The sequence below is a fragment of the Plectrocnemia conspersa genome, unplaced genomic scaffold, assembly GCF_051122295.1.
Source record: "Plectrocnemia conspersa isolate PC_06_02 unplaced genomic scaffold, ASM5112229v1 ptg000012l, whole genome shotgun sequence".
In the NCBI taxonomy this organism is placed as follows: Eukaryota; Metazoa; Arthropoda; class Insecta; order Trichoptera; family Polycentropodidae; genus Plectrocnemia; species Plectrocnemia conspersa.
Window position 1 is genome coordinate 13,352,371 of NW_028277176.1, and position 260,914 is coordinate 13,613,284.

The window sequence follows — 260,914 nt, forward strand, 5'->3', positions numbered from 1 at the left end:
GACGCTGGTTGGCCAGACAAATTATCTCAGAATTGATTAGAGACCCAGAATCGATTAAATCGCAATGATTAACGTGATTATGTAATTTAACTTTTATATGTAAGTAAGCGATCTCTCTAACTATTTATATATTTACTCTGAAATGTTTTTATTTATTTGTTAACAGCGATAGCTATTTCTGACAACCCAGATTGATAATTGTTATTGATTATCATTATTATATTGAATCCGTACGTTTCGATCTTATAAATTACACTTTGCTGAACACATCGTGTATGAGTGTTTATTTGCCACAGGCTTACCCTAACTAGTCACTCATAGATGATTGATGGCTTCAGAAATGCATCAATTATCTTACTGTGACTAATGATCATATAATGCGTTGACAATATTAAGTATAGGTTTAATAGATGTTATTTTTTATTGCATGATCATATTCTTTAAACCTCAAAAAGCATCATAGTAAAAAGTTAGTTCCGGAATACACTTCTATATTTCAACAGTTTGTAAATAAATATAATTTTGCTGCTAGCCATTTTGGTTTATTTTATTTTAAAGATTTTTTTTAAGAAACACTCATATAATTACTTAGTAGAAAGCGACAATCGAACAAAGGTGCTTTACCAAACGGTTCGTTGACAATTGCTCCTACGACAATAGCTCTCAGGACAATTGCACTCAGGGACTATTGCTCTCTATTAATTACATTTTAAAAATATAAAATGAAAATAAAATCACTGTTAAGTTGGAAGTAAAAGAACCAAGATTTTAAAGTCATATATCTATAAATTATGTATTTTATACAGAATCAATCAATATTATCTTCACACATCAGATATAATATGTTATCATTAATAACTTGTTCGTTAATCTTATGCATAATTGTAGATGATGCAATTCAAAGAGCTGTTTTTAATATAATGCAATTTCTATTTTTGGTTTTTATTGACACCATTTTCGAGAATGTTTGTTCACAAAGATAGGTTGTTTGGTATGTCAGCAATATTTTAATAGCTCTGACACTCAATTCCGTATATTCTTCATATTCACCCATTTTGATTAAAAAACATTACGATAATTCAATAAATCCTTTTCCTGAGATACTTCGTTGTCTCACTTGTTCGTGAAGCGGTGATGCTCGTTTCAAGGTTAATCGTCTGGATCACATCCAGCTATAAATATTAACATTTCGCACAAAATAGATAAAAAATAATATATAATATCACAATAGCTGGTTGTCAATTCCTAAAATACGATTGTATTAGTTTAGTGTGCGTGTTTTTTGGATAAAAAGTGGACGCTGTGGCGCACGCTGAGTTACAGTTTGGTGTTTCACGATTGTGTTTATCGCGTTTAGATTCGCAGCAGATTACCAATAAATAAAAAGGCTGTGAGACTGTGAGAAATAATAAAAAAAATATTTGCTTAAAATAGCAGTACGATGCATATTCAGTGCCGCGTAAAATGTCATAAGATATGTGTAGATCTCACGGAGTAGTTTTGATGTAGCGTGGACTGCATACACTGGGCTGATGCAAGCAAAAACAAGAATGATATGGTCGTCTCAAGTGGCGAAGGTGAACTTGAGTTGAACACCAAGCTTTCGTCTGTCTCTTTATATTAAATCCTGAATAAATATGCTATGATAATAATAGACATTTTATTCAACAATATAGGTTCTAAAACCCTAATTCGTTGTTTCCTGTCTCTATTTTCACAAAATAACGGTATTAGACGCATAAAACCTATCTTAAGAGGCAATTATCTGCAGCGATCTTTTCTACGAAACACATATACCGTTTAAGGCGAAATGTTTTATGCGCCGGCTCATGCCTCGGAACATCTTACGGCAGTTATCTTGTATTTACATATTCGTCTCACTTCCACTATGATTACGCCTTTTATAAATTTGTGTGCGCAATTGCACTTTTTTCGAGTATTTCATGCAATAATTACTTCAGCTAGTTCCTTGCGACTCCTTATGTCTATGCATTATTAAGTTATTCTATTTACGTGGAACTTTGGGAGAGACGGTCTTTCGCATATGTTTGATTGCCTAAAATTATCAGTAGAATTTAGACTCTGATACAGACAATTAGGAAGATGCAGCTGTTTAATCAGGCTGATAACGCAATTCAAATTCATCTAAGCTCTTTTATAATTGGAAAAAGTATTTAGCTTACTTAAAATTGTTCAAATTCACTTTTCAATGATTTACTTTTAAGTTATATGTACAATATATATGTATATGATAATATTTGTCTACAAACTAATTTATAATCTTCTTATTTATAATTTGAGTGCTTATACTAAACATAGAAAAATCAAGTATTTATTTATATACGAAAGACATGTTTTTTCACTTTCTGTATATCGTAACATAACTTATCATTAAAACAGAATCTTAATTAATGATACTAAATATTTGGCGTTCTTATTTGGATTCGGGTAATTTTACAGCTATGTAAAAATAAAAGAGAGCTAGATAAAACAAATTGGTACATAAAAGTACATATTATAATTCCATCTCAGATTTAATTTGTTTTAGTAGATAGTTCCAGTTGATGAAACTTCAATTTCTCTTGGGCCATTCGGGAAAAATGGATCGTTTCGGAATAGGCAATTAATTTCGGAACACTATTTTATTATAAGGTGTCTGGGCGCGCGTCCAAATCCGCCCACGGGCTTTTGCCATAAGCCGATGAAAACCCACCATTATACGTCATATTGTGTCCCGACCTACTACCCATCCATTACAGGTGAGCTCAATTCTCTTCTCGTTCATTTATAATACAAGCTAAATTTGTCAGGAGACGTATTCCCTTTTTCTCTCTCCTATGTTTTCACGAAAAGTAACGAGGCTCACTGACACACTAATACAATAATATAGTTGTATATGTTCAGGTTCGTATATTTTTTTAATAAAACACACTGCAGTGGCTGTGATGTTAATAAAAAAAATACACTTTTAGCGATAATTATGTATTGATCTAGCTGTTTATTTTTATATAAGGCAAAGCTATTTAATTACAAATTGCGCAAAAACTTTTGAGTCACATAATTTGTATAAATACTATAAATACCTGATTTTCTTGTAATCTTGTGTCTGCATCTGTAGAATCCAATCACTTCTGAAGATCAGGTTCTGGATTTCAAACGTCATAGCTGGACCAGGGTTAACATCAAAAAGAAAGCGGCTGCTATCTCGGTCAATGCCTAACGAAGCTCTGCTTAGTGCGAAGTACTCCTGCTTGTCCCAAGTCGGGAGTACACTTGTTTCCGTTTATTGAGCTTTTAACACATATGCGACAAGTCCTTTTCTCGTGGTTAATGCGTCTTTGTAATAAGTGCTTTCGACCTGTTCATGTGCTCCACTTTAGTAGTATAAAATTCTAAATAATAATATTGAGCAAACGTATGAAACTGTGAAAATAAATGAGTCACCCCTTATCTGGTGCCTCTTTGACGAATATAATTATTTAAAAGCTAAAAAAAAGAATGAACATGAAAAAGTACAATTATCTGATATGTTATTCATCTGTCAGATAGAATCGATTTGTTTTCATTCAGGTGTTCGCAGAAATTGTGGTCTATGTATCAAGTTACTTTTATATGCAGGTGTGTACTGGCAAGAAATAACAATTTTATATTTCAGCCCTGCACATGTATTTAAATTATTAAAAAAGCACAAACGTGCCGTCCATCAGACAGTTCTGTTAGTACTTTCATTAATAATTATCGCCAGATACTTCCAATTTGAGACACGAGTTTTTATCTACTCGAAACAAATAGAGCTAACCCGAGCGCTAGACCAAGACTAAAAAAGCCGAAGTCTACACAGATACTTATTAAAATTACTGATGAAATTGTACATATAACAATTGCATAGAACAAACGGAGAGTAACTGTTAGTTAGACAATTGTTTTTTTAACTGTCTGTCTATGTCACAAGAACTTTACCCAAACGGTACACAGTAGCGACGTGATATTTGCACGTGTCATTTTAGCTGCCATTTTTAGGGCAACTGTGCTATTTTTAACTTTTAGTTTGCAACTTTTAAGTTAAACAATAAAAGTTACGCTGGACCGTGATGTGCTACTGCAATACGTGCCAATTAAACCGCTGAAGAAACTGAACAACGACGTGCTAACGACCGATTAGATTCTACTGCAATACGTAAAGACTAAAAATATTGTATATATTCAAGTATTAAAGTAAATTTGAAAAAACAAGATGAATAAAATTTAATTTAATGAATAAATATTGAGTTTGGATCTATCCCGGGCGAAGCCGGGTAATAAAGCTAGTGTTTTTATAAAATTTCGTTGGAATAAAACAAAAAAAATACTCCGGTTTCAATTTAGCAAAAGCATTTTTTTTCGTTATTACATATTTACATATAAATGCATAGTAAACACAAAATATGTTTTGCACACAGCCTACATAAAAAATCTTTTAGCTTAAGATATTTATATAACAATCTCAATTCGTAGGAATTTTAGGACATAATCAATGTGAGTATTGATTTTTAGAACTCCTAAAAGTGTCTAAAGTTAAGATCATTAATACACACTAATTATCTACAAATTAGCACAGTGCTTTATAAAATAATAATGCCACCTCGTATATAATCTAACGATTGCGGTCGAATTAACGACACCTGCCTAGTTGGTTCCCAGACACTTGCGCGTGAATAAATGGAAATTTGAATTAGGTACGTGTGAAATGGTCTTAATTATTGTGGAGCCCTTCTGAATAATTTAAACAGAGACGGAATCAGCGTCAATATTATGACTAATTCCTCTACGTGCCATTGTCGCTTCCGAAATTCTACTTCTAAATCTAAAAAGGGGAAACTGATTTCGTATTGCGTAAACTTACAGAGCAAACTGTCGAGATTCGCTGTGCAAATTGGGAGACGGCTGAATATTTATAATGGGGAGATTTAAAATTTCTTATTAAAACCTACCCCGTCTGGAGCGAACGAACGAGGGCAAACGGTTCGTTTCGGTTTTCTGGTTTCGTTTATGTATTCAGGCGGCTGTAACTCACCGGTCTTATATCTCTATCTACTTTCCTATTCTTTTTTTATGATTGAAGCAAATCTCCGGAGATGAGCCGAGTGACCGGTATAATGAAAAGAAAATAAAAAAAGTTATACGGCATAAATATTGAAAGAAAACGAGAAAGTTAAACGATATAAATTTAATGGTCGATTATTCATAAAGTAACTGGAAAAGTTGGTTTGGCGTTTGACTTTTATCTAAAGTTTTGAAAACTGACTCCGGCGAATTTCAAAAATATTTGAAAACATAATATACGTATTAGAGACTGACCAAACTAGATTTTGGTAAGATGAGATTCAGCTCAAAACATATTAGTACGGCGAAAACCGAAACCTTTTATGAAATTTGTTCTAGTACAGAAAATCAATAGAAAGTCAGACATAAACATATATAGGCATACCGACTGTCAAATTCCGATCAGCTAATTCGAGAACTTTTCTTATGAGAAAATTTTCTCTAGCACTGTAACGTTATGTGATTAACACTCGCCGGACAGACGCGAACCGATTCTCGCTTGACAGCAAGAATCGGTTCGTCTCTAATATTTATATTAAATATATCAAGTCTGTAATATTTATATTAAATATTTCTAACAAATTTATTTCATTGAAATATTTAAATAAATGTTTATAACCCCTGCCATTAGAGTATCGTACCGAAACGCTTTTTGAGCGGCGCCATGTATGCATGTTTGCTGTATGTCAGTTTCAAATTTTATTTGCATGTTAGCTCAAAAACTACCCGACCGTTATCTCTTCGGACTAAATTATAAAATTAATATTTTTTGGTCAGAGCTTTTACGTTAATAGACATAAGCGTAGCATATGTTGTACAAATTTTTCATCATATACCATATTGATCAAGTAAATGATATCAACAAAATGCATGGTCTTGAAAAAAAGAAAGAAAAAAGCTGGAAGCGCAAATCTTCAGAAACATTACCATTTTTTTAATAAATGATTCCGAAAAGTTTAATTAAAATAGTAAAATATGCTTGTATAACTATATGTAATATAAATATTATTTGGGTTGTGCAACATTAAATGGCGACCACATTTACAATTTATTTTCTTCTAAGAACTACATACTAACAACCTTTAGGCTTATATTATATTTCGCTTCTCGTCTACTACATTGTAGGAATACGTTTGCCTGTAATTAATTAAAACACAAGATGCGATATTAAATTTTGTATAGTGAAACAATTCATTTTCAAAAGGTCCGTAAACTTGCCACGGCGACCGTCTGAGAACAAATTACGAAGAACCGCTAGGCCCCAGAATCTTTGTTCCTGTCTCCACCGAGGGGACTTAAAGTCAATTCGTGAAAACTTCTCCAACTTTGGCGTAGTTCCTTTGACATATTCCCCATCGATGCCTTTTACCGGGTAACGGATGGTGCAATTAATATAGCGCGATAATTTATTGTTAGGTTACTTTGGAAGAGCGTCTATTTGCAATTTACCTAATGAATTACAGTATTAAAATAATATTGAAGTCCAGTGCTTGAAATACATTAGCGCATTGTAAGTAGGAAATGTAAATTACTGATAACACTAAATGAAACTAAAATCAAATCATTAATAAGGCTCTAATTATTTTTAATAATTATTAGAGGATGACTTCACCGGCAGTTCTAATATATGAAAAAATGAATTGACTCGAAATTTATTAAATAATGTTAAAGATCTTGGGTAGGCAAGTTATTCGATAAGATGTGCCACATTTAGTCATTTTTTAATGTTAATTTTAAAGCCACTATAATTCTATATAATTATTTTCAGATATATTTAAAAACTAAATATGAATATTGTTTTTTTACTTACCAAAACAGAATAAGACTAATTCCTAGATGTTGAAGGCTTTACTCGAGTTTTTATTTGTACACAAAACTAGCTAGTAAGATGTTCTAAGAAGCTCAGCGATGTGGATATTAGTGAGAATAGCTAGACGATAAATAATTTTTTCAATAATTTAATAATTTAAAAAATTGTATTATTTTTTAATTTTACGTTAAACTTCGTTTATTTAGAGCCAGCCGCTCATTTGGGACAATGTGTCCCGATTAAGCGGAATCGAAACTGTAATTAATACGTAGAAAATAAATACAACTTAGTGTATTATTTATAGTCCTTCGAGCACCGGTTTGACAACTTTTCATATCAAGGTCGCACGAGAAAAGAACCCCACACATAGGATTTTTCCTTGAGGGAAAAAGTTAAACAACGGCTCACTTTGTAGTTTTTCAAACTTATTTTCAAAATCAATATAAATTGTCTGAAAGTTTTCTTCGTGTTGTTTTAATTTGCTATCTAAAATTTTAGTATCAGGAAAAGTTTAAAAAGTTTAGTTATTATTAATTTAAAAAATCTTTATTATTAATTTAAAAAATCTTTATTATTAATTTAAAAAACTAGTTATTATTTATTTAAAAAGGTTCTTAAATTTCCATGGTCAGATTTCTTTAAAACAAGCTTGCATTTATTTTTAAATTTTGTTCCTTCTTTAAAGTGCCAGTTTTAAATACTAGAGCTGAAAGAACATCAGATCTTTACCCAATTATGATTTGAAAAATTAGATATTTCTTTCTTACTATATAATCTATTAATTACAGATACTAACAAAAAATAATGTATAATTAAAAATCAACTATTTGTAAATTTACTAGAATTATTAAAAAATAGGTAACAAAAACAAAAATTTATTCATTGAATAGATGAAGAAAAATACATAAAATCTTTCAACGATTATTTTAATTTCTCGTAAAGGCTACTTAAGAGTATTTTTAACGATAAAGAAATACTATTTTTTATTAAGAAATAAAGTAGTCTTTTCTACGCTTCTTTAAAGTATATATTTTTAAGTTTAAGCCGTTTGAAGAACTCAATATGATCTGAATATGATATGAATGATATGATCTTTATTATTTACTACTTACATTTGTGAAATTAATTGTAAATTAGTAAGGTTTTATATTAATTAGTATAGTCAGAACAGGGTTACTCAGTTTCCAACAGCTCAGTCTCTGATGGGGGCGCAATAAGTTTTATAATGTAATAAGTTAATATCCGTCGACTTAAGATGATCTGATGTACGTCTAAATTTTATTTATTTTATTACGATACATTTTATATATATTTAATTCAAAATATTCGATATTGATATAAATCAGTCACGCAAAAGCGCGGTGTCTGGGTGGCACAGGCCCTCTGGTGATGCGGCGTCTGTGGATGGTAGTCACTGGAACGTACTCTAGCGTCGTTGATTTTTTAGAAGACGTAGTAGCGCAGATTTTATGTGTAAGCTGGACATATCACTTCAGTAGTATGCAATTCCAAGGACTGCGACACAATCTGTAATACTGTAGCAGACCCGACCGATCAAGGGCGGTGTCCCAGCTTCAAGCCATCTGCGGGAAGGCCGACCAGCTAAGGGCGGGGTATCTGCGGTGTGGCGACCGTGGCCATTTGACAAAATTGAAAGGTCCTTATAGATTAAACCTTGAAAAATTGAATGACTCATCGAAATGATAGACTTTTTAGTTATTACAACGATCAACTATATCTAAATAATAGATTTTCGATTTTTAGCTTACATCGTTGATCACTTATCAAATTAAAAATGGTGAAAATATACCAATTATATAAATTTAAATTTTAGAGAATGTAAAATAAATTCATATTTGCACATCCCGATTTTCTTTCAATGTTGAAAGTATGAAGCTTTATATATATATATATATATATATATATATATATATATATATATATATATATATATATATATATATATATATATATATATATATATATATATATATATATATATATATATATATATATATATATATATATATATATATATATATATATATATATATATATATATATATATATATATATATATATATATATATATATATATATATATATATATATATATATATATATATATATATATATATATATATATATATATATATATATATATATATATATATATATATATATATATATATATATATATATATATATATATATATATATATATATATATATATATATATATATATATATATATATATATATATATATATATATATATATATATATATATATATATATATATATATATATATATATATATATATATATATATATATATATATATATATATATATATATATATATATATATATATATATATATATATATATATATATATATATATATATATATATATATATATATATATATATATATATATATATATATATATATATATATATATATATATATATATATATATATATATATATATATATATATATATATATATATATATATATATATATATATATATATATATATATATATATATATATATGTATTCTTTACGCGGAGGCGCAGGTTACAACCGCCCAGGATAGCGATCGACGGCTTTGAAGTGCCCTTCAAGAGAGAAATCCGCTATCTGGGTGTCCAGATAGACGACAAGCTGCGCTTCGTCAGGCACGCCGAGGCGGCGGCGGCGAAGGCGGCGCGCGTAGCGGAGGACCTCGCCAGGCTGATGCCGAACATCGGAGGGCCGAGGCAAAACCGGCGACGACTGTATAACGAGGTCGTCCACTCGGTCCTCCTCTACGGCGCCCCGATCTGGGCGCAGGCCATGATCATAGAGAAAGCCAGACTCAGCCTCGCGAGGGTACAGAGAAGAAGCCTGCTGCGTGTAGCCTCCGCGTACAGGACCGTGTCCGAGGACGCCGTTCTCGCTCTATGCGGCACGCCGCCGTTGGATCTCCTCGCCTTGGAGAGACAGGCGATCTACAACGGCTGCGAGAAGGTGGCTGCCAGAGTTGCGACCGTGACGGAATGGCAGAGGAGATGGGACGCGTCCACCAAGGGCCGGTGGACGCACAGACTCATCGGCGATCTGTCGGCCTGGGTCGGCAGGAAGCACGGTGAGCTTTCGTACCACCTCACACAGGGAATGACCGGACACGGATGCTTCGGTATTTATTTGAAGAGGATCGGCAAAGTGGCGAGTGCCGAGTGCCTCCATTGCAACGCCGGAGAAGACGACGACGCTGAGCACACACTCTTCGGATGCTCGGCGTGGGCAGCGGACAGGATCGCGCTAGAAAGGATCATAGGAAGGTCTGCCACAGTAGACACTATGGTCCAATCTATGTTATTGAACCGAAGCTGCTACGAGGCATGGACGAACTTCGTGTCGGCCGTGATGCGGGAAAAAAAAGAGCTGAAAGACAGTTCAAGACAGCGGCCCTAACGGGACAGAGTCTCTAAACTGGACGAGCCGAAGTGCAATATCGGAAGATAGTACCGGCCGTCCAGGAGAGGGCTGGGGAGAGGTTTTAGCCGGTAGGTCGCTGCTTGCAGCGGAATCCGGCACAATCACTAGCAATCTGGACGCTGGTGAAGTCTTTAGAAGATTTCCTCTCCTCACAACAAAAAAAAAAAAAAAAAAAAAAAAAAAAAAAAAAAAAAAAAAAAAAATATATATATATATATATATATATATATATATATATATATATATATATATATATATATATATATATATATATATATATATATATATATATATATATATATATATATATATATATATATATATATATATATATATATATATATATATATATATATATATATATATATATATATATATATATATATATATATATATATATATATATATATATATATATATATATATATATATATATATATATATATATATATATATATATATATATATATATATATATATATATATATATATATATATATATATATATATATATATATATATATATATATATATATATATATATATATATATATATATATATATATATATATATATATATATATATATATATATATATATATATATATATATATATATATATATATATATATATATATATATATATATATATATATATATATATATATATATATATATATATATATATATATATATATATATATATATATATATATATATATATATATATATATATATATATATATATATATATATATATATATATATATATATATATATATATATATATATATATATATATATATATATATATATATATATATATATATATATATATATATATATATATATATATATATATATATATATATATATATATATATATATATATATATATATATATATATATATATATATATATATATATATATATATATATATATATATATATATATATATATATATATATATATATATATATATATATATATATATATATATATATATATATATATATATATATATATATATATATATATATATATATATATATATATATATATATATATATATATATATATATATATATATATATATATATATATATATATATATATATATATATATATATATATATATATATATATATATATATATATATATATATATATATATATATATATATATATATATATATATATATATATATATATATATATATATGTATATGTATGTATAATATATACATCATATATAATTTGTTTTACCGGTATTATGTTATACTAGTATAATAATTTTATCGGTTATTACCGATAAAATAAAATACCGAAAAATAGTAAATAATGCGGTGGCCAGAATCGCATTTATTAAGATGAAAAATGTCTATGATGCCTTGTATCACCCGAAGAAGAAGTATTAAACGTGTATTAAAATTTCATGCGAGATGTGAAAAAAGTTTTCGAGGCTGAAATTAAATTAAGCTACCTGTGGCCCGCGTCCCGTAATCGAGCCGGGCTAAGCTGAAACACCTGCGGCCCCACTCTGGAGACGGCTTAACTCTTCGTCTTGTTCTATAATGATAATTCCCCTATTGAGGCAACTCAAAGGAAGACTTTAGTTGATTGCAAACTACCACCCCCTTCCATTCCTATTACAAGCTTAGTCTGAATCGATGTATTACATACCTAGGCAACGTAAGAACTTTTAAAGAATACTTCATTTAGACAGATAATCTGTAATGAACTATGGTTAATGATAAAATTTATTTGATATTTATGCTTGATATGTTTTAATGTTCCGCTCCTTTTATTTATTGTATATATAAAAAGGCAAAAGGAACTTATACCTAAAATACATCAATACATTGAGGTATTCGATCTGAATTTTCAGATCGACGAAAAAGGAAGAAGCAAACAAATAACGAAAAATCAACAACAGCGCCAGCTGAATTATGTAAATTTAATATTTTTATAGATTGTATTATCGGTAATTTGACAATTGATTTATTGCAGCAAAATAAATAAATAATACACTGAGTTCCATGTAGTTATTCCTCGAAGAAAATCTAGAAAAAAAGTTTTGAATCTACCCTGAAATATTATTTTAAATTTTATGATTTCAACTTTTTCATATGTATTGTAATAATATATAGGTATATTTACATACTGATCATTATGTATTTACAATACATACGATGTATAAATGTTACAGTGTATTTTTCAGTAGTTATATTGTCACTGGTGAAGTTTAAATACATTACCTGTAGATATATTATATATGTCTACTAGCAAAAATATAATTTAGTTGCTCTAAAATGTCTACGAAACTTTACAGTTTCAAATCATCCATTTGCTGTTCTATTCTAAACTTAACCTAACGAAAGATCTAAAACTAATCATAGTTTTAGAACTTTCATTAGGTCAAGACTAAAATACAAACTAAGCCAACAAATTTCTCATGTGAAAATGAGCAGAATAATTGTACAAACAGAAATCGCATCTCACATATTATATACATAGTTCGTCTGCATTTCGATATAACACTTATGTTGAAAATACGATAGCTATCCGTATCTATAGACTTCTAATATAAGAAGGCTGATAAAAGTATATTAAAATCGAATTTTGGTCTATAAGAGAGTGCAAAAACAATAATTTCTCGGAAGTCAAAAATTCACGTCAAAAGCAAAAAAATCGTTTAGGCGCCGTCGCAGTGGGAACGCTCAGTAACGAAAGTTCACACTGCGACGGTGACGGCACGATTTTGTGTATAGACGGTATTAAAAGAATTCGAATCCTTTTATTATCGTATATTTTCAAAGCATAAACATTTATAAGTATTTATTTGTCAGAATAAGACAGAAAAGGAATGATTCTTGTGAATAATTAATATCCGTCGAAATTATAAATATTGCTACAAATATGTTTTATAGGCAGTCCCATTTCAATATTGTATTGTTCTGCACTGATTAAAGTGGAGGGGGATATTGACTTGCACCGGACGCTGAAGCCTCTAATTACGGCTCCATGCCCCGCTCACTTCAAAAACCATCTTTACCTCACCAAATTGAATTACTTACAATTTAGGTTGCGAATCCAAAAACGCTTCCGTATGTACAGCGTGTGACATCATAAAGCACTGATTTTGCGCCACTTCCGCATACCTAATCGCAACCCACACTCCTATAATGCGCTATCCTCTCGGCATGCCTAATTATTTACGAGTTTGCCGAGAGTAATAAATTTAGTCTCTCTCTCTCCCTCGAACGTTTTTTCACGTCTCGGGTCCTGCCTTGTCATAATATCGCCTATACCCGTTATCGGCGGGTTGCGTTTTGAATCTCTAATAGCCCTTATGTGTGAAACTCGGTCAATATGTTGCCTGCTTCCCGATTTCGCCCCCGACATTCCAGATAAAGTTAAACGCAACTGTTCACGACGCCGTGAAGGTTCGCCACTCATTGTAAACGACGCAAATAACGCTAAATTAGCGTCGGCGTCCTAGAGGACTAACCCTTTTGCCTCATTAAGCAGTATGGGGAAACTCAGTACCCCCAGGGTGGAATGACCGCACCTCTTATATTCAACGAAATCACTTAACCGTACATCAGGTCAAGGTAACATCACCATTGCAAGACACAACAGCCGTTAAAAATGAATGCTTATTTTAATTACTTTATGTACTTAATATTTCGCAACCAATTATTATTATTTTAATTGTTTCGTTTTGGATCACAATATTATGGTTGGCCAACTAGGACGTCTCCCTTGCCAGGGGAATACACCCAGTTGCGAATTGCGGGTAGCACCACCAAACTTGTTTAATCCGACGATAAGCTGAAAGGATTAGGGTAAGGTATCATTGGGACATCATTTTTAAACAATGAAACTGAAATTTTAAGATTAGTCTAATTGTTATATCTAAAAATGACAAGAATTAAATGAAAAATAATTATTATCTTTATTTGCACTTATTAAAAATAGTTACAAAATGGTAATTTTCAACTCAAAATTTTTAGCATTATTCAAATTTAAAAAAAAAACACAAACATAGTTAAAACATAAAATCTAAAAATCAACTAAAAAATCTTGAAAATAAATTATATCAAGGAACAATGCTAATTTTATATGAAGTAAGTCGACATAAAGTATACAATAACACAATACAATCGCTTTGGTAATAAATCTTACAAATAAATATTTTAATAATTCTAAAAAGTAAAAAAAATGAGTTTTTCTCGTAAATAAAATTTTACCAAATTGGTAACAAAACTTTCGAAAGTAAAATACAACTATACAATTAAATTTACTAAGCGCATAACTTGAATGCAAAATAAAAAATAAAAAATACTTCTCCAAATAATAGGTTATTAATAACCCACTATTTGGTGAAGTAACCAAAATGGTTACGAGTTTTATAAACAAACTTATTTCAATATTAAACATTATAAATAATCTCTTATTTCTAAATAAAACGAGGAGTTTTCAAAGAACTTATAAACAATAAATAGAAAATATCTTTGTAAGTAGCTTTCAAGTCACAGTTAGAAACACATAACGTAAATGGTCGTAAATACAAATAATATAATAAACTGATTTATTTAAAATAAAATAAATTAATATTCTCACTAAAAAACCTGTTACAATATAATACTAAAATGAGTACTTCACAACTGCACTAAAACGTTTATTTGAAATTAAGTTGTAACAAAATACTATATTTAATAAAATCAAATAGTTAAATTTACAGAATTGACATTCAGAATAAAAAAATAGAAAGAATAGTTTTTTGATAAGCAAAATTAAGTAATATTAAAATGTTTGATTTGTATCTGAATCATTAGGTAACATTAATTTAAAATCAACAAGAAAAAATAGCATAATAAAATTAATTATACATGCCATGCTCATTAAAAACTGTTAAAATATAAAACTAATTATATTACAGTCAAAATATCATATATTTTAACTAAGAAGAAAAATAAATTTAAAATTTCGACGAAACACTTAAAAATAAATGATGAGTAATCATCATGTAAAAAGTACTTAAAAATGACAATCCACATTTTTTTCAAAACTGTTATAAATGATCGATAAAATCAAATGATTGAAATTTGTTAACTAATTATAAGCATTACACTGCTTAATTACTTATTTTTAAAAAATTCTGGACCTATCCAGATTAATCAAAAACATATTTTGATAGATATTCATCATTTAACAATACTTGAGAGATTATGATTTGCATTCTAGATAACATTTCTAGCCATTTCATTATTAAAAATAAATTTTTAAAAATTAATGATTAGCCGTTATTTGAACATGATTAGGCGATTTGTATTTATTTTACAAATTATAAGTAACAACATTATAAATCACCATACACACTGCTTATACAAAAACATCGCTAGCATAGCTTACACAAAAAGATTTGTACGATTTTAGAAAATTTATGATTTGTTTAAAAACAGGATTAGGTTAATTTTGAATGATTTTTTTTATATAAAATGCAAACGGTTGATTAATATTTTTAAAAACAAAGAATTCATTCAATTTCACATCAATTGAGTAAAATTTTATTTTATTATAAATTTTTGTGTAAAATTTAAGTAGAAAATTCAAGAACGGCGTCATAAATTCAAATAATTGTGTATAAAATGGAACAACAAAGAACAAAAAAAGATCAGTACGATCAAGTAGGTAGTGTTAATAAGCACTTTATTGCTTATTTTATTTGATCCCGTTTTTTTCGTTTAATATTATTCATAATTATTTATACTGGGGGAAGTGGAATTAGAAAATGTAATTCCATTATCATGAGTGCGATATGTATTAAACTGATCATCAATAGTATTAATGGAATAAAATTCCAGTGGATTACTGGAATTTATACTTTGACCTTCGACCTTAATTGTTTTTTGTAGGCCTGTAGGTACTGATGCTTGCGAGTCAATCAGATTTTTTTCTTTTATAAAACTAGCACCTGAATACCTAGCGCCGTTTTCAACAAACTTGCTATCAGGGTAAGACCAAATATTATCATACATGGATTCAGATGCAACTGAATTACGATAATTTGTAATTGGTTCTTGTACTAATGGCCTGGGAGGTACTAATGCTTGCAAGTTAGCTTTTTTTTTTTCATTAAAATAAATTTTACTAGCATTGGAAACACTGTTTGCAGATCGATTATTAGGGTATGACCAAATATCATCATATGCAGGTGAATTACCGGAATTTACGCTTTGGCTTACAAGTATTGGCGATAGCTGAACTGGATATGGAATTGGACTCAAATTCGTATAATCAGTTAAACCAACATTTTTGACACAGTATCCAGTGCCGTTTTTTAAAAAGTTATTATCAATAGCATTCGCAGATTCGGATGGTAGCGAATTACCCAAATTTATACTTTGACCTTCGACCATTACATGACCCGCAAGCACTGTCGATTGCTGGTTAACTGGATTTAAGCCTCTATTGGAATAATCACCATATCCAGCACGGTTTTTAGTTAGATTGTATTCAAAAGTATTCACAGATTCGCGTGTAAGTGAATTATCAGGTTTGTAACTTTCGAACTTAGCTGGATTTTGAAGTTTCAGAAGCCCTACAGGCGGTGGCTCTTGCAGGTTGACTGGATAGTTATCACGTTGACCAATGGCTCTGAAATTTAAAAAATCATAAAATAAAGAGAATATAGTTTCACATTTAAAATAGTTTGATATAAGTGTAACACTATAGTTAAAATAAAATAAAATTTCAAATTTAAAAAATGTGAGGCGCCGTTTCATTTTGCTACACTTGAGTTCATCACACTAGGGACTTTAGGTACTTCGCTTGGCGATGCTACGGAAAAAGGATGTGCATGGAAGAATGATCATTTATTATAAGCTCATATTTTTCGAGTCGGAATTTTAATATGGTTGTGGTCAGAAATTGTATTACATGGGTCAGAATTTATATTAAAATGTCATAATACATCAATCAGTATACAAGCTGCCAAAATAAATATTAGATGGTCAGAATTTATATTAAATGGTTAGAATTTAATTTGGAATGGTCAGAATTAATATTAATCGGTAATAATTATTTTGACAGGTATTTATTCAGTTCCGTATTAATTAGTTCATTGGTCAGTATTTATAAAGAATAGCAGGTATGTTTATTATTTTAATAATATTTCAACCTTAAGGAAAGTTTTATGTTGACAGATGGTCAGCATGGTCATTATCAACGTGTTTTAGGGACTCGCAACACTGTCAGATGTCAACACAGCAAGCACTGTGTGCTCCCCGTCGCCGCTCTGTCATTATTCCTGCTTCGTTTGACACTCTGAATACCTTCGCGTTCAACTACATACAATTAAATAGATCCGTTATATATTTTTTAAGATAATTCTAAAATAAATAATTTATCGTCCCATATTTATAAATGTTAAATGTTTTTTTAATTCTCATGATCGTCCTATATTTTAATTCTGATCGCCTTATATTTTCATTCTGACCGTATGCTATTTTTATTCTAACCATTTAAAATTTATTCTGGCCCTGAATAATATAATTTTGACCTGGCTGTTAATAAAATTGTGACTGTGATTTGATTTTTATTCTGATACATAGTTGATTCAAATTCTGACCATTTAATTTATTTGTTGTCATTATTATACGGTATGAATAAATCTTCTGCAGCAGCTAACCAAATCCATGCCATAACAACCAAGAGATTATATGTAAATAAACTAAATTTGGTTAATGCTTAGGCATTAACAATATTTAGTTTTATTTACACTTAATATATAATAAAAAAATTAAATAAGAGAAATTTTTAAAATTTGCATTTTCATTAGATCATGCAAATTTACAGGATACTTCATTACTCGTAAATCGGTAAAATTCTAAAATAATGGTAAAAACGTCATTTTTAACAAAAAAAATAGTAACAAAAAAGTAATTATTTTAGAAGAATAATTAATTAAAGAGCTCCCATAAAAACATACCACGTTTAACGTGTTGTTTAATATGGATCTAATTTTAGTGCAATTATTTATATATAAGAAAAATCTCTTTCTGATTTTACACTAGGTGAATTATTGCAAGAATTATAGCAAGGATAGCTCTAAATCTAAATTTTTCTGCAGCGTATTTTATTTATTTATTGAAGTATATAAAGTTATCTTCTCACTACCTTTGGCAAATCGTTCATTATGTTGTTAATAGTGGCTTGATTTTTTTAATCTTTTTTGGTTTATAATTTGCTCAAGTTTTTGAACTGTCGATTTCTCTGAATAATATTTTTATTATTTTTGCTACCATCAACCATCTACTGAACTTGACTAGACAAGTGTTCTTTTTCAGCTTGAAAATTTGTTATATTGCAGTAAGACAAATTTGGACTTGGCAAGACAAACTGGACTTGACGAGATCTCACAGTACACTAACGCAGTGAAACAAACTAAACTTCAAAATATCTCACAGTACACTAATGAAGAATTGATTGAAATGTCCAGAAATGGAATGAGTATTATTACAAATTATTATACTAAATTACAAATTACTCTTTAAAGAAATACACACTTATATTTTTTATTTGTTAGGAATATGTAGCTAATGGCAATTAAGTTTAGCAAGCCCAAATATATAAAGTCCAAGAGAATTGCACAAATTTCTAAGTAAAAAACGCTCTCAGCCTTATTTATCGGTATTACAGGTTTACTGAACACGGTAATTTGTTTAATTTTAGCTAGAGAATAATTTTACTGATAAAAATAACAAGGTAGTGGTAATACAAGTTTGGGAAGCGTTAATCTGCTTTAAATAACTTCAATCATATATGTAACTGTTATAACTAATCGTTAAACCTCTCTGGAGAACTATTTGTAATGCAACGCGAAACCGACACACCTATCAATGCGAGTTTTTACTTAGTAAAAAAAAATCGGTATCGCAAAGTGACGCTATAAAAACGTGTATACGAGCAAAACCCTCCCGCCAAACCAAATCTGTTATCGAGAGCACCAGTGTTCAATCCGAGTTTATTTGACATCGGAAAGCAGCTAGCGCACGAGCAAATATTTAAATGTAAGGATTGGTTTTCAAATATCAAAAGCGAAAAGATGGATGCTGCCGGGCCCGTGTGCCATAGATAAATACGGCGAAAAACCCTTTTGAGGTAAACGATTCGTCCGCGCGCGGAATAATGGACGTGTGTATCTTTGAATTGTGAGCACCCCCGCCCTCGGCTCCCGACGAGCGTGTATGTAAATGCGCGGCTCTGGAATAACACGTGTGTACATTAATGCCCGCGTGTTTTATTTTACGCCCGGTATACAATATTTGAAGCGGTGGCCCAAAATAATATTTAATATTGACGAAAATGTTAAAGATACCTTGGTGGCGCGTGTAATTGGACGAGCGTGTTCAGATTAGTCCGAAAGACGCACTTACCTATGAACACATTCGTCCGATTGCACGCTTCGCGGAAGACGCTTCGAGGAAGTGTTTGCGATCCGTAAAATTATAAATGTGGTGTGATCGTTTCGAGGTACGTTCGGATATTTGACACTGGACGTTTCTGTCGACCTAAGTAGGTATTATATAATTAACGTTTAGCTTTTAGTACGTTTAATAAGTGTAGACGATTGTCGTGTTTTTTAAAAATCAGATTAATTAATTACGAAAATTGTATAAATATTATATAATGAAATATTATTATTACTCCAGACATTTTTTTATAATAAAACAATAGCTCTTTTAAATTATTATTTACTTGATTTTGTATTGAAAGATTTCTTACTTACTACTTTCTGCTCAAATATAGAGCACTACTTCTCTTAGAAGCGATTGCGGAATGAATTTTGTTTACATTTTATTTTTGTCACGGTGTACTAAGATGCCAGAGAAGAAGCGGCAAAAGTAATTCGCTGGAATCTGCACGGGATAGATATTAAAATTTATTTATTCCCGGCATTGCCATCTCGGCCGGCTGAGTCTGAATGCGATGCGATCATTTGAATAAAACTGCATCGGCGGGATGCTGGGGAGGTGGCGGGTATGCGCAGCATTATATCCAGGCTCGGTGAGTATCAACAGCGTCTCTTTGTACACTAGTGCCTGCCAACTGCCGAAACTAAAACGGTATTTATGCGGACGGAACACGGATTCGAACTTATCTTGTGGGGTGGCGGCGGTAAAGCGCGAAAATTTAATTCTTGCTCATTTCGTGTGAACGCGATTATCACTATCGTAGGCGAAGCGGTGTGGAGATAATCATTTAAAACTATGGGAATGCTTACACGTATGAATTGTGTGTGCGAACACAGTCGACGACGGAGTCAAGAGTTACGAAGTAATAAATAGTTTAAATGCTGTAGTGTGAGTTTACTTTGGGTTAGTTATTTTATGGACGTTGTGAAGGTTACAGTTAAATATAGACTAATATAACTAGCATCCTACCCGTCTGGCCAACCTAACCGACGATAAACCATGCATGAAAAAGTAATATAACCTTACCCTATGAATTAAGTGATGTTTATATTCTCAATTAAAAATGCTATTCCATAAAATCTTAAAACTTCGCAAATCAAACGTAAAAGGTTTCCAAAACTAATTAATGATATGTATTAAAATAGTCATTCGTTGATAATTGTATAACTACCAGCATAAGACAAGCGGTATAGTCGGTGACTAATACCCGAAAGAACTGGGTTCGAATCCCATATGAACCTTTGTATTTTTTATAATTAATAACGTGTCTAGGAGATCGGAATTAATGATTATAATATAAATAATAATAAATTCAATATTTAATTTAAAATATTGGAGTGAAATTTCAATATCTATGATGAGTAACGTATGCAATAAACTCACTTCCCAGTTGATCGGATTTGTGGTATGAATGCAGACTGAAAAACTTGACGATGTTATTATTAGCAAACTAGTCGAAATGACCAGAAAACTGAATCTAAATCTGAAGAGGGTCTCGTTTTTAACGAAAACAATAAACTGATAATGACCGAAGCAAAAAAAAGCAATTTTTGCTAAGTTTGCATTTTAGTTTTTATGATCCGAGAACTATTTGCGTATTAAAAGCAGTGAATAATGCTATTTCTTCAATTTAAAAAAAATAATATGGCTTCAAGGCAATCATTACATACATAGATTTGAGTCCAAACTACATATTTTAATTCTTCAGCTGCTAAACAACGATATATGGTTGTTCTTGAAAACAGCATTAAATACTAAAAACTATCATTGATGACGTCACAGTGCTCGAATTTTTAAACTTGCTACTGCATCAGTGGTATGATTTTTTTATATATATATATATATATATGTACATAACTACATACCTACATATGTACATAGTGTATATACATATATACAGTACATAAATTATATTTATTTTTGTGTAAAATGAACTATTTTGTGTAAAATGAACTATTTTGTGTAAAATGAACAAATACTATTTTATTATCTAGTGAACATTATAATAATAATGAATATGTACTTTACTAATTACAAAAAAATCGTAATTTAACAAAAAATAAAATTCATTATTTTACTCTCCAAAAATTTAACGATAACAATAAAAAAAGTCTTATGTATAGGGCACGTACTAACAGCTAACGTAATTAAATGCAACTGAAATAAACCTATTAATATTTCGATATAACAAAGAATTTTAATTTCTGCTAAATATAAATTCCAAGATCGCACATTTACACGTAAATGAGCAAGAGAGAGACAAAGAAACGACCACCTGCATATACGCATAATAAAGTATGGTAAGAAAATAATACTAGGTTTTTTTATTCAAATGGTAGCATTTCTCACTAGGATTTTGAAAAACATCACAGCATCCAAATGTCAATGAGTACATATCTAAAATTTATTAATTTTAATTATTTATGAATAGCCTGAATAATATAACACTCGGTCATTAATTCAACATGTAAGTATAGATTCATTATTATTAATCACTAAATAAATTTAAAGAGTAAATATGTTGCATTCGAACTATGTATTATTCATACATATATTTGCATAAAGCAAGCCCGTTTATACAAGCACGCCACAGAGAAGCATCAATTCAAGCATTGCGACTGAAGTCAGTTTTAACTGGAAAACGCTTTTCGACCTAATGAAAATTATTCTTTTCAAACCCAACAATATGATTGTCTCGAAACAAAATAAGTGACAATTTCGAATGCTATTAGATAATGTGAGATATTTAATTATTTATTTTTTATTTTTCGCGTACTATGTATGTGTATATGTATTTGTTTTTGATTTATTAAATTTTCTCTAGCCCTATTGGATTACTACTGCAGCGTTTATTATTTACGAACGCCATTTTTCATTTTGTTTGCTTGCGATAGACTGTGGAATAGCGACGGACGTACATAAATCAAATAGAAAATGTGAATATTAAAATATTTTTCCATCGACACCTATTTAGAATTGAAAATGATGAGATTATACCCTGAAAATATATAAAAACATAAAAAGAGACTAAGCTTTTTGTTACAATGTTGTTATAGTTAAACGCTTTATCCCGTTAAATTATAGATTGACGCGTTTAGTAAAGAAACAATAAAAAGCACGACAAAATAATCATCTCAAAGAATAAATTGTAAATAATATGTTACCTTTTTCTTAGGCAATAGAGATGTATGGTAAGGTTACGAGATCCTAGATTCTTAGTTCAGTGGCAAAATCAAGTTTCAATTGAAAAATACGAAAATCCTCTATATTCATAATAAATTAAAATACAATATATACAATTTAACAAAACTAATTTCCTTTCTACAAACCCAATATAAATCTAGTATTAAGAACAACGGTAAACCACCACACTTTCATGACTAAGGATTTGAGTCATCTTATTAAGACAGAAAGCCATATATTAAAAATGTTTAACGCGTTTAATTATGAAATTATTATCAATAAACTAAAAGTTAATAATTTATAAAAGTAAAATTTATTTTTAATACATATGTACATAGTACATACATATGTAATTTAATTAAAATATTATCCTAAATATGTAGGAACTACTTGAATATTGATGTATTTTATAAACACACTGTAAAATATGCCTAATCGACAATGATGTATGAGAATAATATTATTGTATTTTTATTAATAACGTAAAATTAATTATTTTGTTTTTATCTAGCAAAAGTCAATAAAACCATCAGCAATAAAGTTAAAACAATAAGTTGCCAATTAGGAGTAGCTTAACGGACATTTTTTCGAATTTACTTGGCATTATAATTACATACATATTTTTTTGTAGTGTACGGTTAATAAAATGCGACGATTAATTTTATAAATATATACATATAATGTATTCGAGTAACGACTATACCCATCATTTCTTTGATTGAATTGACAATTTATTTTAAATGTTTATTGTAAATCTTACAACAATAATTATTGTAAATCTTACAATAATTAGCTAAATGCACTACAACCAGGTAAACACAATCAACAACTACGAAGCAAAAGGTGAGACACCAGACTAAGATATAAGTTCGTTAACCCTTTAGCGCGCAAATTAATTATTTTGGAATTAAGGGTTAAAAAATTACTTTTTATAACTTTTATTATATATAAAAAGTAATTTTAATAAAAAAATTAAAAAAAAGAATTTTTTTTTTGGAAATTTCGAAAATTTTGTCGGTTGATATATCGACCTTTGACCACTTAGGGTGATATTTTAAAAATATGTTTATTATATAATGAACGATCAAATATTGGCACACAAATATAATTTATTGTTTGAAATATATTACATATACACATATAAAGAAATATTGTTAAAAAATACTTCTTTTAGAGTTTTGTAATGTTTTATTTTGATTTTTGATTTTATCGTGTTTTGGCCGATAGCAACAACTTAATTTCATATGGTCGTTATATCAACGAAAGAGTTTCCTCGATGACATATTGTGATGCTAAGGAAGATTGCATTATGAATAGGTATTGAATTATAGACCGTTATGTCGTCGGTCGATATATCGACCGTTTTTGCCCTTTGCGCGCTAAAGGGTTAATCCGTGACATATATTATATTTTGCTTATTATTACAGCTGACAATCAATATATGTTTTGTTTATTATTACAGCTTACAATCAATATATCCTATTTTAATTATTCATCCGTGAGATTAGGAAACTTTAGGAAATTCAAATCAATGATAATAGATTGAAATTAAAATAATATAAATAAACACTATCTTTGAACAAACACGATAGAGATTGAAAAACACTAGGGCTGATTTGTGATTCGAGCCGATGTATTTTTTAAATATGTATTAATTAAAACCACTACATTAATTATGACATTTAAAAAAAACAGCTAATACTAATATATTGTATTTACAAAACTTTGAGAAAGCTAAGCAAATGAGCTGGTTTTATGATTAAAAAAACATGACTAAACACGCGTACCAGAGCGTGCACAAATGACATTCAGGTTTAGTTAAAAAAAATGAATACATTTGAAACAATTAGACAACCATTTACTTTCTTACCTATAAATTATGCAAAATCTAACATATATAATCAATTAATACGAGAAAAACGGAATAAAAACAATACAAGACATTTTAACTCTGACAAAAACATGAGTGTTGAAAATTTACACAAACTGTTTTCGTTAAGAATTCACCGCAACTTTATTGAACGTTAAATTGTTTCGCTTATCGAACATTTAAAACATATTCCGTATATATTACACATTTAATTATATAGAGCAATGCATGTCTTCCTCGTTGAGGATAATATATTTTGATTTCGCATCCACGTAATTAAGTCCCGCAGGAAAAGCGATGGGAATATCATAGGGGGAAAAACCATTAGGCACAATAGCTCAGCGAGTTTTTCTCGACGGATCGAAAGGGATGATGATGGGGGTGTGTGGGTGGATATACATATATACTAAGGTGACGCTAGAACGAAGCGACTACCTTGAGGCAGATTCGAAATTGAAGTTAATTGCACGACGACATCCATTGTGTGGAAAAATTAACGTCAGGTTTTATGAGACGCCGGCAAATTGAATTAAACGCGATGGTTATTAAATCTTAAACATTTTAAGTGCTCGAAGAGCCGAAGAGCGGAACGAGTGGATAGTAAAAAAATTATATAACCAAGTGGCAGTTTCACTTTGTCATTATTAAAGTAAAAAAAAAGCCTTGTTTATTTTTCGAGAGATCCGAAACGAGATCCGCAGTTGAACGGTTTATTGAAACGAAACCGGAAACTTCCATCTCGGCATAAGGTATCTACGATATTCGATATGCTATATATTATAATTTAAGTATTCGCCTATTTGTAAAAAAAATAATACGTATCTATATGCACCAATTAAAATTTAGTTTGCTACCTATAATAGTTAAAACTAGTGTTAATAACAAGTACATGTATTTGTCTAAACCGTTCTAATCATTTTGAACAGTAACAAAAACCCGTACATCAAATTGATCACGATATAGCTAACGTGCTCGCCAGTATCTACCTTTTTATAGAATATTATAACGAAATAGTTAGGTCAACTTTTAGTTGATTTATTCAACAAGTACGACGCTATTTTTTCACACATAATCAATATAAGAGGAGCGAGGAGAAAATACACTGCAATTGACAAATTCTAAAAATTATATCATATTTCCGATTTTATATTATAAATCTATTCATAAACTAGTAGTGTAAATATAAGGAATTAGTACTAAAAATCAAGAATACTGTGAATTTTTGCGATAATGACAGAAACACGTTTTAATCGTAACTTTTTTTATTACTTAATGTTTTATATGCATTTGCTTTTGAATTCGCTGTGGTAAAAAAACAGCAAATGTCAAACTGTGAATCTTGAACCAATAAAATAAAAAATAAAAATTGGGAGCCACTGATCTACTCTAAATAGATCGACTATTTTAGGGACAATAGTAGCGGCAAACTGCGTAAGATCTTTAAGATAAGTTAGGGATCGACGAACGTTCATAGTTAGGCCAACATATGATGATGGAATGTAAGTAATAAAAAAGGGGACTTGAAATGTGTTTATTACCTATGTATATACACAAAAGGAGATGGAGAAAAGGGTTTTAAATTCTTTAAACTATTTTGGTTCATATAATTTTCAGCTAAATGAATACGTTACAGTAAATACTAAATACGCAGTTGAAAGCGATTTTTAGTATGAAGTTAAAACGACGAAACGCACAAATTTATGAACACGGTGCAATCCTATAAAATAAAATATTTCCTAATGGCCAAACAAAAATGTAGCTTTATGTATTTTATAAAGTACTTTTTCTGTTAGAAATGAACAATTAAAAGTTTCATAGCCCAGAACAAACGTTAGTTTCGAATAAGAGAGAATATAGAAAATCGTGTTAGTTAACAAGAAAATATCTTTACTTTCTTTTGAAAACGAACATGAAACAGAGCTAAATAGCAATGGATTAAATATAATAAATAAGATAGACAATTAATTATAGCGTATTAAAGATCCAAAAAATTTACCTGTCACCTTGTCCTAGAATCGGACGACGCCTGACGCTGCTCTCGTCGTTGTTGTTTATCTCCAACTGATTTATCTTGATTTCATTACCTTCGAAGGTAATCAATATATCGTACTGCAACAAAAATAATAAGAGTTTAAATTTGTAAAAAATAAACACAACATAATACATAGGCATTTGGGCAAAGCAGAATGGGCGGGGAAGCCAGTGAATCACACTAGACGTCACCACCAGGGATGCTGTGCGCTGGACCCAACCCACATTCTGATCAATTGTCTGTGCAAACTTCTGGCGGTCGAGACGGTGTAAAAAAAATATCCGCTGTAAAGTTCCACCGCTGCACTTCGTTGCACATGCCCTATTTTAAAGCCATTATATATTTTTAGTTTTAATATTTAAATATTATTTGTTTTTATCGCCGCCAAAGAAACAATTGTGTGAAACATAACCTTGACGTCTTTAAATACAAAATTTACTAAATAACTAAATTATTGATGTAGTTGCATCAGTGTATAACATTCTTAACGTACAAGGAATATTGAAGGAATGAAAAGTAAATATAATATACTATGTATATAAAAGATTAATAAAAATATGTCAAAGCAGTGGCGTAAATTAAAGCAGGAACCGAATACATTTCGAAACGGAAAATTAGGCTATTGAAAAAGTTGGTTGCTAAAAAGTTTAATACAGTACGATCCGCTATTTTCGTTTAAAATGTATATTTAAATAATATTTCTATGATATTGCAATCTCTTAATAAAAATTATCCTTATTACGTTCACAAGATATTTTTACAAGCTAAAATTACATTCATTTTAGCCCTCTAAAACACGTAACGTGTTAACAGGCGCGAGATATTATGTGACATTGGAATCGAGAAACTCGCACCCAAGCTCTCTGAATGCTTTATTGTCCAATTGAAATAAAGAGGTGTTCTAAAGGTTTTATAAGTATATCTCAAGCATTCCAAATGTGCCTCGTATGAGCACGAGCCTGGATTGAAAAGTATATGCGAATTAATAAGCGAAACCAGTATTCTTTCTCCCCGCTAATGAAATTGTCGCCTGAGAACAGATTCCAATTAAGGTGCCTCTCCTCCGATCATCAAAGAATGCCCGTCTGCGATTGCTCTTTCGGGGGGTTTGTCTCTCATTTTACAGTAATTATTCGCAAGGGCGGATCGCATAGGGGTGTCACAAAGCAATCGTTGGTCTCCTTTGTGTGCCCGGCGAGTAAAACTAACATTTACAAAAATTAATTAATCAGCGTCTATTGTTTTTAGGCTTCCGCGTAAATCTTTTCAAAATTTATTTAATTAAATGTTAATTTTTAAATAATGTGTATGATTACTACGCTATCGTTAGCACCACAAAAAATGCAAGCCCAATAAAAATATTCGAATAATATTTTGTTTAAAATGTGATCTTCCTAATTATACATATATTTCAACAAAATGTCATACCGAAAACCTTTCGCCGAAACCCAATTCACAAGCCGAGATTATGTGTACGCCCAGGCGCAGGTTTATATTGCGTGTAGTTCCATAAAATGTGCGATTGTGGTGACCCTATCTTTCGCAACCGCACTCACTAATTTACAAGTGGAAATTCCGTGCGAATATATTTACAAGACGCAAACAGAGCGCAGGCGCGACAATATAATTAAACGAGTGAACAAATGCGTTTTAAAGTAACACATTCGTGTAGATGGCAATGATGGGAGACCGCTAAATTTGTAACCATTCTCTATTACAAGAGGGAGTGTTTGTGCTATACACTCCAGGCGACAAAATCACGAAATAAAGGATCCAAAATATTTCTTATATTAAATTCTATCAAAATATTTCTTATAATTTTTTTTAAAATCTAAGAATGAAACAATTTGTATACTTAAGCGACACATGTAGTCGTTTTATCTCTCAATATACCCGAGTGCCGCTTCAAAATTCATGACAAATCAAAAATCCTTTTTTGTTTTGAAAAACGAAACGATGAAACACTCCTTCTCAACAAAAAAAATGATTTTACGCTTTCGAAAAACATCTGTGAAAAGAATGTTTTTCGGTGGTATCTACTATGATCGAAATTCGCAGAATTCGTTTGTTGAGTGAAACAAATTGTTGGAAATGCCCACCCTTTTTGTGAAGTTCGTATTATGTTTCTGTATTTGTTGTTTCAAAACGCAAAGATTTTATTTCAATTAATTCAATAATTCGATCGCAGTTAATTTATTTCTGGTTGTCCAATTTATATGAAAATTTACACAAAACAAGCCGATATGGATTCGATCATTATGTATGTACATACAGCTTTGGCCATAATAGTGGGGCGCAAATTAAAATAAAAGGTTGCCCAACACAATTGCGAATCAAAAATTGGAGCTGCGAGAAAAATTGCAGATGGAATGGAGAAAACTGTCTCAAGTCATTAGTTGACGGTATGCCAAAAAGGGTTGCTGTTGTAATTAAAGCTAAGGCAGAGTCTACTAGATATCAAAAATAAGCTTAAAATAAACACTAAACAACCTTAATCGGTTTTTATTTTTATGGTTTCTTAAAATATAACACATTTATTGAAATGTCCCATTATTATGGCCAAGGCTGTACATCAAATTCGTTCCAAACATTATTAGCTATTGTATACATAATAAATTCGATAAAATTATGTATTTAAAATGTTCCATAAATTTTGTTAAATTAATCGCAGCTGATCTTAATTCTGGTGATTTGAAAAAGCTGAAATGACTTTCCTGATCAAAAAGTATGTAAAATAATAAATTAAGCATTTTCCTTTTGACGCCCGCACTGATTAATAATTTGCGCAGCATTGTGTTATGCATATTTTATAAGATTTTAAAAGATTATGAAAGTAATTAATGATTAATTAACATAATTATTAATAAGCAATATTTTTTTTAATTAAATAAAAATTCGGTCATTTTATATTTTTTTCATATTTTTCACTAATTGGTTAAACAAATTAATATCGATAAAAACCATTAAAAAAAATACTAATATATTTTAATATTCGCATATTTCGTCCATTTTTTATTCAATATTCGAATAGTTGAAAACTATAAATAATTGAGAATCCTTCTCGTCGCGCAAATATTTAATAATTGAGAATAAGTCAAAGTATATCATATTTGAAAATAACGTGATCAAAAGCTTAAAATCCGCTTGTAACGCATGATGTTAGTCTCTGAAACTATCTATTGTAAATCCGTCTACAAACTAAAACATGTTATCATGAATAAATTTATATCTCATAAAATGAAGCAATATAATTTCTTTGCACCATTATCGATTGGCCAGATTTTATATATTATATAATATAAGTAAATAAATACAATATTGCAGCATTAGAGCAGTTCATAAATCTATTGGATTAGATTAATATTTTGTTACTTTAATTATGTATTATAACTCGATTTTATTTTCCTTGAATGAAAGGCTTCTTAATTTTACCTAATTACATATCATTTGTAAAAAAAAACTGTTGAGAGCCGGTGACGCGAATATGTGTAATGTATCAAATTAATGTCAAAAGCCGTTGATAAGCTTATTAAATTTAAAAACATATATAAATAGAGAATTTTACATGTATTCTGGTGTCTTCAACTTATTTATGTAACTAGCCTTAAACAAAAATACAGAGTTAAAAAATCGTCGGTTAAATGTATGCCTAGTGTATTTTTATTTATATATATATAACATTTTTGACGTCTTATAACTCAAAAAATATTTTTAACCTCTACTTTTGTCTACGATTTTTTCAACAAAATTAATATTTCTTAAATTTTTTCGAGTTTTTTATATCGTAGGTGTGAATTTTTAATGTTTGGAATGGCCGCCATTTAAAAAATGGTGGATTAAATTAACAAACCAACTATACAGATATTTACAATAAAGTTTTAAAACTACCGCAATAATCGTGTCTTTAGAGACGAATTTGAACCAAAAAAAAAATCTGAAAGAATTATATTTATTACAGCTTTCTGCGTTTTCAGTTAAACAAAAGTATTGTATATTACCACAACTGCTATAATATAAATTTACAACTGCAAGCGTACAAGGTAACGAAATCAAATAAGGCCGGAATAGCGTAGTCTGTAAGGTCCGGACTATAACCCAAAGACCACGGGCTCGGTACCCGCTGCATACTCGAATTCTTATTCATAAAAATGCGCAATTACTAAAATACCGACCCTAGTTATAAAATTGCATCTATTGATTATAAATTATAGTTCATATTGATTCAACCTTTTGAAACAGACTGGGCTTACGCCTGCCAGGTTACAACGAAAGATAAAAAGTGCAGTTATTATTAACGATATTAAAAATGTAAAACAGCTAGAGGAAAAAAATATAATGATGCTAAATCACATTAATATATTTACGTAAGAAAGAGGGATAAACATTATGTTTAAAATAACGCACGAAGTACATATATATTAATTAATCATTAATTGCTTCGGTAGTTTGAAGTGAGAGATAATTAATAAATATTTAATACGTCACTTAAGACGGCTAAAGGATTAAGCCGTACTTCGCAGACTCACATGTGCGCGAAACCTTAATAGGAAATTTAACTGAAATTACGAGATATTTATTGTCCCGTCATAATGTGAATTAAGCACTTCGCTTTAGCGTTTTTAATTAATTACTAAACCGCGCGTAGTTGCCATCAAATTCCATTTGATATTATCAACTTAGGATCCAACACAGTTGTTTAGTGAGATAAATAAGATACTTATTTGACCCTCGATTGTCTGACTGAATTATAAATTAACGTTCGTCTCAAAAGTTAAATCCAGTTTTAAATTATTTATTCTATAATACATATTTAATTTTGTACTTTCGTTTATACAGCACTGAGATATTGAGTACATACATAAAAAAGAATATAACTTTACGGTATCGCATCATAATCGCACACATTGAATAAAAACATTTATAGTGTTATACGCATAAAAAGGATTATGACTTAATGGCGACGTGTAAACCACTTCTATTGTGCAACAAACTAAACACAACAAACGATGACATAACTGCATAATTTGTCACGTGAGTCATAAACACACATACGGGCAAGTTTTCCCACAAACAGCCGAAACGATTGTCTTTTTTCACGAAGACAGAAGACAATCGAAGAATACTATTTTTTTATTAAATTCACGAAATATAAGCGTTTAACTATTTGTTTAAAAAATATATGTACGTCGATGGATACAACACGCTATTATTCTCAACTTCAATTTGACAGTGTTTGTCTTAAATATTAGCTTTTATTTTTAGCCGGAATCGATTCAAGGGATTTTAATAATCGATTTGTTTATTTTAAAAATGTATATAATGGGCAAACATAATTATAGCTTTGAATAATAAGAATTATTGAACGTCGAGTGGAAAACGTGTGAAAATTATGACCGGAATACATGCTATCCAAGGTTGGTACGACAAGGAGTCTATGATTCTCACGACCCTGGTTCAAGGCAAGTATGACAATAACTTATGGTTGATTATAAAATTGACGACCTTATTATATAATCAAACACTTACCGCTGAGTCCATTGGTTAGCATAAAAATATAAGAAAATATTAATATTAACATATAAAAACTTTAAAATAATTTTATTTACTTAAAAATTATTTATTTAAAACTAAAGTATGCATATAATAGATAAGCATTATAAATCAACTTAATATATATTAAAAAAAAATCACCGCCGCTTCCTCCGTTTAATTTCTAAATTATTTATTTCTTTACTGTTGCTTCCTTTGCAACATAAAATGTGTTTATTACACATTTTATGATAAATAACTACATACAACCATGTCAACACAATCAAGAACTACTTAGTATGTAGTGAGATACCAGACGTAAATGAGTGACATCTATTTTAATAATTGTAAATTGTGAAGCCTATACTCACCGCAATATTACGAGTTTGGGCCCTCACAATTTTTACAACTCTAGAATTTACGAACGCGTGAAAGATCTATGAACTATAACGAACTATGGGTGAAAGCTACACATTATACACAACGGCAAATAAAATTTGTCAGATAGTATATTATGCAGTTTTAAATTAAGCAACACGGTCGTTAACCATTTATGACAGTTAAACCAACTTTTAACCAGGGATGTAAAATCAGCAAAAAAAAAATGATTCCCGAAACAGTATTTTATAAAAATCGACTGCAACTATACACTTCACAATACAAAATTAACATTTCATAAAAATATTGACATTCAAATATATTAATTAGTATTTACCATTTGATATTAGTTTGAATTATAATGCTTCTTTACACGAAATTGCGTTTAAATCCACTAATTAAAGAACGATTAATTAAATCGTGGCCAATTTGCGAATGCTTCATACCAAATTGTACCCCAACAACTTTTATAATGCACGTTTTCAGAGTTGTAGCGAATGCGAGTTGTGTAAAGTGACTTTTGAAAATTATCACTCATGCGTCAAATTCGGTTTTCAAAAACGTGTCGCGCTACGTTTCAACTCGTACGAAAATAAACCGCGTGAATAAGCTGAATTTTGAATTATGTACCTTTACCTTAACATACATTACTAGCATGTCGTTAAAAATAAAATATTAATAAAATGTATTTTTATATGGATGATGATGTGAATTTAATTGATAGAATGTTTACTTTGTGAAACATAAACCTTTAAGATAAATGAACTGTAATAAAGGTAAATAACAGATTGTTGCAGATGTATAGACTTTGTGTACACAAATAAATATTTTTCGTTGTTTCACTATTTACAGAGTTTATTTTTATTGGATAGAAAACAAACGCGTTACCTATTTTTTTAATGTCTTTGAAACAATGTTATGTAACGCACGTGATTCATTCGCTCTAACACAGCAGTATGAAGTAGGACGAGGAGAACGAAAAGCGTAGTTTACTGTATGTACAATACATACTTAAGTGTGTATGTATAAATTCTTATTCGGTAGAGAATTTCAAAAGAAACACCATCCTTAAATTACAGTGTTTTATGGTGTTAATATATGCGCTGTAATTACGAATGCCACCAGACGTACGGAATACGTGGGAGTAAAGTAATCATTATATTTATTTTTTTAATTAATGTGCATATAAAAATATTTTACTAAATTGTTGAAGTTTCTAATATAAAAATGATAAATTTTAAATGTTTATTTATTTGTCTGAAAAAATAGAATAATTATTAGAAGTGAACTATTCTAATTATTACAACGGATGACATAAAAAAATCTGTATTTTTAGAAATATGGAAAATATATGTAAATGTAAAATATTCCACCAGAATATTTAGGTAAGAATATGAATCACTTAAGTTCTAGTAGACATTATAACACTTTTCCAACTACTCAACACGTTTTATGCAAAAGACGGGAATCTTCGTTTAGTTACGCTAATTGGTTAAAAGCAGGAGAGGAAGACGAAACTCTTTTTGTACTACAATTTTAAGCCCATCTGTTTCCTGATATCTAAATATTTAATACATATATCAATAAGCTACATTACCACCTCTACAATCCATCGATGTATTATTTAAAATTTTAAAGTAAAATTAAATCACACATCTGATTCAATTTTGAAATGAATTCAAAAATGTTTTAAATTCATCCATATTATTTTGCTTTCAAGGACCAAAAGTCACTTAATTGTTTATTACAATTATTTTACGTTAATGCAATAATTTAAAGATCTGTTTTTTAAATTGAAGGTCATATTTTTAAACTAAATGGTTAGTTATATAATATTTTGATCGAATGTTATTATTTTAACAGAGAACAATTATATGCGTTGCTAGATATTAAATGACTAATAATAGAAAATAAAATATTTAAAATCACAAATGTATCATATCATATGCATGTATATTTCTTCTAAAATACTAATCGTGTATGTATAAATTTAAATATATTAGTATTGAATGGTCCATCATCGATTATCCACAGTTCCGACGCTTTTATTGTAATATACCGTGGGAAAAACTTGTCTTGCGCGTTAAAAGCGCAATACACCAAATCTTTACCAACGCGAAATGTTTTTAGACCTTCGTAATGCATACCGTGTGTGACAATACAGGGATCAGCTAAAATGCATCCTTCTTAACAACCGTTCAAAATGTCAATTACATTCACAAAAGCAGCAAGTGAAATGAAAAATTGCTTGTTGTCGGACCTCCAATCTATTAAAACTAACGGTAACGAAACACAAAAATGTTTAGTAAGAAAACAGACAAATGATAAAAAAATCGAATTACATCTCCAAATATTCGTAATTGTCCATCGCAGCAAACAGTGGGCCAGCCGAAAACTCCCCCGGACAGACCAAGTGTATGAAAAAAGCACTTTTTCCACCAGAGCTCTTGATTTCTAACACACGAGAATTCGTATGAACTCGAAACCAAGTGAAGCTACGCTACCATCGACACTGAGAAGACCGAAAAAGCAGCTACTTCCCCTCTTTGCGTCAATTCTAATCCAGCTACGTCTGGAATCCAAAGTTCAATCCGATCTTCGGAGAAGACTGGTTCCTTCGGGCTACGAGAACTTAACAAAATTATGTAAACTGTACGCAGACGTCACTTAAAATTGTTGCGCAATGAACATGTACGATGAAATAACTTTGAATAGTATAAAAATAAACACATTGACACTCAGGTCAGAACAGTATTTTAAGTATGTATTTAATAATAAAATTAATTAATTTTGGTTTGACGCTATGACGGAATATTATCATCAATTGAAGCCTTACTGACAGTTTATGATAAAGTTACCAACCATTTATATTTATTTACTGAGCATATATAGTTAGTATAATACGGACGGATTTATTTAAAATTTACTTATTATTCAGTTTATATCTAAAATTTAAATTTAAAGCTGACCTTAGGTACATTTTGTAATACAAAACAGACCCATCGATATTTAATTCGTATGAATATTAGAAATTAACTATTATAGTCACTGTGTATATATTAATTTATGAATCGCGTCCATAAATTCCACAACTCAAATATCATTTTCAAATAATAAAAAATGCTTTATCGGTTTGCGATGCATTGGAAGTATTGAAATATGCATGCTGCAGTGTATTAACCGCTGAAATATTTGTTTATCGAATTTATGAAAATATATTCGATTGGATGGGTTTTAGTGCCATACCACAAATGCATTATTTAACATGTTCGAGGCGTAGGATCCGATTGACAGTGTATGTACACCTATGTGTAAGGTACGCTTTTTTAACACAATACAAACATCTGGAATAGAATTCGATATTCTATCTTGAATTTCTAAAACAAACGTACTCAATAGATATTTTAAATAAAATATTACATACTCCTGTGAAACAGATAATAAACACATACAAATACGTTCGAGTAATACAATAGATATTCTCTACCCAGTTAAGGTACTCTTCCTTCGCGAAAGACCATTTCTGACAGAAAGATAGAGCACAACACAAACACAACATTTACGACAAATACACGCGGTCGTAGCCCCATTTATATTGACTGTGGGTGCGTGGCAGAACTTTTATTGACAAGCGCTGAAGAGCAAAAAACGCCAGCTAAAATTTTACGTTATCAAGTATCGACGTCAAAGTTCTTAATTGAATCCCGTCCGATCGTTAAAAGTTTACACTTTTTAATCTTGAGGTGGGATGATAAAGGAGGCTGAAGTCTAAAGAAGCATTATCCGCGTCAAGATTTAAGGTATGCCTGCGCGTTTCGCGGATTGCTCCATTCATTCGCTTGCGAAACTAAGGCTGTCAAAGGATTAAATGACTCCCGTGATTAATCGATTCTATTCGGCTTGCTCGTTAATTAGTCATGTGGTATTTTATATGTCGTGTGCGTGAGAAGCTTTCATATCAAAATTCGCAAAGTCAATTCATTGATGTGTGTTTTATATATGAATACGATAAAATATGAGCAATTCATTTGGATATGAATAAATGTGCAATTAGAAAACATTGAAAAGAATTGTTGTTTTAATAATTAATTACTAATTGCGCATTGAAACGCCTCTCGTATTAATAATGATCATAAATACATTTAACTAACATGTTATATCATTCATCTTACATGTATTGAACCGTCCATGTTATAAATCTGGCAATGAATTGTTGATAAAAGTGAATCTATTCCCAGAATCCCGGACGATTTACGATACACCATAAATTCTAGAATATATCAACATAGTACCAAATATTTCAAGATTGATTTTTTGTCACGAACAATCAAGTTGATCTCTGATTTTTCGATACACCTGCACTTGTCTCGTGCGGGATAGCTAGATTCACAAAGAAAATAAATAACCATTTAATGGTGCAGAAAGCAATTATGACATCTTTAGAGAAGTGAATAATTATATTATTAAATATACTACAAAAAATATGTACAATAATATTAGAATGGTCGATCGAGCTGATTAAAAATTGTAAGTTTAATATAATAAAATACAATAAATTTACATATTATGAATTAATTTTATTGTGTACTACTTGTATGTACTCTATATGTTTATAAATTGATATGATACAAGTTATTTCACTTTACTCGAAATACTTTTAAACACGCCACCCAAGTACATCCCATAATCTCCATAATTATTTTTTTTCTGAATGTTTTACTCATTATTTATATTGTATTATACGCCCGAGCGAAACGTGTCGCACAAACGCATTTTTTCGCTTTGGTATTTCATACGCGAACGCAAATTCGCTTGTTTTTCGCATCTGCGCAAATTAGGCCGCTTTAATTTGGGGCTTTGCGTCGTAATTACGACGAATGTAACGCCAGGGAGCGAAACGACACTGCCACATCACCTGAATGAGTGGTACAAAAAAAGCAGTATGGTGCAAAATTAATTTGAAGCACTCAGTTGGGAAAAATTATATCTTGAAGCAAATCGTACAATTTGAAAAAATAAAACAAAAATAACTAACAAATTCTGCATAGAAGGCAACGAGAAAACAATAAACCTAATTTGTATCTAAATAAATAAAAACTTTAAACATATATACCTTTAAAGGATATTGTTTTAGTTTATAATAATGATCTTAACTGCGCAAAAACCCTAGAACAAACCGTTAAAGGCCGAATTGCATTTGTCACAATCGCAACAGCAGTCGTGAAATTTTAAAAAACATTTTTTTTGCTTTAAAAAATGTTAGGTTAGAACAACTCTTAATCGAAAAAATTCAGAAGAGATTTTTTAGAAACCTTCATATGAGAATATTTGGTTATTGTCGGTTCAGTGAGTTCTCATAGATAGTTATGTTGCTAAACATTTCCTCAAACCACGAAAAGGTGCTTGCTGTTGACAATTAGACAATTCTCGATGAATTCTAATTTTGGGTTCCACAACGCCTTCGAGTCACGATCTCGTCCTTGCAGACTCATCTGTCCATAGATATTTTTTGTGCATTACTTTTTATTTTAATGCATCTTGACGCATTATGGTAACCTGTTAGGTCACAATGATCTTAATTTTATTTAAATTAATATAATAGAATATACAAGTAATTCACACAGCGCGGCTAATTGAGCATAAACAAATGACAATTTATGATTAAAATATTAAAAAATATATAAAAAAAAAAAATATGGATTTATTGTATTAAAAAAATGGGCATTTTCTCTAACAAAAACATAAGCTTATCGGGCAAATATTTTAAATTTTAGAGTTGTGTGGTCATAAAAATATTGGCAGTTAAAAGTGTAATACCAAAAAAAAACGCGCTGCGTGTCAAAATAAACTTTAAAATTAAAAATCAATAAATATTTTGTTAAATTATTATGGCGTACACCTATAAGAAATGTGCACTATCCCAAATAAATTATTTTAGCTCCTCATAGCTATTGCCCAAAACATCCTTATGTTTTACAAACTCGTTGAGAAGCAGGACAGCGTTTTCGGGAGCTGACGTTCTGTCCGTAATGGGCAAGAATAAGGGATGCGATCACTACTCTCTTTCCACAGCTTTGAAAATCACCGAGAATCAACAGATTATCGACACAATCCCTTCAGTCACTTAAAAAGTACTCTATTAAATATACGCTGTGTCAATAATGTATAAAATAATTTGTATCCGAAATATCCTATCAAAAGGCATTGTAATTAAAATATGGATACGACCCATACTCCTTGTATAAATATCTAAGTATTTTTTTAATCCTCTAATCATATCGTACAGAACTCTAATTGCTGATAAACTGTCAAAACGACACGCGCTCCGCATAGCGAAGCCGAGCATTCTTAACGCCTTAATGTTAAACTTTGGCAATATGCATAAAAAATCCTTGGTTAATATTAGTATTAAATATAAATATGTCCGGAAATATTTCTGCTTAAAAAACTTCCGCCTAAACTGATAGTTTATGGATTCAAAATTCGCTACTAACTTAAATCCACTAAAGTCATGTCCTTATTTTAACAAGCGTCATAGCACCAGTATTATTTATAGATTAATAAGTAATAAATCATTACTTCCTACTCATAACGACTCAAAAACTAAAAATAAGACATCAAAGCTTCACATTAACCATCAATGTTGTCTATGCGTCACTAGTTTATACAATATATACTCGTAGTAAATAGATATTAAATTATATAGTCGAGTAAAGCGTGTCGAATTATATAACTCGCATAGTGAAACGAGCGCTAAACTAATACTAATGAATGTGCCAGTGCACGTTAATTGTTAGAGCAAGGCCTTAACGTTATGTTTTGTCATATGTGTCTTGCGACATCATTATGGTTATTAAAAATATACGAGATATTTTACATCAAAAACATAATGATGGACACCTTGGGATAAAATAAATAAGTACGTATGTATGTGACTTCTAGAATCAATATCAGACTTATCCATTATGTATGGTTCATTTCCTATATATGCAGTAACGTAGAGCAAATAGATATCTCTGTGACTAGAAGTTAAAACATATACATACATACATATGTATACAATATGTTTTTGTCTGAAAAATAATATTAATAATCTAATAAAAATTATATCAAAAGGCCGGCGTTTGGTCAAGTGATATAACATTATTTTAAGTAGTATGGTTGTTTGGCGATTGTTTTCTATTTTAATTTTATCAAGACAATAAAAGGACAGTTAAGTAGGTTTTAATCTCTGAAATCTATGTAAATACATGTCAAATACAATATTTTTTTAATAAAAGACTGTGTTTGTTTTATATTGGTTTATATACTTATTGCCATATAAAAACAACCGAATATAATGTTGCGTCTTGAACAATAAGTATATTGGTATGGATCCACGGGTTTTGTATTAGATTTCATCGATCACGTGATTACACATGATGTTTATTGTTTACAAATTCCGAAACGTAGATATAGGCAATGTATAAAAGCTTTGTAGCACATAGGTATGTATATGCGTCACACTGGAATAATAAGTCTAGAAACCAAATTATTGTTTTAGTTGCAAAATGTAAACTAAAGAATAAAGGACCGCATACTACAATCGATCTTTCTTTCTATTCTTGTGTCAACGATTCTTTCTGGTTCATAACAATATATCGTACCTCCAGAAGAACAATGACGTAAGAACTATAGATTAATTTAAAAAAAAAAATCGATTATTATTTATGCATTCCATCATTGTTTCTCTGGAGGTGGGATACAAAAAATGCCATAAATAATTTAGCATTGTTTAAATAAAACATAATTAATTCGTTTTACAAAACAAAATCCTACACATATTTACATATAAAGCGTCGAATCGTATTTATCGCCATTCTTAATTGAAGATAAACTTCAACGGATATAAAATGAAAGGTCAAAACAAGGTGAACGCACTCTTCCAAAGGGTCGCTTTGATTAATAGTTGAATCGGAACATCTGCGACCGCACTTTTGGAGGCAGTTTTCACACCACCATAATCTACCAACTACTTTTACGACTGGGGGCGCGTTTGGTTGACTCTTGTCTGATATTAAACGCAATCCAAGACGCACAATACACAATTAACTCGAACCACTTTGGAGTTAGAGCAATTTTGTTCTTTGTCCGACTGAACAAACGTTGCAATCAACGGTCATTATTTACGGACAAAACAAGGTTGTTCAAGAAAAAAGCGAGTGCTGCGTTGACTAATTGCAAAGTTTGTTTTAAGGCATTTTGTAATGGACGTGTAATTTTTCTTTTTTTTGTTGTGGTGGAAAAACCCGTCTATGTTAAAGAATTTCATTTTTGTTTGTTAGAATTTCACATTCCACTGTATTTAATAATTGTATTCTGACGGAAGTTAGTTTATATACATACATACAATATAATATGTATATATTTTGTTCGGTCGTGTTATATTTATATCAGATTTATACGGTTACCGCAAAAAATGTTTTTGATATCTAAATGCAAGACAAATTCTGTCGATGAATACACTGTGGTTATTCTAAGAATGTATTACTAGCTTCGCATGGTAGCTATTTCAATACCATCAGGTAATTATTATTTCATTTTATGTAAAATGTTTTCCTACCTCTTATATGCGTATTATTTTTATCATGCTTTCCATCTACTAATATAGGGTTAACAAGAGTTTTTAACTCAATTTGTGCGAAGCGGGGTACGTTAGTACCCCATTCTCAAAGTTGTTTGCCATATATTTTGAATTACTAATAGCAAAAAATTATTATTTTATGTAATCCTTTAATAAATGGTTACAAATACGTTGTAATCATTTTCGATATAAAGTCTTAATTTGGTGTTGTATGTCCCAAAAATGATAAAGCTGTCAACATGACTTCACATAGTTTTGCATTACAACCAAACCAAGAGATGTGTAGGAAAAGCAAATAAAATTAACCTATCCTAATCTTGCGTTACATCAACAAAAAGCTGGCAATTTTCTATGTTCCTTAAGATAAAAAAATATATCTAATCAATATGCTTTTATTTTTCGACTTAAAATATTCTAAGGATATAAAACCGTAGCCAAAAACGAGAGTTGGTAACAAATCATTGTTCCTACAGTGCATTTTTTCTACCTTTCGTTCACTACGGGTTAAAAACATTTAGTTAGACCCGTTGATAAGAAGCGATTGACTTGGTTACTCGTGAAAGTATAGGTGTACACACATAATCGTAAAATCCAACAAAACGTAATATGTAATAGGTATTCAACGAAATTTAATTATGTTATGTAAACACAATTTAATTACAATACCACATGATTTACTTACGCGTCCTAATTCACACGAATATAAAGAAAATAAAAAAAGTAAAAATAAACTGTATTACAATAAATTTTATAAAAATATAAAATAAGTTAAATATATAATTGCAACTTTACTACTGTTGTAATTAATTTTAAAAAATCAAGTTAAAATAGAGAATAGTGCGTAAAATGTATGTAACATAGTCAACAAGTAAATATATATATACATATATTTCACTTACCAAGTGTAGCGACGAATTTAAGTTTCTATCATCGGCCCAGTCGACAGTCATCTTAGGTCTCCAATTATGAGAAATAAATGGAGTCAGTGTTTTACGAGAAACTGCAGTTGCTCGATGCGTATGGAATTTCATTACGGCATGGTAGTACTCTCCGTCGTTCCTCAACAGTATCTTAATAAAAAAAAAACAAAAATATTATTAATTAAATAATAATAATTTACAAAAATATAGCCACCAAGGTAAGTATTTATTATAGTTTAAAATTTAAGTATAATTAATTACAATTACATTAATAACAAATAAAGTATTTGCGACTTGCTAAGAATAAGCACGTGTCACGTCAGCGATATACAAGCTCGCGTGACTATCGCCTATTTGAGCAGATTAGGGCAACTTTTGAGTACAAATTCCACCGAACAGACGTTCGGTGGAACGTGTACTCAACTGTAAGAGCGTTGCCAAATCTCCAGCTGTTTAAAAAAAAGTCATTACACAAACATTATTATATGATAAGTAACAAACAACTGCATAGACTGTTTCCGCCTCGAATCATTGTATTGTTAAAAAATACCAGAAGCACCTCTCATATATCCAATAGTGTAAGCATGGACATAGCGTACTTATGACATGTCCACCTCGAACTTCCACAAGTTAAAACTTTTCTACTATTCGCTCCCGAATTCACACTGACCTACGTCGAGTATCCCCATCGAGACTTAGGTTAAGACGTCCAAAAATTCAACCAGAACTACGAAGAGATGACTTTGAGATTAAGAACGGGTATCTATATTAATTGCAAAAATTGTACGTCATTTCAAAACTGTTAATTAATAATCAAATAATTTATAATATTAGCTTTGTATTTTATAAAAATAAATGCGCGACTGCAAGGTTCGCACAAAATTAAAAATATGATAACATTAAATATATTATTAGTCATCGAATGCAGCTGAGTTGAGCTTGGTCGCGTAACGAAATTTTATTTGAGTTTTACTATATCTGGGATATTTGGATATGTAGTGCAAAATTCCCTAGTTTTCTATTTCAAGAAATTTCCTTTTACATTTTTAACGACCTCGCATCGCGTAAGCTTCTTAAATACGTACTACCCTAATAAATTCGGTCGTATGTAAATATACAAGCTTACTTATATTTAATAAAAAATATTTTACAAAAATGTAAGGATGTTGTTAAAAATATAATTTAGTTTGAAAGATGAGTAATTACGTAAACGTGTTATTTTTAACGATAATAGTAGATGATACCAGTAGCTACTTACATCATCAATTATTAATAATTAAGTATTAAGAACCACTAGTTAGATATATTGCAGAGGTGCGATCATTACGGCTTCACGCGTTTTCATAATGATATTTTTTCATTCCGCCGTTCGCTTAAACGAGAGCCTGGCAATTTGCACATCAAAGAGAATTTCATACTGTTAATAATTAAATTGCAAACGAAAATTTGCGGTCGACCGGATTTCGCTAATTCTCTATTGGAAGCGCAAATCAATTCAATAACGAAATATGAGAGAAATAAAGCGATTGACAGCTCAATGCGTGATCAATGTTGTCGAAATTTCATTTCAATGGAGTGGTGGTATGTTTGCCTTATCCCCCCCTTCTCCCCTGAAAATGTATACAACATACACTTTTTGAATCATACCGATATTATTATATAATGTGATACATGAGCATATCTACTAGATATGCTCACGTATTTTTTTTAACTGCTTTTTTAGCACTAGATATTATCTAGTGCTAAAAAGGCAGTTTCAACAGCAGGTTGAATTAATTTTTGCAGTACGTATTTCGCAAATGAATTAATGGTTGGTGATCGGATTATTCAATAATCCAATCACCAGTTGATCTGTAGACCTTATCAAGTATTATGAAGTCACTACGTGGTACTTTTTTTACAAGGGCTACGAGAAACAACTTTCAAACAAAAACTTCTGAAAGCAAAAATATATTAAATTAAATATAGAAAGAGAAAAATTATAAAACGAACACAGATAAAGTAACATGGCAAATAAAAATATATTGTCGCGTTATGTGGAACTGAGAACTATTTGTGATGATTTTCATATTTTTTATGAATCGCCATTAAAATCTATATGTGATACTTATAATTAACCCTTTTGCTGCCGGATCTGACGTCATAATTTAAAAATAATCAGATCTAGTTTTTAAGGGACTATGGTATTTTCTTCGGAGGGATAAATAGCATTTTTTAGACCTATATTTTTTATTATTTAAATAATATAATCCTCATAATAACGGCTTGGTAACCAAAAGATTAATAGTTAAGCATACACGAGCTCAAACGTGAAAAGTTTAAACCTCGAAACTAATATCAAGCATTAAAACTGAAACTCTTGGATACACGAATCTTACTCATTCACCCGATTCGGGTGACAGCAGTTTAAAGAACTTGATATTGATTAAAAATTAACAAGAATCAATCTTCTCATAATTTCGATTTAACTTCGTTGAATCTAAAATGATGATAATGGTTTCAGTGAATTTGCCATAATGAAAACAAGAAATTATTGTTTAATTTCTTGTAAATTCATTGTCTTTTATAAAAACTCTGACAACGTATGTTTTATATTTGCGTTTAGCAGAGGCAAAATAAAATAAACACACAAAACATATGAAAAGCTAGTTACGCTAATACCGTGACCCGCAAAAAGTGACTCCATTGCACGGTATAATTTTAAAAGTAGATATTCGCGAAAACGCTGCATTTGGCAAGCATGTTCCATTAAAAACATAATGCTATTTTCTCGTAAATCGCACGGACCGACACAACATAAAATTTCCGCTGTCTCTTTATATTATGGAAACGTACGAGTGGTAGGTAATATAAAAAACCTACAAGATATTTTCATTACTACACGAAAATATTATATTTATTAAATTACAACAGAAATGCATTTAGCTGAACTAAAGTACTATTTACCTATATACATATGTATGTATGAGTCAATTTAGAAAGCCTAATACGAAGTTTGAAATTATCTAAATTAAACCAAAATGTGTCAAAGGTAATTAATATCAAAAACACCCAGATGTATAAAGTTAGCCGCTAGTAAAATACCAAATAATTTGTAAGTATTCCTACATAATCGACCAATAGAAAGCAACAATCGAACAAAGGTACTTTGCCAAGCAATAATATGAGAGAAATCGTAATTTCTGCACACCTAAGAATTTTGAAGACACCTAAGAGCGACTAGATTTACAATAGCATTAATTACTGTACCTCTTACTACTTAACCGCACTAAGTACCTAGAAAGCAATCGACATTGTCTCAAGGACTAAATAGTATTGTTATACGAATCATTATGTGGACATTCAGGAAACGACCACATCGGTTTCGCTTGCAAGGGCCACACAGAATACAAAATTTTGCCTAATTAAAGGTTGCACCTTAATATGTGGGATTTTAGAATACGACCTCCTTTATAGGCCTTTTCTTTGATTTTGATACATGGATTTAGAATCAGAAAAAAAATGTTTATGGTTAAATTTTTACTTTATTATTATTATGTATCGTATCGCAAACTATAAATAAGTCTGTTCGCTAAAGCAGCAAAAACTCGAGTGATCTCTGGCGTCATGAAATTCACACAACTTATGTCTAGAATTTCTTGATTAACGCAATGCTATGTTCAATTCGCAACGCCATTTTAATTATGAGCAACAGAGTTTCGAAATGTCAATATTGACATTTCGAAATTTCGAAAAAGACACCATATTGTTTAACATAACGTAAAAAAATATTCTGGTGATATCCAAATCCCGAACAATGTTAAGGACCGAGAGTAGGAATCGGCTGGACGAACGATTTGTTAGATGAGTCGACTTTTGTAATGGCTCAAGGCTGTCACGCTCTTTCTCTCTCTCCGAGTTCAAGATCAAGTGCTGTCTCTTTATTTCCTTTCTCTATTTATACATTCCACCTGTGACGTATTTCCTTGTGACACATTTCATAAGGTAGCAAGTACAGTACCGTTTTCGATATCGAGTACACCATCAATTCGTCGCTTCGATCAAACGAATGTTAAAAAAAAGTCAATCCCTTGTTTACTCTAATTCTAATTGCTTCACTCAATCTGTGACGCATTTTCCTGTGACGAGTCCCAATGGACAATAAGTACAGTATTGTTTCGTTATCGAGTACATTATCGATTCGTCGCTTCATTAAAACGAATGATATAAAAATCAATCCCTTGTTTACTCTGATTGCTTCACTATAAGCCAGGGGTAGCCAACCCGCGACCCGCCTTGAAAATTTTAATTTACTACGCGTTATTATCACGTAAATGAGGAATTTTGTATATTACCATGACGCCAGTTAGCTCCTCGAGGGAGATTAAAAAAAGAGTTTTTAACACATCTTAAGAATGGTGAATAAGTGGCCAATTTATAATATTAGTTACATTTAAACTAGCGTACTAAGGAATACATTTCAGGGTGTTGATTTTTCGGGTTTTATTCTGCACCATAAAAAAATATACTGAATTATAAATATTTTTCTCTCTTGTATACATAAATATGTACATTTGTGTATTTTAAAAATATATTATTAAGACCCCCACCTCACGAAAAACCCGTTTTTTCACCATTACAAAAAACGCGTTGATAACACTGACCGTTCCACAAAGGACAGGATTGACCTTTTTTGTGGAAAAATTGCTCAGAAAGCCAACGTCGTCGGCGGCGACGGTAAATCACAATTCCTCGCCGGCGTCTTTGTGCGCCCCTGGGCGATTTTGGAATTCTTTGAAATTTCACTCTAATAATAATAAACGGAATATTTTAACTCTCGGGCAAACTATAAATCAGAAATCAATGTGGAGGCTGAATGGGCTTCGGCGGAATCCCAAACCGTATTAATAATGGACATGTATGTACGAGATGCATGTATGTATGTACATACATACATACATACATGTGTATTAGGAAAGGACAAAAAAGTTCGCTGATTGAACGATCTATGGGATTTGTTGACAAAATAGCACTAGCCACTGTGTTGCGATTGGCAATAAAGCACATAAAAAAGTATTCATTCTCACTCATGTTTATATGAGATATTTTGGTTTCTAAATTTCAGAAACTATTAATAACAGATGTAAAATATATCACGCTAATCTAATGTGTATAAAAAAATAATTTTAGTTTAACTTTGATCTAACCAAATAAAACATTTAGTATCAAACAGTGGCGAAACTAAATGTCTTATATCTGCATGCAACTACATATTTATGAAGGTAATATAATTTATAAAGCTCAAAAATTAAATCAACCTTAGGATCTAAAACTAGTATTCGTTTAAAAATAAGATGATTTTTAATAATAGGTTACAAATATATTTACATATTACAATAAAATGTGACGTAATAGTTTGTTTATTTTAAAACCGCACTTCTATCTATCTAATCCTCGAACTCTTTGACCTTTCCTTGTATAACAATAATAACGAGACGCCATACGAGTTACATTTGTATATAATGTATTTATTATATTAATAATGTAGAAATGGGTAGATGTTATAATATACCATAATATTTCACCATTAACCGAAATGAGTTATAACGGCGAAACCGTATTTCAGCACTTGGGCGCGTTAGTCGTGCAGAAAGATAAGCGCTAAATTGAGCGATAAAAGAAATATAATAAATACTGAATTCGGATATATAGGTACATTCCGTACATTGTTGTTTAGTTATAATACAGGATATCTCATTTTCCCATAAATATTTATTTTATATCAAATACGATACCATAGGGCAATTATAGTCGCAAATAAAAATTATAGTATGTTTAAAACTAATTGTGTCACCTAGTTACGCTCGGAGCCAACTAATAAACCTATTCTTAAAAAATAAATTATATATCTACAACATCTATGAGACAATTATAATACCAATAACAAGTTAACAACGTCTTTATTTATGTGAGTAGTAATAGTTGTAATACTATAAATATCTACATTAAACAATATAAGTTATTATTATTTTACATACATAAAATATAGCTAGCTAGAATTATATTTTAGTATTTTTTTTAATTCTGGAGAAGGACTGGTAAAAAAAATAGTTCCGCCATATGGTAGAACAATTATTTAAATATCGATTAGATCGCAAATGTTGTTTGGTCTTCATTAAAATTATAACTTGAAAGATGAAAAAACCTAATGCAGTAAAAAAAAAAAAAAAGATAATATAACATAGTTGATATAAACATGAAAGCAACTAACTTTAAATAATAAAATTGATCTGACAATATTTTTAATAAATTAGATAAAAAAAAATCCAACGACAAAATAGATTAATTCGACTTATGGCGCTCTCTGTAACCGACAGTCTTCCAGCAACTTTGCCAAAGATATGTCGAGAAAAACCGACAAGCACACATCCAACTTTCTCGCTAGGATTAAGTGAGTTTTTGTTCGTCTCAACTAACTGCCTCTAGATTTTCCGATAACAAAACTATATCTACTTTCATTTTAAAGACATTATCTTAACTACTAAACTGGAGTTTACCACTTTGCAACTCCTGATAGAGCGATATTTAATTAACACAAGAGTGTTAAAATTAGACATTTAGTAAAGCGAAGGGAACCAATGCCGATATGTACATATGTATGTATATGAAATAAATCAGTTATTTAGAAATCGTGATAATAACATTACATCAAACGATTTTTTCATAAGATAAATTTATCTTGTATAGAATATTATATTATACTGCAATATAAACCTGGTGTAGTCATTTAGCTGTGGCGATATGTGCGAAATTTATATTCTACATGATGCTATGAATAAATGAAAAATTTTCATTTACGAGTATGCCGCAAAAACGTGCTTTTACCGGAAAACGATTTGAATTTCATTCACGCGATAATATCACTCCCCTTGAAGGTGATTGATAATAAAACCTCATCGATTGCCCTTTTCATAATGGTCGACATTTTGAAAAATACATTAAAAATTACACGTAAGAAAAAATTAACTCTTAAATTTAATAGATAAGTCATTGAAGTTATTCCACGTGAAATACTCTCGGATTTTGAGGTTGAAGGGGTATGACTGCAGCCTAATAGACATCGGAAAAATATATGTAGAGAAAAACAGGTAAGCACACATCTGAAATTGATATACATTTTTATATATTTAAGATTTCAAGTGAATGAGGAATTAAAAATCGAAAATGTGATGATACAGCAATAAACGATTGAAAACATTTTCAGTATTAAATTTGTAATGAGGGGTTGTGTAAGATATTAAGTGGGAATTTGTTTTTATAAAAAAATATTTCGCTCGATTTGGTTCTATGATTCAATGTCTTGCACACGTGTTAAAGCACTAAAATTGTTTAACGACCAAAAATGGAGTTCAAGTGCACCATGAAAGACACTCAGATGCTTGTTTTGGTGTAGAAGGTCCTTTATGAGTCTGACACTTGGCATACATATACATATTTTTTTATTTCTAAAAATAAGCGACGTCAGGTTTACACTTTTATTTTTTACAGCTAATAATAGATATTTTTTAATTATATTTTTTTTCCCTTTTTAATCTTTTAATTATGTATGTTTAATGATAGATAAGTACTATATTATACAATAATATATGATTAGTTATTTTAAATAAACTAGTAAAAATTATAGGAATTTTTAAATTAGTTTTGCAACTAAAAATATAAGACCAATACCTATGATTTTCATTCCTGTAGTAAAGAAACTTAAAAAAATATAGTAAGTATCTAGTTATTTTTTCACGCAAAAACTATTAAATTAACTATCGTAAGCAATCGTTTTTTTTTTAAATACATATTTTTTGGGTGTTTCGATTTTTTGTGCTGGAACTGTTTTTATCGCACGAGCGTGCAGCCGATTAAGTGTTAAGATGCAAGTAAAAAAATAATGGGTGCTATTTAACAGGGAATTATTTTAAGAGATATATGCATTTAAATAATTACTTTGTTCCATAAAACGAATTGTTTGTGCATTTATGTAAGATAAAATCTTCGGATTTTTTCTTTGGAAAGGGATTCGTTGTAGAGTTATTCATCAAGTGTTCTGACTAATGCTCGCTTGCACCTAATCTGTCTAATGATAATGCTAATGCACAAACAATTCATTTTATGGAACAATTATTTTATAATTGCTTGTTTAAATTGTCCTCAAAAATGTTATTTTTAATTAATTTTTGGGGTCATGTTCGATTCCAAAAGTTGGCGATCCACAAGTTGCAAATGGTAAATTAACTAAAAAACAATTATAATTAAATTGCAAATTAAATCGTTACAATGCAGTAGCCAGGCAATGGTAGCTCATATAAATTTATCTGCATAATTTATAAGACATGCAATAGGTTACTACCCTTTAACCTCATTATTCTCTATATATCTATGTATGGAAGTCCAAATAATAAATTTAAAAATGTTATATGTTGTTCATTTAATCACAATAATAAATGAAATAAAATATAGTAAGAATATATAGATATTGTAAATTAAAACTTGCAGGATGCTCACTAGTTTTTAATTAAATGTGACGATTTATTCCCCAGTACTCCACTAATTGGATACCTAGTTAGTCGTTTGTATGTGTCACACTCGAAAATTCACATTAAAATTCGCTTCCTCTTTCCATTTTAGAGTAAAATCCAAACATACTTGCATTTATCCGATAAGTACTAAAAAATAATTTTACAACTTGAAAATAAATCTTTGCTTACCTCCTTTAACTCCTCGCTGTTGTTCCGAATGTTTTGACCTATGCTTGCTAGTCCGATATCGATTGGAATGTCTTGTATAGTTAATTTGCAGTTGTTGATCGATTTTTTTACGGCTGCAACAATAAAGAATATAATTTAATAAATAATCACGTGCAATATGTATATAATAAATCAGTAGCATTCAAAAATCATAAATTCCGTTAACTTACAACAAACGTTTGAGTAGTGACTAGTGGTTTTTTTTTCATTATAATTTTTATATGATATTCTGTATGAAATAAGTTCATTAATATAGATTATTAAAACCTTGTATGAACCATCTAGCTCGATTTTAATTAATCATCACGATATTCATCCCTGAGATTATAAAAATCCAAGAAAACCCAATTTGTGATAGTCCATCGGAATTATAATTACGTAATAATTAATAATTTTGATCTTGTGAACACGACAGAAAACACTAGAGCATGTCTCGGCAACCTTTTTTGACTGCGAAACAAAATATTTAAAATGTGACTATTAAGAAGTAAGTAAATATGTTTGGTCCTAACAACCATATATGTGGTCTGGTTGTAACATCGTTAAACGTTATTTGGCACATGTATACATACGTATATTAAAAAAACTATTTGCGGAGTTCAAATGGGTCACTTTAAATCATCAATCGGGTCACTTGGTGACCCGCGGGTCATAGGTTGCCGAGCCCTGCACTAGAGTGAACCCAGGTATTCGAACCCAGATCTTTCAGTTATGGAAAAGTTTATGACAATACAAATTATAAATAACAAAAACGATTTTGATTTTGAAACTATACACTGCACAGATGTCGAATATGAAAACAATTTAACCAGTTAACTGCGGAATTAAGTTTTAAAATCCCTTATGGGGTTGTGTAATTAAAATCAAGCAATGACGAGTATACAAGTCGAACGCAGAGCAAATTCTATTATAAATTTTATTTATAATAGGAGCATAATATTTATATTTTAATTGTTATCGAATAATACCCGATATACACAGTAAACTACACAAAACAATTTTGGGAATACCAGATGCATTGGTGAAAATAATCAACTCGGTTTGTAAAAAGCAATACATTGTATGGAGAATAACCAATATACCAGAGATTAATCAACCCTTTTTTTGAAATACATAGAAATTGTATTGGTAATATATAGGGAACATTCCACTAAATGACATTTTTATTACAGAAATTTTGAATTTCATACAAAAACTCGAAATTTCAGTAAAAGTAAATGGTAATTTTAAAGTAGTAAATAGTATTTTTTATTTTACACGAGTATACCTGTCAACTGTTCCGAAATAAAGTTTAGGATTGATGTGTATATACATCTAACGCAGTTAACTGGTTAAGAGGTGATTGGGTTCCGAAAGAGTAATCGCTAACTGTTTAACATGACAATACACAGTGGAGACAATTATTAAAAGATTTCTGTGAATAAAAATATAAAATAAGAGGACGCTAATTATTTTAAATATTTATCTATTGTAACATATCCAATCCCGGGATCCCGAACGATTCATTGTATTTAAATGAATTTCGATAGCAAAAAATACAAACATCAAAGCTACAGAGCTTATTTAAATAAGGTGATAAATAATTTTTTAATGAATGTCAAACGCATCAAATTTTAACATTGATCCAAACATCTTGGATCGTAATGGATTCGTCATCAATAAAAACGTTATTTATTACGTTTAATGAGCCCTCATTTCACAACAATAACAATCTGAAGAACTCTAATAAATATAAAGAATTTTTCGGTGACATTTAATGAAAATGGCTGGATGAAAATTAAAGAAATTATACAAGTATCTCTAAAATTAGCAGTCGAAGCACTCTGCTGACGTGATACCAACTTGTGCTCAGCCGACGCAATTTTAAAATTTAGTTTTAGACAATTGACCGAGCTTAAGTCTGCATTAGGCAAAGATTTATTAATTTCTCTATGAAAACATGTAGAAAAACGAAGCCGAACAGATTTAACTGATACACTAAAATATTTATTTAACCCTTCATCATGCAATGACAACAAAACAACTCTTAAAACTAAAAAAGAAACTATTCAAAAACTTATTGAAATATTAAGTGAAGAAAAAGATCAAAATATATAATCGAAATATCAGAACCACTAATAACGACATCAATCGAATTTACTTCAACGCAGTCATCCCACATAAAGCCCCTATCAATTGAACAAGAAACAATGAAACAACAGTTACAAGATGAAATCACAAAAAACTTGACGACATGTGAACCATAAGTTCGAAGCTGCACTAGCCTCATGTCAATTATAAACTAAGAAATGATGTTATTTGAAAATGGAGGCTCACGCAGTCATCACCTCGAACTGGCATATATGTAAATATTTCATGACAATACCCACACAAGTGTCGAGGCTAAACGTGCTTTTTCAGCAGCAGGCTGCTTAGGAACCAAAATCAGATCCAGACTAAATGATGAAACACTTCATGCTTTGATGTTGCTTTGTGCATTTTATTCAAAATAATGTTTTCCGTTAATTGTGTCAATGAATGTACATATGTACACATACATTGTCAATGTTCATTTTTTATGTTCTCAAATAAATATGTAAAACTGTTTCCCTTTTTTATTTTTGTTGTATTATTTTCTATTTTAAACCCAAGTCTAAAATTATACGTACATTGTATGTTATAAAAAACAGATATAAAAATATATTGTATTATTCATTTTAAATTATTTTTATCGATAAAATAACAAAGCTAATATTAAATAAATATGAAAATTATCCCAGGACTAATCCCGGGATCGACTAATTGCAATACCAAAATCCCAGGATTGGAATCCCTAATTAGACCCCCAATAACACGGTAAATTGGGGATGCTATTTGGGTGCCATTACTTTATCTGTGAGCAAGCCAAAGAGAAGATATCTCACCACACGCGCCTTATTCGTAAGAAATTAGTACAAAACATATGCGAGTATTTTCTAGTAACCCCCAACTACACATACCCAAATAGCACATCCCCAATTTATCGTGTTATTGGGGGGTCTACTGTATTATTATATATTAATATACATATATATATAATACAAATATAATTCCAAGCATATTACGCTCAACAGTGTACATTTATAAAATAATAATGACAGTACCCTTAACTATTTTACCATGAACCGCTGATGGTCATAATAAACTATTTTTTTATTTATTTAAAAATTTCCCAGAAAAATACTATGCATTTTTTTTCAAAAATTCTGAAACACTTTTCCCGACTTATAGTTTTAGACAGACCTAATTAACAAAATCCTAATATGCTAACCTACCAACGAGGTTTATGTGGTATTAGTTACGCAATGACAATTACAACAATGTCAAGGCTCAATGACGAATCAAAGCATTTGCTCTAATACAATACAAAATTTAAATCATTCATCAAAGTAAAAGATACATATGTAAATAACTTTTTATGTTGACCATATTATTTATCTAGCAGACAATTTAACTCTTTTATTACTACAGAGCGGATATATTGACTTTGACATAATCGTCAAAAATACCCTGAACTGATATATTGACTTTTCAAATTTTTTTGTTTATTACCAAATTTTAAACCTATTTTGAATATAAAATGAGATTTCATGTTAGAAAAACAAAGATAAGAACTGTATAATTAAGAGAAAACTGTTATTCAAAGAACACTAATGGCGTTAATAGCGAATGCTTTTACATCCATTATTGTTAAAAAAATCTCCTTTTTACTGTTTAACTATTCATTTAAATAGTATAATATATAATATAATTTTTGTATATTTATATTTATGAATGTACATTAGTTTATATCATATAAAATAAAACATAAGTGGTTTGTAGATTCTTAAAAACTATAAAAGTATTTGTTCAAAAATTAAATTATTATCTATATGTATTCATAATCTTGAATTATATTTTTATTGCTGTATCTTTAATTTATAAACCTAGGATAAGTCTATAACAATATTATTTAATAAAAATCCCAAAAAAAAAACACCAGAATAAGTTAAAAAAATTAAAAAATGCTTAAAACCAGGCATTTTTGGTATTTCTAGCCTACATATAATAATCTCAGGTACTAAGAGTTATTATTGATACAACATTATTGTTTTACCAAAATATATTGTACAAATATAATACAATATCTCTTTTAAAAAATATTTAAAAAAAATACATCTTACATAAACGACACTCCGGATTAGAACGAACTATAATATCATTATACTGCCTTATAGCATTTTGCACCCCGGCTTCGCTGAAGTACATGGCGTAGGCAGTTCTGAAAATAAAATATAGACAATAATTAGATTTGAATTACAATAATATTAAATAAAACTGAATTTTATTTTTTTGTATTATTTTAATCTAGATATTACTACTAATAAATATTTACCCTTTGCCCTTTCCTGAGAAGTGCAGCATTAACCGAAAGTTGTATAAATCGCCACAATTCACGAAATAAGGAAAAAGTTCATCCTCATAACAATCGTTGGGTATGTTCGAGATGTAGATCTGAAAATGGAATAATTTAATCGTTAATAAAGCTTTAGGCTGGTTTCACGCGTGCCGGATGGATTCATCCGGCACCGGGCCGTCGCCGTGTAGTGGGGATGGTGTTGTATGGGCTAGTACCTACGATTTCAGACATGTCGGACGAATCTATCCAACGCTTCCCATACAACACCACCCCCACTACACGGCGCCGGCCCAATGCTGGGCAAATCCATCCGGCATGTGTGAAACTGGCCTTACTGTATTTAACTTTTGTATGATTGTACATAAAATAAAAGCATGAAACACTTAAAGATGTGGCAATATATTATCCCCAGAAGAGAAAGCAATGATACAATCGTGAAAAGCGGTTAATCTAATTTAACCTAACCTGTGGAATCGTAACCATAACATAACTCAAAAGAGATCCAAAAACATTATGTTGATTGCAGGCGTCTTTCTTATGACGTCCAGTGCTAACCGGCCATAAATCAGAAAGGTTAAAAAAAATATTTTATAAAAATCAACCTCCGTTCGATTTAGCAAACTGTTTAAACATGGTAAAAAATAATGTATGCTTTAACTAAGACTTCTGGTCAATGCATACATTGATGAGAATAAATACTCTAACTGTAACATCTACATACTATGTATATGTATGTATTATATATACAAATAAAAAAGATAGAATTACCTGTTGAAAAGGATTAACAGAAATACATATCACAAATGATAATGAAAAACATAGATTATATTAATAGATGCGATTCTAATTCCAGACATTTAGGAGGTGTTATATTTAAAAATATAGCAATAATAATAACTATTTAAAACATATAAAGAAATACATAGTGGTCTGTCATGGTGAAAATTTTGTTGGAAGAAATTCCCATATTATTATGTTTAGCATAGATATCTCCAAATAGTGATCCAAATTCATTCTTAGAATTCATAAATAATATTTTAGAGCGGTGTTCTGATAAAATTATGGATACCATTTTAATTGAAGGCTGGAATTATGTTTGGAACATATGTAAGGATTTTTATAATACAAAAATAGAAAAATGAGCAAATATATTGACAATGTACAACTTATGACTTGAGCGCATTAATAGATTTAGTTTTTATCAATAGTAAAAGAGTACAATTTAAAGTGAAAACAACCCCAAGAATTACTGATCATTTCATTGTATATATGTACATATATAGAAAAACATAATGTAATTATTGTAAAAAAATAATAATGAGATAATTAAAAAATTAGATTTTAATAAATTAAGAATAGAATAACAAAAATGTGACTGGAATATATATAACATGGATGTTACTATTATATGGAACCATATTTATAAGAATATTGTGGATAATAAAAAAAAAGTCTATATAAATTTAGAATAGAATATAGATTCAACTCAAAACCGTGGATTAACGATGATGTTAAAAATGTTTTAAAAATAAGAGATGAACCGTATAAAATATTTCAAATGATAAAAACAAAACAAGTAGAATAGTTTTAAATGGAAAATGGAAAACATACCAGGGTCAACATATGGCTGTCAAAGAATTAAGAATAGGTGAAAAATGGTATGAAAAGTCGATAGATGAAATAAAAAATGACCTGAATAAAATGTGAAAAACAATAAAAAAAAAAGTAATCCTTCTCAGAGAAACGACATAAAAATATATAGAGATTAATGGAAATATATATAAAGATCATCATATGACAACAGAAACAAATTTTACATACTACATAGAGCATAGAAGAAATTCTGAATTCAATACCTCAGTTCATTAAATTAGTATAATATAATAATTTTAATTTTCCAATTTTTGTATTAAATCAGAATTTTCAGAAAAAAATCACAACATAATTTGATAATAAAAAAGGAAATAGAACTGATGAATTAAATGTAAATAGAATAAAATAAACATTGAAAATACTAGGAACTAAATTAATTATTAATTAAATAAAACACAATCACAAGGAGAAATACTTGATAATTTGAAGATTGATACTATTATACTTATACCTAAAATACAAAATAGTAAAAAAAGGTTATGAAAATGAGACCAATTAACACATTGCCTTGTATGGAAAAGGGGATGGAAGAAATAATAATCAAACAATTAAAAGATTTTCTTTTTCCACAAAACATTCTGTGTGAACAACAATCGGGAATCATTGTAACATTTTATTGAATTTAAAGATAGCTTTCGAAACAATAGACAGAAATATAATGTATATAAAGAAATTAGAGTTTATGTGTTTAGTGAAATAGTTGAAAATGGTTTGATAATTATTTTTAAAAAAAAGAGATTAAAAAGTTTTAGGTAGATTATGATAATCTCACCACAGGGGTCCAAATTAGGACCATTGATGTTTATAATATTTATTAATATAGAAAAATGTAACATACAATTGTTGCAGATAACACTTAATAATGAATTAAGTATAATAGAAAGATGGTTAAATATAATGTACTTAAGCTTACTTAATTTATTGTTTATGTTAAGTTAAGTTAGATAATAATATAAAATACTTTAAAAATTAAATTTAAGAAACATTGTAATCATCTAATCAAAAAGATGAGAAATATGATAAATAGAAAAAAATAATCTACGATATTATTGAAGTTATAAGTTTAAAAATAATATGTTACCAAAGAATTTTAGTAAGTATTTGATAATTTATAAAGATGTACATAGATTTAAGGATATAAGTATTAAAAAACGAGTATGGGCAGAAGAATATTGTAAGCATGTGTGAATTTTTATAATAATATTCCTAGGACATAATTATAATAAATAGTATTTTTTAATCATATTTGTTTAGTATATAAAAAATCAGCTATATTCATTTAAATTTAATTTTAACAAATCATTTTTAATTTAACTATGCAGTACAGTACAGTACAGTACTTGCTAAAATAGTAGTGGCACTCGAGTAAAAGCGTTCACAAATGTGAACCAAAATAAAAAAATAAACAATATTCGATTGTGAATTTTCTATAATCGCAAAGCGAAAATATTTGCACTTTTAAAATTATAGTCGAGCGTGTTGGAAAAAATCAAAATGGCGTTCGAAAATGACGGACGCTGTGTTACTTATAGTTCAGACCGGTGTCTTGGACCACCAACCACCAAATTTTTTTCTGCAAAGTGTCGCAGAAAGGTCCGAGCGTTACGTTGACGGCGACGGCAACGACATGGCGGTCGCGGTAGAAAAATGGCACACGGCGTCGTTTGAAAACGAGCGCATGCGCATCGAGAATAATAAACTGCGTCGATTCCAAAACGAACGAGACGAATGCGCATGCGCAATCAGTTTAACAGGGAAGCGAAAATTACCTTTAAGAAATGGGTTTGCGAATCTTTGATGATTATACACGTTAAAAAAGAAAAACCACCACCGACCGAGATTTTTCTATGAAAAGTTAGTTACGTAGCAGCTGGTGTGTGTTAAAGAAAACCTATCAGGGTAAAAAAGATTCTTCCCGCGAGTTAAACGAAAACGATGCGAGGGTTTTGTATAAAGAACCGAGATATTTCAACTGTAAATATGGTTGCGTGTAATCAACTCGAGCAACAAATCGCGGGCAAAAAATCAGAAAATAAAACCGATACCGATACCGAGTTAAAGCAGAAACAGCTTTACCAACCGCAGCCGCAAAACGCGCCTTATTTAAACGAAACGTATTTTTATTCGTAAACTTTAATGCAAAAAACGTGAATTAAATTACGCGAATGGTCTCGATAATGGTGAATTCTCTTCAACATTATAAATATGACTCACCTCGTGTTCCGTCGGCTCGACGGGAGTCGGCCATAACTCCTTCCTCAGCCACACCACGTACTGTCCGTTTCTCTGCTTAACTTCATAACCACCCCTTTTGATGAACGCCAACGCATTCTCGTGCGCTTCCTTGCCGAAATCCATATCCAGTGCCCCACGACCCGCGCCGCAATGATTCCGCAATTCTGGACCACCTCTATATATAGAGTGAACTACCCTACTCCCACTCCTGCACAAAATCATCGCTGCCCAGGAATAACATCGTAGCTTGCGTTTTTTTACATAAATAACCCTTTTTAAACGTAAACGTAAATTATTGTTCAATATATTAGTGTTACATATATCAAGTACACAAACTTTTCTACATTAAAAATCAAATACAGAGATAATTTTTTTTAAATAATATAAAAAAATTGATTTATTAAAACAACATTTACATTTTATTACTTTTCCAACGAAATACATATTGATCTATCTTCAGAGGCGAAAAATTTACCAATATATTTATTTTTAAATTGTTCACTTCCATAACAAGCGCCAAAAAATAATTAGTATAACTTTCTTCCGAATAAGCAAACTATCCTTCAAACATATCCCAACCGTAATTATTTAGCCTCATGTTAATCATTTGATGAAAACCAATGAGAAGTTCACTTGCTATTAAAGTAAATTATCAACACTTGATGAGTTTGTATAGCGTGAAAGAAGGTGAAAAACGTAAATTTTTTAAGATTGTTTTCTTTAAGCAATTTATGCAGGACTCATTTTCTCAGTTTTGTTGTAAATCCTAGTGTTAGAGATTTCTGCGAGCTATTAACTGAACTGCAGTTCCTCTTGAACGTGGTGAATCTTCAAGTGGTTTATCAAATATAAAGGAAGTTTGTGAGTAACGTTCTTTTAGCATATTTTCTTTAAATGTTAAGTTTATAAGCCTTTAATCCGAGTGCTTAAGCTCATAATCAGACGGACTGTATTTGTGATCGTCGGGAGCGGCAAACCCCAAAGAGGGACACCATTTAGTCTGAATAGAGGCGCCATTTGCTTCTATAAAACGATGTCAGAAGTTTATATAAGCTAATTTGACTAGACGTCCTCTTTTGACGAGGATTGTCCTAATTTATCCTCTCTTTGTCTTTCTATGTCCTACTTACACTAAAATTTCCATACGGTTTTGCACAAACTTTTCCGAAATAACTTTTTTTAGCTCTCTCAGGAATTTATCCTTTTGATATTTAAAAAAGGTAAAAATTATTAATTAAAAGACAATGATATGACAGGGTTTACATTATATGACGCATGATATGTATTATATGATATATGTATGTATAATATATGAACACACGGGCCTGACAATGCACTGCATCGAACTTTAACTAAAAACTTTTTTATTACTTAACTCTTTGACAATGTGCCAATACAGATCAAGCTTGCAAAAAGGATGTACCACACCTGAGCAAACCGAAAAATAAGCACAAAACTATTTATGAAAAATAGTGGTGTCTCTAAGAACCACATCGTAGAGGACGAAATAGGTGCAGGTCCAACGAAAAGTCCCTAGTGTAATTTAAATATAATAAAACTTTATTTGATAATTAATCTTCTTGGAGAATTAAGAATAAAAGTTTACTACTGTTTTAGCAATACATAACACACATCACGGTAGAGTGTGGTAAATTAAAAATTAAACTCGTTAATTATATTCTTGGAAGAATTTTGCAAAGACGCAGATTCGGAGCATTACTAAATCACGTAGAATTACTATTAAATAGTGATGTATGATGGCTTATCTGTGCTAAGTTTTACAAAAAATGTTTGTAGCGCAATAGAGGTAAGGTGATTAAAAAAAAAATATATATATATATATATATATATGGTAACTAAATCTAAATATAAACAGGCATCTGAGTATAATAAATATGATGATAAGGTAACACTTTTACTTATTGAGTTTATTAGAAGATATTTTTAAAATAGAGGATTTAATATCTTTTGTATTTTTTTTCATTCAGCACTAAAATAATTTTAATTGTGAAAGAGAAAGAATTTTAATTGTTAAGGATGAAAACTTGAAATTAAAATGTGACATATTCTTGAAATCGAGAACCTTTTAGAGTAGTTGTTGATATCTATCATAACCTTTGTGAATAAGTTTTAACATATCTGACAGCATTTTCTATGCTACTTTTTCATGCAAAACGACATTCTCTACTATGAATGCAATTAAATCAAATCATGATCATTTGGCAGTTTTACGTACCTATAACAACAATATGATAAGCTTGCTAAAAATATAGAATATCAAGTTTCCGGCGCTTCCTTTTATAACAAGTAAGTAATTATAAGTTATGAAATTAATGGAAAGCATATTTTTTATGATATTAAAAATAAAATATTATGGTTGCTGTTATCAAAATATCTAAAAATATTAAATAGGCTCACTTTATTTACTACCCTTCTAATGATTATTAAACGCATACGATTTTACACTAATTTCAGTGACAGGTCACCAGATTCCTTTCGGAACTTCTAATAACTAATTATCACAAAAATATATTATTGACAATTTATTATTTTTTAAATTAGAAGCAATCTTTTAGATTTTACACAACATAATAATATTTAGCTGGTAGATTAAATAAATTTAGAACAACGATAAAAAAACGTTTGTTAATAATTGTAAATAAAAATAGTGTATCCTCTTAAATCATAACTCATTCTTTATTTTTATTTATTTTTTAATAAGTGAGATGTAAAGTTCTGTGTAGAGTTTTGGTGTGTCGTAAATGATAAATGGTTGCAGGATCATTGATGTAATGCAGAGGTCCCTAAACTTTTTTGTTTTGTAGACCACTTGCCATGTTTTTCGGTTTTGGGTAGACCCCCTGCTTGCTTGATATTGATTTTTTGCAAATTCATCAACTTCAAATGTGTTTTTGAGAGCTGGTATCGTGCTACTCACTTTCTACTATCTGTGTATGTGGATTATTCCATTCATTGAAAGCCAAAAATAAAGTGGTCTATATCGACCCCTAGGGGTCGATATAGACCACTTTATTTTAGGGGTCGATATAGACCACTTTGAGAATCACGATGGTATATCATTATGTGCAGGTTTTTACAAGTTCAAAATGTATTGCGACCACAAAGCGAATGCCTACATCCTACAACTTACACAATTTTATAAACATATAATATTTTTTTTACCTCATAGGTACTTTTATAAATAATGTAAATGTTTTAATTTTATAAGATTATAATGTAAGTAGATAGGTACTATCAGTGGTTGTTGAGATCCACTTCAGTGGACCCCCATTTTTATTTCATGGACCCCCAAATTTATTTTTGCTGACGTAGACCCCTTGCAGGTTATCATAGACCCCTGGGGGTCGATATAGACCACTTTGGGAATCACTGGTGTAATGGATTATCCTAAAAAACAAATCTACTTTATTCAGTTTTATTATCAACTTTTCACCATCGTTGAGAATTAAAAGATAAACTCAATTTGCACTCCAGTGATTGTAATATAAATTAATTATATTTTTTAAATACGAATTTAATACGTATTTGTAGTTATTAGTTCTTCCTCTGGACTGAGTTTCAAGACGCGTGCGGCGTTATGTAGACCTCCGGGATTGAAACGTTAACATTGCATTTAGCTAGTTTTCGGAAAATATACGATACTAATTTTGTAGAAACATATTTTTTATATGATGAACGAAATTAATCGATATATCGCTTCTTTACTTTGCTATGAAAACAACCTAAAAAATATATACATTTTGCAAGCAATACATTTGTAAAATCGTAATGGCTAATATTTTGGTACCGATCTTATTATGTATTTAAAATCCGTTTTCTTTTGCAAATACATATTGATATTAGGTGTTATATGAAGTATGTATTATATATATCCATGATGAAATTATTATACATAAAAAGTTGATATGTACATGCAAAAAGTCCAAATGAACTCTTAATTTCAACCCAAAGTCAATCAAATAAATCGTATAAGTATCAATATCATATTTACTTCAAAAAAAGTTTGATTTGCTGTTGCTAAGTGCAACGCGTGTGTTTTACATATTTTAAAAACGAATTATTTTTTAATCGCGAATCATCGACTTGATCTAAAAATATCTCCGAGACAAACAATTTCATGACATTAGTTTGACCTCAAAACAAATAAATACAAATACATACACAATTTAATACAATAGTTGTACTTCGTTCATTGACTTCACACACCTACATCACATTTTTGGTCATAAGCAACGATTTTGCGACTGTGGTATTTTTTATTTATTAAGTAGATGCATTTATATTATTTTCTTAATACCTTCAAATAATACATATAAAGAAATTAATTAATAAACATATAAATAAAAACTGAGCAAATTAATACATTATTAAAAATATGAATTCATGCAAAAGGTTTTTTTGTCAAGTGTTGATAAACACGTGCCAAGGACAAGGTCAAGCGGACTAAAGCTGAGCTTGCACTCTAATATATTTTTATTTGCATTACTCTTTCCAAGGAGTGAAGTGGTAGTACTAAATTGAGGAGGACTGTCCTCCTTTTGCCTTTCTTTGTTCTCCTTGAACAAAAATGTCCGAGGTGACCTATTTTTAGCAGCATCCCTAAATGAGCAAAAATTTCCGAAATGACATGTTTTAGCTCTTGTAGCATTTTGTCCTCCTTTATCCTTTTGGAACAAAAATTTCCATGATAACCTTTTTCAGCTCCCTCAGAAATTTATCCTCTTCGAAAAAAAAGTTCCGAGATGACGTTTTTATTTTTAATGTCCTTTGATATTTCCAAATCTGGTAACCTTACCTAAAAGGAGTTTTAGACTGAAATTAATCAGTACGACAGTGTTCCTACTTATTCACCCTTGATGAAATGAGGGAAGTTCAACAGCTCTTCCAGACTTCAACTTTCTGATCAATGTGATGATTCAAGGCAGAACCGGACCATATGTTATTGTATAATACAGGCATGGCGAACCTTTTTGGGTTCGCGTGCCAAAAATCCTCAAATATTATTCCTCAATTGTGTGGCGTGCCCAAGGAGTAAAAAAATTACCAAGATAGAAAAAATAAATAATTATTTTTCCTTTAAACGATTGTCATTTATCTTAGAAAACATTTGATAATTAATAAAATAAAATAAATTAATAATTCACAGGTTAATTTAATCAAGATTTAATTTTTTTAAATTTCAAATTAAAAAAAAATTTTGAACTTGGAAATCGTTCGCGTGCAATCCAAATTCTCAAACGTGCCACCTCGGGCACGCGTGCCCTAGGTTCGCCATGCCTGGTATAATACATACAATAATAGACTCATTGACGTCATATTAGGTTTGCAAATTTGATGCTATTTAGGAAAATCTAAATTTTCGGTTTTTTGAAACTGAAAATCCGGATTTAAACTGAATTTTATTTCTATTCATTTTTTATATTATATATCCTTAATTAAAACCCTGTTACAAAATTAAAAGCTTTTTACTTAAGAAATCTTACAAAATATTAAGTCTTTATTATTAAACTTAATATTAACTAAAACTTAAATATTATTAAAAAGAAGAAGAAAGTAATCGCTGGATGCGAAAACAATGTGGAACTGGAATTATAGCAATGATAAAACGTTGCATTTAAATAAACTTCTACCAAATAGCTAAGGTTTTTGATGAAGAACTATCTATTAAACTAAATATAATATATATTGTAAACATAGCACTATTCTAATAAAATAGCAAGAGTATTCCAACAAATATTAAGAACAAAAAAAGCAACGAGGACACAATAAAAAATAAAAATATTTTTTTATAATTCAAAACAATCGTCAATATAATATTAGCTTATTTTATATGCGTCCGAACGAATTAAAAAAAAGTAATATCTATAAAATACCAAACCTTACGCTTACGAGATTTGTAAGTAAATCAAGTTATTTTGCTATATAGAAAAAAACAATTTGAATCTAGTACTGCAGTCAAAAATTAAAAAAAACACAATTCATTTATTCTTATTATAAATTTTGTGTCATATTCGTCGTGCGCTTAGTCAACTAACATTAGTTACGAAATCGTTTTCCTCAACCATAAAAGTACATTTCTCGATGTGTTGCGTGTAGAAGCAGTCAAGGACGTATCATTAGTTAAATGCATTTTCTTAGACGGCATTGTATATTTTCTTAGACGGCATTGTCTACTACAAATAAATAGTAAGCATGTTGCGATTACAGAAAAACCATTCGACGGTCGCGGAGTTGGAAAAGTCGGTTAGCTTCGTCAGTCAGAGTTTAGCTGTCGGACGCGACGGAAAGATGGTTTCTTGAACTTGGTTGTAAACGAGTGTTTAACTAAATAGACAATTATTCATAAAATGGTCGTGTGTGATAAATGGGTAGCCGTTAAAATCATTGAAGTTGTACGTAGTCGACTTAACTTTCTCCAATTTCTACTTTAATAAAAATATCCTTATTTTTAAAATCTAATTAAATTTTATATTTTTTTATTTGTGAATAAAAAACTGGTTTTGTGTAATTTAAATATAAATAAATATTGTTCTAGATATTTTGCGTATCTTGTATGGTGGCAAAGCGTGTCACTGATGACGAATCGGTGCGACTCACACTTTATTTGCAAAAAATATCAAGGGAATGGTCCCTATTGAGGAACATAACTTGGAGTTCAATTGGGGCTTCATTTGGTGACGCAGTCTATGGAGGTAAATTATTTACACAAATACCATAATTTTATTCTGTTCAATTGAATAACATAAAAAGTTATTTATATGTAAATGCACTATTAGTAGTATTCAGTATTAGATATTTTTCATGCGATTATTTAATCTATACATTTCTTTAAAAAAATGCAGCAAACCAAAAAAATTGTAACAAAAATGATTTTTGAAGTTTTGGAAATTTTTAATTAAAATCTAGCTATTTAAATATGTTTTAATTTTTAAAAAATTAAAAGAGAATAAAAAATGATATTAACATTTAAAAAAATGTATAATTTAAAAAATTGAATATTTAATTAAATTAAAAAAATAGCTTCACTCGAAAGTTAATTACATATATTGTCTTTATGAAATAAGCAAAACAAAACACATCTATATAATTACAATGGCATGTATGAATAAAATAAAATACGTGAGCGTGTAACACAACAGGTTAAAACTGGCAAGCGTCACTCGTGTTAAATAAATTATCAAGCTCAAGTTTTGCGCTTTAGGATTTTAGTTATTGACTTGAACCTTTATTGGACAAAAAAATATTTTTTATTTAATCCACTGCGTTCCAATTAATTTAGTCACCAAAAAGCTACTTAAGCTACTTACCTATTATTTATATATCATTTATTTTGGGTATACCCTGTACCCGTTTCAGATGTTGGGACCACTACCTGAAAAAAAACCACACAAGAATGCTATGACAAAAAACGAATGTTTCGCTATATCCTTGTAAATATTATTTAGTTAATTGTTCACTATTGTAATTCACACAACACCAATATTTTTCAACATATTCTTAATCGCACGGAATTAGTTTTTATTTTATTTTTATTACTCTGATATCTGAAACACTAAATATATTTATGTGTGTATATTACAATTACTTACATATTTATATACTTGATGTTTGGTTATATTTGTACATCAAATGCTATAAGCAATGTTCCATATGAATATATTATTTTGAATTACGTTTTTAAACAACTCTTTTGTTTTTATTTCCCCAGTTTTTTATTTACATAATATAAGAATTTCCTATATGGGAATAGCCCTACTTGATATGCCATGCCAAATCCATATTGTGACGATTTATTTTGTCCTTCCATGCAAATACTATACTATTACTGTTCGTTCATGTATATGTTACTACTTCTCCCTTGCGTAATTATTTATGGCTTGTGTTAGACCTAATTGTGCTTGTTAAATATATTTTTTGGAAAAGTAAATTGGCCATTATACAGAGTAATCCAATTCAAGTTTCCTATGTTGCCAATGATCATGCTCATGATCATGCCAATGATCAGACAGCTGTCAATAATCATGCGGGGACGTCGTTCCAACAATTTTTTATAGTTAAATTCGCAGGGGACGTCCCTGTTTACAATACGTGTTAAAATTAATAAAATCATATCAATAGAAAAGATCGGTTATCTAGCGTTCATTTTAAGACTTTTTATAACAATATTACGACTTACAATAAATAAAGCATAGTGAAGCATGAACGAAGTATATCTAAACCAAATTTTGTTCAATAGGAGAGCGCAAAAATCAATAATCCATTCTCAGAAGTACCGCTGCGACTGCGCCGACACATTTTTTTTACTTTTGACGTTTATTTTTGACTTCTGAGCAGCGATAATTGTTTTTGCGCCCTCCTATTGACCAACATTTGGTTTAAATATACTTTGATCAGCACTCTTATATAAAAAGTTCGTAGTAATATCGGTAAGGATAGCTATCATATTTTTAAAACAGTCTGATATCGAAGTGCAGACAAACTATGGAGCAATAAGCGAGATGTAAAAATAAGAGAAATATTTTGGACCAGACCTAATGAAAGTTCTATAACTATTATTAGTTTTTAAATTTTCATTAGGTTAAGTTTGGGTTTGAGCAGAAAATGGACGTTTCACAACTGTCAAATGTAGTTTCATAGACATTTTAGAGCGGTACATAATTGCACTAGCACATATCAGTTAAATTATAGTTACGCTAGTAGAAATATATATTAACTGGTGAAAATGTACTTGGACTTCACTTGTGAAAACATAACTTCACTGAAAAATTCACATGCCAGATAAATTATATTTTCACTGGCAAATCTAGCGGTGAAAATGTTTCCGATATAATTTCACTGAAATGACATATGTATTTAAAAATAATTTCGGGATAGATTCAAAACTCTTTATTTTAGATTTTCTTTGAGGGATAACCAAAAAAATTCTGATTTAGAGTCATGGTCGTCATTTAAGATTTTTACAAGGGGAGGAGGGCAAATGTTGGCCAGTTTGTGGTCGTTTTTTAACATTCCAATTTCATTAAGATTTATAGTTATATCAATAGATAAACCAATAGATAAAAAAGAGTCAACTCCAAATAACTTGAGGGAACAATACATAACATAGAAAATAAATTTTAATTTGCCATTTAATCCGTGGTGTTGCTATTCGCTTTTTATTTTATAGTTATTGGGAAAGGCTAGTCATCATTTGAACGCGTCTGCTGTGCGAGGCACATAAGGTTCATTTGCCAGAAATGTTTATGGATTTTTAATTGCACCACGTCGAATTTATGATATCCTAGGTTAGCTGTGACGACATTTGACGTTTTGACATCCTTTGTCAATATTTTTTTTAATACTAAGCCGAACTAAAAAGTTTATGTTTATTACTGTATTGCACGGTTCATATGAAAAGATACAGTCATGGTTAATTTTTTTTAACTAAACATTTTTTATGGAATGTACAGTTATTTTGAAATTCGATATGTTCCTGGCGCGACTAACATCTTGAAACAGTGCCGTAACTATAGATTTATGTCCATATTTCGCTGCAAAAATCTGAAAATCACACAACACATTAAAAAAATCCTTTAATTTATTATTTCTGCAATTATGTTATCGCAAATAATATTAAAATTTTTTTCAATTTTTTCGATGTTCGGTTAATAAATTTGCCTCTAAGATATCGATGGCTTAAATTGTAAAATTGCTTACTCCATATTTGACAACTTTACAGGAGAAACAAAAAACTAAATAGACAACTTATAAATAGGAAAACAAAACAATATCTCAATTTTCTGGATAATAAATTTTGGTTAATTAGCAATTTTTTGGGCATGTGTATTTCGGTTAAAGAAGATACAAGGTAACATTGTTAAGTCACTTTCACCCAAAAGTGGAGTTATCAAATTTACACTTTAAGCCATCGATATCTATTATTTAAAAACAGTTACATACGTAAATTTATAATTATATTTAAAGTTTTTATAACAGTTTGTCTATTTTGCAAGAACTTGCTTGTGTTTTAATACGTTGTTGTAATTTTCCCCATAACACTGTTAAAACTTTAAAAGGGCTATTCCATACTGCACTATTTTTATTTGCAAATTTGATTTTTTTGTTGTCATCACTTCTTATTTCTATTAGTGTAATTTTTCCAGATAGATAAAATAGCATCAGCTTGCAGACTGCCTAGTATCACTTATTATTTTTGAATGTTTATATCAACCCAATGTATTACTTTTTTTCAAGTACGAGTATGTCTAAAAATAAAAATATACCTATAAGGTCACCTTACTTTTACAGTACTCGGCTTAGTTGGCCCTTAATATTCTAAAACAGGGGTAGGCAACCTGCGTTCCGCGGGCCACAAAAAATAAAGTAAAAATATAAAATAGTGGTTATTAAGGGAATTTTTTTACTACATGGCTAATTTTGTTGAGCAAAGTTAGCAGTTTTTAAAGGAGAAGTCCTAAAAATGTTGCTGTCCCGCTAATTTTATTGTGCAAAATAAATGATTATCAAAGGATTTTAAGATAATAACCATCCAATGGAATTGATTTGATTTTATCTTGTGATTTACTAACTGGTTAAGAACCCAATATCCTCTTAATTACTTGCGGTCCGATAAATAAAACTAAAAACTGATCGTGGCCCACAACTCTAAAAAGGTTTCCGACCTCCGTTCTAAATTTCATCACATTGTAGTAGAATATCTCGAAACATATATTTGTTGAGTTTGAAGTTAATCAACGTTTCATATGTTATATACTCTGATTTTGAATCTTATGTATTCCTATTATTATATAATTCAATAAGATTGCGACGCAATTGCAATGCTGCAACGTTATTAGTTCATCGCCCTAAAATCGTGATATATGAACGTTTGTTATACTAAAGCAATTAGAGCAAACAAGGGATCGATTCAGTATCATTCGTTTGAACGAAACGATAAATCGATGGGACACTTGAAATTGGAAACAGTACTATACTTGTTCAGTTTGTCACAAAGAGATGTTGCGTCACATGTTATATCACAGGTCGATCGAAGGGACAAATCGATGGTATACATGTTACCTTATGGAATGTGTCATAAGGAAATGCGTCACGTGTGCAATGTATATACATATGGGAATCAAATAAAGAGAAGACACTTGATCTTGATCTCGGAGAGAGAGAGAGTGACGGTCAGAGCCAACACAAAAGCGTACTCATTTAAAACAAATCGCTCGTCCAGCCGATTCCTCCTCCCGGGTCCTTAACACATATGGTCTAATGCCGGAACAAATTTGAGAAGCACTGGGTCATATTATTGTTTAAATCTGCGACATGCGTAACGAGGGTGGTCCCTCTTTTAAAATAGACTATGAATTTCGTCTAGCATTATTGATGTCTGGGTCTATTTTTTGCACTAGTCGAGTTAATTCATCTCTTAAATAATTATTTTTACCACCCAGAAGGAAGATTTGTTTTGAAATTGTTTCAAATGCAAGTTTACTGGTCTCTTCGAAATAGTTTTAATTACTAATTAAAATATTTCATCGATATATGCACGTCTATGATTTGATTATGAGTCAATGATTAAGTAATAAGAAAAAATACTTACTATCTGGCCCAGAAGTCGTTAAACTGCGGCTCTTGTGACACACATTTTAAAATATAATAATTATAAATTTGATTGCTACAAATTTTATCACAATATATGCAAAAAATATTTTTTTAATAAATAATAGTGTTGATTCAAAGCATTTTGCGTCTGACCAAAACGAAATTGTAACACATTGTGTTTCGAATACAACTACATACATATATGTACATATAAGCATATAACATTCTTGTCGCAGATCTTGGTGGTCCACGCTAGCTCGAGACTTCCCAAATTGTTTTTTTTTCGTTTAATTGTTCTTAGAACTTGACCACTATTCGCGTAAATTGTTTATTTTCTATTGAATTTGCGATATGTGAGGTAAGATTTTCGAAGAACTCGCGCGGGTCGTATGTTCAATACCTGTAACCTTTGTTGGAACATATGTCCTTGAAATCTAATTTTAGACTGTGCACTTGTGTGTAAGGTTCGCAATACCGGTGATACTGATATTAGGGCAAAAATCAACCTTCGATATTACAACATGAAATACCTGTAGTACCGGGAAAAAATCAATTTTTTTCAAATCCGTAAATTTTATTTGTTGAAAACGATATCTTCATGGCTTAGATCTTAGAACTACGAAAACAACGATGCCCATATTCCATATTGCTTAAAAGCGGAAGTGGAGAATAAAATTATGTTTATTGTAGGGTATTACCCTAAGTAGTGTTATCGGAGTAACATATCAAAGTAGAATAATACATTATTATGCAGTATTTACGTATTTTTTAAATTTAATTACCTTTTACCATGAGTAGAAATAAAAAAATATTAGAATTCTAAATCTTTCGGAAATAAATATTATTGAGATATTCTAAAATAAATATTAAATATGCAATAATTAAAATAAAAAATAAAAATAAATCACATCTAATGTTATATACTCTGATTTTAAATCTATATATTCCTATAATTATATAATTCAATAAGATTGCGACGCAATTGCAATGCTGCAACGTTATTAGTTCTTCGCCCTAAAATCGCGATATATGAACGTTTGTTTATAATAAAGCAATTAGAGCAAACAAGGGATCGATTCAGTATCATTCGTTTGAACGAAACGATAAATCGATGGGACACTTGAAACTGGAAACAGTACTATACTTGTTCTCTTTGTCACAAAGAGATGATGCGTCACAAGTTATATCACAGGTCGATCGAAGGGACAAATCGATGGTGTACATGTTACCTTATGGAATGTGTCATAAGGAAATGCGTCACGTGTGCAATGTATATAAATATGGGAATCAAATAAAGAGAAGACACTTGATCTTGATCTCGGAGAGAGAGAGAGTGACGGTCAGAGCCAACACAAAAGCGTACTCATTTAAAACAAATCGTTCGCCCAGCCGATTCCTCCTCCCGGGTCCTTAACACTAAATTATATAAATATCACAATCATCAATCACATATGTAAATCTGTTTTTAGAAAAAAATATTTTGAAATACATTTTGAAGAACAGTTGAATTTTAAAATTCTTCTTCTTCTATAAACAGATTTACAATTTTCAACGCACTCCTTTCTATAAGGTTTGTTCAGATAATCGTAACTAATAAAAAAATAATGAGTAATATAGGAATATATTTTATTGGAATAAATTAGCTAATGCTACTCTGGCCCATCAGCATATAAAGTATTTTTATAAGTACCTGAATGTAAAGAAGATTGTTAAACGCTTCTTATTGTTTGAAACACGAAGTATTCATAAATAGACGTATAATTGGTCATAAACGTTGGCAGCATAAGTCGAAATGTAACCTGCTTGCTTATTATATTTTCTCAAAAAAAAACACATGAAGACGACAATACTTACTACATCTTTATTCAATATTTTTAAAAAAAATGTTCCAACTCTTGAATCCTTGGATTTTTTAGCAAAATTCTCAAGCATGTATTAACATTCAACAATATATTACAACATCAACTTAGCAATACAAGCATTTAGTTTAACTTTGAATGAATGCACATCTATCAGATAAACTGATTAAACAACGTTTAAATATATTAAACAGGACAATTAGATGTAGTTGTAATTTAATTGTAATGTAATAAAAAGACAATTAAAACAACTTCCTACGAAACATAATTACCCATATTGGATGTAAAAACTGTCAACATTAAAAGGGATAGTGATTTAATTAACATATTTATTATATCAAAACAATAATATTCGAATGCTTTGGTTTTGTCAGTCAATAAGCATGGTGAAACATGCGAGTGGTACTCGGATTATTTATTACTTATTCATTAAAATAATAATAATGACAATACCAGTAATACCAATATTGACTGTTTTTCTCTTGGTAATATCGGTATTGAAAATTCCGGTATTGTTGAAATCCCTACTTGTGTGCAATGTGTATATGAATTCAAATTTACTCGAAGCAAACTTCAATAAATTATATAATAAAGCAACAACTCCCGTTATTCGAACTGTGCTAGTGATAAGTTATCTATTGCTGCCATTCTTCAAGTGTGACCTAAATAATTTCACATTTACATGCATTTCACATATAGCAGTTAACTATAGCATTGTTTCAAATTACAGGTTATGTCATAATCACCATTGGTCTTTTGCTTGGGAAAATTTTTGCAGAAGTACCAAAGGGTAGAAGAATATTAGAAAAGTTTCTGCTAGGACTTGGTGCTCTTTTTTTCATCATTTTAGGTAAATATATCTTATATTTAATATAGTTTATGTTTAATACATGTGTAATTTTTATTTTTCTGTTTCAGGTGGACTTGAATTAGCATCTTTAGATTCAATTCCAGATGGTCTCATTGATAATGCAGCTGTTTTAGGAGTTCTGTCGTTAGTCACTGCTGCATTATTCCTCATAGATCTTGCCGGACCTAGAGAAAAAATAGCAGAAAATCGTCCGCAAACTGCCGTCAATATAAAGACTTTGGTCTATCCGAAACTATCGCAAGAAAGTCAACCTGATATTAAAGTAATTGAAAAAAATGAGTCAAAAGCGACGATTGTTTCAGAAAAAAATGGAAAAGTCACTAAGAAAGTAGATAAAAATAAACCGATAGAGAGGGTGGATAAAAAAAGTGAGGAAATTGAACAAAAGGATGACGATGAAGTTGATACTTTTGTAGTTCCACAAGACGACGGTTATCACAAGTATACCGATAACACTTCTTTAGAAACGATCGAAAAGACAAAGTTTGGATCTGTCCGGAACGGTAATCCTAAGCATTTGGAATTATTTGATAAAGTACCAATAAATCATAGAAAATATAAGCAGGACGTAAAAGAATTTGAGAGCAAATATGGACATTTAAAAAAACCCGCTGTTTACGAAGAAGAAATGGATAAGAACGCTGCGTATTTGAAAATTTTGGAAGATAAGAGAATACAGAAGCAGTATCTTAACGAAGCAGAGAATAAGAATGAACGATTTGTAATGAAGGAGTCCGTTCCGTTGGACAGGCAAAGCTATCCATATTTAGTTTCTAGTAGAAGTTTTGATTTTGATAGGAATGGTAAGCGTTGGGACACGTTTGAAGAAGAAAGCTTACCACCGTTTCCAGTGAAAGAAGACTATTTACCCGTATTGCAGACTCCTATATTTTCAAAAATTAAGCAAAATGGGAATCATAAAAATCATGGAATATATGACAATTACTCGCATTATAAATCAGAAGGCTCTCAGACAGATTCAATGAGGAGTAAGATGAGTACGTTGAAGTCTAAACCGCCCACCTTACAACAAATCGCAGAGTATTTTGGTTTAGAGAAGAAAAAAAATGAAAAAAGAGAAGCAGCTTCGCAAATTTATAGAGACGAATTGCCGGCTGTGTCGTTTGTTCTGCCGACATCGAAGATCAAAATGGACTGTGGTGGAGAACCGATTAGCCCGACGGATCCTGGTTATGTACAATACACGGCGCAAAGGTGGGACGAGAAATCTGATCGTAGACAATCGACAAGGACTCCTAGACATAGTCCCACCGATGATTGATAATAGTTCAAATATTAATAAAAAACACTAGAGATTCATGTCACAAAAATATATAACTTTATTAATTATATTAATTTACACAAAATATAATTTTTATATTACGTGTCATAATTTATAAGACTGAATTCAATAAAAAATTGATTTATATATAATACAAAAAGAACATTATAAAAATATCATTCACAATACCATTGTAACATTTTATATATTTATATAAAAAAATCATAGAAATATGCAATATATATATATACTTAATATAAATTTAGATTAAGTACTATAAATTTTGAGCAAATTTGAAAATATGTATTAGATTGTAAAAATACCATTTGACTTTTATTGAATGTATAGTTATAATAAAAGGGTTTGGTGTTGATTTAACGTATTATTAATTATCATTTTATCAATAGCACAATTATTAGAAACAAATATACATAAAAATTCTTGGACTATTGAATCTAAAGTATATGTATGTATATACAAAGTCAGAGTGAATCTTTAGAATAAAATAAAAATGTAAATATGTCTTAATAAATACATATTTTTGATATGGAAGATATTTACAAAATTAAAAAATTATAAAAAATCAATATTTTAAATATTTCTCAAACACACTTAATGATAAAATGGCTAAATATGAAAAAAATAATGCAAAACAAAAATACAAAATAAATATGGTCAAAATAAAAATTATTATTATAAGAGGTCATTGACTATGCGATTATTAATACTATATAATGTAAAAGCTGAAACATTGCTATTGATATAATAATATACATATAAATGATCATTACTTGTTCGTATCCTATTAATATCTATTGGTTCATTTAACGTTTCATATTTATCATTAACATTAATAATGGCTCTCGGACGAATTAAATTTAATCGGAGCTGAAAGCGTTGGCTCCAGACTGTTGTAACGTAATGTATTGTCTGACCAAACGCGATACTTCATGGGCTTGCTCCGTTTGCAGTCTCGTCACTCGCTGCTGCAGCAAAGATCCGCATTTCATGTCTAAGAATAGAGAGCCGTCTTCAGATCTCACCTGAAACGAAACGTCAACATTATAAGAAACACGTATAACAATCACACATATGATAATATGTAACACATACCTTTCTAGTGCTGATGACTTCAGCGAATGGCCAATGCTGTATCGTCTCGTGGGTTTGAACGTCTAAGAAATGAACTCCGCGTCTGTTCAATGCTAAGATATGGTCCCTCCATTCACTTGGAGAACCACCTCCTCCAGCTACTCGTTTTACGGCAAAGAACGAACTTCCAAACAATGGCCATTGTGATAATACGGCTAGAACCTTTTATTTTATATTTAAAAATATTAGTTCAGTTATTTTTACTATGGTTTATTTATAATAATTTATACATACTTGAGCTTTAGCTTGATGAGTGCTCAAGGGTTGAGCCGCTGACCAATCGGCCTGTACTAGAGCAGCCCATTTTGCTGGTTTGATCTCTCGCAGTCCAAGTACTGGCTTTGGCAGTAAGAATTTGATCTGTAATTGTATTTTATTATGCAGTTAAGTTTGTCAATGATTACTGGGTAGTGCATTTAAAAGTAGCAGATTGAATATTTGTGATAGGTATATTGTGACCTATATAAAAATAACTATTAAGATAATTTTACACAATGAAGGAAATGTCAGTAGATAGATATTAAATATGAGATTATATTAATATGTTTATAAAGTAGTATGGCGATCCCGAGACGACCGTCCGGGACGCAGCATACGCGAAAGTGAAGTCCCGCTGAGCCTTGCACCTGAACTAAGCGGCATCGTACAATGACGCCGCATCCCCGCAGCCGCCAGCAACGCGCGGAGTGGGGATACTTTTGCACACCCGACCGGGAATATAAGGAGGGGCCAAAAGTGCACATATCATTCGACTCCGGACTTCCGACTCTGCAACACTCACTGGACTACAACTCGCCGCTCGACTTGACTACTCGGATTTTACACCTCGCCTCCTGTCTGAGCAACCATCTCCAGGATACGCGGTCGAGGATTAATATCGACGACTGTCGAAGGATCACAGTCAACACGCGTCAAGAACTTACCGGAAGATTTCTCAAGGGCCACTTTGTACAGTTCGCTGTACAAACGTCCTACCACAAATCGTCAACCGGACCCGCCGATAACTACGAATATAGAAGCGTAACCGCGACCGCTTCAGTAGTAATACTATGTTTAGTTATTACAGTATTTTTCTGTTAAAATACTGATAATATTAAAAATATATTTTTGTTTATTATTTTAATGAGAAATAAAACCAGAAAATTAAGATGACTCTAAATTTATAACTTTTATAATTATATAAATAAAATTTAGTTGGCAACAGAATATTACACTGATCATTCTGATGTAAAGGAAAGACTAGTCACAACTTTAATTGAATAACAGCTGTTAAAAAATAGTAAAAATAGACTTTCACCTTAAGTTGCCTGAAGTAATATTGTATGGAAATGTATGGAATTTATTTATAAAGCCTCATTACATTTACTTAATTTGAAGTGAAATGCAAAAAAAAACTTTGTATTAATATATATTTTTTGATTTATTTATTGTATATCTTCCATGACATATGTTAGCCAAATGCATTACAACAAGGTAAACACAATCAGCAACTACTAAGTAAATAGTGAGAAATCAGACTGTAAATAAGAGACATTTATTTTATTAATTATAAACTATTATCACAGCTTACAACCAATAGATGTCACTGTGCACGACCTAGCTCAATTTTATTTTAATTATTCATTCGTAAGATCAGGAAAATCTAGGAGAACCTAATCTGTGATGATCGTTCGGCATTTTTTATTATATAATAATTACTAATACCAATCTCCCAAACATGATAGAAATTTAAAAACACAAGAGTTCACATGGGATTCTAGTTCATACAAAATACTACAATATTTAAAATATATTTAAGTAAACCTAAACCTAACTTAAATGATTCAAAAACTATAGTTTTGGTAGTGTTTGGTTTGACTTGGTTCTGAACAGAAAATTAACGTTCCTCAACTGGCAACAAATACCTGTTTAGAATCCACATCAAAAGTAATAAAATCTTGTCATCGCCGTCGCAATGGAAATGCTTGGTTATCAAGCATTCATATTAAGACTTTTATATCAATTTTATGATTTACAATAAATGAGAATCGATTGAAGTTAGTCTAAGCCTAATTTTGATCAATAGGAGAGCGCAAAAAACAATTAAACCTTCTCAGAAGTAAAAAATCTACATCAAAAGCAATAAAATCGTGACGGTGCTGTTGCCATGGCAACGCTCGATAATGAGCGAGAAGTGATAATTGTTTTTGCGCCCTCCTATTGACCAACATACGATTTGAATATTCTTTGACCAATACTCGTATATCAGAAGTCCTTAGTAATATCGGTAAGGATAGCTATCACATTTTTAAAACATAGTCCAAGTTCAGACAAACTATAGAGCAATATGCGAAATGCAATGTCTGTCTGTACTTCTTCTTCCGCTTATTTTCCTCTGAGAGATGGGTTGACTAGGTTTGGTTAGGTTTGGGTTAGAACAACAAATGGACATTTCGCAACTGTCACATTGAGTTTCATGGACATTTTAGAACAGCATATATTTCACTAGCGCTTATCAGTTAAATTATATATTCACTAGTAAAAATATATATCTTTTGATGAAAATGTATTTGGACTTCACTAGTAAAACTATAATTTTACTGAAAAATACACATTCACTGTAATATTTAGACATCACATGTAAATCAATAATGATAAATATGTAAACATATAATTAATACACATAAAAAAGTTGAAATCATATAATTTTACTAGCAACTGCCAGATAAATTACATTTTCACTGGTAAAAATATATCTACCGGTGAAAATGTACTTGGACTTCACTATTGAAAATATAACTTTACTGAAAAATATTCATTCACTGTAACATTTATACATCACATCTAAATATATAATGATAAGTATGTAAATGTTTATATTACTATGTATGGAAAAGGAAGGAGTAAAAATATATATCTACTGGTGAAAATGTATTCTGATATGATTTAATTGAAATGACATATTGAAAAAAATATTTTTAAGATTGATTCGAGATTTTTATTTTAGATTTTCTTTGAGGGATAATCTGAGAATTTAGAATGAAGGATGACATTTCAGCTTTTTCCAGAGAAGGGGGCAAAAGTTGGTCAGTCAGTTGTCGTTTTTTTTACTAGGAACTTATAAATCATATATTTTAAAGAAAATGTATAATTTAAAGAGTAGTCTTATGCTTATTCACAAACGTTTCATACAATGTTTTTGTAGTTAGCACTTCAATAGACTATTTTCCCATCAAAACTATATAAAAAGGTTTAAGACTGTAATTATGTCTTTTTGTAATAATAATTTTGATATATTTTCTAATTCTCATAAAATTAAGTAAAATAAACTAAGCAAAAATAATTTTCTTGGACTAGTTTATTCCATACCTCTTTCAAATGCGGTGGATGATTCAAATCTGCCGCTCTGTGCAGTAAAGCAGCGACCAAAGCCATATCACGCAACGCTCCGGCTGACGGTCTTCCACCACCAGGCAATTCCAACAATAAACCTTCGAGATAATCTGGTGCCACTTGATTAAATAATACCTAAGATATCACATACACATTTAATACAAGCAGTGTTAAATAATAATAGCAGTCAAACTGACAAAATCTTACTTCTGTGTATAACGGACTGGCGTCATGTCTCAACGGATGATACCAAACACTTCTGCAGAATATGAGATAGAACGGCTGTGCTGCCTTCTGTAATTCTGTCGTCACGTCTAATATATACTCGTCTGCTGCTAAAGGCATTGTGAAAGCGTCTCCTTGGACGATGCAATACAAAGAAAATTCAGCTTGTTCAGCTTCGTTATTCACACCAATCTATAATGCCAATGAGTTATTAATATTGAAGTTGAGTAGTATAAATTGTATTATAGTGAATGAATCATGAAAGACTAAATATCCAAGTGTCAAGTTCTGGTCTTTCTTAACCATTCCTATTTATATTATGTATTGAAATATTACCAAATCGCACAAGTCGTGTATAACATCTTGAACGACTGTCGAACATCTAGTATTAACGACACGCTCAGCTCCACCGGGCAATCTATATATTTGACGACGGGCACTACGTCCGGCTGATACAGCCGTTACTTCTTCCACGCTCGGGACATTCTTTCTTCCTCCGCATTTTGACGTCTTTCTAAGATTAGCTAAGCAAACGGCCGCTGTTCCTTGACAATGTCGACGGCGATCACCGGCAGCTGATGTCAAATATTCCAATAAATATGGCCTAAAATAATAATATTATAACTCTATTAGCGTCATCGTCAAAGTGTATATTGCTGTTACTTTATTGATAAATAATCTAATACTTTAATGTGTCTGAGCAATTGAAGTATGCGGCTACGATGCTCATGAGTCTCCAAGCGCGTTGGCATGATTCCGGATTAGGCGATTTGTTGGAAGTGGTCTGTTTCATGAGTTGGCAATAAACTTCGTCTCTCAACGCAGCAAATTTATGACAATGCTGTAAATTAAATTGTTGTTAATGTCTTATATTCCATTAAAATGTATTGTACAAAGTAAACTTATTACCATTAGAACGGTGTATACGCATTTGACTTCTGATAGATCAGCCGGTGGTCCGTTAGGAGTAGCTGGAGGCGGTGGTGCATCTCCGCAGTAGCGTAAGACGCACATAAAGCAATCTATGGCTAAAGCGGCTAGTTCGGGCGGTCGCAGACGCAGTAGGGGTCCTCGGAGAGGTTCAGATTGCCATTTAACTAGATCTGTTTGTCGTTTCCATGTCCATTCTCCGCGCTGTTGTTGATTCTTATGCTTGCTACCTTTCAACGTGTCTGTTTTCAACGCGTCCAATCTGAAAATTATATAAGCACATCATTGTTACGTGATACTTTTATTATCATTAAATGTGAAATAGACCAATTTATCGGTTTAACGAGTGAAGGTGTTCGCGCAAAAATGTGGCAGTGAAAGTAAATCATTAATAAAAACTTGATGTTTTATTGACAAATTCCGAATGAAACAAAAATGCTGACATCAAAGGAAGTTCATGCATAAAAGGCACTCGATTTATGCATATGGATAGGTTATAAAATACCAAAAACTTTCATTTCCTGTCTTGTATTCGATTGATGTTGACTTAAATAAATACATGAAGGAAATGTTATAATCAATAACGTAAGTACTAAGTACTCAAAAATAAATAATGCAAAAGAAATAATAAATTAATCATTTGTATTATTAGCACTTTGTATGCGGAAGACGAGAATCTTCGTTTTACGACAAAAGCGAGAGGTGAAGACGAAACTTTTTTGTTCTGCAATGTTGAGATTTCGTTTACAAACCACTGTAACAGTCTATTGATTTTATTAACTAACGCAAAGACGAATAACATACATTTAGATTTTCATTTTTATTATAATAAATTTTTGAATTCAACCATATTTCTTTGCTTCCGAAGTCAAAAAATTTTCACAGGAAGTAAATAAATATAAAAAAATCAACATAAAGACTATCGCTATAAAGAAACGGATCAGTGAGCGAACCTCGCACTTAGTGGAATTAGGAATTGACATGACCATTTTTAAAACACACTACAAGCTCAGCATTGCTGAAATCTTAAAAACTGTACATTGTCAGACATATCCTAACGAAAATTCCAGTGTTAAAAGACCTACACGGGCATCTACAACTCTCGATAATCGGAAATACTCAAGCAGCCGGGCACTCCTACAACTCAATCGACACCTGTACCGCTGTACCCGCATTCTTTGACCAGGCATACTCTCACGGCTCTCAAAATATTATTATAATATTTATTAACAAGTTCATAAAAATATTATAAAAGCTAGTTTTATGTTAAACGGTTAAGTTGTCAATACTTAGTTTCAGTAAAAACCGCATTATAGTGATAATAAAAATACCAATTTATAGTTACTTTATTAGCTCACTTTCCATTTCGATCTCAGATTTTTTTCACCTCTCATAACGGCCAATTACAGAGCTCGCATAAAAAGCAATAATCATCGCCCGCAGGTAGCTTATACGCGCGACCATCTATCATTAAAAATTTGAATATACCTAGTAACAACGTGTTTTTAAAAATTAAATAGTGATATCTCATCCGCGTTCGTTTCACATAAATTATACGTGCGATCAGATACTATTCAATGTACTGTTATTGTTGTTATATTTTCGTGCACTTGTTGATGTGCACCAAATCTCAAATTAAATTTAATTAATGATTTGCAAAGAACCGAGAAAACAGTTAAATAATATTGCTAAAAATGAGTTTTACTATTTTTTCTACTTGAACATTTATGAACATTTTCTTTTCGTTTGGCCCTAACGGCTATGAAAGCGGCCAATAATGCTTTGCTTATAATCATAACATTTAAACCATTTATTTAAAATAAGTCATTTATATAATCCTCCTTTTAAGTAGATTTGTTGTAGATAGTTATTCTGTTCTGACCAACGCTCGCTGGCACTTAATTTGTTTAAATTTAAAACGTATTTATGTAGCAAAACGTTGTTGGTCGCTTTCGTGGCCGTTAAGGCCAAATGCAGCGGAGGGTTCATAACCATTGCTTTCTGAGCGTGGCTATCTAGAAATATGATTAATAAAAATTGAAAAAAAGATGCGACTATGCGGAACTGTGTTGACATTAACAGATAAAGCAATGACAAAAAATAGAGAAATAAACTATAAAAGTATGCTTGAACCTTGAAAGATCGCACTGGGGTATTTTAATGATAAAAATAAATATATGTATATTATTAAATACAGAAATCTAAAAATAAATATGTAAAGGAAAATTAGTACTACTAACGGAATATTTTACGGATGTGTGGGTTTGTGTAATACCATTCCTAGGATAATCCACAAAAGTAAACACTTAGTGGGTTTCACGAGGGGAAACACATTTGTGCTATAAGCTATACCCACATAATAATTATGTTATTAATTTGTTTAATTATATTTTACGATCAGTTCTTAGCTAAATATGTATTTAAATATGGTGACAAAACATTCTAGATTACTCAAGATAATCCCAGTTTCAACTGTGGGGGGAAAATGGCCTAATAGTATAACAGCTATGGATATCACAAAGAAAATTTTAAATAAGTTGTAACCAAAAATAATATAAATTATAATTTCAATACAAATTATAATTGTTTTTGAAGATTCTCACAGATAAAGAGTCAGACGAAACTTGGACAGCTTACAGTGCTTACTAAATAAGGATATAACTCGCTGGTATAGAAGAGTAAATTGACATTGAGGTTTAAATATTATAATAATATTTTTTTATATTAAATTGGTAAAGTTTGAAAAATATAGAATAAAAGTGTAATAATTTTAACATAGACCTTAACATTTCATTACATGTACATTATGTATCCACTTATCCAGTAGTTTCGTTTTCGGGCATAAGAACGTAAGAAGCACCGCATTTAATTTATAAAATTAATATTTAAAATATAATAATACCCATCACCGATAATATAATTTTATAGTAAGACAATTAAAATTTTTACTACAGTACACTTAAAATACTTGCATTTTGGTCGAAGATTTGATACAAGCTCCCAGCCACATGAAGATAGTTTGAGTACTCATTTGTTTATATGCTGCATTATCCGTCACATTATTTATTATCGGAACACTAAAATTTGATTCAAAGTATGGTCGCTTTATTCGGCGTCGGGGCCTAAACGCCCCTGCCGGAAAAGTGGTGCCAATCGCGCACCGAAAATCAGGGTTGCGTCACCGCGCGACGCGTGCGCATGCGCAACTCCTTCGATTCTTTTACGCAATCGTTCGGTAACGAAGATGTCCACTGCCGGGACGTACATGGCGAAATGAAAAAGAGCGATAGAATTTCGCGAATGGGTGCGTACGGACTACGGAAAAACGCAAAACGCGCCCGTCAGGCTTTCTACACATGTGTGCTGCCCGCGGACGCTACCGGTGCGCGGGTATATGCGAACTCGAATAATGGCGACGTTCGTGTGTTTGCAACGCGTTGCGGAACCATCTCTCACACACAAAATCCATTGTATTGTAATCGACAAGAAGCGAAGCTCAGGGGGTGGTAGGAATCCCGATTGCAGTGGGAAAACAGCTTTTTGCGGCTACGCCCGCTCGCGAGCGCTGCGAAATAGATTGACGGGATTCACGAACGTCGACCTTTCATCACAAATTTGACGTTTACGACTATTGATTTCTGTGAATCAATTCTATAATAAATTTTCTTTTATTTGGTTTTTATATTGCACCTAATAGGAAATTATTTATTTTACGTATGTATCTCATTTTATCAGGGATAAACTGACGGCGTCTGTGTCCAAAATTAAAAATAATATACGGGGGGGGGGAATATGCCATGGAATAGTAGATTATATCTATAATGGATTAGCATTGATATGATAACATTGTTACGATTCGGTATAGGTACTTAATAGAAAATGTCTTTGAATCATGCTAAAAGTGGAAGTATAGTACTACTATATTAAAAGTATTGGAAAAAATCATTCTTACACACCATGAGTGAGTAATATCTATATTTTTTTACATGGAAGAATTAAAAAATCTTGTCATTATAATGAAAAAGAAAAAGATTATAAATGTTTATTAAATTATTAACGAATGTTAAAACATCTGAGTAGTTCCAGCATGGGATTTTATATAGAGTTTTTTGGATTTATTTTTATTGGAAAATATTAAAAATATATTTTAATTGATTTAACCAGTTGATTTTTTAAGAATTTGTTGTAGAGAAAAAATATGATAATTAGAAAACTCAGATATAAGTCTTTCGAGGTTTGTTTTGGTCTTTTAAAAAATGCTCAATATACCTAAATTTTAAATCTTTGCCACAATAAAAACATAAATAAATACTGTAACTGGCATTCTGTCAGTAACTACATGTATAAAAATCGACTAAAAACATTTCAAACACTTGTTATTAAATTTTACATATAAAATACCAGGTCTAGTAAAAAATAATTGTAATGGGATTTATAAATTGGATTCTGAAGTAGCAATAAAAAATTAGCAAATTTCGAGGAACTCGTTCTGCTGCTTATTTTATTTATTGAGTCTTCTTATTTTTAACTTTTGAATTTGGAGGTAATTATTTAAAAAAATGTTTTTGAGCTGTTTTTAGCGATTAGCTTACTAACAAGATTTACTAAGAATCTGGCAACACCGGATAAAGGCTAAATTTTTATGAGCACAATACTACGTAAATATAATGAAAAATCCTCGAAAAGTAATTTTATTAATTTAAAATTTAAATAATAGATGCATTATTTTCTTTATTTATATGGCCATTGTACAATTTATTTTAAAAAAAAATCCATTGATATAATGAATTATATTTTTTATGCATAACGCGGTCTTAAAAGCGATTTTTTCCACCATTGCATAATGAACATATAAATTAAAATTTAATAGAATCTTATTAGCTGGAAAAACGCGTCTTTTGTTTAGATCCACTTGCGGTAAAACAACTTCCTCATATTGATATACCTATCGCGGTTTATATTGTATGTGAAATAATTAACGCCACAAGACACACACCGCGTGAGGTCAATCACTTTCCCGAGAAGAGTACACAATCATTATATATCACAATAGAGCACAATATTCAACACAACACAATTTATAATATACATATGTATATCCTTCGTCGATCGCTCGCCGAGTTATACTAATTTATCTGTTCGATATTACCCCACTCCCCATTTTATAATTCCCAAACTATTACAATAGCTTAGTTATGTAAACTTGTAAAATAACATTGTTTTCAGATTCCGAAAGATGACACGACTGTTTCGCAAAAGCACCATTTTAATTGTGAGTTAAAAATAATCTCACACCGTTTCGAGTCGTAAAACAATTAAGTTAGAATATTTGAATAATATATAGTTTAGTATACGTGCACGTATGTATGTAAAATATGATTTATTGATGAAATAAACTTCTATTTTATCTATTCGCACATAAAACAACGCTATGTCAATTAAAATATATTAAAAAAAACACCGTTTTGCTATTTGTAAAATTATTTTTGGCATTGTTTTGTAAAAACCGTAAGTTACAAATGTTTTGGAGAAGAAAGCGTTACGAGCGTTGCTTTTTAATGTACCAGTTGACCGCAAATATGCAATATTACCGAAAAAATTGATCGCGCTTTGTTATGATATTCAAATATCGGTTTCGTTAATCTTCGAAGCGTGCCTTAATTATTTTAATTACTCACTCTGGACTCTGTCTGAAGTGGTTCACGGCAAATTGCAATAGGGAATGCTTGGCGTCTTTGGTTTGCGACTCCTGAGAAGTAGGAGACACCTGTCCTGGTGATATACTGCTCGATAAAGATGGTCTGGCGTTTCTCTCGTTCATTCCAGTTTGAGATTGACTGATTTCCTGCCTCTCCACCATCACATTTCCGGACTGGTTTCCTCCCACAGGCGGTAGACCTCTGGACGGACTCACCTTCTGCTGTAACTAAAGAGAAAAGACGATTAGTGGCGATCGTTATAGCACTAGAGACGCTTAGGAGTTATTACAGAATCTGATTCGATAGATTTGGCATCTCCAGAGTTGCTCGAGCTTAAACGTCTATCTCCATCGGTGGTCATGGCGGGATCGGATCGATCCGAAGCTTAGCCGGGACTGATTTCGATAGTGCTCTACGCGCGGCGAAGATGCTTCAAGGTGAGAGTTAAAAAGCAACAATGCGAGACTGCACATCACGAATGTGCTCTAATATAATAGAAACTAGAGAGACGAAAATCGCTCGTGCGACCATAGTGTTTCTATGAAATAAATAGGTTGCTGTTTTCCTGGAGGGGACGCGTTTAATAAACGGAAACACGTACGTGGACGTCGCGGTCAATTAGCGTTTGATAGGTTCCGACTGTCAGTTAATTTGTACCGTTAATTGATGTTACGGTAAGTGAGGGTCATTAAAATCGGAGGTGAAAGAAACGCTGATGTTGTTATATTGTAGGAAAACTTTGTTTCAAAGTAACATTTTTGTATTTGTAGGATTTTACTGGTTCGTCAATTTAAAAAATGGTTCAAAAAATTTAAATCTGGAATTTTTTTGGAAGACAAGTCAAGAAGTGGGACACTAAAATTCATCTATGATGACCGCATAGCTGCAGAAATTAAAGCCAATACAGAGATGTCGATTCAGGAGTTGACATATAAGTTTTTTGAGGTTTTAAAATATTGGGGAGGCGTGGAAACAGGATGAGTGGGTTCCTCACGCACTAAGCGACGAGAACAAGGCGACGCGCCTGTCTCATACTGCGAGAATCACGCGAGAAAAAAATAATGCTCTCGGGTAAAAAACTATTGTTCATCTTCCATATTCTTTAAATAAAACACCACCAGATTAATATTTATTTTAGTTTCTACAACATAATTTAGATGGTAAAAAATTTAATAGTGTTAATGAAGTTAAAGATTACTTTTTGAATATTTTAACTCACAGCTAGTCAGATTTTACAAATGTGGGATTAATAACTTTCCTGATCGATGGAAGAAAGTTGTATCTGTAAATGGAAATTATTTTGTAGAATAATATTATAAACTAAATTTGTTATTGGAAAATTACTTCATTAAAAAAACGTCTTTTCTTTTGGGCACCCCTAATATATGGGTTTGATAATATACCTCTAATATATGCATAATTTGCCAGACATTTACTCCCTGCAGGCAGCTTGCTACTGAATGTTTCATTATCATATTTTAATATTATAATTCTCATTTTTTTAAACTTTTTTAATTATATAATAATATTTTTTCCAAAAATATACATATTTAAATAAAAAGCGAAATAACCAATACAAGTATTTTAGAACCATTACTAGATTTGTAGTTAAATTTTAGTTAAGGAAAAAAATAGAATACAAGTTGTCGCGTAGCGCAATATTTTTGAGTAATTTAATTTAAACTGACATTTCTTATAAAAAAAATGTCATCTCAAAAATTTTCGTTTGAAAAGCACAAAATTAGAACAAAAGAGGACAAAATTTTTGATCAAAAATCACTTTACTGCGAATGTATAATTGTTCGAGTAGCATTTGAAATTGTCATATTTTGTCAATATACTGTTATTTTATTTTAAGAAAGTTTCAAAGGTTAATCGGTCTTTACATTTTTTTACAAACGTACATTTAACCGCGCAGCGTGGAATTTTTAAATATTTAAATCCGAATATTATTTAAACAAATATTTTATGTTTAATACTTCTTTCATTTATCTGATTTATGTGTATCATATATGTTACACTGAATCAATGAAATTGTTTATTGCGTGAAATGGGCAAAAACTTGCCTAATTCATAAAAAAATATCATTAATGAATTAGGCAAATTATTTGCCGAATGCATGCATTACGCAAATAGGATAAGTAGCGTTTTTTGTAAATAAGGCAAATTTTATTTTTGACAGCTGCGAAAATGGTCTAAATTTTTTGGTAATGTAAAATATATGAATTGTATAGCCGTTAAAAATAGTGGTACACGTACTAATACTTTATCTGGACATGTAACTGATCCCGATAGATTGGCAGATATATCTGCCAATCTATCTGATCAACGCTTGCTTGCACCTAACCTGTCCAACAGTTACGCCATAAGAGATTAAAAATCGACCATACACCCACTATATAAATCGTGAAAATACTTGTTACTAAGATTTGTACTTGTCATATTTATAGTTTTAGATATTTTTGGCATTCTAAATGAAGTTGAACATCACTATAGTTAATGATTGTTTTGCTTTTATATAATCAAATGACATTTGGCTTAGTAACGAAAAACACCACTGGGAGCGTTCAATGCACGAAATAAGCAAAACTATTCCTGCTCAATTCACGCATTTGGCAGATAATTTGTCTAGTTCATAAATATAGCAACGGGCTCATACTTTTTATGAATTAGGCAATTTTTGTCCACTTCATGCAATAATTGATTTTACCAATTATGCCTGACATATATATATCACAAAGATTTTCTGATTTTTTATATCTGATTTTCCGGACAGAACATATTTTTATACAGAATCAAATACATGTACATATATATGTTAATTTATTATAAAAAAATATGTAGGTATTATCGCCATATATAAATCATTCAACACAAGACATTAAGCGCCCGTTTCCTATGGTAGTTAAAACAATTTAACGGAAATTCTCATACGTGTTGTACGTAATAAGGTAATGACGGCTACTATGTCCATATTTGTAGTCTTTCAAGTACAAAAAATGTGTACAGAATAGATAAAGTGAAGCCGTTAGGTTCACTAAAATATAAACAAGATTTTAATCAGATGACTAAAATTTTATGTTATGAATAATTAATTAATATTGATATTTTATTAGGAGTGTGACTTTCATTTTTACATTAAAACCTTATAAGACATAGATAGATATTATAGATATACATTTATTGACACATTGTTGATAGCTTGTCAGTTCATTGAATACATACATAAATAAACATGTTCATGTAGTACATATAAACGGTGTAAACGTAAAATATTATGTGCACCATCGCATATTAATTAGAACAGCTTCTCGTAGCTACTGCCGAAGACATATTTGTGTTTGGAGAACACGTTGAGGACTTGAATGTATAAAACTAAGGACAGGAGGTTTTCGAGTGCAGACGTCATGTGAAATCAGTTTTAGTATAAGCTCGTTAATTCATTGTTAACTTTTTTCAATCACAATAATTAATGTATTTTTTTAATACATATAATATATTTTCTATGAGCTGAAATAGCTCATTATTAGAGAATTTTCAATACCTAGTATGAACGACTTAGCTCTATTTTAATTGATCATTAACATATTCATCCATGCGATTAGGAAGATCTAAGTATAACTAATCGATCGGATTTATAATTATATATATATATTAATCAGATCCGATCTCCCAAACATGATAGAAATTTAAAAACGCTAAGGTCCATATGGTATTCAGTCACAGTCTATCATACTATATAATGTGAAGGGATCACCATAAGGATCAGTAATATAGTGCCATCAGAACGATAAACTAGTAGTAAAGTCAGTGACTAATCCCTGAAAAACTCGGGTTCGCTTAAACAAATCTTTCTTTGAAATATTATATAAGACAATATATGAGGCGTTGAGAATAATAAGAGCATAATAAACTCAAAGGTGGTGGAAGTATGAAAAATCACGTGTTTCGTGTTGTGTTTGCCATTTCAATTTTAGTCAATTGTCTATATCTATCTAACTTAGAATAACAGTAATGCAAGAGTATATCATATTTATACGCCTATAGGGTTTTATTCGTGATTCTTTGAGGTTTAATGAATATTACTTTTTAATATTATAAGAATTATTACTTTTTTCTAATTTGTATTGAAAATAGCTTTATATACATTTTTTACAATTCAATAAAATACACAATTCGATAAACGCTTCAATAGATCTTTTTATTTATTATTTACACTGCAAAAAATATCTGTGTCAAGTCTATCAGACACTCGGCAAAAATATCTCAGCCTCTGTTTAATTTGTGAGTTTTTTTTTCATACACACACATAGACATAACAAAGGCATGCAGAATCGAAGATGCGTATCTGTAATGATAAATAATATAGCACACGATCGATGTAGAAAGTGGTCGGCCGCTTTTCCACTTTTTCACAAATGAAACTGGACATCCAGCCGATGGACGACACGCACTTTTTCTTCATAAATCGGCTTTCCCCTTAGAAACACGTTAAAAGCGAGACTTTCACACACATATCCAACTAAAAGGTCGATCAACTATTATCCATAAGCCTAATTATTGTTAACCGCAAATGAACGGTTAAACAATTACACTTGAAAGGGTAGAGAAAACTAGTCTCGTACTATTATAAACTGCCATTTATTATAATGTTGTGAGCCATATTTATATAAAATTAATATATGATGCATCAGGTTGTCATATGCTATTAAAAAAAACTTAATTTCAAGAAAAATTGCTCAGATGAACGTAAAAAATATATTTAAAAGCAGTTAGTAAATAGGATCTTGAATTGACCAAATACATTGCAGTTTTTACTACTTATAAAAATATGTAGATAATGGATCAAATAAAAATGATGAATATTAAATTTTTTTTGTGCTACCAAATAAATGTCGACCGTTTTTTAATCGTTGCACTGCCATCAAAAGTTTTAGTTAAATTGCATAAACAAATATTTAAAAAAATAAATGGCCAGTAACTTTTAACTGAAACGGTCAGTAAGATGATTAATATACGGTTAGTCAATAATTATGTTTATCAACGCATATTATTGTTTTCCGTTATATTACCATAATTTGGTCAAAATATACCTAACCATTTAATTTAAAAACATAGCGCTTAACATAAAAATAAACACTTTCTTCATTATCGATCTTTGATCAAAACAATTGAATGCTTAATTAAATTACTGACCAAAACAAACATAGTTACTGCCTCAATAAATACTATAAATATAATGTTTTTAAATAAATTTTGATTTTTTTATATTGAAAATTTGCATAAGTTTGAAGACATTTTTAAGGTATCTATTGCATATAACTAATTTTTTTATAGTTCTATATATTATAATAATATATTTGCTGGAATGCTGAAAAATAATCTATGATCTCCTTATAAAATCATTTATTCACTTTGCTCTTTTATAGTCTGTCTATTTTTAAAATGTAAATTAATATTTAGAACGATACACTTTTTATAACAAAAATATGTAAAAAAGTATTTTAGTAATCTTACACTTTTTTTTTTAATTATTACTGTATAGTAAAAAATATGGTTATGTAACATAACGGCGCAGGACAAAATAGCGCCGACAAAAAAGGGCAGCGTCAAAACAGTGCAAGAAAATCAGTATTATTTACATATATAATATTAACGAATATTTTCCATCTTTCACATTATAATCTTTGACTTCTTAATACCAAATTTAAGTTTGATTAATACATGAGTATATCGTAATTCTATATAGCACATATTTTTTTTCGAGTTACTTTATTTTTGTTTTTGGATTAGGTTAAAATTTATATTATAATAATAAATTTGTAAATTGAAAATCTATATAAAATGTTTAATATAATCCTATAAAACCAATTATTGCAGTTTTGAAGTTATAAAAACGTAAATATATTATATTATTATATGTTTAATAAAAAATACCAATAAAGAGACATAACGAGGTCATTAAAATATTTAACAAGAACATTCCAATTAATAAATTTAATTGTGTTATTAAAACTTCCGCCTAATTATTTGCATAAACTGAACGATTATTATGATAGGAAAAAATATTAGAAATTGTTTATTTTTACCATATGAATAATTATTTATCATAATACATCAAAAGTAATAAAATATAGGTAGCAAAAAAATGTGAAAATCTCACCATATCTATGTCATTTAAAATTTACGTTCGATCGAACGATTCATTCGTATACATTTGTTATTACAACTTTTTAATCTAACAATCAGATAAATCATCATCCTAATCCGGTTTTACCATGGGTAATACACAACTTTCCTATCGCTCGTTTCCAAAGTCTGTTGACTTCGTTTTCGATTTTCATTTCGAACCCATTGACGATTAATTTAATTATAAAATGGGCGTTCGCTGCTTACGATGAAAGCGCTATTGATATATCGACCAAGGTCGACACTTTGAGGCAGTTTTGATCTAGCTTTTTATGCTTATAAGATCAGGTGCAATTATTATGGGCGGTTGGGTTATTAATCAAATTGATGTGAAGCGCACGACAAGCCTATAATTATGCTTTTCAGAAGCTAATAAAGCAATTATTTTTTTAGTATATTATACATTGCTCGTATTAAAAAGAACGCTTGAAATAAGCAGGTATGAAATGAATTTACAGTTTTATTGTTATATTAGTGCCAGGATATGTAGAGTAAGATAAATATGTTTTTATGACAAAATACATATTAATGGTTCTATGGTTCCATCTAAGCTGTATAACGTAATTGAACAGATTGTCTTTAATTTAAGATATTCTAGATATACTTGATGAGATGTAATATTTTAACAGTATGTATATTGGAATTATGAAAGCAAAGTGACGATATTAAATCATTATCGCGTTATTTACAATTAAAGCTATCGATATGTTTTTGAATTGTTTATTAGCAATTTTCATTTTCAATGTAATCAATAATGTTTAGAACTATAGTTTTTAATCAAACACATCCATATTATAAGATATACTTTTCAATTTTTAGATGTTTTTATATTTTCTAAGACAATGCTGCACTCTAAACCATAAATTATATGTAGTTATTCATAATATAAATTCATATAAATTCAAAATAAAACGCGGAATATACATAAATATATTTTAATACGTAATAAACAACGTAACGTTTTCCTTTTTAACGCAAAAAAGAGGCAAATATGCTGCACGTGGTGGCACAATAAAATCGTCGAATTTTCACACGACTACGTGGGAAAATCGTCAGCACTGAGGCGTTTTCATTTCGTTATGAATTATAATATTAAACCCCTATATAAAACGTCAATCACTGCGCCTACATAGTTTTTGTTGCATTATTATGGAATCCTATCGCATCTTGCGTAATGTTGATCTGTGAAATGCTTGCTTAGAAATTTACTTCCTGGTGAATTTCCTCGCGGATACCCTTCCGCAATTAATCAGCTAAGTTTTTATAGCGAACTGAGAACATTAAAAACGTAGTTAATTGGTGTATTTTCACGCGCGACGGTTCGCAGTTGTCATTTCAAAGAATTTATAAATTGGTGTACGTTCCGCAAAAAGACAGAGTTAATTTAAACTACGTCGTTGTGCTAACAATATAAAAATATGAACAACATATAATAATATTAATATTATTTTTAATGAATTCTAGTCTAGGTGTATATATTTTTGACTTCAGTAAAAACATCGTGCGTAACAATTTAAATTAAAGAGGTTAAAAAGCAGTGGCGGAACTAGCGACCTAAAGAATATATTGAAGTTTGCTTAAATACATATACTATAAAAGTTGAGTGGTTTAACATGAGTACTACTACGGTATAAACGTAAGCAATCAGCTCGATTTTAGGTTAAAGGGATAAGTACGAATGCTAATTTAATTTATTTTACGAGCAACTTGAGTATAACAATTCAAAAAAAGATGTTTGCTTGCCACTTCAATGTTTTTTTCAATATTCTTACTGTGCGACTAATTAAACATTAAAATTCCAAATTTTATTTAACACATTGAATACCATGGGGATTTTTTTTGCATTTAATGTAACTTATGTATATTTATTTCTTTAGCTAAAGATATCATTAATATCATATTAACTGAAATAGTTTTAAAAATCGATATTCTCCTCACCATCTTCTTTGTGTAATTTTAGCTTTTTAAAATCACAAGAATTAAGATCAGCTGCAATTAAATTAATTTAGTAAAATAAATATAATTTATTGTACATATAATACAATAGCTAATAATGTTGGGAACAAATTTGATATACATAAAGATCAAATTCGCATCGGTACGGCGCGGCATTTGTTTTGTGCGGTTTTACATATAAATTTAATAACTAGAAATAAATTAACCGCGATGGAATTATTGCACTTATTGAAATTAAATCTTTGCGTGCGTCTTGAAACAAAAAATACAAAAACGTAACCTAAACTTCACAAAAAATTGCGACGCACACCTGTTTTTGAGATAAGCGTTAAACAATAATAAAAGATGTGTCTTTCCAACATTTTGTTTCGTCCAACGAACGTATTCTGCTAATTGCGGCCATAGTAGACACAGCCAATAAACAATCTATTCACAAAACATAATCTGTTACTATTGATCGGAATTATAATTAAATAATAATCACTAATACAAATCCTCTAGATACGATAGAAAATTAAAAAAATTAAAACGCAGTAGAATCCATATGGGATTTAAACCTAGACCTTCCACATAATAGTCACTAACTTAAATTACAAATTATGTGCAACAGTGTTATTTAAAAATCAAGTTAGGCTATTTTTTCGATTTTTTTTGGGCCTTTCGATCAGACCTTAACAACATAGAATGTGTTGCAATAATCACAAAATTATTTATATAAAATTTACTTTTAAAAAAACTTTTATAAAAATAAATATTAGAAAAATTATGTTTTCAAAATTTTGCGATGCGCGGCCAAATGTTTATTAAAACTTTCTTTAAATAATTTTTCAGTATTAATATACTACATACATCTATCCTTCGATTTACGTGGTTAAGAAAAAAAAACATTTTTTAAAATAAATACCCTAAATTAAACACATTTGATTAGCGCGGCGATGTACAAATGAGTGGTTAATTAATAGTCTGCTCCCACTTCTTGCACTTGATCTACATCTGGAGCATCTACCACTGCCTATGCAGTGTGTCCTAAAGTATGCGTGTCACTAAAGATTTTGCTCGTTTTCTTTATAATTTAAAGAAACGTTAAAAAGTATACATAATAAAAGTATTTCCTGGAACATATCTACCGCGTAAATCGAGGGATGATTATAATACGTAAACAAAAAAAATATGTTACGCAATTGAAGGCACTTTGGTCTATTATTTAAGTAAATAAATCAACAATTTATTATTATTTAGGTCTACTAAAAAAAACATGACAATTTTTTCAAAGAAAGGTTGAAGATTACTTATATAGTTTATCTTCAAAATTATTTTGAAATATAATTTTATTATTCATACTCATTTAAATATACTTAAGGAACAAAATTTTTTATATATTTGTTTAAATCCTAATAATATAATATGCTGTATTTAAAAAACAATTACTTATTACTTGCATTAGGAAAATATAGTATAGCCAAACTATAATTTAAATAAATATAAATGTTATAAATTATATAACTTAATATATTTATAACATTATTTTTTAAAAGTTGAGCAACCTAACATGTCCACTATTCATTGAAATAAATTATCTGTGTACAGTTTAATATATTCATAATCAAGTGCTACTAATTCAAAGGAGGCAATCATGATTACCATATGTGTTGTTATATATCTAATATCTGACACAGTGTCGATCATGAAATATTTCAATTTTGCTTAATAGCCCTTAAAATCTCTGTGACATCCATTGATATGTTCTAAAATATTACGAATTATAAAACTGTAAATATCATAAATTTTGAGATTGAGAACACGCGCATTAGACAAAGTTGCTAATTAGAGAATTTTTTTGATCGATTGTAATACCTCTATTATGCGAACTTCATGCATATGAACGACAGGTAAAAATGATCGATCGATCTCCATTAACAATGCACAATAAACGTCAAACTTCCCACACTTTTCGTCCTGGTCTTACGGACCCCATTGTTGGCACTGACCACAGGAAGCACGCGCCAGCGGTCGCCAACAATTTTTAACGGAAACCCATCCGACTTGCTCCACATGTGTGTACGAATAATATATTCGGAAGCGACGCTTAATTCGAGCCATTCATTGTTTGTCGTGTGTTTTTACCCATTCGTCCTCCGATTTGTCATTGATTTTTTTTTCAATTTCCGCTTTTTGTCATATGTATTTTGCACGGACGTCACTGGCTCGTCACTGATGCGAAACTGAGTTAAGTAACGCTAGCTAAGCTCGCGATGTATCGTGACGTACACATATAAATTATCGCGTTAAAACTTTAATGTTTTTAATTATTGATGAAATCTCTCTAATAATACCTGGCTATTGTTTCACTGATTTGTGATGTATATGTACGTGTTAAGTATTTATGGCATTCAACATTGGTAATAATACTTTCAGTTTAGTTAATTAAAAGTGTTACTTTGTATATTTTACATACAATATCTTACGAAAGATATTTGGGTTAGATTGACTGAAAAAATGTGTGTTTATCACAAATGTACAAAATCAATATTTATGAAATGTTGCATTAATGTTCATAAAAACTTAATTTGGGCATAACACTCAACGTAAATTAACAAGAGTTTCTAAAATATTTGTCATTAATTATTTTAAAATAAAATTTTAGGTATGTATGTATATGACTTCTGGGATAATTAAACCATTTATTACAGATATTGAAAACTACCTAATTAAATTTTTGGTTAGTGCTACGAAAATCTTACATATTTATATCGACGACGCAAATAAATTAATAACAAAATTTTGCCCCTACAATTCTTGGTCTTGATATGCTATGAAAATCTTCTATAAAAAACCTTTAAAAATTCGCGTTTATATGAAATTTATCATGTCTATGAAAATAACTTTAAAAAAATCAGGTAGATCTTGCATATCAACGAATTAAACAAACCGCATAGTTATTTGCTCTTACTGTTAAGTTTGCAATCATGCAGTTAAACAATTAAGGTCATCGATATATTATTCTAGTTATTTCAACATTTTGTTAGGTACATATTTGACTTGATTTAAAATATATATATTTTTAAGTAACGCTTAATGATATATTTTTTCATAGTGGATTTAATTTAATTTATTTTCATATATTATATAATATTTTTGTTTACGTGAGAATTTTATATTTTACTAAACATTTCTATCCTGTGGTGTACACGAAGCTTACATTTTATTTTGTAAACATATCTTTACAAAATAATCTTTAATAAATATTTTGTCAAAAATTTAGTATTTTATTTATTTATTTATTATAAATCTTTCAATGCATCACGACAGGATTTAGCCCAATATGTTACAACGAAATAAATACAATAAACATCAACTAATTAAGTGGTGAGACACCAGAGTGAAATCTGTATATAAGTGAAGTTTATTTTAAGTTATTATTTAAACGTACAATTTTATTTTAATTATTCATTATAATATTTCTCTGTGAGATTAGGAAAATTTAAAAAACCTAATCTGTAATGGTCGATCAAAATTAGAAGCATATAATAATTACTAATTCTGATTTTCCAGACACGATAGAAGTATATAATCACAGTATATAAGTCAGTGACATATATTTTTAAAATATAATCTAATATTACCGCATACCGTGAGATTGGGAAAATCTAAGAAAACCTAATATGTCATGATCTAGTGAAATAATAATTACATAAATACACATATAATAATAATCACTTATTTCAATCTCCCAGATGCATAGAAATTTAAAATAAAATATGGTATATATGGAATTCTAACACAAGTATTAATCACAGACACAACTCTGTTCCATAGTTGTGACTTAATAATACACTAATTAAATTATTAACAAACTAATACAATAATGGGTATTGTCAGTCGTATTTATGTGTTTTGTACGGTAGTGTCTTTTGCGTACATATGTTTTCAACTTGACGCTTAACAATTATTTAGTTCAAAAAACTTATCTTTATTAAACACTCATCACTAATTTTGTTTTCAGACCATATAGCATAATACTTGTAATGTTTCATCATGGACTATGATTCTAATGCTTATTTTATAATATTTAAGTTCCCACCTTAAGACATTTTTACCTGTATACTAAGTGTACATCACCGGAAAGCAATTACATTTTCTCCTGTACACTAAGTGTTCATCTCTCTACCCCAAAAACATGCCTCGGATGTATAATATATACATATGTGTGAAGACAGCGCAAATGAAAAATATAAATGTTGAGTAACGTAAAAATATATATTTTAGTACCATTGAGCATTCAATATTACCAACATGATATACGAGTGGTATTGGTTGCTGACTATTGAGCTAAAAGACATGGGTTCGAATCTCATATGGGCCTTAGTCTGTAAGATCGGAATTAGAAATGTTTATCTAATTATATCATTAGGTTTACCTAAACTTTCCTTATCTCACGGATAAATATAATGACGGTTAATTAAATTCAAGCTAAGTTGTACGTGCTAGCTATTAAAAATTCTCTAAAAATGAGCTACTTTAGCTAAAATGTACTTAAAAAAATTAAAAATAAAATAAATATTTTGTCATATTATAATATATATTAATTGAATAGTCATGAAGTAGTACTATGGTATTATATCAGAACATTTAATTCAATAACATCCTTATATAATTTAAACTTTAATGTAACTACCATGATTAAACTTGTATTATTTTAATAAAACCAAAATAGAAAGCAATACATGGAGATAGTCAAACTTCATTGAGTAATGATCGGTTCACGTGATCAAATAATGACCTCTGATTGTCTGAGTTTATTATTACTTTTTTTGGAAAATGTCTGTGTTTGATTGAGGAAATTATTTTTAAATCTTTGATTCATAGATGGCACGTCATATTATAATGTACTCACGTATGATTTTTATTATATTTTTAAATCAGATATATTGAATCTGGTGCTTTACAAATGGCTTAATTTGCAACTGTGTGATGTGCGATGATAAAAAATATATATATAACGTCAAAACATATAAAGCTAGAATCAAATCTATTGATTTATCCATCGTGTAAGTGAAAGACTTAAATAAGATTTAATTTCATATTCGGCTTCAGAATATTAGAAACGTGACTTTAAATTGTTAATTGTTACTCACATATCTTTCAACTATTTTTTAATCGATTCGCCGAATAAGTCATTAAAAACGACCATTAAGAGTTATCGTAAATTGTAACGAGTGAAAGGTGATTACGAATTATACCCAAAATTTGTCGCCAGCTGAGTAAAAGTGGTGCAGTTTGCGCATGCGGTGTATCCGACTTAATGTGCATACAAAATTACCATAATACTCCGCGTATTTAAAGAATCTTTTTTTGTGATTGTATTTATAGTGAAAAAAATGCAATTATCTCCGCTGTGGGCCTTTCTCTGCCGTCCACGTTTGAATATGGGATTACATTCTATTATGTGGCTACTTCCCGTCACTTTCTTCGGCTCACCTGACCGTTGCATGCCAAGGAATGATAATCCTATTACAGAGATTGTGGATCTTTTCGAACCGGTTATTTTTTAAATTAAACAAGCAGATAATTAAGCCATTCATTATGGTTTTTGAATTAAAATTGTTTATAATAACGTTTGGGAAATTTCCCATATATTAGTTTGCGTTATTCATAAGATGTTATTAACTCGATGATGACAAATAAAACATATATTCTAGCTGTCAAGTTTTGATCGTCTCATTAAAAAAATATAAAGCATCTAATAATATAATATAATGTTTATAGTAAGTTCTATTACGAATTTCTATATAATTAATTATTATTAATCATTATTATTTAATATCAAATTATTTAAATACATACATGTGCTAGGCATAGATTTATACCAATGCACACTGCACATGAAAAAAAATACCCTATTTGCATTAACACAGTCAGTTCGAGAACTATCCATTTCATCATTATTCATAATTGGGAAAGAGATGGCAAGTTTGGGCTTTATGCAAATATCGAACTTTATGCAAATTAACGCTTCTTTGAAATTTTTACTGTCATTAAATATTTCTTAATTTTAGATTTTTTTATCATCAAATTTAACACTCAACATTTATATCGATTATTTAAATCTTATTTTTCACTGACTTTAGAACTAAGCTATTTAAAAACAATCAAGTTTTATCATTAATGTTGTTTCAAAGTATCTGTATTTTTTTGCAAAAGCAACCAAAATATTATTCATGCCAAGCTTAAAACATATTTAAATTGTTGCGTTGAAATATACTTTAAAAAAAATTAGAAAATCTAATAAGCTTGCGTTAACATAGTCAGTTCGAGAGCGATCCATTTCATTATTATTTATAATTGAGAAAGAGATGGTAAGTATGGGTTTACGGCCCTTTTATTAGCTCTAAAGCACAAGATACGGATATACGTTCGATATACTTTTAATTACCCCTATTTATATTTTGAACAAAATTTATATAAATTAGAATCATTACAATATTTTTTATAGTTATTAATCAAACGGAGTAATGATAAGTATATGTAGCATCCTTTATTTAATAAACTCTTTCTGGAATAAAATTCAATATCAGGATCATTTTTTGAAAAACATTAAATGTAGGACAAGTGCTTGCACTTGCCCCCTTGAATTTGGTCAGAAAAATGCATGTCATTTAATAAATTGATTCCGTATTCCAAGTCAGAAATTCTCGGGTTATCGGTATTTAAGCTTTTCCATACGTGGTAATATATAAATTTACATACTTATCATTAGTTATTTACATGCGATGTATAAATGATTGTATTTTTTAGTGAAGTTATACTTTCACTAGTGAAGTCCAAATACATTTTCACCAGTAGATTTTTACTAGTGAAAATAAAATTTAACTGATAGGCGCTAGTGAAAATATATGATGTAATGTTTCTTAAACTATATTTTGACAGTTGCGAAACGTAAACCCAAACCTAACTTAACTTGACCTAACTGTTCAAACCCAAACCTAACCTAACTTGAGCTAATGAAAGTTCCAAAAAAATTACAATTTTAGAACTTTCATTAGGTCAAGTCAAAAATACAAACTTATCCAACTCAACACTTAGAGGGAAATAAGCATAAGAAGAAGTACAGACAAACGTCGCATATCAGATATTGCTCAATAGTTTATCTGCACTTCGATATTACACTATGTTTTAAAAATAATATAATTATCTTTACCGATATTACTATGGACTTCTGATATGAGGGTATTGGTTAAAGTGTATTAAAATCGAATTTTGGTCAATAGGAGGGCGCAAAAAACAATTATTCCTTCTCAGAAGTCAAAAATTCACGTCAAAAGCAATAAAATCGTGCTGGCGCCGTCTCAGTGGAAACGCTCGGTAATGCTCGGTCACTTACTATAAGTCATAAAAATGATTAAAAGTCCAAATATGAACGCTAGATAGCCGAGCGTTCACACTACGACGACACGATTTTATTGCTTTTGTTGTGAATTTTTTACTTCTGAGAAGAGATAATTGTTTTTTGCGCTCTCCTATTGATCAAAATTTGGTTTAGATATGTTTTAATCGAGTCTCACTTATTGTAAGTCGTAAAAATTGTATAAAAGTCTTAATATGAACGCTAGATAACCGAGCGTTCACACTGCGACGACACGATTTTATTGCTTTTGTTGTGAATATTTTACTTCTGAGAAGAGATAATTGTTTTTTCGCGATTTCCTATTGATCAAAATTTGGTTTAGATATGCTTCAATCGTTTCTCACTTATTATGAGTCGTAATATTGTTATATAAAGTCTTATTATGAACGCTAGATAACCTAACATTACCATTGCGACGGTACGGAAAAAAGGATATTTATGTTCTTTTTTTGGACCTTTTGTATTAAAAGTGAGTCAGTTGCATTATTTGGCAACCAGACCAGATAAGCACACTCAAGGGTACTGCACACTAGGTGATTATACAAAGAACACAGTCTCCTTGAGCTCCTCAATTGCGTATCGCAAAACAAATCTCAACATCTTAGAGGTTCTATTGCATATGTTTTCTATATGCTGATGGAATTTATTATATAATAACCAATATCATTTTTTATTTAGCACTTCGATCACCATATCAACCATTAACCCTTTCACCGCAGCTGATATTTTTACGCGGCATGTGGGGGAGCACCTTAAGATATTTAAATAATATTTCAATAAATTAAAGTGTTTTTCAACCTTAAATTATACAAAAAAAAAACATATTGCAAGGCTCAAAGGTTCATGACACTTTTAGGTCCCTAATGCATACTGGCGAATGTCTTGATGACTTCTATAGGTGTCATCCGCGGTCAAAGGGTTAACTTTGTGTTTTTGTTATTAAATATAAAAAAAATCATACTTATTAGCAAATATCTAAATATCAAGTAAAGTAATGGCAGTGAGAATGTTTTTCTCTATTTAAGTACTTAAAAGAAATGAATTTTCAGATAAGCAATTCTTGAGCTGATTAATATACAATTCGATGCAGTAATGCCAGTTGCAACACGTTCATTTTATTTTTATTATTATTTGTTTATTTATTTTATTAAATTTATTTTTTATTACCATGTTTCTTTAATGCATCAAGATGGCCATTATACAAACAATAATAAAAATGAAAAATCGGTGTATATGCTTCTAAACCTTCTTCCATCCAAAACACTTTTATGATCCATAAAGGATGCGAAATAAATAATAAAAATATATGTGCGAGAGCTCAATATCACCAAAAAATTAGAATAAATTTTAAATTGACCACAGTAAGTATTTTACGTGTATTTTTTAGGAATTGTAGAATTTTACTTATAAACGGTAATTAAGTAAGTTCATAATAATCTCGAAAACGAAAGCACATGACCGTGGAGCAAAACCAAGATGCAATTATGTACGTTTCGAATTACTCTCTCGTTCCTTGCTCGCTCTTTATTGCTCGGTTGTGAGCTCAAAACTCAAATTGCATCTATAGACGTGTTCCACATACTAAAGTCGTAAAGTCAATAACGAGTCATAACGGTCATAAAGTCGAAATTTTCTCGAAAACATTCATATTTCATTAGCGTCTCGACGAGATTCGGGTCGTGGATTGTGAAGAAATTTAGTATACAAAAAATTGACTCTAAACACGAAAAGTGAATGACTCATTCATGACTCTTTTCTATCAATTGGATTTAGATTTGTTATACACTAACATTATATGTGAATTGTAAGAGAACTAGAATTTCCCAATTGATGAAGTAAATATAACCCTGAGGCAACTCAACTAAAATTTTAGATGAAAATTATTTAAATTACCTACTAGACCAGTTTTTTATTACATGAAAAGAAATGCTAAACGTGAGCCATAAAATAATCAAAATATATTATGCTAACATTGTACTTTTTTAGTGGCAGCTAAAATAGGCAAAGGTGGCAAATATTGCATAAATTTTGTATAGCTTATAAAAAACTTAAAAATATTAATACTTTATGTGTCACGCATAGCTTTTTCTTCCCCTCTTCTATTTAATAATTTTAATAGCTTAAATGTGATACATTCATTATATAATTATAGCGAAAGATCAAAAATATATTTATCAACTCTTTAATGTGTAAGTCTATGAATATGATGTCTATAATCAATATTTACTCATATTTAAATCTATTTATTAAATATATTCTAAGATCTTTATTTGATGTTAATCGACGTAAATAATAAAATCTATAATATGATACCGGAAAACCACTAACATTAAAATATTAATTCTCAGGAAAATATTTTTATAATAATTTTTAGACCGCTCAATTTATACTCAACATTACACGCACGCGGTTAAAGTTATTATTTAACCGGTATGTGTATCGAATTCGGTTTTAACGATTGTTTACGAACCAAATTTCTATACAGTTAGGTCACGCGAAATTTAACTTGAACTCGCAAACCAAAGAGAAACTAATCTTGACAGTTACAACAACGACAATTTTAATAATTATTAAATTTAACTTATGACGTGTTTTTTTTTTAACTTTATTACCGACGTTTAACTAAACAAAGGAACCTTTAACATACAATGGATTTGAAATTTTCGCGCACAATAAACAAACTGTCGATTCTGCACGAATGGGAAACGAAATGACCCAGTATCGATTCATTTTGCAAAAATAAAAAAAAACTATGTTTACTCAGAAATTATACATTGCGAAATAAGAATTGCAAGATTATTATTTAATACGAAGATCATTGTTACATAGTTTTGAAATCGAATGTATTGTTTTTTCCAATGTAATAATTATAAAGCACATGTGGGTGGTTCAAATTTAAATTAGAAACATATCCATACGTAGATATGATGCTATTCAATGCTATCAGTAGGAGGTCCGCCTCTATTAAATTAATGTTCATAGTCATGCTTTCAAAAGACGAAGGAGAAACTGCTTCACTACTTTCTTGAAATGAGAGTCAAAGATCGCGAACTCAGTTTGTGAGAAGGTCAATTTTAACTGACACCGTTGTCATGTAAAAGATTTACAAATTGCCGGTAATCTTCTTCTTTGATTGCAAGTGACGTAAATTGAATGCGTAATGAAACGCTTGTACTGATCATTACGAATTTTATAAGACGGATTGAATAATTGCTGTTAATGCTGCAACATGTCTGGCGAATGATGAATCGAACGTATTATTTAACAGTTAAGTTAACCGTCCGACTTTAACTAAACGCCGTATGCTAGACGACAGATGGTCTACGAAGAAACTTGAAGAGAAAAAGCCACAGAAGTAGAATTTCAAACTGTTGAATATGTATTCAAATAGTAATTTGTAAGAAATTTTGTACAAAAATAATTTCTTTGTATTTTTATATTATTTTATATAAATAATAAAATAATATTTTTATTATTATACTCCAATCTATATTGATTTGATCGATTGAAAATGTGAGTATAAGAATGTGAAATATTATATTTTTTATAGTAGTTGAACGTTGCCTATTCGTCAATAGCATATAATCAAATATATACAATAATGGCAAAATCATAATCATAGATATACATATTTATATGAGTTTTTCTATTAATTGAATATCTTGTTTTAACGTTGCATTTTACATCAGTAAGATATAAGTACATAATATGTTAGGAAAGAGATCCGAATAGAAATGGATTCCAAAAATCCGCATCGTCATTGCTATTAATACGAATGCATTAGGCATATTTAATTAATGATTTTTTTTGAAACCGATTAAGTATCACGTTACTAATTTTAGTTTATGAAAAAACGCATTTGTCCGTGTCCTAAAATTAGTTATAAATTCGAAAATATTTTAATATTAATTAATTTAACCCACGATTGCTTGAATCTTTTATTGCATAAATATGTTTTTTGAAGATCAAAATAAGATCTCAAAAATGCATTTTTTTAAAATGAATTCTATTAAGTATAAAAGTATGGTTTAAATACATTCAACAAGTAAACAAGTACCATAGTTAAAAATCTATTTTTATGGATAAAGTAGACGTTCTGAAATTTTTATTGTAAAATATTTTGTACAATTTAATAATTCTTTGAGATAATTATTTAATCGTCTAAAATCAGTATTAAAAAACGAGTGTTTTAAAATAATGCAAACGTTACATTCACTAAAAAGTATTTTAGCGTTGAATGTGCGCTTTAATGCAAAAATGTTAAAGGAAAAGGTAAATAAATCAATTAATGGCTAGTTTATGGGACTTTCAGCATAACACCATTGGTTGTTATCTCGATTATTTTCTACGATATTAGTTTCATTTACAATAAGTGTTCAAAACTAAAATAATTTTAATATAACTACTATTTTATTACCTTTTTATTATATCAATATTTAATAAGTTATTTTGAATTTTATGTAATTTTTTCACATGAAAGAGGCATGATAAATCATCACTTGTAACGGCAAAAATAGCATTAGCTTATATTTGATTAGCTTAAAATAAATATTTTTTTATTCGATTTTAAACAGTTTTATTGGGTTATATCTAGTAACTAAAATTGTTTTTTTTAATACTATTTCATGATTCTTTGATACTTTTTTTTTATAATTTACTCAAAATAAAGTAAATATCATTTCTTCAATGCGCTCTTATTCTATAGCTAGATTTTGCCTTCATATTTAAAAAATAAAATTTTAATCATCTATAACGCATAATAGGAAATAATAAAAAAAAGTATTGATTAAATTAAAATTTAATTATTACTATAAATTCATATTATACTATAATTATGTGAATTAAATATATACTGTTTGCAAAAAACATCATAGTCATGACCTACCTATATGTTTTTGCTTTTTATATGTATATACTTATTCGCAACACATTAGCATATAAATTCGCTTTTCTTTAATGTATAATATGTGTTGTGATTTGTGTCAATTATTTATATGGTTCTAAATTGTAGTTAATCAGATCGTTTCAGGCCATCTCTCGGGCAGCTTTCGCTGGTGCACATTATTAAACTAGTTGTGTGTTAGAAAATCGCTACAATATATCTATATATTATAAAACAATTTATCAATTGGCTATTGGACACTACGGAAAATTATTCACGTCTAATGAGAAAGTGTTTTTTTCGTTCAATATTATATACTGCATGACCTCCATTTTTACGTCTATTAAACTTTTTCAACAAAACATAATGGTACATCGCGACGTTTCGCTCCGTTATTTTTTATAAGACTTAAAATCTCCATTATTAAGCAGCAATTAAGTATATTGCGTCATAAAATCATCGTTAAACACTAGCATTTCCTATTCAATCGAATTATCATAAGAAATTGTGCTATAGCTTATATGTGATACGAATAACGGACGGTTTGAATTAACTCGACCGGCTGCCGGACAGCAAGTAGACAGTAGTGTTCCAGTTCTAGAACAGAACTAGATGAAGGATGCAGTTTAATGCTTTACCTCAGACTTTTCGCTCATTGTTTCGAACCGCGCCAAGATCTCCTTCACCGAAACTTTCGGTTCCGACGCCTCTTCGATAATGGTCTCCATCGGTCCACTGGAGCCTGTCGAGAAACTGGAAAATTTCCTCGAGTTCAAGCTCGTCATAGACCCGCCTAAATCTCTGGGTTTGAGCCCTGCGTTTAAAGGTCCGAACGGGGCTTTTTTCTCTTTGATTTCTAATTTGGCAAAGTTGATCTTTGTATCCATGTCTTTGGGTTCAGAGTTCTTGTGAGAGCATCTCTTAGACACCTTCTCGTGATATACCTCGTTGAATTCGGCCTTGCAGATCTCAGAATGTCGCTTATTTATCATATCGGACATCTCTGAGAAGCGATTGTCTCTTTTGCTCGGAAACAAATGACTCAAATCGGCTCCCGAGTCTGAATCTGAATGCGTCGAATTTTGATCGTCCATGCTGCTGTCGCTAGCCGAAGAATTGATCAGGCTGTCTAATGAAGGCGCTCTTTTAAGATTTGATTTGTTCGAGTCGTTGGGTTTGGGCGATATTGAGCTTGAACAAGAAGAACTGCTCCCTTTAGAATCGTTCGATTCTTCAGATGGCTTCATATCGTATGCTTCATATACATGTTCCTGAGCTTTGGCTAGATCTAATGCGTTTTTATCGTAGATCTTTTTGTATTGATTCTGTGGAGGCACTGCTTCGTAGCTTTTGTATGTATTGTGTAGTTCTAACCAATTCGATCTCATGGCTTGTTCTAATTTTTCGCTCCTCAGTGTTGGTTTTTCGGGTTGCTCTTGTTTGCTGTTTAGGAACTTCATCATTTTTTTGGCTTTGTATTCACTGTATGTTTCGATGACGTCGTCATCGTCCGTATTGTTCGTCATCTTTGATGTATTTTTTTCAATCTGTTAAACACTGATTGTATTAAGGGATCACTATATCACATGACACTGATACGTAGTTCCATCACTTGTACCTAACCGGATACGGTATTGTTCGGTGTTTACGCGACAAGCACCGTAGCAGCACTGACTGTCAGTCCTGAGCGGTGACTGGCGCCCTCAAATCCTCTCCACTGTGCAAGAGCAACGGGCGTCGGATATGCGAGGCGGCGTCGCACTCTCTCTGAACGAAAACATATTTTTCGTCAGACGCCAACGACCGACACGAATATCGGATTAACAGAATTTGTAATAAACACATGCGCCGTACGTATCGAATTTTAACGAATACCGGTGGTTCTCGAGCGTCATAACAGTAAAATATTTACAAGAGATGAGGGGGAAAAATCAATATAATCATGAAATATGGCACACTAGCAATTTTCAGTTTTGTTTGCGACGTAACGGAACTTTGCTCAATAGCTTAGATTGTTTAAAATCAAATAAAATATTATTTATTTTGAGCTAATCACGTCGTGCTATTTTTAAACACGCATCATGTTACAATTTAACATTAGAAATTAAATATTTATATCCATATAATATCCTTTTCTTCTTTCCTCATTAGCCATAAGTGAAATATTATTATAACTTATTTTTTGATTTATAATAAACGAATTATCTCAAACAGATTTATCAAGTGTGTGGGAAAATTCAGAAGTATATGAAGGTATTTTTTAGAATTTATTTCCGGTATGTCATATTTATTGATTTTTTTTTTAATCTTTATTTGATGTTAGCCTAAGTATAATATATGTATAAGAATGAATCATTCTTGCCAATCAACTAAAAATTTGGAATGCAAGTATTCAATTGCCGACTAAATAAAACAACCGTCATTTAAATCATACGATAAGATGTTAAGTATAATTAATAAAACAGAATTTTAATAATATCAGATATTAAAATTTTAAATAGATAAATAATGAAATAATTATGTACTATATTTCACAAATTTTCGCGTTTTATATTTTACTTATTAACTATATTATAATATTCACAGATAAATTTCGACAAAAATAAAAGAACTATAATGGAATAATGACGAAACTAAATTTTTTGTCATTTTTATTTTTTTATACAACGTAAATCCTCCATATAAATATCTTTGATGAACCGAATCAAAATTTTGACTATCCATATAGGTTCTGAGATATTTTTATTTGAAAAAAAAAATGTACTGGGCTTGGATTTATCCAAAAACTTATCCATGACAAACCTCTCGACGTTGTTTATTACTCTAAATTATATTTGCGTTAACACAGTCAGTTCGAGAGAGATCCATTTCATCATTATTTATAATTGAGAAAGGGATGACAAGTGGGTTTACGTTCCTACTATTAGCTCTAAAGCACACCAATGTCCTCAATTCCTCGATTTCAATTTCATTTTTGGCACCTAACGCATGCAGCGTATTCAACTGACTAATATTTTTGTAACCGTTTCATACATAACATTTCTGAACACTTAAATTTGTTAAATAAACACTAACATTCATTATTTAACCTAGTTGCCAAGTTTCTTAGGAAAACTATCTATATTACATACTACAAAAAATTTGTGATATTTATCCCTGAAACAAATACCCCATAGCCTAATAAAAATATATTCGATATTTTTATTTAATCATGATGTCGGATATAAAAACTATTTTTAAGTCGATATATCGCATTTCAGCAACTAAAGGGTTAGACGCATATTAAAAGAAATTGTTTCTAATTTTTTTAAATAAGCTCTTTAAATGGCCTATCATTTACTTTATTTTTTTTAACGCCACTCCTTCCTACAGTCATTTCAATAAAAATAAACTAGTTCCTGATCAATTTCAGCATAAGTTTCTCCCTTTGAACAGAAGAAACTGATCATTTTTAGCAGCAGAAATAATTTACATGGGTTATTTCGTTTTCTGCATTGGAGTGATTCTAAGATACGCGGAACGTAAATAATCGCTACCTCCCCTATTTGTTTCCTTAAATTGATTAGTAATGTTGGAGACTATCAATATTTACCTGACCGCGACTGTCACTCACGACAGCTCGAATAGGAGGTCGGGCCTGTCTTTAATTCACTTAAAGCTACCTTTACCACCCTTATTCGACTAGGTAAGTATCTTAGTTGCTAATGGGCCGAAACATTTGAATCTTAATTATTTTTTGTAAGTGATCCATTGCAACATAGCAGGCCCAATGCCTTACAATAGGGTAAACACAATCAATAACTACTAAATAAACAGTGAGACATCAGATTGAAATGAAAGATTACCATCAGTAATTATAAATTATTTTGGCGACATGAGTCCGTTACGCCAGTGTTACCAGAGTGCTGTCAATTTTTGGCCATAAAGAAATCTAAATAAATACATATATAAATAGCCCCCCTAAACTATTATTATATGTCACTGTGCGCAGCCTAGCTTAATTTTATTTTAATTATTCATTCGTAAGATTAAAAAAATTAAGTAAAACCAACCACATGATGATCGATTGCCATTATAATTATATACTGGTCTTCAAAATACGATAAAAATTGAAAAACTTGATTCGAGCCCAGGTCTTTCAGATATTAGTCATAGACTTATACCACTGTTAAATTGTGCTGGTTTATACAGCTACTAAGCGATGACTCGCGGACATTTTAAACACACACGTCAAGCACTAATTTGCTACGATTAAGATCTATAAGTTCTGCCACGTCACGTACGATATCTGTTCATTGAAAAATGCTTCGTTTACGTATTATACATTTGTTAGTTGGATTGTTGAATTAGATGCTATTCTTCTGCTGTTTAGTGTGTAAATTTATTTCAACTATTCACACTTGATGTACGTATGCAATAGATTCGCTAGAGTGAACATTTTCTAGTGTTTCTCAAAAATTCGAAAGTGACAATATTCCCAAAATATAATGCCTCATATACATTCATAGTGCGCTGCGTTTTATTCGAGATTAATTCACATTCATTATGTGAATATACACGTATCGCGAATTCAATTGATTATACACACATTAGCATATTTTAATCATCATCAACCATCGCGAATGATCATATTGCACAACACACGCCATACACATTGCAAATTGCTAGTACGGATGTTCGCTTATTATGCGCAGACTTTTTGTTGTGTGCTTTATATAACATGCGAACGTACTGTTATTATTATGTGCATTATTATCATGATGCGTGTTCGCCGCATGAGTTTTGTAACTAATTTATGAAAATTATATTTGGTGGTTGAACCCGAGTTGTTAAAAAGAGTGAATGTTACAATTTCGGTTGCCGGAAAAAAATTGATCCGGAAGAACACAACAACTTTCTACGCTACGCTATTTGCGAAATTGAATGAGCCTAATTAACGCAAGGGCTATTTTAAGTTATGAATACGATATAATTAATATCGTAATTGGTGTTTGCTAATTAATAAAAAAATCGTTACAAAATTATTAATATAGTACACAATTTCAGTATGGATATATACATATATAATATGAATACAAAATTAATGCTAATCTTGTAGATTAGCAATTCTTTAGAAATTTAACCTCTTTAGAATCACTTTAAAAACGGTATATTCGAAAATAGCCTAGAGTTTGTATTTGTTTGTTTATTTATAATAAGCTTGACTTATTTTAAAAAGTACATACTATTCTAAATTAGGGATGGAGCATTTTAAAGAAGCTTTGTAATATAATGTATTTGCCTATACAATATAAATATGATATAAACATTAATTTATATAATATTTACATTTAGTTCAATTTTAACGTTTTTTCTATTCACGTGTAAGTTTTAAGTCTAAATGCTGTATATAATTGTATTTAATTCATATTTTCCACTCTATTATTAATAAAATTATTGTAAATAATGTAGACATACACCAATTTTTATCATTAATTATTAAAATTTTATATTTTAAACTTACAGATTATGATTGATTGTCTGAATTAGTGTTACACTATATTACTAGTAAAAATAATATATAATGTGTAATACCTTATTGGTTTAAAAATCAATGTAAAAATTATCCATGAAATATAGAATTTATTCATAATATGCCAAGTGGGAATAATATTGTTGTATTTTATAAAATTAAGCAGTATGCTAATAAACAATTTTAGTACTAATACATACACATAAATTTAATAAACTTTATGTTAATTTTATATTATTGTTATACGCTGTAACGTCTTGGGCAAGCGCCTATTATGTTACAATAGTGGATTTATAACAGTAAATATAGTATTAGATACGAATGAAATAAAAGTTTAATTAATTCATTTAATTTTGAAATACAATTAGTTTAAGTTCTATGGTTTGACTCAACTAGCACGGTACTCTACCTATACGCTATTACAGCTACTAAACCTAATATAAAATAGCATATACTAACAGAGTTAATATAATAAATATTATTACCGAATAACTAAGCCGTTTGCTTTTGAGCAATAAAAAAATAGTAAACGGTTAAAATATACATTTTTTTTTCTGTAGTAAAAAATCATCAATTATTAAATACAACCATATATCCGCTTGTTAGTTTATAATATAGAACCTTACATTTGTTTTATTAAACTATATGTTACGAAGGAAGCACTGCAAATATATTTATTATATTACCGTAAGTTTCCGCGCTTCGATGCACTTTATAGTTGCATATTATGATAACGTCATTTATGCACATTGTTATCGCTCTTCATCGTCTGGAACGTTCGTTTCCAGTTCGTCTAGCTTATGGATAAATATGAAATATGGTTAATAAGTTATTTGTGCCTCAATGTTCGGATGAGATAAAAAAAAACTCAAAAATGCGAACCATGAAATTAAATCAATCAGGCCGTTAAAAAAATTGTGAATAAGAAAGATGAATCAATATTTTCTCTCTTTATCTAGCTCCAAAAATGTGGTTTATTAATTGTAGATATTAATGATATCTAAATAAATTATTTTGTATTTTTTACATGATTAAAACATAAAAATATATCAAATAACTAAACGCAAATTAAAAGCAGTTTCTCAGAGAGAGTACAAAATGTAATCTTACTTATCGGTAAAACGTCAAAAGAAAACAACGAACGTTTAGAGGTTGCCTATGCAAGCCTGCCGATATGGGGGGGAGGGGAAAAATTCGGGGGGCCTGTTTTCCTTGAAGGGTGCAACTTTGGAAACAATCATAGTATGAATATATTTATAAAAAAAAATAAAAAGCGACCTCCAATAATGAATCTGAACTAAACTACAGTTGTTTGAGATGAACCTATATACTGATATATTTCAGGTATAAGTTCCTTTAGCCCTTTTTATACATAAAGAATAAATAAAAGGAGCGAACATTGCCTACAAAAGCACACACTTTATAGGTAGTACTTTCACAATAAACGTTGTTATTTAAAGGCACAGATTGTATTTTTTTGACGCGGCTCCGTTTGTGTTAAAATTAGCCCAAAAATTATTGTCTACTTTATTACCTTTTGAACCTTAAAAAAAAATTAGGCATGGGAGGAAATATTCAACGAATGTAAATTAGTAGCAGTAAATTTAGGTATTCGATCTATAATTTTCAGATCGAGGAAATAGGAAGAAGCCAAGAAATAACGAAAAATCAATAACATCATCAGCTGATTTATATAATATAAATTTACTGTTTCTATAGATTGTTTTATCAGTAATTTGACAACTAGATTTAATGCTGAAAAATAAATAAATAATACATTTTACTTCATGTGCTTATTACTAAATGAAAATTAAAAAAACAGTCTCGAATCTATCACGAAAATATTTTTTTAAATATGTCACTTTAGTAAAATCATATCGGAATACATTTTCATCAGTAGATAAATATTTTCACCAGTGAAAATATAAATTATCTGGCAGATGCTAGTAAAATTATATGATTTCCACTTTTCTATATGTAGTAATATATATATTTACATACTTGATGTATTATATATTATAATTATATTTTCACTAATTAAGGTTTAATACTAAATAATTTAATTAAGATCATAAAAAATACAGACGAATAACATATTTTTAGATTTGATCAAATCTAGTCCCGCAATATTTATTCTGTACCAAATTTTAAGTTTGATAAAAAAAAATAGACATGCAAAAGCCATATAAAATATTGCATTCATCATTGAATAAGTAGTTTTTATATATATACTCAATTGAACTACATACATTTTGAATATGCTTTTTCCATTAGTAAGAGAAAGGGAAAATTTTGTAAATAGAAAACAGCATTAAATAATGCATATTTTTAATCTATATCATAAAATATGTATTTTTAAACCTTTATATTATATTATGTGTTAGCCAATTTGACCAATACAAATTCATAATACTCTACTAGAAATTAAAATAAGTATTTTCTACCACCAAGGTGTTGAAATTAAATATATTTTAGTAACTCATCCAAATCTTTCATTTATGAAATTGAAAAAAACATTGATCCATATTCTTCAAGATTTAATTTAAAATGTGATCTATTATTTTTAAACAGATTTAATTTAAGTTGAATTTAGACAAATTTAAGGTTAGTTTAGTGTTTAAAAAATACATAGGAAGTACAGTTTTTATTCATTAAAATTAACCTTGAAAATTTGTCTGACATTACTTGAGCCACTGAACTGATACATATACTGATTGGAACAAAGCTGAACACAATATTTATATCTGTGTCAAAAGTGCCAATTTTATAACGAATATCACTCATTGTTTCACGCACCGTTAGCGTTAACGGTTACGTTTTTGATCATAAAACCAAAACTGTAAGTATCCACGAAAAATTACGGCGTGAAAGTCGAAAGTTTTCTATATGACTTGAACGAACGGTCACTGCGCAAACCTAGTCATCGCCGCAATTGCGAAATTCTGATTAAAATTAATTTTCGCGCTATGCTAATCGGCTAGAAACGATGCCGCGAATGTCTATTTAATTGAATCAAAGTCTATCTTAATAATGGGATCGTTTACTTGCAAGATATCTATGTATCTACAAACGCACAGATGCAATAACTCGGTTAAATCCGCTTGTCGATGAACTGAACCAACCAGACTGGATTTACAGAAAACGAACCGCAGAACTTTGCACTTCAAACATATATGGATATGCCATACTGTTACGCGGATCTCTCCAATCTCTCTTGCTATACTTTCAGCGCGAATGGTTAAAAAAAACATTGATACTAACTTGATTTTTGGTCGTTTTAGATCTCATGTTTCCGCACAATGTGTGCTGTGAAATTTATGGTTTATAGTTTGAACTGTGCTTAAACTTAAGACACAGAGGACGATATGAACCAAAACGTTACGAAAGGCTGGACACCGAAAGAGTAATGATGGAAAAGCGCTCGGTTCACACTAAACGATACATTTTTTTTACTAATGACACTTTTACGATGTGCCCGGAAAATGTCGAGATCATTTGGGTTTAATAGCGGTTGCTTGGAATTCTCATAAACTGGCGTCAATCATTAGACGTTTTTAGAATGCTCTTGATTGAATGGGTGCTATGAGGATCTTTTTGAACTTTGGCAATCATATCTATCAAAATATGTGTATTACTTTCTATCTTTTCGCATTTAGTAGAGTAAGGTAAAAGTGTGAAATACACATATTTTTGACTCCATGTATGGTGGGTCAGCAAAACTGTGGCGAAATGCGTCGAGTAACTTTAAAACCACGCAGTGTAATTTTCTTGATGTAATATTTTGACTTTCAAAACCCTAATAATATATTATCCACCGAAATTCTTAGATAATATTATTATTGATATCTACCATAGCGAAATTTGAGGAATCTAATGTGAAGCGATTTCAATTATTAATAATATAATATTAAATTAGTAATACAGGGCCGATCTAAAGATTAATTGCTATGCTATTTTGCATGTAAATAGTATAATAAACATATTTGATGACTCCAAAGTCACTTTGAACTTGAAAAGTCATGGACTCGTGATCATCTGAAGGTGATTTTTAAAAATCCAATTAAATCGCACAGTTATATCAGCGTGACGAGCGAATTAATAATACCTAAATATTTATATATCATAACATATACTTATACATACATACATATACATGTATATATTATAGAAAAATATTTTTTCGCACGATACATCATTTGTAATTTTTCACACTTTTCGCTTGTTATATGTACATATACACATGTATAGTATCAAATAAATAATAAAAAAAACATAATACACATGGAACGAATGATAATGACAACAATACAAAAACTCGCATTTACAGTGTGTCGTCGTAGAACGGATCGTTAAATTGAATTCGGTTCAATGGCGGCTTTCGATCACTAATGAACGTTGTTACGTTGGATGGATAGAGTATAACGCACGAAGAAGCCGTTTAACGAGCCGGCTATAATTATTAGCCACAGACTAAAAATCAAACATGCTAGAAAAATATATACTTTCACGAGTGCCATTCGCGATTTTTGATATGAAGCGCAATTGTTAATGTAAAGAGAGTAAACATGTGGAAATATGTTTTATAATAAATTAATTTGTGTATATTTATCGTTTTAACGACCCTTGCACGCAACATGATTCCTACCCCTGCTGCTGCCATGTAATCTTAGACCATAACGCTTTTACTGTATTTATAACACATATACAGAACAATAATATTTATTCAATAAAGGCCAATAGGCTTTCAACCAATCTTCAAGTGTCCAGTCTTGGTGTTACCGATCCATTCCAGCATTTTTATTTTTCTGAAAGCAGCGGTTTATGTAAAGCTTTCCAACATTTGAGTATTATTTTTTTATTTTTTTACTTGCCGTTTGCGATAAATTGAGCATATGGTAGACATTTTATAAGTCAGTTTTATGCTATATATACTCTTTCAACCCTCCTGGGCTATATGCGTGCGCGTATATTTTAGTAAATGTTTTTATCCGTGATCTTGTGTCACGAAACGAACAAGAAGATTTGGCTGAACTCTTGGACTCCGGTGACTTTTTGTGACTTTTTGGCGTGGAAGTGGAAAGCAACTGCTTCCTCGGCTTGGTCGATACTCGTAGCTCCGCATGGTGTGAGCTCCAATAGACTCTCTTTTATTCCAAGACGATGTTCCTGACAGAAGTGAATTCGTCGAAGTCTTTCACCTTTCCTTCACAATCGTCATGCCAATGCGATGATTCAGGCGGCAACAGAATATTTATAATTGTTTAATAAGTAGTTGGACTATATGCGTATGATGATTCAGAAGTTAGTTAATGCGGTCTGAGATACATTCAACTGCACTATACGCTGAGCATTTGGCTCTATATTTTGGCATCAATCATATCCCTTGTTCATGTCCTATTTTAATGGATAGACGACTTAAACAGATGATTAAATATCTGATCCACACGAGCTTTTGTATGTTGTTAACGAGAGAAAAAGTTATTCTTAATAAGTCATAAATAAATAAAACAATTAGTTTTAAAGGCGTTTAGCAAGTCTATGTGACAGAATTTTTTGCAACGATCACGTCGGGTGGTCCCCACAGTACCTAATTCAAGCTAATTTAATTAGAACATTAATTATTTACTGATGTTAAATTATATTTTCTCATTACTCTCCAATTACATTATGTTTTTTTGCATTAATGAAATATTTATATAATATTTAAAATAAATCAATAATATACAAAGTAAATAAAGCCAAATAAGAAGATAAACATGCATTGGAAACGAGTGATAGATTTTTTTTGGACTTTAATTATTTTAAAACCACGTAAAAAAGGAACAATTAAAAAAATGTTGCTATTGTATTCGAGCATCGTATTTTAAAACTAACTGATCATTTTTTTGTTTGAATTATTGTCGGTTATAAATACCTAAAAAACATGGGTTCGAATCCCATATGGATTCTAGGGTTTTTCAATTTTGGGATTTTTGCAGACACTGATTATTTCACTCGAGTTGTCATCTGCATATTGAATACATCATAATACATGTAACAAAAATAAACTTGGGGCGCATATTTGGGAATGACTGTGTCGGTGAACAATGCATAAATCAGAGGGTATCAATTTACCCAGGATTGAGTTTGCGTACACAGCAGTTTTTATTTGTTAATCACATCTGAAAGTTGCCATTCATTTTCATAAAGGCCGCCGCCTAAATCTTTATCTAACATTTAATTGTCCGTTTTTATAAATGTAAACTAGTTAAAAATGTTATAAAAAAAATAATGTTAATAATAAGTTATTTGCTTTTCTTTTTAAATATTGATCTTTAATGATAACTTATAACTAAGTAGTTAGAAAACTATGTTTTGAGATAAAAATAAATCTAAAGTTAATGTTCTTATATGGTACTATATACAATATGGAAAATTGTGTGAGAGAGCTTATAATTAAATAAGTATATCACTTTCGCAATGATTTCCATTACAAAATTATAGTACATGATCAAATATGATCTAGTGAAAGCCATATGCTCAATCGGTTTAATTACTGATAAGCATACCCTAGGCAAAAATAATCACTGTCCTCCAATGTCCCATCATTGTTCTGGTCAAGACCGCACGGGCGTAATTATCAGCGTAATTGCTCATTTCGTTTCACGGTCTAAATGCTGCCATCAAAAAGCAGTTACAGTATCAAGCGACCACGAGCACAATGGGGGAACACACAAAAAATATTCATAATAGTTTTCCTCACCTGTCTATCTTCGATGCGGAATTTATCGATCATCAGGTGGATTCTGTGAGCGTGCGGCGTGTGGAGAGCCAATCTTGCACCGCCAGCGATCGTCAATAAAAGGGATGAAGGCCGGGGAGCGGCAGACGCAACCACTTGTGATAAAGGAGCTGCTCTCACCGTACTGAGCCTCGATCCTCTGCCACCTCTTCCCAAAACCACACCCCAATGGGATATGGCTAGTACTGATACTTCACTCAACTGCTCAAAAAAAATTATGTTATATTCATATTTTGTTAAATGATATTTTATGATAGTATGTATTGTTGTTTACCTGTGGTGCACCTTCAACTACAAACAGTCTTGCAAAATAAAATGGCCAAGAACGAGCCATTTCCAAAACGCGTCGAAGAACATGAGCACGATGTCTCGGTTGTTGCACTCCATTTATCACTTGACCAGGATCGACATCAGATATAGATACTCCTAAGGAGCGAAGGGCAGCTGCTCCAGAACGTAATTCGTTGGATGATAGTCTGAATGTTGGATTGGATCCCAAAACATCGTTTACCACCTTAAATATTAATACACGATTATGGATTAATAAATATTGTCCATTATACAAAGTTATTTTAAGCTATGTTATGTACTACTCTCTCAAATTAATTTTATTATGTTATCATAACTTAATTTGCTTGATTAATAAGTCAAACTATCTTAGTTGTTTAAATTATGATATTTTTTTACATACATTTAATAATACAATATAATTTGATTACATATAACATGAGCTTTGAAGGTTTTAGAAAGATTAAATTATTTTTCAAGATTTTCCTAATCTCACATAATCATACAAATATCGTATCGAAGAATATAAAAACCCTAAAGTTTCGTCATTTATGACACATAATTTTTTTATTATTTATAATAAATACTTGTATAGTAATTGTGTTATTTATAAAATGCTCGAATATTATCCTATATAATAAAAAATATACTGTATATAAATTGTATTTCATAAAATCAGACAGTATGTTATTAATAATGTATATTTTTTTTATATAATATAATATATACACGTAGATCTATTATTTAAATAAGAAATAATAAAATAATAGATATTATCAAATTTTATAAAAAAAATAGACTTTTAGCTCAATCGATTATGATGCATGTAACATTTTATGAAAACAAACTGTATGTTAATATTATATAAAAAATTAAATATTTATTTCTTTTACAATTTTTTTACATATAAACATAAAAAAATGTTAGCCAAGTTTAAAACCATTAATAAAATATTTTTTACTTGACAAGAAAAACAGTAGTAGTGCAGGAAGTGGTGCCATAGTGCAACCCATAGACTTTTGACCGACGTGAAGTATGCTATGCCATGACAAATTCTTTCTCTAGTATCCTACTGTTAAGAAGAGTAATTTGTATGATAAACACAGTTTTTGCTGTGTAACAGATCAAGCTAGCCACTAGTGTAATTAAAAATAATATGGTTTTAAACTTTGCTAAATTTATTAATTAACAATTTCATTTTTTTTATAGCATACTACCTGCTTTTACATAAATAGAATAAAGAAAATGTATACAATATTTTCATTTAGTTCTTAATGTACGAAAGCGTCTTTATTTCATTAATGAATATATTTGTTAATTTTTCAACAAGTATTATACTAGTATTTTAAAACTAATGAAAGCTTATTTTTCTTTTGAAAGCTTCAGTTAAACTTAGTTTATAAGAAAAAAATAAAAATACAGATTCTTACTTGGCAAAATATCAAATGCATCAATGCAGGTGACGACACTTCTTCTAAAGGAGTGAAGAGTTCTTTTCTCACGCGTAACTTCCAAGGGACACGATTGTAAGTGAGCCTAGCTACTGGCGTCGGAGGCAATAAGCGACTCAATGTTCCATTGGTTTCAATATTTTCAATATCTGAATTAACTTTAGCAGTGGGTAGCGGCATCACTGGTTCCAAAAATCCTGGATATTCATCAACTAAAATGATTAATGAAGCAAAAAAATTAAAACCACATTCTTATTAAAAAATATAGCTATTATATATCATATGCTACTTACGTTCAATACGATCAGTTTTATCAGTTACGTGCGTAGAAACTGAAGTTCTTCGTTCAGCTTCTAACCGTCTATCTTTCTCTTTTTGCATCATATGCGTTTTAAACGTAGCTCGTTCAACGTTCTTTATAGGCTGCGAATCTCGATGGTTTGCAAACCTGTTATCTCTAGATTTACTAATAAGCATATCTCTCGAGTTCTTTCGTCCGTCCATTTTCTCATTGTGCTTTGAGCTATCGTAGCTCTCTCTGGATATCTTATGCTGATTGAACTCTTGTTCATAATTATGATTTTGATTTCTGTATCCGTTCGGTTTAAACGTCGTCATTTCTTTTCTTCCCATATCATCATCAGCTGTGGACATTGATCCGTCCCAACGTGGACTCTCCCGCAATTTATTAACCTCATACTTTTCAAATCCATCTTGACTCATTGTGTACTCACTATTTTTAGCATAAATCTCACTAGCTGTCTCTTTATCCCAGTCGTTCTTAGGAGAAACAGATATTTTTCTGTTATTTTCATTCATATGACGAATATCGTTATGATCACTTCTGTTTGGTGGCGAATAGTTTTTAACATCTCTATAATTTCTATCAATCTTCTTATCGGAGCGTTCAACTTCTCTATCCCACGAATCGGATCTATCTTTTCTTTCGCGTCGATGATAATCACTTTCCAAAAATCTACTTGCGAATCCGTCATTCGGACTTCTAGATGATTCTTTATAGTTTCCACTGAAATCGTCTTTATGTTCGTTTCTAAAAGCTTCTCTTGAAAACTTATGTACATTTTCAACGTCCCAATTTGCTTGAAAACCATTTCTTTCTCTACTGTTTGAATTATAAGTATCTCTATTTTGATGTACACCATAAGTATCTCTATCTTGACGTATTTGCATGAAGTTGGACGGCTCGATCGGTGCTGGCGGGCCGGGCACGGGAGGAGAATGCGATGGTGGTGGTGGAAGTCGGCCAGGAGGAGGCGGAGGTGCCGGACCAGGCGGAGCTGGAGGTAAGCTATGGGGACTTATCGGCATCGGTGGAGGAACAGGCCTCCAGTTTGATCCGCCAGTCGGCGATTGAGATTTTTCCATTCGTTTAACTTGCGAACGTACACTTGGCAATTCAGGACTTTCTGAAGGTCGCATGGAAGAATCCACGACGTCCCATCTACCGGCCGCTCCTAATTGCTGCTCCAACATAAGCTTTCTAGTGTCTTCTAACTTATTGACGACTCTCGCCGGTTTGTCTACTTTAGAAGAAGTGCTTCTTACAGAATGATTCGCTGTTACTTGTTCGAGTCTTTGACGCATTTCTGAACTCAATTTAAGTTTGCCCACGCTTCCCGGTGAAGGCCGTTGTGCTCCCACTTCAAAACTCTTCTTAGATGATTTATGAACATGCGATACCGAGATTTCTTTTGTTTGACTGATGGTTACGTTATCGACTTCAAATTCATCCCATTCTACACCGGGTGGTGTAGTTTGGGAATTACTTCTGCTTGACATGTGATTCGATTGTGGAGAAGATCTATTAAGACCGGTCAAAGAAGTTGGACCTTGATTGGACTGCGGAGTAGTTTTTCTTTGATGTTGCCTCATTTTGAAATGCATAAAATCTTCTCCGTTCTCAGGTGATTCGTTTTGTGGAGGCGGCCATCTCCATTTGCCGATTCGGACAGTCTTTGCACGACCATATGGATCCAAAAATGGACGAGCCTCACTCGGATCTGTCAATTCTAACGGAGGCGGCATCGGGGGTGGCGGTGGTGGTGGAATTCCACCCCTTGAATTCATTGATATATTACTCTCAGTAGATGCTTTTCTAGATTTTAAATCGGACAATACTGAATTAAAAGAATTATTAGAGTCTCTCTTATTAAAACTTGATTTTCTAGCCGGTGGGTGATGCATTTGAGCTTTAACGACCGTAGTTCTAGTCTCTACCGGAGGAGGTGATCCAATTTCAGATCCTGCTACTTGTTGAGTAAGCAAAGTTTGCAATGCTTGATTCTGTGCCAATAACTGCTGCTGTATTTGTATATTTTGAGCCATAGCACTTTGCAAAAACGCTCTCTGTAAGTTCTGCTGATAAGCAGCAATATCTCCCGTCGGTGACGGTACATTAATACCTTGCATGTTATATATCGGAACGAAACCTTCATTTCCATTGGTGGGCGACATCATAGGCATCATTAAAGGTTGAGGACTCATTATGCCAGAATTGATGGAATTGAAATTAAAACTGGAAGGACCCGCAGACGTTGTTTGATGAGCGGTACCGCCACCTTTAATCGCACCAACCAAATTCTCTTTTTCTGTCAATCGCTTAAGACTATCGTTTATAAAGATGGGTTGGAATAAATCAGTTATGTAATCATCTACCGATGAAGCTCTTTCACTTTCAAAATTACCAGCTTCAGTGAAAGAAGCTACTTCCTGATCTAAACACGAAGAACTGCGACTGGAAGGACGGCCTTTGACTCCACCGCCTTTGATCAAACTTTCTAAATTGTTTAAACAATCTAATTCATTGTAATAAATATCATAATCGTATAAATTGTTTAAAAATGTGCTAAATTCATTATGTTCAATATTTAAAATGGCACTAGGTCTCTTCTCTATATTGATATATTCGTTGTTTGATCCACCTCCTTTTATACTAGCCGCTAAAGATCTAGCATCAGATAATTCGTCTAAATTTCCGTCTAACACAGGCGAAAATAGTTCATCTAAGAACTGATCTACGTCGGATGCTTGACTAGGCACCCTGACACGTCGCACATGCGAAGCTAAACTGGGAGCTTCTGAAGTGTCGCTCATTGCAGAAGATCTGTAATTTACAAGAATACATTATAAATATTGAATCTATGTGGTAAAAAAATAATAATATTAATAATTACCTAGCACAGCCAAAATCTGTATTCTTCTCGATTTGTGCACGACTAGAATGCGAACCAGCTGGAGCACGTTTACCAGCATATTGAGATTTAATATATCTCGGAGTTCCTCTATTTGAAGTTCCCACACTAGAATTGATATCAGGATATTCGAAGTCCATCTCTTGTTTAGACATGTATGTGCTGTTTGAGACGGCCAATACTGGCTCAATTTGTCCGGACAATTGTTCTACTGAATGGTATCTATCGTTCAATCGAGATTGCGATAATCCCATATCAGCCAAATTAGTCGGTGATGGAGGACTATCGACACCTAAAAGATTATCCAAAGAACGGCTCCTGGCTTTCTCGGCACTGTTTTCAAAATATCTCTCGTTTAAGGCAGAATCTCTCGAGAGAATATCGGAAGCTTTTCTCATGCCATTATATTCTTTTTCATTACGAAGAGTGTTATTTTTAGGACTGGCTGATATTTTTCTATTCGGCGAGTTGTAACCAGATATCATATCATTATTAGATGTTTTCCTTGAAGAGGATTGTAATGTGTATTCTGATTTATCACGCGATGATTTTCTGGAGTCCGGCAATGGACCTAATAGATCTTCTGCATAGCTTTGCAGTGATTTTGATGGAGGTTCAGGTGGAGGTACCTTCAAATATATAATACAACTGTAGCTGCAATTCTAATTACATAAATTTAATTAAGTTAATTACTTGTGGTCTTCTTGGACTAGATGATTCTGATATTTCACTAGGCGACGGTATATCGGGTACATCGGGAGCTCTAGGCGGAGACACTGGACGAGCTCCACCTCTTCTTCCGTGTCTTAGAGCGTCATTTCTTAATGCTGGGAATGCTGGACACAATTCCATTTCACCGATCAAATCCAGGACGTAGTCCAATCCACACGATTCTATAAAAATATATGTAATTAATAATAACCTTACTAATTTGTGACCAAAAATGTCGCTTTTTATAACCACCATTATTTTTTTTTAAGCAAAGAGTGGAAATTTATATTTATAGATTTTATCATATTTGCCAAGAAAAATATAATTATTAAATTAAGCTGCGCTAAGTAAGCGCTGTTAATTAAATAGTATTCAAAAATGGAGCACTCTCAGAATCTTTAATTAAAATCCTGACAGCTAGTTCGAAAGAATACTTTCCTATGTATACATGTCGACGCTATTCTAGCAATTCATTTCTCAGCACACATTATAAACAGAAATTAATTGGTGAATAGTTAGGTAGTATTTGTATTCACTGTGTTTTGAACTTTCTTTTAAAAATTCTTATCTTAAAGGAGATAGGTAGTTGCAATATATGACAATATAATAAGTTTATATTTGAGAATACTGCATAGTAAGTGATTTTACTAGGCACACAATGTCCTCGTACTTCCTAATTGTTTAGAATGACAAAAAAAGCTTAACAAATAAAGCACCTAATTCAATAAGCATAATTAAACAGTGAAATATTTACCAGTAACGATTCCATTGTCTTCTAATGTTACAGTCCAGCCATTATCTTGATCTATACCAAAAGAAGATACAGCCAAGGCAGCCGCTTCTTCACAATTTGTCCAAGGATCTACTGCAACTGCAGTAGCAGATCCGTCAGGTAAGACTACTGATAATGAAGCACCGGATCGTCTTTGAGCTGATCGCCATTCCAAAGCAGTCGGAGGATATCTTCGAGCTGGTGGTGCCGAAGTTGAATCTGTACTTCCAGAACCTCCGAGCGATCTCAGTATTCTGTACTGCAACATCGCCCTATACTGTTGAGGAGCGTGATCAGTCACAAATTTCAATAGATACTTGCTCAGTGCAGGTCCTGGCTGAAAAGCCGCTAAGCAGTGAGCCATCAACTGCCAAACTTTCTCAGAATTATCGTTCTTCCACGCTTGATTGCATAACTGAACCAAAATCTCATCCCGCAATCCTTTCGACGCCAAACCTTTATGAACTATATAATCGGCTAATGCCTTTTCGCGTGCGCCGGTCAATTGAGAATCGTTGCTCCATCGTAGTATCAGTTTGAAGACGGCCAAAGCGTCTTGGAAGTCTTGATCTCTAGCTGCAGCTTTTGAGAGGAATGGTGCTGTGATAGGCTCTCTTCGCATGCCTAATTCGGCGCCTTTGAAATATACGGAGCTGAATTTTCCAAATGCGAATTGTTCCAAGTCTGGTGGTAGTTGAAGGTTATGATCTGCATTTTCAACTTGACCTACTACCTTTACTAATTGTCTCTCCGCATGAGGAGGCGTCCATTGATCTAATTTGGAGAATATAAATGCGAGTTCGGCCGGAATGTCTAGATGATGAACGGCGGCGGTGGATCTCTCCATCCTTTCACGTGCTTGCCGTTGTTCGGCTCGTTTTCTGAAATGTAATGTAATTTTAATATTTGTACAACATACATGCAAATATAATAATAAAACTTACTGTGCTGCTTTCTGTGCTTCGACACGTTGACGCTGCTGGTCTTTTAAATGAGCACATCTCTTCCTGGCCTGTCTGCCTCTTACAATTGCTTGTGCTTTTATTACACCTCTTTTAACCTGTAATATAATTATCATTGCATCATTCACTATACTGACGACACAACATTAGTAATATCTAATAATCCATTGTACCAAATTAAAATTTTGACTAATAGTAAAAATCATAGCATAATCCTTTTTAAATAATAAATTGTTCAACAGATCTAGAGGTTGCATAAAAGTTATTAGTGCCATGGGAAACTTCAGCTTTGTCAGAATTTGAGAAATCGTCTCATTATAATAACACTCCGTTTTAGCTGCGGTTGACCCCTTATATTGTAGATATTCTAATGTAACAACAATCTATAAACACAACTTCATTTATTTTGAGTCTACCTAGTCTAATAATATTGAATGTGAACCATAAACAAAAATAAAACTAAATAAAATGACTAAAATATCGAAGATATAATCGTATAAACAAAAATCACTGATTTTATCGAGGCATTGACTATTAAGAATGCTCAGAATGCCTTGAACGATAAAGATGAACAATTTGTTAATCATTGAATATTAATTTTAAAAATGTTCCCGAAGAAACTCATTGCCATAGTGATTATGACCATAATTATTATAGCCAATAGAATATATGAAAAACCCTTTCATACAGCTTAGTACATATTTATAGAACCTTATCACATAGATGACTTGAAATTAGTGAGATCAAGACAAAACAACTCATCGATCCCATTGAAAAGGAAAGTTCCCCTCTTTCAATAATCAATAAATCAAAGAATCAACCAGTGGTAATCAATCATGCGAATCGATTTAAAACAGCCAATGCTATAAACCATTTAGAAAGTATTTGTCAATATGTCAATACCTTATTATATCTCTTCCTATGATACACTTTCCTCCACCATGATTGAATGGCAACCGTGCTATGTCCAAGTGAACGATAGTGTTTTCTAAAAATATAAAATGCATTAGTTTATCGTGGCTTTTATTAAAATTATATTTCCATTTAATTACATATAAATTACCTTGCTAAATATCCTCTAATATGCTTCTGTAAAGTTACAGCGGCCATTTTTAATTTTTCACTTCGACCCATCTCTAGTGACCTTTGTAAGCTTTCTCTTAAGAATACGCGCGTAGCACCAAGTTGAAAATCAGGACCAGCTACAAATAAATACATTTAATTAATAATCTGTTTCAATAAAAACTCGAGTGATATGAAATTTCTAGAGAACATTCTGCAGCGAATTTATATGTCAATTTTACTTTATAAAAAAAATATGATGAAGAAACAGCTTTTCAAAATAAACTTAATAGTATATGATTTAATGATTTAATTTTATTTTATGTAATCTGATTTAATTTTAAGAACATTTGTCACTTGGTTTTATAAATGCACAATAGGTCCCCTCTAGAATTATTCCACCAGTTTAACTAGTTTTCAGGGTACTTCTAGTATTTTGAGAGCTCAGCATCATATTTAGGTACAATCGACAAAGCTTAAATTCTTAAATATTACCACTCCATAACTAATCCTAAAGGTTGGCAGCCTTATATCTATATAAGCTACTGAAGAATTCAGCTCAACCAAAACTGTGCAACACAGTTGCTTGTGAAAATAACGTATGATTGAGACAACAATCTTAACGACCGAGAATGTGTCTATCCCTAAAACCCCACTGAAGTTTTGAAGCTGGAAATTAAAACTAGTCATATGTATTATAAACTACATACCTGTTCCTGTTGGTGGAACTGTTGCTAGAATCGTTCGGCAGATTTCTCTAAATGGAGTACCACGAGGAATAGGTCCTGGTAACAAATATCTGTATCTTTCCACAAATGGATGAAACTTGAGACGCACTGGATACCCGCATTGTCTTATTCTAATCGTATCAAGCATTCCATTGTATCGCAATTGTTGTAAGACACATGGCATATCAAAGCGCATGGGAGTTTTTTCGTTGTTTGGTTTTATGCACCGTACAAACCACGGATTGCATCTTGACATCGATTCTAACAATTGTTGGAGACTATCAGAAAACCTGTAATATAAAACTTGTATAAGACCACATTATTTATTTAAGTATAGATGCAGAAGACACAAATGACTTGGATAAAATCATTATGTAACCGTCACAATAAAGATAGGACTTACCTTGCAGCCACTGTAGGGGTTCTCGGTTTCATGGTAACAAATCTTCCGTTAGAACCACGAGGTAACGTCTTTGAATTGTCATGTTGAATCCTTAACTGCGCCGACATGGACGCCACCAGCTCTATCTTACTACTGCAAAGTAAATCGATGACATCGTGCCTCAGAGAGTCTCTGTTCTTGTCTAAGAATCCATCGACGGAATACCACACTTGACCGGCATAATGTCTTATCTGAATGGATAAAATATGTATTCAGTATGTTGAATTTTGCATTGTTAATATCGTCATGTCACTCACGCCAAATTCCTTTCCTCCCACTCTCGGTCTTGAGTATAGTTCGTTCAAAGCATGGTTGTAATGGCACTTTTCAAGGAACGAATTGTCCGAAGCTCGTGGGAAATTCGATTCATCATCCAAGAGATGAAGTATGCCGACTGGTTTCTTACTTAGTAATTGGATAACTGAAAAATAAATTGATTATATTATTTAATATGTAGCATATTGGTTTTATTTATTATATAATGAGGACATTTTAAATGAGCAATATATAAAAAAATTGTTCCATAAAACGAAATATTTGTGCATTGCTGTTGGGCAGATTAGGTGTGAACCAGAACCGTGAACACCTTTTAAATAACTCTACAGAAAAAATCTGAAGATTTACCTTACATAAATGCACAAACAATTCGTTTTATGGAACAAAGTATTCATTTAAATGCACGTATCCTTATATAATAATATGTTCTTAATGACAGTTTAATAAAAATGTTTTATTTAATTACTTTTTTTTTAGATAAGATATATATCTTTTTATTTGTTGTTTTTTGCAGACAACTGCAAATAATATATAGTACTTCCTTATCATCGGGGTCCATTTTTTTAATATTCTTTTAGGTTTAGTTTGGTTAGGTTTATTTTTGTTTAAAATGTTCAAAATTAAGGTCTTTACCTCTCCTCGTACCAATAAAGGATTCTTAAAATAGATTCTTATGACATTCATTTAAAAAAAACAAGTAACTAGCCTAAACTAAAAAGGACCATAACAAGAAGGTAATACTTGATTTTTGATTAATAGTTGTATGATACTATATATATAAATGTGATGTTTAGAATCAATATCAGAGATTTGTTATTTACTTTATTTTTAGTCAAATGCAAAAAACATTGCATTAAATATTAAACTTTTTAATTTTTTTAATTTATGTATGTATATTACGAATTATAAATTGATATTGAAATAGATTATTATTTCAATTTTATATTTGTATATAAATATATTCATTCGAAGTTAGAATTAACGTTTTGTGAAAAACATAATAAAAAAATTATTGATATAACAACCAGTGTCGCCATGAAGACAAATTAACATTTGGTTGTTTTTATTTGTCTTGTTTAAATATACTATTTTTACGACAGGAAGTTCGTCTATTTTTTTAATGAATGAACTTTTACTCTACATTTTTGAACATATAGTAAAGACATTCCAAAAAATAATGTCTGCTAATCATTCTATTTTTTTCTTGTTACAATTGGTAAAATGTATAACTTTAAAATTACTTCTTGAAAAGAAAACTTTAACTTTAAAACACTTAATTTTCGCTATACATCTGCATATATTTTATAAAAAATCTGCTATTTAAACAAATATAAATAATTCAAATATGAAGAGCAAAAAATTGTCAGTGTTAAGTTGCTTTTAATGTGTTTAAAATCAATTATTTAATGTTGCAAAAGAGAATAAGAAAATAAGCAATAATTTTTTTAGAGTAGGTATTCATTCACTAAGATATGTTTCTGTCGTTATTTTCTTAGGCATTTTTAATTTAAGTCCTTCATTTTAGAAGTATATGTTAAAGTGTATGACTAAATATATAGCAAACACAGTATGAGTTTAAGACATGATTGAATGATTCACAGATTTGTATCGATCTACCGAGGAATGTTTTGAATCACAAACTCTTATTAATATCATCTTCTCACTCACCAAATCACTAAACATTTTCATCTTAACAAATCACAAATACGAGCACTTTTTCCATTTCGTTCACCTCGAAACGTTCTCAGTTCACTTTCTAACATTTATGTTCTTGCTCCCCTGAAAAACTACGCTTGCCACAGAATATTTTTTCCATACACTTTTATTGCTTCACTAATGAACTATGGATATTCACAGGAAATCACGCACACGATAGACAGTAGCCGAGCACTTACTCAATCGAACCCGGTAGGTTAGTTTGATAATCAGCCTTGGTCTAACGCACAGACAGAAATGGCGTAAAAGTGAATGTAAAAAAAGTGTAGCGATTTTTAAAAGAAAAAATAATTACATATTAATGAGAAGACGTTCGCAAATGCTTTCACTAAGTATTCAGATTTTCTTTTAATGAATGTCATTATCACTTTGTGTCACTGACCGACCAGTACTGATTTAATAACTACCTGGAATATTATCCACCCAAGTGAGGCTGGTCCATTCGAGCCTCTCCTTTTGATACTCCTGCTGTTCTAGCTTGAACACATGTTTGTTGAAGTAAAACTGGAGGCTTTCGTTGGCGTAATTTATGCACAGTTGCTCAAACGAGTTTTCGTCCAAGTCCTCGAATCCAAAAATGTCCAAAATGGAGATCCTCTGCGCATCGTGTGTTCCTCCTCTGTGCACGATGGAGTTGACGCGAGATACCAGCCTAAAATGAGAAAGAATTATTATAATACTGCAAAAACCGTACAGTTCAATAACACGCGCGGAATTTTTTTTTATTCTTCATCCTAAATTATAGACTTTCGAAGCGAATTAAATAGAAAATCGAATCGCGAAATCTTAAACGATAGCCGCGGCAGTAAAAGATATATACACACATATATATACAGACCTAACAAATCGTTGAATTTACGTTAAGAATCGAGCAATTAATACGTTTGCATTGGTTACGAATCATAAAGTTTTTGTATGGTTCATTAATACTTTCGTAGATTGTATTTTGAATGCAAGCAATTCAGTTTTAATGATATTTTAAATACATATTTTAAGATCGCAAGGCTTGTTTGTACGAACTTGCAGATGGCATTGGACATTCTATAATATGTATAGGAAAATATGCTACAATTCTAGAGTTCATCGGAAATATTTTTTTTATATAAATTTTATAAGGTTATTTTATATTTTACTGCAAGATTCAGTGTATGTCTAGAAGAAGGTCATTTTAATATATTTTACATATCGGAAAATAATGTTACAGCTCAAACAATTACATTTATTAGTATGAGCAAAAAGCGATAAATGCTCCTTAGAATCTGCAAGAATATATTAAATAAATGATATGTAATACATAATAGATTAATTCACACTCGTTGATTTTTTAATGAGTTTGGTACTACTTACTGAATGATTTATAAATATAAAATACGATACTCTTTAATCACTAATTTCATCTATACAATTTATATATTTTACAAATTGTATTCTGTCTAAATAATGTCATTTTAAAATCACTATCAGTATAGTATTTTAGTTATTTATAATATCGTGTTTTTTTCTAGCGAACCATGTTTTGAAAAATGCTAACAATTTACATTAGAAAACCGCCTATTCTTCCAAACATGTTCGTAGTACTACCATTGGATTGACTTTAAAATGCAGCTAACTGGTGCTCCTAGATTCTTGAGATATTGCCAAACGGGACTTCGACATGCATTACAAATTGCTCGGGAGTCGACACCTACCAGTTGAAGAGTCCTGAGTACAGAGCCTTGGCGAAGGCATCTCTCTTGTCTAAAGCTTGATCGATGGCGAGCGGCGTGTGTACTCGTTCGGCTCTCGCTTCGGTCAACCTAGCTGTCAAAGCACGCTGCAGACCTTCGGTTGGAACTTGAAGAAGATGAGCCGCCCATCTGACTTCAGCTTCAGATCCAACCTCCACACCCTCTTGTCCATGGCGGAGTTGCCTCCGATGGAAGTATACGTTTCCCAAATGGAGGATCGTAGCCAAAACCTGTTAATGTATGCATATTATTAGTATTTGCCACTATTCGTGATAGAGGGATAGGCTAAACATGTTACGCAGACACGAGAGCATTCCTATTTTCATCTTTTTTAATTAACATTTTATCACGATCGATGAAAGTAGAACGATCTGACTGTAAACCGCATCGTTTTATTAAACATACAAATAAGTTTTACTATTTTTTTATTCAATCTGAAAACATAATTTTAAATTGAAAAAAAGTTTGCTTTTGCGGTTTTGATATTCTGAATTTATTCGCTTACAATTTTTGTAACTCTTAAGCACAGTTCTTCAACCTAGGTTTAGCAAAAGTTTTGAAACTTTTCTCGTTTATAGAACAGACTAATGAGACAAAATTTAACAATTTTAATATTAAAACAAATATTCATAACTTAATTAGATGAAGCGGATTTGATTAAAAAAATGACATATGTATCTTGCAGATATTTTTGCATATTTTATTGAACTTAATACTTTATCCATTATTTAAATTTTGGGAAAATTGTATTTTAAAAAGAAATATTAAATGCTTTCTTAATTTATACAGACTTTTAGTAATCAACAACGCGCAACTTAATAAAAATGTCAAATATAATTTACTTATTTTATTTTAATTATTGCACATTAATAATAATTTTAGAATATCGCGATTATATTTTTTTTAATATATTTGCGATCATGTTCATAGTAACATTAATTAAATTTGCGTTATAAATGCTTATTTAAATATTATAGAATAAAAAAATACGTAAATACTGCATACCTTTTTATTCACAGACAATTTGGCCTAATATATGCGATTTTTTTTAAATCATTGTCTTGCATTTTAAATTAAATTATGTTATACATATGTTTTAAAATAAAATAAAATGTGCACTCTCAATTATGTGAAGTAATATAAAACAATAATATTTAGTTGTTATGACAATAAAACAAAATATATCTTTCATATTTATTTACTTGAAAAAATTAAATATAAATCAAGTTTGATTTAAAAAAACACCCGTCAACACATTTTAATTATTACTTATTATAATTATATAGTATATAGTACAACCTATCTTTAGTTAGTAACAGAAAAAATAACTTTGCATTATTTTCCAATAAAAAGTTATTTTTTTAAAAAAAACATACATTTCACTCATTTTATGCAAATATTTAGTGAAGCATATTTTGTGGACTATTTTGGTAAAAATATGTAATTAAGAGATTTCTTTGTATTGTATTAAAATAAAACATCTTAAAAAGTATTTATTTGTAGGGCCTTGCAAGTGGTTACTTAAAGCATATAAATTATTAACAATGTGTTCATCGAAGAAAATGAATGATCAGAATGACGCGTTAGATTTTTATCTATTAGGCATTCGAAATAATACTTCAATTTATTATGTTATGTTCTATTTCACTTTCAATGGCAATTATGAGAAAAAATAAAGCTCTCTTAAATTGTGCTTTAAAGGCTATGTAATTTGTGATACTGTCACTAGTTTAAAAAAAAAACATTCTATTGCTCTCGTGTTTACATGCTTAACCTAATACGTGTCCTTTTATCGAGTTACAAGCTCGCATAACTAATGGTCGTTTAAGCTGTTAAAACTTCCATTAACTGCCCGTGTCGTAAAACAGTAAATGATATGCTAACTTAACTGTAGAATATGCATTAACTCACCTTGACTATTCCATCCTGTTCTTGCTCGCCGACGCCTAATACTTGCATGGCACCCTTGAGCGAAGGCCAATCGGCTCCGCCGTTTCCTCTCCCAGAGCTGCAATCGCCACCACCTTGATTCAGATAAAAATATTTATCTGCTTCCACTAAACCGTACTTCTGCTTCTCCTTCTCGCTCAACCCAGCCAACAGTTCGTAAAACACATGATAGTTCCTCTCTCCGGGCGCTTGCGTCACAATCCTGGATTTCTCCAATAGGTATTGAGTCACTCGCGCACCGATGATGGCACCGTTCTTGAAGTACACTTCCAAATACTTTCCGAACCTCGAACTGTTGTCGTTTCTGGCCGTCCTGGCGTTTCCGAATGCCTCCAGAAGCGGCGCAGCTTCTAGGATCTGTTCGGGGACCAAGGGTTGGCCTCTCGCCGGCGGCGCTACAGCCGCCAAGTACTGAACTACTAACTTAGTGGATTCAGTCTTTCCCGCTCCACTTTCACCGGATATCACCACCACTTGGGGGGCTGGCAGGTGGGCGTAGGCCGACGCGCCTAAGGCGAACAAGTGGGGAGGCAGAGCTCCGAGGAGCTTCCCCTTGTACTTCTGGGCCACCTCCAAACCGTAGGCGTCATCGAACATCTTGTAGGGGTTGACCGCCACCAAGATGCTGCCGGCGTAGGTGTAGATGAGGTTGTTCTCGTAGCGTAGCTTGAGATTCCAGAGCAAAGCTGCTTCGTGCAGATCCGCCAGCTGGGTCATGTCCTCCACACCGGATGCTCCCAGATCCTGGCGGGTGCGGACGCTCCCTTCGCCGCTCTGCAGCGTGAACGTTTGGGGCTGTAAAAAATAATAAAATCAATAACAATGCTACTAATAAAACGACCTTCGTATTTCATATTTAATGATATCAATTAAAAACGCGTGTGTATAAATAAAACATATTGATGCAAAATAGACAATTTGGCAATTATAACAACATGCCCCAGTAATTCTACAACCTTGAAGAAAAAATACATTTACATAAACAACAATATTGTATTCTAATTGATTTACTCGCTTAATGTGTTTATCTACATATAGTCTTAGATTTTTTTATTAAAAATATTAGCTAAAGTAATGGCGACTTATGGTACTTAAATTAAATTAATAATATGCATTTATAAAGGCAACACATTAATATGTATTATATAAAACTTTAAAAGTAATAACACAACCAGAACGATAAATTTATGTTTGACCCTACTGTTTTTCAATTTCCATCTTTGTTTTCTTAGTTTTTATAATCTTGCGGATGAATAATTAAAATAAAATTGTGCTTTTAGAATTAATAAAATGTATATCACTGATTTTAGTCTGGATTTTTACTACTTATTAAATTGTTGATTGTGCTTGCAACGAATGTCTATAATTTACAATACATTTATAAATAAAAACAAATATATTTATGTACTGCAAAATTATACTAAGCAATAATAAAATCACAGATAAATAAATGACACAGAGCGTTCCAAAATAATTTCATTAATGTGTCTGTTGTTATCGTGTTTACCCCATTGTAACGCATCGGGTTAAAGTCTGTCATGTTGTATGTCAATATTTACAATATTTAAATAACGGGAATTAATTTTGATCGTTCCATTTCAACTAATTTTATACATTATTATAATAAATATTCAGATGCATACATAATGCTCTGAAGTTAGTCACAGGTAAAATAATATGTTTTATATTAATAGTTTAAATTATATTTTTATAAGAAAATATAATATAAAGATAGTGGGTAATTATTACCTACTAACTAACACTTAACATTTATATATTTCGTACCCTATTTTGGCGCTTTTGTTTGAATGCATTTTTTTGTCAATTCAACAGTTTTAAGCTAAATAATAGTAATGGACATTTTATAATTTTTATCATTTCTTGTGTCATTCCACAAATACTTTATTGTTCTAAAATTCAGGTTGTGGATAAGCACTCTCAATCTTTTCAAGAAGTTTGTAGGCCTAGGAAGACACTGAAAAATGCAGTCGATTGAACGCGAAGAAAGGTGTGGATTAAGAAGAACCGTTCACATGCATTAAATATGTGAATAAAAACAATAAAAAATCAAGGAAAAAGTATAAAATGGAACATTAGCTTAGGTTCTATAGAAACATAAATATCACTTCTACGTCTCAGCGGCCCTGTGTACGATACTAGTAAATAAGATAGTTTCAATTAACAAATACCTGGACTATATTAATAATAGGGTAATTTTTAATGCTAAGATTATACGAATCTACTGAATTCAATGTATTATAAGCCTGACACTTTACTGATACGCCTATATCATATTACAATTTGTTTTATAAAATTAATTTTCTGTGGCACGGTTTTAAGAATAAGTAATTTTACACCTATTCGAATATATTATAATATTATCATTGTTATAGTTTTAAGAATAATCCAAAATTGAAGATATTTACATATATAAAAAGTTTTGACATAATTTTAACAAGCTCACAAAGACTTTTTTTATGTTATAATAATAAAGTTAAACAACCATGAAATATACGCTGATATACTTTACAAAAATATATTAATATTTTAAAAAATGGCTCAGTTAAAAGTAGCCCTAAAAATGCAAAAAAAAAATGTAGCTTAATATGTTCAACTTTTTAAATACATATCTTGTGTATTAAATTTTAAACTATTAAAATTAAAATATACCTAACCGTCGAAAGCAATAAAAAAATACATTATAATTCCGAGACATATTCAAATTTGAAACTGTATTTTTATAGTGTTGCTAGTATTAAAAAATCATTCATTTCTCCTTAACGATTACATCAAAATTAACACGAAGCACTGTAACGCTTAACCACTTTAACTAAATAGCTGATTTTTAATCATAAACTAATATTCTGATATTGTAAATCGAGCATACATAGTTCCATGGACTTTATAAGTTCGATTCTTCCCCAATTTTGAAGATATCTATTGAGTTTTTTGTATGTGTTTTTTTTTCATTCAATGAAAACTCAAGTTAATTGGTTAAGATTTTAAGGGAAATAATTTAGAAATTATGCGAAAACCGCAGATTTTTTTAATACGAATAAAAATTATGTTTATTTGGCTTATTTTTAAGCTGATAGCATTTTTTTTAATAAGAAACGCACTTAAAAATATTCACCGTATATTATTTTTATTTAGTTTAGATTCATTTGAAATTAAACTATTTTTTAAAATCACTTAAAAATAAATAAACATCCCGAGACAAATTCAAAATGGGAGATGTATTTTTTAGTGTTGCCATCGTCAAAAAATATCGCCCCTTTCTCCTCAGACAAATTAGCACATATCACTATATCACCTCATCATCGTGCTGTTATATGCGTATACGTTGGACTAAATAGTCAGATTTATGTGACCCATAAATCTGAAATTAGTCAGATATTCGCGCACGCGCCCACCGCTGCTCCGCTCACATTGGTAAACGTTAACAAACTGATTTTTTCTTTCAGGCTCCCTGCGTTGAGGGGGGGCCCCACCTTGCGCGTCGAATTAATTAATTGCCTTCGATGGATTTTCGCTTTGCACGCGACAAACCGAAGCGGTTTTCCGCCGATTGCGATATGATATCGCCGATTTCGCTTTTTTCATACGTACTATATTGTATTGTAAGACCGGTCGCATCCATAGACCGTATAAAAATCGCACCCAATTTTCGGATTGGGAAACAATACCACTACCGAATCGCATGAGAAAATTTCCAAAAAAAATAATATGAAACATACACACACGATTTATGATCGGAGAGAAAGAGAAAGAAAAGAAAATTATGTTTTAAACACAAAATGTGTGTGTAGAAGACGAAATTTAATGAATTGCATCGGCACGCGAAGAAGAACAATACGATTATAAATATCGAAATTAATTGTTTGGATTGAAATGTGCTCTAATTGGATTCGGTTAAATCTGGCGCTTATAATCAAAATAAGTGCGCAATTAAATTTAATTATGTGTTATTATTAACAACCAATATGCGTAAATTACGAATTGGGTATAACGAATGAGATATAAAGAGTAGCTAAAAATACATTTATGTATTTTAAAGGTATACCATTAAGTAATTATTTAAACAAAGCTCGTTTTATTAGAATCATTATGCATTATTTGACAGAACTATTGTAAATAACAGTTACACTTTTGAGATATTTTTGAGATATGCCACTTCTTTAAAATAGTAGGTTTTATTCCTAAAATTATAAATGTTTTTAAAAAGCTTTCTGAAATGTTTTTTTTGTAACCTAAGCGATTAACGATATAAATTAATAATATAACGATATAATTTATTTTTATATGCTTGTATATTGCAAATATCAAGAAAAGCTTTTTTAATATTTATTTAATTAAAGAAAGTAAACATTTGTATACATACGTATTTGTATATATACGTACAGTAGACCCCCAATAACACGGTAAATTGGAAACGTGCTATTTGAATGCCCGTTACTTTATGTGTGAGCAAGCCAAAGGGAGGGTATCTCAACACACGCGCCTGATTTTATAGTCCCCCAACTACACGTACCCAAATAGCACGTCCACAATTTACCGTTTTATTGAGAAGTCTACTGTATATTAAATTTGAAGAAGTAGTGCACTTAAAAGTAGCCCGATAAAGACTAAGCATTGATTGATTCTAATGCATGCCTTTTTTTATTTAATTTAATGAAAGTTGAGCGTTTGAGATTCTACGAAAACCTTCCGAAAGCTCTTTGCAGATCTTTTATTCAAGTGCTTTTTTAAAGAATTATTTTTAACCTTCTAACCTTTAAACTGATAGTTTACAAACTGAATCAGACGACTTTCTATATATATTTAAAATAAATGCAATAAAGTTTTCTCATTTTTAAGAATTAAGTATTTGTTTAAGTTAGTGCATATAATAATTTTAATAAATACTTTCTGTTTTTTAATTTGCTGTAAAATATTTCTATACAAATGCTTAAAATTGTATATAAGACATTAGTTGCACCGTTAACAGATATATCATATTATCACGTTGTATTTTATAATAACACGTTTCTAGACGATATTGCAATTTAATAGCCGTCTATTGATTAGAGATTTACTTTGCCGTTTAATCGTGATTAACTGTAACATCTCATTCCATAACGAATTATATAAATATATAGTGAATGATATTTTTAAAATCGTGTGTATTATTTCGCGTTCAATAACGAATGCAATGATAAGTCATGCAACACGATCGCTTAAACGGAGCGAAAAATAGATAACAATCTAGTTTAACTTCAATATGCATAAACTTGAACACACTTTCATTTAAAAATAAAATATTTACGTTGTTCGCCAAAAAGGTGGTGCATAGCGAAGCCAACGTAGGAATACCCCTCTTCCATTGTGCTACTCTTTTATTGCTCAATATGGATACACAAGAAGTTTTTTTCACTAAGCCTGCACTAGAACTGGTACTGGTTTGCCTCCTATGATAAGAAGCATTTTCATCACTGTCACTCAAATCTTGTTCTGGGTTCAGATTAAAAGTCACTCTCATGCTAAAGTCCAGCTTGGTGTACGAAGAAGATTGCTGTTCGTCTTCTGATGAAAAATCACAATCGCCGAAATCTGCCAGTTTTAGACCTGCCAGATCGTTGCATAGACTATTATCGAATATCACTTGTTTATCTGGGGATTTTTCGAAGAATATTCTATCGTAGAGTGTGGAGACGTCTTCTATGATGTTCTTGGAAGCGTTGCAGCATTCGATCTCTTCGTATACCCCATCGTTGTCGCAAACGAACTCCTCTTCTTCTTCTTCAGGCTCATCTTTCTGCGGTTCTGTGTCTTGGATGAAGTTGTACTTGAGGCTCTCTATCCAGGTGGTGGCCCGACATCTGAGCCTGATTCTATCTATGCGGGGCATCCCTGGACATGGTTTTGGATGCACTTGGTACGGTTCGTTCGTGACGAATGCGAGCACTGCAATAACGGTGCGTGCTTCAAGGTGAAATTGCAGAAACTGGAAGAGTTTACTGGTGAGATGCAGTCTTCCACCTCCCTCGTGTGTATGTGTGTGACCGTTCTAATGCATTTCCAGTGGTCAGAATCCAGTCCGGCTCTGGGTCACTTCGGTGCATCGCGATTGGAAAAGCTCGAGTTTGCTCACTGTATATAATGGACATGTCTATGATGGTAATTTTCGCTTTTTATGACTCTAATTCGTGATCATTAGCACACCTGTCATATTGATTGAAAACAGTCGTTAAATATAAACAATTTTGTTGTATATTTACTATGATTTCTATAATATGTTTGTACTATACGATATACATAGAAAGTTTGATGTCTATGTTAATGCATTTGAAGATGTACAGTATGAAAACATTACTTTGAAGTATTAAAACATGAAGCTTTTGCGAAACTGGGTACACAAAATCATATTTTGTGTCGTTATCATGTCGCGGGTTCGAGCCACGGCAGCAGACTCGAATTTTTATTTTAAAAAATGCGCTATGAAGTACACATAATAATTTATAATTAATAAAATAAATATCATCTATTAGAGACTGAAAATTCTGGTGTTTTAAATACTGATTGACTTATTCAATGGGTACATATTACCCTGTTGTAACGCATTGGGCTTACGCCTGTCATGTTACAACAGATGATTTAAATAAAAAAAATATATTATGATAATGTTAAATATTCAAAGACTAATAAAATATTCCTGTATATTAGCAAAAGAGGCTGTTTTGCGCTCCCCCATTGAGCAAAATTTGCTTTGAATATATTTTGAAAGTTCTCAAACTATAATTAGTTTTAGAACTTTTTTTATGTGAAGTTGGGGTTGGTTAATTTGAGTAAGTTAGGTTTGGGCCTAAGCATCAAATAGACGCCTCGCAACTGTAAAATTGAGTTTCAGACATTTTAGATCAGCACATAATTTCAATAGCGCCTATCAGTTAAATTATATTTTCGCTAGTATAATTATATATTAACTGGTTAAAATGTATGTGGTCTTCACTGGGAACAATATAACTATATAGAAAAATATAATTGCATTTAAATAAATATTTTTTAGTATGTATATATATATATATATATATATATATATATATATTTATATATAGTTGAATTCATATAATTTTACTAGCACATACCAGATAAATTATATTTTCACTGGTAAAAATATATATCAACCGTTGAAAATGTAAGAAATTATATATTTAAAAAAAAATCATTTTTCTAACCACATTTAAGAGTTGACAATTTCCCCCCCCCCCCCCCCAAATGACGTCCCTGGTTGAAAGATGACAAAGACGTTAACCCAATGCGTTACAAAAGTACAAACATAATTAACAACTACTAGGTAAGTCTATAAATCAGTGACATCCATTTTAATATTTATAAAATATTATTGCAGATTAAAATCAAAATATATTATGTCACTGGATGACCTAGCTCGATTTTATTTTAATTATTGCTCACGATATTTGTCCGCGAGTTTAGGAAAATCGATCGATCATAATTATAATTTTATAACAATAAATAATTCCGATCTAACAGATGCAAAAAAAGAGATTTGAAGGCAAGTCGTTTAGGTATCAGTCACCGACTAATACCATTGATCTATCGTGACGGTTTTAATTATCTATAAAACAACAACGTTATGATCTATTCCATAGTAAGCGTAATAAATAATTGTTACTGCTCTATAAGCTTAATTTATTTTATTATATTCACTAATATAAAAAATGCGTGTAAATGACTTAGCTATTTATTAATATAATATTTTATTAATGCTCATTATATCTTTAATACATCTAAAAAAATATAAATAGACCTGCATAATATTTTTAATATTTTGGTAAAGTTGCATGTTAAAGATACATACAAGTTTTTTTCATGTGCGCGCAATTGAAAAATATATAATAAACTCATGCTTCGCCATATACTTTTATGGACCTTAATGTACATCCATCATTTTTATGGATCTTAATACTCATTCAGGAATGGTTTTCTTTTTATTACAGCATTACGTTATATTTCACAATTTAAATTATTGAATTTAAGAGTGCACATTAATACCGGTAAGCTCTAATATCCAATACCGCTTCAACATTAACCAGTTTCAGCGCAGAATACAGTTTTAACGATTGCATACGTAATTATGTAATTCACATTACATTTGCATTCGCAAATAAATATGTGATGTAATTAAGTAGAGTAACATAACTGACTCCAACAAGTGCAAGGTCATAAACAATTTAAATTCCATACTATTTATTTACTATCAAATTAATTGAAATCGTGTAGATGTATAGTTCTTTTCCCCATTCCGTCGTACAGGAAGACGAATGAAAATTCTATAGATTTCTAATCGAGTTCCTTATAGAAAAAGTTGCAAGAGCTATTCAGCGGTAACGCGGAGACATTGGAAGTTCGTCACTTGCGACATTTACCAGTCCAGAAGCACGTTTCCTTATTGGGCTGTATAAAAACCTGAATTTTCCGTTTAAACACTACGCATAAACAATGTACCGTAGTTTTTTATTCGTGCAGATATATAAAACATAATGAAATGCTACGATGTTCCATATATGTAATGTTGTAGATATGTGCGTAAGATATATCATGTGAAATTTGTCAAAATGTATTCTGATTATCATTTAAAGTCTCTGGTACCATTATGGTACTCTGTCATAAATTAATTCATATACATTTTGTTCTCAATGTTGTCACTTAATGCGTATTTTAGTTATGTTTTCAAAAGAGCAGTGTGATTAAAACAAATATACTACTTATTAAATTTGTTTATGTAAATATTTTTTTAATTTGTATTATATTTTTTGTGCCAGATACATTGGCGTAATGATATGCACATGCATTTAAAAAAAGAATTACCACAAAAACTCAATAAACCCTTTTCTATATTAGCTTCGAAACTCGTTTAAAAACCCTAGCCTTGTAACTGATAAGCATTGTTTGAATTATCCGATGAAAGCATAGGACAGTCGCCTACACAAAATGCCACATTTAACCAGTTTTTAATAAAAGGGATGATTTTTTTGGTGGATTTGGACCATAATAAAATATGTGACACTCAAGCACATACATGCAATCAACGACGACTACAGAGCCAACTCTCAGACACGAATCACTCTACGACAACAGCCAGACTTTCTACTTTATTTTGTTTGTACTTAGCTATCAATCTCAAAAATAGTACATTTTTAATGTATTAATCTAAACCCAAATATATATGAATTGCTTAAAGATATATCATAAAAAAATATAAAGTCACACATTATCTACCATTGATGAATAAATACATTTTAAATCATTATTATTTTACTCTGAATATATTGTAATATAAATTACTTTAAGAACATACTTTTTTTATTATATAAACTATAGGTGAATTCCTTTTGAAGCAAACTAAAATAAATATAATTATTTTAATTGTTAAAAAACAATTATTTAATTATATAAATACATTATTATTTGATATTTAATAGAAGATGCCTCGTGAAAAAACGAAAGTATTTGAAATTGACCACCATTTGATAAACGTTAAAATATAAAGTTGTTATAACTGCACATGATCGCAATGCAATCGTACATGCGACTTTTTAACGTCAAGTTTAATTGATAAGAATTTGTGATGAACCAATTTTTTATTAGATTTTTTAATAAATTATAACCAATTCATCATTTGATATTTTTTACATGGCATGTTTTTATCTTAAAATTAATAAGCACAAAAAATCTAAGCTTCTTTTAATTTAAAAAAATACTACAACCATTTAATTTATATAATTAAAAATAGCCTTGCAGTAGTTAAAAATATTTTATTCATAAATAAAAATACTTATTATTTTCAATGAAAATTTTATAATAATTTATTAAAACAATTAAGCTGAGTGCTAATAAAATCGTTATTATTCAATGCTAAGACTTATCCTTGACTTTTTTGAGCATTTTTCTATTGTTAATGATCCCATTTACTAAAAATACTTCGTCTCACACATAAATTACCATATTAAATCTATAAGAATTTTATTAAACTCATAATAGCGTGTGACTTGCAGATTTTATTTGCTGCGTTAACTGCAATAAATCACTTTAAAAGACTTTTAATGATTGCTAAGTTGTTTTGATACCGAAAAATATTAATTTTTGCACTCGATACATCTCTTATTGTGCAAATTAAATAAATTTAACTATACTAAAACAGGTGTTAAATTTATAAAACTTTACAAACTGGTATCACCACATTCTTCACTATTTATATGAAATGTCACATAACCATTCTAGATATAAGATTATATTATAGATAGATAATCATCGAGGGTTTTAACATGGTAGTCTAAATTGAACCAATAAATTGCGTGATTGATGTGCACATGTTGTGAGATACATTGTATTTCAGATGCTGAAGAAAAAATGTAGAATATTATCGTAAGTGCTGAATGTTTTATGTGTTTTCTGAAAGCATTGGTCTATTTTGTAGTGGAATACATGTGCATCGCTCTGTGCATTTGTCTGCATCGGCGCTTCTGTAATAACTGTTCTACTCCAGCGATCGCGAAAGCATTGGACCGTTGGACGAATATAAGGTATTGACAACAGTTGAATTAGGTACAATGAAATATAGAATCATGTAACAAAAAAATATTAGTATAACCAGCACGATAGTGTTTTTTAATTTTTATCGTGTATAATTTTAATTTTGGTTGATCATCACAGATTAGGTTTTCCTTAAATTTTCTAAAATCACGGATTAGGATAAACTAAAGTAAAATGAAAATAGGTTTGTATGATATAATGAGATATTGTTTGTAAATTGAAAGTATAGTTTATGATACTTCTAATTTACAATAAATAAATATGCGATCGTAAATTCAGTTAAAAATACACGTTTTTATAATATCGTATAATATTCAATTATAAAGCTGTTTCTACGGACTTTGTTTGTATTAAATTAGGTTTTCTATAAAGACTTAAAGGTCTATTTATATTTTTTAATTTTAGCGAAATTTTGCTAATAAAATTGATAGTTTTTGTAATCAAAAAAATTAATCATATTAAAAAAATAAAAATGTTTATATATTTTTATGTTAAATAAAATAAAATTTAAAATGTGTCTCCGTGTAAACGAAAAAAAACAATTTGCGTCTAATTGAGATTTTAACAATAATATAAAAAAAATTTCTTGAAAGATTGCAATTATTCAAACAATTACCCGTTTTAAAATAATATAATATATAATTTGGCTTAAAAGATTACTAAAACTGTATGTAATACAAATTAACTCTCTGTACTCCAGGGTCGTGTATTTAAAAAAATATCATTTTAAGCTTTTAATTGCATAGTATTTTAAGATGTATGACAAAAACATTTATATTAAATAAATTAAATATTAACACATAAATTAAACAATAATATTTTGATTAAGCTATCCGTTGGATTAATTTTCTTATACTCTTTCAAATGTGTAGTTAGCTAAAAATTAATTATAATTACTATTTTTACTTCAGTTTTTAGTGCTATATGTATATTATCTATTTAATAAAAAAAATATGAAATATATCAAGCCTTAAATTCAGATCTTGAAAGATATAAATTTATTAACATTAAATAGTATTTTACCAAAAATAGTATAATAATAATATTTTGGGTCACACAATTACGCTCTTTTAAATACATAAATTGATCAAATAAATAATATTAAGTATATAAAGTTTTAAATTATATACATAACTACTATAATTTTCTGACAAAAAATTGAAAAAAAATATTTCAGGGAAAAAAGTTTTAAAATATAGATTAATTTTAAAATGTTCAAGTATCATAAAACTACTTTTATATTAACTTGTTTTTGACATTGAAAAAAATCATAATTTGATTGAAACATCAATAATTTTACCATAGCGTTTAAAATTAGAATCCATTAAAACATAGTAATCAATATTGACTAATACATAATGTAAAGTTTCGTGTTTTAAATGTAGTTACGCCCACGCAAAAATAATGAATTTAGTTACGAAAACCAACGTTTACGCGCCGCTGGTGAAGTTATATCACAGTTTAATGTCCACTGGTAATACACGCTGTGCATGTGCACGAATTAGAGCCACTGTACTAAAGTGCACGATATTATCAATTAAAAGTTTGCAATTTTTATGAAGGGGGAAAAAGCATGTGACGATAAGGAGCTATGATATATTTTCCCACATTTTACTGTCTGAATAATATCTGATTATTATCTCAAATATTATTCGGAACGTTAAGCAATTGTTGTACATTGAAATTAAGCTTATGAATTCAATGGTTACAATCTGCGTAATAAATCAATAGACATTGATACGATTCTGAACAACAAATAATATTTTATTTATATGTACTAATTCACACTTATATGAAACAAATTATTACTTTGAAATATCATAAGCTAAGTGCAGTAGATTATTTTTCTTTGATATGTTCATATTTATGACTCTAGATACATATATGTTAAAACAAAAAGGCTTGCGCATTTTGATGCATTGTCTAGCAACGAGTTGTAATTATTTTAATAGAGGCAACTATAGTTTAATAAATTACCGCCATTAAATTTTTTTGAAGGTTCTCATCGTTTTGCATGTCGATGAGTTCAAGCTGTACTGATTCGTGTAAATTTTAGAGCAAATATATATATCTAATAACAACTATACTTTTTGAAAATTTGGGATAAAAGAATAATTTAAATCTGATATCAAATTGAGCTTTACAACACTCAAGGCTTGGGATTGCCATTGAACTTTTCAGATACTTTCTGTAATGAAATATATTCAACTTGAATTGAAAAGGGAAAATCTGAAGGTTAAATTGAGGAATGATTCGTTGTACTAAATTCACGGGGCGCCCCAGGACGCAATTCCTTGGGGGCGGCATTTTCACAATGGAAGGGCCGTTCATGTAATTCGTTATTCGAGTCGAGCGCGTGCTAAAATAATGAACAGCCTGATAACCATTATATTATTTCATTAAACTTGATTTTTGTTTTTTTATATAATCAAACTTTGATATATGATATTATGATTTGTAAACTAAAAAATACGTTTTATAGATCAAATCCTAATTATTCTGTAGCGATCACACATCGTCGATTTACAATTCTCTTGTACAAGACCCGTAAATGGAATTAAAAACAAATGGGTTTTTGTCCTACGCACGTGCATATAAAACGGCGTTTTAGCGACCCGCCCAAAAATAATAAAAGGCATTGAGTCAGCTGCATATCTCATTGCCGAACGCAATAAACGCAAAAACGGAATCGAATGTGAACGGCAAAAATAACAGAAAATAATGTACATGTTTTAAAGTAGTTATTACCGACTTCCTTAGCTGACAATTCATAAGATATATAACGAAAATTTCTAGCAAACATTTGAACTATTCTAATAAAATATTCTAAAAATAAAAAAAACAGCTATTACAGTTCCATCCTAAAACATAGAATCAGGGAGAGGAGGGTCGATGATTTACTCCTATTTCTCCGATCGTATATAATTACCACTTCACTTCCGACTTAAAATACATGAGAGTTCGACACCAAACTCGCATCCAGCGGACCTTATTCTAAATCGACACAGAGAGAAGCGGCCGTTTCCACTTTGATCGCCATATCTACTCCAGCCACGCAGTCACATTGATTCTCTAAGAATGAAACTCGATTTTCGAGACGACTTGAATGCCAGTATGTATCTTTATTATACTATTTATTTATTGCACAATGTTAATAGTTTATAATTGGTTTAGGAAATGGTTTAAAATGTAATTTAATAAATACGCCTCTCGTAGATAGCGCCACGCCATTTTATCATTTCATTTCTATAATAATCAGTTCGGAAGCGAGGTCGTTCCCATCCTGCGTGTCGGACCTCGCCTTTCACGGGTTCATAAGGTCATCATGCAAGTATGTGTGCCAAAAGTAAAAACCAGTTGTAACTCCTCTAAAGTCACTCCACCGGTTATATAATACAATCATCTCTCCGTTCCGGTTGATAATAAGTCGAGAGAGAATCTGCGTGTTTGTGTGCCTCAAACAGGTGTTAATAAGATCTTTTGAGCCGTACGGTACACTCGTGGATTTTGAGAGAATATTTAAATCTGACCGAAAATTTCGTCTCGGGCACCGTTCGGTGCGAAATCGATAAATATTGGATGTTTGACGATTCACGTGTACCGTAAAGTGAATACGGTAAGACAATTACTACTGTTTTCACGCTGTAAATTTTAATTTATATTGTTTAGTGTTTAATACAATACTGACTGAATTTATGATATATCAAAACTTAATATTATACTTTAACGTCACTTTAATATTCAATTCCGTTACTCACATATATTACATATGCAAAAAATATTATTTTACGTTATAAATTATAATTTATTTATATAAAAATAGGAAAAACCTAATTAGGGTATAATCGTCTATATTTGTATATGTAATACAATCATGATAAACGTATATGTTCGTTTCATAATCATTATGGAATGCGGAATATTACAAGAAGATGAACGTTCATATATTTATTTATCGAATTAAATAATTAAAGTTATATAATCGATTTGGTATAACATCATACAAGCACTAAGGATTGCATTATCGGTTAACCGGTTAAGTAGCGGTAAAAATCAGGTTAAATTAAGTTAAACGTAAAATTAGTTCGTGAAAAATCTTAACAATGACACTGAAGAACATATACAATCAAATACTATATAATTATCATATATAAGAGTCATTAGTGAGTTTATAAAAGTACAAGAAAGTAACTTATATGTTCAAAAATATTATTTTGTAAAAATATTAACGAAATTCTTTTGTTGTATTTTATATAATTAGATTGTTATTATGGGCAGCCGGTCAAAAGAGCGTGCGTCAAATGAGCGACGTCATATAAGCGCTGCATTATAAGCGCTGCGTCATAAGAGCGTTGACCAAAGTAGCGCTGTAACAAAATAGCGTGCGTCAAATGCGCAGACAGCCATATGAGCGTTTGACAAAAGAGAGCACGTCATAAGAGCGCAAAAATACTTAGAGAAAATCAAGTAATGAATATTTTAGGAATTAGGTATATACAATATAAGTAAATTGTGAGAAATTTACAAGGAATTAAAATTCACGAGATATAGGCTGTAAAATTAATATTTTATGTGCCAGAGCGTAATGACGATTAAAATGATTAGTCAATGAAAACATTATTATTTATTAATTATTACGTACATTCGAAAGTATGGCTTCCCATCCCCATACGTACGATATACATATATTTTGTACTAAAATGAAACGCTGATTTTAAATTTATCATTAGATTTGTTCGGTAGTGTTTCATTAAATTGACAAATATATACCTACTCTACCTGCAATGAATGCATAAAGTTTAAGGCAGGTATAGACCTTTTTTTTGCTATTTGACGTCATACCTTTTTTTGCTATTTGACGATAAACAGTTAGTTGGTTTTTGGGTATATATTTTATACGACTACACTCTATCTCGAATAACGACTGAGTACGAATATTATATAATATATTTCAGTTAATTAAATGATTATTGTTTTATATATTAAACTGTAAGAACATTAATCTATCATTAATCATACACATATGACATATGTTTGTATATCGAAAATTTAGGTTAATTTAGTATTTTAAGGAATTATTGTGTTTAGTATACATACATACTATAGAGACAATTCAATTCGTCAAAATGGGCGATGGTCTTTTGGGCGATACAATAAAAATGCAAGTAAGTCGGTAATTTTATTATAAATACCTACCTGATAAATGTTTATAGTGGGCCCTTACGCGAATTTTTTTTATGTTTTGAGCCTTGGAAACTACTGTGAGAACAAACTTTTGGAATTTCCAAAAATCGGATATTTTACAGTTATCTATTTTAAATTAGATAGGATAGTTATATATAAATATAATAACACAGAACTAGCGCTGATAAGTGTTTGTCGTGGAGTTTGCCATTTACGCGATTTTTTGATATTTTGCGACTTATAAATTACTGTGAGAACAATCTTTTGGAATTTCCGAAAATCGCATATTTTACCGTTATCTATTTTAAACTGGATAAAGTAGTTATACATAAATATAATAAGCAAGAAATAGCGCTGATAAATGTTTATCGTGGATTTGGCCCTTATCGCGGAATTTTTTTATGTTTTGAGCCTTGGAAATTAGTGTGAGAATAAACTTTAGGAATTCACAAAAATTGCATTTTACAGTTATCTATTTAAAGCTAGATAGGGTAGTTACATATAAATATAATAGCGCTCAGTATACTTTTGAATTTTGACTAAAAACGTTCGCAAAAAGTTTCGTTGCGTCTTTGAAAAGTATAAAAAAAAAATACCACGAATGACTTACAACTATCTATAAGGATTAATCTTCTTTATAGATAACAATTTAATCTATAACTACCCTTTTTGAAATTGACAAAGCACGAAATTCACAAAAAAATACTTTTATCGTAATCGCGAAAAATTAAAGTCTCTAGGAATAACACATTAGAACTAAATATCAGACTAAAAAGTATTTAAAAAAAATCATACTGATTCACCAATTACTACTTTAGTTTTAATAACGTAAAAATAATTTTAAACAATTGCGTATCGTCCGTGTCATTCACCAATGTCATGCATTGTTATGCACCTAGACAGCGGTGAATTTTTTTTGTAAAGTGTTACAATTAGGTATTTAAAAAATCATAGCTAACTTCCTTTTTGATAATTATATAATATGATTAAAATGAATTTAGCAAAATTAATGTTTTACTCCTTTGCAATCACATTTATTTTCAGATTATTTTTTTTATCTTACACTTAGCTCTTAAAATTTATATTGGCTTGTTTTCGACTTTCACGATAAAATGTAGTTGTCTAAAATAAATGAAAAAAAAGGTCGGACGACCTTTGTATACCTGCCAAGTCGAGTTGATAATTATTTGTCAATTTAATGAAACATTACAGAACAAATGTAATGATAAATTCAAAATCAGCGTTTTATTTTAGTAAAAATATATGTATATCGTACGTATGGGGACGGGGAGCCATACTCGAGTATGTACGTAATAATTAATAAATAATAATGTTTTCATTGACTAATTATTTTAATCGTCATTACGCTCTGACACATAAAATACTAATTTTACCACCTATATCTCGTGAATTTTTATTTTTTTTAATTTCTTACAATTTACATATATTTTGTATACCTAATTCCTAAAATATTCATTACTTGATTTTCTCTAAGTATTTTTGCGCTCTTATGACGTGCTCTCTTTTGTCAAACGCTCATATGGCTGTCTGCGCATTTGACGCACGCTATTTTGTTACAGCGCTACTTTGGTAAACGCTCTTATGACGCAGCGCTTATAAGGCAGCGCTCTTTTGACGCACGCTCATTTGTCCGCGCTCATTAGTGACGTTGCCGTTATTATGTTTATCTATATAAATTGATATGAAAGTATATTATTAAATAAATTTGTATACCTTCAAGTGTTATAGATCTAGTGTTTGTGCTAGAATTTTATTATAATAAAAGTCTGTAACTTCACACCATAATCATTGATTATCAAAATCAAACGTTTAAAGTTTCTCTTTTTAACAAAGGCGAATGTAAACTAGAAGTGATTAGTATTAAAAAATAGATTGATCGCAAACAAAAGCTTTGCAGTGAAAAAGCACCTAATAGATATATTTCTATTTGGCTGAAGACATATGTATATAAGCTAAAATATTGTTAGCAAATAATAAACAGCACATGAGTGGCTCAAATTAGGTGTGTTATAACACGCAAGATAAAAATATTGTTTATTAAAAAATATTCAGGAAAATTAATTCATGTATGTATTCAAAACTATTTATATTATTTTTATTATATAAGAAAATAATATTTATTTCTGTTTTTATATGAATTTATGTAAGTATATGGATGTAAAACTTCACAAAATATATTTTTGATATTTAAAATAACGTGTTTTTAAGTCCTTTTAAGTCCTTTAATATTTAAAATAATTTTAAGTCCTTTAATATTTAAAATACATAAAAATATTATAATAAATTTGTGTAAGTATATGGATGTATAACTTCACAAAATATATTTTTGATATTTAAAATAACGTGTTTTTAAGTCCTTCACTATGACTTTTTCATATTTAATACAGTACTGATTTTTTAAATAATGATAAAAAAATAAAGCAGCAAAAACATATTTTTTTATATAATAAGATATGTAAAATACCCAAAAATTATAGAAATAGTACCTAAAAACATATTTGAAATTCACACTATAAAACGTTTTTTCGCGCTCTTTTACAGAATAGTTTGACATATTTAAACTTTACATAATATAATGAGATATGAACAGCGTAGTCTGTAACGTCTCAGACTAGTAACTCTGAGGTCGCGGGGTCGAGCCCCGGCAGCGGCACTCGAATTTTTATTTATAAAAATGCGCTATTATTAAAAAAACCGGCTCCAGTTGCAGTGACATCTATTTATTATAAATTGTATAGCACATAATAATTTATAATCTAAACTTAAAAGTGCATTCTGCATTTTTAAAATATTATATTAAAGGGGTTGAAAATATCAAGAATGTATATAATTACACAGAAAATATGTTAAATTATTATTTCTAAAATAATGGTACTTTGATATTTAAGCAGGATTATTTTTTTAGAACAGCATTTACTCTATTTTTTTAAGCGTTCTTTTAATTTAACGCAATATAATAATTCATATTATTTTGACTTATCTGTATAATATAATATTAAATATATTATCATTTAACAGAATTAAATAAAAGTAAATAAAAAAATTGGTATTACCTTTCCATTGATATGCGCCTGTATGATGACAACTTGAGCAGCCTTATGGTATTCGATCACCTCCCCGGGAAGACTGTGTCCAATCCCGGGATCGAACCACACCAAAGATCCTGGCTGCCACTCCATTTTGGCGATGGCTGAGAGAACTGGCCTTCCTACCGAGCTCCCGGATGTATCAGCTTCATTCTATCTGCAAAAAAATACAACAACAAAACATCAGTTACAATTTCCAGCACGCTTTAAAAGTATACAATGTGACAATTTCCAACGAATATCGGTCAGCAACAAAAGATTTCAATCGGTCTTAAGTGGTGCATAATTGAAATCACGTACAAACTTTACCGATACACCTACCCAGTTTTTTATACAATGGCATCGCATCTTTTTTGGATAGCAGTGAATGGCTTTGGTAAAATTGTATCGGATAAAAAATACATATTGCTAATAAAAGTATATGTAGTATAAAATAACGCATTATTTTATTGTTGACTTTTGTCGAAGAATGGCAGAAAATACATCACGATGGCACAGAATGCGAATAAATTAGCATTCCTTTGCGTACGGTCATACGTGCCATTGGTGTTGACACTGTCTCGTTCTCAAGCCAACTTTATGTGTAGCTATTCTTGGAAGTACTTCTACTTCTTGCCGGTAATGACGAGATGAAGACAATAGATGAATCAATCAAACAATATCTTCAGCATAGCGTTTAGTTTTGAACGAAAAATATGTGGGTGTTCTAAATTATTTTATGGTTATGTATCTATAAAACTCTTATCTACAAATCGACGAGAAAGTTTTTTCCATATATGGGTCAAGTTGCCGCTTGACCGAGCGTTTAAGTCTAATGGCACATACGGGCCTAGCTGTATAATTTTTTTAACTATTAAGGTTTATATCCTGTTTCATAAATATATTATATATAAATATATAAATAAAACAAATCATAACATAACAATAGATATACTTTAAGAACATTGCCATATTATTATATTTAATAACACAATATCATCATAAAAATAATACAAAATAACATATCGATTACATTGAATGTCAATAGGCTATTTCCTAAATTGTCAAGAGTAAAACAAATAAAAAATAATCTAGATCTTCTGTTTTTATACAGATAAAAATTTCACCAATTAATCTACAAATCTAGTGAGCAAGTTGTTTTTAAACATTGTTTAGTGAAATTTCATTATAAGTCATTCTTGCACAAAAAATTAAGTAATACAGGAAAAAATATATTCCACAGAATATTTAAAATACATAAAAATATTATAATAAATTGATATATTCAAGCAATTATAAATTAATAGAGAACTAACACAGCAACGCGTTTCCGTCCTGTCTCATTTGACCCAATTGATAATTAATTGATTTATAGAACATAAAATACGTGAGAAACTTAAGTGACATTTTAGTTTATTAAATAGTTTTATAAACAATAAATGTTTTTTTTTACTGCGCTTTCATTCCATTTAAATTATTAAGCATTATAAAATGATATTTAAAGACTTGTTCGTCCTAGATGATTTATAAGTTTTTTATCAGATAATTTAATACTTTTTAAATAAAATGTACTATTATCAAAAAATAAAATAGCAATTACTCACAATAAATAGCCATAATATATGCGTTATTAATCACGAACATTGTGAAATTTTACTAAATTTCAACATCGATTTGCATAGATCGGTCATCTCGTGAGAAAACTTTGGTGTCGACGATGTTTTTGACCCCAAATTTGATGGGTTTCACAACCACTGGACGAATTCTTTAGCTAGTTGAGAACAAGGTTGCTCCATGATCAATACATAGCAATTTATTTTTAAGCTTAGTACCAATCTAAAAATTAATATAAAATATCGCTTTCATCTTAAAGATATTTTCACACAGGATTTAAAAGTATGTCAAGTCGATTAGCAAATATACCTACGCCATTGTTCATCGAAATTTTTCCCAAAAAAATAAATAATAGTTTATCATACTTAATACTTATGGTACATATTAATCACTTTCTCGCCTATGCTGTTTTTTATAGCTTTCATGTAATATATTGCTGGGCGGTAAAATGAAAGTTTGACCGAGCTCGACTTTGGATATTGTAGTATAAAAAATAAACTGGCTTTTTGAACTCGAGAGTAATTTGTTTGCTATGTGATGTTTGATTTTCGTGTTTCTTAAACGCCAATTTTATGTTTATAGATAAACTTACTGGTGATAATTGACCTATCGTCGTGTATTAACAAAAAAAACCGCTATGTCATACATATTGTAATTGCTTAGGATTTGATTTATTGTAACTATATGTGATATTTTAACCTTAAAAACATTGCTCAAGTAAATTGTAGCTTACTTAAGTGAATTTGTTACACTATTAAGTTGGCAAGTGCATGCAAAATTTATATGGTAATTTAGTTTAATACAACCTTTTGCTAAATAAATTTCCGCAACGTTATTTTTATTTTTAAACCACAAAAGACAGTAATTTCACAAAAAGCGATCATATTTTACTCGTATTTTTGATTTTTTTGCGCATCGCGACGCATTGGAGTCACGATAGTCCTAATTTTATTTAAATAAATAAATAAATAAAAAGTAAGCAAGGTATATGTATTAGTTATAAAAAATAATATTTTAAGAGAACTCAAAAATAATAGTGTATTTTGTGAAGTTTGATATGCTGCATAAAATAATTACAATAGAGCAGCTATTTGAGATTAATCCTTAAAACTTCACATGGTTATCATACGGTATTAATGCACAGAATCGTATGTGAAAAAGATCTATATTCAGATTCTATAAACTGTATTCAATTTTTATCTTTATTAAAAATTGTAAAAATGAGATTCGTTTAATCATGTGCTAAAAAAGTTACCATAGTTATTCAACAACGATACCGCATGGAGGTCAGTTTCTATTGACCGACCGCAAGATTGTCTTCCTTTCACATTGTCACTCGTACAATGGCTCATCAGACATGCGTACTACCAATCGATGAACGAGGCGACCTCGTCGTCCGGCAAGATGGACAAATGTGGGACAACGTACTTGACTAAAAATCAGACATTGAACTTGGTCGTCGTCCACCTCGGACCGCTCCCTCGAAAGTCGTCCGAGAGAAGACGGCGAAAAAAAAACGAAAGTGAGATCGAGGAGTTTTACAATAAGAAGATGGCTATCGATGTAACTGCAGTAGCAGAGAGCGAACAATGAAAGAGCCACGGATAGACAAGCCTTTTGTTTGCAAACCCCAGTGGGAGGACAAGTGTGTGCAAATATTTTTATACATACATAACGCAACTTACATGATTTATATGATAAGATAATTTGCTTCAAGGAATTTACATTGTAAAAATGGGGCCCGATTCTGGAAAAAATCATAGAGAATATATTTATAAAATAAGTATCAGAACTAATGTAAATTAGTAGCAGAAAATTTAAGAATTCGATCTGAATTTACAGATCGACGAAAAAGCAAAGAAATAACGAAGGATCAAGAACAGCACCAGCTGAATTATATAAATTTAATGTTTTTATAGAATGTATTATCTTTTGCCCCTCTTTGAATTTGGCCAGAAGAATGCATGTCATTTAATTAAGTACACAGTCTCGAATCTATCCCAAAAATATTTTTTTAACGTATTTTTGATGTTCTAGTCACTTTTAGATGAATTAGCTCAGGACACTATGTGTCTGTCATTTTTTTTGCCTATAATCTAAGAACTAATAATGAATTATGCCCTTCATATCTCACCAAATGCATAACATTATCTTATTGGGGTGTAATGCTGTTCTCGGGGTTGGAATTGGGGGTTGATTGCCATCCAACCACTTCTTTTAACATCGCGCGTTAAAGTAAAGGATCCACTTCGCATATTTAGTAACAATTTGACTCAAAAATAAATGTTGTTCTAAAATGATTAATTATTGGCATATTGCGATTCACTGCGCGAGATTTTCCTCAGACAATTAATGAGATACCCATCAGTTTTTTAAATCTAGACGACACGTTAAGCTTTTGTGCTAGCTTCAGATATTAGGCAGCACTAATATCCTCACTAACAACCTCTAAGGATTACCCGCGTTTTGGAACGAAATTTTTAGAACCACATTTGACAATGTATAAATTTAATGGCATTCCTGCCCATGTTTTTAACTGCTATTGACGCGTTACAGCTCATAAAACATAATATAGCTTAACTGAGATTATTTTATCTTCACTGCCATTGTTGACATAGGGTTGAAAAATCGAAATAAAAAATATGCTTTTATTAAATAGTGTCAGTAATACGAGTGAAACTATTGTTAATTCATAAAAAGCTATATATTCTTGCAAATGTAAACAAAAACGCAATGGTACAACCTGATATAGAGGAGTGGAATAAATTCTAATGTGATGAGGTTGTATATGTTGGAGATGTGCCAAAAAAATATAGAATAAAAGTTCGAAAACTTTTTGAATTGAGTCGAGGTTAGCATACACTTATACCGAATAGAAATGGCATTTCTTATAAAAAAATCTTTACGACTTGAGAAAATCTATTAGAATGGACTGTCTAAGCACTTTGCCAAGCAAATAAAATAACTTTCCAACTTCTGGGCGGTATCCACCTGTGACGGCCTCGTCGGAATGCCAAAAATTCCTAAGCAAACCTTGCTAGTGTCAATCACGTAATAAGCGATTTATTGTCGATTTCACAGACCCAATCTGTTTCTAGCGCCGATTAAAAAAAAACAGGTTGTTATTATTATTGGTCGAGAACAGCTGCGTTGATTTCACTTCTGCGTGATTTTTTTTATTAAACGTTCATTGTACGAAAATTTAAAGAAATTATCTCCTTTGACCGGTCTCGGCGCCTGGAGCGAATTGGTCAGGTGAGTCTGAATATTGGAAAAGGTTAATAAACAGAGAGTCTGCCTCAATGTATTAAGATTGTGCACTCACAACATATTCATAAAGATGTTGAAATTCATTCATATAAATTTAAATAGTACTATATTATGGGAAAAAAAGACAAATTGTATGATACATCTTTCAACATGCTTTGAAAATTTGCATATTTATTAATATTTTGCCATAAAATAAACAAGTTAGAAAAATATTGTTTCAATGAATAACACAAGTCCAGATCAGTAACTGAAATGTGACGGATGACAACTATTGAATGATCTATTCATTTCATGACAAAATGTGTGTAGAAGAGAACGATAAAATGGGCTCGAAAAAACCGAGATTTGGTCCAAATATCTGAATTTTGTAATTAAAGGCAAGGGAGAATCTAATAATTAAAATGGTGACCCACTATTCTGTAGAAGGCTGCATATGTCAGGAGAAAACAATATGATAGTGGAAATTGCATCAAATGATAAATGACAATGGTATATAAAAATTAAACATCTATTATGTATTTTTTATGAAGTTAACAATTTCCGTCGATAGTGCTTCCTCTTATATTTTTTTATGAATTTTATATTGAGTCAACACTATCGACCTTTTATCAAATCGATCACATCATATCCTTGACTTTTCATCCAATCATTTCGCAAATTTCAATTGAATACAATCGAAATGTTAATATTGTGTTCATTTCATTGTTTGAAAATCGGTATGGGATTAAATTTTAACAATAGTACCACTAAATATAATAATTTTAATCTATGAAAGATATATATATATATATATAGATATATACACACTTCATTAATATTTAATAAATTAATAAATGCAACAATTAAATAAATAGTTAAATAAAGATTTAATTTACATTGTAAAAAATAAATTAGGATATGAACTTTTTTATGTTTACGTATATATGTAGATGTTGCATGAGCCATTGTGTAGTTTACTGATGTACTTAATTATCGATGTAATAATGTCATGTAGTTAAATTTAAGTTCGAAGACGCACAAAATGGCACCTGGCGTGTTTCACAATATCTTAAAAATGCGTATTTGCAGATGTGATGTAATTGCGTCATAATAAATACATATATATCAGATATTATCTTGTGCTTTATAAGCATTATCATAAAGTAGTTCGGACTATATAGACAAAATTCTTACTGAAAAATCATCTTCTTCACCCTATACTTGTGAACAGATTTTTTTATGTCACTCAAATTAATCAAAATGCATAGAAACTGAGACGTGTGACTAAAAGTTTTAATTATAATACCTTAAGCCCTCCTCAAATTTTTTTACAACTGTGAGATGAAAAAATGCTAAGTTTTGAATCGAATACTTCAGACCCTATAAAAAACCATTCTATACGTGACCAACTTATATATGTATAAAAGAAAGATACGTTCATATTATATTTGTAAATCTGCAATTATATTAATAAAGAACTGTCTTTGATAAAGCAAACAGCAGCCAAAAATCAAGCAAAAATAATCTGCAGCAATTAATGAATAGAATGAGCAATTTTTGAACCAAACCAGTTTCAATGCGGAATAATATGGGATCTATCCTTAAACATCAGACACAGTGGCGTAGCTATGGGGGAGCAGGCAGCCCCGGGCGGCACTTGCTTGGAGGCGGCATATTCGCGATGGGATCGTCTAGTGTGGTTCTTAACCCTGAATGCAATAAAATCCACGAATAACAAGAACTTAATAATAACCAATTTATTATTTTAAGAAATGCTAATTTTATGACCCTGCAAAAAATGTATGAAGGGGGGGGGGAAATTTTAAGGATCGCCCTGGGCGGCATATACCCTAGCTACGCCACTGATCAGACATCAAATAACTACCTGTATTCTCGCCCCATTATAGCAAAAATAAAATATTTTTATCACAATTTTACATGCAAAAATAAACGATCATCTTGCATCACCCGCACGCACGCCATTGCAAAACACAACAAGCATATAGTATGAACAATGATTCTGTAACGAACGTATGAATGGTACAAATATAAAATACACGTTTTTATGTATGGCTAATGTGTATAATGGTGTCGAGCTAAGAAAAGTCATTTCGTAAGCATGGAGGCGCAGCACATGAATAAATACTTATGGATATTACGCCGACGCACAGTGTACGATTTGACCAATCTAGCTGGACAAAACTCAGAATCAAACGTATAGGATTTTAAATGGTCTCAAATTACAATTTAGAGATGTGGCAGCAAATAAAACACAATTTTGTTAATCCTACTAAATTTATTTGGATTTTAACAAAGTTTTTATGTGAGCAAAATGTTTTATGCTGCTTTTCTTAGGCAGTTTCCGTAACAAATAAATGTAAGGATCAAACGACATTATTAAATATTTAAATAAATCATAATTTGTGCGAACACGAGAAGTTTTTAATGTGTGACCTAATTTGACCTTCCTAATTTCTTTGTTTTTGCCCTTTGAAGCCTCTTCAGACATTTGTTCTATTATTTCTGCTCCGTGTATCAGGATCTTATGCAATGTAGCTGGCATGTTATACCACTGGTATAGGATGACATATAAGTCTCGTGTTTCCAAACAATATTTTTCCGGGTCCATTTTATAGCCAGACGCTATGACTGTAAGAATAGTAGATAAATTAAATTTTCTTTGATACTGGTGATACGAGCCGTTGCTTTAAAATCGTGAAAAACGCCCTTGCGGTGTTCCCATCGTTGCTCGTACCAAAATCTGGTTTAACTTTGTCTACTATGAGACTGATTTCTTTGAATTTACCCTTTATTTCATCCTTCTTCTTCTTCAGCATACATTTGCACAGTGAAATTGCTTGCAATAAATAAAGCCAACGCTTCTTCCGGGGTGTAAGACCGTTGTTATTTTTTCACGCTAATTCATCTCCGAGCTTTTTTATAACCAGTAGCTCGTTTTGGTTAAACTGTAGATACTTCCTCCATTAAATTAGAAACGTCTCATTTTCCACTAGCTCGCACACTTAATTGTGCAGCAAAAAATATCTGTGCATCGTTATATTTTTCCAATTGAATTTTGCGCTTTTTCGTTTTTGTACAACTATCTTCAAAACGCTTTTTCGGTTTACCAATACTGAAACTTGGTTTCGGTGACTATTCGTGGAACATATAAAACACTACTTCTTAATTTAACCATTTTTCATAGACACTTAAAAATAAGTCTAATCGTACGAAGCCATTTCACACGAATCTTCTCACATTCTTTTTTCAGAAAGGTCCATAAGGGCTTCTCCTGATCTTGTGTAAGGAGCAAATCAACAAATCTTGACTTTTCAAACATAATAACTTTGTTTAATCTGCCTTTGGAAGGGATAGAACGCCAAAAGTCAAATAATAACTTTCGTGAAATTTGGGCACTTATAATGAAACAAATTAAAAATCTTTAGAATCGCACATAATCGCACAAAATAATTATGTTTTTAAAAAACTATAATGATGAGAGAATACGTTTAGAGCTTTATCATGCCTTGACTCAACTTGACTACATACTTTAAGACCATCCAAAGTTAATTTTTGTGTTTTTTTTGTTGTTTTGAAAATGGTATATTTTAAGACAGTATTCCTAAGTATTCACGAATATTTTGGTGGATTAAAATGCAATGATAGTTTGATAATTACCTTTAGTTGAACAATTCATCACTAAAAAGTACTTAAATCACACAAAACACAGTAAGCCAAGCACAAACGTCAATGTTCACAGCTGCACTAAGCGGCTAATCGCGGCTACCTAGATCCAAAACGGTAACTTTGTCCATTTTTATTGAAGGGATCGCGACTCAAAAACTGTTTTGGAGTACTTTACCGGTTGTAGGGAACATTCAAGGGTATAGTAATATTAAAAAAAAGCAATATCTGAACATTATAATTTTAGACTTTTGTCCACCTAGATTAGTCAAATCGTATACTGTGCGACGTGGAATTTATTCAATAATGACAATTTTAAAGTGACGAACATGTGCCCTAGTTATTCACGTTGACAAATTGCGATATTATTAATTGTTTGTTTTTATTTTGTATATGTGGTATGATAAATCACTGGAAAATTACCTCCTCGTTTTTATACGTTTATGGCAACATTCAACTAATTTTTACACATGAATGAAAATATTATACACCATACACAAAATAAATAACAATTACATTCTCGCAATATCAATAAACGTGTGTGTAATTTCACGATTCATAAATCTATGCATATTTTTTTATCAAACTAGGAAAATCTATTATTTGATTTAATAAATTATAATATTAAACAATTTCCGGTAGTTTTGGCTTCCTGAAGCAGACGGACGTTTGTAAATATTTTGAGACCTTGGAGAGGTGTTTATATAGGTGTAATACTGGCGTAATATTCTTCATAAATTATTCGTCTGTCGGCAACGAAATATTGCTGTCAAATTACTTTATATATATTACATTTATAATTCATTATACTGTTATTTTATTTTTAAGAAATGTATTAAAAAATAATATTATTAAGCCTCTACATATGAATAGGACTTTTCTTCATTATATATTAATTACTTTAGTTTTAAGAGACTAAAAAATATTCAACAGTATATAACAGTATAAATTTATTTTTTAAGAAAAAAAAATTATTGCAATAAAATAATATTTTTCCTCTAGAAAATATCGGGATCACTCATGGTTGTTGTGACTAAATTTATTTATGTAATAATAAAAGAGTAAGAAATTACTCATTCTGCAGTTACAATTTAATACGTATACATTTAAAAAATATGTAAGTATAAATACACTTAAAATATTTATTATCAAATTTTTAAAGAACAAATACGAAAAATAAAAAGCACGTTAAAAGAAAAAATAACAATTATATAGTAATACAATATATGTATTTTGTATTAACTTAATTTTATTTATTAAAGTAGAATGAATTATTAAAAAAAAAAAAAAATATTTGCAATTATTCCTAGTTGATTTTAGTAAATCAATAAAAATTTAAAATTAATTGCAAGGGTTTGTTAAAAGTGATTTTCTCTTCTACATTATATGCGACAAACGATTGCATATCCATTAAATGGTTTAAAAGCACCTGAAAATGAACCAAAACTACATAAACAGTGCAATGATCGGTGCTAAATACAAAAGAATGCGTTGCATATCTATGCAACGTAATTATACATTTATAAAATCATATTATTTTTTGTTGAATAGCAATTTTTCTCTATTAGCTGAATTTTTAATACCTAGCTGGATTTTAATTAATCATCACGATATTCTTAAGTGAGATTAGGAAAATTTAGGTATACCTAATTTGCGATGATTGATCAAAATTCTATTTATATAATAATCACCAATTCAGATCTCCCAAATGCGATAAAATTTTAAGAGCATTAAGGTCCATATTCAAACCTAAGTCTTTAAGGTCAATAGTCAGTAACTTATATCACTCATCTATCGTGCTGATTGTATCATAATCAATTTTATTGATTTTTTTATGGAATTATTAAACGCATAAACTATATATTTATTAGGCAATTACAAATAGTATATTTCTGCCCTAAAAAAATAAATAGTAAAATGACGTGTTAGAAGCCAAAGAGTTCAACCTAATATTCGTGACGACTTAGAGACGCAGTACTTCGGCGAGTACAGACACAAATATGTATGTTATATTGAATGTATATTACCAGTGAATAATAAATTGTTGGGTCGAACCAATTGCACCATTTAATTTAAGATCATTCAAATGACCATTTAAAATATAATGAAACTCACCAGAAAAAGGGACTAACAATAGAAGAGTATACCTAATATAACAATTGCGAAATAACTGGAGATTTGTCATACATTCTACATGCTACATCATTAACCACTCGTAAGCACAAGAAAAACTACTCTTATGCGCGTAAAATAAACGCGATAGACAATGCGTCTATCATGCGTAAAAACCGATATTGTCATCTAATCATTGCATTAACAATCTTCAAAAGTTTCACCTGGCAATTTTACTTTAATGTTCTTCATAAACTATCCGTCTGTCGGCAGCGAAATATTGCTGTCAAATTACTTTATATATATCATATCGCATTAAAAATTCATTATATTCTTATTTTATTTATAGGAAATGTATTATAAAATAATATTATTAAGCCTCTACATATGAACAGGATTTTCTTCATTAAATATTAATTGATTTAGTTTTAATAGACTAAAAAATGCGTGAATATATTTCGTTGGGCGAATCATCAATCAATGCAATTGGCCCACCAACATCCGAATCTGTGATTTGACAGAGCTGATAGACAGATAAAAACCCAGAACCAAACGCATCCATACATCGTCCAGTAAACATCGCGCTGAGAATCCAAGCTTCTCTACCAGCACTCAATCTACAGAATACAACTTGAAACCTAATTTTTACCAATTGGAAATGCTAAAATTTCTATATTGAATACTAGAGAAGTAACCAATAGTTACAAAATCAATCGAACACCATAAAGTAATAACTAATTCCGTGATCAAACGCTGGTTTCCGATTGGTAATCTTTAATTTTTATGTTTTATATATTTTTACGGCACGTTTTTATTTGAGATATATTTTGTTTTACATATATAATATATTCGATACTTTTTATTAAATAAATTTAGATCTTTATTAGTGATTCTAAATACCATATATTCACGAACTGCTATTTTAATTAATCAATGTGATATTCATCTGTGAGATTAGATAAAGCTAATAAATCTTAATCTGTAAAATAATTAATTAATAAATTAAAAACAATATAGTTTAAATGGGATTCGAACTCAGGTCTTTGATGTGTTAGTCAACGACTTACACTACTGATCTATTATACTGGTTACGGTAACATACAACTAAAAATGTTGAATTTGTTTTATTTCAAAAGCCTTATTGATGCTAATATGAGTTTGTGAATATATTTTCTACTGTGAAATTTAATTATAATAATGTGATTTCATAATCTTGAAGACTATGTTAATAGTTTTACGAACACTACAAATTTATGACCATAAAAATATTTGTTATTCTCTACAAACTACATACAAAATAATTGTCTAAAAGACCATATTTTTACAATTACTATTTTCCTGTTGCAATACAATATGAAGATTATCATTATCTGATAATTGTCTACTGTTTTGTAACATTTTTATCACTGGCTATCTTTAAATATCATATGGATGTTATTATTACAAAAAAATTCAAGAATACGGTCTATTTACAACGTTTAGTCCATTCATTGGGCGCACGCAAGGAATATAAACACAAATTGAAATAGTCGCCCCAATACCTAATACCTAGTACAAGTTATGGGTCGTAATTTTCGGTGGTATGTCCGCATTCGATTGTCACCGTCACTAGGCAATAGTGACAACACGAAGCATCAGGAATTCCGAGGCAGCCGCTTGCGCCCATTCCCAAGGAATGCGGCCTCTAGCACGCACGCAGCGGCAGCCAAGCGGAGGCACGCGGGCGCCGGGGTACCCAACCTTTTTACACTGAATTTACGATGATGATTTTAATCGACCGGAATGAGTTAACGAGTATTTGTGTGCAATTATGTTCACGCTTGTGATGTAAAAAACAAATAATAATTCAGATTTATTGGTTAACATGACAAATTGTTTCATGAACCGACGATTATTGGACTGCAACACAACGTATTATATAATATTTGCACTTCAACTGTTGAAAAATCAGTCAATAGTATATTTTTATTAAATTAAAGATATAAACTAACACATAATATAATTGGAGACTATGATTTTATTATATTTATTGTAAATCTAATAAGTTAGTAGTAGTAGTTTGACTTTTAGGTATTAATGACCGGTATTAATCATTTCGTGCTATTTATATATGAAGCGTTACACGCATTGCCGACTTCACTGTTATGGTTTGTGTGGCACAAAATTAGTTTTTTTTAATTACTGAGGTGCAAAAATACCTGCGCGTTATCAAGTGACTTCCTAAATCGAGTTATAGAAACATTGTAAAATAATATATATATATTGAGCTAGTAAGATAAATAAAACAACTATAAATCCTTACAACGACAAAATAGTATGAAAGAAGCGCTAAATTTATTGCAAAATATATTTATTGATGATGTACAATTTTTTTAATTATCGAGTTGCTTGATATATAAAATAAAATTTCAGAAAGTATTGTTTTTTTTAATGAAAAATACCTTTCATCTAATCACATAAATTATTTTAGTTATGTTATTTAACCCTTTTAGTGCCAAGCGAAATTAGGCGGTGTATGCTAAGAATGCCAAGCATTAATGGCATATATTAATGTTTTTAAAAAAATATTTCTGAAATTTTTTTTTTTGTGTGAACTTCGATTTAATATAGGAACAAAATAAAATCTAGTTTGTACAAGTAAGTACCCAAAAAAATATTTCATAATTTTACAAAACAAAAATACAAAACTAGGAACGAAAGTTTGGGTTTGAGCAGCAAATAGACGTTTCGCGACTGTCAAATTAAGTTTTATCTACATTATAGAGCAGCACATAATTTCACCAGCGCATATCAGTTAAATTATATTTTCACTAATAATGTAAAAAAATATAACTTCCCAGATAAAATATATTTTCACTAGTAAAACTACTATATATATCTAACGGTGAAAATGTATTCCGTTTGATTTTAATGAAATTACATATTTAAAAAAATATTTTCGAGCTACTGTTTTATTAGATTTTCTTTAACATCCTTCCCGCTTTTTCCAGGTAGTGAAGCAATCCAAAAAATAAAAAAACAACTACATGAAGTTTTTTTTAATATTTGGATTTTATCAAGATTCATAGTATCAAATGACATGCATTTTTCTGGTCAAATTCAAGGGGAATGGGGGGGGGGAAATGCCCCCAGCTGCCATCCCCAAATGACGTCCCTGTTTTTCACACACATCACTAGTGTTTTTTATCAAGAATTATTTCTCGAGAAAAATGTCAAATTGAAAATTCTCACTTCTCGACAAACTTTATAAAACACTTTTTATTATATAAAACTAAATTTGTACGAATATTTTTAAAAGGTTTACAACCTCTGCCTTTTTGTAACGCTGCATAAGTCAATATGGGTTTATGCCTAATATGCATACTTCTTGGAAGGTTTTAATATGAGTCTAGGAATTACGAAAAATTGCTTACAATTTTCTAATAAAAGAAGACACTCAGATAAGAAACCGTTCCGAAGGTGTTCATGGCAGTTGTTTGAAAAAATGCATACTTTATCGGAAGATCGAAAGTATTCGAATGACTTACAATTTTTTTGCTATTTTATATTACTTTTCCGGCCGGCGGTTTTAGCTTTGCTTTGGTGATCTAAGAATCTGCTCCGATAAGAAGAAATTACGCATGGGAATCGTCAGAATACAAATCGAAATTAGATAAAAATGACCTTAAACTACGTCAAAAGAAGCTAGTATCCTGCATTAAAATCAACGGTCATTAAACTATACAGAAAGCTAATGCAAGTTATGAGATTATCATGATAGATTTACAACTACACAATGGAAGTATCCGAATAAATAATGATTTATTGTAGATTAAAAGCACTGCTGACATAAATATTATATATATGTATTGGCATTTTATTCTATACTCTTTTATACTAACTTTAGTTTAAGACTTTTAAGTATTTATGTGCACTAGAGTTGATAATGAAAAGTTATTGAACTAAGCTGGATAAATCTATGCAGATGTGAGGAAACTGCTGTATCTTTTTTATTTTAGCACAGTTTTGACAAAAAATGGAAACAGAAGCATTGATTGATTTATAAAGTTTTAATATAAGGTGTAATTAAAATAAATAAAAATAAAATTTCTCTTATAAAACAAACTGTGATATTTCTGCTATAATAATTAAAAATTATCTTATCTATTTTTAGATTAATATAAGCATTTAGAGCTATTAATTCAAAACGTTTACTAACTAATAATACAATACTCAATCTAATAAATCGTTTTCGCATTGTTTTATAATGGCCATTTATCATAAACTTTAACGCAAAACAGTGCCACCGATTTATCGTCAGTCGTATTACAAAACAGAGGTAAGCTACCTTTTCATTGCCATAACAAAACGCGTCGGCGTAAGTACAGCATATAAAAATTCGCTACTTCAGCGAATGTAAAAATTTGGGTCACGGAACAGGACCACCGCCGTGACACATCGATCGTTCGTGATTTTTAATCTTACGTTACTTTTGCTTTGAGGTCAACGTCTATACAAATCATTTTATACAATTTACGATATTATCGCATGTGTGTAACAGAGGTATAAATACTTACATACATACATACATACATAAATATAATATTTATTCTATATGCATACATAAAGGCAGTGCATAATACGGTGCAGTTAACTTCGTCTACGCTACGGTACTCAGTAGATTCCCACACGAGCGATTACGTATGATAATAAAAATTAGCATTATTTTTTACATAAAAAGCGAAACAAATTTATTTGCGTAAATAATAGGAAAAGTTTAGAATGATGGAATATTATTTTTCTAAAAAATTTCATTCAAGGGATATTTAAACCGAACATTGATATTTCAATGTAGTCCTCAAAAAATAATTTAGATACTTTTGAATGCCCTATTTTTTAAGGACATAATAGAGAAACATAATTTGTATAAGAATTAAATTCTATAGAAATAATCCATTATCGATTAATTCGAAATAATGTGATTAATGTTGATTTTAAAATTATTTGAAAAGGACTGAAAAATAATAATAAACATTATATAAAAAAATATGTTTTATATATAAAATGAGAGTAAAAAGAGAGAATATTTTTTTTTAAATATAACGTTTATTATTATTTTATTGTATTTGTTATACTATAATAGTAGATTCAATATATATTATTTACAGTATCTGGCAATATAAAGCAATATAATATTTATTTAATGTATTTTAACCAAATTAATTAAAACATTAGCACTTAAAATGCGGCATTTAATTTCCTGAGATATAATTACATTCAATAAGATTATTTTTTTATTTTATAAATAAAAATATTTAAGGTCATATTTAAATATTTAATAACCATTACTAAGTTTAATCATAATATAATATTGTTAATTTGATTTGCATTAATGGTATTAACGTAATTATTAAAAATGCTAATGTACGTACGTGTTATCGATCTTTATTTGCTATGCACTGTAATTAAATAATCAAATTTTATATTTATTACTCGTAAGGTTACTTTTTGGGCAATAAGATATTAGAATAAAAAAATACAGTTGATCAGACGTTAACGGATAAAGAATAGGTACACCGTAACGCGTTTAACGGCGTTAAAAAATAACCGCGACGGATCTTGCTCAATGTAACACCGCACGGACTTTCACTCTTTTTGGGATACAATCATTCAATAATTCATATCATCACGCCATTATCACTAGACGATTGTACTGATAAAGCACGATCGATACGGAAGGTGAGTTTAAGAAAGAGTTTCTATTGTTGTGACGGGATTCGAGAAGAAAAAATAAATAATCTCTTTACAAATCGATATTTTTCAGGAAAAGTATTGATGAATTACATTTTTTTTATATTTTTTAGAAATCTAAATCTATTGAGAAATTATTTTATGTTATCTTAACACTGTACCTATTTATAAAGATTAAATTAATTTTATCTTATGCTTAGAAAACATTTTATAAATATATATGTATTTATTAAGTAATAAAATAAAAACATTTTTACTACTACGTTTATGCATTAGTATTCAAAGCGAAAATTTGTAATAAAAAAATCTAATATAAAAATATATTATTAGTATAAAATATATATTCATATATATGAAAATATATATAAATCGGGATTACCCGTTATTGTTGCGACGAAATTATTTGTGAAATACTTTTCATATATATATCGTAAAATAAATATATCTTAACGGTTTAATGACAGTTTCATAGCAATTGTATAAAAACAGTTTCACAGTCTAACAAGATCTTTATTAAACAATAACATATGTCATAGAACAAACTTCTCTCAATTATATAAGCCAAAACACGACCATACTTCATCTCTTTCTTCAGACACTAGTCAGGAATCTACTTCCTTCAGATGCGTCAGTAATTTAGACGAACTCTATATATGATAACTATAAAAATCTTTGCTAAATTTTAGAGTATCTAAAGATAGATTAACACAACTACTCAGTACAGATAGAAAGAATCGCAAAATCGAACCATTAATTCACTACAGCGAAAACCTAAGTGTCTATAAAAATATTTGCAAAAAATTGTTACATATTATATAATCTAAAAAATCTAACTTCCATATAACTATAGTGAAAACATAGAAATAATGCTACTTTTTTCAATTACAACCTCCATTATTCAACCAGTGGATCAAGGAATATTACATACATTTAAATATTATTCAATAAGGCAGGTAGTTAGGGCTACTGCTAGATTTCAAGGTGCAAAATTATCCATATATTATTCTACTTCGCAAAACCTATTTAGAGACTAAGTGGGTAATGAGAGAAAAGAGACAGAAAATCCATATTTAACAGTATTGTTCCACAATGTAAGTCTTATGACACATTTAAACATTTGCCGTTAAATAAAAAAACAAAAATGCGAGTATTTGCAAAAAATACATATGGCATACTCGGGGGACGGCAGTACACAAAAAAACACATTTAAGTATATTGTTATTATTTATCGTCAGAGATTTACGATCCTTAGAGTGTTGCTCACTCGTTATCTATCGGTTGATGGTTAGCACCGCTAGCACGATATGTGAAAAGATTTTTTAAGACTATTTCAATGCAATTTTGATACTAAATACACAGAATGAATTGTTTTTATATATAATAAATATTTATTATCGTTTAAGAATAATAATTAATAACAAATATTCACTCTTCACTTAGGCAAATATGAAAAGCGAATAAGCAAATTCTGCATTTGCTTTTTTTAGCTTATAAAATTTACATTCAAAATTGTATGATGCTTTCAAGTTTACAATCCGCTAAAGAGCTCAATGATCGGCACTTCATAAAGTTTATGTTAATTCTTTGACTCATAGTAGAAACACATTTTTGCTGTCAACAATATATTGGGACGAGTGAGCCGTTTAATGTGTTTTTACGATAAGCAAATTCATATATTAAAATTATCCCTCGCTAACGGAAAAAACTGTAAAAACTCAATTTGCCAGTTGCGAAATATCCAGTTGTTTTCAAACCCAAAATACATACTAAGCCAACTTATCTCTAAGGGGAAAATAAGCAGAAGAAGAAGTACAGACAGATGTTGCAGCTCACATATTGCTCCATAGTTTGTCTGCAATTCGATATTATAATATGTTTTAAGAATATAACAAGTTTTGTTCTATCTATTCTTACCTAAACCTTAAGAATCAATTAATAAAATTAATCAAGGAGTTCTATATTAAAAGCTTTTTCATACTCCTACATTTTTACGAATTTACGACATTAAAAAAATAAAATTTATGGTTTACTAGATTTTTAATTTAAAGCGATTAATAAATCAAAGAAGAAAGTAGTGTCCGTTTTATTAAACCCATTAATTTCCAATATAATACCTAACAGCTATAATTCATTGGTGCGAATCTATTTTATTATTCGATAGAATACTTCATTAAAAGCGTGTATGTAAAGTGAATGTCAATGTCTATCATAATTGCGAGAGACGGAAATACTTTCCATGATTGGAGGTCAACTCCATTTCCACCAATTTCCGGTTTGCTATATGTGTGAATGGAGCCTCGTACGTGACGAAGGAGTTGTCATGGTTCAACGGCCGATAAAATGTATTGTTAATGAGTATTAGAGATCGAAACTGCGTGGATTAAATCAATGACTACACAAAATCAACATAATTACATAAACTTTCTAAGCACAATAGATTATATGGTCGAAAATTAGATGAAGTGAGATATTTTTGTGGTTTACTGCATTTTTATAGATTGTATCAGATGTTATTCGGATGTAAAATTGGGATCCAAGACGGATGTAAAGAGTGAAGCTTCCTCATAGTCACGGTTGAACGTGGTTGCACCGGTTTCATCTGTTCAACCACGCAAGCCAAAGACTATTGACCGCTGGATTAAATGCAGCCAGCTCTTCAAATCCATGCTAACTCTTTTTTGCTTCATTTATTTCATATGCAATAATGTACGATGATTGTCAATACTTGGAGAACAAGTTTGAGACATTCAAAGACTTTTTTGCATAAGCTAAGTCATACAATAATTTATTAGAGACTCTCTAATCTGATTCACATTTGAGATAGTCAATATTTAATTAAACACAAAGCAAATTTGTTAAATTGTTGATTAACTTTTTCAGAATTCCAGAAGAGAAACTAATCAGAAAGATAAGTATACTTTGCCGTATTATTTAATTGCTCCCGATTTTTATTTCGTTCCAGATGTGTTTTAATACATAGATACAAAAACAAATCATATTGAAACGAATTTTCGGTTTACAAAACATAAGTATAAAGTTTTTTACTTCTGATTCATACATATAATATACATGATTTATTCATTCATATCAGACATATCGAATCGGGCTACTTTAAAGCGCGCCACTCTATGTATTACGTGCTATTACATGCCGTTGCGGTCAACGCGTGCGGTAAAGACTACCGCAGTATTCGAAGAATGCAGTCTATAAAAAAATCCGAATGTTATGTAACAGTTTAGTAAATTAGCATTTTTACCGATATAACCAATTTTATCTCGATTGAAATGCCACGACATTTTTTTCATTCTAAACTCTCAATTAAACAACCTTGAGAGTGTGTCGTCACTGTGTCAAAAGCTTTGACAATAAACAATGACAGCCTAAAGACACGCCTGATGAATTATGCAATTAGCCGAAAAAAAGTGCCCATTCAACTGAAGGAAATCCTACTCGAACATCATTCCAGCCCACTCGGCTCTCGCACCTGAGAATGTGATGAAAGTGGATCGGAAGCTGTTATGACACTTCCACCTTATTTCATCTCCGAGATGATGATTATACTGCTAACAGTAATGAATATTACACGTACAAATTAAAAACGCATCACTTCATTTGGGTCAAATTGCAACTGGAACTGACCCACTGTGATTGATCCGTCTTTTTTGTGAACTCTCAAGAGTCAAGATTTAATTGACATAATATGCAAATCGAATCCCACAAGTATGATGAAAAAAAATAGAGACCTTGCACGCTATGCCGGCGTGTCCGAATCTAACAAACTGTTATTTTTATCGTTTTTTATAGCCGATTTTCTAATACCGTTATTCGATCTTTGTCTAGAAAACGATTACGATCGGTTCTATGTTGTTGTTTTTTCAGATGCTCTACGCTCAAAAATGTTTCAGATGTAATAAAATCACAGTAATGCGTATTATGATTTTATACACTAAGGTTTAATGGTGATTTTGGTTTGGTATTTTTTTCAATACACTTGAAATATAATCGAAAGAGGCAAGAACCAGTCGGACGAGATCGACGTTATACGTATGTATCTATTATATATTACGTATATATTATAGAAACGATATATGTTGAATATTTTTTAATATAGAAGAATTCCTAATGGTCGATTAATTGTATATAAATAATACGGAAAAGCTATTTTTATATAAATAAATACGCGGGGAGCTATTAAAGATATGCTAATATTTAATAAAATATTTTTATGATATTTCGTTTTAAATTTATAATAACATTAATAATATTCAGTTACGTAGTTATTAAATTCATTTATAAACAAAATTGCTGTAAGATATAAAGTGTGACTAATTTAAGAGTTATCTTAATAGGTATATTATAATATTTGGAAAACTTTTAAACAACTTTTTGTGTGTTTTTCCTAAATTGTGAACATTCAATATTTTAAAATATTAAGTTTTATACAAACAAATAATTTTCTTTCAGAAAATATTAATCCTTTGCAAAAGTATTTTATATGACTAGAGAATTCTAAATAACAGATGATTTGCCGAATACAATGAAGAAACCAATATAATACGTAATACAACTACCATTTATTTATAGACTTTGAGCAAGCGTTCGATATTTAATGATATTGGTAAATCAAGTAAAATACGATTGGAATCAAAAGCAGTAGCTAATGTATAGAATAAGTGCTTTGAAATTTAATCTGGGGCTAGGCTAGAAGATGCATTTTAATCTAGCGCTGAAAGCAATAACACACAAACTCAATATCAGGGAGTGAATTAATTATAATACAACTAAAATGTGTGCATATGCGGGTGATATAGTAAACTTAAGCCTTTGAAGAGTATCGCCGTACATGTACGGCGGTCGATAATCACTGTTTTGAGGTACCCCAGACAGTTGTATATTTACATATAATATAATCGTTATATATTTATTTACATATATAACTGAATAAATAAAAAACATTATATTTATATAATAATATTAAATTAAAGAATACAAAATAAATTAACATAACAAAAAATAATATATATTAATTTTATAAAAAATATTGAAATCCTCTGTATCGAAAATCCACAAAAGCCGAATAATATATATATATAATAAATATGTAAAATAAATTAACAAAATTGAATAATAGAAAAGTATTAAAATAAATTATTAAAACACTTTGATCTCTTTATGAGGCTTATCTCCTGAGTATACCTAAACTAGCTTAAATATGAAGAAGTGGACAAATTCACATACCTAGGAAAAATCCTAAGCACCCAAAATAATATAAAAGTAGCGATTAAGATGTGGTTAACAACTGGTAATCAATGCTACAAACTACTAAGGTCTAGAAAATTAGAAAACAGGTCAAATTTAGATATATGCGGTTTTCAAAGGATGATATTTAGACCCTCAATGTTTGAGGATGAGACTTACAGAAAAAAATGAGCTCGTAATTAAAATAATAATTTAATGAAGAAACGAAGTCATTTGCCATTTTAATAAAATATTTCCTCAATACATTAAATTACAATCACTTTGTATGATATTATATTTTTTTAACCTAAGTGCTTCATTTTATTCTTAGATGTTTTATATTATTTTTTTATTAAAAAATAATTGATGAATGTAGCGTTTTATCACTTGTAATTCAGTTAAATTATATAAAGATTACCAAGTCATTGTTCGGTTAATTAATCGCACTTCAACTCGAGGAATCCGGCTCTAAATTTCTGACATTTCAATGGCAAAAAATGCTCCTCTTTCGTTGAAAACAATCGACAAAAAATAATACGAATTTATTTCGGATTGATTCGATTATAATTAGTCTGATACGATTTTAAGCACCCAGAACTGATTAAGCGTAAAATTCTGCTTTCACCGAATCGTATACAAATTCTTGAACAATGCTTAAAACTGTATATCTCACGATGTAATAAAGAGTTGCGCAACGATCTTATTCATTAACAATGCATATGTGATGAATGACAATCATTTCACTTGCAAATTTAACAATTTAGTGATGTATAAGGAGTGGTTTTGCAAAGGTATCTCAAGGTCTCTCATTCTGCATTCTTTATAATTCTATTGCAGAAGCAATCAGTGATGATTCATAACCGATAACCAGAAATGATTCGACATACGTTGAGAAACGTTATGGCTTATGGATTTTTTATTATTAATATTTCACAACAAGGCAAAGCGTAATTTAACATATTTGTTAATAAATAAAGGTAATATTTTTTATCAAAAAATTGCCAAAAATCTAGAAAGTAACTTGTATTTTCCCACAAAAGTCCAACTCTATTGCATTTTTTCGCTCATTGTTAATTTTACTCGTACAATATTTATATAAACAATAGTGTTTTCGTTTTTTTATTGTTCGAGTCGCAATCGAAACTTTTGCATGCTCACATTTCAAAACTTTTCCGACGTCAGTTTTTATTTTCTACCGATCATTGAGCTCTTATATACATTACATAAATAAAATATGAGCGTTATAAATAATCATTATTTTTTAGAGCACTTAATATAAGCTCAAAGTGATATTTCAGATTAGCCATAGATTAAAAAATATGTACACATAAAAAAAGCAAACTTTTTCAATAAAAATATAACCTTCATTGATGTTATATATTATATATAAATATTTAAGATTAAAAGGTCATACCATTAAATAGCCGAAAGCAAAATTTCAATCGTTTTTACATCATTTGTAACTATAGCTATTTGCCAATGAAAATATATTTATAAATAATCCTATAGTCATTAACCCTACATAAACTTGTATTGTTGTAAATTAATAATGAAATGCAAATCTATTTGTAATTATACCATTTATATAATTATACGTTTTACTAACCATAATGTTACACTGCGAACAGATTATAAAATTAACATCGATTCAATTAACCCTCAAAGCTCTGTGAGCACACTCGAGAGTTCAAGGTACATTTACAGACCATTCGATTAAATAATAGTTTGATGCATAATAATACACCAAGATTTTGAAATTTTCAACTCACGGTCCAGTGATCTCAAAGTCAGTTTGCATAATTCTAACCGAGGTTTCCATGTTATTGACCACGATAAAATATTATTTCACATTCGATAAAATATATCGTTCTAGTAAATATAACTAGGAAAATCTTTGGTATTATTAATCCAATTTAATTAATTTGCTAATGAGCTGAACTTCTTTGAGTGACTAATAAATTATATCTATTATATTATATAAAATGTTATATTATGTTTCTATTAAACACAAGGCAACAATTTCTTAATGCTGGTCACGCTTTCTGACGCTTGATTCAATGACATTAGGTTATCTGAAACACAAAGACAAATCATAACAATTCGTTTTATGTGTAATAATTGAGATAACAAAAATGTTATAAATCATATATTATCTAACTTCTTAAATGATTTTTTTGGTAGTTAATAGATTAGTCTACTAATTTAATTTAATATGTTTAAAAGTAAAGTATTTTCTTAATTACATTAATTTAAGTATCTTTCCAGAAACGCTTTCCAAAAGAAAGTTACAATTTACCTAGTTGTCCTTTCTGAACTTTTACTAAGAACGTGATTAGTTTCCCTGAATGTTACCAATGTTGAAATGTTTACATTGCAAGATTAAGATCTTCCAAAAAAAATATTCATTAACAATAAAGAGAACCATAATATATTTATCATAGCTATTGCTATTTTTTTAATCATACTTAAAATACATCATTTCCTATTTATATAAAAATAATAATTATTTATTAAAGTTTCGTGAATTTATTACACCATAAAATTTATATGATCTGAAATTTTTGATAAAGTTTATCTTGCTTTTTCTATTTTACAGTTAAAAATCAAAATGTTATCTAATATTTGATTAGTACGATGCAACAATAAAAATAAATTTGGTAAATAAAAATATTATTACAATAATTTCGTTTACTTTTGTTCGTAAGAAGTAATGGCAACATTTATTTATTGAATCCCTATTAGTGATTCTTCTTGAACCCCTACACAAAACGAAAACGGGACAAAAGACTGAATGATGTAACCGAATGAACCACCACAATAGCCTTTGCTGTGGCAAATAGGGGAAAAGAGAACAAGTAAACAAGTTGTAATTACCCTCCGATGCAGAGAAAAATATTTCTTTGTTGCGTAACGGTCATGGAAACAATATATCACCGGACGACAAAAAGCACCGTTTAGCCACATTTAGCCTGTTTCATAATTCGACCTTCAAATATGTCCATCAAACAAATGTCACAAATGTATAGACTTACGCCTGAAATTGTGCAAATTTATTTCGAAAATAGTGGTTAAGTTCACGAAACTTAATTGTGCGCTACATCCATTTTACGGTCGACATAAACGTCCATCTAAATAAATAATTCGAATATCCATAAATCGTTTTCGCACCACGCATACTCTAATTAATAATACGCATCCGCAGAGACGTCGTACAATGCGCACTGAAGAAGTTTTTTCTGCTGTGGAGCGTAGTATTGAGGCGGACCCGAATGAGTCGATTCGCTATCGTGCACTGCAATTGGAGCTGTGTTCATCTATTTTATGGAAGATTTTACTGAAAGATCTTGGTTTACGAGCTTACAAGATTCAGCTCGTGCAATAATTAAAGCCGCTTGATCATTGTTCGGTAATGGGCTGAAAACGAGATTAGTCTTGATCCTTATTCTCACCACAAAATTTTGTTTAGCAATAAGGCTCATTTTTAGTTGAATAATTACGTCAGCGAGCAACATTATCGCATTTGGAGTGAGAAATATTCACAAGCCATTATTGAGACGCCGTTACATCCACAAAAAGTCACTTTTTGGTGTGCTTTATGGGCTGGTGAAATCATTAGTCCATATTTCTTCAAAAATTGACAGAACGTTACGGTCGATGGAGAGCGCTATAGATTCAAGATTATTGCCTTTTCCATTCCCCAATTGAATGGCATTAAAGTGGAAGAGCTTTGGTTTTAACAAGATGGCACAACATGCCACTCAACGCGCGCCACAATCAATTTATTGAAGGAAACATAAGCACATAATTTTGCATAATGGACCTGTGAATTGCCTCAAATATCGTGGGATTTAAGACTTTTGGCTTATTTTCTGTGGGGATATGTGAAGTCGCTAGTCTACGCCGATATAACAGAGACGTTGGACGACTTGGGAGCCAACATTCGCCGCGTTATTGCCGATATACGGCCCCAGCTGCTCTAAAACGTGATCGAATATTGGACTTCTAGATTGCGGAACCCATATGCCAGAAATCATATTTAAACACTAATGGCATAAAATTGTCTTAGCAATAAAGCTAATACCATGGCCATTACCACGATATTTTCTATTCCTCCTTTACAAATCACGAAAATTATATGTACCAACTTTGATACAGGAAAGTCTATGTAAATTATCCGTTGATGTTCTTTGTACTTAATATTTAAAAATATATATCCAATAGGAATCGATCATCTTTTCATTCAATTACCCAGCAGTTTTGAGATTTAGATCATTGGTGGTCCAAAGAACCTTCGTTAACACTAAATTTATAAGCTCTTTATTTTACTATATTACATATAGGAAAATATAATATTAGCTATATATCCAAGCTGGAATCAGCGCCTCATCAACTCTTATTTTCACAGTACCGAAACAAAAATGTTGGCTTGTGTAATAGTCATAGTCATTTGCCGACCCGGACCGTCTTGAAACGCAAGCGGCGCGTTTAAAAGTAGCCCCAGTCGATCGAAATCAGGTCACTCGGCCAAATCGATCCGAATTTCACGCGTGCTTTCACCCACGACAATCACGGCGGCGTCTTTCATCTTTTCTTCTAAAAACACAATGGCGGTCATAGGTGTGGTCCTATGCAAATTCGCGCGCGTTGCCCAAACGAGGTGGCGTATGTACGTCTTCGAGGGAGAGACCAGATAGATAGTGGTTGTCGAAGACTGGTCTTCAGACCCGTTATTACACAACCTGCATATAATTGGCTGGTAAGAATGCAGCGCGGTTATGTCACCTGAGACGCTCGATTCGAAACCGATAATTACGATTCACGTCTGTTTGTTTTGTAGGCCTCGTTGTGTGGAGATTCCCACAACTTTTGGATTGAATCGATAGGCAAGGTCGTTCGATGGAAAATAATTCGCTAACGTGGGAAAGTAGCGTATTTTTCAACATTACATACTCAAAAATCACTTCGGTATTGCTCCATATGCGAAAGGTATATGTACATAAGAAAGAGTGAAGAATTGCAAATATGAAAATATTCTTGATACGATCTACATTCGTTTATAAATATTTGCAAAAAACACACTTTAAACCATTTTTAAAACGCTATTTTTTTACCAACGGTTATTATCTTTAATATCGAATAGTAAACGATAAAAAAAGACATGAAGAATCATGAACAATACAGTTTGAATAATAAATACAAGTTCATACACATATAATTATATGTCATAAATAAAAACCATAAAAAGTATCGAGACTATCTAAATTGTAAAGATAATAGAGTATTCTGTGTTTCAAACCTTAAATCAGTTTTTTATTATATCTGCTGCCGAAAAGACTATGTATAACTCGGTTTGCTCAAAAACTATTTCCATAATTAATTACTTCATACAGACTTAAAATGATTTAAAAGCGATAGTCCACAGCTGCACAATATTAAGTATGAAATATGAGTGATTTTTGGAATTTCGGAAATTAAAAAGTGAAATGGCAAACCAAACTGAGAACAAATGATCTGTTAGCTGTCAAATTGGATGTCGCCGGAAAACGTGTTGCCAATTCGAAAAACAAACCTCTAAAAAAATCACCCTTTACATAAACATTTTAGAAATGCTAAAAAAGTGATTTAAGCATTCTGTTTTTACTATGGTAAACGACCCAGTGAATATGCTACATATAAATTCAAACCAAAAACTAAAAAATGCAAAAGAAACCGTTGAAAAGCATCTTTAGAGCTGGCTGATGAAATGGCTGTCAATTAAGGAACTATTTAATCATAAAGGATGAGCAGAATGATCAATAAGCTCTTACTTTCAGAAGAATAACATTCTACAATAAGCTCGGCAGCACTGAGACTGGACACTTGAATATTGAGCGAAAATTATACGGTCTAATTAATCCAGTAGTAGTTTTCTCTCAATATATCAAGTGACTAGTGCCGTTCCAAAATCCATAATCCTTTTTGCGCCTTTATTTTGTTTCTATAAAATTGTATTTTTATCTATATCTATTATCCTTTTACTAATAATTGACTGACAAATAGCCGCAAATCGAATAACTATAAAGCAATAAAAGCGGCATTATTTATATTTACTGAAAGTAACTCCTATATCCACTACAAAATTATTTTTGACATTCTCAAAAATATATCCCTGAGCAAAAAATATGTTAAATAATAAATTAAGCGTTTTCCTTTTGACATCCTTTCTGATTGTTATGCATATTTTATAAAATTTAAAAAGTGCATTTATTAAAAAAGTAATTAATGATTAATTAAAAAAAAATATTTACTAATAATTCTTTTTTAATTAAATAATATTTAGCAGTTATTTTTTTTAATTTATTCGCAGAATATTCGAATACTTCATAGATTTTCTAATAGTTGGAGTAGTAGGAATCGTGTTCATGTGCCTAAATCCCATTTGACAGATTATTTGTTGATATGTCGCAATAAGGATCATGCGATAACACACGTATATTTAGCTAAAAATCAGACACAAGTATTTTAAAAGTATAATCTAAAGAATAAGGTTTCTCAATATAGCTTCAAATATTGAAGATGAACTACGAGGAAAAATGTAGATGTATAAAATAAGCCTCGTTAGCTTATAGAATGCCAAAAATAGTTGTCGTAATTAAAGCCAAGGGAGAGGATACTAAATATATAAAATAAACTTTAAATAAAAATGAACTAAGAAATTGCAGGTTATTTTTACCAAAGCTGTCATTTTACTAGTAAATAACACCAGGGAGCTTAGCTTGAAACCAAAAGTCCCTTAAAGAAGACATCAAATGCTGGAAATTTATGTGCCTCAAGCCTTATAAATAGCAGTAGCAAGTAGCCATTGTGCTATTATTAATGCAGACGACACACTTTTATATAATAGTAAACAAGTTATAAAGTGAATGATAGTGTTGTAACCTATCTAAAAACTATTTGAGGAAATTATAAGCTTATTATATTCATTCATTCAAGGTTATATGCAACTATCATCAAATTAAAAAATGCATTTTGCTTTCACTACATATTTCGATTGTCGCTAAGGTCGCCTTCCACATCGACTAATGACTAATCTGTCTCTTTAGTCTGACTGCTTCTATATTTATATTTTATTATACGGTTTTCCGGAAAGCGTGCGAATCGCACTGTTCTGTTACTCACTATTAAAAAGTCGTTAAACTCGGACCTTATTGTAAGTACCTAGTACGTATGTGTATGTGAGAAAGGCGGTTTTAGATAGTGGTTTTAATTTCGTAACGCGAATAGTTTAGCAGCCGGAACTCGACCGCCAAGTGTCCTCATCGACGGTGTGTTTGTTGTTGAGGTCAGTGTTTTTGCATGATACAATGATCTCATAGCGATGATGCCGAGATGATGGAGGAAACCTTCGGACAGACGGCCGCTCCGGAAAGTCGTGACTTGATTTCCCTCTCGGAGTTGCTATTTCGGCTTAATGACATGATTGATGTTGAGAATTCCGGTCGGGTCGCAAATTTAGAAGGCAAATATGCCGTGTCAATGGTGTTGTCATTACATTCATCGATTGGAGCTTTGTTACCATTTTGCAATTTCCTATACTTTTCTCAATGATAGGTCTCAATTTCACAACATGAGTCCTATGAAAAGATTTTAAAGAATCTGCTATTCAAAGCCCGAGATTTCAGATAAGTTTTAAAGGAAAAGTTTTTGATAAAATAAATACAGATAAAACAATAGAGGCAACTCATGCATTTACTAGATTAGAGAAGCATACTTAACAGCTTAATCATTTGAATGCTAAACAACAGAGAAATGCTAACGTCAATCGATGTTAATGTCACATTGATTTAAAATGTAAATGACTTTGGCGTTAGTGCATCAGTAAAATTTTATTTTTTGTGTAACATGGAGCAATAAATATGTGATATGGTTTTATACTGCTAACTTACGTAATATACGAACGTGGGGTAAGCCTATATCTTGTCAAGCAATTAATAAAAGTTTCAAAACAATTTAAGTGTTTCGCTGGTCCTTCGATCCTCGATAAGATAGCCTTTCCACATAGGTTAAGATCGTAAAACCGTAACTTTACCTCAAGGGGGGGAAGGTATAACCGACTAAATATTTGCTATTAAGTATATAAATTTTAAAATCATTTATCCTAAATCGTATTATGATATTTATTAATTCATGGACATGTGTTATTGATATTTGGGTGTTAATTTTCTTATATTAGGTCAGCATTAAGATTTTAAAATAATTTTAAAAACTGCAGAAAAGCAAATATATAAAATCTGATTTATTTTAAATTGTTAAAAAATAAATAGCTCAAATAGGCTAGAAAGGTGTTATCCTAAATCATAAGGTATATAAGCTACTATAATATTTGTTTTAAATAACGAGTTATTTAAATGTTTTTAATGCATAATCAAGCCACGTGGCGAATAATTTTTCAGGCTAAATTTATCTGTCAGTGCAATTGTTTTTCGATAACTTTTAGATATCTGTCATATCGAAATTTAAAAGTTATATATAATACATTTTCCAAATAACTTACTATACTCAAATAAAATATACAGCTAATTCTACTCATAAACTACTTATTAAGAGTGTGAATGTGAATATGCATGGATATACTTGACAGAGTATTAATTTTGATTAAAAAATATTGTTTTGGCTGCGCATCAAAAATATGCAAAAAATGGGTCGCGAGTAGGGTTATCAATTATTTGTAGTTTTTAACTAATCGAATATTAAATAAAAATGGATGAAATATTTTAAAATATGAAAAACACAATTTTGTGCAAATTACTAATCAGTGAGGGTGTCAAAATGAAAATGTATTAAGCTGTGTTTTAATTCATCAAAATTGATGGAAACATTTTAAATACATTATTTTATTGAATTTATTGTATAAGCAATAGCTAATAATATTTGCAATGAATTTGATATACATAATTATCGTATAGGCGTTGCTTCTATGCGGATTTGCATATAAATTAAATAACTAGAAATAAATAATCTTTGCGTCTTGGAATAAAGCACAAAAACGTAGCACGAACTTTGCTACCCACACCTGTTAAGCGATAATAAGAGATGATAACCCTTTCGAACGTTTTGATTTATCCAACGAACGAATTCTGCGAATTTCGGCCATAGTAGATACGGCTGATAAACATTCTATTCAAGGCGTAAAAGCATTTTTTGTTGAGAAAAAGCGTCTCATTATCTAGTATTTTGAAACAAAATAAAGGCGCATAAAGGACCATGAATTTTGACCATTTTTCGATTATTTATATAATTGAAAATCAAGCGAATATTTTTTGAATATTCGATTGAGAACCATAGTGGCGAACTCACACAATTTTGCTACATACAAGTATTGCATACTTGATTAAATGAATAAAAAAATGCCACATTGTTGATCTCTGTGTCCCAACAATTACATAAATTTAGCTCGTTTGAATATTACATATTATTAAACAGAACGAAAGACCAGTGGTATACATGAAAGGCCCGGGCTCAAATCCCATAAGAACGCTAATGTTTTTCTATTTTTATCGTGTCTGGGAGATCAAAATTAGTGATAATTATATAACTTTAATTCTGATCGATCATTGCAGATTAGGTTTTCCTAGATTTTCCTAATTTCACGTATGAATATCGTGTTGAATAATTAAAATAAAATCATGCAGTGACATTTATCGACTGTATGCTGTAATAATAGTTTATAATCAATGAAATATATGCTATCACTAATATACCAACTTTGATTTTAGTAAGAATGTATGAAAAATAGTCTTCAAATCAAGAACTGATATTTTTGGTCGAACTACTCTTTCGATTAAAAGCGACTGGAATAATTAGAATGTAAACTGCAGGCTAAATATATCGGTTACAGTAAGAATGATTCAACTTGTTTTTGCCATAAACGTACACTTAAGGTTATATTATACTGTCTTTTTAATTTAAGAAGTTGTTCAAATTACTTTATCTATCATTGAACAGAAAGCACTACACAATGATTCCGCTGTACTGTGAAAAAGTGTATATTAAATATGAAAATACATCAACTAGCTTTTTTTGTGTGCATTTGTTTTTTTAACATTTCAATCGTTTTGTTATAAATTATAAAACACAGAAATTTACTAATGGCTAGATAACTGAAAACTACGTTTATGCAAAGATATAATTTGTTATTGAGGAAGGAGCAAATTCCATCATTATGATTCTATCACGGATTATCCTCAATAACCAATATAACGCTGACCTAATGTTGAAAAATAAAATAATATAAAACAAGTGAATTTAATAGGCGTAATTTTTAATGGCGTATTTTATGAGATAAACTCGACACAAATTTGCTTCGAAAGTCGAATGAAATTCGGGTTTCGCGCGTGACGCGTCGATATCGCCAAGATCGTACGTCATCAAAACAGACTTGTGAAGTATAAATCTGATGCGTCGACAATATTATTGAACAAGTTTAAGAACATACAGTAAAACAGCGCCGTTGAGCAAACGTTCGTATGAATCATGATTCATGGCGTTGCTCAATTCACAAGAAATGGTTATGATATTGGCGTACCTCTCGTCAGCTCCCGATTCACGTGCAGTTCAGTTCCGATGGCACTACAAATCCGACGATATGCACAAACACAGTTCACTAACAATAATTGTCACAATCTTCGACGATATGTCGTACACGTCTCAGCGCATTTTCACGCAAATTCGGCGAGAGCTGCCTCTGTGGCACGAGTCGTACCCACATACTCCATACTTCGGCATGTTTCCATCGAGTCCATTGAAATTCCTATGTATTTACCTCACGTACCACCCGACACACCTGTGCGGTCTGCGGTCGTCTCGCTCGCACTCGCGCGAATCTGTCCAGAGAGAAAGGCGACGCATGCGCGCAAGTTGCTGCGGCTACTAAAACGAGTGAACGTTTACTTAGTAGGGACCCGTTATACAACCTGTTCGAGAAGTAACTGACACAATGGTTGCTTAGTAAAATTAAACAAAAATATTTACATTTAAACTTAATGTTCGAGAATACGTTTTACAACTTTAACTTACTGATCAGATTTGTAATAAACATTTATTTATTACAAATCTTAACATAGCTAATTGTTTAAACATAAACAAAATATTAAAAATACTTAATATTATTATTTATTTCTTAATGCACGAAGCTGTTATTTTTAATTTTAATTAGGTAACCCACCACATTTTTATTTTTGCATATTACCTTAGGAATGCTATTTTACAAATTCACACCTCCGCACAATATTCCCCTGGCAGTACTCGTATTCTTATACCTAACTATCCTTAAATTGCCTCTATTTCTATTATTAAATCTATGCACATCTTTATTTCTAATTAAATACCTATCAAAATACTCTGATAACATATTATTTTATAACTTTTAAACAAAAATACTAAAACATTCATCTTCAATATTTCTTGAATATCCAATCATTTCAATTTTTCAATCATACTTCTACGACTAGTAAATCTTTTTTTATTTAAAACTTCCTTCATTGCCCTATTTTATAATCTTTCCAACATTGTTTTATCTAATTAATTAGGCACATATAATATTGTTGCATAATAATTAAAATGGGGCAATATTGTAGAATATTTTTTTGTGTTTATACTTAACATATTTATCATCCTGAATAATATACATATTTTGCTACTATTTTTTAATATGTTATTACAATGCTCCTTAAAATTTATTTATTTATTTTCTATAACTACTCCTAAATATTTTATATCATCTACTATTTATATAATAGAGTTAGCTATAACTATTTTTATATTATTATCTAACATATCTTTATAATTAATAAACAAACATTTAGTTGTATTTCCATTTGGTTTAAGTACATAATTTTTAATATTATTAAATATATCATTAATATATAATATGAATCTTGATGAAATTAAAATATTAAAAAAATGACCACTGACTGGCAAACTTTTACCCTCTCTCTGGAAAAAAATTAAGTGACCTCCCAAATTCTCTACCAAAAATTCTCAGTTTATCCCTCAAAAAAATCTAAAAAATTACTCTCGAATTTATTTTAAAAATATTTTGTTATATTTATATTTCGTTAATTGTACACACAAGCGATATAATTTGTCAACCGATCTCTGCATTTTTGTGATTCGCTGGAGACGTCTCGAATCAATACTACAAAAGGTCTGACTCTTAATCACATCGACAGACGATCCTGCGATTCAAGACGAGCACATCACAGATGATCTTGCGATTCGAGACGAGAATTTCAAAAACTTTCATTCGGTTTACCTCACGCAAACGACATGTAACTCAAAATTAACTCTTATTTTATACCGATGATAGGAGTTGATAGTCAGGGCCGACCCGAGAGGTCGAGCGCCAATTACTCCAAGGGGGGGGGGGGTATCATTTGATTATATTTACCACGGTGTCAATATTTCATCAAAAAAAAATTGAGGATGGCATTTAAATTATTTTAACTTTCGTGGCAATTTGTCCTTCTTTAATATCATCTCATCATGGTAAAATTTTCCGAAATGAGCTTTTACCAAAAATATCTTGGATGACCCTTTTTTTATCTCTCTTAGGAATTTGTCATCCTCAAACAAAAAAATCCCAAATGGTTATTTGAGTCCGGGGCGTTGAATATTCTTGGACCAGCCCTGTTCGTAGTTAGTAAGTTTTCGATTCTTCAAATCTCTGAATAAAATATGATATCATCATTGTGTTCCTCTCGCCTAATCAGGAAAACTTAGGCGTAGTTACTTAGTATCCGGTATATATTTATCAATACTATTGCATTGAATAAATTATATACCTCTTCAGTTATGCCGTTGCAATATCTAATTTTAATTACAGTAGAGCATTTAAATTGTCACATTTAAACTATGTTATATAAAATTAACATATAACGCTGCTCTGTGAGATCGGAGAAAAATATACTTCCTTTCATTGAAAATGAAAAAGGTAGTTTTTAACAAGAAGAACTTTTGATATAATGTTTTTCTATAATATAAATCTTGCCATGCTCAGATTCTATTCTTATCTATTTTTAATTAGGCACCTTCATTGTTCATGCGTTGTTGCTACTACCTACTACTACTGCCTTTTACTTTCTCGGGGCTTAATATTTTTCGAGTTTCTATATTAAATATGCCTTATTTTTTATTTTCAATACTAATTTAAAAATTATATTTTACCTCAATAATAAAACACCCAAACAACAATAATTCTGTGTTATTTTAAAAAGTTATCGAATAAATGATTATGTACGCGTTTATCAATTAAGAGTTAAATTTAATAATAAATATCTCAATATATCACAGAAAAAAAATTGACAACCTAATTATATTAATTAAACTTTATTACCGAATAAAGTTATATAATATATTATTCAAAATACCAGAACAGTTTTTGTAATCACACTGTACTAAGAAAATTACCTGTGGCTGTGGAGCAGCTATCTCGCTTTTGTTGCAATGACAGCCGCCGATATTAAGAAAAATCTCTGACATAAAAGAGACGGAATGTGTTTTGACAGTTTGTAATACATGATAAATATTATTTTCATATTATTTAGATACAACGATTTTTTATTATTTAAATAAAATAATATTTCATTCTTATGCCTAAGTATTTTAAGTATATTCATATTTTTACAATCGACTTAAATATATTTTTCATTAGTAATAAAAAAATATATAGCTTTTTGGGTAATTTTTTGGTTATAAAATTTTAATTGTAATGACTTTGACAGTTTATAGTATAAAATAAAATTTATAATTATGATTAAATTAATAATATAATACAAGTTTTACTTCTTTTAATTGACATTATCTAAATAAAAATATTTAAGTATCATGGGCATATTATGTGCGGTTTAGATCAAAACCGCGCCAGTGACAGTTCGTCGCTGACGCTGCGGAGCAAAACATAACCTCTCTCCCGTTATAAATAGTGCTTTTCAAACATGCCAAAAGTACGCAGGAGTCGCAAGCCTCCTCCGGAAGGATGGGAGCTCATCGAGCCTACTTTAGAAGAATTAGAACAAAAAATGCGAGAAGGTTAGATTTTTCTAGAAATTTTCTCAATTGGAGGAACAAAAAAATGCCTCGATTCTTAGTTTTCCATATGTTTATGTTGTTAATTATTGATTATATTAAATTTTAGCCGAAACCGAGCCTCACGAAGGGAAGCGAAAGCAGGAATCGCTCTGGCCGATATTCAAGATACACTTCCAAAAATCTAGATATATATACGACCTGTTCTACCGCCGCAAAGCTATCAGCAGGGAGTTGTACGACTATTGCTTGAAGGAGAAGATCGCCGACGCGAACCTCATCGCCAAATGGAAGAAGTCCGGCTATGAGAACCTATGTTGTTTACGATGCATACAAACGAGGGACACAAACTTCGGTACCAACTGCATCTGCCGAGTGCCCAAAAGCAAACTGGAAGAAGGCAGAATCGTGGAGTGCGTCCATTGCGGATGCCGAGGATGCTCAGGATGAACCTTTTAAATTATTCGATAAAACACAAGTTGAATATTTTTGTAATTAAATAAAACGCGTAATTTATGCTTACGAATTTATTAGTAAGAAAGACTATAAAAACGTTTTCGTGTATTTTATTTTATATAAAATTTAAAAAAAAGGCAACATGTTTTCATTTTAATTGTAATGAATTTTATACATTTTTGATGAAGTATGAAAGAAAACAAAATTATATATACTTGTTCAACATATCCATTAGAACGTATGTTTTTATATACTTACATTACATTCGTTAGTCTTATTCTTAATTATTATATGTAAATTTAAGGCACTTTTAAGTCATTTTTGGCAAATTATTGCTCTTTTTACATAAATATCACATAATATAATGAAATTAAACCAATGAGTATTTTTTAAAACAAAGAAATCAATATATGTATACATATATTGTAAAATAAAACAGAAATATAATTAAAAATAAATCTCATCGAGTACATTTTTGTTTAATGTAGTGGCCCAGTAACTATTATTGTATTTTAACTTTTTCCATTATTGCAAAATAAAAATAATTGTTCATTTTTTAACAAAATATTAAACTTAAGTTCAATTAATATATAAATTATATAATAAGTAATCATTTAGGATGATTAAATTAACGAATAAAAAAAGAAAATTAAGTCATATTTTACAACCGTCAGTATTATGGGTCATCAAACTAACGCCGAGTGTTTCATTTTATGCTCTTTATCAAACTCAACAATCAGCTCTTTGAAAATTATCGGGTTTATATTTTTGCTCAGCATATGCAATAAAAACCATTGGCCAATACTAAACCCACTAAAAATTTTCAGTATTCTGATCCTTGAAATAGATCGCACTTTACCCATCATTAATAATGCTCTGAACTTCGGAAAGATGAATATCGCAATCCTGTAAAATGTGGCAATTGAGGAAATTACGATCAAAAAGATGAACCAGAACCAAAGAAATGCGAATAGCTTCTCATTTACGATGTTCAATGGAAGTACGCATAGCGAATCGAGTTCTTGGATTGAACCGCTGGGACCGAAGTATTTAAAATGACACTTTGTCATTTTGGGAAACGCCCAAGCCATGGGATCGACGCTGTTTGGCACCGACGGCTCGTACAAGAACGCCGCTACGGCCGGCCCGTAATTATTGAACGATCCTCTGAGCAACCAATTTATTAAATACATTTGACTCACCTAAAAAATAACCACATTTTAAAAATTAACGGTATTAAATAATTCAATTCTTTACTTACAGCGTTGATCAAGTTTAAGACTTCACAGAATGCAAATCGAAGCGCATAAAAAGTGTACGTATTTCTATCAGAGAAAAATTGAACGAGACTGTTTTTTCTTTCAGTCGTCCATTTTGAAGTATCAAAAGCTCCATCTGTAAAAAGCGTTTGTTATTCATATGAAACGGTTATAAAGGTATAATTATTTATTTTTACCTAGCTCGCTAGACAACTGCTTCAATAAGTTATTTTCCCATATCTTCCATAAAAAATATGGCAAATAAAACATTAAGCTTTGTAAAAGCAGCATGATGCACACCCATTGGTAATATCTGTGATGTATCACTTCATCTTGAACGTTAACAGGTCCGACACCGGAACTTATGACATGTTTTCCGACAACGTTTTCTGCAATAATATAAAGAAAATTGAACTATACATATCAATAAAAAAATATTTTAGCTTGAACACTGTAATTCTATAGAAAATACACCTGATTTTTAAACACAAAGTGTGTAAAAATAATTAAGGAATAAACCAATCAATCCCATACATTTTACCTCAAAAAATTAAAACATAAATAAAATATTGTCCGGCAAAAGCTGCAAAAATTAGAAACTTCTGTAAAAAAGTATTATATTCATTTTCATTTTATTTTACTGTCTATTATATAACATATTCGTTCTTTACTTTTTTTCGAAGAATTTTTAAAAGGAGTTATAATTTTTTCTAAATTTTAATTTACTGCTGTAGTTTTTATTATATTGATATGATAAAAACTACAGCAGTTATCGTCTCCTCAGATTTTGTTACAACCCATATGCATATATTATATGTATTATTTATATTTTGATGAAATCCAACGCAGTACTTAGCTTTGAGGATGGCAAGATTTGTGTATTGCGCCTTTTTTCTCTCTATATATTTATATTGTTGCTTAAATTTGTAACGGAATTCAACACGCTACTTAGCTATTTGAGATGCAAGGGCTTGCATATCGCCCTTTTTTTACTTGCATCTCTATTGCTGACGTTTCAACCACCAATGTTGGGGTCATCATCTTAGGCGAAATCTGGACTTTATCATAGCCGCCAGTCTTTTCAGCTGCGTCGTCCATGATTCGATTTTGTGATTTTTCAAATCACGCCCAACGGTTCTTTATATTATAAATACATTGCACTGTCTGGTTATAAGAGAGCAATGGACTGCATTACTGTGTTATGCTGTATAAATATGTCAGGTACTGACGAAAAAAGCTGGTCATTGGAAAAGTTGCTAAACCTCAATGTTTTAAGGGACTAAGAATGGGAGGTTTACCTGTGGAGTAGCGAGCAACCAAAAAGTGTGAATAGCTCCTGATTTTTTTCGGAATTGGGTTACAAGTTGGGATGTAGAACTACAACATTAGAAAAGTAAAATTTTACTACTCGTTAATAATTGTGGGGCACATCCTCATTTAGACAATTTAGAAAATATAAAGCTGAAATTTCTTCACCCGAACTCAATATTGTTACTGCAACAAATGGACATGGGAGTATTAAAAAATTTTAAGACATTATATTGAGGAAAAGTTGGAATCAATTGAAGAAAATTTATTCACAATTTTCTTGTCAGTCAAAAGTACAGTTTGTCGCTGATAGTTGGCGAGCCATCAAAACCAACACCATCTTTGCTTTGCTGCTTTGGCTTAACCCATTACCTGTCATGATCCCCATTTGGAGTACCAGACTTTTATTGCTCTAGTTTATGGTACTTGCTGAAATATTGCAACTATACTCTATTTGCTTTAATACAGTCAGTTCAGTTCGATCCATTTTATCATAATTTATAATTGAGAAAGAGGTGGCAAGTTTGTGTTTACGCCCCTACTATTATCTCTAAAGCACACAATATGGATAAACGTTTGTAATACTTATCATTACTCCGATTGATTGATAAATATAAAAAATATAGTAATGATTTTAATTTCTATAAATTTGTTCAAAATATAAACAGGAATAATAATTAGCGTGATTTAGAGCTAATAGTAGGTAGTATTTAACAATTAGTACCGAAATCTCATGCATTTGAAGATATCTAAATCGTCATATTTCCATTTCTTAGAAATTGGCGGCTTATTTGCCACAAATTTTATTGTACGGTTTCATATAAGTGCTCTTTAAAATAATTTCTATTTGACTTTTTTCGTGTAATTTTTGATGCAATATTCCATGATCCCAATTGGAAACGTTTATAAACAAATCTATTTTATAAAGTGGTAGTGTTTTTTTCGTTAAAATATTTTACTAAACCTATTTTTCAGTAAAAAAGAACACATACACTACCAGTCAAAAGTTTAAGACCAAAACCTGCAATGACGTTCATAGTAACGAAGTCACCTTTATTTATTATAACTATTAAAAATATTGTTACCCAATTAAAAAATATACTATTTTCTGTATTATCTATAATAATATTATGGCATTTTTTTAGACTCACTCTTTCTTATTCTACACAAGAGACAATCGTGACTAATCCGGTCCAGCTGTTAAATATGCGATGGCGAGAGTTTAACAACTCTTTTAATTTTGTATCTATGCACATTCATTTACGTGTATTCCAAACTATACAAATAATAATATGGAAAAAAATTGTCCCTTTTTTCATTTAGCTTCGTCTTATTGAACTTACTACTATTGGACTGTTTACATGGGTTGGTTTTGTGGGCGTTAAAAATAAAAATCTCTTGCTATGTTATGGAGAAATAATTTGATTTTTCAACAGGACAACGCTCCCAAACACTTCTAAATTGTGCAGGGGGTTTCTATTGTACAAATAAAATAATAAAACAGAATATTATAAAATATGATTTGGCCACCCCAAACACCAGATTTAAATTTAATTGAGCTCTTAGGGGATGAGCTTGGTTAGAAAATTTGCCAGCACTCATTAAAAAAGTAAGCCGAATTCGCCTCATTAGTGACCCTAGCACTTGAGCACATGCTTCCCATCGACAGAGCCGATGGTCCGCTTCCAGTCTTCACCTGGGTCATCCCGGTTGACGACCGCGGTTGGTTTCCCAGTCCGGAGCTATTGATGGTCTCCCGGCATCACTATCTTTTGTTTGAGACAAGAGGAAGGATATACTTGGGTAGGGGAAAGCCAGTGGGCATATCGCGCTCTGCTGTATTTGCATCTCTAGGTAGAGATGTGTATGTGTCGGCACAATGTCGCACCTGCGTGTGTGGAATGATCGCTGCTGAAGGCAGACTGTGTAAAAATAGTGTTTCGTGTAATGGGCGAGGGCTCGTTCTTTTCAGCGCGAGCCCTCCCCCTGTCGTTGTATTAATGCGAGGTGCGTCCGCTATGTTCTGATGTGTCTTCGCATTAGTCAGCTCGTGACGCATGTGAGTGTGCAGAGTTTGAGACTCTGAAGCTGTAAAAAAGGTAAGCTTAATTAATGGATCGTCGACGCGTCCAGTCGAACCTGTTATTTTATATTTTAAATGAAGTTAAATTTATTTATTTTTAAATTAAAACTATGATTTAAAACTTAAATGAAAAAATAAAAACTAAAGCAAATATAAAAATAAAAGTCAAAATTAATAAATATGTTGAAAAAGTGTTAGTGAGCTGCGCATTCAGATGTGTCTGTTGAAAAAATATAATGAAAATATTATGTTATTTGGACGTTTAAAAAGGATAGGCTATTAATTTTGGATAGGATATATCTGGTGCGCGAGCTATGTAAAGATGTACCTATGCTTTATGAGAGGAACAAAGAGAACCACCATCAGAAGCCCAAAACTGAAACTATGAGACAAAGACTACAGAGAAAAACTGTAAGCAGAGAGTGAGAGGCGAATTTAATTTATATTGCAGGTGCTAGTAAAATTATATGATTTCAGCTTTTCTATATGTAGTCATATATACATTTACATGCAATGTATACATGTTAGAGTGAATTCGTATTTTTCTATAAAGTTATATTTTCACTAGTGAAGTTCAAATACATTTTCACCAGTAAATATATATTTCTACTAGTGAAAATATAATTTAGCTGATAGGCACTAATATACTGCTCTAAAATGCCTATGAAACTAAATTTAACAGTTGCGAAACGTCCATTTGCTGTTCAAACCCAAACATAAACTAATGAAAGTACTAAAACTAATTATAGTTTTAGAACTTTCATTAGGTCAAGTCTAAAATACAAACTAAGCCAACTCATCTCTCAGGGAAAATAAGCGGAAGAAGAAATATAGACAGACATTACATATCACATATTGTTCCATAAATATGAGTGTTTATCATATATTCAAACCACTTATAATATAAAGTATTGGTCAACATATATTCAAACCGAATTTTGATCAACAGGAGGGCGCAAGAATAATTATCACTTCTCAGAAGTCAAAAATTCAGTAAACAAAGTATTTTATATTTATTCTTAATAAGGGATAATGACGCGTGAAGAGACTCCCTAAAAGGTCGCTAGCGTTTAAAAGGTTAAGACTTTTTATAACAGAATCGAATGAAGCATATCTAAACCGAATTTTGCAGTGGGATTGCTCGGTAACGAGCGTTCCCACTGCCACAGCGCCGACACGATTTTATTGTTTTCGATGTGGTTTTTAATCGGGACCCCCATGAATTTAGCCAGAAAAATGCATGTCATTTAATAAAATTCCAACTTTTGCCACGCCCAAAAAAAGAGGAAATGATGTCCCCTAACACCAGACAGGCTATAATTGATGAATTAATTTTTTTATAGTTGAAATGTATTATGTATGTACATTATTTTCATGTCTGATATTTGAATGACTTGTTATAATTGTTTATTCAAGATTATTTTTATTAGTATTATTATCTTATTTTTTAATAGTTTAATTAATAGTTAAAATAGTTTTATTTTAATTTATATATAATATAATTTATATTTCTGTGTAAAAATAAGTCTCACCACTCAATATATAATCCTGAAACGACCTTCTCTCATTTACTCCATTATAATTACCCAATATCAATACACAACTGACCTTTTGGAGATTTTTTCAAGGTGAAAGTTCCATGTAACCAGCAATACGAGTTGAGAATATTTTTTAATTTGTCATTTTCGGCCACACAATATATCGGATCACCGAAGAACTGCTTGGTACTGATGATAAGAAACGAACCCAATAAAAAGAACACCGTGACACGGTAATGCATTTTAAACACTCCATTATCAATGGATGTCTTGTAGGCGTTTCGTAAATATGCAGACGGACTTTCGATTTTAATTTCCATTCGAAAAATTCTGAAAAAAGAAATATAAATATACCGTAATTGTGAGAAAAAGTGACAATTCTCAATATATTATTTCATTAAAAACATGTATATTTTTTTCAATAATAAGCAGCAATAAAATTGTGCCTATGATAATTATCATATATGGTGAAATTATTTCAGCTATCAAGAGCCAAGTTAACAAAATTACTTGTATTTACTATAAAGGTACGTGCAATAGATTGAAGATTTCCCCTGAGATTTATCTCGTTTACTAATATAATGAAAAGTATTTAATTACATTTTTCGTAAATTTAACCTCTTAAGATAAAAATCTTAATAGAAACAATAAATGAACTCCATTCTAATTCATTAAAAGTCATATATATAGACGTCTACTTACATATATTACGAGATAAATCGAGATTAAACGATTGCAAAACGTCGTCCTACCTACGATCGTCACAAAAACGGCGCCTATTGTTTTAGACCAAAAAGTCAGGGTTGCCAACTAGCAAAATTTTAAGAATTTAAATTATATAAAACATGAAAATGCCAACTATCTTATTATCATTTAAATTTAAAAATAACTGATTCTTATTTTATTTAAGAACTGTAACTTGTTTTATGTAATTAACTCATAAGCTACTTTTTGTATGTAAATAATCGTGTAATATACATCTTTAACGCTTAATTTATATAAACATTATTTTTTAACTATCAATGATATCTAGATCATAAGTCGGATAGTAAGGAAAATCTCAGTTGTAATTAAAGTTCAGTATATATTATACAAATAATATTCACCAAATTTTATCAAAAATTGAGTATCATTTTTTGTGATAATGCTTTAAATTTCTCACGAGAAAACTATAAAAAGTACTGCTACTAATTTATATTTGATATTTAATATATGAACCATGAAGACAGTATCTAAATTATAATATTACAATTACTAAGTCTTATTTTTGATGATCTAAAATTTAGAAAATAAAAATATGTATTATTTTCATATAAGATACTTATTATTGTATTAATTTTTAATGTTGATATTGAATATTAATATTTTAGTAGAATGGCAAGTTATGAATGCGATATTAGAAAGTAAAACATTAAAAATTTTCAGTTTGCATAAGTAACTGTATCTCTAAATTTTTATATTTACCCCTTTCACCGCGACTAATATTTTTGCACGTCATTTCAAAATTTACTAATATGTGGGGCCATGCCATAAGTTATTTAAATATTATTTCAATAAATTCAAGTGCTTTTCAACCTTAAATTATAAAAAAAACATATTACAAAGCTCAAAGGTTCATGACACCTTTAGGTGCCCAATGCATACTGGCGATTTTCTTTTTGACTTCTATATGTGTTATCCGCGGTCAAAGGGTAATACATAAAACTCGTGTTTAGGATTAATTTAAACAAAAAGTATCGTCGCTCAGGCAAAAAGTCATAAACTAGTAAATAATGAATGGAAGTTGGGGGATACCCAGACTCGGTAAAAAAAACCGTATCTGTTTGTCGATACCCGAATACGAAGACGACATCTAATGCAAAAGAATGTTGGTTTGTAACGTTGTCAATATAAAGCTCTGAAAATAATTCGATCTGTATGTAAAAATATAACATAAACTAAATTAATTTTGATAATATACGAATCTCTAATTCCGGAACATATATTCGTGCGGAACATGGATCCGAACAATCCGGCACTGTCCCGCAGGATCCGGGACGAATGGTCACCCTATGTATGTACCTATATATTATATTGTTGATGTTTTTTTATTATTTATTTTACTTTATTAATTTTTGTTTCTTAAAAAAATAATTAAGATGAAAAAATCTAAAAATGGTTTTTCTATAATTTTGTAGACGGATTAATATTTTTGAATGTTAGGTTAGGTGGAGAACAAATTTAAAATTCGTAAGTTAGTGAAAAATATTGTTGGGTTAATAACTAAAAGATCGTCGACCATTAATCTATTATAGATACAGCAATTGCTATACTATCTTAAGACTATATAATTAGAATTTTTGAATTAATTATTATTTACTATTATATTTAAAGAAATATGAATTTTGAATTTTTAAGAAAAAAAAATATTCAAGTTAATAAAAAACTAAATCAGATATTTTATTGTTATTCTTAAACTTTACAAAGTATGAGACTAGGAGATAATGATTTTAAAAGCGAAAGAACTTACTATACGAAAAAAATAATTAATGTTCAATTTTAAATATATGGAATATAACATAGCTTTATTATATATTATGCATACCAGAAATGAATCGGATTATGTAATATTTTCCTGCCCTTACTCAAATAAAAAATATATTGACACAGATAATTACTTCCCAAAGGATGATTTAACACTAGTTTAATTTTATATTATGGTTAATTTATATAAGTTTTGTGGTGTGGTTGGGGAAACATATTGATTCAAGTTTAGACATGTTTAATTTACGGAATATTATATTAAAAATACTATTATTTAATATATTTAAGATTTTTTTATTGTAAAACTATCAAATACAAAACGTTATTTGTAAAGTGCCGCAAATCAATGATTATTTCAATTAATATAAATTTTTATTGGTGTTGCCATTACAAATTTTACCATAAAAAATATTTAATAAAAAACTGCAATTTTATAATTTGATCGCAAGATATATATTTGAAAAAGTTTATCTATAATACACCTCTACCACTTTCCCCCCTTTCCTTTTTTCTTCTGTTGCTTTTTCTTCTGCCATCCGGGCTCGCTCGGAGTTGTCTGTTTTTCGACGACACGTGGACTTTTTCCCATATTAGGCTGTTGTTTAGTCATATCGCTGAAATAACATTAAAATAATATATAAATAAGCATTTAAAATAACACATTACCAACTTATTAATCATTTAACATAAATAGTAAAATTTTGTGGTTTAAATGAATGATTATTTATTGCAAATATAATTAAACCACATAAATTGAAAACATTATCTTGTAGTTTCCGATAAATATTGTTATACATGCTTAAGGAGTTTAAAAATAGTTTATCAGTATTTTATTTATATTATGTATATGGATTTTAAAAACTAAAATTTCAGTGTAATCGATTAGGGATTGTGTTGAGAAAATGTGTGAAGTATTATTTATAATGTGATTTTAACTTATATTTTTCTGAAGCAACACTTACTATTGATCTGTAGCACCGGTAGTCATACCCTGACTGCCTTTGATGACCTCTCGATTACCACGATTACCGCGCCGCTTTCTAAAAGCTGTCCTTTCGTATCTCGGCAACCATCTTTCAGGATCAGGCGGTACTGCAAGATCTACGTTCGTTGGCAATTTAGACTTTCGCTTTTTCTTCTTCTTATTTTCAGTTTTTGGTGTGCTATAAAAACAAATGTGTGATAATTTTACATCAATCAAAATAATAAACTGTTTTATGGATTATAAATACCCAGGCGATTGTTCTTGACGAGTAGACTTTTTAACGACCTTAGCTCCCATCATCCAGTTGGATGCTTCTAATGAATCGACATCGACTTCGTTCTTTAATAATAATTAATCATTAGATGCCTGTTTATTAAATGAAAGAATATAAATATAGTGAAAGTATTATATACAAACCTCTGAATTTTTTAAAGGAGTTGCATCGGCTATTAATGAAAAAGCTTTGATTGGATCTGTGGGGGCAGTGGCTAGGGCGAGACGAACTAAAGCTCGAGTGCTCGGTGTACTTCCAGGGCCTCCGTGCTTGGTACGCCAAGCTTCTTCGACATATCTCTTCTGCTGCAAAATTAATGTTATACGTCTATAATATAATATAGAAATGCAGTATTATATATTAAATAAAAAATCTTACTTCGTTTCCTTCCAAATGTCCCATCGCTTCTTTGAACAGCGCAGTAACAGCTTCTCTATTATTATCGGCCAAGTAAAGAGTTACTAGCGTACCAATCACACCAGGTTTGAACTTCAATTCAGGACTTTCGAGCAATTTAATACCCAATTTGCGATCACCCTATAATAAAAATAAATAAATTTTAATTCAATTTAATTAATCTTTACAATTTTAATTTATATCACAGTATTATACTTGAGATAGAAGCAATTGAACAGTGGCGAGCTTCAAATCAGCGTGTTTTTGCAATAAAGCTATCGCTTGAGCGTTCTTTCCGTCTCTGAACAACAAAGACGTTTCAATAAGCACTGCTTCTTTTTCCATGGAGTATTCTTTGATCAGCTTTGAACACAATTGTTTGCAATGTTCATTCTGTAAATATACATTTTATAAATAAATATACTTCACCATTGACTGAATTCAATATAAAATAATAATAACCTGATTTGAGTAGACAGATAATAAAGCCTGATTGTACAGAATGGTTCGCTTCTGTTTAGATGTTAATTTATGTTCAAGGCCTTCTTGCGTTGCTACTTTAATACGTTTACGAGAGTCGAACACGTTGGTTTCCCTAATTTAAAAGATTTTTAATGAACGTTCTAAAACATAGCAATATTATAAATATAAAGTAAGGCATACTTATTCATAACGACTAAATTATTGCTAGCTATAGCGCTCAGCGCTTGATCGGAAGGCTTGTTTTTTAAGACAGCTTGATACAAACTCGTAGCTTCTTTATCTTTACCTTGGCTCTGATAGCAATATCCTTTCTGGACTCTGAAATCAATAAAAACATAAGTATTACTTAACACTTGGGCTATGGGTATAAATATCATTAAAAAAACTGTTGTAGTGGGAAAGTTTTGCGTTTTTCGGAAAGTGACTATAGCTTCTAAATTGGTTAGATGTAGGGCTTCCAAACCAGGTAAGATCCGGAACCAGGGCCCCAGGTACCCGTGTGTTTAAAGGAACGGAGAACTGGGTAATTTTTAACGGGTACCTGGTTCTTTTCATTTCAATATAATGTTTAATTTTTTTAAATTAAACATCTGTAGTCACATGATTTTAAAGAAGCAAAATTTTTGGTCTTTTTTTTATTTTGCAAAACCGATTTAGAAATTAGTTAAACCCTTCCGGATAACGATATTCGGTGCTTCGAAGAAGTCCGTAATAATCACAGCTGCATACAAAGTAGGTAGTGATAAGCGGGGTATCGAAAAGATAAAATGAATTATGATTAACCCTTTCTATGCCACGCGCATCATATGATGCGCAACTAAATCGATTCTCTCACGCCATGCGCATCTTCGTTTTTTAAAGAAAAGGAAAGGTAAAAGTTGGCAATGTATTTTTTAAAAACCAGTTTGAATTAATAGTAAACGATATCAGTGATTTTATTTATAGAATTTGCGATGAAACAGCGGTATATATATATAATTATAAAGTCACGCCTTGATTTTAGTCGTTTGAGACTGTGACCAAAAACGTTCATTCATTAACAATGAGACAAACATGCACAAGAGGGATTTCTTTTGACCACACAACACGGGTCGTTAAGAGAATCCCTTTTGTAACAAAACGGTACGGACGCAATGCAAACCCTTTCCTTAGAATTCGAAAGTCTCGAGCCGAGCAAAAAACTGGCTTTCGAAATACAATGCAGCGATTGGTTGGGAGATCGATGCACAATCGTGATTGGCCAGCTAGCTTGCATCCCCTTAAAGGATATAAGCCCGGACTCCGACGAGGAGACGGCAGACGATCCGAGACACGAGACGGCCCACGGAGACGGCTGAGGCACGAGACAAGAGACGTCACCAGCAGAGCCAGCGTCGCAAACGACCAGAGAGTCAAGATCTACCAGCAGCCATCCGGAGGAACCAGCCACGCTCCCTCACCGGCAGACCTGCAGATCACACCTGACACGCAGCCACAGAGCCCTGAGACATCATCACCTGCACACCTTCATCGCAAGACACGTCACGCCGTAATCGTCCAGTCAGTTGTAATTATAACTTAATAAACAATCTAATAGAATTCACCGAAGTCTCATTGGCCGTGAGGTCAATCACCCCTAGGGCTACGCCCCCTAAAAAACTATTGAAATTGAAGGACGCGGGGATTAGATTACCTATGAGTGTAGATGAATAGTCGAATATTAAACATAAAAGGTTTTTAAACATAATTATACGAATTTGGAATTAATTCTGACAGCAATGTAGTTGCATCTACACACGATGGTGCAACAGTGATGAGAAGATATGAAAATCTAATTGACACCGAAGTTCAACTTTGTTATAATCACGGCATTTATTTAGCAATAATGGACGTTTTTTATAGACATTAAATTAGACGATCTGGTAGTATTTCAATTCGATCACGAAAACGAGTCTGATGAAGACGAACCAGTCTATTATTATAGTTTTTATGAGGAATATAACAGTTCGGATATTGATAATTGTCAGCGAAAAGATATTCAGTTTGATAAAAAAAATTCGACAGTAATCTTTTTAAATATTCTGGGATACGAAATGCTATGTTACAATAGTATGTTTTAGAACAAGAGAAAAGGTAATTATCGTTAATTTTAGATTGCAAAAAAAGATGGAATTCTTCGATACCGATTTCAGAACGATTTTTGAAAATCAACGAAAGGCTCTCGTTGATGTCGCAAAAGTTTATATAATAATATTAATTTTTTGATTATTGAAAATTTAATACACATTTTGAAACCTCTAAAATTCGGTATAAAAGAACTAAATAAATTGGATATGAATATTTCAACTTCCGAAGGAGTGTTAATTTTTTTATTGGGTTAATTGAAAAAAATTCAATGTTCTTTTAGTATAGAGTTATACAAAGTTTTAATTCGGAGAATATTAGAAAGTAGAAATAAAAATTCAGTTTCATTGTTAATATATCTTCAAACTGCAAGGCTTCCCGATTCAATTAAAATATATAGTTCAAAATCTGTTGTAGTATCGTATGCGATTTTATTGTGCAAAGACTATTTCCACAAATCAACGAGAATGATGTTGAGTTAATAGAAAATAATTCAGAAAAAGTTATGGTTGAAAAAACTTCGGACACTGAATTGTTAATTCAAGAAATGAAAAAAGCGTTAATTCTTTTACAAATGATACCAAAACTACAAAAGAAATTGATTTGTGGAATTTACCAAAACATTTCAAGCTTCTGGAATCGATTGGTAAACGAAGTCCAATCTTAGAAACACTTTAATTTCTTGCTGTCCTACATAGAATTAAATAGATTTGTTGAGAGTTATTCATGAAGTGTTCACTATTCTAACCAACGCACGCTCGCACTTAAACTGTCCAACAGTTTAGGCGCGAGCGAGATATTTTATAAGATATTTCGAAAATAATAATTTACTGCCCATTTATATTTATAAATATTATAATATTTTTCCCATGACCATAATTTTGATTATCCTATATTTTTATTCTGACCATAAGCTATTTTCATTCTAACCATGTGATATTTATTCTTACCCTGAATAATATAATTAGAAACAGGATGTTTATAACATTATTACCGAATTATGATTTTTATTCTGACCCAAAATCGATATGAATTCTGACCATTTAATTTGTTGCCATTAGAAAACATCATATTTAACAAAAGCGTTTTACAAACGAATTCCTGAGAAAGACATAATATTTAGAAGAGCAATAACGACGTAAATAAAAAAAAATTGTAACTAAATTTTATTACTGTTTGTCACTTTTTATACAATATATTATGATCTTCGATATATGGCAGAACAATACACATTGTCTCGTTTAACAGTTATTGCAATTTAATTAATCAGTTATTATAATTGTAAGCAAGAAGAGACAACAATGGTTTCGCCTAAAGAGGGTCACCCGGGAACATATTTATACATTAGAGGCTCAGTTTGACAATATATCCATTGGTTTAAATAAGCATTTTCTAACAAGTGGACATTTGTATAATTATATTTTTAGCAAGAAGAAAATGAAAATCCTAGAAAAATTATGTCTGTTTGGTGGGATATTCAAAGAGTTACTCATTATGAGCTGCAACCAATAACGCAAACTATCGAAAAAGGACAGCACCGGCAAACAGAAGAGTTGTCATTTCTCGTGTGACTTTACAATTTAAATATTACAATGTTATATTACTTGATGATCCCCGTTTCTTCGGCGAGTTCTTCTTCGCCTCCGCCATCTTCGTTGATATACTCTTCAGCTAAGGTCTCAGCTTTTTGCAACAATCTCAGCGCTTCCAGTATCTGACCTTGCACAGTCGCCTTGCAAGCCGCGTTATATACGACTTCATACTTTGACACTTCGGACCACTGCTGAGAAACTTTTACATCATTCTCTGATAAATACGTATAAACGGCAGACATATTAGTCTGTCTCTCGTCTTCGTATTCGTCGCTCGTATTTTTTACTATGTCACGATACAAAGTGAAACAGTCGTTATATTGTTCTAATCTATAAAGGATTTGAGCCCTGAAAATAAATCAATGTAATATAACGCACAGTTAAATGTTATATTGTAAATAAACAAGTCAAATACTTTAATTCTTTGAGCGGAGGCGTGATTTCAGTTACGGATTCGACCGTTTGAAGCGCATCCTTGAGCATATTGAGTCTGTATTGGACGTACGCTTTCTCGAACACAAAATTGGATACGATCTGTTGATACTTTGAATTGTTGATCAAGTTCAATGCATCTTTAAAATTGGAAAGCTGGATCCAACAAACTATCTTGCAATGCAAGGCTTTAGCGTCATCGGGCGTCGATTGAAGAACTGTAAATCGTTTTCAACGAACGAATTTAAGGTTATGGGTAATTTGACACATATGTGAAAGTATGAGAGAACGAAATCGAGATTAACGTATGTTTACTTTTGTTGCATAATTTAAGTCCGCGGTCATAGTCGCCTTGTAAACCGCATTTATGCAATTCGCTAAACGTGGCAGCCAAATTTTGATCGGCGGCCACCATTTCGCTGGCGTCTGACACTTGACAGTTCGAATGTCAGGCCGCCAACCGCGCAGGGCTGCCAACGTAAAATTCACGATGCACACGTGGAACTTGTCATCCTAAAACATGCGCGCTTAAATCGTAAAAATATCTACCATCGCATGTACGTGTGTATAATATTATACCTAGAACTTTAAATAATTGACAATTTTCTTCTTAAATCAATTCTTTAATAGAAAAATATACAACTTTTTTTATAAAACGTGTATTTTTTCATTAAAACATTCATAGCATATATATGCTCTTTTATAAAAATTATATTTAATTTTACATACTTCAGCATTATTTACGTTGTCACCACACGTCGGCAAAGCGCATTAAAACAAATTATTAAAAAAAAAATTGTTAGTGTTTTGAGATTACTTTTAATAATTTTCTTTCTGGAATTATACTTTTATTGTTCTGGTAATTATTAGCATATCATATACGTGTTTCACTGACATTAACGAAATTTTATAATTACGATTAAACTCCGGTCATTTGTTTCGAACTCTGTTATTTTTATATTAATGATGTTGTCTTAACACTGCTGTTTTTCTTAATATTGAATGTTCTTGTGGTGTTTAGTTAGCTCAATGTGGCCGTTATCGCCAACCAACCTCCGTTCCGCGAGTTGTTGATCCTCAGCGCCCCGTTGTCATGCCGCCCCCGTTGGCTCTAAGCCCATCCCCGTCAGCCTAGTCCTTACGCGCCCTCCTGATCTAAAGATCATAGAGGACGTAGTCCTTGAGCCTCTCTGGTCGTCTAGTGGCTCGTCGGGGTCGCTCAGGGGGTCGCTCAGGGGGCCGATCGTCTTCTCTCAACGGCTGCCCGTTGTTCATCAAGCCTGGAGCCAAGCTGCAGGTCCGTGGAAGGTCCATCGCCTGACTGTACAATTCAGGTTGAGCGTCGAGCTGCTCACTCTGATCACCTCTGCTCGATTTAGGGAACGCCCTCAGGTCTAGAACGTGCTTGTTCATCCCGTCCACTGCAACCGTGTTCGGCGAGATTATCGCTGTGACTCGCCCAGTGCGCCATTCGCTCGTACAGCTGGTTGGACTCGGCTTCACTAATACCCGGTCTCCAGGATGGAATCTCGACGCTCGGCCCGCTTCCTCTCTGTGTTGTGGACTCTTTAGAGGATGTCGCCAGTCGTAAGTATGCGCCGCCGCCGCATACTTACGACTGGCAAAATATTCCAAGATGGATTTGAACAAAAATTTCTGTGATGAGCTTTTTTAGTTCTCTCAGGAATTTGTCCTCCCCAAACCAAAAATTTCCAAATGACCTTTTTTATGATCCTGGGGCGCTGAATATTCTTGGACCGGCCCTACATGAAATTGACCCTAGCGTCAACTCAACCGCGAATTTCGAAGCTTGTTAATAAGCTAAAATCTCAACCATCGCACTAAATATGATTAAATATAAATTAAAATAAATATATTATTGTATAAGTTTAATAAACAATAAATCCAGAACTTGGCGGCACTCTGGTAACACTTACGTGACAGACACATTCTCTTGCCGACTTTGGCGGGATCCTACGGCCAGTGCGGCCTCGTGCACTATCAAATCATTTTTATTTAAACATGTAATTATATACCAATAAAATACTACTGCAGCGGCTTAATATGTGTTTATTTGCCATCCGTCACTAAACATGGTTTTGGGTCACTTGATTTCTATAAATACTGCTCTGAACGCTTGGGACATTGAGTCACAAACAGTAAGATTTTGCGTAATAAAACCGAGTGCACCTGCATAAACAAAGAAAGACGTGGATTAATTAGTATATTAGAACCGTTCACGTTTGCTTGAGCTGCAAATTAAAAAAAATAGAAAGGAAAGATTACAAAGATAATTTATATTGTAAACAGCCTTTCAGCTGACTTGTTCATTGCCATCATCACCTTACTTTAGCCAAATTATGGAATTGTTAGGTGCACTGCATATAAACTTATGTGAATTTGTTCCATTACCCTTAACTTTCTATCAAAATTCAATTACTTGAGGTGTGGTATTTGTTATCGGTGAGAAAAAAATATTTTTTACTTTAAATATTAAGTAAAAATAAAGCAATAATTTAAAAACTTCATCCCCATTTTGGTACAGTTTAAGAAAAAATTATAGTAAAATATATTTTAAATCGAAAAGAAGAAGAAGAAGAAGAAGTGAAGGGTCATGGTCAGAGTCCGCAGTGTGGAGGCGACCGTCAGGGGCTGTCGCGGCCGCTCGGCCAGCCACGTAGCGCCCGAAGGTGAGCCCCGTTTCCGATCGACCGCTCCTCATATCGACTGCACCTCCGATCGCGCGCCGCCCCCGCCCTCGCTCTTCGAAGCGGAGCCGCCGCCCCCCCGATTCACCTGTCGGTCGCTTTCGATTTCTTCCCGTTGCAACTCGATTCCGCACACTCATATGCGATAACCTCGCGAGTTCAATTTACGCGGAGTGGTTTTCGCTTCAATTGAGAGATCGGGGCCGCGCGAATCTTATCGGAAACGTCACTCGAAAAAGGCCAACTCTATGAGTAATTGCTCCTTTAATATTATCTTGATTATCGGTGATTTGACTCACGTAGTGACAGTAGTTCAAAATATTCGCCTTTAAAAGTTGTGTTCAATTATGCGAAATAACACTCGTTTTCGTTCAGTGTGTGTTCGACGTTGATTTCAACTTTGCACTTGCACAATTCGAGTGGATTATAACACTACTGTAAATTATATACATTTTTCCTTATATTTCAAATAATTTGTTTTTTTATTTCATTTTTAATAAGTATATATTATTGTACACAGTGATGTGATGTTATGTCCTCATAAGTCAGTTCTGTGGTATGACTAATAGAAAAAAATCTGAATCTCTATCGACATTTAAAAATAAAAATTTTCACCAAGATCGAACTAGTGTTTTGAAAAGACGAATATGGCATTGTCGTTTTATTTGTGTGAATATGAGTATTATCTAATAATAATACTGCCGTGCTAATATCAAGTTAAACTCTTAGATTTCGAAATTCCTAGTTGTACCAGGTTTCTCAGTCGGTGGGTGAACTCTCGTGTAACCCAAATCAACTATTTGGTGTCAGTAGAGATAGGTATATAGTGACCAGATTTTCAAAAATAAAAATAGAGTAAATATATTATCTGCATTATTCAACTATAAAAAGTAAAAAAAAAAAACAGAAAAATATTATCTTTTGTGAAATTTGCAAAGAAAATCGGAAAACTGTCAATTTTACGGGTGCCATGATCTTAGAGTTAAATATTTAAGGGTTATGCCGCAGGGGTGGTTGACCCAACACCATTCTGTATTATAAGGCCGTCGCGTAGGATTTTCCCATAGCCGTGACGTCACGGTCCAACGGTATAGAGCGCGACGGTCGGCGGCGGCCAGAACTAAACCGTCCGTTGGCGCGCGACGCGTCAGATTCACGTGCGCGTGTTTATTTACCAAAAATCGGTTAAATATCGCAGTTAACCATTTATCCGTGTCGTCGTGTGTTATTCAGTGTTATTTGGTGTATTTGCAACCATGGTTTATACGTGTTGTGTCCCAAATTGCAACGGAAACTACAAGAACGGCCCCAAAGTCAGCGTCTACAAATTTCCTCGAGATGAAGCGACTAAAAACAAATGGATACGGGCGATTCATCGAGCATATTTTGCTCCTACTCGACATTCTAGGGTACGTATTGTTTTTACACATATAAGTGCTTGTTTATATTTTGCATGTTGATCGATACACACACCTAACCTACAATATAATGGATCATAACATAACATAGGTATGCGAGCGCCACTTTACCGAAACGGATTTCAGACGAAATAGTGAATATTATGACGAAAGAACCGGACGTCATCTGAGCGTTCCCTTGGACAAAAAAGCATTGAAAGAATCAGCAGTTCCGACGAAGCTACCCAATTGTCCAGATTATCTATCTGCTTCGGCTTCTACTTCGACCAGAGAGAGTGCAGAAGAGAGACGCACGCGTATCGACAATTCCAATATAGAAGCTGCAATTGCCAACAGCTATCGTTCCAAAGCTAAATATGATAGTAATAGAGTATTTTCCAATTTTAATCAATTTATTGTTTGTCTAGATAGCCATAATGTCGACGAGGAGTGGACCATAGTCAAGAAAAACGGCCTGGTAAAATTTATTTTAATAGAAGACGTTCCAGCCCCCGTCATTACGCTCTCTGCCGTATTTAGCCAAGACTTAAAATTAACATTATATAAAAACAAAACCCAACTAACTCGCTTAAATAATAAACAAATCCCATTAGCGTTTCAAAATATTAATGATGTAATTGAAACATTAAATACTTTTAAATCTTCTCACCAAAATGTAAACGAGAGTTCCGTCGATGACAATATTCAATTGATCCTCGATACGTTAGCATCGACTCGTACATTAATAGATGAAGATAAGAGGAAATATATCGATTTTTTAAGTGAGCAAGTAAAACTTTTCAATTGTAAAAAAAATCGTTATAGATATTCACCTGATTTTGTAATATTTTGTAGCATTTTGTTCTCAATATCTCCCCACGCATATAGATACATCAGAAGCTTTGATTATATGATTTTACCTCATCCGACTACAGTTCATAAAATTTGTTTAAAATATAATACCGATCCTCAGATTGAACAAAATGAGGCAAATTTTTTAACTTATATTAAACAAAAGTTTCATTTTTTAAAAGATAGTGATAAAGTTGTTAGTTTAATGATTGACGAAATTTATATTAAGCCATATTTTGATTATAAAGGGGGAAATATTGTAGGTATGGCTTATAACACTGAAGAAGCAGCTAAATCTGCTCATGTATTTATGTTACAAAGTTTGCTTTCTTCGTTTAAAGAAGTTGTGCATATTTTACCTGTAAAAACGATGAAAGCAATGGAATTATTTAACTTCATTAAGAGAATTGTAGTCGGTCTACAGAATATAGGATTTAATGTAGTCTGTGTCGTAAGTGACAATAATTCTATAAATCGTAAAGCGATGTCTTATTTTGCTTCACCTCCTCAAGTCAGTATAGTTTACAAACATCCTTGCAAAGATAATGCACCTTTGTTTTATATTTTAGATTCTGTTCACGTATTGAAATGTATACGAAATAATTGGATTAATCAGAAAGATACCGATCAGTCGATTAAGTTTCCATCTTTTGAAAATGTAAACGATGATACTTTATCTGTAGCTTCCTTTTTAAATGTGAAAAAATTGTATCAAATGGAAAATAATCAACTTGTCAAATATGCTCACACATTAAATTTAAAATCTCTCTCACCTAGTTGCTTTGAAAAACAAAATGTAAAATTAGTATTAAATATATTTAACGACAATGTTATACAGGGACTGTTAGAAATAGGTCAGCAGCATAATTTATCTAACCACCGATCTACTGCTGAATTTATTAGATTAATAAAAACTTGGTGGGAAATAGTAAATGTAAAAACACTGCACAAAGGTGACAGAAGAGGATTTCTAAAAATCCTCTTCAAAATCCTCTCGTACCTGCCGAAGAAAATTCAAAATTTTTAGAAAAATTTCTAATATGGTTAGATTTTTGGAAAGGATTAAATGTAAAATGTAATAAACTAACCAGAGAAACGCACGATGCAATTTCCCACACGACACACGGGCTTTTACAATTAAGTGAATATTGCAAGGCAGAATTAAATTTCAAGTATTTGCTTCCAGGCAAAATTCAGACAGACAATCTTGAAGCCCGTTTTGGTAAATATAGGACGATGGCAGGTTCTCAATATTTAATTACAATAAGACAAGTGTTTGAAGTTGAATCCAAAATTAGAATCCAAAATTTATTGCCATTAACGTTAACGTCTGAAAAATTTGGAAATATTAATTTAGAAAATAGTATAGAAATTGATAATGAACCTAACGTAGAATCAACTAATTTTATGTCAGAAACAACAGACTTCGATTTAATTTATACTGAAGAGGATTTTAATATGATTCAACCACAGTTACCTATATTTACATATTTAGCAGGCTATTGTGCAAGAGTAGTACTAAAAAGAGTTAAGTGTGATATTTGTAAAAAGTTTTTAGTTTTAGACAAACATTTAAATTTTGCTAATTTAGAAGAAAATTTCAATTTTATTAAAAATGTTGATAGAGGCGGTTTATTGTATCCGCACTCTGATTTAGTAAATGTAATTATGCTAAATTACATTACAATAAACAAATTAATTAGCACTAATCATGAAAATAAGTTTTTAAAATGTAAAGCTCAGAGGGAATTAGTAATATGTTTAACGTTAAATACAGTCGAAGAACATGATTTCTTTCTATCGGAATTTTATTGTCCATCATTGAAGCATACCGATTTTAATATTTTAAGGCTATTAATAAAAACATCTACAAATATATTTTTAAACAATTATATGAAAAAGAAAAATAACATAATATCGATTAATTCTGATGGAAAGAAAAGGAGAAAATTAGAAACACTCACCTCGGGTAGTTAGTTTTAAGATTTTTTTATTTTGTAAATATGTTGGGTTTTGTTTTGTATCATACCAATTAATTTTAATTAGACATATGTCAACTTACTTTAAAAGAGATCAGCTGAGCTGCAAAAAAGATATGTATTCAAATATTAATTTGTATGTATAAATATGGCAATGATTGACTTAATGTATTCACTTTTCCAGATCAAAACAACAATAGATTGAAGTAGCGATTCGAGAGAAAGCTGTTATATGTCAAATAAAATTCAAGTTTTATAAGTGAAATGGAGAAAAGTTATATTTATAAACAAATTATCTTGAACTATAAGAATGAAATTTATGTTAAGACCATGTACTAAAATTTGTTATATGTTTTATGTAATTGAATATGTAAACTCTTATCAAATAAACAGTGAAAAAGTTTTTTCATTAACATACAAATAAACTAGAATTTTCGGACATTCCTTAAATGTACTTTGTTTTAATTATATTTTTTTTATTGACCTATTTTTAAAAAATGTTCTGATAATTTTCAAAACTAGTAATAAAAATCATAAATGAAACCTTGATTTTATTAAATTTAAGAATTATTTTTATTCTAAAAAGGCTATTAAAAATACCGAAATCGTAAAAGCGCGTAGATTCTCTAGTACGTTTGCCGCGCCGAGTATCCCTACACCCAATGACGTCACGCGCGCTGCTGTCCGGCCTTCTATCTAGGTGGTGTTGGTTGACCTTGCGGGCGATGAGACTGGTGTGAATCTAGTTAGACTTTTTATTAATATATTTACATGAGCGACGGACGATTATCGGCGAGACGTTTCTTCCAAACGGCGGTGAAGTTGACGCAGGTGATGATGCCCGTGGATGATCCTCAGGGCTCTTATGGCTGCGTGCAGCTAGTGTCAGGAGGTAGCTCTTCTTGGGGCTGGTCGTTCGGGAGTTCCAAGTCGTCTTTCTGCTTCTGAAAGTCGTATTGCATTTTTCTGAAACGGTCATGGATGTGGGGATTTATGATATCCGTGACCGTTTCGTAACAAAGAGATAACGAGGGAGAATATTTACTGTGAACAAATTCCGTGTGGTCCCCAAACCCTTTCCGTTATTGTTTTTTATCTTCATTGTTAACGAATGATCGCTTTTGGTCACACTCATTAATGGAGTTTTAGGGTTTGAAATAATGATCCTTTTGAACGTGGACCCATCTGTGTGTGTTTGCTACAAGTATATGTTCTAATCCGCCCAAAATAACAATAGTTAATATTTAAAAAGTTGTTTTTGAAGATAAAGATTTAAGACAAATCATTTAAAAATTTGCAATGAAGATTTTCATTTCTAGTATGAAAATCGATTGAAAATACAATAAGTTCTCGACTTTCACGGTTTCCAATCGAACTATCGGTTCAGGCGCTATTTATGAATTCATCAACGATTTTGGATCATTTATAGCAAAATTTAAGAAAACGTTCACCATGCTCATTACTTTCATCGCCAAGATTGTCATGGAAGAAATCCAAATCACATCTTCAGACCGAATCAACTTAACAATGGGCTAAAAAAATGTCGAATTCAATCCACTCATCAAGAAAGATAAGGTCATTCTTCCACTTTTACACATCAAATTCGTGAAGGCTTTACAAAAATATAGCGACTCAATTAATCCAATGCTAAGATCAAAAATTGTGTGCTTGTGGGGCCACAAATAATAAAATTACTAAATTTTAATTTAAATAAATTAGGTTCAATTTTGTCAGTGGATGAGGCGGAAGCAAAGAATTCGTTTCATTGTTTTGTTGTCTGCTTTTTGGGAAACTTCAAAATCTCAAATTGCAAAAAGGTCATCGAACATTTGCTTACGAACTATGAATAAATAATTATGATTTTCCTATCATTACACAGTACGATCAATTTTTTTCCTAAATTTTACTAAAAATCGTCATTAATTCATAAATTGTGCCTAAATCGTTAATCAGATTCGAAAGTGTTGTATAGATGGTTGATAGGAAATTAAATTACCTTTAATTTGATATAAAATACTTTGCAATTGGCGAACTAGAACTGAAAATATTTTCAATTAGGTAAAAACAATTTTTTTCTAAATAAAAAAATACAGAAATTAACAAAAACTGTTCTAATTTCATTATTTTTTACTCCATTTTCTTATTCAGTGCGTGATTATACAAAATAAATTATATGAGTAAAAATCTCCGTAAACTATTGTAATTATAGCTGAAATGATGATGAATTTTTACATATAAATCGAGTGATGTTAAGTGTGGCATAAATCTTGCTTAATACATAATTGTATAGTTTTTGGATTATTTAATAGTATACTATGCATCTAATGTCAAATGTTTTTTTTTTCAGAATTACAGCTTAACAAAATGGCACAGGATCCCAACATAAATTTTTCCACACCGAGTGCATTCCACTCGACAGGGCCCGCGTTTCCTAACATGCAACCCTTCAACTACCCGTCAAATGCGATACCGGCTCCAAACAAACAACCAGAGCCTCACACTCAGCCCGCGTTTCAGCATAATGTGGCAAATTACAAGAACAACACCGAAAACTCTCTGAATTTATCGGGACACAGGCCGCCTAATTATACAGCCTCGCCTGTTTTGCGACCTCCTCACATAAACCACGTGCAAAACAACGATTCAAGCTTAAATTCTTCGAGAAATTCGTCACCTGCACAGTCAGGAATGTCGAATAGTCCCATTCCCCAACACACGAATGCACACCCTCCGACGATTAATCAATTTAGTCAGCCTCAACCGCCTAAAGCGCAAATATCGCATCTGGGGATCGGCGGAGTGGCGCCGATTTCTTTACCCCAGCAGCCTCCGATATCAGCAGCGCCGCAATACGTTCATCAATTTGTAAATGCGCCAAGTCAATTTAGACCGCCCAATCCGATGAGTGCTCAATCTCCTATCGTAAATCCATCAAATCAATTTAGACCGCCCAATATCATGACCTCGCAAGCATCTATTAATCCAGCAAATCAACTTAGACCTATGAATCCTATGAATTCACCTATCATAAATCCCATGAATCAATTTAGGCCGTCTAATTCGATGAATACTCAAGTGTCTCCCATCATAAACAATAATTTAAATGCTCATCAAACAATGCCTCCGCCGTCGATGACTATGCTCGGAAATCCTCCCGTATCCGCGCCTTTCAATCCCAACCTGCCGCCCTCGAGTAGTTCACAATTTCCGAACAATCTACCCCAACAGCATCCGATCGCTCCGCCGCCGATGACCGGCTACGGCAATAATAACGCAAGCGTCCCCGCTTACCAGACCAATGCTAGTTTACCGCCTCAATTCAACTCGTATCCGGCCACACAACCTCCGATGCAGCAGCCTATGAACCGACCGAATATTGCACCGCAGCCTGTCTTGGCGCCAGGGCCGCAGACCAATTTCAACCAGTATACTTATCCGAACGCGCAGCCACAAGCCAATCACTATAACGGGCAACAGGATCTGTCTCAACAAATGGGCAGATTGAGCGTCACTCAATCGGGCATGAATAAACTATGGGGTAACGAGACAGTCGATTTGCTTCAGTGCCGCAATATACTTCCGGAAGGCAAGCTCGAACCGCCAGCAATAAGATTAAATCAACACTTTGCGAATTCTGTGAATTGCCATCCAGAGTAAGTCATTACTTATTTTTAATGAGTTTTAAATGTGAAGAAGTAAATTTAGCATTAGTAGTTTTTGTTCTATTGCAACAACTAAAATCATAAAGTACCAAAGGCGATCTCAATTTTTTTGCACTGCTGCTTTTTTAAAATGAAAAAAAAATATTTTTATTTTATTTTCTGTGCCAATTTTGTAAATAAAGTAGTAATAACCTTTCAGGGAAACAATTTTTTTATTTTTAAATGGAATTTATAAATATTTTAATAATAATGGAAAAAATTGACTATTCAAAAAATAGTTTCTGTCTGTTTTAATAACTGTCTGGTTATATAAAATACAACAACATTTTCAAATAGGTCGTAAATATTTTAAATAAACACTAAATTTAATTTAGTATTATGAATAAATTACATTTTGACATTGGACAACAAATATATATATATATATTATACATGTACTCTCCCTTGATTTTACAACAGTTATGATAACAGTAATATAATACAATTGTCTAAATAAGTTTATAATAATGAATTCTTTTTTTTACAGTATATTCAGATGCACGTTGAATCGGATTCCAGAAACTAATAATCTTTTGCAAAAATCTAGGTTACCGCTAGGAATTTTAATTCATCCGTTTAAAGATTTATCTGTAAGTTACGAATAACTTGTATCAAAATCATATTAATATAAGTCCGTAATATTAATATATATATTTTATCTTACAGCATCTTCCGGTGATACAGTGTAACGCAATAGTTCGATGTCGATCGTGTAGAACGTATATAAATCCATTTGTATACTTTATCGATTTGAAAAGATGGAAGTGCAATTTGTGTTATAGAGTTAACGATCGTGAGTTAAAATTAAATATATTTAAACTATTTTTATACATTTTAAAGGATAGATAATACCAAAATATAAATCATTTGCTAGACTTTTTTTAATACGCATGCTTTCTTATCGAGCTCGCATGTTCATTATGACATAATTCAGCCACATGTATCAATATTCAATTTATGTTTACTTTAGAATTTCTTGACTTTGTTGCTTTCGATCAATAGTGCATATGAATTTAAATTTTATATACCATCGAATCAATATGCTTAAGGCTTTGATTAGTTCATGTCTTATCTTGTTTGTTACAGTACCGGAAGAATTCCAATATGATCCATTGACAAAGTCATACGGCGATCCAACACGACGCCCTGAGATCCAATCGGCGACGATAGAATACATAGCACCAAGCGAGTACATGCTGCGGCCTCCACAGCCGGCCGCTTACCTCTTTTTATTGGACGTGTCTGCCAGCGCCGCCGATAGTGGCTACCTCAAACTGTTCTGCGAAACTCTCACGGAACAGATAGACAATCTGCCCGGTGATTCCAGAACTCAACTAGCGTTCATATGCTACGACAGCGCCATACACTTCTATTTCCTTGGCGAGAATGCGAGCCGTCCGAAGGAGATGACCGTCATTGACATAGACGGTAAGCATTCGTGTGGAATTGTCTAATGCGTGTTTGTATATTAATTTCTCCTACAATTACAGACGTGTTTCTACCGAGTCCTGATGATCTTTTGGTCAATCTCGCTGAACGACGAAGCTCCATTTTGGAGCTGTTAGCGGCGCTGCCTAATAGATTCGCTAATCCGTCGCCGGCGGCAACTCAGAGCGCTTTGGGTGCAGCTTTACAGGCTGCTTTAAAATTAATGGTAGGATAATGAGAATGATAATTTCATAGTTTCATCAATATAATTTGTACTTTTTATTTTAGAGTCCAACTGGAGGACGCGTTGCAGTTTTTCAAACGTGTCTACCAAATGTGGGACCGGGCGCTTTGACTCCTAGGTTTGTGTATAATATTTAACGTTTACTTATACATACACATTTAATTATTGTAATTATTATACACAGGGAGGACCCAAACAACCGGTCGTCGAAAGAAGTCGCCCACTTGAACCCTGCAACAGATTTTTACAAAAGGGAGGCCTTAAATTGCAGCGGAGTTCAAGTGGCCGTCGATCTGTTCGTTCTCAACTCTCAATACGCAGATTTAAGCACGATAAGTCAGTATTTGTTTCGTTGTGTATGTGTACTATGTAATCGATGATAGATATGCTTCATTAATATCTTTTCGATTAGGTGGCATCAGTAGATTTAGCGGTGGGGCTGTGTACCACTTTCCGTTGTTTAAATCGAGTCGAGAGTATCAGTATCAAGAACTCAAAAGGTGCCTTATCCGCTATCTAACGAGAAAGATTGGTTTTGAGGCTGTCATGCGAGTGAGGTGTACCAGGTTAGTAATAATTTTATTATTTTGTATAATTTTGAGTTTATAAAGATATTTGTTTTCATTTCTAAATGTATTGTAAATTATAGACAGATTACTAAACAACAATTTTGTACATTTTTTACGGTTACAAAAATAAAATATCCGAACTTTTATGTAAAATTACTAGGAACGTCACATTTGGGGGGGGGGGGCATTTCCTCCCCCTTAAATTTGGCCTGAAAAATTCATGTCATTTATTGAAATTCTATGAATCTTAATAAAATCGAAATATTAAAGAAACGACCACTGACTGTCCAACTTTTGCCCCCCCCCTTCCTGAAAAAATCTGAAATAACATCTAATTTTAAACCAGAAATTCAAGTAAAATCTTAAGTCTCGAATCTATCCCGAAAATATGTCATTATGTAAAATCACATCGGAATACATTTTCACCAGTAGATATATATTTTTAAACCAGTAAAAATATAATATTAATCTGGCAGGTGCTAGTAAAATCATATGATTTAAATTTTTCCATACGTAGTAATATTTACATGCTTACCATTATTTGAAAGAAGAAGTACAGACAGATGTCGCATCTCGTATATTACTCCATATTTTGTCTGCCCTTTGATATTATACTATGTTTTAAAAATAGGATAGCTATACTTACCGATATAAACTTTTATAATCTATTTAGATTAATATTTGCACATTTCTTGAATTAATATGAATTAAAATCTTTTTAATTATAATTTTTTTTTAATTTTAGTAATAAATAAATAAATAAATTTAATTTAAAAAAATATATTTAATATTTTTTAAATTAATATAATACTATTTATATTATAAGTATATTATTTAACTTCTAAAGTTAGTTCTTCCAAAATATAAATTATTTCATATAATATAGAAGAAATAGTATTTTTTTTAATATACTCAATAATCATTAAATTATTTAATTAAATATATTTGTTCAAAATGGTTTGGCCTTGGGGCAACACGTTGATTTTGTTACTAAAAATGAATAGGTTTTTTTACACTTGCTTTAACATAATATTCAAAAAAGTTATCATTTAATTTTTCAAATTAAAAAAATTAATATTTTCAGTATAATGTTGTTAAATAAATTCTGTTTATATAATATATATTTTCCTAAAAATCAAAACCCAGAAACAAATACATGCCAAATTCATGTGATCGATGAGAACAAGGCTGAATTAAAACAATTTTTTTAAATAATAAAACAGTATTCATTTTTGAAATTAATAAAATTAAAAAATATACATATAGCAAGGCAAAGATTATAGTAAATAAAACATATATAACTATAACAATATATAATATATGAAAGGGGCGATAAGATAATAATCCTGAGAACAAAAAAATATAGCTCTGTGTATTTATCAATACTGGTACCGTTCCTTGTAGCTTCTGACCAGTTACAGGACATAAATTTAAGCACAGTTTTTGAAGTAGATATATAATAGATTACCTATTTTTTAATTTATAGAGGGCTGTCCATTCATGCATTCCACGGAAGTTTCTTTGTGCGTTCGACTGATTTATTATCACTTCCAAACATCAGTCCTGACGCAGGTTTCGGCATGCAACTGGCAATCGAAGAAAGTCTTGCTGATGTCCAACATGTCTGTTTCCAAGCTGCCTTACTTTATACCAGTAGTAAAGGTAACATTAAAAATATTATTCTCCATCGTAACAATCGTTATAATCAAGGTTTTGATATTTTTCAGGTGAACGCCGCATTAGAGTTCATACCTTATGTTTACCAGTTACTTCGACCCTCAGCGATGTTATTCACTCTGCCGATCAGCAATGCATTATTGGACTGTTAGCTAAAATGGGTACAACATTGGTTCGCTTATAAACTATCCTAGTTATTCACATGAAATTTATATTTTTTTAAATTTTATTTACGTAGCTGTTGATCGCTCACAAGCAGCATCATTATCAGATGCACGCGAAGCCCTCATCAATGCAGCTGTAGACGCTTTGGGAACAGTGAAAATCGTAACTGGCCCGACTCACGGCCTTATGTGCCCCATGGCCTTAAGATTACTCCCGCTTTATCTGTTAGCGCTACTCAAATATGTAAGATCGACTGACGTATAATTTAATACAATATTTTTCTCATCGCTTATTCTTATTATAGAAAGCCTTCCGCACTGGCACTTCTACACGTTTAGACGATCGCTTGGCGGCAATGTGCAATATGAAAAGTTTGCCGCTGCCTAGTCTCATTCGCTTTGTCTATCCTGATTTATATCCGGTGCATCGGTTGTCAGATTACGTTCATCCGATTATGAGCAACGACGGGGAGCATGAGACGGACGAGATTTCAATTCCTGACCCGCCTAGACTTCGATTGAGTGCTGAAAAGTGAGTCGTATTATTGATCATAAAATTCTCAATGGTAAAAACGTGTTATTTAAAATTGTTATCTGTAAGTTGGCTAAATTTATTTGACTTATGTTTACAGTAAGAGTATGATAATTTTGCACACATATATTCTTAAAGCTAATAATGCTTTTTATATATATATAGGGTTAGCGCAACTGGAGCATATCTTCTCGATCAAGAAGACACCATGGTGTTGTATATTGGTCACACTGTACATCCTAATTGGCTTCATAACACTCTCGGAGTCGACCAACACTCTCAAATCATCGACGACGGACATTCTATTCCGACATTGGAGACTGAAGAAAATACACTATTGCACGGGTTTATCGATCATTTGAACGACGAGAAGCCATACACCGCCACCTTGCATATAATCAGGTAACCGCTGTATTCTGTTGCATGTTTTTATTTGTAAACAATTGCTAACGTCTTATGTTAATTTGCAGAGACAATTCACCGAACCGATCACTTTTCATTGACAAACTCGTAGACGATAGGGTAGAATCTGCACTTTCGTACTACGAATTCCTGCAACACATCAAAACACAGATGAAATGATTCATAGACAAAGTGTAAACATGTTTTTAGACAATGCATACGAAGGTTCTTTAATAACGGCAATATATGATATATACACACATTCATATATAATTTTATTTATTTCATAGATAGTTTATGAAGAATATTAGTATAATCGATTATTTAATATTTTATATGGGATGCAATTATTGGATTATCAATATTGATTCTAAAATATTTCACGCTATAGCTTGGAGGACACGGTTAGTTATGTATTGTATTATTTATATTATACCGTTGTGTATAATTAAGGATGATATGCTGTGCTGTGATTATTACAATCAAAAGTTGGTTTTAAATATATCTTCGCTATTAATAAATTATTCAGCGTTATTAAATAGGTTCAATATTGATAATCGAATGTGACGTGTGAACGTTGTAAATAGAACACGGTGAATATATAAATGTATGTATCCTTTTTATTGTCGTCGTAAAATGACATCTTAACGCGATAGTAATTTAAAACATTCGGGACATTGATTTTCATTTGTACATATTTATATGATAGTTGTTGTCGAAATTTTTGTATATTCTTAATATATAAAAATTCAACCCCAAAGGTGTAAAATTTATTGTAATGAATACTGGTCGCCAGTTCAATTTTGTTGAATGGAGTCTGTCAAATGCTATGCATAACTATGATTATTTCTAGTGGTTATATTGCTTTTATTGTTTTTTTTTTCTTTTTGGATTATATTGTTTTGATTTTCTTAATGAAATGTATTATATTTATAACGTAATCAGCTATAGAAAATTATAAGTCATACATTGGAAACACGTGAGGTTTTTTTAATATATCGTATCTTATTTGTTTGCATTATTTTATTGAAAATATTGTTTATATATTATATTTTTTTTTTCATTAATAAAAAATGTGAAAAATATTGAAATACATAAATGATTTTATTTAAATTATTTGTTTTTTTAACAAAAAATTATATTTGTATGATTGATCATGAAGCTACTTTAATTTACAAACTCTTCCAAACCAACAACCTAATTGAGCCATTATCATTTCGAATTCCTATCATGCGGCCCAGACACTGATAATATTGATCTTCACTTGAGTTGCAGTTAGCTCTACAATTATTTTATGTTATATTAATTTATCAATTAACACGGAAGCTGGGGTTACTGAGAGTAAAATTAGAAAATCTCCAACTTTCCTCAAAACCTTTCGTGATAATTTTTGATATGGTAGTCGAGAATACTTGATTACATATACTTGATTCTCTTTAATTTCCATATTATACTATATCATCCGAATCTTCGTTGATTTGGAATATGGCAATGCTATCATATTCATCTTCGCTCAGCAAATTTATTCCAGATATTATTTTATAGCAATAAAATAATTAAACTTACTAAATAAATATTACAAGAAGTAATATTAAAAAATCAAGTTGAAAACATATGTACCATAAGAAATAACAAAATACGACTGGTAGCATTCATACATTTTATTGTATTAGCTATACCTGATTTTTTGCGATTGATGATTACTTGAACATTTTAATTATCTAATTTAATATGTGAATATATTACGGAATTATATCTTGAATATTGACGTTCATCGAATGAAACACATCTAAACCAAATTTTGACCATTAGGAGTGCGCAAAAAACAATTATACCTTCTCAGAAGTCAAATATCCACGTCAAAAGCTATAAAATTGTGTCATTACCGAGCATTCCCACAGCGATGGCACCCACACGATTTTATTGCTTTCGACATGAATTTTTGACTTCTTAAAATTGTTTTTGCGCTCCCCCATTGACCAAAATTTGGTTTGAATATACTTTGTTCAACACTCTATTTCAGAAGCTCGTAGTAATATCGGTAAGGATAGCTATCATATTTTTAAAACATATTGTAAAATTAAATTGCAGATAACCTATAGAGCAATATGAGAATCTTTCTGTACTCTGACAATTTGTTTTTTATTTAATTTTGCCATTGAATATTCTTTAGCCTTATTTAAATATTCTAAGGTATTATTTAAAATTTTTGAATTCAAGAGCTTTTTAAAACTTAATTGTTGCAAATTTTTGGAATTTAAAATATAAAATAAGTTGTTCATTAATCGCAAGAAATTCATGGCACTGGAAATATTCTTAAAATGAGCCAATTTAAAAAATCGCGACAAAATATCAACGAATCTGCGATACTACTACTAAATATCTGACTTGCTAGTACTTTCATCTTTTAATTTTTTAAATTTATGTGTTGCGAACGTAATTGATTACCTAAATGGAAAACCTCGTAATTCATTCAATTGCATTAAATAGTTCCAATTTACTAATTCCTTTCAATTATCTACAATTTTTTGTTTAAATTCAAAAGTGTTTCTAACTAATTTTATCGTGTGACAAGAGCCTAAGAAAACGCAAACATCTTTTTTAGAAATAAGATGACTAAATGTTGTTTTTAAATTGGAACTGTTAAATGAACACCCTAACTTATTTGCAAGTGAAATATTAATTGGACAACTATGTTATGTCATTTTTATTCTTTAATAGTTTTCTACTAAGACTTATACACGCTATAACTGAACAGTCCCACATAATAATTACAGACAAAATTACGACATGGACGTAGCTTGTTTTTTACCGCAAACGCCGCTTCTATGAATTTTTCAGGGCAAATTCAAGGGGGGCAAGTGTCAAACTGACTTAAACGTAGTTTGGCACTATCCTAGACAATGATAATATTTTTTTAGTATTCTTTATGTGTATATATTCCAAGTTATATTACTTCTAAAATTCAAATTTGATTATTCTTGCACCTCGGTTCTTTAATTAGAGTAATGGCTATTTCACAAATTTATAACAATAAAAATGTTTATTTACACTGGCAGCACTGAATGCTTCTGTCAAACTCGAGCATTTCGAGTTGTCATCGAAATCACTGTTATTGATTGAAAATATTTAAAATGGAAACGTACAATAACTTTGTGATATATAAACAATTGTAAAGAAAAAATAACATACTTACATAGCCCCAATCTTTAAAAATGGGGTCGGAACAGTCTTCTTCTGGTGTCGGTAAAGCTCAACCATCTGCGAGACTTGCGAGGGGTCATACGATAGCCGTTCCGCCAGCGACTAAAGGTGTTTATATTTGTATATATTTTTAAAAACCTGTTTATTAACAAATAATCATTTGTTGCTATAGAAATATTAGCAGCTAATTCAGATGCAGCACCCAGTGGAAATACTTCACCTGGAGCTAGTGTTTGCTCGGACACAGATTTACCATACATTTCGTACACTCTAAATAGACCAATCGGAGGTAAATAAATTATAAAATGATCTTCATAGTGCTCATGCTTTTCGATTATATTATCACTTTTATGATTAGATTCTCCGAAAATGACTGGTAAGGGACAAAACTCGGCGACTAATAGAAGAGGCGGTTTCGCACAAAGAAGGGGTGCTGCGCCACGTCGCATTCCATCGATGGGCTCTTCTTCTAGCTCTACCGCTCATTCCATTGTCGTGGTGAAGGAAGCTAAATCGCAACAGAGTTCTGACAAAGATGAAGATATATTAAGGCTACAGGTAATTTATAAAATACCTGTATATGCGATTTTTAATCTCTTTAGAATTGAATCAGGTATAAAAGTAATTCATTTTTGTAGTCTATAATTCTTAGATGCAATATTTAGATCATTTCTTTTACTAAACATTATGACTAATTATTTTATATAATTCGAAATGCATCATAGACTACTGACGAACTTATGCGTCCTTTTAAAACACATTAGGGCATTTAATATCAGGATAGTTGATATCATTTTAAGAATGTTTCGCACCTTTGACAAATGATGCATTAATGGACCTTTTTTTAACACTGTTCCCTAGTCATAAAAGTTTAATGTCTCACATGATATAATTGATAGAAATTCATATATTTAGAGAAATTACTTCAAAAGTTATAACAATTTTACTAAAAAGTAACTTATGATTTTTAATACATTGCTAACTGCGCATTGTTGCTAAAAATGCAGAAATGTAACGGGGCTTATATTTATAGTTAAACAAATATTTGATAAAGAAAATCACAATTTAAAATTCATTAAATCGACTATAATATATGAAAATAATAATGTTGTATTTTGTATAGTATGTTATAATATACAATATAACTACTGTCAATATAAAAGTAAATTATTTATATAAAAAAACAGATACTTAAGAAAAAGAAAACAAATACTAAAGTAGTTCATCAATAAATTTAGTTTAAAACTATAAAATATTTATTAATTTACATGTTTATTATATAGTATTTTACATGTTTTATAGCAAATTCCGATGTTCTTGCCAATAATGAGAGGCACTCTTGGTTTACCGGGTGCGAGAGATCCTGAAGTTCTTGAAGGTTTGTAGACTAAATAAAATCTTATAAATCCTTAACATTTAAAAATATCACTCAATTTTATAGGCGTTGATTCTGGTCCTTGGTTGAGATTAGGCAGTCGCTATCAAGTACATTTATCAGCATGCGCTCAACTCGTAGCAAATGAACAAAACATTATAACAGCAAAATGCAAAGAGGTATTTTTATCAATCTATATATAATTTACACTTTTAAACAATATAAATAAAGTATGTTTATTAAATTTCAAGATTGATGCAGAAGTTTTGCGGATTCATGCCACGTTTGTGGACAGGCAGAAACAGGGAGCTCAACTCGCCGAGAAGCTGTCACATATTAAACAAATATCACAACACCTCACCCGCTGTCACATAATGCTGGAACAATTGACTATATCGGCCGAAGAACTGAACCAAGCTCTACCGCCGGAGCTTCGGTTGGAGCCTTTCACTCTATCGCTGGATTAATTGTAAATATATATACTAAACGACGAGAAGTGTCAAAAAATACTACATGACTAATTCATTAATGATCTATGCAATTTTTATAACTCTTTAATAAGCGCTCGCATAGCTGATTGAAAATGAGATTATTATAAAATATTTGGCTTTAAATTTGCTATATTGTTAATTAATGATATTTATAAGCATATTATAAAATTAAAAATTTAAGCCGACTCATTGAAATAAGATTAATTGTTTTGATTCAAAATTTTTATAGTTCATTTTTAATGTTCTGCTATAATTGTATTCAGTTTATTTTATAATTATCAGTTTTATTAGAACTGCCTTAATGTGTTTAAAAAAAATCTAAAAAAAATAGCTTATATAACGATTTTACAATTTCAATGAACACAATATGATTAATAAATACTTTTAATTATGTGACTTGCAGCTTGTGAAAAATATGTGTGCTATATTTAACATTTAGGCTGTGAATTTAATTTCATTTTAATTGTATGTAATATTATTTAATTATTAATATACTTTTATATTGTATAATTTAATCTTCACTATTCCAAATTATACCATCGAAGATTTATTTAATATGTACCATCTAACCAAAGTATAATACATGTGTTGTTACATTTTGTTTATAAAAATAAAATATTTTATTAAAAAAATATATTTTATTTACATTTTTTACAATATTATCAATTAAGGTTTTTATAACTGAATCGTTTGAGTTTAAAATTTTGCAAAAATCGCAGTTCGCCGTTCCACAGCTTTAATATTTCCACTTGTTGGGTGTTCATCAAGTCGGGTATTTCGATTCCGCAGCCGTTGAACTCCTCGGTTTCTCTTTGTTTCGTCATTTTTATTACATCTTCTCTGCTCGCATGTTGGCGATTTCTCCTCCCACCGATTGAATTTTTGAACTTGATTTGCTCCAATTCTTCGTCGAATCTCACCAGATATGTTTGAATCATCGATACCACCTCCTGCTTAGAATAAACTGCCAAATCTGGCGGCGAAAGATTGTCTTTAAACCATGCTATTTTTTCTCCGATTATATTCTGTTTTATATATTGCCCTAGCTTTTGCCCCTCTTTGTGTTGTTCCTTTTTTGTTTTTTTCGCTAAAGCAATCGTTTTTCTACTGTTGGGGTGCTTACAATTAGCAATTTCCTTCTTCAAGTTTGGCATTTTGAAGGTTATGCGAACTCGCAATGTCTGACAGTTGTTTAATGTTGCCAGAAAAAATAATTTGACCAAATACTATGCATAAACATTAGTTTACTCGCGCTTGTATTCTACAATTTACACAATATACTGAAATGCTAATTTTACGAATGCTTCATTTAAAGCAAGGCGTAAATGTAAATAAATATAATACAAAATAAAATTTATGGTTACCATAATTTTCATGACAAATAAAACATAGTTTTTTATTATACAGTCAAGTTAAATCAAGTTATTGAATTGTAATTTATTGCTTCATAAAATTAAAATTAATATTTCCTATTTATTAATAGGCTACACACATATAAAGTGTATTTAAAAAATATATATTTACTTTGATTATACAATGTATCAATTTATGAAATTAGTTGAAGATTTTAATATTCCGTTTAGGCAATTTCAACCCTAAAATATACGAAGCAACTGTGATATAAGGGTTCAAAAGTTGACGACTGGGTCCCTCATCCGCGCATGGGGCTTGTTCGCCATGACGCACAGAGACATCAAACGCGATTAAATGTGTGCAGTTCTATGATGGAAAAAATCACACGAAAACACTGGTCATGGTTGATATTAACGGACATCATGATTCTTTATTCGTGAAAAATCAGATAAAAGCCACTCTCAAAAAATGAAAGGTAGGTTTAAGTATTAACGTTATCTAATGTAATGATTTTAAATATGTATTTGAAGATTAATTTATTGTCATGATTTTAATAGTTAAGGAAAATATGGTCGTGCAAACTTGTTAATGGTCATAATTGTTATGCTTATTTAATAAAATAATTATTAGTTTTATATTTGAAATACAGATTTATAGCACATATGTATGCTTATCTGAGCGCGAAGCTGTTTACAAGCGCGCGAGTTATTATTTTTTAGAGTGGCAGCACTGCCTTCCTCATTGGCGCCAAACTCTGTCGCGGTGTGCGTTTCGGCAGTACCTTTCGGAGCCCCAGAACCTATATCCTCACAGTGAGTCTCAAAAGACTGAGTCAATACTAATTTAAATCACAAAGCAAAGCACGTTAATACTCCTGAGCGTCGAAAAGTCTATAAAGTTTCATTAAATTGTCCCATCATTACCGGCAAAGTTTTGAGGTGCTGTACAGCCTTTTGTCAGCAGAATATTTTAATCATAAATTCATTAAAATATGTGATCTAAATCGAAACTAGGATGATTAATCATAGTATGGTGCCGTATCGTTTCCCATGTTTCTCATGTACATAACCTTGACCTTTTCAGATCATGTTCGAAGCGAGGTTACTCCAGGGTTCTACCCTTAAAAAAGTATTAGAAGCGATCAAAGATCTATTGACTGAAGCTACGTTCGATTGCTCAGACAATGGCATCCAATTACAGGTGAGCGGTTATTTTTCATTTTGATCTTTTCTATGAGATTCTAATGTAATTATTTTTATTTTTCAGGCTATGGACAATTCTCATGTATCTCTCGTATCTATGACTTTACGCGCTGACGGTTTCGATAAATATCGATGCGATAGAAACATATCTATGGGAATGAATCTATCGAGGTATTTTATTTGCATTTATTTTGTTCAACGTTCAGTAAGTCAGAATCTGATACATATGGCTATTGTTTCAGTATGTCGAAGATATTGAAATGCGCCGGAGATAAAGACAATCTTACCATTAAGGCGCAGGATAACGCCGACACTGTAACGTTCATGTTTGAATCTCAAAACCAAGAGAAAGTCTCCGATTACGAGATGAAGCTGATGAATCTCGATCAGGAGCATCTGGGCATTCCTGATACAGTATACTCATGCACCATTCGTATGCCGAGTGGTGAGTTCGCTCGCATTTGCCGTGATTTGTCTCAATTCGGCGAATCCATGGTGATTGCCTGCACCAAGGAAGGTGTTCGATTCTCCACTTCCGGCGATATCGGTTCGGCTAACGTCAAGTTGGCTCAGACAGCTAGCGTTGATAAGGAAGAAGAAGCCGTCGTGATCGAGATGGACGAGCCCGTAACCCAAACGTTCGCATGTAGATACTTGAATTACTTCACCAAAGCGACATCTTTGAGTTCACAGGTATTTATTTTTAACGAAGAGAAGATACGATTGTTTGGAATTTGTTATTAAATCTTTTTATTCTTCAGGTTCAACTCTCCATGTCTGCTGACGTACCTTTAGTAGTCGAATACCGCATACAAGACATCGGCCACATCCGCTATTACCTCGCTCCCAAGATTGAAGACGAAGAGAATTGATTTTAATTGTGATTTATTTTTACGAGTATATTTAATTCATTTTTCAAGTTCACATACCGATTTTTTGTATCCAGCTTCTTTTATTATAAATAATATTTAAAATTAAATTTTCTTTCATTCAAATCAAACTAGTAAATATATACAAATATTTTATTTTATGACTTCAATTATTAAAGGAACGAGATTATCATAACGATATATTGTCCAAGGTAAAATAGGGAATCCAATAAAAATGAAATGCTATAAAATTTAAAGCAATGAAGAGAAAAAGGCGACTGTTCAGTGGTCGGCTAACATGGGTAAATTAACTCAAATGGGGGTAAAAATGAAATTTTAGGGGTAATGAGCAATCTTTCAATTAAAAATATATATTTTCTGAAATATTTTTTCAAAACAAAAGACGCTTCTCTTATTTTTTTGTAACTTCTAATAAATTGTTCCTTATTTCTGTCAAATCAATGAATATGTCGACGTTGCGAAAATCTTGGCATTTTTTATTGGGAATATGCAATTTTCGGAGTAATCAATTCTGTAGCAGCATCCTAAATCACGAAGGGTTGTCCCTATTGTTAATATTTCTTGGGTAATTTTTTTCATACTTGTATCACTTGTGTCATGCAACAATGCAGGGCTGTAGTAGTAGTGTAGGGGGGCATATGCCCCCAGGCGCAAGATTGATGGGAGGGCCAAAACAAAGTTAGTAATAATCTATATTCAAATCATATATTTGATTTTGCTAGAAATCACATGACATTATTTGTAAACTGTGACAACTTTGTCTGAAACACACTCACCCAAGCAAGATACAGTGGAAAGCATAAACACCTATATACTCGTTCTACTATTTGCTAGGAAGAATTAAAAAAATCTTTACTACTGTCATTAAAACGCGATTTGGAAACATGTTGGAACACAAGAGTAGTTAAACTAAATACGATGCAACACAATTGTTATAAAATATTTTGAATTTTAATTTCATTGTTTTGCTTAATTTCTGGAACATTAATATAAAAAAATCAAATCAAAAGCGGTTGCAAGATATAGGGACCTCATTTTAAGTTTTTCCAGGGGGGAGTGGAAAAAGTAGGCCAGTCAGTGGTCGTTTTTTCAATATTTCGATTTCATTAAGGTTCGTAGTATTTTAATAAATTACATGTATTTTTTTGGGTTACATATATAATATTTAATATGCACTTTGTATTCACAAACATAAATTGTATTACTTTGCACTAAAAACTTGATGGTATGCACTTTGTACAACAACCTTGAAACATATCTTTTTGCCATAGTATCTACATATTTATCTGTTATCTAATGTTTTAGTTTTTTAAAAACGATCAGAGTTTCTCAACACTTTATTTAATTACGAATTGTATACCATAGTAAAACATCAGTGGGATCATTCAGTGCAAAGTATAATATTATTTTTTTGTGGATAGTATTAATTTTTAGTGGAAACTATTTATTCAAAGTGACATAATTTGTTTCAAGTTTATTTTTAGTGAAGTATATTTGTTATTAGTGAAAACGATCAAAAAATAAGTATTAATGATTTAAAAAAAGTGCATTTAAATACATGTCCAATTTTTGGCCAGATTCAAGGGGGAATAAATGCCACCACCTGCCCTACTCTCTTCCAATTTAGTTTAGAATCCGCATTAAAAGCGAAAAAATCTTACTGTCGCCGCTGCAGTGAAAACGCTTATATCTAAACCAAATTTTGCGCAAAAGGAGGGCTAGACGGAAACAATTATCCTTTCTTAGAAGTCAAAAGCAATAAAATCGTGCCGTCGCCGTCGCACTGGAAACGTTTGATTATGAAGCGTTCATATTAAGACTTTTTATAACAGTATTACCACTTACAATAAGTGAGAACCGAACGAAGCACATCTAAATCGAATTTTGACCAATAGGAGGGCGCAAAAAACAATTATCCCTTCTCAGAAGTCAAAAATTCACGTCAAAAGCAATAAAATCGTGCCGTTGCAGTGGGAACGCTCGGTAATGAGCGTTCCCACTGTGACGGCGCCGACACGATTTTATTGCTTTTGCCGTGAATTTTGGACTTCTCCTATTGACCATAATTCAGTTTGAATACATGATAGAAAGGATAGCTATCATATTTTTAAAACATAGTATGATATCAAGTGTAGACAAACTATGGAGCAATATGCGAAATGCGACGTCTGTCCGTACATATTTTTCCACTTATTTCCCCCCAGAGAGTTGGGTTGGCTTATTTTGTATTTTAGACTTGACCTAATGAAAGTTCTAAAACTATAATTAGTCTTAGAACTTTCATTGGGTTAGGTTTGGTTAATTGGTGTAGGGAAGGTTTGGGTTTGAACAGCAAATAGACGTAATTTTTAACATTTTATTCTATTTTTGCTGTCTTGATAATTTATACATATAATTTTTTTGCACATAATAGCCGTATTCGAAAATTGAGAAAAAACAAAGGGGAGGAGCAACATTGAATTTTCGCCCTCGAGCGCATACTACCTCAACTACAGCACTGCAACAATGGGTATGTTAGTATCATAATGCAAATAACTCTTATTTTGTTTCTTTTTGCAACAGATAATTCAATCCCAAATTGCATTGTCTTTATTCGTACAGGATCTTCTTTAAATGACGCCAATCATTTCATTTTGTCTACGCCTCCAAAAGTCCCTATATAAGTTCAAATTCTAGTGGCAATGCCAGTACACTTCAATTTACTCAAAACAACATATTATTGCGAAATAAATTATTACCAGTCAAATTCTCACCAGTGAAATTCACTCTGATATTATTTGACTCGCCTTTGACGAAGATATAACATTTTAACAGCCATTAGATCTCATATTAGCAGCCATAATCGTCATTGTAGGTTCATTATTTAGTCGTGAGTGAAATTTAATTTTCCTTAACTTATGTGTATTAGAAAAAATCGCCTCAAGATTGGCGGAGAAACTTTTTGAACTTCGATCCAATAATGAAGCACGCACTGAATTTGGTAACAAACCAGATCTGGCATCTTTTTGGATGTCAATAACTGCAAAGACTTTCAAAATTTCATCTAAATTTGTATGCCTATATACAATTGAGATCAAAACTTTCGAAACTAAGCAACTGCTATTTAATTTGTTAAATGTTTGCTCTTCTACAGTACAAAATGGTGGTTATGCCATACAATGTCTCTTGTCATCCACCAAGACAGAAAAAGCAAAGCATTTTCGACATTGAAACAATATAGTTATTTATGGCTATTGATTCATTATGACAGACCACTCCTAAAGATACCGTCGTAAAGTCAAATAATAAAACATACAAGCGCTCATCGGGATACTTACCTGCTACTCATCTGATTTTTTTAAAAATAATACTGTTTATTATTAGCTTCTTTAAGCATTGAAAGAATGTAAACTCATAATGTGTTTGCATATTGAGAAATTTGCTCACTTAATTAATAAAATAATTTATATTCATGTCAATAAATTACTAGATGCCTCTATTATTTTTGATAAAGATACACTAAGTTTCCATATATATATTTTGACTGCTTTCACATTTAAAATATCGTCAAATTCAATAAATGTGATTTATCACATTCTTATCGTAGTATATATTAAATTAGCAATGACTAAATAGTCTTTAATTGTTTAAAAAACTGCTACTATTTGACACAGACTAAAGAGATGAAGCAACATTATTTTTTCAAATAAAAATATATTGCTTCATTATTTAGTAACAATACGACAATAATATATAAAGATAGGAGTAAATACTAAACAATGAATATAGGTTTAGTGATATTGATTCGCAATTAAAAACTCGTTTGGTTTTCCGTATTCTACTGATTTTTGTGTTTTGGAGACGGTCCTTTTATATCCGTCTTTTATAATTCGATTTTCACAATAGCATCCAGTGATAATTTTATGTCTCTGTTTAATTTAAATAAATTACGAAAATTTTCTGCATACCTTTCTTTGTGATGATCTTTGGTCATAGTCCCTACAAATGTATAAAAAAATTTAGAGCTGGCTCAACTGCATCATTGTAAAAACTATTGAAATACCATTTTCAATAATTCATTAGAAAAAAGTTGTAAGTTTGTTCCAATAATAAGGATGTTAATAAATAAAAGTAAAATAATGTATTTTATTACAAAACAAATTTATTTCACTTAAAGTTTTCATATAAAAAGAAGCTTATGATATTACAATAAAATTACATACAAGTCCAGTATGTTTGGAAGAATATTTAAAATCTGATATAGTATTTTTTTATAGTCTACATTCAAATTAATGGTATTGGATCATTAAACAATGTTTAATCATATACAAAATTCTGTTTGTAAAAAAAGAAAAACTTCTAGCGACTAAATATTATGTTTAATATTTATATTGATATTTTCTCCATAAGTATTTTTTTTATGGAGAATATGGGAATTAAGTGGATAAAAGTTTAGATTAAAGGGTATTGTATTGTTCTTATGTATTTTATAAACTTATGTTTTCTTCGAAAGGACAAAATCTTAAAAATTAGGGTCATTACAAAGAAAGTATAGATAAAGAAAAGTTAAATGTAATTACAAATAATGTTAAATTTTTATGAACTTATATGTATATATAATATATAAATATATTTAAAGTCTATATATATAGTATATATACTTATCCAGACATAAGAAACTCTGGAAATCACATAAATAATCTTAAAAGTAATACTTTGACTTCAAAAATATTATCAACTATGACTAGGAAGATCTTTGTTACGATATATTATATGTAAAATCGTATTTTGTAATATTCCAAATATACATATTTTAAAAGTGACCCGTCGCTTTGCAGTCAGTTATCGAGCTGGGTCGCTTTTAAGCTTTAACCGAAACATTTCGTTACATAAGTAACAACAAATCTCTCACAAGAGTAATATTTATGCAATTATATTATATAAAAGTTAAATCGTATATATATATATACACATCATCTATATATAGATTACAAGGTAGAAAGGAACGATACACATTTGCAATATATAATGATCAAATATAAAAAATTACATATATTTTAGATTGAATACGTCGCAACGTAAATGGTAATTTCAACAATATACCATATTTACTCGTCAAATTCTAGGTACTTTTTTTACACAATTTCTCCATTAACATTTACTTGCTGCAAATGCTATTTGATTATTGCTATGTTGAATGCCGACATTTTATTATTTAAATTACATCGATCCTAACTATATGAACTTATTATTATATATAATATTTTTTCTTTCAATATATAATATTGTATTAAAATTTATCAATATTACTTTGTAATAGTTGGAATAAAAACTTTTTTCGTTTATAAATTTAAGGACACATACATAACTGGAAATTTACATATAGGGATTAGTAGGAAACCTTAATTTACATAACTATTCTGGGATTAGGATCCATAAATTTTGTAAATACAAAATCATATAAATTCACACATTTACCGCAATATGTAAATTGTAATACAGAAATTGTGTAAAATAAGAGTATCACGGATTAGATGAGTAGATACCGTAAAGAATCGATATTAACTATTAAGATACCATAAATAGTTTCTATTATAATTGTATGTTTCAATACTATTCACACATTGATCATTTTAATTTAATGTATATATACTTTATTGCAAGTTGTAATATCTCATTTCCACTTTTTGGTTGAAAAGAATTTGGCGCGCTGCTGCAGAAACAGTGAATGACGTTGGATGATCTTGTCGTCTTTGACGAACACTTTCTTCTTTCTGATCGAGCCCCGCTTGATCGTCCTGGGCTTCTCGATCAGTATTTCGTCTTCACCATTTTCGACAGCATTGTCGCTCAACTCGTCTTTGCAAACCTCGTGGATAATGATATTCCTTTCCACCTCGGCGTTATCTCAAGAGGGTGCTTCCAGTTTGATGTCGGCGGACGTGGAAGGCTGAGAATTGCTGTTTGGTGACGTTGCAGTGATGATCAAATCCTCTTGTAAGAACGGTACGTTGCCAGGACCGACTATGGTGTCGTGCAAGGTTCTTAGATGGCGCAACAGGTTTGATTTTACATTGAAGCCTTTGTTGCACAGGCCACATATGAATGGACGTTCACCTGCAATTTTATAAATAATTCATTGCCTAGTAAATAAAAAATACACTAGTGAAATCAGTGTTCATGAAACTTGCGTTGGTTTATTTTGAACCTACGGTTCTATTAAGAATAATTGGCTCTAGTCACTTTTAACACATAGATGGAAATGAGCAAGATTGTATTTCGTAATTCAAAGAGCCGAAGATGATTGTCTGATAAGATTTAGACATTGGATTATTTAATCAATCTTATAAATTTGTTTGTCTGCTAAAAAGTCGTAAATGTAATACTCTAGCGTATGAAAGTATACAGAATACAGGGGACCCAAAATTAACGAGACTCGGGTCATGGAGGAGAGGAACATTAGGCGAACGAGTTTTGGGTGGTGGGATGTTATAGAGGGAACCAGTATGAGTCAGTATGCCACGGTTCGTCGCCGTGAGAGCACCCATTAGTGTGTAGCATTTTTTACCAATACATTTTTTTCCACTTGGTAAAAACGTGAGATGGCTGATGCTCAAAACCAACGCACGGTGGTAAAATTTTGTTTTCTGATGGGAAAAACGGTCACGTTATTGAGCGGCTTGTTACCGAGCACTCCCACTGCGATGGCGCCGACACGGTTTTATTGCTTTTGACGTGAATTTTTGACTTCTGAGAAGTGATAATTGTTTTTGTGCCCTCCTATTGACCAAAACACTTTTATATTATATGTGGTTTGAATATACTTTGATAAACACTCCTATCTATGGAGCAATATGTGAGATGTGATTTTTTGTTGGTTGCCCTATTATGCTGTTGAGAAATTTGTATCCATCAAAATTATGCAATGGAAATTGAGGCGACGATATAAGAGGCAATTTTATATTGCAATGTCACGATAGGAATATCTAAAACTACCAAATGTGCTGATATCTAGATTAGTACAATTCAACAAAAAACATCGTTATTGAGAAGGACATGAATCTGAGTACAAAAGTCAGTAAAATATAATCACCTGTATGAGTTCTTAAGTGAATAACCATCGATGCATGAGACGGGAACACTTTCTTGCAATGGTCGCATGTTTTGTTCTGATCGCCGTCGGTGTACCGATTGTGGCGTCTTGGCGGTGCACTATTATTCGATATGGCCAATTCTAAACAACAAAGATGATCATTATAAATCACACCGTTAAACGACAATCTTATCGGCTGTATGATCAAATCTAACCAGTCTCTGTGTGGGTGCTCTGTATGTGTCTGACCCATTCGGCCGGATTCGGGAAGTGCTTCTGGCATAGATCACATCTTAACAAAGCGGTTGTCTCTTCAGTATCGTCCGAGGCTGATCTCGTCTTTCGTTTCCGGCTGGTTGTCGTGGTAGTGCTCTCTGCGTGACCCTGTATGTGACGCACCCACTCTGCCGGTATGTGGAACACTTCGAAGCATAACTCGCAAGTGAGCGGACTATAAATCTGAAAAATAAATTTAAGTTGAAGTCTGTGACAAACATATTATCATAATTTGTTTACTTGTTCATCTATGTCTTCATCGTCCATAGCTTCAGCGATCATATCGTCTAGTTCAGGCTTGATTATGATATCCGATTCGAATATATCGTCCGATTCCATATCGTTATCGTCATCCCAATTAGGTTCCGGTTTCACTGAAACTATACTTTTTGGATCTATTTCACCTAAAAGTATTATAACAAATTTTTTTAAATAGAATTTCATATTTATGACCTATATTTTCTCTGAAATAAAATATCATAATAAAAACATACCTTTAGAGTAATCGTGAGTTCTGCTTTCTTTACTTTTCTGCGTCGATTTATCAGATTTTCCTTCATTATCAGATTTAGTGTTGTCCAGTTTTGTTTTCTTAATATACTTCTTATCGTTCTTTTTGACTTTAAGCTCCGGTACAAAATTGGTATGGTTCTCCTCGCCGTCTTTACTCTGTAAGTTATCATTTATGATATGATGTTGCAGATCCGGTGTGACTATTATTGTCTGCGGCGATGGTTTAGCCGTCAAAGTACCTAGAGCACCTTCTGGCGATTTTATAAAGACTAACTTTGGAGGTCCTATAAATGACTGCCTCGTCAGATTTAACTGTTGAACCGGAGCGAAGGCTTTCAATAGTTTTTCATCTTTTTTAACAGATATCTTTGGCAAGGTCGATGCTTCAGCGTTATCGGTTTTTTTAATAACCGTTTGTTTCGCTGGACCGTCGATGATTCGCTTCTCGGTGGCAATCTTATCCTCCGTCGTTTCATTTTGAGCTTCGCTCTGTCTCCAGAGCCCTCGGACTTTCAACAAATCGCCGGCTTGTAAAACAACATCTAATATATCGTTCGAAACTGTCGTTTCTCCTATAAACATATAGATAAAATTAATTTTATGTAGTGTTTATTATATAATGGTTTAATGAGCGTACCTTTGTACATATATTCTATTAAGATTTGTAGAGCCTTTGTTGTTATTTCTGGTGGTAAAACTACGTAAATCATGCTGTTGGCATATCTAAGAGCGCCTCTTTGGCTCTCTAGTAAGGTATTTAAGTATATGCTACACGAACTCAATATGAATTTGTGTGCAGGTATCTGGCAGCCGTCGGTAGTACATAGTACCACATCGGTAAATTTTTCCGAGCGGTACAAGGCTGCCACAGAACCATTGAGATGGTTTGTGTGCGAGTGCCACTTGAGCTGATAACTATCCATGTTGCTGACCATTTTAACTTTTGGTTACATCTGAAAAGTTTATTAAAAATACATTAAATATAAATTGCTATACAAAAATATATTAATAATATGAATTGCATCGTTATACTAGTTTTTTATTTTGTGGACAATTTAAATGAGCAATATATAGGATAATTGTTCTATAAAACTAATTGTTTGTGCATTATTGTTGGACATATTTAGTGCAAGTGGTCAGAACAGTGAATAAATATCCGAAGATTTACCTTACATTGATGTACAAATAATTCGTTTTAAGGAACAAAGAATTTATTTAAATGCACATATCTTTTAAAATAATTCCCTGTTAAATAGCATAGTTCTTTAATAAATTGATTTTTATCTAATCTTCTTTATTTTAATTTATTTTGAAAGATTTTTTATTTGTTCAAATTAAAAAAGAAGCTTAATTTTATCCTTAACTAAATTATATCAAACTAGTTAAATCGAAAAATAAATATATAATTCATTTCAGCTTATGACAAAAAATAAATTTAATTTTATAAAATATTTTTATCTCTTTAAAAAAGTTTTTTTTTAATTGAAATAGTTACAATAATATGACTAGCTTTTTAAATATTTAAATATCTATTTGGAAATCTTATTAATATATCGCAAAATTTACCATTTTGTAAAAAGCATTATTTTTGTAAAACTTATTAAATCGAAATAATATTGTCACAAATCGCAACTCGATACAAATTACAAACTTACAGCGAACAACAAAGAGCAAAGATTGGAATAAAATGTACCACCGAATCAATAAATCGCATACAAGTCCGTCGGTTTAGAAGAAAAACTTTAAAGTTCAAAAATAGTAATATTTTACATTTTTATATGAAATGGTCAATATATTAATGTTAGAGAGAGTTGCATTTCATAACCCAAATCGAAATCGCCACATAGCGTTTGTGACGTTTACGAACATTTATTCGATTCAAATAAACTTGCCACAGACGCGTATATTATATTCATATTATTTCTTCATATTTTTTTGTGTAAATATTTTAATTTCCATGACTCTGAAATAATAGGTGTAAATGAGAGTTGCAGTAAAAAGTCCCTAATTCAACTTATAATGCTTGTCAATGGCTTGTTGCTTTTATTCATCCCCGTCAAAACGTGAATGTTTTATTAATACATACATTTTGAAATCCGTCTCATGAAAATCTATCAATTTTGTATTTTCAGTTGTGACAATCTTCTTCCAAGCCGACGAAGTGTTGAGTTTTGTGTTGCACAAAACATGCGCGCGCACTCCTTCAAATACCCATTGATAAGTTTATATTTTTTAAATATTGTCTAGAATAACGAATAATTTTGCGGCCATTGATTTTCAACGATCGTCTAACATACGACTGAATTATTAATTTAAAAGAAACGAATCAATAAATTGATGATTATTTATTATTGCTAGAATACACGCGTACAGGCATTGAATGGTGAAATACACACAAATGCGCGCGCAATAAACGCCTATCGAAATTTTTTCTTTTATTTTTATTTTCAGCGATTATTACAATAACAAACGGTTTTACGACCATTAAGTCTTTACTTCTCTTGAATTATTAAATCGAAGAAATTAATCAATAAATCGATGCCTATAAATAATAAATGCATTGAATTGATATTTGCACGCAAATACGCAAAGGCGAATCCAAGAGGGAGGAGAGGAGGAATGAGAGGACATGCCCTCCCTTAAACGTTTCAGTATTGATTTTATAGATCCAGTTTTCTCTATAATGTTATTCTCCTGAAAGCTTATATGTGTTTAAATAAATGTGCTGATCAACTTCATGCTAAAAAAAGATCATCCGGATTTTTTTGTTTATTTAGGGATGTTGCGGGAGCTAAATGAATCGGAAATTTTTATTCAAAAATTTCTGAGCTGACCTTTTTTTAGCTCCCACAAGCGTTTTCCGCAACGGCCGGGAGCAATGTGTGAAACCAGGACAATCCCATTTGATTAAATTTTTTAATATTACATTTCACCTCAATTTTAATTTGTTTATCAATTGTGTTTTTTACAATTCAACCAACGGAAATTTTATTTTTTTCAATTGAAATTGAACTTGAAAAGTTATTGATATGTTTATAACTGCATAATGTATGAAGCTTATAGAAATATTTTTTTTCTAAGATAATCCTAAAATATTGTAGTTATACTGTCTTCATAACTAAAATATTCTTTATAATCAAATTTCAGAATCATTTGGAGCGTGAAACAAAATTTATCGTAATTAGTTCGTAATAAAAACTATTAGTTGTTCGCGACTTGCAGAACAAGTTTATTCGTTATGCCGACGCATATGACGACTGGAGATTCAGATGTATTAAAAGCCACTTTTACATGAGCCTAAATTTGTTTGGATTCAGTTGTTGCTGATAGAAATATAAAATAAATCAATGCAAGGGGCAAAAAGTCGGTGTAATGTACTTTAGCAGGTACCCCACTGACAGCGTTGCCAAATCTCTAGCTGTTTGAAAAACAGTCGTAACGCAAAAACCATTTATAAAAAAATTAACAGACAGCTACAAAGTTTGTTTTTGTTTTCCAAATCGGCGCATTTACCTGCAACTCAAAGGTAGGAAAGAGCCAATTACCTCACCAATCTCAAAATTAGTACATAAGCGCGAACATAGCGAGTCAGAACAAATCAGAGCTTTTCTACTACGCTTCGATTTGGGACACACGAGAGTTTGTCCGAAGTCGCATCAAGCGGAGTTACGCCGAGTATAGAAAAACGAGGAAGCAGCCGCTTTCTATTACACGTCAACCACAGTCTAATTACGGATTCCGAATTCCAAGAACTCAACCTGATTTTTGTAGAATATATTTAGAGACAATACTATGGGAACAACACGTATCTATTGCACAAATTGTACGTACTTTTAAAAAACATAATATTAATTATTATGTATTTAAAAAAAATACAGGCAATCAATTTTCTGTAACTTAGATATTACTAGTGATTATTTAATTAAAAAAAATAATTGATTGTATTTATAAAAATTGCTTGAGAAATATTGCAAACACGAGGCAAAACCTTTATGTTAACAGATAAACACGAATTTAGCAAAACTAAATTTTCATTGGCCGTGAAGTATAATTTATTTCAGTCATGGTTGTAAGTTTAAAATATGTTAATCGATATTATTTAAAAAAATTACAATAGTGTAATCAGGATCGACCTAATTATGTTTATTATAAATCACCACAAATATGTTAATACTGGTGAAACCAGTACAGCTAGTAGCCGACAGAAAAACTGCAACGTCCGATACCTGCATTGGTCCATAGAAAAATGAGAATCGAATGAAGCATACAATAAGTGAAAATCAAATGAAGTCAAAAATCCACGATAAAAGCAATAAAAAAGTCTCAGTAAACGCTCGTTATCGAGCGTTTCCACTGCGACGGCGCCGACACGATTTTATTGCTTTTAACGTGAATTTTTGACTTCTGAGAAGTGATAATTGTTTCTGCGCTCTCATATTGACCAAAATTCGGTTTGACTACATTTTGAACAATACTTTCATATCAGAAGTCCGCATTTATTCACAGGATAGAAATAATATTTTTAAAACATGTCTGTACTTTCTGCTTATTTCCCCTTGAGAGATAAGTTGGCTTGGATTGTAATTTGGATTTGACGTAACGAAAGTTTTAAAACCATAATTAATTTTAAAACTTTCATTTGGTTAAGTTGGTTTGGTTAATTCATGTAAGTTAGGTTTGGGTTTAAACAGCAAATGGACGTTTCGCAACAGTCAAATTGAGTTTCATAGACATTTATTTATATGCGATATATAAATGTAACAGTGAATGTGTATTTTTCACTGAAGTCAAAATACATTTTCACCAGTAGATTTATATTTCTACTAGCGAAAATATAATTTAACTGATAAGCGCTAGTGAAATTACATGCTACTCTAAAATGTCTATGAAACTCAATGTGTATTTATATATATATAAATATATTCTTTATATATTTCGACTGCGATGCTCCATATGAATTATCCGTAACTCGTAAAAAAAAATAGTTACGTATAATTTGTGACCATGTCTGGAGCATCGCAGCTGAAATATAGAAAGAATATAAACGAAAATCGCGATGAATCCCGGTTACGTCATTTTAGCTTTTTCTAAGAGGGAGGGCAAAATTTGGTGAGTGGTTGTTTTTTTTTTTTAATATTTCGATTTCATTAAGATTCATAGTATATCATTACATGACATGCATTTGTCTGGATAAATTAAAGGAGAGGGAGGCAAATGCCCCCACCTGAGCCCGCAAAAAAACGTCCCTAATTCTAATACTAATCGATCATCACATATTAGGTTTTCCTCGATTTTATGGATGAATAATTATAATAAAATCGAGTTAGGTCGTCTATATTGATGTCTATTAATTGTAAGTTAAAATAATTATAAATAATAAAATAGATTTAGAATAAATTTCACTGATTTTAGTCTGGTTTCTTACTACTTACTTAGTAATTGTTGCTGGTGTTTACCCTGTAATAACGCAGTGGTAAATAAATAAGTACCTGCACTAGAATAACAAATAATTAACGCGATACTGTGAGTTTTTTTGTCAATTTTTCCTTCACCTACATACAGATAATGTATACTCAAAATATAAAAATGCTAACAAAATAAACATTTAAGTAATAAATGAAAATGTTGACACACTACACTTAATAGCACATGTAGACAAAGAAATTTTAAAGATTTTATTTGGTACTAAGAGCACTGTTAACACTAAAAAGCATTTGCGATTCTAACCTTAGTATTAAGTTATTACCAAAACACGCGCACGCATGTGTTGACTTGTGTATTTTCACACACACGTACGCACATGCGCGCGTGCATTCGAACGCGTATCGAAACGTTTTGATTATTTTTAATTTCCAAACAAACGATTTTCTGGCCATTGATTTTTAACGATCGCTTGAAATATAAAATATTAAAAAAAACACCACACAAATGCACTGAACTAAAGTATTATTTTAGAATTTCAGCAGTCGATACAAAAACAAACAATTTTCAAAACAAAATTTGTATACATACACATACACGCGCGTGTGTTTTGTTTTTGTGTTTTAAAAGTTGGAGCGACCGAAGAGGCACTTTTCCGACCATTGATTATTGTCATATTTTTTGCTATAGAAATCGATAGTTATATTCACTGACTGCCTACGCTACGATGTTTTGCGGTCGTGCGACGATGCAACGGTGCGCCGGTGCGCCCTCGCCGGCGTCCCCGTGTTTACTGCGTGTGCCGCGCGTCGCCGGCGCCGATCGATAGAATCGCGCGCCAATGGCGACGGCGCATTTATCTTATCGATCGCGGCGGGCAATTTCGAGAGACGGTCCGCCGGGGTGCGCTGTTCGGCTGTCGCGCGGCGCGCCGATCGATCGCCGCATGCGAGTGCGCCACCGCCGCCCCCACCCCAATCATCGATCCATTCGTTCGCATGCGCGTGCCGAAGATCTTTTTGTGCAATGCACATCTACTGTACTGGTATAACGTTTTGACATCAATATGGGCGCTAACATGAAATTTCAATTTTTCAATCACGTTGAAAAGATTGAGGAAGGTGACGTATGATTGCAAATTTCAGTTAACGTAATAAATGACGGAAATATAAAATATTTTATAGATGTTGATTTATTGTATTTTCTTTTTTTTTTTACAAGTGATATTTATGTAATATATAAATATATCAACTTGACCCATTGATCGCCGAGCCTACTAAGCCTTTGGGACCACTAAAATATGTATTACATATTAAAAAAATATATGTTGAAAAAAAGTGTTATTTACCCCTGAAGCAAATACCCTATAATTCATTAAACTTGTATCTGATTCTTTTTTCTATGATACCGTCGGATCCGGCAATTCTCGTCAAAGAAGCAAAAGCTGATATATTGGATTTCGGCAGCTATATGGTTAAGTGGTTATTATAGCTTGCTAAGAAAACAATTGCGGTTTATAACTTTCGTATTCTAATACATCTTTCTCAAATAATAATTGACTTAATAAATAAGCACCATTAGAATCAACACATTTTTACAAATTAAAACCCATTTTATTCATTTCAATTGCGATGATAACATTTCAAAATGCATTTTCGGTGATAGCTTGGTTATCAAAGACTTAGTTAACATAATTATGTTTGGAGTATAATATCTGTATTTAAATAAATGAAAAGTTGGGAAGAACATCATAGTAAAGTGATTATTAGATTCCGTTGTAACCTGATAGACGTTAGCCCAATGCGTTACAAGTCAGTCAGATATAATAAAAACCTACTAGTAAGTATTAACCATCAGACTTTAGTCTGGGTATCGATGATATCTATATAAATTATTATGTGTATTTTGATTTATAATCAATAGATTTCACTTTGTAGTTAGGGCTGGTTTTAAATAATAGCATAATAAATAAATGCTGCTACCCGCGATCTCTGGGTTACCAGTCTAAATCCTACGGACTATGCTATTCCGACCCTAATTAGTAAACATTATTAATAAATATTAAATAGAGAGACCCTAGACTGAAATCAAAGTCTGTAAATCAGTAATACACTATATATTTTATTAATTATAGACTATTATTATAGATTACAATCAATACGCAGGTTGATCCAATTCGAGTTTCCTATCTTGGCAGCACTGTAAATCGAACAGCTGTCAATAATCCCGCGTGTTAAAAGTGTCAAATGTTAGTTTGTAACAACTTATTTACGAAATAACCGCTCAACGCATTAAAATTGTTTTAAAAAATAACAATTCTGTACGAACTGTGTATCGAAATTTACGGGAAGATTTTAGTCAATTTAATCGTCCTATTTAGTGAACAATTAGCAACCTAGTGAAACGATTTGACTGGAAGGGTTGGAGATAGAGTACAGCCTGTGTAACATCATGGGACCTGTTCAGCCGAGAATATTGCTGCTGTAAGTAAAAGTGTGGCCGTAGACACGGAATTTTCGATTCGTCGGCGTTAGAAGCTTTTGGGCTATTCTTATGGATCCATTTGGCGCATTTTGCAGATGACTTGCACTTACACTGGTGTAAAATTCAGATAACACAAAAACTGAAGCTCAGAGATTATGAACAGCGAATAATTTATGCATATTGACTGTTAGAATAGCAGGAAATTGATGTTGATTTTTAAAAGAAAACTCTTTTCTCTGACTAGGTATCTTTCTGGATATGTTAATTAGCAAAATTGCCGCATATGAGATGAGAAAAATCTTCATATGTCCAAAAAGTGACAGTGTTTGGTGCATATTATGGTCAGGCAGCGTCATTGGGCCTTACTTTTTTGGAAACGATGAAGTTGGGACTGTAACAGTCAATGGTGAGCGATATAGGCATATGATAATCGATTATTTTTGGCACGTAATCGAGGATATTGACGTGGAAGACATGTGGTTTCGACGGCACAACTTGCCACATATCGGGTGCAACGTTGGAATTTTAGCGTTAAAAGTTCCCAGGTCACATTATTTCACGTTTTGGTGACGTCAACTGGCTGCCAAGATAATTCTTTTGTGGGGTTACGCGAAGAGTCATGTCTACGCCGAGAAACCCGAAAGCTGCAACACCTAAAAACCAACATCCGCCAAGTTATAGCCAAGATACCGCCCGAAATGTACGAACAAGTCAAAGAAAATTATATCGAAATAGGCGGGCGTTTATTTTATATTATTTTTCATAATTAATGAAATACATCAAATGCTAAAAATACTGAAGATTTCCTTAATTTTTTTTTTAAAAAAGTTCGAAATCTGAAGTTGGATCACTCTTTATGTCACTATGTACGACCCAGTTCGATTTTATTTTATTTATTCATCACGATATATATCCGTGAGATTAGGAAAATGTAGGGAAATATCTGTGATGGTTAATAGGTATTATTATTATATACTAATCATTAATTCCGGTCTCACAGACATGATAGAATTTTATAAGCCCTATGGTCCATATGTGGCTTAAAACCAGGTTCTTAACTACAATTTAATTGGCCATGGGCAGCCAGTACTCTTTTAGTAGTTGCATAAGGCACAGGAGTTTCGGCCTATTAGCATCTACGATAATCTTGATAAGGGCTTGCTGCCACTGCGGCTCTAAAATATTTTTTTAACAAAAATCTACATCAACAATAATTTTTTTTACTATAAAAACAGGTAATAACATGTAAAAAAACACCAGTAGTTCATTTTTTTAAACTAAATAGAGCGATAATAATAATAATTAGCAAAGAAACTGTCGAGGCAAATTTGAAATTCAAATATTTAATGATGACATTTATTGATATTTTATTATTACGATTGAAGGGGGGAAGGGCATATATGACCCCGATATTGAAGTCCATTTAATATATTTTAATTTTGTATTAATAAAAAAATCCAATCTAAAGTACACGTGAACGGTTCTTCTTAATCAACACCCTTCTTTGTGTATGCATATTCTCTCGACTATATAACTCATAATTTCACCACAGGTGTCTTAACGAATTAAGTATTTTGGGCTGTATATTCTCTGAATCTTTATATATTTTTTTTACGAATAATGCTTGTCTACAAACGGTGTTTTTTAAGAACCATTTTAGACTGAGTTTTACTACTTTAAAGTATTTGCGAAAGGACGCTTTTAGTTATTCACGTTTTAAGTTATACTTATTTTATAAACATAGTTTATTGGGGGTAAGTTTATTTTTTTATGGAAACGGTTATTGTTAATTAATATGAAGCAATCAATTAGGTTTATTTGTGGATAAAAGATATAAAAATTCAGTGAATTGTACATATGACTAATTAACGATCGACACATTACTTTAGTACGTATACTCTTTCGAAGAAAAGCAATTTAATGCAAAACCGAGAAATGTTTAACAATGTGTTTATTTTGATATTATGTTTTTCTTCTATGATTTATTTTATCTCGTTTATAATATACGTATTACATGTATGTGTAAATATCGATTTTGGGTGTTCAAGCGTAGTTCTACTGCTTAATATCGAGATTTACAAGCTAGGATTCAAGGCGTTCCTTGTATAAAGGATTAATATATTTTAACTGAAATAAATAGTCTACATTCAGAAATATATTGATCAATCAAGTCTGTATAATCTATATGCTTCTTGAATATAAAAGGGACATATCCCTATTTTCACACCAAATCAGAATGATCTAAATATACGTATTACAGATTCACAATAGTAGAGCTAAAGGGGGAAAATAATATGAGATATATGATTCCTCTATATAAAGAGGGAGTGATGCTTCAATACATTATCGTGATGTGTGTGCGAAATGTATGAGTTAATCGATGAACCAGTACATACTTTTGATTGGGTATATTGAAATTCATAATCCAGTGAAATGGGATTATGTTGTAGTAACTGATACTATGAAATTATATTGCAATGCGATTTATTTAATCATGATTCATATTCACACATATTCTAATGATACTTTTTCTTAATATTCACAAGAACTTTATATGTGTATACGTGGTTTATATATTTAAAAAAACCACGTAATTAGGATATTTTTTACCAAATTCATAACTTTCGATACTCGCCCAAGAGACGCGAGGGTCACGAGTGTACATCGATTGGTCTGGATCGATATCTACGTACGTGCATTTCGCAGTTTTCCCTAACTGTATAGAAAAGGCGAGAAGCTTATAGACAAAGCTATCAAAATGATTATAAAATAAAATATATTTTTAATGTTTGAGTCGAAATATAAATAACATAAGGAATATAACATTTTTTAATTTTTGATGCATATCATTATGTTTTTTTCAAGTTTTATAATAATGAGAAAATTGCATTATCTTCATGTTCTATAGAATACTACATTTTCTATTGAGCACGCGACAGATGCATTAAACAGCGCAATATTGATCATTAGTATGTGAAAATGATATCTACATCCAATTGATACATATAACGTCCCAGTATTGCCATTTTACGTTTTATTTTAAAAGTAAAAGCTGTTATTTATTATAATTCGTTGCAAGTTACAGAATAGTGCTGCTAGATTGATTTTCAATGTATTATAGTTTCAAAGTGGCTGTGTAAAAGATTTTATAAAATATATGGAATATTAGTTTGTATTTTAAAGTTTAATATATAATTTAAAAAATATTTTAATTTAAATAATAGCAGTTAAAGCATTAAGAATAGCTAAAAAAATGTATTAAAAGTTGATAGGTGAAATAAAAGACGTAGAAATCAGTAAAATAAAAATAATTAAGCATTTTTTATTATATAAAATTAAATTTGTACGAATATTTTTAAAAGATTTACAACCAGTACAATTTTTATAGCGCTGTATAAGTAATGGCTGGTTCATGCCTAATATGCATACTCCTTGGAAAGTTTTAATAAGGGTCTGGGAATGACAAAAAATTGCTTACAAATTCCTAACACTCGAACTCGCCTTATTTTTGCTTAAGTGTTAAAAGAAGACACTCAGTTTGCAAATATGCAATCAATATCAACGCAACAGTTAAGGGTTGTCATGACATCTTTGTTTATAGCAGGTGCAACAGCGGAATTGTGCCTGCTTGCTCGGAGATGATATTTCGTCTGGCCATTTTTGATTGCATATTGTTTGTATCTCCTTAATTGCTCCTTATCAAAGATATGCCTAGCTGATGTTTTATTGTACTGAATATTTTTTAGCCAGGTAGCTCAGTTAGTTCATTAGTTTTTTGATTACACTTCTGGTTATTTTTTTAAAACTAATTGCAATGCAACAATTAAGGGCAATCCCGACAAGTAAGACGACATCTTATTATATTTATTAGAAATGGTAAATATAATTCATAATAAATATTTAATTAAAAAATAATAAATTTATCTTATATTATTTATGAACTGCTTGATAAAAATGTTGTATTTTATAAAGACATGTACAGTGTGTCCTATGTTTATGAAATTTACTATTTTAGATTTACTGGCGTTATAAATTACTATTATTTTTACAAGAAAAATATCAATAAAAAAAGTATATAAATAAATCAAAGCAATTTTAAAGTTAATATTAAAATATTCATCATTATATTCGCGATTAAGTTTAGAGCATTCTACACAGATCTGAGAGTTTATTAAATTATTAAGCTTTTATTTTTTTTATATATAATTTATAGAAAGGATCATTAACTTAATTACCACTTCTAAAAAATATTATATATAAATAAAAAACGAACATATAAACCAATAATTGTACAGGAATAAGGCTAGAAAATAAGTTAATTTATTCGACTTTCCTAAGAAATGCTATTTCACTTGAACATCGCTTGGTTGCGTAGCGAGAAGTTTTGCGATTTTTTCTCTGTGATTGCTACTTTACTTGTGGACTGTCTGTAGTCAGTTTACAGCGCACTATTACATTTTCCGCAAAAATCCTATTATAATTTAGTTTAAGTCATTTACATTTTCTTTTTAAAAAGTTTTTATTGTCGACTTGTGGTTAATGTAACAATAAATATTTTATGAATGGTTTTAAACTTGGCTAAATTAATTAATTTATTCATGTCTAGATTCATACAAATAAAAAATGATTTAATTTTATCAAATACAACAACATTATTCTTGCGTCGTCTGTTTTTATAAAATATAGCAATATCTTCGTAAATTATCATCAGTAATACATAGAGAAAACTTATTGACTTTATTTTTACATGGATATTAGTTATACTCAATTTAATCTAAAATGAAAGGATTTTGTCATCACTGGTAATTTGATAACTAACCAGTCAGTTTTAGAGTAGTCAGAAATAGTAGATGATGAAATTTTGCATATAAAATGTAATTATTAAGGAATTTTTGGATATTGTATATGGAAAATTATACACGGAAGTTTTTTTCATATTTTTATTCTTTACACGAAATGAGTTAATATTCAAGTTGTGCAATTGCGCTAAGCGAATATAAATTTATTAACTCAGCAAATCACCATTACATTCGCTTTTTCAATACAAAAATACAAAATAAAAACACAGTTGTAGCTCAATAGAACACAAACAATAAATACAACGAACAGATAAAAAAATAAGTACACAAGGCCACCTGTAATAATTTTACAATTAATAATATAAACTCTACGATAACACAATACGCCTAAACGTTAATTATTGTATCGGGAAGACTCGGCGAACGCTTTTATATATTCTAAGCAACAATGAGATGAACACACTTCAATTTTACCAATTCACCGACTTTCAAGAGCAAATAAACGCTACAATATAATACTGAGTATCATTTCTTATTCAGATAAACTGATGCAAAAATATCAGACGTACGCGCACACACACACATTATATTTATATCATATAATATAAACTAACTCGCTGTGCTGTGATGATGTTGTGATTTTCACAATTTAACCCTAATTATCCAGTTTATCAGTCGAAACATTTCATAAAATCTAAACACACACATTGAAACGGCGAATGAACACATTGACAAAATATAACACATTCAATGGACGCTATGTATATTTTAAATATACGTATCGTGATTGTTATAAAATTGCTCGAATCGTTTTCAACGCTATATAAACCATACCACTAGTCACTATTAATTGATCCCTGAGTTTATATTTGAATCGGTAGATGTAGATGGAGCCTCATAAAAAATAATAATATTTTATTTAATTTCATCGCGATTTTATCATATAGTAGTTTTCCTAATAGATAATCCAGATTTGTAGGAAAATTATTATAGCAGATGAGTTATTTACCAATTGACATCAGCATTATAAAATTTAAAGTTTAAGTGATTTCACTGAAGCTCCATTTAAAAAAATAATCATTTAGCTTAGAATGTAAAACATTACACTGTACAAGATTTTCGACACAATTATGATTCATTAGCTTTCCTTTATAATATTCATTTTTTATATATCGTCAATAATTTGATTATAATATAAATAATACACATTGAATTTATTTGAAGTTTAATTTTTTGATACATTAAATCTTCTTGCCCTCAGGTTTATAAAATATTATTCGCTTCGTAGATTTCGATTCCTGATGTCCAGCCCATCTGAGATGTTGTAAAATACTTGATTACGTTAGGCTCTTGATACAATTCCCTTGAGCTTGTTGTTGCACTGTCCTTGCAAGTAGGCTGAATATCTTTCTCGTAATCCTTTGCTCAAAAACCTGCAGCCGCTTCAAGTCTTATACGGACGTGTTTTACTTCTTTTGGATGCAGACCAAAGAAACATTATTTTTCGCAATAATGAGAGATCCTAGACAATCATATTTGTCAACCCTGTCAATATATATTTTCTGTGCATATAATTTTTTTTCAACCAGTTTTTGTCACTGCCAAAAGTATTTAAATCATCAGTTATTTTTTTATGCGGACTCTCGGCGTTCCATTTTTTTTTATGCAATTCAGCTTCAGATAAATTCAATATGCATTCAAAGATTTGCGAAAAATTTAATGATACATAAAACACAAGACCATATATCTAAAACCTAATAATATATTTCAACATACAATTTTCATATAAATTTGTGGAAAACCCAAGATCAAAATTGTGGTACTGTGTTATTTAGTTGATGCAAAATGTCAGGAGTTGTCTAGATTAAAAATGTTATTAATATTCACACCTAATTAGGAGAGATCAAATACATAGGTGGACACTCACTAGTCGTTTTGAATCGTAAAGTTAATAAAAAATGATATATAATTACGTCTATTAACCTATACAACTATTTTACGTTTCAGATAAACTAAATAGATCGAACGGCATTGGAAGACCGGTCTTAGACATTGTCGAGTTACAATTCCTTAATGGCTACGAACATTACCATAATACTCTATTGGGCTAATTTTGAACTCCTGACTAACCGTTCGATCGCAAATAAAATGTTTCCACTATATGTTTGTCCTAATCATACACCGAAGTTTAAATGTTAGTATAGCAAAAAATAATACATATTATAAACACAAAAATGGCAGTGTTTTTGTATAAACGACACGTGTTGCTTATGTTTAATCATACACACAAGATAACATATTATTCGTATAACTAGCTTATTAAAATTAATACGCACAAATCATAATACCTCACGGAACATCATATTAGAGATAATACGAACTGAGATTCAAAGTAAAACGACTCAAAAGCGATATATTGATCCCATCACCAACTATCAAGTTTATTATAAAGCTCGTGAAAGCTTCTATTGATGCTTGGTGTTACAATGTTAGCTTTGAATAACATTCAAAATGATATATATATAAACGAATTGTGCGTATATTATATACACATGAGAAGATTCAGCATTTTTAATTTTAGGAACTGAAATTTTTAACAAATAAAATAAAGAGAGAATAAAAACAATAATTGACTACACAAGTGACTATTAGATAATTTTTGGCACTTGCAATTAATAAGAAGAAATAAAATATATGTTGCCAATAATAAAATTTATAAATCAAGTACGAAAAATCGAATGGAATAAATTGATTTATATATATATATATATATATAACATTATTATAAGTCTTATAAATTGATTTTTGAGATCTGTTTCTTTAAAATTGTGGAATGCAAAACGCAGTCTCAATTTTTCGATTGATTAATATAAATGTAAAAAATGAAAGTTTTCAACTTTTTTTGTCGTCATATAAATACTATATAATAGTGAGTTCACTATGTATAAAATATGTACGTTCTAGAGCAGTGTTTCTTAAACTAATTAAACCAATTATCTAGTTTAAGAATCACGTTTCTAGTAAATATAAAAGGCCTTTATAAATACACATCAAATTTTCACAAAATTTAGATTTTAACAATAATACTTTACAAACATTTATATATTATAATTTATATAATAGATGTATTTTTAGAATTATTTCTTTTTTATATCAATATATGAATATTTACAAATAATACGCATTGGATAAGCAATCACTTATTCAATTCACGAATACTGAATGACTGAATATACAAATTTGGAGCATGCAAACAAGGCAATCTTTTTTTAATATAAAAAATGACTTTAAAAGCCATTTCACAATTTTTACGGGTCATAAGTCAATTAATAAGAAATATTACCATCGCACCAATCTGCTAACGGCATTCAATAAATTAATATAATTTGATAGGGTAGAAACTTTAGTACATATTAAATATGTAGGAAAATAAAATACACCAGTTAATAATTAAAATAAGACTATGACTTTTGAGGAGGCAAGGGCACTTTCTTTTGATCAAAGTTAGACATTTGAGTATCGGTTTTGTTCAAATTCAGGCTTTGAAGCATATTATCGACTACGTTTTCATTCTTACAAATGATATCGTTTCGATCATTTTCATGATATTCATCAACAAACGGTATGTCTTTGTTATCATCGATTAAAACGGTAAGCGTTTTATTATTTGTTAAATTTATTTGATTAGAATTTTCAATGAACTTGTCGGATTGATGAAAATTTTTATTCTCGACCGAATTATCTAACATTTTAGACCCACTTTTTTCATGCATATCATCGTCAATTTGATCTTCATCAGAAGTTTTGTTACTGGATTTATTTTTAGTGAATGAAAATAATTTCGTAGTGGAGTTAAGCTTTGATTTATCGCTTTTCGACGGTTCAGTATTAACATTAGAATGATTATTCATTTGAGAGTCTCCGTTTTTATCGATCCCTTCATTACGTATCTGCTGCGTCGTACTCGGATGCATATTGTTCAAAGCAAATTGTTCATTTTGTGCTCTTTCGAGAGCCAGTATCTCCTGTTGAATGTTATATTCAATGTTAGAATTGTTCAAATTGTTGACGATGTTCTGATTCTTCGTATTGTTTTCGGATTCGTTATCGTTCACCTTCGGCGGAGCATGATTGGAAACATTGGGAGCATTCGGATCTCGCTCGGGGGGTCCATCGATATGGTATATCTTATGCGTCACTTCGTTAGTCGCTTCTTGACTCTTCAACTTTTCCCTCTCGCGCTGAAGCTGAACGGCGTGCCACACGTCTTTCAATTCGCCGGCTAAATCCCTGTCTTTCAATATAATAGGCTGCCTCGTCAACTGCAAACCGGGATTCATAGCTTCGACAAACTCGCACAAAAGACCCACTAACGCATCACGTTCCTGAAATCATCATCAAATTAATATAATATTCGTTTAGTAAAATAAAAATCAAACAAAAAATAAATATATGTACGTCTGGATTAGGAGCATTCTTTCCGTTGACTTTTAATATTTCAGGATTCACCATGACGGCAAAGACTGTGAGTGGAGGTCTGTTGCAGTTTGGCATGCAACCGTGTTGGATCTAAATATTTTAAATACAATATTATCAAGTATATGATATTATTACTATGATAAGAACACTAACCTGCATGCCACCATAGAGCGGAATAAGGTCGGCACATTGCTTTGTATTGCCAATTTGCTTCCAACTCATGACGTTGATGTATAGCTTCTCCGAAGTGCCCTTAATCGAATCCTGTATGCACATGTGTGGTTGTGGAGGATTTTTAAAGAGTTTGTATCCCTTAGGACCCCTCATACCTAAGGTGGGTGGTTGTCGATGAGCATTCTCGGGATTGTATGAGGCGTCCATTCTATAAAAGTAATGAGTATATCAGGTGTAAGTATGTTTGATCAGTAGCGTTAATTGCTTATAACAGGTTTCTACCAGTCATCTCGAGATATATAATCACCGTTTTTTTAAAGCAAATATTTAGAGTGATGAATCTATTTATTCTAAAATATGAGGCTGATAAATAAGTGTAATAATATAAATATGTTAGTTTAGTAATTTGTAAGATTCACAACAAGAAATTAAATAAAGATTTTTTTGTGAAATTCACGACTTTAAATAAATTTTAGAATTTGTCGTAACATATTTTTAGTCGCAGTGGAAATGCTCGGTTATCTTTTATAACTTACAATAAGTGAGATGTACAATATATCTTCAAATCACAATTTGTATTGTAATGATGTAACCTTCAACGTTTATATGATTTAAGAAATAAAATAGTGTTTAATGGACTCGAATGGAAGACCTGTACCTGAGTTTGAAATGAGAATTGGTTGTCTAATTAAGTATTTTTAGCGATATGACTGCTCATTTAAATTGTACAAATACGTAAGAATAAGTAGTTTGCTTTTAATGAGTTGTTTTTTTTTTTACATATTTACAGGTTTCTTGGATACCAATGGATTAATTGCAATTCGTTTGAAGGTGAAATTCCATACAGATTATCTTGGAAAGGGGAAAACACCTTCTTCGTTAGACTGGTATAGCAAAACACAAATTTGCTGCCATAATCGAAGGGCTGGTTCATAAATAATCCTAATTACACCTCAATTCTAAAATATATCAGTATTCAATGGATATAAATCTGATTATGAATAGAGGAATTGCAACAGAAATGATAATTGAAAGGTATAATTAATAAAAAACAATAATCCAGGAATTCAAGAAACTATAGGTAAGTGCATAAAAAGTATGCCGAGGGTGGAATAGAAAGATATTAAAAATGTTATTTTTTATTGTTGAGTCCATAACTTGTTAGCAAGGTATAAGGAGTCATATATGTACATACGATAAGTGCATTTTTATGAACACGTGATAGAAAAAAAATCACATATAAATTACCGAAAAGAGAAAAATTACATATTTATTTTTTTATGCTGTTTGTGAATTAATAATACATATTGAATAATCGAAAGACTCCGGAATATGGTACTTTCATAAAGGAATTCTGCCATCCGAAGTGAATTCCGAAACACAGCAGCACAAAATAAAACTTCTTGCCGCTTAACTTGCAATATGAGGACAATTAAGGGCAGCAAGTATATTTGCATTGTTTCAGTACATAATATATCAGGAAGAAATGACGTTACGTAAAAAAAACAATTACCACTGATTGATTTCTATATTTACACAATCCTTAAGATGTTAGTAAACAAGTGTTTTTATAGATGGAATAAAGCAAGTTTTCCATTCACACCCTGTGAAACTGACGGCCTTCACATTAGATGAGATCTTTAGGCAGACCCCTTTTGAGTCCGGACATTGGTAGTTTCCCAACTTCAATTGAAAGGCAAACGGTCACTAAACCCTTTTACTGCATTTGACGTCTCTAGGTGTCATGGCGAACAAGCACCAGGTGCGGATAACGGACCTAGCCGTCGTCCACTATTGAACGTCACAGTTGTTTCATATATGTTAGGGTTGAAAATTGCTAACAGAATATTAAAATCTTGAACTAACGACATCTCTTGATGTTTGCTTAAAAACATTTGTAGATATATTAAAACTAAATATTTTTCAAATTGGTGTTTCTAATTTTCGCCACTGCGGCGCTACCATCGATTTATCATACATTTTGATTTATCACGTCTTTTGTATGGCAGAATGTTTTTTATAATTTACATCAAATGTCCGACACATATTCTAACTTTTTTGAATTGAAAACAAAAACTTAAGATATTAATCGATATGTTCATCATATTTTATGAAGTAACAGGATAAGTATATGTATAAAAAACTCATTTCTTAATTCATTAAAAACAGCGTTTGGCACGGATGATGTATGAAAATTATTTTGACTGCGACCCAAGGGATTATAGCAGCCAGGAAATAATTTTAAGACATGAGATGACCGAAGCATTTAATAATTTAGGAGCATTGGCAGTGTTGTATAGCAATATGCTTTACAATTGTATATAAAGATTATTTTAATTACTCTAGCAGATATTGAGACATGAGATATGGCTCAGATTTCAGTTTCTGTCGATCTCTAAATAATAACATTAAAATATTAAAATTGCACAATTAATTTAATTATTGCAAAAGTTGATTTTTTTATCTGGCAACTCTGATATGAGGCTCTCATCACAAACTTCCATTTTTCTTAACAAAATCCCCGCAAGCCAAACCTTGTTTACAAAACAAACCGAAAATAGATTTTTGTGTTGGTTAAACATTCCTTTATTATTGACATGGCTCGCACTCATAAAGAAAAGTTGTAAATCGATATCGCAATTGGCTGGTTTTAGGTTTCTCTGGAGCCTCATTGAAATATATAAAACGTTCAAATTCAATTTGGTGAGATTTGCTGTTGTAAAATGTAAAATTTGTGAGCGAAATAGTGAGAAAGCTCACCTGTCAGCACCCTCCTCGATCCATTGACAACCTCACCCGCTCCCCGCGCCCCTCACTCTGCACCGCACATGTCGGAGACCATAGACAACGCGGCGGACGAAGCCGTTGTCTATTGAAGAGCATTCAATTGGGAAAAAAATGAATTTAATTGTAAATATTGTCGAATAAATCAGTTGAAATATAAAAATTTAAAATAAAATAAAATAAATTTTAGTTTTGGTTTCATAAAAAATATTTGCAGTTAATTATTAAAGTTTTTCCAATAAAAATGTAATTTTATTATATTTATGTTAGTATTTACCATGCATTTTTTAGTCCGTATTTTGGTAACATCGAACTCGTATTATTTTTTATCGAATTTTCTTTAAATCGGGCTACTAAATTGTAGCTGGAAAATAAGCAAATAAGAACATTTAATGTTTGAGTTCAGAACGGACGAAATAAGAGCAGAACTACTAGTAAACTAAACAATGATTTTGGTGGGTGTAATATGATATGGTTTTGCTAGACATCCTTTAGTTTTAGTTAATAATGACTTACCGAAGGCGTTAGATAAATCAGAATCATAAAAAACAAAACCATACAAAAATCATCTAACGGCGTTTAATCGCACGATCATGGCGTAAGTTTTCATGCAAAACGTCCAATGTTGCACCCAATGTGTGGCAAGTTGCGCCGTCTTGTCGGAATCACATGTCTTCCATAGCAATATCTTCAATTTCGTGCCAAAATTAATCGGTTTTCATGAGCCTATATCGCTCACCATTGACCGTTACAGTCTGAACCTCATTGTTTTCAAACAAGTAAGGTGCAATGACGCCGCCTGACCACAATCACTTTCCTACCATGTAGAATGCCGACGAATCGACAATTCCGAGTATTTGGCCATACTTTCACTTACAGCAGAAATTTTCTCAGCTGAACGGACGCCATTATGATGCACAGGCCTTGTTCCAGTCCCTTCAAATTGTTCCACTACGTTGTGAATTGTTCGCTCAGTACGACAATAAAATCGACCATAATATTCCTGTAAATTTCGATACGCAGTTTGTTCAGAGTTGTTATTTATATAAAACAATTGAACAATTTTAATGCGTTGAGCCGTGGTTAAGCGATCCATTTTATAAATATGTTGTTGAAACTAACATTTGACACGTTGAATACGCGTGATTATTGACAGCTGTCTGATTTACAGTACTGCCAACATAGGAAACTCGAATTGGATCACCATTTATTTTATTTATTGCGTTGTAGTAGTTGGGTTGTGCAGTGTGCTGTTTAAAATTGTGGTGACGGTGACTATTTAAATAAACTCAAAAAAATTTAAACATATTTTATCACAAATCGTACTGGAACGCTTTCTGGTCAAAAAATATTTAAAACATATAAGTTCATGCATTTAATTTTTATATTTTTGTGTATTTTTGAAGGAATAGAAAAACTGTTGTTTTAATTTGCAGCAAAATTATTATCAGGGTTATTCGTTTAATTAATTTATAATATAGTACAGTAAAATGTAAAAATTCCATTAAAAATATGAAATAATGTATTTTGTTCTTAGCATCAACCCAGATAAATAAATATAAAAAACATTAATTTATTTTCATAATTGTATATTATAAACCTAATTTGTGAGTTAACGTGTGAATTATACCCATTACTTTATTGCATTTTTTGTACTAGTAATTCATATGTGGTTTTCATAATGGCGTTTTTTATAGCCTTCTAAAATTAATACACCAGTTATGTTCACAACATGCAAATATTAAATTTCACCAAATCGTCACGATGCAAAAATAAAATTAACACAAGCATATTCAGCGGCATATTAAATTGCAAACTTTCAAACGCCATGACCGCAACTCTGGCGTTTGTTTATTATATAAATTGCACGTTACATACGATTTTTGCTAACAATAATTTCTGTGTTAGTAAAAAAACGTATACATATACGTTATGCATTACGTCTTTCCGTTTTGAAACACTGTGTGCGCGAAGAAGAAATAATGAAAAACGGCAACAAACTGATATGCAGACGGAAACTGCCAGCTTGCGTAATTTTTTTTATACATTTAACGCTGATGATTCTTGAAAAGAAAATATTTCATGGGTTTTTCATATCGCCGACACGGTGCTTGGTCGCAAAAACGTACCGCAAAAATACCATCTTTACGTGAAATGCAACTTTCTTTGCGTTTTGCAACGGAGAGATTGCAAATTGATTTAAGATGGCCATCGAACGTGAGGTGATGATGATCGCCATGTTGTTTTTTGCGGTTAATTTGAGTCGAATTGAATAATCAAAAATATTACACCAACTGTATTTTTAATAATTAAAAATATTATTTCAAAAATCTTTCGTGACGTATGTAAAGTTATATTTTCTAGAAAAATAGCAATAAAACATATGTACATACTATACAATTATTGTGAACATTTAATTGACATATAGCTTATGAAAAGATTACTAATTGGGTAAAATGAAAGGTTCAATACCTTTGAAGTATTTGATGCTATTTTTTATGTTAATCCTGGTTGATCTAAGAACATATTTAAAATATATTTTATACACTTTTCAGGCAAATAATTTGCTTCTAGGATTTTTTTCTATCAAAACCTGATATTAATAGTAATTTTAAAGTACCACAATTTGATTCAATGGTCTATCGAAGCATTTTTTTTATGCTCGTTCTATGTATTGTAAATTTTTTTCAACAAAGAAAAAGTACAGATAAATCTATAATTTATTTAATATTTGATTAGCCACTTTCAATCCTTTCTTTATTTCATATAATTGTTAACATGGCAAATTTATTAAATTGGCCTTTAATAAGCACCTTGTACCAGCAAAAATAAGTAACAAAAAAACATAAAATAAAATTTCCTACCGTGTTCTTGAAGATGAGAAAAATATTAATTTTTACACAGCACCAAAAAATGTATCGACATTTAAATTTAAATTTTATTATTTTTCATCGGTTATTTCAGGGGCCCCTTCACCTTGAGTCCGGTGCATGTGCACCTATTGCATCTAACTATGACACATATAGCAATTTAAAAATATAAAATATTGTGAAAAAAAATATTACATAAAATAAATAATTTATTCTAAATAGATAATATGTTTTTCTTCGAGTTTCCATTGTAGATATAATAGTAAGAGTGTAAGGTGTGCAGCGTATTGCAGGGGTTTTGAACTATGTTTTATATTATAAGCAAAAAATAAAAGTATATATATATGTAACTATATACATTAGTGTAGTTAACCTATTTAATAATGAATACTTTGAAGCAAAATTTCATGGAGGGTTGGATAAGCGTTGTCGATGAAGATGGCAATGGATTGATGATGTAACGTAGTAATTTATTTATAATATATACGGTTTAATATATAATTGGAGATAAATAAAAATAAGCTCTATATTGTAGCATCAACGCTTCATGAAATATCTTAAGCTATAATTTTTTAAATACCTGCCGTTGTGCTATACATTTAGAATCACAGTTAATTGGTTGTAAGTTTTGCTGGTTATTAGAGTGGATAAAATAAAGTAAAGTTCTTGCATTTGCTTCTCTCTTTCTCTCTTTTTCTACCCGTCTGTCTCCCTTTGACTAAGTGTTACATATTTTATAATGCTGTTTCGCGACAGTTTGTGTGAATTGCAGATGAGGATGTCGGTGCGCCAATTGCATCACATCTTAGACCAACTTACGCCACTTTCGGCGATTGTTTGCAAGAGGTTACATGGCAATAGTCCTTTTTGCGAAGGGTAGAAAGCATTGTTTATTGCGTATCCTTTTAAAATATAAGTTTTTTTGTGTTTATGGGTGATTACGATTGATTAACATCTCAGGACAAATGATTATGTACCGAGCTCTATATTCTATTGTTAGAATTATTCTTGAGTCGAGTTGGTATTATCATATTTTTATTTGCTCGAACCCTCACAAAAAATAGGTTAATAAAAAATAATCGAAACATTTTACATAACAATATTAGTATATACAAATCACAAGCTCAATCAGCATTAGTATTTTCAGTAAGGTATCATTTTCTAAATACCAACGGCTTTTTTTAAATATTGTATTTTAAAACTTTAATTATATTATAATGCTTTTTAATGAAAAAAAATATTTTTCATCAGATTATAATAAATTGGTTTACATTTTAAAATCAGTTTAGTGTTTGTTTTGGTTTTATTTTATAAATATGATTTTTCAGTGTAATATTTTTTTCTTAAAAAATATTGCATTTTTTGTTATATTGCTCAATTTTGCAGCAA

At 30.9% G+C, this 260,914-nt stretch overlaps 12 protein-coding genes across 17 annotated transcripts; 5 read left to right on the forward strand and 7 right to left on the reverse strand.

Annotated features, from left to right (window-relative positions):
• Nucleotides 1-16,009: 16,009 nt before the first annotated feature.
• On the reverse strand, nt 16,010-59,626 carry LOC148228270 (uncharacterized). The gene is made up of 7 exons (XM_088199078.1): nt 59,457-59,626; nt 55,566-55,684; nt 55,354-55,451; nt 51,134-51,246; nt 42,378-42,548; nt 26,913-27,025; nt 16,010-17,044 (listed from the first exon to the last, which is right to left on the reverse strand). Exons 1-7 carry the CDS (start codon nt 59,598-59,600, stop codon nt 16,138-16,140), a joined length of 1,665 nt encoding a protein of 554 aa, XP_088055204.1. The 5' UTR covers nt 59,601-59,626; the 3' UTR covers nt 16,010-16,137.
• Nucleotides 59,627-65,767: 6,141 nt separating this feature from the next.
• Nucleotides 65,768-75,209, forward strand: LOC148228271 (uncharacterized). The gene is made up of 4 exons (XM_088200322.1): nt 65,768-65,890; nt 66,034-66,190; nt 73,677-73,796; nt 73,865-75,209. The coding sequence occupies exons 1-4, from the start codon at nt 65,846-65,848 to the stop codon at nt 75,097-75,099; spliced, it is 1,557 nt and encodes a 518-aa protein (XP_088056448.1). The 5' UTR covers nt 65,768-65,845; the 3' UTR covers nt 75,100-75,209.
• On the reverse strand, nt 75,138-185,741 carry Myo10A (unconventional myosin 10A). Its single transcript, XM_088200321.1, has 27 exons — nt 185,554-185,741; nt 153,351-153,540; nt 134,461-135,294; nt 132,511-132,779; nt 131,230-131,474; nt 129,088-129,251; nt 128,792-129,021; nt 128,371-128,678; nt 127,662-127,800; nt 127,502-127,586; nt 126,581-126,696; nt 125,619-126,517; nt 124,847-125,046; nt 124,136-124,782; nt 121,235-124,065; nt 120,921-121,153; nt 119,477-119,716; nt 119,164-119,403; nt 86,457-86,704; nt 80,758-81,040; nt 80,535-80,689; nt 80,185-80,452; nt 79,831-80,040; nt 79,600-79,758; nt 76,486-76,611; nt 76,213-76,413; nt 75,138-76,142 (listed from the first exon to the last, which is right to left on the reverse strand). Exons 2-27 carry the CDS (start codon nt 153,474-153,476, stop codon nt 75,978-75,980), a joined length of 9,621 nt encoding a protein of 3,206 aa, XP_088056447.1. The 5' UTR covers nt 153,477-153,540; nt 185,554-185,741; the 3' UTR covers nt 75,138-75,977.
• A 3,146-nt stretch (nt 185,742-188,887) lies between these two features.
• Nucleotides 188,888-189,971, forward strand: l(1)10Bb (BUD31-like protein). Its single transcript, XM_088200327.1, has 2 exons — nt 188,888-189,056; nt 189,163-189,971. The coding sequence occupies exons 1-2, from the start codon at nt 188,963-188,965 to the stop codon at nt 189,501-189,503; spliced, it is 435 nt and encodes a 144-aa protein (XP_088056453.1). The 5' UTR covers nt 188,888-188,962; the 3' UTR covers nt 189,504-189,971.
• A 28-nt stretch (nt 189,972-189,999) lies between these two features.
• On the reverse strand, nt 190,000-198,377 carry LOC148228274 (innexin inx2-like). 2 transcript variants are annotated; one of them, XM_088200326.1, is made up of 5 exons: nt 198,282-198,377; nt 195,768-196,027; nt 190,966-191,157; nt 190,771-190,904; nt 190,000-190,711 (listed from the first exon to the last, which is right to left on the reverse strand). In XM_088200326.1, exons 2-5 carry the CDS (start codon nt 196,015-196,017, stop codon nt 190,196-190,198), a joined length of 1,092 nt encoding a protein of 363 aa, XP_088056452.1. In that variant the 5' UTR covers nt 196,018-196,027; nt 198,282-198,377; the 3' UTR covers nt 190,000-190,195. The 2 variants fall into 2 exon arrangements, with proteins under 2 accessions (XP_088056452.1, XP_088056451.1); XM_088200325.1 differs by lacking the exon at nt 198,282-198,377 and adding an exon at nt 196,400-196,498 and having other exon boundaries at nt 190,065-190,711.
• Nucleotides 198,378-198,493: 116 nt separating this feature from the next.
• On the reverse strand, nt 198,494-204,935 carry Srp72 (signal recognition particle 72). The gene is made up of 11 exons (XM_088200323.1): nt 204,801-204,935; nt 204,469-204,703; nt 204,066-204,401; nt 200,539-200,676; nt 200,338-200,470; nt 200,092-200,268; nt 199,858-200,016; nt 199,623-199,784; nt 199,453-199,544; nt 199,183-199,383; nt 198,494-198,834 (listed from the first exon to the last, which is right to left on the reverse strand). Exons 1-11 carry the CDS (start codon nt 204,898-204,900, stop codon nt 198,705-198,707), a joined length of 1,863 nt encoding a protein of 620 aa, XP_088056449.1. The 5' UTR covers nt 204,901-204,935; the 3' UTR covers nt 198,494-198,704.
• A 2,148-nt stretch (nt 204,936-207,083) lies between these two features.
• Sec24AB (Protein transport protein Sec24AB) lies at nt 207,084-221,251 on the forward strand. 2 transcript variants are annotated; one of them, XM_088199445.1, is made up of 15 exons: nt 207,084-207,175; nt 213,769-215,074; nt 215,610-215,712; nt 215,789-215,915; nt 216,209-216,550; nt 216,613-216,776; nt 216,839-216,912; nt 216,979-217,130; nt 217,207-217,360; nt 218,850-219,025; nt 219,091-219,201; nt 219,279-219,448; nt 219,510-219,736; nt 219,902-220,138; nt 220,207-221,251. In XM_088199445.1, the coding sequence occupies exons 1-15, from the start codon at nt 207,100-207,102 to the stop codon at nt 220,316-220,318; spliced, it is 3,531 nt and encodes a 1,176-aa protein (XP_088055571.1). In that variant the 5' UTR covers nt 207,084-207,099; the 3' UTR covers nt 220,319-221,251. The 2 variants fall into 2 exon arrangements, with proteins under 2 accessions (XP_088055571.1, XP_088055572.1); XM_088199446.1 differs by having other exon boundaries at nt 207,115-207,445.
• A 1,914-nt stretch (nt 221,252-223,165) lies between these two features.
• On the forward strand, nt 223,166-225,301 carry BORCS5 (BLOC-1 related complex subunit 5). The gene is made up of 6 exons (XM_088199538.1): nt 223,166-223,450; nt 223,515-223,631; nt 223,701-223,900; nt 224,645-224,720; nt 224,784-224,896; nt 224,969-225,301. Exons 1-6 carry the CDS (start codon nt 223,354-223,356, stop codon nt 225,182-225,184), a joined length of 819 nt encoding a protein of 272 aa, XP_088055664.1. The 5' UTR covers nt 223,166-223,353; the 3' UTR covers nt 225,185-225,301.
• A 525-nt stretch (nt 225,302-225,826) lies between these two features.
• Nucleotides 225,827-226,418, reverse strand: LOC148228278 (translation machinery-associated protein 16 homolog). Its single transcript, XM_088199539.1, has one exon. The coding sequence runs from the start codon at nt 226,360-226,362 to the stop codon at nt 225,871-225,873; it is 492 nt and encodes a 163-aa protein (XP_088055665.1). The 5' UTR covers nt 226,363-226,418; the 3' UTR covers nt 225,827-225,870.
• An 842-nt stretch (nt 226,419-227,260) lies between these two features.
• Nucleotides 227,261-228,742, forward strand: PCNA (Proliferating cell nuclear antigen). 2 transcript variants are annotated; one of them, XM_088199326.1, is made up of 5 exons: nt 227,261-227,373; nt 227,645-227,761; nt 227,828-227,934; nt 228,006-228,456; nt 228,525-228,742. In XM_088199326.1, exons 2-5 carry the CDS (start codon nt 227,648-227,650, stop codon nt 228,633-228,635), a joined length of 783 nt encoding a protein of 260 aa, XP_088055452.1. In that variant the 5' UTR covers nt 227,261-227,373; nt 227,645-227,647; the 3' UTR covers nt 228,636-228,742. The 2 variants fall into 2 exon arrangements, with proteins under 2 accessions (XP_088055452.1, XP_088055453.1); XM_088199327.1 differs by having other exon boundaries at nt 227,338-227,499.
• A 5,223-nt stretch (nt 228,743-233,965) lies between these two features.
• On the reverse strand, nt 233,966-242,918 carry LOC148228280 (uncharacterized). 3 transcript variants are annotated; one of them, XM_088199727.1, is made up of 7 exons: nt 242,650-242,918; nt 237,152-237,467; nt 236,496-237,086; nt 236,242-236,405; nt 235,941-236,184; nt 235,726-235,866; nt 233,966-234,749 (listed from the first exon to the last, which is right to left on the reverse strand). In XM_088199727.1, exons 2-7 carry the CDS (start codon nt 237,447-237,449, stop codon nt 234,541-234,543), a joined length of 1,647 nt encoding a protein of 548 aa, XP_088055853.1. In that variant the 5' UTR covers nt 237,450-237,467; nt 242,650-242,918; the 3' UTR covers nt 233,966-234,540. The 3 variants fall into 3 exon arrangements, with proteins under 3 accessions (XP_088055853.1, XP_088055852.1, XP_088055854.1); XM_088199726.1 differs by having other exon boundaries at nt 242,527-242,891; XM_088199728.1 differs by lacking the exon at nt 242,650-242,918 and adding an exon at nt 242,533-242,638.
• A 9,440-nt stretch (nt 242,919-252,358) lies between these two features.
• On the reverse strand, nt 252,359-256,721 carry LOC148228281 (uncharacterized). Its single transcript, XM_088199729.1, has 4 exons — nt 256,632-256,721; nt 253,851-254,079; nt 253,677-253,787; nt 252,359-253,603 (listed from the first exon to the last, which is right to left on the reverse strand). The coding sequence occupies exons 2-4, from the start codon at nt 254,076-254,078 to the stop codon at nt 252,680-252,682; spliced, it is 1,263 nt and encodes a 420-aa protein (XP_088055855.1). The 5' UTR covers nt 254,079; nt 256,632-256,721; the 3' UTR covers nt 252,359-252,679.
• Between the last annotated feature and the right edge of the window lie 4,193 nt (nt 256,722-260,914).

Coding starts and splice junctions, on each gene's coding strand:
- Myo10A (XM_088200321.1), bottom strand. CDS start 153,476: ATGGAGTGGCAGCCAGGATCTTTGGTGTGGTTCGATCCCGGGATTGGA. Junction 129,022..129,087: donor TGGGAGGAAAGGAATTTGGC/GTGAGTGACATG, acceptor TTATCCATTCAG/ATAAGACATTATGCCGGTCA. Junction 124,066..124,135: donor ACAGATTTTGGCTGTGCTAG/GTAATTATTAAT, acceptor TGTAAATTACAG/ATCTTCTGCAATGAGCGACA.
- LOC148228278 (XM_088199539.1), bottom strand. CDS start 226,362: ATGCCAAACTTGAAGAAGGAAATTGCTAATTGTAAGCACCCCAACAGT.
- PCNA (XM_088199326.1), top strand. CDS start 227,648: ATGTTCGAAGCGAGGTTACTCCAGGGTTCTACCCTTAAAAAAGTATTA. Junction 227,935..228,005: donor ATGGGAATGAATCTATCGAG/GTATTTTATTTG, acceptor CTATTGTTTCAG/TATGTCGAAGATATTGAAAT. Junction 228,457..228,524: donor CGACATCTTTGAGTTCACAG/GTATTTATTTTT, acceptor TTTATTCTTCAG/GTTCAACTCTCCATGTCTGC.
- LOC148228271 (XM_088200322.1), top strand. CDS start 65,846: ATGGTCGTGTGTGATAAATGGGTAGCCGTTAAAATCATTGAAGTT. Junction 66,191..73,676: donor TGGTGACGCAGTCTATGGAG/GTAAATTATTTA, acceptor TTCAAATTACAG/GTTATGTCATAATCACCATT. Junction 73,797..73,864: donor TCTTTTTTTCATCATTTTAG/GTAAATATATCT, acceptor TTTCTGTTTCAG/GTGGACTTGAATTAGCATCT.
- LOC148228270 (XM_088199078.1), bottom strand. CDS start 59,600: ATGGATTTCGGCAAGGAAGCGCACGAGAATGCGTTGGCGTTCATCAAA. Junction 51,247..55,353: donor TAATCCGGAGTGTCGTTTAT/GTAAGATGTATT, acceptor TTATTGTTGCAG/CCGTAAAAAAATCGATCAAC. Junction 27,026..42,377: donor TAAATTCGTCGCTACACTTG/GTAAGTGAAATA, acceptor TTTTTGTTGCAG/TACGATATATTGATTACCTT.
- Sec24AB (XM_088199445.1), top strand. CDS start 207,100: ATGGTCAGAGTCCGCAGTGTGGAGGCGACCGTCAGGGGCTGTCGCGGC. Junction 207,176..213,768: donor CAGCCACGTAGCGCCCGAAG/GTGAGCCCCGTT, acceptor TTTTTTTTTCAG/AATTACAGCTTAACAAAATG. Junction 217,131..217,206: donor CGCAGATTTAAGCACGATAA/GTCAGTATTTGT, acceptor CTTTTCGATTAG/GTGGCATCAGTAGATTTAGC.
- Srp72 (XM_088200323.1), bottom strand. CDS start 204,900: ATGGTGGCCGCCGATCAAAATTTGGCTGCCACGTTTAGCGAATTGCAT. Junction 199,785..199,857: donor GACATTTGGAAGGAAACGAA/GTAAGATTTTTT, acceptor TTAATTTTGCAG/CAGAAGAGATATGTCGAAGA. Junction 199,545..199,622: donor CTCCTTTAAAAAATTCAGAG/GTTTGTATATAA, acceptor TTATTATTAAAG/AACGAAGTCGATGTCGATTC.
- LOC148228280 (XM_088199727.1), bottom strand. CDS start 237,449: ATGGTCAGCAACATGGATAGTTATCAGCTCAAGTGGCACTCGCACACA. Junction 235,867..235,940: donor GAGCACCCACACAGAGACTG/GTTAGATTTGAT, acceptor TTTGTTGTTTAG/AATTGGCCATATCGAATAAT. Junction 234,750..235,725: donor TCACTTAAGAACTCATACAG/GTGATTATATTT, acceptor ATAAAATTGCAG/GTGAACGTCCATTCATATGT.
- LOC148228274 (XM_088200326.1), bottom strand. CDS start 196,017: ATGGAAATTAAAATCGAAAGTCCGTCTGCATATTTACGAAACGCCTAC. Junction 190,905..190,965: donor GCAGTTGTCTAGCGAGCTAG/GTAAAAATAAAT, acceptor CGCTTTTTACAG/ATGGAGCTTTTGATACTTCA. Junction 190,712..190,770: donor TCTTAAACTTGATCAACGCT/GTAAGTAAAGAA, acceptor GTTATTTTTTAG/GTGAGTCAAATGTATTTAAT.
- BORCS5 (XM_088199538.1), top strand. CDS start 223,354: ATGGGGTCGGAACAGTCTTCTTCTGGTGTCGGTAAAGCTCAACCATCT. Junction 223,451..223,514: donor CGTTCCGCCAGCGACTAAAG/GTGTTTATATTT, acceptor TTGTTGCTATAG/AAATATTAGCAGCTAATTCA. Junction 224,721..224,783: donor AGATCCTGAAGTTCTTGAAG/GTTTGTAGACTA, acceptor TCAATTTTATAG/GCGTTGATTCTGGTCCTTGG.
- LOC148228281 (XM_088199729.1), bottom strand. CDS start 254,078: ATGGACGCCTCATACAATCCCGAGAATGCTCATCGACAACCACCCACC. Junction 253,788..253,850: donor CGCTCTATGGTGGCATGCAG/GTTAGTGTTCTT, acceptor TAAAATATTTAG/ATCCAACACGGTTGCATGCC. Junction 253,604..253,676: donor AGAATGCTCCTAATCCAGAC/GTACATATATTT, acceptor TGATGATTTCAG/GAACGTGATGCGTTAGTGGG.